The sequence below is a fragment of the Pagrus major genome, chromosome 7, assembly GCF_040436345.1.
Source record: "Pagrus major chromosome 7, Pma_NU_1.0".
Taxonomy (NCBI): Eukaryota; Metazoa; Chordata; class Actinopteri; order Spariformes; family Sparidae; genus Pagrus; species Pagrus major.
In genome coordinates, this window is record NC_133221.1 from 8495166 (window position 1) to 8774159 (window position 278994).

At 40.6% G+C, this 278994-nt stretch overlaps 9 protein-coding genes across 17 annotated transcripts; 5 read left to right on the plus strand and 4 right to left on the minus strand.

The window, feature by feature from the left end:
* The first annotated feature begins 2048 nt into the window (after nt 1-2048).
* LOC140999127 (rhodopsin) lies at nt 2049-3110 on the plus strand. Its single transcript, XM_073469391.1, has one exon. It carries the CDS (start codon nt 2049-2051, stop codon nt 3108-3110), a length of 1062 nt encoding a protein of 353 aa, XP_073325492.1.
* A 3310-nt stretch (nt 3111-6420) lies between these two features.
* LOC140999944 (membrane-associated guanylate kinase, WW and PDZ domain-containing protein 1-like) lies at nt 6421-113495 on the minus strand. 7 transcript variants are annotated; one of them, XM_073470526.1, is made up of 24 exons: nt 112731-113495; nt 75686-75802; nt 48592-48711; nt 46451-46639; nt 45100-45322; nt 44750-44797; nt 44397-44479; nt 43084-43122; nt 41124-41181; nt 40524-40618; nt 38278-38400; nt 37798-37983; nt 35355-35966; nt 27297-27331; nt 24035-24290; nt 20219-20310; nt 18735-18930; nt 18272-18574; nt 15245-15448; nt 13989-14070; nt 13821-13881; nt 11451-11594; nt 11166-11304; nt 6421-9680 (listed from the first exon to the last, which is right to left on the minus strand). In XM_073470526.1, the coding sequence occupies exons 1-24, from the start codon at nt 113026-113028 to the stop codon at nt 8578-8580; spliced, it is 4806 nt and encodes a 1601-aa protein (XP_073326627.1). In that variant the 5' UTR covers nt 113029-113495; the 3' UTR covers nt 6421-8577. The 7 variants fall into 7 exon arrangements, with proteins under 7 accessions (XP_073326627.1, XP_073326628.1, XP_073326626.1 ...); XM_073470527.1 differs by having other exon boundaries at nt 15245-15412; nt 40506-40618; XM_073470525.1 differs by having other exon boundaries at nt 40506-40618.
* A 25070-nt stretch (nt 113496-138565) lies between these two features.
* Nucleotides 138566-145406, plus strand: ren (renin). Its single transcript, XM_073470607.1, has 9 exons — nt 138566-138642; nt 138971-139118; nt 139496-139619; nt 141008-141126; nt 141216-141412; nt 142675-142797; nt 142899-143040; nt 143146-143244; nt 145245-145406. The coding sequence occupies exons 1-9, from the start codon at nt 138566-138568 to the stop codon at nt 145404-145406; spliced, it is 1191 nt and encodes a 396-aa protein (XP_073326708.1).
* A 7629-nt stretch (nt 145407-153035) lies between these two features.
* csf1b (colony stimulating factor 1b (macrophage)) lies at nt 153036-161331 on the plus strand. Its single transcript, XM_073470871.1, has 8 exons — nt 153036-153146; nt 153244-153306; nt 153417-153587; nt 153763-153964; nt 154056-154192; nt 160725-160768; nt 160864-160901; nt 161056-161331. Exons 1-7 carry the CDS (start codon nt 153054-153056, stop codon nt 160898-160900), a joined length of 747 nt encoding a protein of 248 aa, XP_073326972.1. The 5' UTR covers nt 153036-153053; the 3' UTR covers nt 160901; nt 161056-161331.
* A 1849-nt stretch (nt 161332-163180) lies between these two features.
* Nucleotides 163181-167940, minus strand: LOC141000194 (fibromodulin-like). Its single transcript, XM_073470843.1, has 3 exons — nt 167894-167940; nt 165395-166288; nt 163181-164187 (listed from the first exon to the last, which is right to left on the minus strand). The coding sequence occupies exons 2-3, from the start codon at nt 166281-166283 to the stop codon at nt 164036-164038; spliced, it is 1041 nt and encodes a 346-aa protein (XP_073326944.1). The 5' UTR covers nt 166284-166288; nt 167894-167940; the 3' UTR covers nt 163181-164035.
* Nucleotides 167941-174468: 6528 nt separating this feature from the next.
* Nucleotides 174469-185039, minus strand: LOC140999918 (MAP kinase-activated protein kinase 2-like). 3 transcript variants are annotated; one of them, XM_073470495.1, is made up of 11 exons: nt 185002-185039; nt 184458-184613; nt 180397-180536; nt 179498-179562; nt 178733-178812; nt 177186-177312; nt 176591-176666; nt 176328-176452; nt 175842-175927; nt 175670-175750; nt 174469-175440 (listed from the first exon to the last, which is right to left on the minus strand). In XM_073470495.1, exons 1-11 carry the CDS (start codon nt 185017-185019, stop codon nt 175300-175302), a joined length of 1095 nt encoding a protein of 364 aa, XP_073326596.1. In that variant the 5' UTR covers nt 185020-185039; the 3' UTR covers nt 174469-175299. The 3 variants fall into 3 exon arrangements, with proteins under 3 accessions (XP_073326596.1, XP_073326597.1, XP_073326595.1); XM_073470496.1 differs by having other exon boundaries at nt 184824-185035; XM_073470494.1 differs by having other exon boundaries at nt 184458-185035.
* Nucleotides 185040-187325: 2286 nt separating this feature from the next.
* eif2d (eukaryotic translation initiation factor 2D) lies at nt 187326-197630 on the plus strand. Its single transcript, XM_073471054.1, has 15 exons — nt 187326-187551; nt 188400-188590; nt 188695-188778; nt 188874-188964; nt 189039-189146; nt 190174-190442; nt 190724-190841; nt 190943-190988; nt 191063-191169; nt 191294-191449; nt 193708-193797; nt 194231-194326; nt 195689-195809; nt 197206-197380; nt 197466-197630. The coding sequence occupies exons 1-15, from the start codon at nt 187496-187498 to the stop codon at nt 197534-197536; spliced, it is 1779 nt and encodes a 592-aa protein (XP_073327155.1). The 5' UTR covers nt 187326-187495; the 3' UTR covers nt 197537-197630.
* A 3919-nt stretch (nt 197631-201549) lies between these two features.
* On the minus strand, nt 201550-202476 carry LOC140999347 (probable G-protein coupled receptor 139). Its single transcript, XM_073469700.1, has one exon. The coding sequence runs from the start codon at nt 202474-202476 to the stop codon at nt 201550-201552; it is 927 nt and encodes a 308-aa protein (XP_073325801.1).
* Nucleotides 202477-253896: 51420 nt separating this feature from the next.
* LOC140999348 (solute carrier family 12 member 5-like) lies at nt 253897-276410 on the plus strand. The gene is made up of 25 exons (XM_073469702.1): nt 253897-253901; nt 254633-254774; nt 254894-255034; nt 256426-256572; nt 258615-258669; nt 258761-258891; nt 260628-260875; nt 260959-261170; nt 261254-261421; nt 261580-261678; nt 261799-261856; nt 262670-262844; nt 263071-263189; nt 263340-263438; nt 264643-264762; nt 264930-265034; nt 265128-265296; nt 265410-265605; nt 266119-266288; nt 266431-266562; nt 266761-266868; nt 267290-267406; nt 268526-268701; nt 269060-269177; nt 274873-276410. The coding sequence occupies exons 1-25, from the start codon at nt 253897-253899 to the stop codon at nt 276169-276171; spliced, it is 4509 nt and encodes a 1502-aa protein (XP_073325803.1). The 3' UTR covers nt 276172-276410.
* Nucleotides 276411-278994: the final 2584 nt, after the last annotated feature.

Here is a 278994-nt window from a genome sequence, read left to right on the forward strand (position 1 = left end):
ATTAGGTATCACTTCTGAAGACAACAACATCCTACTGGATGACAATGACCCTCTGTGACATGAAAGCCATTACAGGTCTTTGAGAGTAACACATCCATAAGCCTCAAATCTCTTTAATACAACACCTATTATGAAAGTGCTGAGCTCTTTACCAGCAGCTAAGATTGTCCACCACTCAGCAACACCACTGCCTCTGCTCTACAGTAAATGAAGTACAAGTAGTAGAATCGACCGGTTGTCACACATTATTACAGGAGACCAAGACATTTTTAGGGTTATCTTTTGCTGGTGTCTTGGTAATGAGACTCCTGTGCAGGAGTTTTTTTAATCTCTGTCAAGTATTTTTGTGGTTATAGAAGGCCTCTATTGTTGCACTGGCTAAAATGATTTTAATTCATGGATGTTCTCTCTATTTGCTCTACTACAGATTTCAGCACGTTTTAGAAAAATCCTAGAATATGGTACTATGATTTTACAGTACACTTCTTGTACTAAAGAATGACTCAAACAGCCTCAGGTAAAATAAAGAGTTTTCGAGTAGAGCTGTGATCACTAGTCGATTTATTTGATTTAATTCAGAAAACAGTAGGCAGATAAATTGATAATGAAAATAATCGTAGTTCCAGCTCTACTCAAGAGTAATTTGTCTTTAGGAAGTTTGCTATATTGTTTGGTTGTCAGGAGGCTCAACTAGTCCAGTATAAATAAGTGATTTTTACTTTTAAATTGGTTTTAAAACACAAATTTACCAGATTTCTTTTCACAAAACGTTGTTAGAATTAGACTAAAACCATGTCATATAACTAAGTACACTGAGTCAAGTACTGTACTTAAGTACATATTTGAGGTACTTGTATTGAGTATTTGTTTTTTTTTTCTACTGTTCTACAAAATATTCAAATATTGTACTTTTTACTTACTACACTTGCTTGATAACTCTAGCTACTAGTTACTTTGCAGATCACATGCTGCATCAGAGCCATTTTTTGATTTATTTATTTTATCAGCAGTTGGATAAAAACAATTGATTCTGATAATCAAAAAATTCTGAATATAATACCCAATAATTGGTAGTATAGAATACAATAAATACATATATATATAAATACATGTAAAATGTAAAAACTCTTACTTTTACTTTTGATACTTGAAAGCATTTACTACATTGCATTTACTCAAGTGCAATTCATATGGGTGACCTTCACTTTTGCTAAATACATATTTTAACAATAAATAATAATATTATATATTTAATAATTGTAATAATATCTTTCCTTTTACCAAAGTATGACTTTTGGGTATTTTTACAACACTGACTAAAACTACATGACTTTGGGATGAATATATTTTTAGAGCACAATAAACGCTTGATGTTATTATGTATTATGTATTTATAAATTGTTATTGTATCATATTCATAGATTAAATTATTAAGGTTTTTGGGTTAAAAGTCCTGAAATTAATTTAATTAATTTAATTAAAATAATTAATTACCTTTACCTGCTTAGCCCTTTCGTGCCAAGGGGTCTGGAGCGTCTCAAAGCAGAAGGCAGAGACGCCTTGAACAGGTCACCACTAATGATACTATTTCTTCAATTCACATCTATATGTAAGCAAATCAGCAGCTACAGCTGCCTCCACCTGCATGTCTATGAAGAGACATGCAAACTATGCACAGCAAGGGCCCCTCTCACTAGTGATAATATACTTTTGAATGAACAAGATTTTTTTATATAATTATTTGCACGAGGTACCGTTTTGTAATAATGCTTTAAAATAAGCAGTTATTGTATATCCCCATGAAAGGCATGAGCAGGTGTAACCTTAATATCTTGATGAGTGATCAGTTATGTTTGCAGTGGTGGCTGGATTAGATATTAACTGTGGCCTAAATCACTTTGTGCTGACGGATTTGGAAAGTGATAATCCAAGGTGTGCCTTTAAAAGCCAGACCTGGGTTCATTAGTAGCAAGGTCCCTCTCCATCACTCTCCTCAGCAGCCAGAAGAAACACCACCGAAGGGCTGATCGCAACCGCAAGCTACAACCATGAACGGAACGGAGGGACCATATTTTTATGTCCCTATGCTTAATACCACCGGCATTGTCCGGAGTCCATATGATTACCCTCAGTACTACCTTGTCAACCCAGCAGCTTATGCTGCCCTGGGTGCCTACATGTTCCTGCTCATCCTTCTTGGCTTCCCCATCAACTTCCTCACTCTGTATGTCACCCTTGAACACAAGAAGCTGCGCACCCCTCTAAACTACATCCTGCTGAACCTTGCGGTGGCTAACCTCTTCATGGTGTTTGGAGGATTCACCACAACGATGTACACCTCTATGCACGGCTACTTCGTCCTTGGACGCCTTGGCTGCAATCTGGAAGGATTCTTTGCTACCCTTGGCGGTGAAATTGCCCTCTGGTCACTGGTTGTTCTGGCTATTGAAAGGTGGGTGGTTGTCTGCAAGCCCATCAGCAACTTCCGTTTCGGGGAGAATCATGCCATCATGGGTCTGGCCTTAACCTGGACGATGGCCTTGGCTTGTGCTGCCCCTCCCCTTGTTGGCTGGTCTCGTTACATCCCTGAGGGAATGCAGTGCTCATGTGGAATTGACTACTACACACGTGCTGAAGGTTTCAACAATGAGTCCTTCGTTGTCTACATGTTCACCTGTCACTTCCTGACTCCACTGACCATCGTGTTCTTCTGCTACGGCCGTCTGCTCTGTGCTGTCAAGGAGGCTGCTGCTGCCCAGCAGGAGTCTGAGACCACCCAGAGGGCTGAGAGGGAAGTCACCCGCATGGTCGTACTCATGGTCATCGCCTTCCTGGTATGTTGGATTCCCTATGCCAGTGTAGCCTGGTGGATCTTCACACATCAAGGCTCAGAGTTCGGACCAGTCTTCATGACCATCCCGGCCTTCTTTGCCAAGAGCTCATCCATCTACAATCCAATGATCTACATCTGCATGAACAAGCAGTTCCGCCACTGCATGATCACCACCATGTGCTGCGGGAAGAATCCCTTTGAGGAAGAGGAGGGAGCATCTACTGCCTCCAAGACCGAGGCCTCCTCTGTCTCCTCCAGCTCTGTATCTCCTGCATAAAAAGGGCCGTCAACACAGGCTCCATGATCCATTATCCAAGAAGAAGACTTCTGCTCCCCCCGGGAAACGACTGAAGGCTAATGTCTACAGAAATAACTTCCTTTTTGTATTTTTACAAATGAGTTGGTTCAACCTAAAGACAGTTGCAGGAAAGGTCAGGCCATTACAGAGTGTTTCCTGTATGTACAGAATATCCAACTTAACTATCTATGAGATTTTTTTTTTCCTGAGAGGAAAAGGAAGAAATATTAATCTTTTACAGTTGGATCCTATATGATACTGGCTTATTTTTGAATGTAGAGGCATGTAATCAAGGCAACGTAAAATAAAACGCACTTTGCAAATGAATCATCCTGTTTATGTGTTACTTACAATTTGGTGGCAAAGTTCATATGACTGTAGTATATTTAATCAAATGAATAAATGTGAATGACCTATTCAGAATGCATTTATGTCTTGAGTCAATTTATACTTAGCCATTATTTAAGTGATTACTACTCTTTTGCTTCAGTACTTGATGGTAAAGACACTTAAAACGATACAGAAACTTAGAAGAGTGTTTAAATTTCTTTTGTAGAGGCACCTGCGTTGCCACTTTAATCTCATTTGAATCACAGGTCACCTTGGATTTGGAACTTGGCATACCTAAGGGATTATGACATTATTAATCAGGGATGAATATACACATGACATAACAGTAACTAACTCTATCTGATGACTAATATTAATCACATTAATTAAAGGTTAGCAAAGACAAAGACTTATTGGATAACACAAATTGGTATTACAGAGAGACACCTTGATGCAAAGGTTATGGAATGGAAACAATTACTCCTCACTTGTGTTTCTTACTTCCACCATATCACATACATACACTGTATTCATTGTTTGTATATTACTTATAATTGCTAAGTAGGGGGACTGAAAGCAAAGTATTACCAGTTATCATTGTTAAGAAAGTACTGCACATTAATTATTAGGTAAATAGATACTAAAATGTTCAGCTGTGTAGTACTACACTGCAGTGTGTTGCAAATTATTTCTTAAAAATTCATACAGGCCTACACCTAACAAGTGCTAAGTCTCAACTAGAAGACTTATTGGGAGAGCTTGACAACATTTCTCAATAGATTTTAAATAATATTGCCTTACAGCTGTCAGAATAATAATAAAAACAAGATTTAGAGCAATGGTTTTCTGTTAGATACACTCATTCGGTAATACTCTATAATGACTAATGCAGTCATAACACAATCAAGGATTGATACTTTATTGAGTATAGACCCACTTAAGAGCTATGCAGGTTTACTATAGCTTTATGTTCTTGAAGGCTATGCTTTTTTATGACGACGTGAATTCCTCCTCCTCAGTTCTTGGTTTTGCGGCATGCCACACTAGAAAAAAACAAACACCTCAAGATCTCTCCCATAATGACCTTCATTGGTAGCTATAGCAACCATCATACCGGTAGATCTTTTGTGGAATGCCGATAAACTCAGCAAGCAGTCTGAAGTCAAGCTCAAGGAAAAACAAAATCAATCACTCACTGGTTTAATTAAACACCAAAAAGAAAAGTGTTTCTTGCTTTGGTTACATAATCATGCACTCATAATTATAATAAGGGTATTTGTAGAATATTGGATCAAGTGCAAAGTTATGAATTTTTGTTAACACAGACATGATACCATTTTGTTTTTTGTAAATTAATACCAATTATAATCTTAAGGTTCCCCCAGGGGTACTTCTGCTGTTGCCAGGAGGTACGGGGAGTAATAGTTGAATGGCTCAACTAATTTGAAAATAATTGATATAAAGATTTGGAAAAACAATACAGTCATACATTGAGTTAGCTATAACAAGGTGGTATGTAGTGTAGGCTGTTGTAATTAAGAATGTGTAAAAACAAGTAAGCTATGGAATGCCATTTTCATCAATAATGACTAAATAAATAAATAAATAAATCTGCTTATGAAATAAATAAACATGCCTTTGAAATATATGCTGACATAAATAAATGGGTCATTATAAAATAAATGTCCCCTGAAATTACTAAAATAATTAAAAACATTGACTCATTAATATATTTACATTTAAGTTTATTTATATATTTCTTGCCCAATTTATTTACTTCAGGATTTATTTCATAGGCATAATTCTTTATTTAATATGCATATTTATTTATTGATGTATTCATTAATTAATTGAATATTGACTAAAATTCCAAAGTTGGCAAGCGAGCAGAAGATATTAAATAGTTTGCTAAAGTAATGGATAAATGGTTGGGAGGTCCATCTTTTGCCACACCACGTGGCTGTTGTATGAATGCAGACTTGACCAAACTAAATAAAACATTATCTGTTTCCAATAACTTCGGGTAGAAAACCCCTTCTTCACCCACTAGTTTATATACAATTAGCATTAGTCCGAGATGTCGCTGTTGGGTAGATATCAAGGATGCTAACAAAACAACACGGTACATAAAATAAGCACAGTGGAAACGTTAGATAGGTTGGACCACTGTGTCTTACCAGACATTTCTAAACGTTACAGTTGTGGCTGAAAATGACCACAAGCCAAGTTTGCTGATTTCTCAGATCTCTGAATGCAAATCAACCACCACTTGTCTACTTGGAAGTGAATGCTGTTGTAAGCGTGACACACTTTAATATGTCTCATAATTAAATAACATAGAGTTTGAAATGTATGCAAATGAACACATTTGGAAAATTATTGTTGGTGTTGATGAGGAGGTACTTGAGTTCATCAAGGTTGCGAATCACTGCAGGAGAATATAAATAAACGCCCTTGACAGTTTTCAAGTGTTCATATTCATTAATTTGTTAGTTTTTACTAGAGAATTATATTCTATCATTTTAGACGCATTATATCAGTGGCATGATTACCAAACTGGCTGCAACTTTCAGTAAAAAAAAACAACATTAATTGTTCTTTGTTGTAGTGTATGGGGTGTTATAGTCTTGCTTATACTACCTCATTCCTTCTTTGTACTGCACCATTATGTGCGGTACAAATAGGATGAAATACCAAGAAGAAAAGGAATGTATTATAGTTGACAGCCCATACTATTGACTAACTTTTACAGTGTTTTTTTCATGTTACGATTGTGTATTTGATAATTGTGTAATTATAAGTCTGTTTTCCTCCAGTTACTTTAATAAGCCTCTAAAGCTGCATATGGAAACATGGTCTTACCATGACTGACACACCACAGTGATTTGATCAAAACGAGTGTACAAAAGCCTCTCCAGAGACATTACTGCAAGAACGGCTGTGCAGAAATATGAAATCCTTTTGAATTTGTATGGAAAACTTTATTTGATAATAAAAATAGCATTCACAGACTTCTTTTGATAGCTACATATACATCGTAATCCATCTCAAGGAAAGAAGCTGGATAAGTCCACATCTACTTGTACTTAGACTAATGTTATGTATAGCTTCATGGGTCAAATAAAGCTATGAACAATGTAGTATTTATATATGCATAGTTTTATAAAAAAGATTGGCCCATATACATGTACTGCTTTTATCAACACAGAGACAGCATTATGTCCGGAGCACATTGCAAGAACTAATGCTTGAAGAACACAGACTGCATACAAGTGCTTTATAATACAAAGGCAGGCTAACCATCGAGAGAGATTCAAACCATCAAACAGTTTCTGATTGACCAAATACAGTCTTTCATTTTTAAAATGTCTTTACATACCTGATCCAGAGTAAATCAACATATTTCCCATAAATCATCAGGTCCATTTCAGAGATATAAACACAATATCACATTCCTCACTGCTGAGGTTTTTCATAAATTTCTCTTTTGTACAAGAAAAAGGCAACATTTTATTCCTTGACAGGTTCCTAATAGTTACATTGGAAAAAATCTTTACAGGTGATGGCCAACTGGTTAACTTCTTAAATGTGTTTCTTTTTTTTTTTCTTCTTTTTTGTTAATACAGTACCATGGCGACAACAGTGATCAAACAATGCATTTGTTGTGGTTTATCCAATATACTTTTAGTTCTCTAATGAAACATAAAACAGAGAATACACACAAAAACACATTATAAAGCAGCAGTCAGACTCCAGTGGCGTGACAGCATGGCTCAGCATGGCAGATTGGTCGTCTCCTGTACCGGGACTCTCCATTTATTACCAGCACAACAAACCACATCAGCTCTTAGTGTCAGGACCGAGGAGGTGGTCGGTGCGCAAATGTGGGAATCATCAACATGAGGACAGGGCTGGCAATTACTGTGGGATTACAGTGCATGTTCCTTATCGATTATTTTCGCTCAGACCTATCAGATAAAGTTGTTAAACTACACTTAGATTTACACATGCAGCTTGCACAGGGATAATTTACACATTTGTTTGTTTTAAATTTTTTTTGGCATATTTGATAAATCATATTTTATGGCAGCTTCAAGCTGGTATACTGGCATAAAGCAGACTCTGCTGAATTGAAATTTTAATGAGCAACAAATTTAGATAACTTTTTCCCGCAACAGAGAATCTACCAGAACAGTAGTTCAAAGTGAGTCATGTTCCTTCCCTGCTACATCAGTACACACTGAGGAACAAAGGGCCGGAGTATTCAAGTTATTTTTATAATCCTACTCCAAGAAAGTAGGTAATAACACCGTGGCCAATTTCACATCAGTTGTTATATTTTTTCTCCCATAATAACGGGAGTGTGTGGGTGTATTTAGGCAAATGAGGGTGGACTGCCACACAATTCAAGGATGCAACACAAGTAAGAGTACAGCATGCTTCTCCCAGGTACAGTGTGCACTTTCACCTTGGTCCGTAAAAATTTCATGAAGCTTGCTCAAGATATGTGCCAAATTAAAAATAAATAGTGAGCAAATGCAAAAAAGTCATATATTATTAATATAATTATCACTCTTCTTTTACCATCAGATCATAAATTTAGATATTTGTCTGAAGTCCAACGTGACTTTCACAGAGAGAACCATCAGTGTCTTGTGCTATAGTTTGTTCAGTAAAGCAATTCAGGAATGGAAAAGACATCTAAAAACAAGTTGAAAACAAGCTTAGTAATTAGAAGTTACCACAACTGGAAGAATGTTTCATACCTCTGAGGGAACAAATATTTAGATTCAGCAATGCCTACAAAAAAGCAATATCACTGATTTTATATGCAGGCACATACAATACCTTAACTATAGTACAACAACTTCTGTTATGTTCAAAATAACTATAACAATGACAAAACAACCAGTATGAACTGATAGAAGGATTGTACTCCTGCTGTTTTATGAATCTCTGGATGGGATCAAAAGTAGTTAAGTCAATCAAATCAATCAATAAACCAGTCGACCAAATAAAGCACAAGAGTTAGTATCCTCAGAAGTCCAATTCCAGTGTATGGTACATAGTTTGCACAGATAGAGGAGAGAGTGGCGAGGGGGATCTCTGCTCTGCTCTAGATGCTGAGGTCTTTGGGGCTCTCTTTGTACAGCCGTCTTTTGGGCTCAGGGAGCTGGTTTGGGATGTGGCCTACTGCGTTATTGTTATGGCCTGTGTTGTTGTAGGCAGCATTGTTGTGTGCAGCGTTGTTCTTCATCATGCTGTAGTAGTCCTTCAGTCTGGGTGCTGCTGCATAGTTCAGCTCGTCCCGGCTGTAGGTGCTGTCGGGGGAAGAGTCCCGCTCCATTCGGTATCGTCTCTCCGGTGTCCCGTTCATCTGAAATCTCTCCTCCATCCTCTCTGAGGAAGAGTCTCTCAGGAGGTTGCCGTTCTTTGTGGCTCTATCATATGTACGGCCCCTGGAAAGAGACATGGAATCCCCGTTGTTGTTGGCGCGCTCGGGGGTTGTGGCCTCCCTGACTCGCCCAGGCGTCTGTGAGTCCTTGAGGAGCCTCCGCTCGTAGAGCTTGCGTTCAGGGGTGACTGAGAGGAACCCTCCATCATCATGCTCCCTCTCAGGTGTACGGTCCCGATGCGCTCGCTCTGCCCTGCGGTCCATCGACTTGGCCCGCCGACGATCAGGAGATGAGGCGCGCTTTCGGGTTGGTGAGCGGTCAAGTGAGCCGCGGCGCTGCTGACGAGACCTCCCGTCCAAAGTAGAACTGCTGCTTGAGAGCTCTCGCCCCCTCAGTTTTTCGGCAGCTGCAGCCTTCTTCCCCGAGCTGTCTTTCCTCAGAGTCTTTAGGAGTTTAGAGATGCCGCTCTCCGACTCGGACTTCTTGACTTTGCGGCCTCGGCTCTTCTTGTTGCCATTGCTACTGTTACTGTCGTCTGGAGACTGCTGATTAGGGGTACTTTGACTGTAATTGTTATTCCAGGTGTGATGATGGTGGGGGTTAAATTGCCGGCCTTGGTAGTCCATCTGATCTGACCCAGCCCTGTCCCTGTTCCTGTCCCTGTCTCGGCCACGCGCAGCCTCCTCCTGGCGTGATGGTTTGTGAAGGTCTGGTGGATAACTGGACTCCAATGAAGTGTGATATCTGCTGTTAGGTGGCAGCGTTCTCACTTCCGGAGTGTTTTGTGCCCCGGGTGTGGGAGGGTGCCCGTCACTGCTGCCGTCTGCAGGAGAGGAGAAAGGAGAAGAAGCTTGTTGACTAGAATCTCATTGTAGGATTGAGGTTGAGGAATACTTTTACATCAATAACTTGACATTTACTGTGACTTTCCATGTTGGTTCATGTGAGGTCTTGCATTGACATGACATAAAGTCAATGCAGAGATTTATCATGCATACATGTGCTCTCTCATATGCTATATTTATAGCGATGAATCACTTCAATATGTTTCTTTATAGGGCTGCGGGTTGAGACACAAGGTAATGTCAGCAACAACAGCAGGTGCAAAACATCGGCAAGTGTGGGGCAGGGTTATCAATGACACAGCAGGCACCTAGGAAATCATTCAAAACAAAATGGTGAAGAGGTCAATGTGCATCTTTGGGTAGAACAAACGAAAAACAAGAGTGTGTTTGGCTGCAGGTCTGCCAAATTAGAGACAGGTTGCTATGGCAGCAGCATGTGATGGAGCAGTGGCATTAAATTAGTCCAAGTAAAAATATCTGGTGTGGGGCTAGTGGTGGGGGAGGGTTTGTACATGTACAGATTCACAGAAGTTAATTAAGCAAAGTTTATTTCAGGCAATGACAAGACATAAAGCATGCACACTATGTAAAGACTTCCGCGCGCAAACACACACAAAGTGGGACTCAGGTAGGGATGAGCTGGAAGGAAGGGTGGATAAAACTGAAAGGAAAAATATGACAGGGAGAGTGGATTGGGACAGACTTTTGGCTACAAACCGTGGTCTGATTTTGGCCCATTAGGTAGAAACAGGGCTCTCCCATCTTGTCATTCCTCATTGTACCAACAGCGAGATGAGGAGCCATCATCGCTGGAGAGAGGAGGAAGAGCCCAGCGACAAGAGACAATCAGAGAGAAAGAAGGAGGAATAGAGAGGAAGACAAATAAAACGGACAAGAGGCTGTTTTACAGAGTATCTTAATAGAGAGAAGAAGGGGTGTGTTGCGAGAGACAAGAAAATATTACACTTTATAGAGAATCAAAAATCCATCTGTGAGGGGTAGGAATAAATGTCAGAATTAAACCTTACATAAACCAGAAAATAATGCTGAGAGATACAACAATATGACTCAAAGCGTGATAATCCATCAGCAGAGCATACAGCTCTGGAGAAGGAACATTACATCAGCTGTAAAACAGCTGTACTACAGGTCCTATAGAGTGTAAATCACTGAACAAGCACCATGTGTCAACCATTCCTTCATTAATCAGTAATATCTGACAGCTCTATCTTGGACCAAAACTATGATAGGTTGCTTTAAATTAATGGATCAGAAGTGCCTTTACTGTTAAATGTTTACAGTAATAACATTCATGAAAATATCCCAGAGGAGCACTAAGTAGATAAGAAGCTTTATTCTAGTGTGCAGTGTGTACAGCTGGAACAATAACAAGATTTCAATGCTGGCATTAGAAGTGTTATTTACAGGAAGAGGAGAAAAATCACTGCAACATGTTTACCTACCATATTCAGGTACAGATCCATCTCCCCGTTTGAGGACGAGTCGCGCCCTGCGACCACCGTTCTTGATCAGCTCAATGGCACGTGAATGCTTCATGTTCTTTGTGCTCTCACCGTTAATCTCCAGGATCTCATCTCCCACCTAAAACAGAGAGAGCATGTTATGGTTACCACTCACTAATGATTGTGTGCAAAGAGGAAATATTACCTGCCAAGATGCAAAGGAGAGAGAAACAGGAGAAAAATATCTCTCTGTAGCCACAAATTTGACTTCTGATGGATTCTTACCCTCATCTTGCCATTTCTGACAGCAGCTCCATCCTCCGCTAGTCTCAATACATACAGGTCCATGTTGTACTCCCGTCCTCCTCTCAGGCTGAAGCCAAAACCTTTACTGTCCCGCTCTAGGTCCACAGAGTAGAACTCAGCATCCTATGAGACAGAGAAGGACAGATGAAGAGATTCATCAGAGAGGAGCAGTGACAACCCATGGTGCAAACGGGAGTCAAAGGTGAGTCCTAACTTCAGGACTAATCAAGCCATGTCCCACAAAAAACTCACAAAATGTCAATGGCAGTACAATACCCTGGAATGCATGAATAATTAATGCCACATGAGCCTGTGAGCAGGGTACAGATCACTGAGCAAGGGCACCACAAGGGCTGGACTAAGCCCAAACTTACCACACTAATCAAAAGTTCCCTCCCAATAGAGCTATGGTCTCTCCCCAAATCATTTTCACTGGCACTCACAGGTTCAAAGCCTTATTCATAATCAAACTACTCATTTGAATGCCACAATGTACAGATACCTTTTGAACTGTAACTACAAGCTAAATAAAGGAGGTCAACTCAAGTAGTGCTGTCACGTACTGAAATTTCTGACTTTGATACAATACTTTGGAAAATATCGATATTCAATGCCATGTTCGATACCATAAGAAAAACTGACCCCAAATCGAGGGCATAAAAGTGTGTTTGTCAACTTGCTGTTGGAGAGAAAAGAGCAAAATAAAAAATGCAGCTAGTACTGGTGTATTGATACTGCAAAAAAATGATTATTGAATATGTTTCAAATATACAAAATCGATATGTATCGATATTTTTGACAACATTAAGCTCAAGTGAGGAGTATAGAAACTCTGCTAATGTTATGTATTCAAGTCATCTGAGGCATATGAGGAACAAGACAAAGTAAAAATAGGTGTGAATATGGTCACCTGTGTGTGAGATATCTATATGTAAAAGAGAAAAAGGGATACAATTAAGAATGACATGCCAACATAGAAGTGAATTTAAAAAAGGACTTTATGCCTAAAATTGTGTTTTAAATGTCAATAACAGGCACTGCATATGCAAAGTCAGTCTTGAAATTTAATACCAGTTTGACACACGAACCATTACAGCTTACTACCTCCTCATTATGTTAAAACTGCCATTTAAGAATGCTCTCACACGCCTTGAAATGCTGCAAGGAAAAATTGCCTATTTTTTCAGGATGGCAGGACTAGAATCTATTATAATGCTTTCACAATTAGTGTACAGCTTCCAAAAACTCTTTGTGCCACAGTGTAGCTATCCCCCATATATATTTATGTACGTTTATGTCTTACAACTTCTTTGGGATTGGGGTTTTATGAACCTCACGATGATGTACACTGGACATTTATGGAGCTTTTCCAAGCTGCAACCTGGCAAGCCCCCTTCTCTCCATCAAACAAGCCTGTGTTGCGATACTCAACTAATTTCGGTACAGAAAACCTGAGTGAAAGGCATTTTTAAAAGCCTCTGTGTGTGTAGCTCTCAGTTACTTTGTAGCTTCTAAAATAATCTCTGGGTTTTGAAGTTTAATTTCTCTCCAGTCTTGTACTTTGAGACATCTGCTGTATTTTACTGTTTCATTGTGTTTGCTTTTAGCCATTTCAGGATTTGCGTTAAGTTACTGCTGGTGAAAACCCAACGTTTCCTGATTTTGCAGCTTCATAATAAAAGCATTTAAACATCTAAACAACGGAGGACTTTTATTGTGAAGACTTTTTTGTTTATAACAGAATTAGCAGAGCTTTGTTGGTTGCTATTCTTTGATAGTACTTAGGGGAGGAAGAGTATGTACAGCCGATCCTTTAACGACTACTCAAGATGAGCATGTCATCAGTTACAGACACACCTTCAAGTGGATAGTCCTGATATAAAAATCACTGGGCTGATGTGCCAAGTCAAACCAAGCCAAGCTGGGTCAGCACATGTGTATGGAAAAGCCCCATTAAGCTTTCGTCGAATGGTTGAATTCGCTTCAGAAACCTTCTCCCACACACCTCTCTGATGTTGCAATTTGGGGGATTTGTGTCCAACAATATCTGTAACATTAGGAAACGAACAATCTGACATTTACGCCCACTTCATGTCGTGATTGGCCGAAATTCAGCTTTGCTTTCTATTTCTGTCACTATTCATGTGCAACATTATAAATGCCTTCCAGCAGAGAAAATTAGAAAATGTGTGCCATTTTTTGGCAACCCTGATGAAAACGGCTTTGTATAGACCTATGATCTGTAGCTTTCCTTTGTTTATTGCTATTGTGTGTGTTATGATGTGTGACTAATAGATGATGTAAAACCTAGTGGGTCATCAGCTGTGAAGTAAAAACATCTATTCTTACCTGTGAGGTCTGAGTTTGTGTAGGTGGAGGCGGAGGGGCTCCTTTCGACTTTGAGTTATTCCTTCAAAAACACAGAAATCCATATGAATACACACTGCTGTATTCAAGGCATTCATGAAAGGCAGTTGCATTCATACATATTTATAAAATGGATACATCGTCACCTACCGGGGCTCTGTGTGAGGTGTATGTGTGGTGGTGATGGTAGCTATCTTCTCCGCATTAGTCAGCAGAGAAGCATTGGAAGATTCTGGAAGGAAACACAGGAATCATATATTAGATAAAAGAAACGCTTAAACAAAAATAAAGTGACTACTTTTGTTAAATGCATTGGCCCACAGCCGCGTTTTCAAAAGACTCTCCGGAGAACAAAATGCTACTGTCCAGAAGAATCCACTAAACCGCCCACAGGCTACTCTATTCAACCTGATGCTAACTGCCTGTGATGTTGTCATTTGCCATTTGCTCATGGACAACACTGGCCCCAACTGCACGGAAGAGAAAAAGCAGTAAAGAAAAAACAACAACTCATCTGCTTTTTCAGGAGAAAAAAACAAAACAAAGACAACTGTCTTTTCTTGTCTGTCTTTATTTCCATTTTATCACCAGCAACACTAACACTACTTTACACTGTCACTGGCAGGAGTTCAGCTCTGTCCGTGTTTAGCAATAACATCAGCCTGACTCATTTGTCTCAGGATTCTTTCTCACTCTGCACTCATTACTCGAAGAAATATGACCTCCTCATCAGCAACTTTCTAAACAGTTTTCTGTACCCACACATCTTTCACGGTAATAAATGCCATCATTCCCATATTGTAAGGCCATGTCATGATTTCTACTAGGAAACCTTTCCATTGTGCAAGCACACACACTAGCCGGTGAGTAAAGAGTGTGAGAGTTTGTTCCCAACTTAATTACTGGATAATGGATGGAGGGTAATACAGCAGAGCTCTGCTCAGGGTTTCCATTGGTTGACCAGTGGCTCAGCCAGTAATAAGCACCCTTTACAGCTCTTGACATATTTTAGCCAAAATATGGAGCTTTGGGTCGCAAACTGCTTGTACTGCATTATTATGCAGTTCTATTTCCTTTCCTAAACTAAGCTGAAGAGATTAACACCAGCAGGAAGCACTTGATTAAATGCGAGCAGTGTTTTTAATCCTTTCAAACTGACAAAATTTTGCAAATGGTAAGAGGAAAATAAAAAGAGAAAGAAGACTGTTGTAGTTTCTGGGGGCAACTTCACCTTACTCCTACATAATGACTCAGTCTCTGAGATACCAGGGTTCACACCCTGATGAAAAGTGCTCTTGCCTGTATAGAGAAGCGGTGCCCTTTCCTTCCCACCACATCCATGAATAAGTCACATCATGCTGCATTATGAAACGACCATGTGAGGGGCTGTGAGCCAAAAGCCTTACCATCACCCGGTATGATCCTGAGCGAGACGGTGTTCCCGGCTTCCTTGATCAGGTTGACGATATCCGAATGTGACTTGTTGGTGATGGAGCAGCAGTTAACAGCCAATATTCGGTCCCCTACTTTCAGCTTCCCGCAGCGGTCCGCCGGGCTGCCCTCGATGATGCGTCCTATTTTGTGGGGCATGGCCACACAAGCATTTCCAGCTTTTGTGTTAACATACATGTTTGTTGTATTGTGGGTGTTAGAAATAGTGTGTGGTGATTATTTGATTGTGTTTTATAAAAAGGGAAAGCCAGGAAGGAAAGGGAGAGAAAGAGATGAAAAGAAAGGTTAGTTATCAAAATCACCACATCCCAATCCACCAAAATTGAATGTACACCCCAAGTTAACATGTAGCAATTAGTACATGTGCCAAATATTACAGTAGATAACGTTAAAAACAAAATTCATGGGCTTGGTAGGAGAATACAGAATCCGGCCTCTTCCCCTATTTCATTTTGACCTTCTAATCAATAGGCTGTAAAGCATATGCCACTGGTCAGAGCCTAAAGTGGTTAACGTTTGACAGCCTATCACTACACTGGTCACAGTATCATGACTACACCTCCCTGCCAAGGATCAATGAGCACACAATCGTTGCAGCACTGTAAGACGTTCAGGCAATTGAGCTGTGGGATCTTGACCAGTTCAGAAAATGATAAGGATTCCTACAGAAGAGACGGCCATAGTTGATGTATGACACAAGTCATGTGGTCAATGCACTGCAAGGAATACGAGCTGCACCTGAGTGACAGTGTTCAACATTGCACATCTTGTTTACACAGAATCTTTGAACGGACCCGGGGGATCTCCTCCAGTTCTCCTCACCCTCCCTCCGTCTCACTCCCTTTTTCTCTGCTCCTCCCTTCGCTCCCCCTTCCATCCAGTATTTTTGCATCATCCATATTTATTACATCACCTTCTTTGCAGCTACCCTCCCGCTGTCGTGACTAAAAGATGCACTTGTCACTATCTGAATAATGAGATGTGGGACATGACAGGGTGTGGCAAGTGTGCAGGATTTAAAACCCATTCTACTGAGCACAACACCAACCCCAGGTCACAGTAGAAGGGGATGAGAGGAGGGATGGACGCTGCTGGACTGGAGATAAACATTATTTAAGTATCCATGATGTATTGGAGATTGAATCAGCTGAAACCGCTTTGTTCTTCCCAGGAGTGACAAACATCCGGCACTCCTGGAAGAATGCTCAGGGTATGTTTTTTTTAGTAACAAACATTCCTCTGTCACATTTCACCTCATGTCCCACATGGTTGGAATCCATTAGGAGAGTGAGCACAGGATGCTACAGCATGATCCCAGATCAGCGCATGAAAGCACAAAGTCCATTCATCTCGACGTCCCAAGAGGAATAGTGACGGGATAGAGCAGGCGCGAGCACAGTGTGGCAGCAGCAAAAACAGGAACCTCAAAAGACTAGAAGACGTTTAGACAAGGTTGTTGTCGACTAGCACTGTCACCGGTGTCACTATAAATAACACGTTAATTCTTGCATCGCATTTTGCAGAGCAACACCATTAGCCCCTGGGATCAATGAAATTTTCCCTGGGCAGTCAGTGTGGCTAACGTCTCATCCATTCTTGTGTTTTTCCTGTGACACACCACAGTACATCATCATAATGGCTTGGCATACAAGAGACCTTGGCATGACATTGGTGTTGGAAATTCATCACTCAGAGGTTAATACCAAGTTTGTTCGCGGAGGACATCTACAATTCCTCATCAATGCCTGGGCAACCTTAATAAATGCAATTAGGCTGTTTTGCAGTGATACGTAAATGGTATAGACAGCTTTGGAGTGTGCTGAATGGACTTCAATTACATGCTGAATGAATTGGTGAGGGCAGCTGTGAGGCATGAATCTATGATGATGGTGTTGATGATAAAGTCTCAGCAAGCCTGATCCTGAGGGAGTGCGTGCCACACATGAAGGGATTTCTTTATCGGGAAGCTCATGATAGAAGGTGTGTGACCTCTGTCTGGGACATCAGGAGCACTCCTGTCAAACGCAACACGCCTGCTATTCACAAAGCAAAGGAAACTCCATGAGGAGAAAGTATTGTAATCCTTCCAGGAGATGGCATCAGACATTTCTGACTCCGTGGTTCATTTACAGTACACTCTCTGTGTACTCTCAATTCAGGTATTTGTGGTTTTCAGGTCTTGAAAATGCTTAAAAAGAATGACATTTAGTTTGATCTAAAAAGGCTTAGAAGGTATTAAAAAGTCTTATATTTAATTTATGAACGCAAATGCATAATTGAGTTTTAAAAGTTTTGGTGTCTGATGGCAGAGTGTCAGGAGACACCTATAAACTTAAAGTGGGGTTGTTTCCACAGTAGATTGTGATGCAGGATGCTGTTCAATCTTTTTTTGTGGGGTTTCAGTCAGCACAATCAGACCTACATTAAGTAAAAGAATAATTATTACATCATTAAGAAATATTGTTAGATACTGTTGGGAAGTATTAAAAAAAACTATTATGATAATAATTCCTGGCCATATCATCTGTACTGGTTTTCCACCATATTTTCATACTTTGGACAGTACAGTTGTGAAACAGATATCAAGTTCAATCTGTTTGGCACTTAAAAGGTCTTAAAAGCTCTGCGCACCATACAGAAATGCTATAAAAGTTTAATAGTTTTATCGCATGCCATGTATTAACCTTTTGAAGAATACTGCTTTGAAATCAGAGTATTGCTGTGTTTTGGAAGTTGTTTATGCTGCTGCTCACAGTTGGAGAGTAAATTCATCAGAGAAAAATAATGATCTTCAGAAAAACATTTCTCACTTTAGAAGAAGATTACAATTGCCCAAACGATCCAACTGTTGAGTCCGATTAAAATCTAAATTGACCCAGTTTAAAGTCAAACGGACTGGTAAACAAAGTAAATTCACATGTCAAACTGAGTAGAAGTCTCTGTCAGTCTTAACTAGCTCCGGCTCGGTCAGCCTAACTTACCAAAAGTGGTGCCGGCATCAGGCCTGGAAACAGATGACACAATGACGAAACCAAAGCCCTCGTTTTCTCCACGCTGGATCTCCACATCGTATGGCTGTAGGGAGGCGGGCACCACCGCGCTGCCACTGCCACCTCCGCCACCGCTGCCTATGCCGCTGGTAGATCCGCTGCCAGAGCTGACGGTGTTGAGGGAGTTCTGGCTCCCCTGGGGGGTCCGCTTGCCTTCCGTCAGGCTGGGTGCCTGGGTGCTGCTGTGGTGGGAGGAGGCCGGTGAAGGGGGGACGTCACCTTCCCCTTTTGACACTAGGAATGAGGAGGAAGAGAGCACACTTGTTAGACTATTCATGTCACCAACCTTGGCAAGGTTTTAAATAGTTTGTGCGCAGAACAGCAAGCAGTGTTCATTCTGTTTATATAACATGAATGTGACACATGCACAAGTTTTATGTTAAACTTTCATCACCTCCATATCCGGAGCTCTTGCGTCTGACAGTGAGGTTGACATGGCCCTGTTTGGCGGCTTGCTGCATCAGCTGCACCACCAGCTGGTGGGACTTGCCCACCACCGCCGTGCCATCCACACAGATGAGCTCATCGCCCGACCGCAGGCGCCCGTCCTCATCTGCTGCCCCGTATTTCACTATGTGCCCTATGTAGATCTGGGAAAGGCAAGCACACAAAATGCATGATGTAATGGACGACTGACTTTTGTTAAAATGATGCTGTAATTCATTCAACAGAACACGGTAGCTTTATAATAATGATACAGTACTGAGGCTAATTAAGAGTCATTAAGCTGCAGTAAATTAAACCAGCAGCCAAGAGAAAGTGCAATGAGTCATTGTGACTTAACTCCTTCTTAATTTAAATTAATCTGTTAAACACAAGGCCTCGGGAAGAGCGCCAGGCTTTGCAGACAATTTTACATAGTGGCCAAACTGTGTAATAACAACGACACATGATGCAAAAAGACTTTTTGCCATGAGCTTACATTGTTAAAGGTTTTACCATCAGAATTTGATCTATTAGGCCTGATAAAATTTGGAAAGTCGAGAAGAGCCGCACTATTAAAATATTTTATCACCATTCAGGCTAGCTGAGGGCTAAACTGAGAGTTAGGTGACTCATCTGTCAGAAGTCTGTGGTGCCCATGGTCTATGGGCCGCACAACGAGGAAGCTATGGAGAACATCCTTGTAATTTTACACTTAGATGTCAAACTTTTTTTGGGCTTGATACGCCTCTGAACAGCTCTCATAGGAATGAACAGGGCTCCGCCTCTGATGCTGTATCCAGTTCTCATTATATGTCCATGGTTGAACACAGCAGCATGTCAGAGTCTACTGTTGCATCACTTCAAGGTGTTTGTGGCTGAGCAACCAAGAAGGCCAGTGTAGCCTATCGGGGCCATGGAGAAGCTTGTGTGCTTCAGGCGCTGTGTGGGAGTGTACACAAAGCTCCGACAGAAACAAGCAACAAACTACCACCCAGCATTTTTCTGGCACGAACAACAAGTACCAACTCCTGTGGGGTAGACCTGAAGCCTGCTGCCATTTTATTTCCCTCTATTCCTCAATATCTGCTTTCCACTCTCCCTCTTGCACCCTCCTTTAAAGACAAATATATGGCGCACAACCAGAGGGATTGAGGATAAGGCCTTTGCCTCTCTTAACAAGCTGTCTATATGATCCTCCTGAGACCAACAGCTTCAGATAGAGACAGAGTGATGTGTTACGACTCTCTGCTACTCTGGTTTCAAGGCAGACTAAAACAGAAAAGCAGGAGGAAAAAGAAAGACAGAGAAACCTAACAAAACATTTATAGAACTGGGGCATTCTCAGAAAAAGGACAAAGCATTCTGAGATTTCAAATTATGAGCATTATATGATTGTGTCCCTGTTTTAATTAATTAACTGTTGATGGGATTCAAAGGCAGAGGGATACTTACAGGCTCTCCGGGTTCATTTCCTCCCAAGATACGAAAGCCAAAGCCTGTATCCTTCCGCCACAGGAAAATGTCCTGCTCCTGGCAATCTGGCACTGAAATACACAAGAGAAACAGTAAGAGGACTCCATGAAGACCAATCACCCAATACGACAAAGACCTGCAGGCTCTGCTTAGTGTTGACTGATTAGCATTTATGTAGGCTAATCTCTGAATGCTTGTTGCACTAATCAACAAGTTACGTCTCCTTTTTTTCCAATTACCAAAAATCCACTTCAAGTTGTATACTCGCCGATCAATAACGTGTTTTGTATTAGCGTCAGAATGAGAGCAGGCAGGATCAACAGCTGCTCCTTCCCCAGCCTCCTTGTTCTCATGTGTAGACAACAAACTAGGCTGCCAAGTCTCACGCTGTGACCTTCTCATACTCACAGACCTGCAGTCTGAAAAGGTACTCAATGGCGATCCCTATTATTAGCCCCCATTTATACCTGGACCTCTCTCACACACATGGATGTACATCCTCACTTTCTGGCTTTTTTTCTCCTGCTTTCCGTCACACACACACAGATCCCTGCACATTTGCATCCCGCCATGGACAGAGCAGACTGTGGAGGAGGACACAGGCAATTTGGTGTCAGTCTGTTCAGCCCACAGGGCCAGTCCGCACAGGCGGCACAGGCCATTTCTTCGTGCACTGCCTGCTGTCTACACGGCTGCCGCGTTAGGCCAGTAGTGAACCCATTAGCTTCAGCTCTCCCGTTCCCCCGATAATGTGCTTGGTGTAAGTTAAACTGCTTTGGCTAAACTTGTAATTAACCCTCCGCTGAGTGATCAAAGCTCAGCGTAAACTAACAGAAAGAGGTACGGCTGTGTGAAACAGATAACACAGCCGTAATGTCGAGGGAAGCAAAATTCTCAGAAGCTCCTCTTTCAGTCACACTGTCCTGCCACTGAAATACTCTGCACTCAATTGATACATGTGTTAACTTGTATGTAAGCAGTGTGCACATGAATAACAACAGGTGGGGTGATCTTGCCAAAAAATATCACAATCAATATGAAGGAAATCACAATCCATGATTTAAATTGCGATCTTTTTTCTCAATCTTTAAGTGCCCTCTAGACTATCGCCAGTCTTGAAATAGTTGATGAATTTCTCTTTACACCATTAAAACACAATAATAAGAATTTTTCTTTTGTTGGCCCAAGCTCTACATCTGCCATACCGCTAGCCACAACACATGCTGTCTTGGAAGCTGCCTTTGTCAATTCAAGAGGTATTTCACTGCTGAAAAGAGGACCCTTTCTTAAACTGGTCTGTCTTCGCCAGGGGTTCCCAACCACTAAAAACCCAGTAGGAACTAAGGGGGCTGATGTAATTGCCATTTATGTACTGCACTGTGTTTTGTTATTCATTTTCCTGGAAATGGCAAACTTTTTATTACATATCACAAGCCGAATAATTTTCGCCACGGCAAAAACCGTGGTCAATATTTGGTCAGCAATGCCTTGAGTTTTTTCACCCTCCATTTCTGTTTAAGAAAAAAATCCAGAAGAGGTAACTTGTTCAATCAGCAAACACACCTAGTTTGCTAGATTACTCTATTGGTAAGTTCACGTAGCGCAGTAAGTAAGTGAAAGAACAATAAATCCCTCTACTTTTCACCAAAAAAAGGAGATTGTGGATTCCTTTAAGATCGATCACAATCCAAACTCGTCAGATCACACACTTGTAGACAATGACAAACTGAAGACAGAGAATCTGGGCCTCTTTTTCCTTCTTTGTCTCCTTCTCTCTTTCTTGTTTCATTGTGTCTCCCCTCTCCACCCCCCCGCCGACTCAAAAAGGGGCTGCAGCTCCTTCAGGGGTTATCAAACAGATATACCAATCAGCCGCAGCTTAAAGCAGCCCTCTCCGGGCCCAGTTAATATTTAATCAGCAGCAGTCCTAGATTCTACAGGCAGCCGTGATTATTAACCACTAGCGCTGCAAAACACGGCGTGTCCATGTCTGGCTGGCAACAAACACAACATGCGACAAGCTAACACGTTGGCCCTGCCACCTCTTTACAATCACAAAATAATCTTTTACAACACTGAGATGTATTTGATGACATATACAGTCTATTCTCCCTTTGAATATCACCTATAGTTCAAGTACAGGAGGTCTGACAGATGTAATTCAGCCAGAACAATCGAGTGAACCCGCTATTTTTGAGGATCCTTTCCTATTCTCGCAGGCTCCTCTATTAGAAACAGAAAAGAAGCGGTTTGACACCCTTACAGTGTTTCCCCATGAATAATGTAAGAATAAGCCCTGACTGCAAATGATATTGAGGATTCTCACAGAGAGGCTGCCTACTTTCTTGTGTTCCAGTTTTGGCTTTTTGGATTGTCTGTTTTGCAGTGACTAAACAGGGCGTAAGACAAGCTGTTTGGCTGCTGATGATGTTAATTTGGTCAGTTTTTAAACATGATTTAAAAGGCTAAGGTCGCCCTGGATGATATGCAGGAAACAACACACACACACACACACTCAAACACACTCACACACGCTATCAAACCATTCATCAGCTAGCACTCGTGTGTTTTCAAGGACACTTCCCTCTTGGAGGCACCTTTTGTCACCAGGATCAGTTGTGACTCAGTGAGTGCGCAGTTGTTTAGCAAACACACAAAAAGGCATTAGCAGACACAAACACACATAGACAGAGATGGGCCCTGTGGGGAACACACTGTATCCTCTGCTGTGCAACTTGAAGAAATACAATCGTGAATGCACTCTAAACAAAGCATTCAGAGATATTTCCAGGGTTCAACTGGCACAGTGGACAAGATTAAACACTAACAATCCCCCCATCAGTTACCTGTTGAATCATATTTTTCCTGACCTCCAATCCCAAATTCAAATTCCCAAAACATTTTATATAGCACCCAAAGTTGTTTTTACGTATTTTTGTCATTTTTGCTGCTGAAATTGAGATAATGATATCAGTACTAGGGATGCGCAATATATATTGGTAAATCTGTATTATGGGCTATTTATCGGTATCTGTGAAATTCCAGTCAATAAATGGATTTTTTTTAAAAAGGCAGCTGATATAAAGCCAAATTGCTGTCATTGACTTACAAAGCGCAGCATTTTCAAACTTGCATATAGTTGGTGGCTGTTTGCATCTTGCAAGTTGGTTTGCGATCAGAAGAAGAAGAAGAGCTATGCAATTTTAAATATATCAATATCATTCATCTTTGCCCACTACGTCTTAGCCTTTCTTACCCTCGGGTGTGTCATTTACGGGTTAGGAACTTTTTTTAAAAAAAATATATAAAAAATGTGTGAAATCATTGGTTATCTTTTTGGTATCGGCCATGAGAAGCAGGTTATTATCAGTTGTCCGTATTGGCTGAAAGAAATCCATATTGTGCATCCCTAATCAATACCAATTTCATGTCTGTCTGTGAAAAATGAAGCTAGAGCCCACGACTGGTTAGCTTAGCTCATCCTAAGGACTAGATAAAATAGGAAACGACTCTGTCAGATGATAAAAAAACACATCCACCAACATATCTAAAGAAAGAAATGGCAAAATAAATCATTACATAAATTGACATCCACAAAAATGTAAAGCCCCGGATCTTTAGGTAGGTCATTCGACATTATTTGATTTTTTTTATTCCTGAATTAAGTGTCTCTGGCCAGATGACCTCCTTACAGAAGGTGGTAATATATAGCTTGGGGTTAAATCTTGCTGACTGTTTAAACTGTAAAGTCAGCAAAGCTTTAAAATTCCTAAAATAAGTTAGAGTTGTACTCACGTCGGCTCTCGTACATGCTCCTGGACTGCGCCCAAATCTTAAAGGGGTCTGGCTTCTTCTGCAGGGTGAGGGTGCCATCTGCAGGGTCCTGAGGGGGCAGGCCTGGCAGAGGCTGGGTGGGGGCAGCAGGAGTGGGAGCCACAGCTTCACTGGGCATGACAGAGGGTGGGTGGCTGGGAGAATCGGTGTGGGTGCTGCGATGGCTGCACACACTGTGCTGGGAGCTGCTCTGGCTGTCTTTCCTCTCTAACTGATGCTGGGTGGACAGAAAACAGAGAGAGAGAGAGAGTGAGAGGTGTATGTATGTAAGTGACGGGGGTGGATATAAGCAGGAGACGGAGGTAGAGGGCAGACAAAGGAGAAAAAAGTGAGAGTGATAAGTGAGTCAGTGATGAGAGTGAGATACAGGGGAGAAGAGATGAGGGAGAAAGGTGTTGATGGAGGACAAAGAGGAAGAAAAACGAATCCAAGGTCATCTTTTTTAGACATTGCAGTAGAACATCTCTCAGTAAAAACATCGGCTGGAGTGTGAGGAGAAATGACTTGGTTTCCATGGTTGCGAGACAAAGACAGATCGAAATGTGAGGGAAATTTAATGAACAAAGATATTGCCTTTTATGAATCTTTGTTTATTGCAAAGGGTCCCTTGCATGGAAGCTTATGCATAGAATCAAGGTTGGTCTCAATTAAAACATGAATGTGTAAAATCTCAACAGCAGAGAAGAAGGCTGGTGGATGGGAGAGAAGTATTGTGAGTGCTTTGTTGCTACAGTGAAATAAAATGTTCAGCAATTGAAATATTCAATTACTAAAAATTTAAATGGTCACTCAATGTTTCAGCCTGCCACTTCTGAAATCTATGTAGATTGCTTTAGAATTGTAAACATTGATTCACTGGTACCTGATGGTAGAAATATGGAATATATCACATCGTCATGTAACCTTATTCCCTAAGTAATTTTTTTTTAAGTATAAGCCATGATGGCAGGTGGCCTGATAGTTTTACCTGTGACAGGCAACATTAATGCTGCATTTGGCAGGAGACAATTTCATTCCCTGGCTGCATTAAATGCAACATCATCCGATAAAACTAGTTTGAAATGTGTTGCTGGCATTAAATTCAGAATAAGCTTATATTTACAAAACTTAATGAAGCTTATGTGGTAAAACATTAAATATATTGTCTTTGTGCTGTTTTCAATGGAGTCAAGTCAAAAAGCAATGTACCATGTTTGGCACAGTGTCCCAACTTTTTCAGTGTTGTACGTGCAAGGGCACATTCCTGGTAGATTACTTTGTAATGTGAACAGAGTGTTTCTACTGTTTACCTAACGATTGTCACAACAAATGATGGAATAACTGCTGTTGTGATAACTTTTCTGGTTGTTTTGACACCTGATAAGCCTTCAAATTCCTGAATCTGTCACTAAAACAATATTGAATTTTGTCATCAGTGCTTTTAGCAACACGTCCCCACCAATAAACCTCCTTGCATTGTCTTAGTACAGGGCTGTGTTTGATCTGAACACCTGCTTAGACAATATATAGGACCATGACTTTTTTTTTTATAGCACGTTACTGTGCTGCTCGGCACCTTATGGTTTTCTGCAGTCTTTGTATTCTGATTCTGTAACCAGAGAATGTACATGTCACCATGTTATTATGTGCAGATGCACATTACAACACTTTACAGCTTTATGATGAATGAGCCTTACCGAGAAAATGCAATTACTGACACCGAAAAGGCGCCAAAATGACAACTGAATCATTTTTTATCTGATATGAATAATAAACAAGTGCATTAAATGGTAGAAAAGCCATGGCACAGTGTCTCACTCATCACACTGTACGAGATGAGGGTCAAATTTTCAGTAATGCTTCCTAATGAGGACAACAGCCATGCAAAATTGACTTGGCATTTGATCACTGGAGACTTGCTTAATGTGCTGAGACAGCACAGTCTCTCTCGCATATGTGAGTTTACTGTGAGCATTTATTTAGACTCTGAACTGGAGGCAAAATGGTTGTTCTGGGCTGACACAACGTCGCATGCAGCGTGACATTTCACTGACATAACACAGAGGGGGGAAAAGTGGCTTTTCCTCACTGGAAAACTAATCCAAAGTGACAGTCAGGCAGTGCCACTATTGGTCCCACCCGACCCCCTTACAGCACCCATCCCTACTCCATCCTCTGTGCCATGTGACCTGAATAGGTAACACCCACAGCCCAGACTGAAACCATTTCAAACTAATCCTAATTCTAACATCCAGCCAGCTGAGGGGAGGGTTTTAAATGTCAGTCAAGAATGGCTGGACGAGGTTTTCTTCTACTCAAGTGGTGGGAATTGAACCCATCACTGACCTTGGATGAGCTTGTCCGGAGGAAACGTCGTTCTGCTATAACTCGACGGCTCTCCAGGGGTGAATTAGGGTGACAGTAATTTAAAGCTGCAGGGGCATCTTTTCTGAGGTTGTATTGATTTTTTATCAGGTTGAGATAAGTCGTAAAAATGGGAAGGCATTTGCTTTTTAAACTCCTGAATAACTGCACTGTCCCTTCAGGGACCCTCGTTCACACAGCTGGTCTTTCTGCCTCTTTCTACCCTCTTTCCCCTTCCTCTTTTATCCATCACAACTACGAGTCACATTGCAATCTGTTGCAATCTCTCCTCCAGCTTCCCCAATCCCCCTCTGCTTTGTTTCCGGCTCACTCTCTCGTCATTGCCCCCTTCTCCCTGTCTGTTAGCCTCCGTATCTGTGGGCTATCATAGTGATTCACTGTTGAGGGACAAACCATCTTCTCACTGGTCCTCCCCTCCCATATCCACATCAATTTTTCCTATCTTTTTTCTCATGCATCTCTCCCCTCTTCCCTTGGCTGTGGCTGTCTGCCCTCCCCAACAGCTGGTCACTGTTACACTGTTCTGCCTAGGCTATGCTTAATCAGTCACAGGATGGCAGTGTGGCAGGAGAGGAGGGAGAGAGAAACACAGAGGATAAAACAAAGAGAAATGACAACACTGAGGCAAGAAAAACAAGAGGACAACAATAAAAAAGTCAAAGTGGCAGAGTGAGACAGAAGTGAAGAGAAATAGTGGCAGTGGGATAAAACGTGAAGATGTATGAAGCTCGGGATGCACAACCGTAGAACAGGAGTTAGATATGACATCTCTGTTTCTTTTGGTCTTTAAATAGCGCTCCTTTCACTCAGTAGAGAAAACATGCATACATACAAAAGAGCTGAAGCTCAGAGTACTCACCACCAGCTTTGGACTCCTCTTGGCTGGCACCACTCCTGCAAAACATCGGCAGAGAGACAGAGAGAGCATTAATGACCTGCTGTGCTCTTCCCTTGTCCCCTCTGATCAAAAAAACTCCCCAGGACGAACGAATGGACCCTGGTTCCTGCTGCAGAGCAGAGCGCAACTGGCCCAGCTGTCTCTCTCTCTCTCCCCTCCTCCTCCTCCTCTTCCTCCTCCTCCTCCTCTCTGTTGCTTTCTCTCTCTGAGCAACACACTGCGCTAGGCTGCTCGCTAATCCAAGTGATCTCCTCCCCCCTGTGCTGTATCCCGCTCCACTCGGCGCTCTCACCCGTGCTATTAGAAGAGGAGCAACTGATCTATCTGCATTACACAGGCTGACTTATGCTGCAGCAGCTCCGGACTGCCGGTCCGAGCTACAGGTCCCCACAAGCAGCCACGAACCCCCTCCCTCTAGTCCGCTTGCCAGCTGTCTCAAACCATGAGCTCTCCAGCAGAATCTCAACTATTACCCACTGAGAACGGAGCTCAGCAGCTCAAGCATCATATCAAAGGAAAGCCTGAGCTTCTGCCTTACTATGCACATCTTCTGAGTAACTACAGAGCTGTTTCCTCTCCTCTACACTCCCTCTGCTTTGCTCAAGGCTTACATTGAGGGGCTGATCTTCTCTCTCTGCCTTTTTCTTCCTTTTTTCCCTCCCCCTCCTCATCCTCCATGCAACATGACTTGTACACCCTCTATCTGCCTCTCTCTCTCTCTCTCTCTCTCTCTCTCTCTCTCTCTCTCTCTCTCTCTTTCTCTCACACCAGTTAACATACTGTAGAGAGTCACCAAGAAGATCAATCTCATTTGTGCTAATGAAATATTAATACTAGGAGCCAGTCGTCAGGGGAGTGGATTCACAGCATACCAGTGTAGGGAATAATCTACATTCCCACTTCAACCGCTTTATCTTCACATCCATCACAACCCCAACATTTGATTCATCACGTCGGTTCCTCTACCTCGAGCATATTAACACCGACCTATTCAGACTCCACTTGATTGTTTATCCCACACACTGCTTTCCAAGAAAACTCCTTTCCCTCCCTGATGCTTCTTTTCCTGCGACTTACTATACAGCTCAGTATGTTGAGATAAAAATAGACAAATGAGCGCATAAATGACATGAGGCAGGGTCAGGACAAAGAGTTGCAGTTGCCAAGGCAATCAAGTAGTTCTGTATACAGTCACAGCAGTCTAAGTGAGCAGCAGCACATTTACATTAATGCCAGACTTTTGATCCAATACAGTGTCGTTCACCGTCATTTCTGCTACAGAGGCCGTCAAACATCTGATACCAAGCGTGCACAGAGAGAAAAACACAACTGGAACTATTAATAGAACGACATAAAGACATGCAATAACATGCGAGCATCCATCTTAGCCTCTTTCTGCTGCATTGGCAAAAAAATCATTAAATGTTAAAACTCTCTGTTGCTGCAAAGCCCCTCTCTCTACACGATTCATAATTTATCCTCGCTATTTTCCCCTCCCTCTCTCTCCCTCTCTCGTCTTCCTCAGATTATGGGGTGCCAGTTACTTGAGCAAGTGAAACATCTCCGCTGCTGATGAATGTTTGTGTGTGTGTGTGTGTGTGTGTGTGTGTGTGAGTCTGACCCCGGAATGACACACACACAGGAGAAGGTCAGATGTCAATAATAAGTGTTTCCCATTACAACAGCAGGTTATATGACCCAGGAGCCCTAAATTACACAGTGTGGGAGGTCAATAAAAAGCTTCCACTTTGAAACAACCTCTGAAAATCTTCAAACTGGCAACGAGGTCGACATAATTACCTTCAAGTGTATAGAAATTGGATCTAACTACGGCCATATGGCTAATACATATGGGCCTGGAACTGGAGGAGAATAAAGATTCAAGGAATGGACGTTGTTCGACCCAAACTCTACATTCATCCACAGCGTCTGAATCAAATGCTGCACGGTGTGAACGCGTCTTCATGCATGATGCAGTCGTTAACACTTCCTCTGGCATTGTGATGCTGATGTATACATGCGATTCAGAGTTGATTGAATCTGGCTGAATGTAACATTTATGAGCAGCTGAAGCTCGGCGAAAAGAAATATGGGAATGGCATGTTCCTGCACACACGCAACTGTGTGGAGGCATCCTTGAATTCATGCATGCCATACAGATGTACTACCAACACAGTCAGGTGTGAAAGAAGGTGAGCTTTTATTTATGCACAGCACACAGACATTGAAGAGTATGCAGGCACGCACAGACACACGGAGCATTTACATTATGCCCCTGAGCCATAATCCTGATATTTTTTACTCTGCTGAAGCTGCTGAATGACAGTAAAGCTCTGCTCAATACCCCACAACAGAGCGCCGCTGCATTTTAAAGACTGAGCTGATCACTGAGGATGCAAGATCGGCTTAATGTAAAGGCCTGATTTTATTATATCCGAGGCAACCTTCTTCCGGAATGATTAAGACTGTGTCCATTATCATTCAAATGAGACGGGAAGTAAACAAATCGGAAGTGAAAGCGAGAGCCGTCAGTTGTTCGGTGACCTTAACTGGCTCTAAGCATCAGTGTGGTGGAGGCTCATTTACTTCTTTTACAGCAGACAGTGAAGCACGACTATAATAACTATCAGAATTACACAGAAATGTGCTTATGAGGGAATTACTCAAGACAGGAAGCCTTAAAGACATGTTCATATTATCAATTGGCAATAGGAGCTTTAGTTTTTCTGTTCAGCAGCCTCTAAAATTTGTGTGTGCTGGTGATAAAGAAATGGGTCAGGCATTGCTTTGTCTTGATTAGGTTTCAAAAAATGTCCTTCAAGGCTTTCGAAAGAACTTCTCACACAGAGATTGAATTTTTGAGATTGAATATTTTTCAGTTTCCTGTTCAGTGTAAGAATAAAGAACAATGTGAGTTTGACTTGCTTGCGTGGTTTCAAAAGTGTGTATATGTGTGTGAAGGGGGATTTTTTTTCATCCTGGTGCAACAGCTCTGAAAAAGCTCGAGCTTTTACAAACTGAATGCGCAGCATGATGAGTGGCCCACTGTTTCAATATGCTGCTGAAGCTGTGGCCTTGGTGGGTCTTTGCAGAGCCCACACAGAGCGAGAGAATGGCCCTTCCTCCAGGTTTTCTACATACATTGTTAGAGGGTGTGCAACATGAGTAATGTTCTCTTTTGTTGAGCCGAACCCGTAAACATTTGTCCTTGTTCTACTTATAAGATTGTCCTATTATCCGCAAGTCCTCTCTTCATCTACTCTAAATTATATTGTCCCACTCTTCCTCCTCCTCATCGTCTGCTACCATCATATTTCATTCCTGTACCTTCATTTCCTCTACATTTTATATCCCTTCTCTCTGTCTTTTCATTTTCTCTCTTCTTTCTCTCCGTCTCTCAGGGGACAGGAGCGCTGTGCACGATTGTCATGGCAACAACGATGGGAAGACAAGATGGGGGAGTCATAGCTGGCCTGGCCTCCTTTACAGGGGAAGATCCTGTGTGTCAAAACACCAGATGTTGTCTTTAAAATTTTATTGGTTTAATACAATTTCCAAGACTAGAGCTTTAGGTGATAGTAGGTAGTTTGAACAGGTAGATAATCGCAAGAGCGCTGTAAAATCCCCGAAAGATAAAAATGGATGCTGCGCCTTCACACTTGCATTTCACACATTTGTGAAGTGTTGTTAGATGTAGCCATTGACAATGAATTAAAATAAACATCCAAGTTTGAAAATGTCCATCTGGCTTGTCAAGCTTTTTTTTTTTCTTTTTAACAACTTTCACCACACAGTCCTTTTAGCAGGTACTTCCTTCGTTACCGCACCAACCTGTTCTACCTCTTGTCTTTTTTCAATCGCACAAATTACATGTTGCCTTTCTCCCCTCTTCTCAGGGCTCGACGACCACAGAAACGAAACTAAGAGACCATTTGCTGCGCATCCCAGACACCGAAATGTGGCTCCGTTCGTGTCAGACACACCGCTCTGCCATTGCACTGAGCGTTAAGGTAATATGCACCACAGCGTTCTGCAAATGCTCTGTGACAAAACACATTTGAATTTTTACTTGTGAAGCTGTGAATGTATCTGAGATTAGCCACAAGCAAACTACTCTGACACTGCTCAGTTCAGAGCAATGCTGCCTCCTGGGATAAACTGTTGAGCTGGTGTTGTGTTTCAAAAGATGTTTTTTTTTCCTATCAAAAACAAGAAGACAATACAGGCCCTCCAAGCACAAGAAAATGAAACGGGAAAGGAAATGTTTAAAGCCTTTTTGTATAATGGGTAGCTCATTAAAAGGCAAACCATTAGAAAAGCCAACATGTTCTTAGTCAAGGCTCCAAACTACATGGTGTGGCTACACCTATTCAATGACCCAGTAACATAACAGGTTGAAAAAAATGAAACAGCGAAATCAAAGGTTCAAAATATTTGTTGTTTGTTAACTGATTATTAACCATTTACTAAATTTTGATTAACTGTGAATTTACCATTTATTAATGAGGGTTATTATACAGTGTTACCAAAAGCTTCCCTTTAATTTAGTTTCTGTATTGTGTCCCCTCCCCTGACCAAAGGACTGCCTCCTACAACAGGTATAGCCACACCATGTTGTTTGTTGTTTGGAGCCCTGATAAAGACCTAGTGGTCGAAAGATGTTGACTATTTTAATGATTTGCTTTTTTTCATGAAAGGCTTTTAAATATTTCCGTCCTTGTTGTTTTTGTGCCTGCATTGCCATGGTTTTTTTTTGAGGGACTCTTTCAACTAGTCATTACTTTTCCGAGATGTTTTTCTTTTCTACACAGACAACTCAGTTTGAACCTTTTGAAGTTGAAGCTACTTTATTTTTGTCAGTGCTACAGACCGATTCACCCTGACGTCGTCGCTAACAACAACAGTCACTTCAAAGTAGTAAACTGCTGTAAGTGAAATGCTAAAAGCTTTGCTAGCAGCTTTAATCACTGACTAACTGCTAGTTTGTGGCAAACTCAAGCTGTCATTCTCTTCAGTCTGTGGCCCAACTGGTAAATTAGCTCTCCAAACATTAGTGAAAGTGTTGTTATTAATGAAATATGATAGCATAAAACATGCATTTTAGATGAACGAGATGTATACACTTCATCATTCAAAATCATGAAAAAAGAACATTAAATTGTATGTAAGCAAATGCGTGATCTCCCCAGAAGTCATTGTAAATAAACGGTGTGATTGGGTCCATAAAGACTGATTATAACACTGAATATTTTGCATGATTATAACTTCTGTGACACATCTCAATCTACTGCAAATTAGATACGAAATCAGAAAAATAACAATTACTGTGGGAGACAAAAACCAACTGTCATGTTTGAGAGAAAACAATCCCTGTGGAGAAATCTTGTGTGATGTTCTGTTTGTTTGACCTTGTGCTTTGAGCCCTCCTTTAAAAACTGCCTCTGCTGACTCTGAGTCAGACAGCGGAGATTGATGAGTCACAGATGAGCAGATTAAGGCTTCTTCTCCTCTAGCTGAAGTCCACCTTGTTCCTCCTCCTCCTCCTCCTCTCCTCCTACATCTCTAAAACCAATCCCCTCGTACACGCTCCCCTCGCTGAACTTCTCAGTGCTATTCAGCAAATCTCACACTCTCTCCTCTAATCCTCCACCTCCACTTTCTCAAAACATGATCCCTGGTCCTCCTATTTCTCATCCTCAACTCGCTCTCTTCTTATCTGCTTTACCTTGCTCCTCTTAGCTCCCATAATTGTTGTTTGTGAATGATTATGCGCTAGCTGCAAGCGATCACTTGAAAGGTCACCGCATCATTCTCAGACAGAAAGCAGAGCACGCAAGAACTGTTATTGCCGAGTGCAGCTGCAACTAGCTATTATTTTCAGCGTTGATTAATCTGTGATGTCTAGTATAGGATTGATCAAGTAAATTAAATGGTGTAGTCAAGTCAGTTTCAGTTATATAGCCCAAAATCACAATCATTGAACGACATCCTCCTTCCTTAGACCCTCGATTCGAGTCAGGAAAAACTGAATAGTACAAAAAGTAGAATACGTCCACAAATAATAAAACTGCCCATCACAATTCCCCAGAACGCAAGGTCACGTCTTCATATTGCTTATTTTGTGTGCCTAATGGGCCATTGATATATGATATTGATATTGATATTAAACAAAAAAGAAGCAAATCCTCTTAATTGAGAGGCAGGAATCTTAATATTTGTTCTACATGTCACAATTCAAGGACCAAAAATTTTTTGTCTCTCACCGTTCACTACTGTACATATTTTTTTCTAAAATAAGGTCCCAGATTTTACGAGGTTTTGCTTGCGATTGTCAACTTTCATCTCCAAAACCGTAAAATGTGAACTCAACATTTCAGCAAAGTTATGGAGCATCTTACATCAGACTCCTTTCCCATTTTGCATTTGCATCCTTTATACCAGATCCACATCTAAGGGCTGCATATCAAACCTTAATACAGTGAGTCAGTTGTCTCCTGTTGCTGAAAGCTTGCTTACTCTTCTTTACTTTTTCTTTGATCAGACAATTTTTTCATTTAAACCATAATCCTGTCCATTTAGAATTTTATGTCAGCTAAATAGTTATACAGCCACTGGTGTTTAACCTGACATTTAACATTTTAGAAATGTGGCTTCTTTAGTAAAATGAAAGCCTACTTTTCAAATTCCAGGCGATACTACATCAAACTAGTAGAACTGAACTGAACTGAACTGAACTACATCAAACTATTAAGATAGCAGTGTCGGTAATCTGAATACTGACTCCTGGCAGCCTGTGTGTGTATGTAGTTTCTGTAGTTTTCCTCATCAGTTGGCCATTCACCTGACCTCATAATGATGACAGGCTTGTGTCAAAGCTAAAAGAGATGATCTATGCTGTTGTCAGCCGCCCTGCCTGCCCCAGTGACTTCCTGTAACCTCCATTACACTTATCCTCTCCTTTATTTCCTCTCTGTCTTGCTCTTGCTGTCTTTGTACATCTCCCTCTATGCTCTGGTAGCAGGAATATCGCCCTGTATCCGAATCATTCTCTCTCTCTCTCAAGATACACTGTCACAGGCTCATAATGATGCTGACATTTAACACAATAAGGAGTGTTATTCCAGCAGCAGTGCACAAGGTCAACTCATTAGAGTGCATAATTGATGTTGGGTGCATATTCCAACCTGCCACTAATAGAGATCTGGGTCAGCTGGCATGGACTGCAATTTAACAACAATAAGGACCGGACACAAATGAGGGACCTCGAATGTCATTCAGTGTCAGCGTGGATACTTCACACTCGGGCAAACAATTTGTTTTGTTTTGACATTTCAATGAGACAAACATTTATCTCTGGGTCATTCCAGTGTCATGTGTGGCAACCAGAGAAAGTAGCACTCGCCATTAAAAATCAGCATTAATAATGTCCGATTACATAAGCAAACACAAAAATAACAACGTATAAGACAACAGAATACTCTCACTTGTTCATTCCAGATACAGTATTTTCAAAATAAAGTCACAGCCTTCACAACGCCAATTATCACATAGACAAAATAAGATGATCGCAAACGTGGACACTGACAAAGTCTCTGAGGCCCAATTCAGCAGCATCCGTATTCATAGCAGATACGAGTCCCTGACCTAATGTGCTCCTCCTCCCCTCCCATCTCATTCATCCATCTCGCCTCTTTACCCAGCCTCCCACTCCTTCCCACACTCAGCTGCTCATCGACTGCCATGCTAACTCAGCCCATCGTCTCTGCGCCTCTCCTCGTTTCAGCCCATCCAGCCCGAGCGTTTTCATCCCGTCGCCCACACTCTTCCTCACTTTTCTCTCCTGCTTTCTCATTGTGTCACTCTCTCCATGCCAACTATTCAAGCTGTTGTCTGTTCAGCAGACAACAGTGCATTCTTTTGTGCGCTTAATCACACATCCTGTCATGTCAAAACTTCACTTCCTGCATCTGTTTATCCGCCCCTGCTGACAAATATTTGACATCAAGATGTAATACATACCTCTTTGAACCAGCATGGTGACCTCGCTGCCTCTGGGACATTTGCTCAGCAGGTCCACCACTTGATTGTGGCTCATATTCTGGACGTTTCTCTTGTTGACCTCCATCAGAATATCTCCCTCCTTTAGACCACGGCAGCGTGGATAGTCCACTATCTGCTTTACCCTCTGCCCTCCTCCCGTCAGGCTGTCGGCGATGGTGAAGCCGAATCCCTTGTCGCCCTTCTCCATGTGGATAGTGATCAGCTCGGGTTGGGTAGCTATGGACGAGGCCAGGGTGACCACATCGCTGGAGTAGCCATGCGAGCTGTTAGACGTCACGTCGGCCGAGGGGCTGTGCGGCCGCGGCTCCCTCATGCCGTTAACGGGTCCGGCCTGGTTGGAAGGTGAATCAAACGTCTCCTGTCCGTTAACGATGATAGGCTCCTTGTCTAAAATCGCCACTGAGGTCACCAGGCTGGTGTTAGGGTCATCGGGGTCAAAGGGCAGCGGGTAGCCACGGCATAAGGCCAGGTCCACCATGGAACCGATGGGGATGGATTGGAAGATCTTCACCACCTGAGCGTGGGTGTAGCCCAGCACAATGGTGTCATTCACACTGACTATCACATCACCTGCACGAGGGAAAATGACACATTAGTGATGCCATCGTTTACACAGTTACCAGCTATTTACTGGGGTTTGAAGTGAATAAATCAGGGTTTTTTCACACTGTAGGTGTTATGTATTATTACTCTCTAGATGTGTGAAATGAAGCAGGAACACTACCAAAAGAATGTATGCTGGGATATGATCTAACCCCCTGCAATCTTGACGCATGGCCCAGTTCTAATGCCCCCCTTAAACCCTGATCACTAAGGGTGTCGCAATTCTTCAAAACTATTAATCGTTAAATAAGTTTAGTTTTTCAGACTTGTCCTCAGTAAACACTCTTTCCAACCAAATCAGTAAAGAATCACTGGTAAAGTTATCAGATATGTTCAGTTTAGTTCTTCCCCCATGAGTAAAAAATCTTATATACCATATCCCAAACTAATCAATAAAAGATCTCTGAACGACCTCTGATACCGTCAGGCGTAGTGCCATTCAGTTGATCGTCTTTGTGCATTTGTGTTTTTTTTCTGTCTTCGGACGTGTGCATGTAGGCGGGGGTGGAGAGAAAAAATAAAAAGGTATAAAAGTCATGATTTCTCTGCCTCCGCTGCTGGAGTTTCTATTTAAATGCTAAAAAAACACTTTCACTGTGTGACCTCTGATTGGTTCAGTTCCACTTTTGTAACTCTCCACTCCATACATAGGAGAACATAAGAGAGAATCGCAGATCCTGATTTTAATTTCAGTGATTGAAAATAGAAGCTTATTTTGATTGATTTTCCTTTTAGAATCAAAGTCGTGACACCTTTACTAAACACTGACCCTCACAGACATAAAAACTTCTTCACATATTTAAGATAAAGCCAGTAGCAGAGATATCGCCTTGTTTATTCTATGCATTCTTCTTTCTCGTCAAAACTTGGCACCTGCATTGCTGGTAACCTCACTTCTTTCTAACTCCACACACCCAGATTTTTTTCATTAGTCTTCGGCCCTGCCCTACTCGGCCTGAAATGACATCACTAGAGGCAATTTATCAGACTTCACACAGCCCCCTCTGGAGCCACAAAAGACTTTATATAACTCTTTTCATATTTTCAGAAGTACTTTCTTTGATGTGTAAAATTGGTGGAGTTCCCCCTTTGATGGACATCCCCTGTGATATCACCGTAACTGTGTGAGTGCAGGAGGGTGTGAGGGCTTTGAGTGCCGTAGGAGGAGTTAGGACAGCTCTTTGTAAAATCACATTACCTGGACAGAGACATTTCTATGCACAGTGAAGTGCAGGTGGCTGGTATTTCAGGCTGTATGTAGATCATTAAACGGAAGCTTTGATTGTTTGCTTTCTATTTCCAAGCAAAAACGTATAGTTGGTTCAAATCAACATAAATTGTAGTCAGTTTCAAGACAAACAAGTACACATACAGTATGCAGTGCCGGTTTGCGGCGTGTGTTTATAATGAACAGGAAAATGTCATCCTGCATGTTTGCTGGTGCAGTTCCTGTGTTTCAACATCAGTGCTTTACATAATGGTTTTTTTCCTGAAGCAAGGTCTGCAGAGTTGCAGACTTACAGTATGGTAAATGTGCATGAAGGTCTTAAAAATTAATTCAGAGAGCCCTTATGCATTTCCTAAATTCACGGTGGGAAAGCCCGAGCCCTTATGGACTTTTCTGGAGACTGAGTGCATATGAGGGGACACTGGAACTGGGCCAAGTAGCAGCACAGAAAGTGGATAAATGTAGTGGAGGGACAATACTGTGTGTGTGTGTGTGTGTGTGTGTGTGTGTGTGTGTGTGTGTTGTTATATGAAAACAGTGCCCCCTGTGGATGGTGGTTATGTACTGCACCTGTCTCCATCTTGCCATCCACTGCTGCAGGCCCGTCCAGCACCAGACTTTTGATCTGTAGAAACTCATCCGGCTCGTCACCTCCAACCACAGTGAAGCCGAAGCCACGACGGCTCTTCTTCAGCTTTGTGTTGATGAAGGTTCCTTTGAGCTCTGCTGGGTTTCTCGTGAAGAAAGGCTTTCCTCCTGCAGAGCGTCGGAGAAACAACTCTTAGCCTTGTGCCCAGTCACACATTCTTCATTCAACATTCCTAAATAATGTTTTGTAGATATGGTGGTTATTTTTTCTCTAAGATAAGGATCATACTTCTGCTTTCAAAATGTAAGTATGCTGTCTGTCTGGAAAATGGAGGCCCAGCTGCGAAAGTTAGATGTAGTAAACAAAAACCAAATCAGATCACTTCTGTTGTATCTTATGATATATCTTTGGAGACATGGCAGAAAAAAAAAAATCAAGCTGTAGTAAAGAAGGAGATTTACGTTTGACTCCTGCAGGGCCGGGAGGTAGAGTTGGTGGGACCTGCGGGTCCCTGTAGGTCTCCAGGTGGTTTGGAGCATAATTTGCTAACGGAGCCGCTGCTGAGGAGTGCTCCTCTATCCACTCTGCATGGACACAATCACACACAACACGTTAATGGAAACACACTCAACATAAAAGATGTATTTACATGCCACACACATGCAAACGAATAAACACTTAACAGCAAGACAGATACAGACACAGAGCCAATATTTAAGCAGATATTACACATGTTGCCATTTGTTTCACCTCAATTGTAAAATTGTATAACTTATTTTAGCAGCTTCCACCAGTGTTATATGTTGAAAGTAAGTACTTTTGTCAGTGTTGTAATTTTTTAATCAAAAAATATTGATCATGCATCATGAAAAAAAATCATATTCGTGAATGTAGTCACTCCTATAATCCTTTGTCTTACATGTATAATCAAGCAACTCTGTAAATGTTCAGAGGGCTTTAAAGGTGTAATTTGTAGAGTATGGCCAGAATTTGAAGGTAGCTCCAAAAACATATGGGACTTCATATCCCCAGAGTAATCAACAACTGCTGCTCTTTGCTAGCTATCCTTGGCCTTTGCTAGCTACCGTTAGCTAATTGGCTCATGGCTCAGTTAGCCATGGAGCCAGCGGCCCCCAGAGTTTGTCTGGACCGGGAACTCAAGCTCAACTAGATCTGGCCACCTGATGTGAGAGTGAACACGGCTGGGCACCGAAGTGAGACTGAACACAGCCTCCAAGACCGACTGAGGTCAGTCTGACAACAGGGGAGACAGTACGGAGATGATTTACAGCAGCTCTTCGGGGATGACAAGACACGGCAGGCAGGTACGAGAGAGGCGTACGGCGGGAGAGAAGCGGCAGAGAGTCGGGCATCAGCAGTGGGTGAAAACGGCGTGTAGAACTAGAATACTTTCACATCTTACTCTGTGAATTGAGGATTAATATTGACCAACCCAGAGGTGATTGTGGAAAGACAAACCAAGACTGTTATATTTAGTTTATGTCGAGTTGGAATGAAGTGTGTTTTATGATGAATCAACAAGGAAATGAAGCTCGTCTTAGTTCGGTAAAAGAGAGACATGAATTCAGAATGTTTATGGTTGAATTCTCTGTTTAGTAGGAAAATAGAAGTAAGAGTATTTCATTTCTTGACATTTTGTGAGTTCATTTTGTTCATTTTTTACACAACCAGCTGGCATTTATCTACCAGCTAAAACTACGGAGGCTATCAGACTATCGCTTCTTGCTGGTGCAAAGTAGTATTACTAGATGGGACAGGCCGGGGCTAGCTGGTTAACATATTAACTTCAGTAGACATCTCCACAACACAATACATAGACGTCTTTGACATAACGTCAACTCTCTGTTAATAATTTTAGCTCATTTTTTAAATGTTTTAAACTAGAATTCTGGCCATATATTACAAATCGTGTTACAAATCACAAATTGTGAAGTTGTCATGGATTCAGTTAGTTAGCTGAGGGCTACAACTTGAGCCCTGTTTTTGGTTACTCTTTTGCAAATTGGCTCTATAAAAGGTCTGCTGAATTAGCTATCAGCAGCTCCTGTTTGCTAAGTATCCAGGGGTGCACAGACAACTATCACTGGATTCCTTTAATACTGCAGAAAACTTAAAAACATGATGATCCTCAGGCAAGTTCTGGCCTCATAAGGAGAACATTTTTTTGAGAATTTCAAAGCAGATTAATGGATGTTTATCTGCAATGGACATTGGGTATGATAGCATCCTTTGAGAGTGGAAGTCACACTGAATCTAAAAATATGTTGTTCAGTTTTTGTGTGACGCAAATTGCAGCAATTGGGGCACCGAGGGTTTTAAAGTACTTTAATAGCCCCCATTAGCTGTTCATCTCAGCTGCTGCAGCTTCCTCATCTCTTCCTCGTCTTTTCATTGCAAAGCAAATTAAATGATAAAATACACGATGATGTACAGCATTTATGATTTGAAATTGTATAAATTAAAACCTAAACACCAAAGACGACACCGAGGCTTGGGCCAGCTCTATTTTAGAGAATCAAGATTGTCACATTTTTGTGATGTCAAATCACGGAAGAGAGAATAGCAGTCTGGCCCAAACCCGGTACAGCACTGGACGAACAAGAAGGACATGACGCTCACAGACATGAAGAAAGAAAGAAATGGTGCCGTGCCAGGGCAGGAAACGAACCTCGAATATACCGCTCACCTTCTGGAGGCTGCGGCTGCTGCTGCTGCTCCAGGATTTTCCGACGCCGCGCCTCCAACACTGGGTTCTCATACTGGGTCTTCCTGTTTATATGACTGAGGCAGGCGGACAGATAGGGAGAGGAGAGGAGACAGGTCAAGATTGATTAGAAAATTAGAAGTAATGAGTTATGGTAAGTCAAAGCTCCATCAAATGTGCTCTTATCAACATGAGGTTTCAGCCTCAGATTCACTGAAAGAGAGAACAGATTTGAAAGACGGTCTGTAATTTAGGGTGTCTCATGTTCCTTAAAAGGCCTTTAAAGTCATTGGATAGTGTTAAATTTTAATAACTGCCACAAACTTTTTTAAATTTTTTATCTGGACCCTGAGTTTGTATTGAAGTGAATTGAAAACCTTCTACATGGGATCACATATATACTACATGAACTTACACTTACTGCGATTGCTGAATAAGACAAACAAAACAATTTATCATTTTGGTCAAAAAATGATCTTGAAAAAGCATTAACTTTCAGTGTGATCCCCGTAGACACCCTGTAATATGAAGAAACCCTGTTTTTCTTTGTGAGGTGACGTGTCCATGAGGCGATGAACTTACTCTACATAGTACACCCCATACACTGGGTCTTCTATCCTTTCCCATCCTGGAGGCAGCTCTGAAAAACAGAGCACAACATTAAACACAGAATAACAACCATTTGAACTTGGTCATTAGCAGAGCTGAGTGAGAGTGCGGCCGATTGACTCCCAACGTTTAGTGTTTTATACTGCAGTTACAGTAGATATCTTTCATATGTATTTGCAAAGTTTTAGTTGATTTCATATCTCTCTCTCAAGTAACATTTCTAAATATGGCAACAGAGGGTCAACATAAAATTTGGATGTTTTTCTCCACAGTTTTGAGTAAGATTTTGGATCTGTTGTGTTAACATTCTCTCTCTGGCATGTCATTGTGCTGCTTTTGAATTCTCATAAATTCTCTCCTCTTAAAACTTAACAACTGTGTCCATATATAGTACCTTTGTGGCCTGTAATGCTCCTTTAATAATGTCCGTTAAATTTTAAAAGTAAATGTTTCAAGGCCGAACTGGCTCCATGTCAATAATTACCTATCCACTCAACATGTCAGGCATGCGTGACTATCAGTAGGTGTTCTCATAAACTAATTTATGACCCGAATCGTCTCCTGCTGCCTACAACCACTTTGTTTAGGCCCGTTATGTCTAAAAAAAAATGTAAAAACAAAGAGGCTGCAAACTTCATACAAATCTTCATTGGAATCAGCTTCAGCACACAAGTGGAGTGTAAAAATGTAACAACTCTTCAAACTGTGAACACACTTGTTCACACTAGACACACACCAAACCACTCTGAACAGACGAGGGCTATCAAACTGACACATTCCCATTGAAATGTTGGCCTCCTCCTCACTGCATTTGATATCAGACAAAGGCATTACCTCCTTGTGTTACTGGGGGACCTCTCCAAAGTCCAGTAAACACTTTTTCCAAGAGACTGGATTTCACAGTCAATAATCACAGATCGTCTGCATCAGAGCAGCCAGCAATAATGAAAGCTTACAGCCAGACATGCGAGGCCTTGTTGGGGCTGAACTCTAGGTCCATTACAGGGCGAGAATCAGCAGCTGAGCCATTTGCCATTTGTCTGTGAAGTGACTCAGAGTACATATGTCAAGACACTTCTAATTTCCATGCTATGAACTGTGAGGACGAGGAATATCATTGGTATTTGTTTCGTCAAAGGCAAACTGAATTATCCAAAAAAGGCACCGACTTTAGATGCAGATATCAGAATTAACTATCAACATCATCCAACCAAACCACAGACTAATACATGTGAGGGATCAACACTGTGAGGCTCCATTACAGGCTGAAATTCTAGAGAAGCAGAGCAAGAAATACATAAAACAAACAAACAAATGAACATGTTTACATCAGATGGATTTATTTACCATCTGTAAACATAATTCATCTCTGTTGTGCAGGAATCTGTAGTCGCTCTGTGGAGTTCTCGGTAAACAGACACAGATTTGTATACATTTACAGCTCTCTGTGTGTATCCTTGGGGTCTAAGAAACATATTGAATCCATCGCTGACTTGTTTCTTTAGATTTTATGAAACCTGTACTGTTTACATTAGCTCGCACTCTTCTTCTCCTCCTCTTTTTCAGTCATATTGCTGTTTGAGCAGATTACCGCCAACAACTATCGATATGCGCCACCGCTCTCTGCAGGTGGCACAATCATCTATCATGTCAACCCTCTGCTTGTAGCATGCAGAGCACGAGCTGGTAGAGCAGAAAATACAAACATTATAACACTGCTATACAGCTCCGGCCATGCTCAGAAGCTCATTTAATTCCTTGCAGATATCTTTTATCCTGCGGCCCCCTGACAGAATCCAGAAGCTTGGATTTCAGACAATGTCAACAGAAGAAATCCATTTCAGAGACGGATGGTTCATAACTGTCATATAACCTCATAAAAATCATCAGGCTTCAATTTTGTTTTAATAAACTTAAAATCTAGTAGTCTTACCAAGATCGGCCTCCTGTTCTTCTGTATGTATCCCTTCTTCTCCAAGTTGAAAGCAGGATGAAACAAAGAAAACCAAATGAAGAGCAGAAGAGGGGATGGATAGCAGAGGAGAGGTGGGTTGGGGATGGAGGAATCAAGAGCAAATAAAGAATGAAGTGAAAGTCCAGAGAAAAAAGGCAAATATGGAAACACCTTAGTTTCAAAACTGACAACAACAACATCCAAAACAGACCTGAGCAATGTAGAGAAGTGCAGCATGCCACTCTATATTTCACCACATGATGGTGCAATTTAGCAATCTGTGTTCTGAAGTGTGAACTGGCATGACTTGAACAAACCTTTCACATGTATTTGGGAATTCTTTGTCAACTTCTTCAGTGATAATGGTTGTGCAAGAAAACAAAATCAACTATTTATAGTATGGCAAATGTAGAACACCCGTCACACCAAACCAACAAATCTTCTGATCAAACGCTATCAAAACTCAGCATTGATAGATTTTATAAAAATACTCGCACTCGCTTATAATTATTATTATTATTATTATTGTTGTTAAAAAAAACAACGCAAGTTTGGGCCAGAGTCTACTCCAGGTGTAACATTCTGTCCTCCACGCCTCTCCTCCACGTATGCCTCGGTCGACGGTGAATGGTTTCCGTGTCAGTGCCTGTTTGGTGATATTGTCTTTCGGCTTTCTTAGAGAGTTGCTGATCCATGACCATTTCCTTCTGCTGACAAGCAACTTTAAAGGTTCTTAGCCTGTTGGCCCATCTTGGCCCGGAGAACGGGCGTTTGATGGTTTCCAGACTCAAATTTTTTAGGATTCTTCTGAGAAATTTGTTAAAAAACACTTGGACTTTTTGGAGAATTGGAGGAAAGTACAAATCTATCAATGCAGAGGTGAAAAGTGTGCGGGAATTCACTCTGCGTCACTGGAAGTTGCTCTTTTATGCATGTTGCCTTCGGCTAATCGAAGACCTAGTTGTTGAAACATGTTGGCTCTTTTAATGGTTTAGCCACTATTTTAACATTTCCTTCCTTTTCTTATATGTGGAGTGCCTGGAAGTACAGTTTTCTTCATTTTCCAAGATTACCTGCACATTCTGGATCTACAGTGGATTACATAGAGCTACCAGACCTCTCTACCCTCTAATAAGACATGTTTATAAATATGCTACTGAGAAATGGAAGGAGGAAATACCAGTCAGCACTCAGTACACAAGAGGAGCACTAAACAACCTTCTGATTCCTTAACCACAACCCAGAAGTGTGACTGTACTCTTTTATCATAGTAATGATGTGTAGCATCTTACCATCGTCGTCACACTCTTCCAGAGGCCTGGAGGCTTTGTCTCTACACCGAGGATCCAGCCATGATGTGGTCTTTGTGTTGTGGCTGAGGGGAAACAAACAAGACAACAGAACAATTCAACACAGGCCATCAAACCGACACATAAAAGCACAGCAGGGGTGCATGAATGCATCAACAAGAACGAGAAAGTAAACCGCGTCAGCAAGTTTACAGAGGACAGCAGGCATCTGCTGCGAAGAGAAATGACAATAACAAAGCGACACAGGCGCGAGAACAACAATAAACAGGCAGACTTTTCCCTCTATTGTTAAACAAGAAAATACTGTAATTCAGTGATAGCAGAAATGAACATACAAGCTCTGAAAATGCACAGCCATGTCCTGGTGGTGTGCCTTTGTCGTGCTGCAGAGAGGACAGAGAGGTGGAGGTAGTCAGGTGATCAGGATGTGATCTCCTTTAGAGATCGGGACATGCAGGGATTAACAGGAAAGCAGTGGCACCCAGGGGGCTGGGCAGGTTGGCTGGGGAGAGGCCTAAAAACCAAATCATGGGGGAAGACAAGCCACTGGACGAACAAAAGGGATAATAGTGCAGGTAAAACACCAACTACAGTATGAGCTGCGGTGAGAAATGCTTATACAGGCAGTGCAAAGAGTGTGTGCAGCAGATCGAACTGTAATATGTTGCAGGTTGTTGATACATACTCTATGAAGTAAAGCTCTCCGCTCTCAGTGTAGGCCATCTCCCAGTTCTCAGGCAGCGGTCCCAGCGGGTCTTCTGGAGAGACCTGCGGTTCCGCGAGGGTCTGCTGCCCACTTTCTGAGGTGGAGGTGGCCGCATTGTTCAGACCGCAGGATGGAGCATTGTCACGTGCGGGGTACGGCCGGAGGATGCCGCCGCGGCTCTCGTCCTGCTCGTTAGGGTTACCTGTGCACAACAAAGGAGAGGGGAAGAGACTACGCACTAAGGATCCTGGGTCACACAACGGGCACAACACAGAACGACAAAAACACCAGAAAAGAACAAAAAGTTTATGTCACAGTGCATGCAAGAAAAGAGCAGATGCAATAAGAAGACACGCTCACTCTTTAGCACATATCATGCAGCTTTAACCACACCAAACTACTTCCCCTTCCCCCTATCTGAAGTTTGGCTCCCGCCTATTTCCAGTGTACTGAAAGGGCCCCAATAATATGCTAATTCTCTAACTCTTTTTACCCCCACCCTGTTTTACCTCTCCACCCATAAGCCTCTTTCTCCTCAAGCTAGCCATCCCAACCCCCATTCCCACTGGCTCCCCAGTTCTGGCCCAATGTTCTCCACTACTTCCGTGGGCTTTTCAGGGTTGATCAAATGCTAATTCAACACTCTGGCAGCCTGGCAGGGAGACACAGAGAGGGCATACATTCACAGCATCGAGAAAGAGAGAGAGAGGAAAAAAAACACCGTCTCTAGCACTCAATGGAATGAAGAAAAGGTGGGAAACACTGAAGCTTTGGGTTAAAAAAAAATCTCATACTCTCACCTATTTTCTTTTTAAGTATATACTACACGATTGATTCACATTCAGATGACAACTCTGCAAAGATGTGTTGCCGTGAAAAATACTATTATCACCTGAGGCAGGAATATTAACACCTGATGCTCACAGGCTGGAGGGAATTCAATGAGCAAGAACAAGAAAAAGTGAAAAATTTAGATACAAGTAAGAAATGATGTGAGGCCTGCAGCATGGAGAGAAAAAGATGCATCTCGTGAGTTTGGCCTGTAATCTACTTCCTGCTCCACTGCACCCCTCCTCACAGGCAGATGGCAGTGTTTGGAGGCTCACAGAAAAAGGAATAAGCATCACAAAGACATGATGTAACCGCCAGACACCCAGCACCATACAACAGGCGAGAGGATCCTAAACATACATACTAATCTTGGGCACACACTTCTAAACAAGCATCCACTAGAGAAGAAACAAGATAGAGAATACTAAACATGCACTGACAAAGATCTCCTGAAACTTCTACAAACACAGAGGCTGGAGAGGTGCAGCTACACCCTCACCTGTAAAACTGTTGTTCATTTCCGTGGCCTGGTCGTCATCGTCGTCGTCAGCAGGCACTACTCGGGCGTTTTGCATGTCATTGTAGGACTTGGTGCGCTTTGGGGTGGACTGCTGGGAGCCTGCATCACTGAGAATCACTGTCCCAATGATGGGCTGCCTTGGCGGCTTGGGGGTCCCATAATAGTTACCTAGGCAACAAGAAGGACATTAGCATGCTTGAGAGAGAGACACAGAAGGAGGGAGAAGGAGAGGCCGAGACAGAGAGAGAGGAACCGGGGATAAAAACAGGCAGTGGATCCATGAAACCTCCTAATCTTACGCTGAGAGAGAAGCTGTATCACAATGTGACCACGAATCGTGGAAATAAGCAGCTGGTGGGAAAGCATTCTGGTTTGGGTTTGAGGCTGCAGAGCTGTATTGTCTGGACTCTGAAAGCACACTGAGCAAAAACAAAAGACCAGCTTACATCACTCAGCTTGATTTAACAGCTTGATTTCTGACTGACACTGTTTTGTTGTTTGGTGCAAACAAATAATTTATCGAATTTCCCGGACAACAAATCATGTATCCATATATTCTTCGTAAATGTGAGGAAAAAGAGGCGACTTTGTGATGGCAGTGGCAACATTAAAGAAACGGTTCAGGATATTGGGAAATAGGCTTTTTTGCAGAGAGTTCAATAAGCAGATTGATACCTACATTTACATCTGTGAGTTCAATATGAAGCTAGAACTACAATCAGTTAGCACAGCTGACAAAAGGCTGGAAACAGCGAACCCAGCTCTGTCTAGGGTTAACAAAATGAACCTACCAGTCTCTAAATGTTATGTCTGATTCGTTTATTATAGGGATCGACCAATATTGCTTTTTCAAGCTCGATGCCAACACCGATTTTTAGTAATCAAGCAGACGGATTACTGATATTTGGAACCAATATACATTTGCAGTAAAAACTAATATTTTCGTGTCAACTCTTTCTTACTTTACTTGAATATTAAAATGTTCTGCTACTTTATACTTGCACTCTTCAATCATTTGATAACTTCAATACACGTTATTTTTTAGATTCAACCCTAACCCTCAATATATAGATGTCATAATGGCACAAAATTGTATTTCTTCACATTCTGTTGATCATTTTAGTTTATTTTGTAATGTTTTCAACTAAAATTCTTAGAAAACATATTGCTCCTTTAAGACTGGAAACCGTGGAGAACAGCCTGTATGTCTGTCCAAAACCAAACAAGATATAATATGGGGCACTATGTAGTTTTGGAGAAGAAATTCAAACTTTGAATTTTGGCTTCTGGCCATAGTTTCATATTTACATTACGGACATGAAAGTGGTATTGATCTCCTCGTCTAACCTCCAACAAGAAAGCAAATAACAGTATTTTCCAAAACGCTGAACGCTTTGAATTGAAAGCCATTGGTGTTGTTGTATGTCACCTCCCATCATTTCCTGTCAAATCTCTGCTTTTTACTATTAAATATAAAAGCCAAAGCTTTCTCAAAAATGAAGGAGATGAAGGTATATATGATAAATACGCTTCTATAGTCACGCTGTATATCCATAAAGCTCCAGTGATATTTATGAATCAATAATCCTGTCTTCCTCCGGTTGTCTGGATGGCCACAGACTCCTGTGGACAGGTATTTGACATTGTCTGCGTGAAAGGGAGAAACGTGCCAACACACAGCAGAGCCGGTGCCAAGCAGATTAATGTCGTAACATTCTCTCCCGGCCGCATGCACACAAACACACACACACACACACACACACACACACACACACGAATTAGACTTAGCCCCTGCGTAACACACACACACAAGCTTGCAAACAAACACACAATGCACAAACACACATCCACCCACACGTGTTTACACACACAGGTTTGTGTCAGCATGAGACTTAGCGCTGCACAACACTGTCCTAATCAGAGTGAGAGGGGCAGATGTGGAGTGACCTGCTGTCTCCTGGATGCACAGTCTAATCGGAATCAACTGAGTGCACGGTCTTACAGCATCGTAGCAAAAATAAATGTTGATCGCTGTCACGCTCATTGTATCTGTGCAGAATCGGGACACCTGCGCTGTCATGAGTGTCACTTGTGATCATCTTCATAATCATCACCCTCACCTTCATATGTTCCTATTTCCAGTAGTGTGCCGCTCTCCTCAAGTTCTAGGAAGTCCTCCACAGACAGGAAATTGTAATCCACCCCTGGGACCTCACCGTCTCGAGGGGGGCGGGTTGTACCTAAGGACAGAACAGCAGAGAAAGTTTAGCTGGCAGCCAATAACTTGTTAAAATTCAAGCCACGTGCTTACAGTGTGAAGGTGAAATCATATTTTTCCTCCAGGCGGAACAACATGTTTAATATGCCTCTCTCACACACCGGAAGCCTTTCATTAGTGTTAAAATGCAGTCAACATCCAAACATTGATTCAGCCTTTTTGAGATGATGACCAGCCGTGTCGAAGGGTTTCCAAAGCAGAGAGTTCTGAAAATCAAGAGGGTGTGATTGTAATTCAGCGCAGTGATTGGAGGCGAAGTGTCTGGTGAGTGGCTGTGAATATTATGTCAGGAAATTAAATCTCGAGCTACATCTCTGCCTCATGGGAAACGGCCGCCTGCTAAGTCAGAAGATAAAATAGAGGTCACCTTAAGAAACAGACCTGATACTGTTATCAATCCATCAAATTTCTTCATGGTGACTCTTGAATTGTAAAATGCAAGGACATAATAGTATTATAGTCGTTTCACTTGGAGCTGTTATTGATTGTTAAGGCTGCATTGTGCCTGTTACGACCGCAATGCTGAACAGCTACACTTACTGCATTCTTAGGTGTTGTTAGGTTTAAGAGCAGTACAATAAAAGCCTTTCTTTCTGAGACAATATAAACCAGGACTGATTCTTTTGTGTCACGGCGCCAGAGAAAACATGAGACAGTTGAACTCTCAATTAACTCTTTGGTTTCAAATTCTGTTCAAATGTTAAACAACTTTAAAATATTTCTTTGCTGCCCTGAGCCTGATCTCCTGCTGAAAGTTAATGATTACTAGTCTGATATGTGTCTTCCCTGTGGTGGGAAGACTTTGTAGTAGGAATGTGACACCTAACAATAGACAGGAGCTATTGTGTCTCTGTCTTTAGAAGTAGGAGATGAGATGACAGGCCGGATGGTTAACAGTTGTTCTAAACCATCTGTGATCAGGAGTAGATATATAGATATACATATATGGGTACAATGTCCTCTCATACCAATCTCACTATGACACAATGCCTCTTCTTGGGTCTCAAAGATGGTAAACAGCTAGCTGCTCTGCTAGGCTGTATGAAATAGCAACCCCCACGATGATAAATGAAGCCAACACGGTAGTGCCAAAAACTGCAGTTCCTCCAATGGCCACTTGATTCTGGCTCCAAAAGCAAGTAAATCCCCATTGATCCTCATACTAAAATGCACAACCTTAAGGCAGAAATAAACATGTTTACAGCCTGGTACATAAAACTGTTTTGGTCTCTAATGCTCATTTCCCCGCTCATGACATCTGTATGGGGAGTGAATTTTTATATGACTCACTTGTTTAAGGCTTAAAGTTATGCATAATTCAGGGCATGGGCGCTTTGAGTGACAAATAGCTTTTAGCTGTTTTGCTTGCTGTCGGCTCCTCTCAGCTCCATACACTCCACCTCTTTGACCATTTTTTGGATTAGCCAAGAGTTAACTGGAGGCGCTGCCAAAATGGCAATGGCCGGGAGCCACCACACTGAGCTTCAAAATGGCTTCTCAGAAACCTATGGGTGAGATCGCTGAGACTACGTCCATGTTATATGCAATCTGTGTGCCGAACTTATACACATCCTTATCTTAGGCCTTATTCAGGCAGAATCAGATGTTGCAGCAAATAGCCACAGGGTTGTGCGGCGGTGTGTCCGATGTGAACTTTAACCCCTCCCAGACAGAAGATGGCGGTAATGCACATAAAAGCAGTTTTCCAAGCGCCATTAAACAACAAAGGAGAAGCTGCTATATTGCTCTGCTATTAGCATGCTGGTCCTATGAGTGACTATATGTCCACATTAACAGATTAATGAAAACACATGCAAAAAAAAAAAAACAGGATGCAAATTCGTGAATACAACAACATCACATCACACATTAGTGTAACATCACATGAAAGAAATGTCAGTTGTGTTCCCCCTGGTGCTAACATTTAGCCACGCTACGAGTACGCCGTGAATGACCCGTCGTACTCTGCCTGTGAGCCGTGGGTCACGTGCTCTCCATAGCAGGTTTAGCATTCTGGTCCTACAGTGGTGGTCCGCATCCACCGGTTAAAAACTGGTGCACAAGGCCAAATTGCGTGACAAGTGCAAGTAAACATTACGTTACACTCCATTGTGTTTTTGTTTAGTCATGCTGCTAGCATTTGCTATCCATGATGATTATATTACAGTCTGAATGCCAGCTTATATGCACGGCCACTGCAACGTGACGTTTGGTTCCGATCCTATTCCAACATTTCGCTGCAGCCTGCTGCGTCTTTTTCCGGTCCTCACCGCCGCAACCTAAACACACTACCCTCAGTCAAATGAATGGCAGGACTGGTGTTGTTACTGCAGTGCCTAATTCTGTCTAAATAAGGTGTAGTGCAAATTTAAATTTTGACTTGAAGCCACAAGCTGATCAGTCAAAGTATCATCAAAGTGCTCCTGAAAGGACGTAAACATCTGCAACAGATTTCATTTTTCAGCACAACCTTATGTGCCAGTCCATCAAGAAATTGTGAAAACTTTGACTTTCTGGTGGCACTGCAGGAAAAGTCGGGGGAGCAACAAAGTAGTTATGATTCGGTAAACTGTAATTTATGAATAATTATGTCAACCAAAGTGATGGACCCAGCAATGGCACACACACATTAGGATCCATGCTTTAAAAAAATCATCATTTTTGGAAGCAGATAGCCACTACAACCACTTAAACATCATCACCGTCTTCTGTTCCAAACGAGTGAGAAAGCTCATGTTTGACACAAGACTCCTGGCTTGTTGAAGTGTTTACCCGAGCCTCTCCGAATATGCAAGCTCACACTCCATCCCTCAGGGTACATCCAGCCCACAAACACCTGATAATAAGCACGTCTTCACGGTGCACTGCCGAGTCCAACACCTCCACTGCACCGCAAAGGCAACACTGATTCTCTTTATCGCTTTTTCTTCCTGCCATTTTGGAAATGACCCTCAAGATAAATGGATAAGGAGGAGGCGATTTAATTGACAGGACATGGTGCAACAAAACAAATCCCTCACATGAAGGAAAGAAATGATACATCATCTAACTGAGCGCTTACAGCAGCAGCAGCACACCAGCAAAGTGCTGCTTTGTATTCACCTCAGCGGATCGGGATGAGATGAAAGTGAATTTGTCTGGGAGTTTGAGTCATAGGACTGGGTGGTCCCATGGTGGGAGATGTTTCTGAGGCTCGGTGCGCTCTAATGACGCTGTCTGTTGAGCAGGGAATGGAGCTGTTATTCCAGGCTATTCCCCACAGTGGACGACTCTGATAGGAAGACTAATTCTGGTATGCCTATATTACAGAATATTGAAGGCTGAACCCTGCCTCATTACAACAAAGCTTTCAACTTCTGTTAAGTGTTACGTCATTATCTCTTTGGCATTAAACAAGTTTATTTATCAGAGAGCTACTTTGCAACCGCTTGACAATTAAACTTCCTCCTGAAGCCTGACAGTCTGCGCTTCTGGGTTATGCAACTTGATTTTCTGTTTGTACTCAGTGAAATCCTGCATAATTTAAATGAAATATTTTCAGAACAGTAGGTCACACTGTGACGTACTTCATGACGCCACAGCCGTGGATGTCAAGATGCTGAGTTTTTTCCAGGGTGTCCTGACGGAGGGGGAACCACTAACAGGGTCCCACTTTCTTTTACTGGAGAGTGACTCATTGCAGTGAACTCCAGTCACGATACACCAACATAATGTTTCTCAAATCAAAAAGTGTTATATACTAATGATAAAAAAAACCATTTATTATTGAAGTAAATGATGAATAATTGCTAAGGATCTACACTAATATTGTAACACCACAAGCTGGCAGGCAGAAAAATTCTTCTGTTAACCCCGTAGTGTTTTAAACCTTATCCAGTACAAGAGCAGCATCTCATCCTTCTGAAGATGGAAAAACAAAACAGAACAGGAATTCAACCTTCTAACAGTCAGTGAGTGTCTGTCAGTAGTTTAACGCTGGACAAGTTCAACAAAAGTAAAACTGTTAGCCATGTTGATATCCCAAATTTTATATCACATAATCGGTTATTTTATTTGTATTTTATGTTGATTAGCAGTATGATTTGTATGAATAAATGAAGGAATAAGAGGCTGATATGTTGCTGTGCGTCTTTACTGCTCCCTTTGCAGCAACAAATATGACACTTAAACAAACAAACAACAAATAACATTGAATAGCTAGAACTTTAGTACAAAGAATGGCTTGCAAACATAACAGAATAGCCTAAAATATTGGGCGCAGCAAGTCTGTCACTAGTTCCCTTCCTTATAAACTCAGGAGGCCCGGCCAGGTGAGAAATAACTTAATTTAAAAATTAAAATACAGCAGTTCCTCTCAGGTGAAGAATCACACAGCTGTTCGATATTTGATACTGTGAAAAATATTTCCATATGACAGCAAATATTGCGATGTTCGATAATATCTAATCTCAATCTCAAGCCTAAACAGAAGTAACATAAAGTAAAGTCTATTATTAAACAGCACATATATGCCCTTACATTAAAGAGACGACAACTGTGGGTCCAACAAAATGCCTTGAGAATAAGATCATTACACTGTTAAAAAAAAAAAAAAAAGACCACTTCTGATGGGCATTTTTCACTGTTTTCTGATATCTTATTAATCCAGTGAGAAAAATAAATGGAAGATTAATCAATAATGAAATTCTTGAGAGTTGCAGGCCGAAAAATTTGTGGATAAATTAACTGATAAGGGTAGAACGTGACTGTGAAAAGGCACTTTACTACGCACATGTGAGATACGACACCATGTCGCCGGTGTGACCAAACCTGGACATCATTCTAAATTGACAGTATTTTCTCCTTTCCTCTTTTATCATTGTAAACTTTGGGAGTTATACTATTGGTTGGCCAAAACAAGACTTGTGCTGATGTCACCTCAGTCATTTTATAATAATCATATCATATAATCAGCAAATTACACATAAATTCTTCTATATCAAAGAGATGACAAACACACATCTAATAAAACGTTTTTCAAATTTAACTTGATGATAAAATTGATTTATTTCTTCAGATGTTAAAGAAGTAATGACGTCTTTTGAGAAAAGACTGACTCAATTACTAAACTAGGGACATTATATTATGTTTGGGAGATAATTCCCTTTTGAATACCCGGCAGCTAGTCTTCAGTTGGACTCACAAGAGAGAGAGTCTGAATGCTCTCAGTGTGCGACAGCGAGGTCAGGCTCTTCTCCTTACTATCACTGTGGAGAGTCTCTATTTTCTCTGGCCAGAGAAACAATGACTGGGCCATGTTCAGTCCTGACCCTGGCTCTGATGAACTTCCACTGACTCTCATCAATGGGCTCCATTCTTTCAGTGCCAGTGTGTGCATGTGAGAGGAAAAATGAAACGCAACCACATTTGGAAACATCTTCAGTATTTAAAATACCACCAAAGGCAGCGGAGAGTCATCTTTGTTCTGGGACAAGTCGGGTGCTTATTCATCCAGAGGCAGTATGAAAAATGTATTGCATTCATTTTTATTTTAAACTGTGTTGTACAACCAGTATAAAGCTTTCATAAAGGCTGCAGAAGGTAGGCACAGTAACACCTAAATAAATGCAATTCAATACAGCAACATCACAAACCACCAAAAAATAACAAAAAGCTAAAGCAATATCTCTGTCACTGCTAAAAAAAAACTAAACACAAGTATTTATTTGGCTTCTGCTTCCTATATTTCTTCTTCTGTGGTTTTCCCAGGTGAAAATATTAAATGCTTCATAAAGCTTACATCTTACCCTTTTAAAAACAACCGTAATAATTAATCACAACTGAAAGATCTTTTGACTGACTGAGCATTAGCGGGAAACTAAATGTGATGGTTCTTTGAACTGTGGGCGAAATGAAGATCTCTGTGTTCTGCTGTCGACTTTGTTTTGCTTTTAGAGGATCAAATATGACAGGCCCGGGCCGACTTCTACAGGCATCAAACATGCTCTTGAAAAGCCACTTCTGCACACTGCATTTCAAGTTTAATGGCGTCAGTGTGATTATTCACTAAAGGAGAGGAACCGTATCTCTCTCAACTGATGGCATTATAATTCAGCACCGACACTGGCTTAAATGTACCTCACTGAGAAAAATCCCGCACACTCTTTAAAGCTGATGACTTGAGTGGCTCAGGACTTTAAGACAGAAATTGCACGCTCACCTCGGGTGTTTAGCACCCAGAGCAATTTCAATTTCTTGTAAGAGACAGAAAAGTGGTTCATGTACCAATCTCGCACGTACAATTCATAAATAACACAACAAACAATACACAGAGAGTGGTGTTATATAACTGCGATAGGCTCAGACTGTCTTTATGACAGCTTGTAACAGATAGAGAGGCTTCATGCACATTTAAAAGAAGGGGAGGCTGAAGTCTATACAGGAGCGCCTGCATCAGTAAGACAAACATACCGATCTTACCCAGCCTGGACGCACAGCTGAGAATGTCATGTCATAACCGTGTTTGGTCAGAAATGATGAGGAGTCTTACTGTCAGAATATTTGTTGTATTTAACTCTGTTTAGCAGTCATGTTATTCACTAACAGTAACACTTTTTGACCATGGGTTTACAGGGTTAAAGGTCCAGTGTATAGGCTTTAGGGGGCTCTTTTTGCAGAAATGGAACACAATTTTATATAATTATGAATAATAATTATAACATAATTGTTTTCATTAGTGTATAATCACTTGAAAGAACCTTTTTTTCACCTCAGATTGAGCATTTCATAGCCACATGTTGCACGCCATGTTTCTACAGAAGCCCAGAATGGACACCAAACACCGGCTCTAGAAAGGGCTTTACACATTTTTCATGAGTCGAGGTCGGGGTGTTCAGTTGGTTACAATTTGCATCCAGAAAACTGGATGCCACTAAATCCTGCACACTAGACCGTCAGTAGAACATGCTAATACTCTTATTTATTACATAACAACAATGAATACTGATTTTGTTTTTAGTTTTTTGTAGAGGTTAAAGAAACTTTTGGATGGAGCCAAGCTAACTGTTTACCCCTGTTTCTAGTCTTTGTGCTAAATTTATAATAAATATTATCATATTTAACGCACAGTCATGAGAGAGGTTATGATCTTCTCATCTAACTCTCAACGAGAAAGCAAACATCTCCCAGAATGTCAAACTATTCTTTCATCAGGCCTCTGTTTAGCATCAGTCAGTTCTGTTAATTTCTAATAATCTTACAGTTCTACTAATGATGCCTGTGAATGTTAGCGACACATTTTACATCCTGCTGACCTATTCTTTAAGGATGGGAGCTTGAAACTGTTTGTACCTCAATAACTAATTCATGTGAAATGGTAATTGTGATGCAGAAGCTGCAGTATTTGATAGAGGTAAATTATGTGACAAAACAGCATTATAATGAAGTGCTGCAGAGATCCATGTTTGTTTGGTACAGACCCAAACAAATGTCACATCATCATGTTTTTAATCAGGGAAAAATAAAAATTGTGCAAGAAATTATGCAAGAATGATATTTCCGAGGAATCTTGAATCATATTGCAAATATCAATACCAGCAGTCGGTGTACAGAATTATGCAAGAATGATATTTCCGAGGAATCTTGAATCATATCACAAATATCAATACCAGCAGTCGGTGTACAGATTTATCCTTTCAGTACCACTTAACAAGTGGGGATAATAAACACAACAACAGTGACGGTTGACAGGCAGAACCACACAGGAAATTCAATTTTTCATCAGTTGTATTCTAGCAAATAACATAACACCCGTGCAGCTTTGTCAACTGTGAGAATGTCACATTATCACAATGAATGACTTCTTCAAAAATGTTCTGGCTTTTGGAAATAGTAGAATAGTTTACACACAGTGTGCTGATCCAAAGGTGTGGAGGTTCTGAATTACACACCTCCGGAGTGGCAGCTGTGTGAATTGTGCACGAACAAGAACCTGCAAACACTGAGAGTCTACAGCCATACTTACGGCTCTGTGAGGCTAAATGCTAATATGCTGATTGTTTACCATTTCAGTCATCTTACTTAAGCGTGTTAGCACGCTAACACTTACTAATTCAATTGATCCTGAGGAGAAAAATCAATGTCTGCTACATTTTTCATGGCAATCCATCCAATAGTTGTTGAGACATCTCACTTCAAACCACAAACATCCACCTCACTTTGGTGCTTGAGGTAAAATGAGAGGATCAGTGCCATCATTACGATTATTCCTGTGAAATACAAACAGCTATTTGATGGATAGCCATAATGTTTGGCGCAGACATTCATGGTCCCCAGTCTGTACCCAACACTACAATCCCAAGCACCATAGCAGCCGGATACACTATCACGACTAAAAAATATGAAATACCACATAGAGATAAAAACACTGGGCTACTGCAATTTAATTGGATGATTTTACCCAGAAAGTAGATTTTAGACGCCTTGGAGATCGATCAAGATCTAGAATAATCAGATCATCCATCCCGAATGTAATCTCTGGCTGTGTTAGGTTGTTGCAGGAAATGCTGCAAACCACTCAGCTGGACTGGATCCATAATATGGTTTTGAAAAGAAAAGAATAAATCACCTGTGTTATACCCACAGCTCCTCTTTGTTACCCATCACTTTTTATTGTGTAATGAATAAATATAATTCTCACTGTCCGCTCGGCTTAGCTTAAGAGCATCTTGTGTCCCTCCCACCATTTCTCTTGATGTCTTCTTTGCATCTCCTCCTTTTCCCTGAACACTCTGTGCCTCACCATTACATCCTCCTCCTCTTTCTTCATCTTCATTCTTCACTACACGGAAGTTTAACTTCTCTATTTCTGTCTTTCTGCTTTTGAAAATATTCATAGGCTTTAGTGGGCGGACGCAGCAGTAGTTCTTTGTAAGTGTGATGAAGTGTCCACCACAGCGCGGATGTTATCCTGCTAAACACACAACATCCAATCAGTATCCATCTCTCTCTTAACAACAACGTCAATCAGCAGCTCCAGTCCGTCCCCATGGGGATGAAGAAGGGAGGAACGTACAGGGCTGTTGTGAATGGGAGCATCTGCCAAATGGTGGAACGGCAGAAAGGAGGAAGATGGAGAGAGCGGAGGAGGACGAGGGTGGCGCACACATGACACGCCACGGTAAAAAAAAACAATCACCTAATGGGCGCGTGAGATCCCTCGTACAACAAACACCTCGCCACTTCTCCCTCATTCTCACCTCTCGCTGTCTGACAAACAACCGCCACACTGCCGAGAAGCCAAACACAAACACACACAGCACCTCTGGCTCGTTGTGCGGCACACTCTCCTCACCGGTTCTCCTCACATCTCCACTTTCATCTTGTCTGGGCATCGTGTTATTGAGTGCTCCCTTTCGCACAAGGATGAAGCTGTGTGTGTGTGCGTGTGAGAGAGAAGTATTGATCTAAGCACTGCTAAAAGGATAAAGGAGTCCGAGCAAGCCTGTCCAAGCTTCTGTCACGTCATCAACATTGTCTCCATGTCTCTTTCGCTGCACTGGTCACGCTCTCTCTGTTCAACGCAAAACACATCAGTGCCGTAACCAAAACTCAATTAACTGATTAATTGATTGGCACAAAATTAATTAATAACCAAGCAAAAATGCCAAACATTCACAGGTTTCTGCTTTCTAAAATAAATTGGTTTTTGGTTTTCTGCTTTTATCTGTTTTAAAGCTAGGTAGCAGGTAGTAATTATTCTTATTGTTGCTTAACCTATTAATCATTTTGTCTAGTAATCAATTCATTGAGTCTACAAAGCATCAGAACAATGGCTGTCACAGTTTTTCCACAAGCCTAAGACGACTTTTCAAATTGCTTTGTTGTCTAAAACCCAGAGATATTTTATTTATAATTATATAACAAAGAGAAAAGCAACAAATCATCACATCTGACAAGCTGAAGCCATTGAACTTTTGGCATTTTTTTGCCGATAATGACTTAGATGATCACTCGGTACTCAAAAGTGTCAATCAACTAAACGATTTAATGACTAATTGTTGTAGCTGTTAACTGTTGTGCATCATTAAAGGTGCAACGTGTAAAGGTGTGTGTTTAATTAACAAAAAAAATCAACAGCGTGTGAAGTTACGACATCTGTGTATTGTGTTGCAGAGATAGCTCGAGTTAGAGTTACCATGCTAACCAGCTAGCCCCAGGCCTATCCTAGTCCAAACCTTTCTATGCTAGTGGTGTAAAAACCACCGCCCCCCTGCTCCCCTTGCTCCCAGTCTGGGCCACTAGCTGCACAGATAACAGCAGCAGTTAGCGGTTACTCTGGTGATATGCTGCCCCCTATTTGTTTTGAGTATGAATTCGACAGGTGGCCAATTCTTACATATTGCACCTTTAACTGAATATCCTTGGGCTTTGGACTGTTGGTGAAGCAATTTGAAGACATTAATTTTGTTTCTGATGAATTCCAACATGCACTTTTCAAAGTAGTTGCAATAGTAGCTGCAACACTACAGCATGCAGGACCTAAAAACAAACCATTGCCGTAACCCTACTTTTGTCTACAGTCTGTATGGAATAATGGAATAAAATGTACAGTAAACACACACATGGATGCAGGTGCGAGCATCCATGCTGACAGAACCAGAATCAGAGAGTGAGATCGAGACACAGATAGAGCTGAGCAGCACATGTGTGTAAACACACATATAGTGTATTTAGAGTGTGGACTATAAATAGCTGGTTGTGGAAGCCAGTTTCTGTCCTCACTGGCAGTTCATAAAAAGCTCTGGAGCAGGGGACATGTGTCTCTGAAGTGGCCTGTTTGAGTGCCTGCTATGACCCACATCCCGGCTCCTAATACTGGGCCACTCACTCAACTGCTACCGAACACGCATCATAAACTGCAGGGGCATCCGAGCTGTCCTAAGTCATTAATTACAGACCTAGGAGTTGGAAACCTTGGAGAAATGTTATCAACTTACAGTAGGCACGTATTTGAATCATGATGGACACTGAAATCATATGAACGGGATATCATTTTCAGCTCAGTTTTTATTTTCCAGCTGTCACGGCAAAAGGTGAATATCATTCCACACATAAATGTCTCGGAGGATACAAAGATTGTGTACGAGAAGAAGATTAACCTCACCCGAAGAGACCAGTTGAAGTGAAGTGCCAGAGAAACTACAAAACCTACATATCAGACTGAGATGGCCTTCATCTGTGAGCAACAGTTACGTTAATGGAGGAGCTAGCCTTACTAGCGACTGGCCTGCTTCAGATGTAGCAATCACAGCAACGTCTCATACCAAAAACTGACTGCAAAAAATCATTGAGTTTTAGTTTTCGTCTTGAAATGATTCAGAAAACTGAAAAGAGAAAACTAGATGAGGCTTGATTATGTCACATTGAAGTAAAACTTCACTTCCACCTGCACCCAAACATGTACAGTCAATAGAAATCTACTTAGAGGAGTTTGCAAGTCCTGGTGGAAGAACATTTAAAGGGCATTTTATCTGGCTTCAGAGAAAAGCAGATTCCAAGGCCATCTGGCTACTGAATCTTTTACAATGCACAGGGCTCAACTTTCACTGTTTTGCAGCCAGAGATTTATATTTTCCTTCTTCTGCTGCTCCACATCATTTGGCATTTTATCTTCAAAACTACTGAGTGAAAATAGATTGACTGAAATGCTACTATACTGAGTGTTTGCAGCAAAGTCAAGGAAAAACAGAGAGATTGGGTTTATGTTTATTGAAAATGCCAAGCACTGTTTTTTACTGTACACTGTATAAAACATTTTTTTATTTTATTTTCATTTTCATTTTTGTTGCACTGTAGCCCTTTGTGGTGGGCTGATGCAAGCTGTGTGAGTTTCCACTCAGAGGGAAGCTGTTATCTGTGGAGGCTGACTAAATATTTCATTCATGTAGCTGAGTGAATGTTTGTATCGTCTAAAAGTGGCCCAAGCCCGCCAGGGATGTCCACACGTAACATGTACTGCACGTGCATAGAAGGCTAAAGGATTAAAAATGTGATCTGGTGCTAAATCGTAAATTTTTGAGCTGAAAATGGAAAGATGGGTGTTAAAGGTTTTGAGTGCATCTGAAATTACATTTCATACAGCACGGCTTTAATTGAAAAGACATTTCAAATGTACAGTGTTGTTTTTAGCAATGCTAGCAGTGGGACCAGATTGACAAATATCAGCTGTTGGATGAAATGTTTTGAGCCACAATGAGGTTCACATTTGTGGTTTATAGTGAAAGGTCTTAACTGCTAGTCGACCATGGTAAACATGTCTGCACGGCTGTAAACACCCAATCCTAGTACACCACTTGCCAAAACCACTTAGCCCTAACCCTCCGTTTTGCATGCTCATTCAAATGGAGGTTTTTCAGAGGCACACTTCAAACCGAACATTGTGGGAACTCTCTGTCGTTTCAATGTATTATGGTCCTTTTCTTTATAACAAGCATAAAACAAAAGCTACTAGTTTGCAGATTTCTCGGTAGCTAAGCTAGCTAATGTTACATTGTCATTATTATTGTGCATGACATTCCCACATTTTGATGTATTTTAATGTTGCATCCCCTCCTTTGACGGCATATGACACCCAAAATTTAACTAAAGTCCAGCACCTAAGTTGCTGCATTTGGAACCGCTCTTCTTATATCAGTGTGGACTGGCAGGGTAGGAGTATGGGCTGCTAATGTTAGCCTATAAAGCACCACTAGTGGCCAGGTAATGTAGCAGTGCGATGGCTTGATTGTTGGTGTGAAGCTGTGAGCAAAAAGCGAGCATCCATGCTTTTCTATCTTCATCATTGCCAAAGTCAAGCAAGAGAAATCACCACAACTGAAGACCCCGTGTTGGAAATGTCCCGTTGCATCTTCAACAACAACTGATGACGTATGAGGGTCTTGAAGGGTCTCAAATTCACAGGGGGAGATTTCAACCACTAAGGTTGTAAATCTGGTCTGACAGGCACCGGAAAACGAGGGGTAGGGGTAGAGCCTTAGTTGTATTTACAGTATATATGTTTTTATTACATTAAACACAATTGGTATTGATTATTGGGTTTAAAAAAGCGTCTATTGTTTACTCACTTCATAATTACATTGGGTCTTTTGTCAGATGTGTACCTTGTTGGCTGGTGAAGTAAAAACACACTCCTGCACAGACCTTAACCTGAACTTTATTTCTATCGTTAACACTCACCTGATGTCTGAAGTCTGTGTTTCACACTATTGTTTCACCTGATACATTTTCTTGAGAGAGCTGGATTGCTATTGTGTACAATTTGAAGCATGCTTGAGGTTGCACGAGGTTGAAAATAAAGATTATGTCATGCAGACGCTGCCAAGCGGAAATGAACTGTTGTTTGAAGTGTATGTTTTCTCCTCTGTGTTTTAACTTTTATGAAATTTGCTCTGACTCATTTTTTGTTTTGTTTAAACAAACAAAGTTGTAGGATGTCGGGCTAAGGCTGATATCTATCTCCACATCCTCCGCAGACTCTCTCTTGATGTCCTGTTGTGACCCCTGGTTCATTTTGGTTCACTGCTCACCTGGGGCAAAGAACCTGAATACCTCCCCGTCCACACCCATATGACCTCACGCTTCACTGTTCAGATCTTTACTGCTCCGCCACTCGCCGTCAGAGGCACAAACTGCTCATGATTATGTCCAAAATAAAGACAGCGAAAGAAAAAAACAGAAAACCATCCACCGATACAAACACACCACCATAACCACAACCAGACACACAGATCCAGGTGAAAAAACGTCTCTCTCGTGTATTAACAATAGGCGGTGGGGGCTGACAGCACTCTGGTGACATCTGATAGCCTCAATCGCCTTCCTGCTGTTGATGGTCTGGGGAGCTTCCACTCATTGTCTGACGTACACACACACACTCGTAGACACACACAGGGACACAGCCAAACATCTGCTGTTTTAACCCCTGCTGCTTGTGAGTGTAAGCGTGGCTGGGGGGGGGGGGAGAAGACCAAGCAACTGACCTGAGAGTGAGTTTAGACTGATGGTGGGGCTGAAACTGTGCAGGACAAAAGATGTTTTTTATCTAAATTAATTACAGAGAAATACAGCCTCTCTAACTAATACAAAAAGTGGATGGATTATATCTTAAACTAAGGTGAAAATGTCACATCAAACTTCTCAAAACACAACACAAGAAGCCATAGCGACAGCATAAATTGGAGCGTGTTTCCAGGATAAACACGCGCTCGGTGTTGATGGGAGAGTGTGTGTTATGAAAACAGAGGCTGAGAGGTGACGTGAGAAGAAATTACGAGCATATCTCAGAGCAGACCGAGCAAGGGGAGGGGCAGAGAAAGCCAACAGTCACAAAGGGAGTTAGCAGGGAACTCTCTTGGGCCTGTAAGCCAATTACTGGAGCAGCATTGATTGAGGCAGCACTTTAAGGCCTCATCTACACAAGTAGTCCCTTAATACACTGGTCAGATGATGGGAGCGTCTCACCACAAACTATGGATACATGTCCATTTGCATCCATTATGGTGTCAGCTGGACAAATCTCTTTAGAGATGCTAATAGGACTAAATGCAGAATATTACAAAACATCTGGTCTTGAACTTATTCTAATTAAAAGATGCGTCCCTCCATCGTCATGCTCCTGACGTGGACAGGTACTGGACCTGTTTCCTCAGTCCTGAACAGTTGACCCAGAGACCAAGGTGAGTATTACGTCCTGAGTGCCGTGGCTGTGTTCAATCAGCACTTCCATCCCCCATTAAAGGGATTGCTGGCCCATAATGATTTATGAAGGGGAACGGAGAGAGAATCAATGTAGCGGAGGCCCTCAGATTAATGATTAAGCAAATAGCAGGCCCACTCCAGATCCTATCAGGGGCCGAGGTGCTGCTAAGAGCACGCCATGCTGTAGTAAGTTCAATTAACTACTATGAGGTTGAGGAAGCTTCAGCAAAGAGCTTTAGTGCCTCCTCTTGCCTCCCACAATGAAACACATTCAGACGGCCTTCAAAGCTCAGGACTAAACAGCTCCTGGAATATTTTCTGTCAGGTTTATCTGCTGCGTCACAAAAAAGGGTCACATTTATGTACTTCAAAATGTAGTGAAATGTACTGTAAGATGGTACTCGGTTTTACTTATTCTGTGATCAGACAGGTCCTGATTTAATTCAACATTTTGCGATCTTAACACTAGAGCCTGACCAATACTGGATTTTTGGGGCCGATGCCGATATATCTGCCAATATTCTTATATTTACAGAATATATAGATAAAATCACTTTTTTTTGCAAGAATCCCTCAAATGCGGTTATCAAACACTTGACATGTGACAACAGTATGTTCGTAAGGCACAAGACATTTTACAGTTTAACAATAAACAACACCAGTGCACTGAAACAGTAAACTTCACTGTAAATTAATCAATTAATTAAACTATAAATTACCCCAAGCATCTTTTCCTGCCATTGGGCAACATATGCCGATACCGATATACCTGTGATAGACCAATCAGCCCATAATACGGGCCAGCCAATATATATCAGTCGGGCTCTACTTCACACTATTTTGTTTAAAAAATGTCTTTAAACTGATGGTCTGAACAACAGTTGAGTTTCAGATCACATAAGAATCACATGAAAATCCGCAAATCATCACGCGATAAGAGCTAGAACTGGGTAATGTTTGGGTTTTACACTTGAAAAATGTCAAAGTCAGTTGTTTCAAGTGTTTATTTGTGAAATGCGCTGCACACAGGGTCTTTCTGAGTAACTGAATTCTTGTGACGTAGCAGGCATCAACTAGTAGGCGTAAAATATCAGATGTTAAGATAATGACAAAAGAAAATAAGAACAAAAAAACATAAGGAGAAAGGTAAAACTGGCACGAATAGCAAAAAATATACAACTCTAGCATAACAAATAACATACAGCAGCTATAGCGGACAGTTTGTGTAGCAGTGAACACACTGGCAGCCTTCTCAGAGACTAAAAAAGACGAGAAATACGAACAATGAAAATGAGTATTAAATATTATCAGTGTTTTAAATGTGCCCAGAAGTCATTCCACAGCAAGAGTAAAGATATTGTCTTAAAATGTTACTCTGGTAGTTACTTAAAGTATCTGATATTAAAAGTACCAGAACTACAAGTTAAAGTACATTATGTGTGTAATTTACATAAATATATATACTGTATACTATGGGTCGAACAATTATTGGATCAGAGTTTTTATTATCCAGTTGCAGATAAAACAAATGTGTTTAAAAATGCGCTGATTTTGCTGTGATGCAGCGTACGATCTGTAATTAGTAACTTAAGTTGTCAAAGTGGTGGAGTGGAGCAGAAAAAGGAAATACTCCAATAAAGTGCGAGTACCTCAAAATTGGACTCAAGTACATTACTCGAGTAAATTACATCCCATCAGTGAATATGTGTGGTGTGAGTTGGATGTGCAGGAAGTGACCAGGTCGTACACTGAGGGGATCATCAGGTCAGGGTCGCTGGTTGAGAAGCCTGATGACTGAAGTTAATAACTGATTATCAAAATAGTCGCTGATTGATTTCCCGACCTTAATCGACTAATCGCTTCAGCTCTTTTTTTTTTGTTTAATCTGAAAAGGGTGTTTATATCTTTCAGAGTGAAGCGTCTTAAAAGTGCTGTTTCAGTGTCTAAGGTATTTTATTGGCACGAGTAAGGAAACATTAACCAACTGTAAATATATGGAAAGGGCAGCTGTCTTTATCAAAGAGCCTATTTTTTTTTTAGAAGAGCAGGTTCCTCGCTGTGATTGTTTGAATAAAGGGATGATGCAGTTACCCATTAAAGAGGCGAAGGACAGAGGACAGAGGGAGAGAGAGGCCAGACACACAATACTGCTGCTGCCCAACACAACAGGCCATTCTTTCAGCTCGCGCCACAACACTCCACACAGCTGAGTCCCAGCCGCTATTCTCCTGCTGTTCCCCCTACTCCCACCCCATCTCTCCCCTTTCAATATGGGGGAGAAGAATAGGGAGGGTGTGTGTGTGTGTGAATATGAATAGTGGCCAAGCACATACAATCTAGAGCGTAATTAGATGGGGAATCTTGTAAAATTACACAAAAGATGGCAGCTTCAAGAAAGCACTGTTTATAGGAAAAAAAGGGGGAGTAAGGCTGAGAGGAGAGAGCCAGTGCACAAAAAGGGGTGACTCAAGGAGGTAAAAAAAAAAAAAAAAAAAAATGAAGGGAGGAAGATGTGGCAGGCACACATGCACAAACACACATCCGCCATCATCACAGACACATGGCACAACACATCAAAGCCTGTCAATATCACACCACAAATCTGAAAGGCACTGATTCCCACAGTCCCTCTCAAAAAAAAAAAAAAAAGAAAAGAAAAAAAAAAATGCACCTGCCTCTGTATTTCTGCCTCTGCTCATTCTCTCCACCCACATCCCTTCCAATCTAATCCCGGAAGCCAGGGCATCATTCCCAGGAGAAGAAGTAAATGTCACAGAATTACCTCTACACCGCCACTGCTGCTGCTGCTGCTGCTGCTGCTTTCCTCTCCGCACGTTATTCCACAGACATATTCAAAAAGATAAATCCAAGCAGGCTGAATTCTGTCCTCCTTCTACCGACTGAGCCATCCATGGATCATCCAGCAGTCTGTGAGCGAGTGCTAGCTCCTCAGCTTGCTGGCTCATTCAGGCAGGCAGCTTGCTAGTAGGCAGCTGCCGTTTTTCTTCAAAGCTCCACGAGCAGAGCAAATTAGAGGTCCAGCCCAGCTTAGAGGCTAAGCCATTGTGAGCTATTCACACTCCAGTTCCTGTCTGAGGCCAATGGCTGTAGCCCCCTGCAAACTCCCGCCCACTGCCTTCCTCCCTCCCTCTCCCTCTCCCTCTCTCTCTCTTCCTCTGCTGTCTTTCTCTTTTCTCCTTCTCCTCCTATCTTAGCCATAAATATAGACTCTTGACATTACCTAACACATGGTCGCTCCTGACAAACAGCCAGTCATGCAGGTCTCGTGACTGAGAAAACCTCTCCAGGGGTGAATGCTGAGTAAAGGGAAGGTGTGGAGGGCAGCAGGACAAGGGGGGGGGGGGGTACTGTACAATGTAGTGTAAAAGATGCTCTTGGTAAGATACTGTGCAAACGTTTGAAATAATGACCAAGGGTTTTTGGTTTTACATAAGGGATTGTAAGAGTTTGTTTACTATGCCACAACTGGAGTAAAGCAGAGAGCCTGGAGTTGATTAGGACCGCGGGAGATTAAGAGCCCAGTGGCAGACAGAAGGCTTGTACCTGGCAGTGCAGGTCTGTACCTGCATGGACATGGACTGCTGCCCAGGCAACCTGACCACAAAACCCAGGAGCTTCCCCCGAGGGAAGAGGACTGCAGCTTTCTGTCTGGATTCACATGGTGCTCGTTGTACCACAGCTTAAAGTTAAAAAACCAGTGGTTTCACTGGCTGACCTGAGGTGAATCAACAAAATGTGTTGAATGCTGCACTTGTAACTTGATCGAACTGTTCCATATGTAACCTTAAATACAGCCTGGGATGATTCTCTTTATGTTGACTCTATAAGCAATACGTCTGACATTGTTTAGAGTATTTACAATGACCCTTGTTGCTAAATAGCAGGCTGCTTTGGTTAGCTATAGCAATGTGAAGAATAACAATTGTTGCTGGGGAACATCTGGGTTGGACATGTTTTTGTTGGATTAACATAAAGCTAAGATCAGTTTGTGCATCCTTCTGCACAATTCACAATTCAAACGAAATATAGCGAGGAATCATTTAACTTTCATTCATACAGACTCCACTGGTGCTGCGTTTTATCAGATTTTACAGATATAGGTATGTCTTTAAATGTCAAATTTGTAAGAAAGTTGATTTTTGAGTCTCATTCCCAACTCGTCAAATACAGACGCTGACCCAACCCACAATCCCAAAGTGTGTATTTGACGAGTTGGGAATGAATGAGGCTCAAAAAACATCTTTCTTACCAATTAGACCTTTAAAAATGAATATTGCCTGTTAACTAACTGATAATTGGTGAACCTGTGTAGTACAAGTGCACTGGGAAAGGGGAAAAAACAGTCCAGTCGCCAGGACAAACCACTGATCCGTTCACATTCGTACATGTCACAGTCCACGTACCATAGTGACATCCATACAAAATGTGTCGTATCACAGTAACCTGACGTTCATCCTGGAGGATGGTGATGGAGTAACAGGGGAGAGCGCTGGCAAGCCAAAAACAACATCAACATTTGTAAGTGTGAAACCAGTGGATATTTTTTGACAAGGGACCTCGGAGTTTCAACATTTGTAGGCGTGCCACAACTTGATATTTATCAAGGATATTTTTAAGGTGTTAGTGGCGTCTAACCGGATATTTTTTGACCGGGAAGTTGGGACATCTCAGCTGTATTCGTGAGGACAAATCAGGACATCTCCTGCCTTGGTTGTGGCGACAAAAACAGGTATTTTAAGCCAAAACATGATCTTTTCCTTACCCTAACCGAGTGGTTTTTGTGCCTGAACCTAACCAGAGCGTAAGCACAGCGTGGTCACAACATAAAATTGAAATGTAAACTTTTGACATATCCATGGTTTGTGGTTGGAAAAGCACAAGGGTAGCATTCCCACGTATGCAGTTACAGTAGATTAGCCTAGTTTAACATAATGGCTGGGAAACAGCTAGCATAGCTTTGTCTAAAAAAGTCTGCTCACCAGCACCTTTAAATCTGATGCTGTACTGTCGGTTTCACAGGGAGCAAACAGATGTAACGTGCTAATTACTGACCGTTATCCCCCCTGCTTCCAGTGTTAAAGCTAAGCTAACTTCCTGCAGGCTGTAGCATCATATTTAGTGGACAGCCGTGAGACTCTAACAGCAAGATAGTGACTTGGTGTATTTCCTTTAGGAATGAACTACATTTACATAATGGCAGTTATATGGTAGAGGGATGAATTAAACATTCATGTGATGAAGGTCATTTACAGTTTGCAAACACACTACTTTGAAAACCACACATTCAAACAAAGAGAAAACACATTAAACTGCTTTCACCGACTGCATGCGGTAAACCCTCTAATTCTAAAGTACATTGGCAGCCTTGTTGAACCTCTAAACATGTAAATTACTCGAGTAAACTGCACTGAAGGAGCAATGATTTGTGTTTCCCTCAAAAGCACCAAGTATAAGGCCTTAAGTTAATAACAGAGTGCTAGTCCATGGGAGTAAATATGATCCAAACACAACAGATACTGTACGCACCCACACGAACACAAAGTTCAGTGAAGAAAGTCATCCGATTTTAGATCAATCTGGCGTCATCACATTCACTGCTTGGAGGCATCGAGGCCTCGCAAACACTAAAGAGCTACAGTATGTGGGCTAGCTGGCCGCCACAGCGGATCCACATCCAAACCATCACAAGACACTCGCTCACAGAGGAGTCTCGTAAAAAAGACAACATGATCATAACAGAGAATCTTTGTGCAGGCTGTGAATTAGGACAGTTCCTTTCCCTTGACCTCGAAGGCAGGGTTACATCAGCACTCAAGTGGAAACACTAGCTAACCATCTGAGTTGTAATAGTAATAAGAGAATTCACACCTGGTTTAAGCCACAAGTTTTCGTTCAGTTCCATGTGGACAGGACTCCCAGTTTGACTCGAGTATCACTCTGGTCTGAGCAGGCGAGGACTGCAGGCCCCTCAGCCACACGCTTAGAGAACTACATCAAACATTTCTGCGGTTGTGGGGCAAAGATAGTCGCTCATTAATCAGGGACTGATCACTTTAAAGTGGCCTGAGTGACTCCCGGGTGATCCTGTCAACAATCTTCACATCTTCACTTCACGAGATCAATGGATGACTGTCTTACAGGAGCTTGGCGAGGAAGCATGAGTAAGGATTTTGACTGACAACAATATTACAGAGAGCTACACTTCACCTGGTTTCTCATCAGGATTTGTTTAGTCAAGGTACAGTTTGTTCTTAGGTGCAGAAACGGAGGTTGTTGTAATGGTTTCTTCGGGATCATTTATCAAGAGATGCTTGAAATGGGCCTGGAAGACAACATCAGAGACCACAACCTCCAGTCTCCACCTTCCACCCACTTGCCAATCACACTCAGAGGTAGAAGATGAAGGAAGATCTGCAGTCCTTTTGGCCTGTATGTGATTTATTTTAATGGTGACAAACGATGCCTGTTTGTGACTGTAAAATATGCTAAATGAGGCAATGAATACACCAACACATGCATTAAACATGACCCTAACACACACACACACACACACACACACACACACACACACACACACACACAGTCCATGTAAACACACCCACACACACACAGAGAGAGAGAGAGAGAGAGAGAGTCTGCACCTGTCTTCACATATCATTACTATGCAAAAACACATATTTGCCCAGCTTCCTCAGTGATCTCGGAGGCCATCGTCTCTCCGTCATTCGTCGTCTCCACAGCGAATCGTGTGTTAACGCAGCAGATATCTGGTCACATGAACAAAATATGAACAGTGCGTATGTGAAAAGTAGGCAAACACAAGCTGGGGCCCACTCATCCGTTACAAGAATGAATGGCCATCATTAGCATGAGGCTCCCCGGCAGCACCCTGCAATGCAGCGACACACACAATGGCGAGTGCCACGCTTCCCCCTGCCGTTCCCCCAGAGAAGCTCTTTTGTTTGAGCAGCATCTGGACCTGACCTCCATGCATTTGAGGCTGATGACCCCCCCTCCCCTCCACCCTCCTTCTCTGCTCCTCATCGCTTCTCCTCTCAGAACCTCCTCTTAAAAAACCCTCCTCCACCTCTTCCTCCTTCTCCTCTTCCTCCTCCTCCTCCATCTCCTCTCCTCTCATTTCCTATACCCTGTCCGTTCTTCACACACAGATACCCCCTCTCCCTCCCTCTTCTAGCTAAGGAGAGCAGCCATCTCTTGCTTCGTGAAAAGAAGGTCTGTGTACTAGTGGGCCTTACACAAAGCCTGCAGGGTGAATTAGAAAACCAAAGAGGAAAAAGCACCAGGGCTACTGGCCATCTGTCCCTCTGGGTTGGACGTGCCTGCCTCGAGTGTGCCTGCCCCCCTCTTTCCCCTCACATAATTCCCACCCCTACCCCCACCGTCCCTGCTTCCCTTAGCCTATATACACAGCATCAACCCCACACACACACACACACACACACTCTGCCATGCATACATCACAGGCATCGGATGGTGGATGGCGGTGAGAGTGGTGGAAAAAAAAAAAAAGGAGAAGACGAGGAGAGAATAAGGAGCTGCCACTTGCCTGGATGCAGAGCGAGCCCGGAGCCAGCAAATCAAGCCGTAATCCCTTTCTTTGTGTGAGCGGCAAACAGAGAAATTTGTCTCCAACAATGATTTCCCCGAGATCGGCAGTGGAGTGGAAAACAAGGAAGCGAGGGAGTGAAGGACAGCGAGGAGGGGAGGGAGAAAGAGAGAGAGAGAGAGGAAGAGAGTGAGAGAGAGAGAGAGCGAGGGGAGGTGATGGAGGGTGAGAGCAGCAGAGGCAGGGAGACAGTGGGAGCAGCTAGAGTGTGACAGAGAGAGACAGAGGAAGGCAGCAGCCACCGCTGAGCCACAGGGACGCTGACACTCAGCGGAGGATTTGAAGTGAAGAGAGGAGGACGACAGGGAAGAGAGCAGAGAGAGAGGGGAGAGAGAGAGGGAGGGAGAGATCAGGCGGGGGGGAGGGAGGACTGGTTCGCTCCGTGGTTCAAATGCTGGGATAACGCCGAGATAACCCTCATCCCCAAGCAGCAGCTGTAGACGTGAGAGGGAAAATGAATCCCACGAGAGAGCGACTTCTCTATCAATTGTGACATTTGCTGCACATGATAACAATGGCCATCTGTAGCAGCGGGGCTATGAAGGAGAGGGGAGGAGGATGGGATGACAGAGGGGAGGGGAGGGGGTTGTGTTCTTCAATTTAAACACACATGCCCAAAAGGAAGAAGAAAAAAAAAAAAACCACCTCGGCCAGTGGTGGAGGGGGGAGAGGCACCTGTTCGAGTCAAGCACGGGAGAGAGGGAGCAACACATGTGCTCAGGAGAGGGGGAGGAGACCTGAGAGACACAGGAGACAAAGGAAACAGAGGGCTGAGAAGTGTGGCTTTTATTTGACTGCTTTTGTCATTCTGCCTTGTCATGCCAAGGAAATATTTGCATGTGTGCGTGAGAGAGAGAGAGGCGAGAGACAATAAACAGGAGGTGGAGAGTGATAGTAGGTCACCAAGAAAGGGAGAGAGGGAGGGACAGGAAGGACGGCTAAACACTATAAAACATTTGAGTGTTAGAATCACTGACCAGCGCTGTGTTCTTGTCTTTTTCAGAAAAAAAAGATACACAACATACACAAACTATGCCTTATTGATTAAAGGGTAAATTCACCCAAAAATGACAATTCAGCCATTCATCGCCATGCTGAAGGCCATCGGGTGAAGTTTAGTCAGCAAAACATTTCCGGAGCTTTTCAGCGAAACAGCGTTCCTCTAAACAACTGAAGAAGATGGAGACTTGTTTTAAAATGTCGTGCCAAACGTCTCCATACAGCTCGTCACGCTTAATCCAAGCTTTTAGCTTAGCAGCTACGGTGAAGATTTTGGCTTTAAAAGGGGCATAAACAAACCTTTTCAAATCAATTTGAGATCTTTAGGCTAGGAGACTTTATATATATCTTATTCCTTTGTGCCATGAGCCTACAACACATCAGTGAACCACGCTGTTGTTTCACTGGATGACATGTTCCCTTATCAACATGAATGTGGGCACTGTAGTTTATTTTAAGTCATACCCACACACACAGTGCTTCTGCTGTAAATACTCACTATCGCGCATCAAATTCACGTCTGAAAATAGTCCCAAACAAACACTGTTTACTCCTAAGTTTATAGAGCCATTTTATATTTGTGAGCTGTTTGGATTTATGTCTTAAACATACTACAAGGATCTTTTAACTGGTTAGGAGACAGTCTCAATTTAATTCTGATGTCTCTATATGACCTACCTCTACTTCTGTATGGTTATTCTAGTTATTCTTAAAGGGTAACTCCACCAATTTATACATTAAAGTGTGTTTACAGGTCTTTCGGAGTACTACTGCATACGTGAAAAAAGTAGTGGCTCCAGAGGAAGCTGCGTGTAATCCGATAAATTGCCTCCAGTGATGTCACTCAGTGACAAAGTTGCATTGTGGGTAATGTAGGCGCCAGGTTTTGAAAAGCAGTCCACTTGTCTCGCACTGCAGTCTTATAACACTGTTGGACTCATTATGGACGGTTTATAAACAAATGATCACATCGATACAGCAGAATCAGAGACATCACCTTTTTTATTCCACACATTCTTCTTCCTTGTCAAAACCTGGTGCGTACATTACCTACAATGCAACGTAGCCACTGAGTGACATCACTGGAGGCAATTCATCAGGTTACTTGCAGCTTCTCCGGAGCCACAAAAGGCTTTATGCTACTTTTTTTCCACATAGTAGTATTCCCCAAGACCTGGAAACACACTTTAATGTGTAAAATCGGTGGAATTGCCCTTTAATTAGAAACAAAAGAGCTTATGACTGAGTGTCACAGGGTAGAGAAGCCAGAGAGTACTGAGAAAACGGACTAACACATTGTTGGTTTCTTGTCTTTTCATGGGATTTGTCAACAGCAATGATTAAATGATTTATCACTAGAGTGTGCAGAGTCCATCCTGTGTCCATTCAGTCAGTCAGTCAGTTTATTTTTTATTTATTTTATTATACTATTTTAATCCCACAAGGGGAAATTCTTTACTTAGAGACAATGGAGCCTTTTATTTGGAGATCCAATGCGGAAAAAGTGGAATATTTCTCATAATGAGTAATCAGGGGCACTTCTTCTTCTCTGTAAAGTGACTTGTTCAGCTGGTAAAGTACAGTAGGCACGATCTCAAGTAGTCTACACATTCTTCATGCACCTACGTGAACCACAGGTACTGTGACTCAGGCACTCACCATTAATAAAGAGGACCTTTGTTTGCATTTGTTAGCTAGGGAGCATATTCCCAGCTGGTCCCGAGCAGGTCCATTTACATTATTTACAAAAAAACATCACTCAAAATATTGGACAGAAAGCCTGTGAGGTATCATCACCGTCATATCAAAGTACAACCTGTTAATCTTTGATAACTTTAACTCTCAAACTTGTGATTAATGTACAACTGCAGCCATTATCTTGTTCCTCCCTCACTGTCGGAGTTTTTTTCTCTGTCCTCAAATGACATCGACCAAACAAGAGCGTCCACCAGGGGCAACTGTACAGCACAGGTCCACTGAATTTGGCCCGTCAGCTCCCTTCATTAAAGCTTCAAACGTTTAAAACACAACACCCAGCTGGATACGACAATGTTCCACTCGTACTCATGAAAATCTGCATTCAACGTTTTGCTAAAGTAAGAGCCAGTATTGTTAGCAAGAAAATGTAAAGTATCGAATTTAAAGACACTAGCAAAGCAACACTGTAGATGAAATAAGCACAGCAGAAACGCTGAATAGGTCGCACCATCCTGTTTGACTATATATCTTTAAAGTTAAAATTATGGCTGAAAATGACAACAAACAAATCTCCGCAATGTAAATCCACTGCCAGTTGTCTCCCTGGAACTGACAGCTGTGATGTCACAGTGATTGAGGTGAAAGTAGTCAGTAAGTAGCTTCTAGAAAGTACATTTGAGGGAATTTTAGAGGCATTAGGAGGTTTCCAGTGTTTTCCCAGAAAAAATGCAAAGAACTGTAAACCCCTTGAAGCATCTGGTGACCTCTCAGACTTAAAATATTTAGCATTTTTCATTAGTCTGTGCTTCTTAACGCAGTGTTAATGTTTAATGTCTGTCCTCTGTTCGCCGAGGCCTTTCCATCGTCCCGGGATCTCTGCGAGAGCCCAACATGTTCATCACATAATCAGGCAGGAATCTATTCTCAATATATCAGAACATCATAATCCCAGGCAGGGCACCGGGGGAGGCTCAGAGAGGCGGATTTACCGGTCACATGGCTGAGCCCAAGAGAAGGACGGAGATAGAGAGGCAGCGAGTGAAAAAGCAAAGAACAAGAGAGACAGTGCGAGGAAAAAAAACAACAAAAAAACATTAATCTAGTCTAGAAGCCACATTTTGTTATGGAGCAATGAAACGCAAACACGTGCAAATGAACACACAGCTAAGGCCCAGAAACAGGAGGAGGTGGTGGTTGATGAGAATGACGATCCCTCGCTTAGTTAATTAAATCATGTCAGTGCGATAAAACACGCACAAACACGCTCTCTAATCACTCCCCAAATCTTTTTTTTAAAGCTCTGTTAAACTTTGTGGTCATCACAACACAAATATAAAATGACAGTACAGTAGGAAAATGAACTGATTACAGCTGGACCGTGTCACCCAACCGCACATCCAACTGTTTGTGACGTAACCGAGCCCAGCTGTGGAGTCTGGCACGGCGCTGGGTGTTTGGCTCCAGTCATGCTTTTTGTATATTTCACAGCAATGTGAGACAGCTTCAAAAATGGTGCCCTGGCGCGGTCAAGACTTCGAGTGACTGATACATGACAAAAAACTGGAAAAATGTATATTTTTTTTCATTCTCTTTTCATTTATGAGAAGAAGAGCTGCTGAGAATTTTTAAATGATGAAAGGGAAACAAAGTGCGATCATTTATGGGTGAGTAAGAGGGAAGAATGAGATTAACAGGAGATGAAACAAGTGAGAAAGAAGCCACAAGAAAGTGGGTCATTAGGGTAAAGCTGAAGAAATGATGTTAAAGACTGCTTAAAGACGCCGTTCTTCAGCCAGATGTCCTGGTTTAAGCATCCGCCATGACATTCCTATCGTCGCTAATATTTTTTACTCACAAGGCACAGCATGGCGATACAGATTGGCTCGGATGGTCTTCTGCAGCTCGTGGTCGGGGGAAGACTTCTGAAACCTCAGGCTGAGGTAGTGCTTCAGGTCCTTGTTGAGCCTGTGACCTGGAAATATCAGACGGAGAAAAAAACTCAAGTAAACAAACGGTGACATCACAAAACATGCTCTTCCGTTGGCTGTGTGCTGTCATTTGACCAAAAGTAACGTCGTAAAAGGCCATGACATTTCAACTGTTGTGTTGCTCCTGGACACTAGGACACAAGGCGGACCTTATTTACCCTCCTTATTCGAGAGAAACGGAGGTACTCCAGTAAATAAATACATTTGTTTGTTATTAACACATATGGTAAATATCACATTTGAACAAACCTGTATATTTCTTTCTTTTAAGTACACGTGATGCAACAAGACTAAGTGCCCGACACACCAAACGGCCATCAAAGATCTAGTGCTGACAAAGGCTGACTGTTAAGTCTTGGCTAAAGAAATGCACTTGAACACACCACAAAAAGTGCAGCCGACAGTAGCAGTCTGTATTCGTCATTCAAAAAGAGAAACCATGAGACTCAGGACTGCCGATATAAAAACTGTTGCTATGACAAAGCAGCGTTTTCTGACACCTCTCTTGCTAATATTGCCACTTCTAAACGAGAATATGTCTGATGAAAAGTTGCAAATGGCACCGACGAAGAGGTGGAGGTGAAAAATAAGGAGAAACAACGCTAAATGGGTGAAATCACAGATACTACAGCGACAGGCTCAATCGACTGCTGCCAGCGGTGCGGGTCCCACCGCAACAACTAGGTCCACAGACTCTCACAGACAGCCCTGACACAGACTGACAGCCTCATGTGTCAGGGCCCTGAGCAGTCAGAGTCTGCTAGTATGAGGCTGTACTGTGAACAGTAGGCTAAATGTGAACATTGCAAACTAGGGATAGACTGATAATCGGGTCTGATATTCAGCATTTTTCAAATTATCGATATCTGCAATTTTTCAGTCAGCTTGCCGATAATAGGAATTAATTTAAAAATATGCTACTTTAGCTCTGAGGCAACATCCTCTCACACAATTGCCATATAAACAATACAATAATATGAATCTGCAGGGTAACTAGTCACTAAAATGATCAAATAAATGTAGTGGAGAGGAAGTATTAAGTTGCAGAAAAAGGAAATACTCAAGTTAAGTACCTCAAAAATTGTACTTAAGAACAGTTCTTGAGTAAATTGAACTGTACATGTTAATTGTACTGCAAACAAATATCGGTTCCAAATTTCGGTCATCTGTCTCCTTTAATTCTAATAATTGGTATCGGTCCTGAAAAAGCCATATTGGTAGACCCCTATTGCAAACATGCTGATGTTGATCAGATGCTAACATATGCTTATTAGCCATAAACACAAAATACAGTTGAGGCAGATGATCATTAGTTTTGTGGGTATTTAATAGAGTTAAGAGTTTCACAAAGTTATTAGAATTCATCCTGACAGGGACATGAATGTCTGTACCAAATTTAATGGCAATCAGTCCAATAGTTGTCATGACATTTTAATCAAAACAACAAAGGTCAACCTCTTGGTGACGCTAGAGAATAAAATCAGTGCATCATCCAAGTCATTAGGATACACCATGAAAGCAACATGAATGACTGCTCCCAAATTTCATATTAATCCATCACATTTCGGGTGAAGTTTATTTCACCAAGAGTCATGCAGCTAGTAATGAAAGAAAAGAAGAAGTGATACTTATTCAACTTTGACCTAATTCATTGGATGGTAATGGGGCAAATAAACCATACAGCTTAAGTAGAGCAGAGGAATACACACAGTATGTCAGGGTGGTTAATTCAGAGAAAAACGTAGAGATGGCGGCGGGTTTGGGTAATTGATTAAAAGAGTCTCTGACTGGCTGACGTTCCCAGACTTACTCAGCATCCATCCAATCAGAGGTGCTGATGCTGCTGGCTGAGTTTGAACACGGTCCCGGCACTCACAATGGGGCCAGATGGTCAGAGCTCACTCTCACGCCAGGGTCTCATTTAGGACCATTTAATGATCTCCAAATATATCATCCATGTCTGGGAGAGCTGGCAAACACTTCTTGGGGGAGGTGCCACGGCCTCCTGTCGGCCTCCGATCACAGTGGAAGAGTTTCTCCTGGCTCTTTGCTTTGGGATGGCAGCGGGGTCAGTGTGCTGACTGAGTTTACTTTGGAGCTGAGGGGGATTATAACGTGGTTTAAAGTTGCAGTAAAACAACAGTGAGAGTTGGAGATTTGGCCTCTGTAATTTGACATATTTCAGTGTGGAAAGGAAAATGTGGACAAGGTAAAGTTACACATTTTTCAGGTTTGATTGGATGAATCAAAAGTGGGTGTGTGGCTTTGGAAAAACATAGTGATATGGGGTTATAGAAGAATGTTTAGCCACAACCTACATCTCCATGTAAAGCACCCTTCGATCGGGAGGAGGACGAGGGAGAAATGAATACATACAAGACCTCAAGGTTTTTACTAGCTGATATCCAAAAACAAACCTGCTAATAGTCAAAGAGAATACAGAGGGACCCTAATTAATTTTTTTGACATTTTTAAACCAAAAATTCTAAATTTTTAATATAGCTTTTTCTTGTCGTGTTTTATTTCGTATAATACCTACTAGGGCTGCACAATGAATCGCAAAATAATTGAAATTGCAATATGACTAAGTGCAATATCCAAATCGCAAGAGCTGCAATTATTTTTAATAATTTTTTGTTTTAATGAAATTTCGTAGTGCTGCAGAGATGCTCTGGCCTACAAAGCTTGTTCTCCAGATGTAATAAAACATGTTTGTTTGGCCGAGCCCCGGGATAAATGCAACATCATCATGATTTTACTTGTTTTGCGATGACAATGAAAATTGTGATGTAAAATGTAATCATCCATAACAATCATGAATTACATCGCAATTGCAGTATCGGTCAAAATAATCGCAATATCAAATGGCTTAAATGTGTATGTAATTTCGGCCACTAAGGTTCTCAGTCTGAACAAAACAAAATACGTTTGCCAGGTGTTGTGTGGGGAGGGATGGGTGCACAGCTGGACCTTCTGGAGGAATAAACACCCGGAGTCGAACCAGATTCTGCTCTGATCTGGAGCCGTTTACTGACAGGAGAAGAGCTCAATAAATGGATTTATGTTCACTGCTGTTTATCAGCCTGACTGCAGCAATTACCCGCAGGGGTGACCTCCATTGTCGGGTGTTTATGTACTGCTATGTTGACTGCTAACTGGAGCTGGAGGGGGCATTTACTTGACTACATGAATGTAACACTAGAGAAAAGAGAAAGGAAGAGCAGAGAGAGAACTAGAGTCTCTGGTGAGGGCTGAGTTTTGTGATTGACCTGAATGCAAACATACAGATACATACGGCCTCTGGTGTCATTGCTTGCCAATGTACAGTAAAGTAATCTGGCTTGTGGCAAATAAACACTCCCACGAGTAACACGAAATAAATGCCTTAAACCTGCTTCACAACCACCGTTGGTATTGAAAATCTGACACTCTGACCGTTAGATTGAATAAACTTGTGGATTTCTTTGTTTGAAACATTTGGAATGACGCAAGTAGACAACTCAACAAAATATTTAAATAAGTTTTGTCATTTTTAGACATTTTAATGAAGAATTCTTACATATTATATCTTTAAAGGAATAGTTTGGGCTTTTATTGCCAAGAATTAGATGGGGAGATTGACACCATTCTCATTGTTGTATGTTAAAAAATTAGCTGGAGCTCAAAGGGAGTTAGCTTAGCTTAGCATAAAGTCCGAAAGGTAACAAAATCCACATACAAGCACATTGAAAACTAACTTATAAATACATCATGTCTCATTTCTTACATTCCTACAGTGTACAAATGACAAAATCACCAGGAGACCAGTAGAGCCTCTAGGACGCAATAAGCCAAGTTTAAATCTTTAAGCTTAGCAAAGCTAACTGGCTGCTGGCTTCAGCTTCGTATTCACTGTACAGACATGAAAGTGGTACGTATATGTAGTGTGTATGTCCCCGAAATGTCGAACTATTCCTTTAAGGTTAGAGTTTGGGCTTTGACTGTCAGGAAATTGGCAGGAAGTGTTTGCAGCCTGAGAGGAAGTGCTGCTGAGCGAGTTGGGGACAAGGACAGGCAGATCAAAAGCATCCGTGTGGCAGCTGAGAAAGTGAAAACGGTCTTAAAGCAGCAGAGCATTCGTCATCTGCCCTGAGGTGTGGCCCTGTGGTGACATCATCATCTGTCAGCCCGAGCCTCACATCCACCTCCTCCTCCCCCCTGTTAAATGCTGAAGCATGTAACGCTGATGATGTGAAGCCCGAAAAGGCAGCACACAGCACACACAGGCATCTAATCCTGCAACGGTGATGGACAGATATTACATTTAAACCAAATCAGCCACAGACGAGAACAATAATGTATTTTAAGGTGTAAATCACATTCAGGAACGCAGAAAAGCTAAGACAACCCGAGCCACGGTTCTGACTCTGGTATGGGGCATTTTCTACCCAGAATTGGAGACACTGGTTGGTAGTCTACTTTGCTGTATTTTTCCGTTCCCCTATACACACACACACACACACACACACACACACACACACACACACACACACACACACACACACAGAGCCCACTGTGTAATTCAGTGCAAGCAAAGCACAGTCAGGTAATTGTTACCTAGCAACCAGCCAGTGCTGACGACCATCATTACGGTCCCTGCTAGGCAAGCAGCAGTCAGATTGTAAAAGGAAAAACAGATACAACAGCACACTTGCACACACACACAGACACACATTAAACATATACAGGCATTCGTTCAGTCGGTGCATCCTCATCTGCTCCATTCCCATGTCTATGGCGATTTGATTTATAAAAACAGCACCTCATCAAAAATAAAATATGTAACACATATTTTAGTGTTTGTATTTCGCCGTCGTGTCAGTTTTGCTGGCTCAGATGCTCTCCCTAAGATAAGGGCCGCTGTCAGGAGCACATCCCCCCCCCCGCACACACACACACACACACCTACCCCCTACTGTGGGTACGTACAGCGAGCAGAGGGCGGGCCGCCCAGGTGTCATGCTCCATCAATGAGAAAGTCATCAAATATTCAATATTTATGAGGATTAAAGTCGTGCGGATGAGAGATTACAATCACACCACTGTGGCGTGTGTGTGTGTGTTAGTGTGTGCAGTTCATACGCCATTTACTTCCGTTCTCCCTCGATTTTTAATCACAAATGCTGTTTGGCTAAACAAATAACCAGATGTTATGGTGCTGTAGATGCAGCATTCTGCAGATTGAAAAATAAAACCGCACTGATATCTGCAGCTGCTGAGCGAAGTAAGTTCCTCTCATTTATTATCACATGCAGCTTAACCAAAGTATTAAACAGTATTTGAGACTTTTGAATAAAACAATAGAGTATTTTTTTTTTCTTGACCCATTTAGAGTGGTTTCCCAGCAGCATGTAACACACACACACACACACACACACACACACACACACACACAAGCAACAGAGCTTTAAAATCTAACAAAAACAACCAGATGTGGTGTGAAAACAGGAGATATTATCTAAACTCAACAACCACAGCGCTGCAGTGTTCCACAGATTTCTGAACAATACACACGCTGAATTGTTCAATTCAGCGTGTGTATTGAATGGAGATCCTTGTATTGTGTGCAAGAAGATACAGCGCATTGTTACTGGGAATGTGCCGGACACTCTCACACACTGTGTCTGCTAATCCACAGTAGTCTGTATAGTCTAGGAACTGTGCTGATATTTACAAGCCCAACAAAGTGAGCTTTTGTTGCAGGTACAATGAGTAAAATAGAGACTAGCTGTGTGAGTATGTGTTAATGTTAGAACCAGAGTCAATGCTCATAGAGCACTTTTAGAGCACACATCAATATAATCAATATCACTTTATTAATGCTTATATGTCTTGGTAGAAGCCTGACCTAGATAGCCTACAAGGACATTAAGCCTTTATTAAGACAACACGTAGTCTAACTGCTCCCTATTTTTAGAGTCTTACAGTAGCAATGATGTGTAAAAAAACAAACAAAAAACAAACGTACTGGTGCTCACTTCAGTGGATCTTTGGCTTTAGTGAGTAGCTGTGATGCTAGCTGCTGTTAGCAAGTAGCTCAGTAAGCCACTGAGCTAAGAGGCCCATTGACCCAAGACTGTTTTGGTGAGTTTTATTTCATTTAAGTCAAGTTTGAATTTGCTTGTTTCATAATGAGTTAGCAAGGCAATTAAAGTCATTTTAGTTTGGTAAAAGAAAGACTTGAATTCAGGCGGTGTGTGGTTGCATTTTTTTTTTTCACTGAGGAAAATAGGTGTGAAAATATCTCCTTTCTCCTTTCTTTTTTTGTTTTCTTACCTCTTCACATCTCTCAAAGGCTATCAGACCATCCACTTCAAGGTACAAAATGGTATTACAAGACAGGACAGACCGGGGCTAGCTGGTTAGCACGCTAACTTGAGTTGATATAACTTCAGTTTGACATATCCTAACGTCAACACTGTCGTTTCTTCACAATCTGTTGATAATATTAGTTCATTTTTTAAAGCCAAAATCCTGGCTATATCTTACAAACGGCCCCTTTAAGAAAAAATAATATAGTCACACAAATAAAAAACATCCCTGTATAGGATAGAGAAAAGACGAAGAGCACAGTCACAATGGTAATTTGAGCTAAATGCTAAGCTCAGGACTCTAAAATGCTCACAATGAGAATGCTAACATGCTAATGCTAAGTGTGTGTAATGTTTACTGAGTTAAGCTTCTCAGTATGCTAACTAGATGCCATGAAACACAGAGCATACACCAGTGAGGATTTCCCTTGTTTTGCACCTGTTTGGTCATTAGACAAATTATACATTTGACCTGATAATGGTCTTACGTATATAAAAACTAAGGACTAATCAAAGTCATTAGTCAAGATATTCAGTCTGGACCAAAGTGGTCCAACTGACTGACAACATTGCCATCCACTGAGCCATGAGGGCAATTCATAAATTAGATGATCTACAGAAAATCAGTCAGCAACAATTGTTTCAAGTAATGTTTTAAACAAAAACGCGACAATTTCACTGTTTCCAGCAACTAAAATGTGAATATTTGCTGGTTTCTTAGTGTTTTATTACAGTAAACCGGCGAAAGGAATTTAAATAAGTCATCTTGGGAAAGTGAGGAAACCAAAATGGGTGTTTTCCATTATTTCCTGACACTTTATAGACCGAGGAACGAATCATTGAAGAAAATAAACGTTAGCTACAGTTACAAAAAATGCAATCATTCCGTCTGTCAGCAAAAAATACTGAAAATACCTGACACTCGGTCTGTCTCGAGATGATAAGATGGATTATTTGAGAGCTTGGAGAGGATATTCTTCCTCCTCATAACAATGAAATCACTCAGGGAAAATCGGAGACACTAGAGAAATTAGCGCCGTTGAGAGATGTTTCCTGGGAGCCGAGATATTTGTGAGGCCGGCTGGTAAAAGACTGTGTGTGACAGCAGAGATCGGTGCTTTTCAGCCATGGGTGAGGCCGAGGAGAGAACGTGTGAGGCTGCGAGGCCCCGGTCTGTCCTCCTACAGATAGACAGAGAGTGAGAGAGAGAGATGGGTTTAACCCAAATAAGAGTGGATTATACACATCCTCCATGCCTCCAGTCAGCATTACATAACCTTAAATCTAGTTATGCATCCCTGTCTCATTTTTGGGGGTTGGGGGGAGGTTGGGTGTGTGCGTTGTCAAACATCTGAGGAGATAGTGGTTCACACGTTCGCTCATATAGATACAGATACACACACAACATGAATCTGTGTTTAAAGTGACATTTAGAGAGGATTGAACTCAAACTCTGCATTAAAAACACAACGGCCAGACAGCCAAAGGACACAAACATATGGCAGTGGCTGCTTAAAACATCAGCAGAAGATTGTGAAGCAGCTGCAGCCTATAGCACCACATAACAGCTGCCATCACTACGAGCCACTGCTACTACCTGTCAATCAGGCCAGATGGTTTCCATTTCACAGAGAGCTTGACATTCAAACGGCAGTTGTGGTTCTGATTATTGGTATGAACATGTAGACGCATCAAATCAACAGCTTATAGAGAGTGGACATACATTTAAAGGCGTCAATGTGAGTGTGTTTGTTGTTGTGCGAGGCTCTGTTCAGCTGCTGATTGGGATTCATCTCCCGTCCTCCAGCTCAACACTGCCCTCTGTGTCTCCGAGCCTCGCCGCTGAGAGTCTGCTTCACACAGAGCCGTTACCACAGCAACCCAGAGCCGGCAAGTGAATGAGATGAAGCATGTGTTGTCATTATGGGCTGCTGCCCCCCAGTGGTGGATCTCAGATAACAAAACTGTAAATGACTTCAGAGATGTGATTTTTTTTTTCATCTCTTGTTGTTGCAGTTGGAGTTCATTTAGAGATTCAAAACAGCCTGAAATATACTTCGTATTACACTTGAGTATTTCTATTTTATGAAAAATAAAATAGTTAATTATTATTATTACTTAAAATAATAAAAATGAGCTCCAAATCCCCCAGCTGAATGTGTTAATATTTAAAAAATAAGATATATACAGCACTATATTATTATTTTATTTCTTTATTTTAAATCTCACCTCAAGCCTGTCAAGCACTTTTTAACCATGTTTTGAAAAGTGCTATGCAAATAAAGTTTATTATTATTGGAGTTTATTATATACAGTGTAGTAAAATGTAGCCAAAAGTCATACTTGAGTAAAAGTAAAGATATCATGGTAAAATATTACTTTTGTAAAAAAGGAGGTCACCCATACAAATAGTATCGAATAAAAGACTGATATTAAATGTACTAAAATATAACAAGTAGGGTACAAGTAAAACTAAATCATACATATATTTACATGTATGTATATCCTTTGTATACTAAGACCTGATTGTTGGATCTCATAGATATTATAGAGTATATCCATTTTTCTGATTATAGGACTCAGTACCATTTTTTATGCAGATAAAATAACTTTCTTAAAAAAGTGTCCACTTTGGTTCTGATGCATACTGCAATCTGCACAGTAACTAGTAACTAAAGTTATCAAATAAGTGTAGTGGAGTAAAAGTAGGAAGTCTAAAGTAGTAGGAAGTGAAAATACTGAAGTAAAGTACAAGTACCTCAAAATTCCTCAGTAAAATTGTACATCAAAAAGTATAGTAGTTGAGTTAAATTACTTCCATCACTGATTTTATATTATAAGTCTTTTACAGAGTTTAGCTTTTGCACACCTGAGGATCGACAGATAACCTGATGAAGGTCTGAGTACAAAAACAATGTCATTAAACTTATTTGCAAGTGGAGTGGACAGTGTGCGGGAGTTTTTTTTCCTGATGTTATAAATCTTTGAAAGGGACCAGTAACTTTCACTGATTTCGCTGATTATACTTTTGCACTTTTACTTGAGAGAAATCTCAATAAGAGTTTAATTTATCAATTAATCGATCAGTCCATTAGTTGCCAACTATTTTGATGGCTCATAAATCGGTTCAGTCATTTTGTAAAGCAAAAATGTGAAACGTTTGCTGGTTCTTCTTAAATGTTCAGACTCGCTGCTTTTCTTTGTTATTTATGAGCATGAACGAAGACTCTTTGGATTGTTGCTTGCTGGTTGGACAAAAGAAGCAAATTGAAAACGACACTCTGGGCTCTGGGATATTGCAATGAGCATTTTTCACAATTTTTTGGTGTTTTATAGACTAAACCATTGTTTGCAAAATAATCAGCAGATTAATCGATAATGAAAACATTCATTAGTTGCAGCCAGACCTAAAGAACCACACAGGCTTGCTGGCACTCATTATCAGTTGAATAGCAGACACAAGCAATCTGCAGCTCATCTGTAACCAATACTTCTAATGGGTTTCGTAGAATAGCAACGCACAGATGTTCTCTTTCTAAGAGGCAGACCACACAGGGATGTGCTGGTTTATATGGGCTACAGCAGAAAAAAATCCCTAAATTATAGCTGTTCTCTGGGAGAACGCTGTAACGTTAATACTCTGCAGTTGGCAAGTGGCTAATTACTGTCATCAAAATACATATTACAAGATAAGATGAGCATGGCAACATTGAGAATGGAACAAACAAACTCTTGTTTTACTACTATTTACGCTGAAACAGATTCAAAACAAACACAAACATCACCAAGGAGAAAGGATCTTTGTAACTACACCCAGTTCCTGGAGTAAAGAAAAACCACAAACATGCCTGCCAAGAGTCTGTACACACGTGTCTAGCCAGTGCAAACATGGTCGACATATGTTGAAAAGAGGTCTGTTTTTATGTGTCTGACATTTGTGTTTTCTCTTTCCCCTGGCACAGATTAGGTGTTAAATGACAGGCAGGTTACCCTTACATTGAGTAGAGGAGAAAGACAATTGTGCATTAATTGGAAGAACCACACACACACACACACACACACAAACACACACACACACTGGTCTACCTAATGAAACACCGCCTGTAGTGATGACAGAGAGGATTAAGGTGGAAGACAAGACTCCCTCCCAGGCCTGATCCCCACCAGAGGGTGTTGGACTGAGGTGACACTGTCGAGGTGAACCGCCCCGTCGCTCTTCAGGATTCATGCACCTGGTATGACATGCTAAGTTTAAAGGGAATAATTTGCCATTTTAGGAAATAAGTTTGTTTGCTTTGTCAAGAAGAAGAAGAGATCATTCTCACCTCTAAAACTCACTAATCAATACAAGATATTCAATTATATTCTGTTTCATTTTATAGACCATAAAATTGGGTGTGTATGTGTTTGTTTATTTCATGGCTGGTATGAATTAATAGGCAGTGACTCCAAAAAGTTACTGATCCCTATCCCAGAAACCTCCAGGATCACCACCCCCCAGAACAGCAGTAAGTCGTTTTAAAACACTTCACACATACCAGCTGTTTCATCCTGTTTCAAGTTCTTATGTTGAGAAAAGCTTATTGAATGCTGGCTCCAGCTGTATATTCAGTGCACAAGTATGTGTAAAAAAAAAAAAAAAAGAGCATTTGAGGGTAGCTCCAAAACTGTAGAGGGCAGCATAACTCCTCACTCCTCCTCCTTGTACTCTTTGCTGTAGCTATCTTCGGCTGTACTAGCTGCCGTTAGCAAGTAGCTCAGTTAGCCGCGGAGCTACGTGGCCCTATTAGCTTCACATCTTACTCTCTGAATTGGAGATTTATTTCAAAGAAGAGTGTTTTACATTGAGTCAACAAGGCAGCTGTTCATTCTACATGTATATATATAGAAATCTGACTTCAGACCATGTATGGTTGTATTTTTCTGTATAGTAAGTTTGTGAGCTTATTTTGTTTACTTATTAGACTAAGTGGTGAGCCCATCTTTAACATCCCCCAGCCGAAACTAAGGGGGCCGGGGCTAGCTGTTTAGCATGCTAACATCACTAAACATCTCTGCAACACAGTACATAGACGTCCACACTGTTGTTTCTTCTCACTCTGTTGATGATGTATATTCAGTTCATTTTAAACTCAAAGCTACTTCAGGGAACGTTGATATCTTATTGATTTTCGAGGCCCCCGTGGACAAAAGAGGTAATGTTTCCACCACCAAAACTACAAAATATAATGTCACCAGTTAAAATCTCCTTGTAGTAGCTTCAAATTCTGGCCATATTTTACAAATTGCCCTTAAACACCACGTAGGGCAGCAGACAATACTTGCAGATGTGCTTAATATCACACGGAGCATTGTTGGACAGGAGATGTCAGAAGCAGTGGTCAGTTGGGACTTTCACAACCCCGTCTGTTATCACATTTTGATTAAGAGGGCTCCGCTCTGTCTGCATCCTTCCTTCAACCTCTGTGGTGCGCTACTGTGGCAAACCAAACACAATTACAGCCACAAAATCGCCCAGTGCTCGTCCATTACAGTTTTATTTCTATGGAGACGTCTTCTAAATCTTTAAATTGCCCTTTTTGTCATCGTCTCGTACAGCTCCCAGACCATCTCAGGCTGATAACCCAGAGCTCAAAACTGAGAACAAAGAGATGGCATTTCCTCCAGAGGACAAATAATATTGTATTTCCTCTGGCCGATTCCAAATAATGGCCGCAGAGTAGGAACTGGAAATGCTGGTTCTTAAACAGTAAATTCCATTGTTTCGGCGGCTTCCTGTGGGTCTCAGGACATCCCGTCAGTCAACACTGGACTCTCCAGTTACAGATGAGAGCATTTAACTCTACATTATCCAGCAATATAAGGAGTGGCCGTCTGAGAGAGGTGAACATCAGGAGGTTTGCAACGGACAAAACTAATCAAATATTCCTGCTTTCAGCGATGGGTTTCATTCGCCTGTCTTGGTGTGATAAAGTAGCCGCAATCTCTAGCTATTACACACCCATTATCCTGGCTGAGAGGTCACGGGAGCTGATACAGAAGACAGGGTAATAATATTAGACATGGGACACATTTGGTTACGTTCTCATGTCAATTAAACGCGTGCACACTCTCCCTCGACTTCTCTCGAAGATATAAAAGTAGCGGGTTCAGCTCCTTATTGCTGCCTTCCATGAGCCCTGCAATCAGTGTGGCAGGGGTGGAGAGGAAAAAACAACAATCACAGAGAGGTCCGCCATAAAGCTCTGGACCGGTCCTCTGCCTTCTCCTTCTATAATTACCTCTATAAGCAGCCACACCCAGGGCTGCTCTCATGTTATTCCCAGTCCAAAGATGTGTTCAGTGGGGCTGGGAAACCAAACAGGAGCCCTGAATCACCATCATAATTCAGCTAAAGTCTTTAACTCCTCTGTGTTTCTTTCATGTCAGAGAAATCAAGCAATTTGCAGCCATGTCACATTGCTGCTGACCATATCCCAGAGTGTGTAACAACAAAAACAAAGGGAGTTTGTTTATTTAGTTTGTTTAAAAATCAGTCAATGAAGATCGTTCTCTTCCCTAAAACTACATAGTGCACCTTCAAGTTTGAATATTTCAACTTCTCTGGGAAATTGTTATGCAATTTTCATGATTATCTATTAATAGATTAATCAATCAATCGATAATGAAAACTACAATGACACTCAGTAGAGCACATACCTCAGCTTACATTTTATATTTACTCATAGATAGTGGCCACCTAAATATGGCTGATTTTTTTCATCACGATCAAAGCATAATCCCCTGAGGGTTGAATGAAAATGTGAAATAAATAAATAAATAACATGCTCTATCTCGCAATGTTAAAGAAAATGAGAAAATCTTCTGGATCCATCCCTTTAGCCGGATCCACACCAAATGTTAATGGGGTCTATTGTGGGTCAAGACCCTTCCTCCATCCAAGTTTTATGGAAATATGTTTTGTAGTTTTTTTGCAATCCTGCTCACAAACCAACTAATAAAACAGACAACGATGAAAACGTCACCTACTTAGCGGAGGTAATAATCGTTAGCTGCAGCCTTAGAAATTATAATAAATAGTTTATAAAAGAGTGAACAAGGTTGTTCCCTTCAAACACTAGTTTACAACACACACTCTGCTTCTGACTATTGCACATGCAGAAACATATGGATGCTTTATGTGAGGAGGCAGACGGGCCAGTTCTGACCCAGTTCTCCGGTGCTGTGCTGCTGAGTCAGAGTCAGCGGTGCATGATGGGAGAACTGGTAAGAAGGAAGAGTCACAGACAAAGACGCACACACACACACGCACACACAGGCGCACACACCGAGCAGGCGAGCAGAGGCGGTATGTTCCGCTCCAGTGCGCTGCATCTGTTCATTGCTAAATATAACCAGAGGAACCCAGGCCTACCGCTCCCTCTGCTCTGTGTTAATAGCTGAGTAGGCCAAAGGATGGAGGAAGAAAAAAGGGAGGCAGGGAGGAGAAAGAGCGGTTGGTACGATTGTAAAGACTAAAAGGACGAGTGAAAGCTTGAGGGGGAGCGGTTGAGAGGAGGGTCAATCTTTAATCACATGGGCTGCATCCCAGATAAACAGAGACGCTGCTTATAAATTCTGCGTGCGCCAAAAATATTTCGACACAGACTAAACATGGACGACTATTCCTGTTAAATACTGGAATACCAAACTTGACATACTCCAGATGGCAGGATCTCTATTCTTATCGGGGGAAAACAATTCTTTGTGCCATGTTTGTAAAAAAAAAAAAAAAAAATGCACACAAGGCTGCTATTTTAATGTGTCCATTGTATCTTTTTTCCTCCCCTGGGCAACACGTGTAAAAAACAGTGAATCCTCCCTGTCGCTGATAGAAAGCATCAAGCTTCAGTCGGTATGTGAGCATGCCATCAGTTCTAACTGGCTGCCTCTGTTAAATGTCATTGCCTGCCTGGCCGTCACACACAAAGGGCCCCTCTGTGATTAAAGTCCCCTCTTTCACAGGAGCCGATGACCACGGGCAATGAGACGGGGATGAGATACACATCCCTATCTCGCCTGCCTCCCTCAGCTGCAGCGGCAGACTGGAACACATCACACCACGGGGACGAGTGTGTCATCACCGGCTGGCTCGTGTGATGAAACATCACAATAAAACACAAGACGAGAAAGCTACCACATTACGGTTGAATTATATCTGCGTGTGGATGAAGGAGTGGAAAAGGAAGAGCCTTTCCAGTGTGTGTAATAACCACTAATTTGTACCTTGAGGGCTGTAATTGAAGGGGTCCCTTGTGCTGTTGATGTGGCACACAAACAAACCAGCAGGGTTGGCTCGAAGGGGAGCCTAAGTGGTGGGACATCCAGTGACCTATATATCTGAGTTACACCTAATATTAATTAACATATATGGAACACCCGCTCTTACAAAAATAGCCGTTCTAACCGAGGGGCTATCCGTCAGATAGACAGAGCTGTGTGTGGGGAGATAGCTGACAGACAAGAGGCCCCACAGGGAGATTCATTAAATTAATCTGTCATGTGAATTTCCTCAGTTACCCAATGGATGCCGCTACAAGAATTTTGTGCTGAGAGGAAGCACTTTTTTTTTCAGAAATACCAGCTGGGCATGTTCTGTCAGGAGGATTTAGCTAATATGCTAAAAAAAAGTGTGCTTAACCAGAAAGTAAGGCAACAGTGCTCAGAATTACAGTGGAGTTCAAGAAGACTGCTTCAAAACAGATGGAAAATGCAAGAATGACTCACTTACAGCAAGATGCACGACTCAAGTCTCTATCAAAACTGTCTGAAAGCAGAGATAACACGCGGCGGATTGACAGCAGGGGATCAACAGCTGAGATCAGATTAAAGAGAGGCCTTGGATCTCAGCAGCCGGCCGTGTTGTTATGATGCTGCAAACCTTCGCAGGTGTGTATCAGGCCTGCCTCTTCAAACCTAATCATCCTCAGGAAATTGAAGCAGCACATCACAACTTCTGCTTCCTGTTTTTTGTTGAAGAAAACAGAAAGAGAGAATGAGACAAAGAGAGAGAGAGGGGGCGAAGAGGAATCATAAAAGTGACAGCGGTAATCATTACATTTTGATCAATCAGACACTGTAAAAGTCAACCAAAAAGTCAACCAATCAATCAAACAGTGAATCTAACAGCCTGTAAACAACAAAAACTGATGTTCTGTTGTCAGATACTAGTTCCCAGACACGCACTGCTTCTGGCTTTTTGGTGATGCAACAAGATTGATTCGTCGGGTGAATCTACCAAAGCGTCCCCATGGGTGACGATATAACAGATGGTGCAGAGAACAGAGTCTGTCCATTTTGTGAGCGATGTGTGTGTTTACAGGAACATGCACAAATGGAAGGACTTCAGCCTTAAAAAATGGATCCGTAACTAACCAGAAGCACAATGACAAAGACAAAATGCGAAAAAGATTATGATGTTTCCTCCAAAATGTTCATTGTGCCTTTAAAGACCACCTCAAGACGCTAAACGAGAGCATTCATGAGACCACCAGTGTGTCACTTCTCTGCCTCAAACTGCTTGAGAATAAAGGTGAGCATTTGTGTGATGTTAGACTGCCATCACACACTGTTCAGTGTTCGTGAACCGCTCTCCGTCAAACCATCAAACGTTTGACCTTCAGACTGCAGGAAATTGCAGATTCTCCTTTACAGATGGACAGCTCTGAACACAGAGATGATTGCGAGACATTTGAGAAGGAAGTATGAAAGGAGATAACCAACAGGTGATGCAGGCAGGGTGAGAAAAAAGGGGATGTGAGGCCTTTTAAATAAATGGAGAAATGACACCTGCTGAGCCGAGTGAAATGCGATGTGGAGCAGAGATTCTTAAAGATGGAAAGGCTTTTGAAAAGATGCTACCACAAAAACAAAAAAATGTGTGTCACTGTTTTAAGAATCATTTAAAGTAGAGTTTAATTTTTTTATTTGCTTCTCACGTGTGAATATTTGCTTTCACACCTATACTGCTTGGTTCAGTTTAAACCAACTCTGACATGTTTTAGACCTTAACTGTTTAGCTGCTGATCAGGGCTAGTCAGATCTGGAGTCACAGATCAGATTTCCTGTTTACCGACAGAAGGAGGGCTCAGAGATTACTCATACATTTTAGGGATTAAAAAGTGGATTTTGTCTTCACTCCTGTTTATCAACCTGACAGCAGCAGCGACTTACAGAGTTGACTTCCAGAAGTTAAAGCGACCAGAAACGCATTGTTACCTTGAATAAAATTATGGATTTCTCTGTGTTTGAACATCATTAGCAACATTTTGGGTAACATAAGCGCACAGCTCAACAAAAATACAACAAAGTTCAAGGTTTTTAGACATTTTAATGGAGAATTCTAACATATATATAACATCTATAAGGCCCAAACTATCAATCGATTAAGCTAAAAAACACTTGTAAAATCAGTCAATAATGAAAATAATTGCTATCACCCATAATCAGGTCCTCGTGACACCACAAAACATAAACAAACACACACTGTAAGCTGCAAAAAGTACAGCATGACTTGCCGTCTGTCATCAAACTCATCAGCACAACATGGACCCACGTGGGGAAATCAATTCCTCATGCAAGTCCATGTAGTGCCGGATGATGTAGGATGACATCACCGTAACTGTCCAATCAATACCTGAGTAACCAGTCAATCACTTTTTAAAAATTAAGTGTAAATTCGCAGCAGACCTGAACTATAATATCTAAAATAACTACAGGTGTAACCGTGACCTCAGTCTTCTATGATTATAACTTTAATATATTTTAGGTTGGGAATTTTCGTCAAAGACATCACCCAGTGATGGTATTCACTATTTTCTGACATTTAATAGATGAAACGACTGCGAAAAAAAATCATTAGATGAATAATGAAGACAATCGTTAGTTGCCGCCCTAATTCAAAGTGAAAAGAGAACGGAAGAGTGAGAGAGAAATATCTGGAGTATTGTGATCAAAGCTTTAAGCTCTTCTCTGTTATCTCCCTACCTCCAGCTTTAAACAGTTTCCACTTCTCTGCTCAGACATAATCTTACATAATGAGATCCTGTGGCACAAGCTGTACCTTTGAAACATGAAGAAAATAACTGGGAACCATTGATGGTGACTGAGGGCTGAGGAAAAAAATGGACATGAAATGTTGATGAGAAAAAAATAATAGGATAAAATAAACATTTCTCTGGATCAGGAATCATCACACTTAACATTCATGTGTGGATTCTGCCTCTGCTGTGTTCAACTGTGGCTGCTGTGAGAGCTTTAATGAGGCACTGATTCACTGTGTTTGATGTGACATAATATGTCAAGTCCTGTCCTCTCGAGTTTTCTCCTAATGAGAGCCTGTTTTTTTCACACAAAACTGGCGACCAAATATCACATGAGCACGCAGAACATCACCCCGAATTATAAGGCAGATTTATAAATGGATCTGATGGCGCAACATAAACAGACGGCTGGTCCTACTCAAGCCTTAAAATGGAGCCAGTTTCTCATTTTGTATATGTGTATGTATATATCTACGATTAGTAATTTCTCCTTTTCCACGTCCTTCACCTCTCCACCAGAGACAGACAGGTGATGACAACAGTACTGGACCATTTCCAATGCTCACTCAGTCATATTCAAGGCAGGGATGAGTTGAAGGTCTAAGAGAAGGAAGGATGTATATTAATTGTGGCCAAACATAGTAAAGACCTTGTTCCTTTTTTAAAGCGTTTCCTGCTCGAATCATGCAAGAACATAAACCAGAATCCACATGGCAGATTAAAAGATGGCGGTTTGCTTTATTTTCTCTAAATGTATCGTATTTAAACATTACACGGTCACAGACATGCTCACGTAACTATTTATGAAAGATCGTTATAGTAGAAAAGATATAAAAGACGGAAAGACTGTCACAGACTTTACTGTATAACTGCTGTATAACTATAATGTTCCCGACGCAGCTTCTTCTTCTTCAAGTTTATCCCGACAAATAATTGTTTGTCTTTACTGAGTTCTTAGTATCTATTGGCAAGTTGCAGACTAAATTAATAGTTATTCAATTCCCATTGAAGTCTGGCTTTCAGTGTTCTGAAGACATTTTGGATGTTTGTTGTTTAATTGTAAAATATCCTGCCTTCATTTCGGCTGCATCTTTGCATAAGTGCTTTATAACCACATTTGAGGGATCAATTGCAAAAAATGTGTGTTTATATAAATGGGCTGTCAATCAACTAAAATATTTAATCCTGATTAATTGCACATTTTTTATGTGCCTTAAAGGGATATTTTTCAAGTTTTTAATACTCCTATCAACATGGGAGCGGACAAATATGCTTTCTTTATCCTGTTTATGTTTGTTGCATGTAGAGTTGTTCAGGCATCTCTGTTGCAAACTATCCAGCGTGGTCTGCCTTGGGCGAGGGGGAGGGGCTCTTTGCATCAGCTGTCACATCGACAGTAAATGTAAATAACTTTGTTCTTGTCGAGGGAACCATCTGGCGGGGCTTTGAAGCTGAACTTGCCATTCAAAAAACCCTTTTCTTATCCATTTCTGCTCAAGGAGGTTTGTTTCCGCTTGCCATCCACAACATTACTGCTGCATTGCTCCGGATGGGCGATAGTCTATGTATTAGGGATAGGCCGATTATCGTGCCAATATTCAGCATTTTTCTAATTATCAGTATCAGTGATTTTTTGGTCGGATTGCTGATAAAATAAACTAATATATAAATGTGCCTCTTTGGCTCTGATGCAGCATCCTCTCACACAATGCCCCAACCACAACAATATTTGATTGGTAACACTTCAAATAAATGTAGTGGAGAGGAAGTATAAAGTAGCAGAAAATGGAAACACTCAGGTAAAGTACCTGAAAATTGCACTTAAGAACAGTATTTGAGTAAATTGTACTTTTTTATTTCATCACTGGTTGTTTGGTTTTCAGTCTCCTTGATTTCTCCTTGATCAGTATCTGCCCTTTATCGTACTCCCTAATATTGGTATCGACATCGCCCCCAAAAATCTAGTCACTGTTTGCACTACAAATGAAAAAGCAAGACATCATAGAGCGCAACATCTCCGGACCACAGCGAATGCAAATGATCTGCATGGCTAGATAGAAAGCACAAGGGGTGAGTGAGAAAATATCTCATTAATTTTCAGCTGGGTGAACCAATCTTTCAAAGTTGTGAAATCCACAACTTTGGATATTTCCATCCTGCACTCGCAAACAGCAACAGTTCTTGGAAACTTTCTTTAAAGCCGACAAACTTGTTTGAAGGCTCAAGGATTCTCAGAACCTCTGGCATTAAATATTTGAGAGTTGGCTGCCAAGAGGCATTACACCCATGAGGTATGGCACCACAAATCAAAGACAAACGATTTCCTTGAAGAAACCAATATGGACAGTTTTCCGAGCAGTCCCTGGCTGCAAGTCAGCAGGTGATGAAAACTATGAAAATGTTGCACCTCTGCTGGAAATCGATCTTTCCTAATTGGTTGTTATATAAAGCGTCCAGAATTTGTCATAAATGGACTCAAACATGCCTCACCACGTGTCCACCATCGTAACTTTTAGCTTTTCTCAGCATGTTAGATTGTCTCCCGTCGTCTCGTTCTACACAAACGACTGCTCAAATTATCCCGTCCTGTCCTCCGTCTAACCCCGCCTGACCTGCTCAGCACAAAGTATTTCTCTTCTCAGTGCACCCGACTCCCCCACCACCGCACCTCACCCCTCAGCACAGCCAGATGCTGCCAACTTCTGACAAACAGCTGCAGCCCAAGGTCACTCCCTCCCTCTGACAGACAGAAGCTTGCAAACAGTCCCAGACCGTAACAGAACTAATCTGCACTGTGTTTGATTTAGAGGATACCATGTATGTCTCTCTATTAGCTCTGAGGAGCAGCAGAAACAGATATTTACCTTTTGTCATCTTGCCTGCTGATTGTTTTAAAAATACGCCCGTGTCTCTGCTCTTCATTTTTAAAATTTGCATTTCCAGTGACGGTTTTACTGATTAAACAGCCTCAGCTACCATATATAACCTCACGCCGAGGCTCTATATTGAGAACAGAGACACACATGAAACAATAAGAGACTGTTTTTTCCTTCTGAGAGCTCGATGAGATTTGAGTCGGTTTCAGGTCAAGTTTACAAAGGCAGCATAACACGAGATCAGACAGGGAGCGAGCTACACAAGTTAAGTGTTCAAAGTGAATCGAGCTGACACACACAGCTCAAGAAAAATATTTCCATCATTTCTCCACTTTATCAGTAAAAAGTCTAAATTTACTCTGAAAATACAGTGAATCAGAGCCACACACAGCTGGAAGAAAAACAGCGAGTGATTTGATAGGCGGAGGCATGTGTCAGATTGTGGTAGAGTTATATGTGAAAGTGGGCCAAAGGACTGAAGGAAAATATTGGTTTTTACGAAGGTTCACTTGATATGTTTACCCGGTGGTCATGACCAGAAAGTCAGACGTGACTTTTGTACATCAGGACAGCACAGACAGAAATACAAACAGAAGCTAAAACATTTTAAATGTCTTTACAAGATGAATAATGAGTGGTCAATTAATTTATAAGTCTTTCATGAGCTATTCTGATCATCAGTTCATCTTTTAAGTAAAAAGCCAGAATGCCAAAAATGAATGATTTGCTGCTTTTTTCTCTTTGAATATCTTTGTGGTTTGGAGAGTTGCTTTGACCAGAAAAAGTAGTTTAAAGACGTCATCTTTATGATTAAAGATACGATAAAGACAGAAATCATGATATTATTTCAGTTTTCTGACATTTTAGTGACAGATTTATCAATCCTGGAAACAACTTTTAGTTCCAGCCATTATTCTGACAATCACACTGTCACAGCTCACTTTTTCTTTTTTTTCTTTTTTGGCTCCATGGATGGAAATGTCGGTTGGTTGGTCTGCCACTTTGATCCAGACGGAAATATCTTAACAACTATTTGATGGATTGCCATGAAATTTGGTGCAGACATCTGCGGTCCCCAGAGGGTGCAGCCGAATATGACTAATATGAATAATTTGGTGATGGCTTGACTTTTCCTCTGGCGTGACCATGAGGTTCACATTTGTGGCATTCAGGATTAAAAGAGTTTTTCATAACCACTCGACTTCTCAATTTGTCAAAACACTTCATGGTTTATGACCAAATATTTAAAAACTAAAGACATTCCTATCAACCTCTACCTTACTAACTTTGGTTAGAGCAAATTGGCTAATGTTAAACTTGTTTAAACTTAATACTTTACATAAAAGTTGAACCTACTGTTATTTTCTTATAAAAGATAAAGATGTTTCCAGCTTCTCTGGTGTCTGTCTCACACAGCATGCTTACTGAATTATCTGGTTGACTACTGGATTAAAATCAATAATCAAATCTGGCACATTTACCTTAATAAAAACAGATGTTAGCTTTTTGCTTAATACAGCTAATTCTGTGGGACATTGTACTTAAAAATCTCCCAGACTCCTTTATACAATTGTTCAATTTTGTGAGTTGTGAAGTGAGTTGAAGATTAATAAACTTTGTGAAATGCTGACTATGACAAATTCTTAGTTATTTGGGCCTTCTTGTAAATTCGGCAAATGTTGTACACTGTTATTTCTTTCCTTCTGTCCCAGCGATGTAGCTAACGTGTTTAACTGCATATAGCGGGGACGTGAGATCCGATCACAAGCTCTCGTAATGCACGTCAAGATGCATAATGTCCGGTGTGAACTGACGGACCTAGAGCTGTCCATTTGCGATCGGATCGCCAAAGACGCGTGCCAAAGAGGAGACGAGAATGTATAAGGTGGATCTGCATGTCTGTGACTGTTAACAGAGACTCCAGTCTGCAGTATATTTCAAACACTTGACTGATAAACCACAATATTGTTGAGTAATGTTAGGCTTCATGATCAAAGAAAGTTTAAGTACTATGTGGACACACTTATTCTCACACTCTCTCTCTCTCTCTCTGTTCCCCCCAGTGCCCCTACCTCCCACGTCCATGGGACAAGGCAAGTTATTTCCTTACTGGTACATTTCAACATTGTTTTGGTTTAGCTAGGAATTTGACAGTATCATGATGATTATTATTATTTCTGTGGGGAGTTTGCATGTTCTCCCCATGTCTGCACGGGTTCTGTCCGGGTACTCCAGCTTCCTCCCACAATCCGAAGACATGCAAAAAAGTGAGGTTAATCGGTGACTCTAAATTGTCCGTAGGTGTGAATGTGAGCGTGAATGGTTGTTTTTCCCTATATGTCAGCCCTGTGATGAACTGGCGACTACCCCGCCGTCACCAAATGTCGGTTGGGATCGGCTCCAGCCCCCCATGTGACCCTGAAAAGGATAGGCGGTTTCAGACAATGGATGGATGGATGGATGGATGACTAAAAAAATGTAATGTGTAGCATGTGTAAAGCAGAAAATGCTGCATAGTTTCAGATCAGAAAAAGTAACTTTGGAAAAAACAACAACTAAAACTGTCAGAGTGGCAGGTTGAAGGATTGATCAGCTTGTTGTGCCAGTCAACAGAGAAATGTCTTATGGGTGTTATGCAGATGAGATCCAGCTGCACACACAGCTGTCTACATGCAACACATCAATCCGACTGTGTGAAGCTGCTCAACACATGAAGTCTGAAGCGCTTGTTTTTCCTTATCACATAAAAGCTCTGTCAACAGTAGCTTCAATCTGTGTGTCTATGTGTTTTGCAATTTCAAGAAGCTGCGTGGATATACACACTCAGGCAGATGGGCTTCCCTTACAACGCTAATCGCATGTTGTGGCCTTTCTGCTACTGTGACTAAGTCAAACCACCACAACCGGAGCAGCCTTCAAGCTTCTTGACAATGATGAGAATATCAGATGGAGGAAGCCAGTTCCCGCAAAGCTGCTTTGATTTAGATAAGACGTCCGTCCACCTGCCACCACATGTAGATATATGATTGTGAATGGCAGGGATAAAGTAGACGCTGATACACAGAGCTCATACAGGCGTTTGAACCTGTCTGAAGTTGTCAGTCCTCTGGTGTGATTTAACTTTTTCACCTTCTCTAAGGTAAAAACTCTGGGAACAAGATCACAGGAAAACTGGACGGGTTCCTCTAAACTTCAAACATCAAAGCCGGCTCTGCTTGCCGACTCTGGCTCCTGGGTATGTGGTTGCGTTTATGGGAAACATGGAGAAGTGGCACCTCTCTGTCGAGGTTACATCTCTGTAAACAGCAGCGGAGCTCAGGACAGATATCGATACAGTGATGTGCACACACTAAAACATGAACTAGTTCATCTTCATTTCTTCCGTTTTTATTTTAATGAGCTGCTCCGAGCCATTCTCGCAGAGGCTGTCAGCTACTCCCAAACTATTACAGTACCTTGTTTAAACATTCAGGACTATTTAAAGCCATAGTTTACATACCGTTGATCAATATCAAGTTGCTTCAGGTTAAAAAGAACGGGAAATTATTCATCCTTTCATTACACCCTGATACAGTGAGGAAGTCAGTTACTCCTTCAGACATTTGGTCGCAGCATCTGATGTTCATTAGATGCAAACCAAACAGACACAGCATGTTGGAGGGACACTGCATCCGTATAAATGTGACTAAAACCATGATTAAACACATTTCTTTACTGTGTCAGTTTAAGAAGGCCTTGCAGAAGCTTTTGATTAGGGATAGATCAATTATTGTTTTATGATTACTGGTATTAGTTATATTTGTGTCCAATTGCAGATAAAGATAAAATTATTTAAAAATGTGCTACTTTGGCTTTGACGCAGCATCCTTCCTTTGTCAGTAGTCACCACTCTATGGTCTCACTCAATGTCCTGCTCTCAACACTATATGATTGGTTACAGGGCACAAGTAACAGCCTATCAAAACTGAATAATCTGAATCTGTTAAGTAACTAGGAACTAAATTTATCAAATAAATGTAGTCAAGTGGAAGGATAAAGTAGTGGAAAATGGAAAATACTCAAGTACAGCCCTTGAGTAACTCGTGCTTAGTTCCATCACTGGTTATTCATGTAAAGCCGTGAATAAAAACGTATTTTGGTTCTAAATATCGATTATCAGCCTCCTCGATTACTAATAACTGGTATGTTCAGTTCATCAGTTGATCCCTACTTGAAATAATATCAAATAATATACAATAATTTACCTGCCAATCAGCTCCAGTTTTACAAAGAAGAAAGTAAGCAAACTCCACTGGCTGGGTTACTTCAATGCAACTTCAAAATAAAAGCATCTTTGAAGACCACACAATGCATTTCCCTTTGGCTCTGTCCTTTATAATACTGAATTATAATCATTAGTAGGTTTTTCATCAATTCTTACACAGTGACTGTAAAAAGTATGTTTTAATGTTAACAACACGACTAAACAACATGAATTGCACTATTTCATGACTTTAAACCAAACGACCCTCCTCAGTCTTTTTGATCAGCCATCATCATAATACATGATTCCACCACTAGAAGGCTCTGTGCATGAGATTACATCTTTACTGACAGCAGCTTCACCTGCAGTACAGTAACCATTCCCAGCTGTTTTCTATAAATACATGGTTTTTTTTTCTGTGTTGACAACTGGTGCCGCTGATCTAATATTGCTATTCAGTGAAGGCTTTGACCTTTCCTGCTCTGCACACCTACAGTAACAGGGAGCTCCACTTTGACAGGAAACTTCCTCTGCTGCACAGGAAGTGGTGCATTTAAAAAATGACAGAGGAAACAACTGCTCTTGTTTAACAAGAGTTAGATATACAAAGCTGCAGTCTGCACTGATTGCCTTTAACAAATGTTTTCAACAGTAAAAGTTAACTATCAGATAACACAAAGAAAATGTACCAATACTTACAACTGAGAAGCTGGAACCAGAGAATGTTTGGCATTTTTTAACAGAAAAATTACTTTCATTCATTCATTCAAATCATATTTTTTCTGTTGAATGTTCAGTTTATCATTTAACTGTTTCAGTTCTGCGCTTTAGAAAAGAAAATATGATGTCACTACACTAGAGATGAAACATTTAGTCGTTTGACAGAAGAATAAACTGCAATTCACGTACTCAGTCAGTTATATGTTTCTGTCTTTTTGAAGCAGCGAAACCTTTTCTCTGTGTAAATCATAGTTACCTGAATATATTTGGGTTTCGGACTGTTGGTCAGGTGAAGTAAAAGACATTTGAAGACATCACGTTTAATGCAAAAGTTTTCACTATTGTTTGACATTTCAGACTTAACAATTATGAAATTATTGAACGAAAATAGTCTAAAAGGATAAGCTCAACCCAAAAATAAAATTTCGGTCATTATCTACTCGCCCTCATGCTGATGGAAAGTCAGGTGAAGTTTTGTAGTCCACAAAACATTTCTGGAGCGTTACAGCAAGACAGGGTTGCAGCGTTCTCCTTAAGCAACTAAAGTAGATGGGGACTTGTTTTAAAATGTAAAAAAAACAATGTAAAGAAAAAATAAAATGGCTCCATAGAGCGTAGTCACTGGAGGCCCCGAGATCTCAAAGGGATTTGAGACATACGGTCGAGCTCGTGCACCCACGTCAGACGCTAACGCTTTTAGCTTTGCAGCTACAGTGAAGATTCTGGCTTTAAAAGTGTGAACATAACGTCTTTTCAGATCAGTTTGGGATCTCATGGCTTCTGGAGACATTGGTTACACCAGACGAGCTGTATGGAGCCATGTTTGTTTCTTTTTACCCCATCTACTTCAGTTGATTTAGGAGAATGTTGCAACACTGTTTTGCTGTGACGCTCCAGAAATGTGTTGTGGACTACAAAACTTTGTCTGACATTCCATCGGCATGGGGGTGAACAGACAATGATAATGACCCTAATGAATTTTGGGTGAACTCATCCTTTAAGTTGCAACCCAATACCACAATCTAATAAAACTACATTTCATGTTTTGATTTGCGGATACCGAATGATGGGATAAACGGACCAATTTTAGTCATAACTGCTTCATTGTGTATCTACTTCATCCAGGACTGCAGGCTGCATGCTTCCTTAACCAAACAAATGTCTGCACCGTGTTTACTGAAGTAGATAACTGACTTATTTCAGGATATTTCCAGAAAAAAAGTATTTCACAGGAAACTGTTTCATCATCCTCCTCTTCACTGTTTTGTTTTTTCAATAAAGTGCGCTAGAACTACCACTACCTGTCCTGGGCGAGTTAAACTCTTACAACATTAAATCACCAATGCTGTAACTCATCAAACCATTAGAACACCTCCACAATCTACTGGTGCAGTCATTGCTGTCGTGTAAGTACAACCATGGTGAAGCTAAAGCTGGAGCTACTTCATAAACCAATTTCAGCTTTTCCGTACAGTTTTAAAAAATGATAACTTGCCGTCTGACGTTGAGTTGTTGGAAATCATCTTGACATGTTTTCCTGGTACATACAGTCAGAAGCCTGCTTTCAGATTAAATAGCAGTGTGAACATTAGTGTCAGGATATTAGATGATAGTACATAAAGCGTTTTCCACACTGGTAAACCGAGCAGGGTCAGGTCAGCCTCTCAAGAGCTTATGAGCAACCTGAATCTCTGCAGATTTGACGGACTAGGAGGAGGGGAGGGATAGAGAGATCAGCAGCATGAGAAATCCTCTAAGGATCATCTGCAAACCTTTCACCTCGGCTAAACAACACACCAGGGTTTATATGATGAGAGTAATGTCACAAGTTCACTTTACAAACAATCAAATGTGCACGGCGGGTTCCTTCACAGATATGTTTTCAATTCTTAAGTCCTGCTTGAGTTTTTGAAATCCAGCCTGATGACAGAGGACCTCGGAGAAAATTAGAGCGTTTCACACACTATATGCTATTTGCATCACGAGGAAGCTGTAATTACTGTGCCTACAGACCACAACAAAACCAGAGAAACAGACCAAGAGTAGGACTATGATTCATGTGTATGTAACAGAGCCTGTAATGGTGCGTAATCCCTTCCAGATGTGTGAATCGAGGAGGAGCACAGCTTAAATGTCAATTTATCTCCACTATAGGAGACTATCTTGCAGCGAATGTATGTGTGTGTGCATTTGATTGACTTAGTAGGCGCATGTGTGATCGTGTGAAGGTCACTGCACGTGCATGTAAGTGCAGCAGAGAGAGACTGAGTTAGATCGACTGAGAGAGAGAATCCTATGATGAGCTCTTAAAGCTGTGTCCCAGTTTGTCAAGGCTGTCACTTACATGACAGTTTACATTTCTCTCCGTCTTGGTTTGTTTCCTGCGTACAGGGAGTCATCTTGACGACAAAGATCAGAACATGTTAATTACTTTTGATTCACCCGTTTCATCAAAACAATCAGGGAAACACTGTCTTGCAATGAAGGAAAATAAACTGCCAACTAAAAAGACCAACAACTATGAAAAGCCAATTTATTATCTTTGATTTCATGCTTTTATGGTGGAATTTTTAAATAAATACAAGCAAACTCTTAGATGCAGATGACAGAAGTGTGCCTGTGGAAAAGATACCAGGATTAATAAATGAGCTAAATATAAGTGTGTTAATAAGACGGGCAGAAGGTTTTAGATGCAGTAAGGTGTGTGTTAATTTAAGGACCAAGGTGTGGCCTTTAGGTGACTGACCTGAAGGCACATTCCCCTCAAACCAAACCTCACACAGGACTAAACTGATGGACGGTGCATTCAGGCAGTCCGTGTTAAAGTCGGACATTTCCAGGTTTACAACGAGAATAAACTCCATGGTATTCAAGACACAAGCTATGCATCTACAAAAAACAGCTTAATAATAACTATTTTCATTTATTTTTATAGACATCATGAGGAAATTCAGACATCAACAACCAAGTTATCTGCTCTTTATGCAAATAACATGTAAATCGCTTGGACAAACTGACTGGGTGTTTTTTACACACAGACATGAAGAACTTAACATGTAACATTTGCCGAATTAACAAAAAGGCCCTAAAAGTTAAGAATGTGTTGCAGACAGTGTTTCACATAGTTTATAAAGCTTCTCCTAACACGACAAGTCACAAAATTAAGCATTTTTTAAAGGAAGTCTGGGGACTTTCTCCACGGGCGACAAAGAACTTGCCTATACTGGTTACTGTTTCTATTGTCATCTTTCCTAAGTGTCGTGTAAATGGTGAAATCAGGAGAAACTGTGTGTTTAAACAGCTACTTAATGTTGGCAGGTAAGAGGCACCTTGATGCGTCTTTGGGGCATTCACCTGTATTTACAATTGACCACTTGTGATTGGATCACTCAGGACGCATGTTGCTACGAGGTCTGAACAGGGCCTGTGATATGAATACAGTTGAATTTTACTTACGTTTCAACAACATGCCTTTTTGTTTCAGTCTGGGCTGCAACACAGAAGAAAAAGAGAGGATGTGACTCTACTACGTACATTAACATGCTGCCTATCTGCTGCATTCGCTCAGCTTCTCAGTAAAAGTGTATCTGTTCAAGACTGTTTCGAGGTGAAACACGATGCACGTGAACTCTACAAGAGACAAACGTACTGTACTCCAGAAACCCCGAGGGCTCTCCGTGCTTGTTACCGATAATGTAACTGGCATGCCGCAGAGGAGGACTGCATCTCTTCATGAACTTACTGTACAGACGTGGATTTACTTTCCATTATCAGCCGCAGCATTCCTTTAAAGCTGAGGTCATTACAGAAATGTAAGCGGAAATAATGGCAGCCTACAACAGTTAGCTGTTTTCTTGTGTTGTGATATGAGACTGGATGAAATGAACTGAACTGATCCCATCATGGCTTCATGCAAACATCCTTTGACATTTTCTTTGTCTTGGATGATCCCTCGTTTCTTTCTTTGTTCTTTTTGGCACAGAAAGGTGCCAGGGTGGATCTGGGGCAGGTCAAGACAGCTGTTTTTTTTGTTTTGTTTTTTCTTTCTTTTCTCCACCCCCCTACTTCAGAAACACATAAAATTTCTGTGTTTATAGGCTTCAGCTTTTTACATTTCTGGCCCTTGTTGAGAAACCAATCCAAATCCAGTAAAATGATTAGCGCACACATATAAGACTTTTCCCAGCTGCTGACGGGACATTTCCATCAAAAATAAAGTTAATCCACTGGGTCTTCATTTCCTTCGGATGTGGTAGTAGATGAAGATGTTCGTATTGGTTCTTGCAGACAACAACATGGTTTTTTTGGGGTGCTTTGGTTACCCTCAACATGTTTGTGTTACTGAGGTCAGCGTTGACACCAAAACCAAAGTGATACCTATTTGAGCATGCTTCTTTTCTACAAAAATCCATATAACAAACGAAGTCGACCCTCTCAAATGTCTGAACATGAGCAGCAAGACCGAAAATTGATTTAAAGTTGAGTTTTGATTTAAATCAGGGACTACCTGATCTAAGAGTATTAATTAATTAACAAGATTACAAATCCCAGTTTTTGGTATTTGACTCCCAGCCAAGTAGAGAATATAAAAAAGAGACCAAAATAATCATGTAACACATGGTGAGACACAGCTACACGGCTACAGTTGACCGTATTATAACGACGACTGCTCCTGCTGGAGTGTTGTATCCTCAGTACTGATAATTGTTTCTTGTTTCTTCTCTGCATTTCATTTCAACCTCATTGTTTCAACACCTGAGGCAAAGTCTCTGAATTACACAGCTGTTTATTCAAGCTTAAATGACACAAGCTGCTTGTGTGTGCTGCCACTGCTCGCCTCACTGGTATGCTGCCATTGTTAGCAATGTTTGTGAGTCACTCCATCAAGGCCAGAGTACAATTACAGTGTATAAACCCTGTCGAACAAATGAAACACGTGCAAACACGACTATTTCAACAGTGCTTTTCAAACCTCAGCCACGCCAGAGCATCTCAAACCTACTGTTTATTCTGTGTGACTGAAGTTGAATATACGAAAGATAATAACATTAAAAAAAACATCTGAGATAGCTCACAGCTGCCTAAAACTCGTGAAGGGATAGTGGATGTGGAAGGAAAAGGAAAAAGCAAGGAGGGTACAGAGAGAAGGAGGAGAGATAGCTGCAGGATTCATGTCACAAGCCTTTCAGGGATCTACTTATTCACTCGGTTGCACTTAATCAAGACTGACAAATCTTCGTACTTAAGAAAATGTAAGGGACTCGCGTTCTGGGACAAGCACATCACAGACGAGATCTGTGTCTACAAAGCCCTCACATCCTCTCCATGTGTCTAAGCCTTCTTAACCATGCACAAAGAGCAGAGACACAATTTCAGTGACACAACTGCAATCTTTACGTAACAGAGTCACTTTTAAAGGGACATTTCACCCAACATTTTTTTTTAAAAATACTGATTTTTGATCTGACAACTCACACCAAAACAATCTATCAATCTAATCTCATTCATTTTAGCGTCAACAGTCCCTGTAAGGTACAAAAAAAAAACTAAGAAATCTAATGATGGACTATCCTCTGTGTTTGTTTTAACTTGTGTACTTTTAATTACCAAAAAGAGTAGGGCTCAATCCCATTTCCAATGTTTAGCCCTACCCCTCGTTTTCGAGTGCCCGCTTGCCCCTCAGAACAGAGTTACAGGGGGTAGTGGTTGAAATCTCCTGATATGAAATGGGACAACCCTTCAAGACCCTCCCACATCATCAGTTGTCGTCGATGGTGTTTATTTAAACTGACCGAAAATATGACGTCTTCAGCTGTGGGGATTTCTCTTGCGTTACGGTGGCAATCCCGGTATAATCGCAATGCTGTTCGCCATTTATCTGCTAATTTCCCATCCCCACATCTGGACCCATGAAAGAGAAACAGGTAACACTTGTTAAACCCTCTCCTTTGTATCTACCTGTATTTAAAATATTTTCATAAAAAAAAAAAAAATAATTACTCTCAATGTCAGACATGGTTTGTACTGGTTATGTACTGAAGCATGTGACCCAAACCTCATTCAAACTCCACTGAAGAGACAAAAAACTATAAACATCAGATCTGTGTGGAGCAATGAGGACTGTGATGTTCCTCAGTACATGGCACTACCATGCAGTATATGAGGTATTTTCTACATTGTTTTCAACCATTCATTGTACCCTCTTCCTCTGCAGTGATTCAGTGGCTCCTGACTGGAACTTTACCACCAACAGCTGTTTGTCTCATCAGTGGATGGTTTATATTTTGTTTGACAAATTTCCGTTTGACTGTGAAGAACAGAGTAATGAATGTCTTTAATATCCCTATATTTTTTGCTACTGCACTGAGGCCACAGTGTAGGTTCAGCTATTAGCAACCCTGGAGACGGTACGCACTCTGAGAACATTTCAGCGAGCGAGATGCATACTATCCTGAAGGTTTGAATGATTAAACAGATGGTCTCTCTAACCGATGTACCACCCTGTCACCAAGGAGTGAGCACAGTGACTGGAGAAAGCCAGAGCTGACAGGGTGAAGCAGGAACTAAATGGAGAATTTATGTATAAAAGTCTCAATGTTTCATCGAGGTGTACCAGTGAACTCCTGTCCGTGCTTCTCAGGAATGCCTGGCATCCAGCAGGCTGCCCTCATTCCCCTCTGGCTGGGTTCAAGTGAAGGCGAGATCTGAGGCAACCGAGGGCCATTTGTCCAGGAGATCAGACAGACAGCTGGCCAAACCCACCCATGACCAGAGCACCGTAAAAACCAACAGGCCTCTTGTGTGCTGAGGGGGTTTGTGCTTCACTTGAAAAGGTAAAAACCTTGAACACAAAGAAGAATGTCCAAGTTGTAAAACAGTCATAAAAACTGTGTTTTTAGCTCTATTGTAAACCAACAAGTATCACTGTAATCATGTTACATAACCTGATGCACATTCTATGCACCTTTACAGGTATGTCACTGTTATCAGTCAGGCGACAAGCAGATGATGACAAAACCTTTCACCTGCGAGCTGGATTCAACTGATGATGACATACGAGAGTCACACCAGTGGGTCAAAGTCTTAACATATCTGCAAATACGCCCTTTTTGTACTTTACCCTGAAAATACCATATAAAAAAAATCATTATTCACCAGGGCCTCTGTAAACAAAGTATAATTCTTTTTATTACATTTCGACTGACTACAGCCCATTAGACAGCAGAGAAAGGACTGCGTTGCACAGTCACTGAGTGTATTTGCGTTTAATGTGGACTTTGTGAGTACGCTTTTCAGTGTTGATGAAGCCAAATGGTTTTCAGACTGTGAGAAGAGTTAGAGGCGGGCACAAAGGGTGAGACACGAGGCCAGAATACTTCATGAGGTGGAAGAAACATGGTGCATACTGGTGTTTTAAAAAACAACAGGAGATTAGTTTTACTACTCTGGCTGCTGATTTGGCCGCTAAGAGAGGACATTAAAAACCAGTCGTGCCCCATTGTCACAGTTTGAGTCAAAATGTGTCGGCTACTCCTCCTCTGAGTTATAACTGTCAAATCTGAACACACAGACTAGGAGGATATCATTAACTGCAGTGTCCATTGCAACGTCCTTAAATCTACTTAGGAGTAATAAAAAAAAACATTATGCTCCTTATAGCTCCAGAACTTGCCTAATAATCATCAGGTTTTTACGTTCAGCAGTAAAAGAACCCAAATTGTCTCATTACCTCATCAAGGAGGTTATGTTTTCGCCCGTGTCCTGTTGTTTGATGGTTGGTTGGTTTGTCAGCAGGATTAAACAAAAACTACTTAACAGATTTCCCTGAAACTTGGATGGAGGATGGGATTTTTATGTTTTTATGAAAAAAAGAAATCAGGTGCATTTGGATGGTTGGTATCTGTACAAGTGGGGACTCAGCAACATTATGTCTCTGTCAGTATTGTTTAGGGCTGCAACTAATGATTATTTTCATTATTGATTAATGTGCTTATTATTTCCATGATTAATTGATTAATCATTTAGTCTATAAAGTGACAACAAATGAGAAAAATGCTCATCTTAATTTCACAGATCCCAAAATTGCTTTTTTTGTTTATTTTGTCCGTAATAACATTCAAAACCCCCAAAGATTCTTCATTTACAATCACACATGACAAAGAAAAGCAGCAAATCAATTCTTGCTTGAGAAATGACTGAAACCATTAATCGATTTTCGAAAAGTGAAGCTAATACAACATTATCAAGTAGTCTGGGTGTAATGTTACTCTGAGTTGGCATTTTTTCATGTTGCTCTTGGAAGCAATGTTAAAGCTACAAAATGTAACTTCCTGGAGAAAAATAGTTGATTGTTGAGTCTCACCCCCAGATTGTCAAATACTGCAGCTTTGCGTTGGCAGCTTGTGTCGGACGACTGTAAATTTCAGGCTCACAGCTGAAGATGGCGGCAGCTCTGGCCTGAAAATGCTTAAGACGACAGAAATATGAAAAATGCATGACGAAAATGAGACTGAAAACATTTCTCAAGACTAAAATTCCGACTCAAAATCACGTGCCACGACTGACACCGAATCTAGTGTATGATTATAAGTCGTTGAGTAAACAACAAGCTCTCTCACATCTCTTTCACTCCTTTCCATTTCTAAGTGTTCTTCACAGAGCTTCAAGAAAAAAAAAACCCAGACACAAAACCACTGCGGTGTAATATTCCACCTTCTCCACAGGAATGCGCAGACTTCATTCAGGTGGTTTTCTCTCTGCATTCCTCAGTGGGAGCTACACACCTGTGGGGCTGTAGTATACCACAGCAAAGACCTGCCTACCTGCACACACACCGATAGAGTTTCCACCTTCGCTACTGAGGTGATGTGGCCTCCTGTAATGTGACCCACAGCTCTGTGGAGAGGAAAGCAGAGAGAGATCTGATCCGTCATCTGGTCTGGGACAGCTTGGATCGCCATCCCCGGCCTGTTCTGCATGGGAGCCCGACAGACTGCCAGGCACAAAGGAGGTCTTGTGAGCTACTCAGATAGTCGAAAAATATCCCTCTCCTTTAATTACCGACGTGGAGAATCTGCTGACTTATGCAAGAAACTAATAACAAAAACCACTGAAGTCGACTCAGGATATCCTTCATATATACAGTCAGGGTGCTGTTGCTGTGTTAACGATTATACAGTGTTTTAGAATAATTAGAAAACTGTTTATGGATATTAAAAACCCTCCCATGATGCGAGCCCGGTCCGATCAAATGTCAAACAAACGCCTGTCCTGCAGCGTTAGCGCTGAGCTCTCGTCCCAGGGGGTCGAGACTTCAGCTCCAGAGGTCAAGCGTTCACTGTGCATCCACTAATGGACATACAGCACAATAGAAAGCCAACGATGCTACACTGAAACTAAACCTCTGTTATATAACACAGTTAATGATTTCCCCAGAGAAGAGGCACTGCGAGCTTTGTCAAATATTGTGCGAGTGTGTATGAGCAAGGGAGTGAACGTGAGTGTGTGTGTGTGTGTGTGCCGAAAGAGACATTCAGATGAAACTAAAAAGGTTTCAGTATTCAGGCATCACAGAGCATCCAGATTTGGCCGAGATGAAGAACAACAAAAAGCCAGGCACAATACACTGGAGACAAAGAGGAGAAGAAGAAAAAAAAGCCCAAGTTTGGGTCAGTGTGTGCATCCCTCTCCCTCTCCCTCTGTCTCAGACAGATGCAGATGCAGCAGACCGTAGGCAATGGGTCAACCTCAGCTGACACACAAGGAGCACTTCTAGAAATAACCACAACTGCCCATGAGTGGTGTCACACTCTCACAAACAATGCATCCCTCAGTTTGGACTGAACTTGTACGAGCTGGAATCTGCTGGAACTTTTACAAAATACGTAAAAATAGAGACTTTGATAAACCGTGAAGCTGCTGTTGGCTCCCGTTTTAACTGAACTGTTTTTGTATCTTATATATTACATGAACTGCATTTACAGACTTGTTTGAATTAATGGTTGTATGTTTGTCTATTTTACAATACTTTTTTTTATTTCTTATTTTTGTTGAACTGTTACCAAACTATGGTTGGGCTGGTGGAGGATGCGGTCGTCCATCGCCGATTGCTGACAGTCATCGACAGCTTAGACTTCTACATCACAACGCTGTGAAAGTTCACAGTGTTGGAGGGTCAGTTGCTGTAAGGTCAGAGCTGTGACATGAGAGAGATTATAAAAAGTTCTTGTCTCCAAGTCCTGTTTTTTACTTTATTGGTAAACCTGCTAAGTAAGGCGAACCCAAGACGCTCGGTTACACTGGTGGCGTTGGTGTTTCTTTTCTGCGGGCCCCTGTCCGTGTGTTTACTTCGATTGTGCCATTGTTATTTGCGTTTTGTTTTTTTTTCAGCTTAGCTTACTCAGCAACAACTCCTGCCTTACGACAAGGCGAAGGAGACACAGCACCTCGTATACAGCAACACATAGTAGGTCTTTACTGTTGTGGGAAAAATATTAGGGCCTATAGTCAGCATTTTTCCGGTTATCCTTATCTGTGTTTTTTGTGTCTGATTGCCGATAAAATAAAGGAATTGACAAATGCAATACATTGGCTCAGTGGTCTCAATCAATGTCCCGCCCACAACACTATGTGATTGGTTACGTGTCACGAGTAATAGCCTATCAACACTGAACAATCTCAATCTTCAAAGTAACTAGTAACTAAAGTTATCGAATAAATGTAGTGGAGTGGAAGAAGCACATAAAGTAGTAGAATATGGAAAGAATAAGGACTTTGTGCGCAACGTGACTTTATGCCCGTCCTCTAAGTGCATCTTTCCAGCCCGCTATCGGAGAGCAAAAGCAGCTAACGTTAGTTTAGAAGTCCAAACAGAACACAGAACTTCAACAGAGCCCCTTTAAGTAGAGTACTTGAATACATTTGGGTTAGTTTGTATATCCGTTCCAAATGTCCGTTATCGGCCTCCTTGACCACTGATCATTGGTGTCGGCGCTGAAAAAAACAATAAATTTGAAGGTGTCGCTTCAGGCTCTGCAAAGTTGTTATCAGGGACCAAACTAGTGATTCATAAATTCTCAAAAACATGATTGACAGATTAATCGATAATGAAAATAATCTCTAGAAAGAAGTGAAATGTTTAACTGCAAATGGGATAGCCTATTACTATCAAAAGAGTCGAGCCATACAAGGTGACAGTGGTCTCGGGCATCCAAAGTTTGGAAATTTGCTCCATTCAGTCGTCAAAGAAGTAGACTGACAGCAGACAGTGTGTGCTGTGAAGTGTTGGGAGTGTATCTGAAGCTCTGGAGCTGCTGTCACTGTAAATTGCCTAATCTGTAACCCGGCAGGTCTGACCCACAATGGCTTCAGCAATGTTAGACAAATGAGGGCAGGAGGACTGTCAGGGCAGCTTCATGTCAAAGCCTGTGAAAACTCCAGGCTGCTGTGGAGAGAAGATGAGCAGCAGTAGCAGCAGCAGCAGCAGCAGCAGCAGCACTCATCTGCCCTATTTAACACGCAACACAAATTTGTTATGTGCTTATTATGCCTGGACACATGGCAATTATAAAACAACTTCCCCTGGGAAGGCTCAACTCTTCAGTGCACGCACACACACATGCAGTTCTTCATATTTCTCTTACCTTGACGCACAGTTTTCAACCTGACGGGACCTTTGCAGCACTCAATCACACCTAATATGTCATACAGGGGTAATCCAGACACAGACAGCCCCTCCACATCCAGGAGCAGCTCCCCCTCGCAGAGTTTCCCTTCCTGGTAAAGCACAGCATCCTCCCTAACTTGCCCGATGTATGGGAACTCTCCATTCTCAGCTCCGCCGCGCAGCTCCACGTTCAGCTCCCCGCACGCGTCCCGGAGCACCGCGCACTCATTCACTTTGGTGATCCAGTGGTTCTTCTTCTGAATGACTTTTGACATGGTGACTCAGGTTTAAACCAAAGCCCGTTAGTTCCGAGGAATGGTGTAGAAATCAGCCGATGCATAGCACAGAGGTAGTCCCGACAGGCAGAAAACTTCAGGGTGTTTGGGTGCCACTCCAAGTTGGTACATAATCACCCTCCTCCTGAGCCGAGGCATGCTGCTCCCAGTGTGCGTAAAACACCCCGATGGATCACAACCCGGATTGTTGTTGCTTCTGTTGTTGTTTCCGCATCTTTGGACAACAACACACGCTCTGATTCCTCGCTGTGGGATCTAATCCGCTCTCTTGGTTGTCCGCTTTACATTCAAAAGACTCTCCTCCTCATTAATCTCCTTCCTCTGTCGAGTGTTTTGCAATTTTTTCCTAAACTTTCCAGAAGAAAATAAAAACTGTTTCCTTCACCTATCCCGTCAGCAGGTTGGGCCGTTCACACAACCAGCGGCGCCTTTAAGCAGGTAACACGACAAGCTCATCCTATTTGCTCCTGCACTGTGGATGGAGGAGTAGTGGGAAGGAGGGGCGCATGCGTCCAGCTGCCACTCCACGAGGGAAAATCCGACTCGACCCCACACCTACCGGGTCCTGGAGCTCCACCCAGCCCGCCGGCCCGCACGCGTTGTGACGGGGGATTACAGCGATCTGTGCGTCTAATCCGACCCCAGGAGCTTCAGCCTTCAGTCCCTTATTCATAAATAATGACACCACAGTGACCAGATTCTCCCTTTTAGACATCAGAGCTGCAGGTTTATTGGAGTGGATGGTTCAAACTCCAAACCAGCAGAGCCATAAACTCAGGAGAAACTTTATTTCTCATTTCTTTGCAGATTAGAGCAGAAAATGTGTTTTATTTACACTCATTTCTTCAACAGAACTTTAATATTGCTCACATAAACAGTAAGATTAGTAAAAGTTAAAGGGTTTATAATGTAACTAAGTGGGTTACATTTACACAAGAACTGAATTTGAAGGAGCATTGTGTGGTTTCAGGAAGTCGGCTGATTTTTTTCATGCCTAAACAAACTAAATTAACAAACTGTTTGTTTTGAATAAACCAACTGACGTTAAAGGAAAACACAGCTTCATACTGTTTTACTTTGTTTACATGTGGCGGACCCTGCCACCTTTCCAGCTTCAAACAGTGTTCTGGGACCTTATTATTCTCTGAGAACAGCTTGTTTATTCAGTTGTGGAAAAAATAAATATTTATGAGTTTGTATTATTACCTCATCAATATAATAAATATTAAAGTTCTGAGTTGCCCTTTTTAAGTACAATTTTGAGGTACTTGAGTATTTCCATTTTATGCAGCTTGATCCTTCCACTCTGCTACACTGCGGACAAAAATATTCTTCTTTTTTTACTTCACCACGTTTATTTATTTATTAACTGTAGTTTCCAACTTTGCAGATTGCATGTTGCATCAGAGCCAAAGTGTTGTAATGTTAAATAAGTAAATGTGACAAATGGGAAGAACCCTGGCGTACCTTGTTGCAACATTTGGATTCAGGTCTTTTCTTTCTCTGGTTTGATTTTGTTGAACCCAAATCCTGATTCTCCCATTTAACAACCACGTGTGGATGACATGTACAGTTGTGAGCTTCTGTGTCCTTGACAAGTAGTGAAGATGAACTGCTCTTAGTCACTTGTATCACTCCTCCTAGAGGTGTGTCTGTGTGCATCGGCGAGTGAATGTGAGTATAATGTGTGTTTAATTTGGGGTTTGGGGTATTGAGTATTGATTTATGTGTAGTTTGTATGTTATTTTCAAAATACGTCAATAAAAAAATCTGAAAAGTGCTGAATACTCAGCCAGGCCGATACTCGTTAAACCCTTAGTATGCAGTTTTGTAAAATGTCTGTATATTTACTTTTACTTTACTTTCTACTTGCTTTTGATACTTAAGTACATTTAATATCAGATACTTAAAGCTTTAACTGAAGTACTATTCACTGGAGTTTCACTTTTACCGAAGTGATATTGTAACAAAGAATCTTTATTTTCACTAAAGTATGACTTTTTGGTACTTTTTACAACACTGTTAGTAGTAGTGATACAACAACAAACTCTTTTGTGCATGAACGTTAGACTCACACACATTTTTTTTCTGTCACAAACACACCTAAACACAGTATTTCTCCTCCCTGGTGCACAGTTTTCAACCTGATTTGGACCTTTGCAGCATAATAACACTAATAATAGCCTATAAAATATTGATTATCATTGTTTTTGATAATAGTAGTAGTAGTAGTAGGCAGGAACACTACATTTTGTTTATTATCCTTTCGGAAATCCTTTTTGTGTCTGTGGCAACTGTTAAACAAACACAACCACAACATTACAACAATTACAATCAAAGACAGACATTTAACAACAAAGTGCTTCATAACATCACCAACAATAGATAATATAAATATACCAAAGTGCAGGTGACACACACCTCATATCACAAGGATTTGTTTAACAGAGCTATGCTGGAGGGTATAAAGGATCTCTGGGCACAGGAAGTCCTCAAAGGTGGTATCCTGCGCCTCCGTCGTGATGGCAACAGCTCATGTTCAGCATAGAGGGGGTGCGATACATCACTCAGGGATCCCCTTTAACTCCTTCAGCCTTATTCTCACCCTTCAGTTAATGATAATATCTGTATTAGTCCAAACGTATTGTCAGCATAATGTTCTTAAATTTAGGTATTTAAGGTATTTTTAACTTCTTGATATAGAAATTGACAATTTCAATCTAAAAAAAAACAAATTATAAGATGCAGATAAATGTATAAATACCTCCATATTATACTCTAGTAAAGTATTTGAGTGAATGTACTTAGTTACTATGATGCATTAACAGCCAGTACTTGGAGTTTATTTAATTGGTAGAAGACTGTGTCTAGTCTTTTATGGGTAAATTAAAACATGCATTTTGAAGTACTGTGCATCTGAACTAGTAACTTCAGGAATAACCCTAAATCAATCAACTTCCATCATCTTCCTGTAAGCGTCTTTCTGCTGAGGCAGAGTTCGACTGATCAATGTGAGGAAGTCACCCAAAGTGACTCAGAGACGCAACCCTCTCACAAACTCATTGTCTCCTCTTTTACTCATACAAGCAGGCTGATGTATTTTTTTGGAGAAGCTCAGACATGATTTTTCCCTTAAAAGTTGACATTTTTTAGGTGAAACTGTTTTTCCTCCAACAATCCTTAAAAAAGAAGTCAAACTAATTTGATTTCAGTCAGTGAAAGGACCCTTTGTCGGTGTCTATCAGTAACATTATCTGCAATAATGCAAATATTCCTCTCTCAGGCGTCTGCTGTTTGGAAAGAGCGAGGAGGGATCAGGTGAGAAACACATGCCTCTGCAGGGAAAAGACAGACTCTCTGTGTTTCCTGCCTGCCTAGATAAAGCACACAAACTGGCACTCTACCACGGGCTGCGAGAGCAGTGGCCTGGATAGCAGCGAATGAAAGGCAGCTTTCCATCCCATTTCATCTCAATGTTGAGTGCTGGGAGTGTTCATAGTGATTCAACTGTGTCACTTTTACCTCTGCTGCCTGTCATATAGACGGTATTTGTGTTCAACTGCTAGAATGTGACCGTCATTCTCTATTTTCATTGCATGGTCCAAACTAGCTCGATTCATGTGTGTCTGTGTGTACGGAAAACAGAACATACATGACGCTCAATCTATCATTCATTGGATGTGTTGAAAAGTGGGCTCTGTGCTGCCTGTCACACATCACATGACATTCTCAGGGAAGAACTCAAACAGCTGCAGGCCACCCAACGTGACACACATCTAGGGCGCTGTTGTGAACATACAGACAGTGATGAAACCAATGAAAACCTGATTCCATACATTAAAGCTTTATGTGAGTGAATTAACTCTTAGTCTTCAGGCATTAGAGTCACAACAGCAGTATTGTTGCACAAAAGCCACAGTCTGTAACAATTATTTAAAAAGTGGAGTCAACAGCACATCAATAATTGATAATGATATCCTTTAAAAGAGGCAAATTTACATTTTGTAAAAATGTATAAAAACATGTCAAAAGAAAGAAAAAATGTGTATTTGTTCTATATTCTGTTTCCAGTTACATGTCTTTTATTTCATTAACAAAGAAGCCAAACAAAGTTTAAAAGATAAATCTGAAATCTGAAATCTAACATGCAACGTACTGGCCTGACCATCAACATGTGGACAGGAGAAGCTGGGATCTAAACACTCACCCTCAGATGCTGCGATTAATACGACTCCCATGTCTGAGTAGTAAAATTGAAGCTATAGACAGAAGCACTCAGTCAACATATAGTCTGGTACATAATCTATAAAACTGCAACTTGTCAGCTTTTGTACAGATTAAACAGAAAACATGCAGTGTGTTCATTAGTGACCATTCAAGTTGGTGTTAAAGCCCAAGTTCAGATTATGCTAATTTTCAGGTTTATACTTTTATTTGGGGGTCCTTGTAGAATAGGTTTACATACTTTAATTTTCAAAAAACACATTATTTTTCTCATATGGTGCATTGCTGCAGGACCCCTTTTCACACTGTGTCTTGGACACTCCGTTTCAGCTACGGGGTGCGACATCTCGCCTCTGTTCAATCTTTGATGAGAGTTGCACATTACCCTATATAACCATTTGTATCATATTTATAGTTTTTGTATTGAAACAATGCATAATTACTTAATAATTCATTCTTTATATTACAGTTAAATCGTGTTAAAAATGTGTGTATCAAATTTGATACTGCAGGTATAAGGTGCTTTATCCCTGAACGGTCATGTGACATTTTTATAATGTAATTATACAATCATGCCTACCACAATACAAACACACACTATTTTGATGATTTAATTAATCTAATTAATGACTGAAATGCCATCTTAAAATACATTTTGGGTATTTTCACAATAACAATTCCTCTGAAATCATAATCGCTATGCTATATTGACCAATTTGTTATGTGTGTAATTTTAGATGTCAAAAAGAATAGAGGAAGAAGAGAGGAAAAGAAAGAACATTGAAAATGTCATCAACACGATAGTTGATGGCAGTTCAAGTGACATCGAGCAGTTAGGGGAAGATGATGAGGAGGATGAGGAGGAATGGACTCCTCAGGCCATGCATGATGATGGAAGTTCAGATAGCAGTGATGAGGAAGAGCATCAAGATGAAAGTGTAGCCCAGACAAGCATGGAAGTTGAGGTCCCAACAACAACACAGGACAGAGATGCAAGCACTGCACCGGCAATCACATCTCAGAAGTGTAAGGTGCATCTTTGCCTGAACAAGGACAGAAACTGTTTTTGTGCCTACCACAAAGTGAAATAAAAAGGCTGTGAAAAGTTTTATGTAAAAAACAAAACAAAGAGAAAAACTGTCTGAAATGTTTTATGTTTTCAAAATGTTATGGGCATAATTTGTTTTGTATCTAAAATTAACATTGTTGTGAGCAAAAAGTTGCCAAAAACGCCCAATGTATCAAATGTGATACAAAAAATATATCATAAACAAAATGATATGGCAACATTTTTTGGGATGATTTTGTTAAAAGGTTTAATAAACATCTCAGTTCCAAAAAATTTGAATTTTCTGGCTATTTTTTGATGTGTTTATAGCTTTATAGGGTAGGGTTAGCTTTAGGGTTAGGGTTAGGTTTGGGCAGGATGTAGCTAATCAGAGGCAGAGTAGGGCGGGTCATGCCAAGCAAGGTAGTGTGATCCAAAATAATGCCGCTACAGCTGGTAACCATGGCTGCAGTACAGCATATATATTCCATAATACATATACATATATATATATATGTATGTAAACCAGGCGTTTCAGGCAGTGCAGGAGCAGTGTTTTCTGTGGGAGAGAGTAACTCACTTTGGCGTGAACTTTGGGCTTTTTCACTTTACAGACCTTTTACATGCACAAAAATGCTACATAACACAATAAAGTAAAGGCAAAACCCCAAAGAGCATAATATGACCTTTTCAAACTATTCCTTTAAGAGTTACCCAACAGGAGAATGAGGGACATGTCTGTCAACAGATGACATAATGAAGGCCTTTATCCTCCAGTGTTCAACAGAAACTTCAGACTCCGCTCCCTGTTCATTTTGGTGCCTTTAAACAAGATTTAGCAATGTGAACAAACTGTTCCTTTCACAAGAAAAGAAAGTAAATAGTAACACGTACCCATTTACTCTGTTAAGACAAATGAGAAAAGCCTGACTATGAGTTGTACATAAAGGCGAGGCCCACAGCAACAACTGGTGAAATAATGAATGCAATTCCTCAGGAATTGTGTAACAGAGACCGTTTAGTTTTATGAGTGACAGTAATTGGCCGTCCAAAGCTCGGGAATGCCACAGTCCACAATCAATGCACATTAATTAAATATTAACCAGCAAGTCAAACATTGTATTGATCTGTAGTGGCGGTCAGAAACACTGGTGACAACAAAGAGACCATGCTGGGCTAGATCAATGTGTTTCACTGAATCACAGCACCCAAAATATTCTCTTACCTATGGTGATTTATTTAAGGTCCAGTATAACGCTGTTACACTGATACATCAACCTATGAATGTGAGAATGTGCTGGTTTTGGAAGGGGATGAGCAAGGGGCACATAATGATATATTATATAGAACCATAATATAATCTTATAGGCAAAAATGTTTCCTTTTTTATTTTGTGATTATTGTAAATGATGATTCTTAACTAGATTTATGCTAAAATTAGTGGCTGAAAAAATGAAAGGTTTTTTGTTAAACCTGCAATAATAACTTTTTTTGACCTCCTTGGAGCGGCGAGACAAGCTGTGAACACAAACATATCGCAAACAGTTGATTATTTACACATCGAGCAGTTACGAAGCAACGAATCTTTCTTTTAGCTCTGTTTTTGGTCTCCACCAACTCCAGAGGGACATATCTGACTCTTTAGCTGCTAAATACTCCACTATGTTATGCTTGTCACAAACTGTATCTGACTACTGTTTGGTGCTGAGCAGGTAGTGTTCAGGGCTTTTTATTTTTAATTTTTTTGCTGAAGAACATCTGCCTGCTGTGGCAGAAAGAGAGAAGTGAGAGTGAACCACATCATTAAAGTTGCAGCCAGACAACGAAACAATAAACTGAAAACTTGTTGTAAAGCTTTGTAAAGCTGAGGGGAGAAGGAGATAGCAGTGATAATTATCTTTGACATTGTTTTCATTGTTTTCACATTTCACATTGTTTTTATAACAATATTTGTTTCAAGTAAATGTTTTTGTGAAGTCCAGTCAGCCAGCAGCATGTGTACTGGGCAGGCTGATGCCTTCAGTTACCTTCTTATGCATGTGAGAGGGATTAGTGCAACACAGTTGAACAGCTGGTCAGTGGAGTTTAGAAAGATTTATTTTGTTCCACATGAAAAAAAAAAAAAAGAATAACCACCCGGCCTCACTGTGTTTTTTTCTTTTCTTTTGTGTTCGGCCATATTGCTGAACATTTGATCAGTGTATCAGGTCATGCGTAATGAAAAGCTGTGTTTCAGTCTCATGAAAAGGATTTATTCATTACCGGACAACCTGAAAAGGCTGAGAAACATCTCGACGTTGTGGAATACAAAGACCTATCGGCAAAACGATGAATTCAATGGCTGTTTGTAATTCTGAGACACACCGGAGGGGCACAGTGTTTGTCTCTGTAAAATCATGAGAAACAGACTCATGTACACGTGTGAACGATCAGATGGCTGCAGGCTTTGTTAAATAATGCAGGAGTTACCAGCTGAATCCTCATATTCCAGATGTCTCGCAGGACGCCAGCTTCAAATCTTGTCTTTTTAGAGAAACCTGTAATGGATGTAGTGAGCTGCATCTACATATTAATGAGTACAATCTGTGTTGTGTATATTGTGCATTCACAAACAACATTTGCTCATGTAAAATAATCATGTAAAATCGCATAATAGTAAGGTGCTAGTTAAAGGAACAGTTCACCCAAAAATGAAAATTCAATCATTAACTTCTCAACCCAATGCTGATGGAAAGTCGGCTGAAGTTTCATAGTCCACTGGAGCTTCACAGCAAAACAGTGTTGTCATTCTCCTAAATAACTGAAGTAGATGGGGACTTGTTTTATAACGTAAAAAAAAAAACAACAGAAAAACACATAAAATGGCTCCATACAGCTCGCTCGTCGCAATCAAAGTCTATGTTAGTCCAGAGATCCCAAACTGATTTGAAAAGATGTTATTTAAACCCTTTTTTTAAGCCTAAATCTTCACTGCAGCTGCTAAGCTAAAGTGTTAATGCACCTGGTCTGAAGTGGGTTCAGCAGCTCGACGGCACGTTGAGGGTGTAAATCACATCTTTTCAAATCAGTTTGGGATCTTGGAGATTCTGGAGACTTGGATTAAGCCCGATGAGCTGTACGGAGCCGTTTTTATGTTTTGATTTTTTGTTTTTTTGTGTTCACCTGTGTCTGTCTGTTCGCTGGTTGGTTGGTTTGTCAGCAGGATTACACAAAAGCTACTGAAAGGATTTCCACGAAACTTGGATGGAAGATGAGTCACGGCCCTATTAAACTTTGGTGTGGATCAGAATAAAGGGACGGATCCATTCTTTAGTATTGATCTTTAACATTGCATTTTTCAACATTTTCATTGATTTCTCAGAATAATGCATGGGTCTTGATGAAACAATCAGGTGTACTGTATTTACAGTAGGTGGCTGGTGTGAGTACCAAAGGGGACTGTTGGGCCTTGGCAGTAGTATGCGGTCTACTGAGTGCCATTCCAGTTATATTTTAAACAAAGCCAGCTGCTGGTTAACTTAGATTAGCACCAAGTCTGCAAGCTCTGCCCAAAGGTCAAAGGTAGGAGAATGCTGCAACGCTGTTTTGCTGTGAAGCTCCAGAAATTAAAACTTCACCCGACTTCCGATTGTCATGAGGGCGAGCAGATAATGAGCTTTTTACTTTTGGGTGAACTGTTCCTTTAAGAAGTCTAAAATGTAAATCATGATTGTCCCATCAAAATGTCTGCCTGTTAAAAGAAGACCAAGGAGTGTGTGGGGGTGGGGACGAGAGAGATAAAGATAATGAGCTGATATGGAAACACAGACTGACTCTGAAATATCAAAATGGAGTTTGTGATGATGATTTTAACCTAAATGAGGGTGTCAGTGAGGTCATAACACACAGAACTCAGAGGGTAGGCCTGAAGAAGACACATGATGACAAAGCGACAGGAGTTGTCATGCACTGGATGTTAACCCCAACCCCCCACCCCCACCCTTACATAAGACGCACGCCTGGCTGCGGGCATAGAAAACAAGGCCTGTCCCCATGCATTGAGCCTTCCCCTTCACTGGTTCTTAACCATGCAGTACACAACAGGAGCAGACAGTGAGCAATATTGAATTATTCAGGCACAGAGAACATTGCAGAAACGGGGCTGTGTGTTGACTTTAGACTGGAAACCAAAGCATGAGACTTCAAAAAGGCAAAGCTGGTTATTCATGCAAATTCCCACAGTGCTTCTCTGTGTGCTGTTTGTTGTGAAAAATGTTCATTATGCACGTCTGCACACCAGTAGGTAACTGTGTTCACTGAAGTGCTACAGAAATGTCAGTTGTGCTTTACATAAACTTAAATTCATATTTGATGTTAGCAATGGATCAGATGATCACATGTGTTTTAAAGGTGATACTCTTATTGACCAACCAAACACAGTCTTTCCTCCTGTAAAACCAATAAATCTTTTATGGAAACACTTAAAATAACACAAAGTACATTTTCTAGTGCAATGTAGTCTTAGCCTCATTGTGGTGCAGCATACTGTAATTCACTTTTTTACCGCCTCTTGTGGTCAAAGGATAAAAAACACCCAAATGGTGCTTGACAGCTGGTGACAACTGTAGTTGGAGCGGCTCATTGTTATAGATCACCGTCCATAAATAACATTTTCATGTTGCATTGAAATGCATATTACAATTTTTGTATTTCAGACTGAAAAGAAAAAAAAGTTATTGGCTCCTTTCAGGTTCTGAGTAATGTGTCCACCACTGGCGCACACAAACACATTCACTGCTAACACGCCAACACTCCAAAACAGATGATGTGTTTTATTAGCAGCCACGAGATTCACATCATCCAAAGACCTCATGCTCAGTTCAAAAATATTTCACCAAATGAGATAACACGTCTTTCTTCCACCTCTGCTTGACATTAGCTCACAGTTACAAACAGGATATCTGAGCCTGGAGGCTCGGTGGACAAGTTCATTTAAAAAATCATCTGTGTTTTTCTCAAGTAGGAGCGGCTGTGCGGCGTTTGTTGTGAATTTCCTCACACATCACATGTTTGAGTTCAACATTTTACAAGGTGACAACTGAGATGAGTTCTCAGCACCTTTGCTGACGTCCAAATAGAATCATGATGTCCGTGTGTGTGTTTTGGCTGTCTGCGTTCTGATGAGCACAATTTAAACGGAAACTTAAGCTACTGTGCAGTAAAATAAAACCATGCTCCAACGCTTCCTATTTTAATCTCTTCTATGAAATCTCATGAGGTGCAAATGACAAATAAGGGACATTTCTGCCTTTGAGGCATCCTCAATCCACCTGATGAGGACTGACAGTTTAATAGCTGAAGGTAGAACCATAATGTATCTGGGACAGGGATGTGAGTTTATATTTAGAAAACTCAGAATGAAAAGAATTTAATTAACTGGAATAGTTGTAACACAAAGGTAATACTGACTTTTTCTTTCACCAAGACAAGGCTGCGGCTGCATCTGGGATCGATAGCTGAGATCTTTCACATCAAAAAGGTGTTTCATTAGCTCTGAGATGCGATCACAACTCTCTCATATCATCACAACATCTTTTTTTTGGCTTTATTTAGCTTTAATTTGCTGCCAGTGAGAGCATCTATCTGTTTTAGGTTTACACGAATGCTTTTCATCATCTCTTATGTCTATTATATGTGCTCATTGTCAAATGTGGTTTTGTGGCGTGATTTCTTTGGTTTCTGTTTAAGAAACTATTTTCACATACTGATTTAAACCTTGCAGCTTATTGTCTGGGAGTGATACTGTGGCTGACCAGGCGAAGAGAAATATCAAAAAACACCCACTTAAGTCAAACTATAAACGGGAGAGCAAGGCGCGAGAAACAAATTATAGTGCTCAGCCAAACTGCTTGAACAAAAAGTCATCATCTTTGAGCCAAAAATAGGCCGAGCATCAGTGTGTCTTTTATAAGATGAAGAGTGCTCAAAGATGTGAGGATCAGACTGACATGAATAATGTGCTGTCAGCCGAAGTGAGTGTAACAATTTAGTTGGCTTTACTAACTGAGTGTCAGGTAATAAAATCTTTTATGAGAGCTTATACAACCCAGATATAGAGACATATCCTTCCTCGTTGTCACTGATAAAAATACTTGTATTTCACTAACAACCTTTAAAAGATAAATTCACCCAAAAATGAAAAGTCAGTCATATTGTTATCTACTCACCCCAGTGCAGAAATAAAGTCTGGTGAAGTTTTGATGTCTGGAGCTTCACAGCAAACCAGTGTTGCAGCAGTCTGCTAAACAACTGAAGCAAACGGGGCCTTTTGTTGAAAATAGCTGTTAAAAAACATAAAATGGCTCCATACAGCTCATCCGGAGTAGTCCAAGTCTCCAGAAGCCCTGAGACTCTAAAGTGATTTGAAAAGAAGTTATTTAAATGCTGTTTAAAGCTGAAATCTTCCCTATAGCTGCAAAGCTTATAGCGTTAACTATTGTGGATTACAGAACCTCACCTGACTTTCCCATAGCATGAGCCGAACAGGCTGGAAACACTTGCTGCATGTGTCAAGTGTTGCTGCAGTGCCGTCTCATCTAGAGATTTGGAGTCTCGCCTATTATTACCACGGCATAAGCAAAAAATAAAACGACCTGTAGACAGTCAAATCGACATCATGCCAATGTTTCACTACAGTTTTGATGTCTGTGTCTATAGGATATGTCACAGACATGAACACTGAAGGGCAGAACTTTTCCTTTGCACTCTCCCTTTCTTTCCCCCTCCCTCTTTCTCTCTCTTTCAATGGGGTTAAAGGAAAATCACGTCATCAAATTTATTGATAATTATCAAAGGCAAACTCCATGTAGACAGATAGGGCAGGCCGGAGCCACACTGCAGCAGCAACACTGCCTGTGTGCACACATACACAGCCGCCACGCTTTACATAAGCGTCCAGTGTGGACAAAGCATAAGTAGATACCGACCAAATTTCCATTTTTGGCTGAACTATTCCTTAAAAGGCCTAGTCATATTTTGGAAATATGTGTATTTGTTTCCTTGTCAAGAGTTAGATGAGATTGATCACACTGTTGTGTCTGTTGTGTCTCTCTGGAGACTCTGACTGTAGCTCAGTTTAGCATAAAGAAAACTACCAGATTCAGGTTAGGAAAACATCATGTTTTGGCTACAAGTGCCTGTTTTTTGAACCACAAACAAAGCTGGAAATGGTTCACAGGTGTTCTCAAAGATATCCAGTGGTTTCACACTTGCAAATGTTGAAACACAGTCTCGAACTGCAGTCACTGGCTTGGTGGCCTTCTGGCCTGAAACTCCCAATGTAAAAGTCAGGTAATAAACATGTAATGTGAACGTGAGCTGACACATTTTTTGTTAAAAAGTCAGTATGGTAGTAACCTATACAAATTTGAATGTATCAGTGGTCAGCAGAAGCTTTGGGAACTTCTGGGAAAATAGTTCAAGATATATTTCCGGGAAACGCAAAGCGACGAAGTGCCTCTTAGCAAAATGAAGAAAAGTAAGGTCATAGAGACAACAGAGATGACAACAATAGAACTGATACAATGAGACATTCCCATGATCTGTGTTCAGCGATGAGTCATGCCATTATTGGGAACACTGTAGAGAGGATGTTTGGTGAGTGTGAGGATATGGTTGCTTGTTGTCCAGGAAGTCACAAAGCTGAGCAATTAGAAGAGGATGCCTTTTCTTTTTTTTTTTTTAATGAGGATATCCTGTGCTCACAATCCGGTCATGCGATCGAGGTAACCACAAAAACCCCGAGAGAGCTGACTCTGTCATGGAGTTGACAGGTTTTACCTTTGTTCAGTGCCACACATATGGACACTGTTGGATCAATGATGAGTGCATGGAGAAGAATTTCCGTCAACAGAGGAAGAACAACACAACCATGCATGCTATTGATCACTTCGTTATTAATTCTTCATTAGAAAATCATCTGGGATTTTTTAAGTTCACAGTCAATAATTTTTTTAATTTTACTTTAAGGCTGGAACTTGTTTTGACTTGAATTTTTTCCCAACTGGGCAGAAGATGTATTATGTTGTCATATTGTATTAAGTCCTCATAAAACCGTATGTATTGTCTTTTGTTTGTTTCCTCTGAGGTAAAGCAGAACAAGCATAAAGTATTCAGATTTTATGCTTATGTAAAATTTGCAATACAACGATGTTAAAGTAATCAAGTAAAAGTCCTGCATTCAAAACTCCATTTGAAAAGTACAAAACTATGATCATTATTATTACTGATGGATAAACACGTAAAAAGCATTTTTTTATCGTGACACTTTCCATAATGTTGGGTCGTATTCTGTAACATCAAGATCAGTGTTAAAGTATTTTTATTTCATCTGTCTCGCCCCTTATCTCACATTTACACCAGTGTCAGGCCCAAAATGGACGATAACAAAAAGTAGTTTTCTAATCTAATGGTATTTTAGAGTTTGTTGTTTCCTGGAAAACATTAATAATAAAACTGTTGATGACTCATCCTCCACCTGGGAGCATGTACTCGTTTTTTTGTCCAATTAGCGCTCTCTTAATTTATGTGATACTGCCATGGATGTATATAATGAAGGATGCTCCAGGGTGGTGTGTTTTCTGGGGGCTGGTTCTCATTATTTCTGTACTGTAACAAAACATATTTAGTGAACAACACATTTATAGTGTTATTCACTGATTTGGGTGAACTGTATCTTATTTAGAAAATATCCTCCGGTTTTTCCCTCTGCTGTCCTTCAACTGCTCTGTCTCCACTCTGGACAATACATCTTTTATTGTCGCTGCTAACTACTGTTGACCGGGTACGAGAACAACAGAGAGGAGTTACAGTTTCCTGATGGACAGATACTGGTAGCTTTGTTGCTCAAGTAACAGCTAACCAACTGCTGCTGAATGTAGCTGCCACTACAGTGGGTATTTAGCTCGGTCAGCTGTGCAGCTAAGGTAGCAGCCCTCTTTGCTGACTCAGCCCTGGAGTGCCAGGAGCTAAACCTGGAAAGAAAATGATGTATTCCTACTCGTCAAACTGGCATCCGTCTTCTCTGAAGCTTCAATGAGTAAATTGACAAAAAAAACCTAAAAAACAGCTAAAAGTCAAGTTACCATAATACATAAAAGTACATAAAATAAGTAACAATAAAGATAATTAAGATAAGATGTAGTAAATGTGAGTCTTTAGAGATAGCAGTGAATTTTACGGCCTAAGTTCCTCAGGTAAGCTATTACAGAGGGCCCTAAAAGTTTGTAAAGGAGGAAGCAGAGAAAAGTAGTTGCATCTTCTTCTTCTTTCTTTTTTTTTTAACTGTCCATATGTTGCATGTCTGTGGACCAATATCCAAAATTGGCTAAGGTCACTCAACATTCATTTCAAATTTACACCATAAAATTTTATGTTGGGGATGATGGATGAAAACTGTCTTCAGATATTAAATAGAATTATTCTGTGAGTAAAACTGGCATATTTAAAGCTCAATCAAGACAATAAAAGAATATATATTGCAAAGCCAATTCCTTTTGGAAAGATAAAACTAAGCTATAAACTTTTACAAATCAGCACAACATAATATAAAATGGGAGAAAATAAGGGACTTAGAAGAAGAAGAATTGAAATATGCGTGTTATGGTTTTTTCAGTTTTTTATTTTTATGATAAACTGGGATTGTCAATTTAATTATAAAAAACTACTGAAGGAACCAGACTAAACCTTTATTTTATTTCATTTTATTTTATTCTTTACTTTTCTTTGTGTCCATCTGGATATATTGTTATCACATAATCATGTGTTTATTTGCATTTGCCTGTATTACATTACATTAAAAAAAGAAAAGGAGAGGGCATCTATAGCTGAACATAATTTAATTGTGGTCCTTGCGCATTTGTTATTATTCATTTTTTTATTATTATAGTTAAGCCATTCATAACATGATTACACCAGCCCACAGATGGTTCTCACAAAACAAAATGTCATAATATAACACAGAAGTGTATGAGGTCAGATGTAAGAGGCCACATCAGGACGACAGACTTTCTAATAGCCCATATTTTGAAAATTAAGTGCTTATTTAAGCCCACCGGTGAAGTGTTCCCGTTGGCAGCAAACATTGCACGTATTTGACAGGAAGCCTCCATTTAGACAACGCAACAAGCCTTTAATTGCCAAATTTTGTCTGAAATATATCCTTACTGCCAGCAGCTCGAGCGGCCTTGTTTTTGATATTAGCCAGACTTTGAAGTACAAAACAGTCGGCTTCACAGAGCTTTGTGCCGTGGCTTTCCTCTCTCATTTATTGAATCATTTTGGCTTCACTGCTGCCACTGCTGGGTGTCGTTTTATATCAGCTGGCTGCAGTTTGTGTCTTTATCCTGTGATGCTGTGCACAGAGCCATAAAGACACACACATGCTCACACACTGGCCATAAACAACACACAAAAATGAGGAAAAAATTATGAAACCCGCATTTATCATCTGCTTGCGATGATGTATCACTGCTGTAGTACGTTATATTACATTCTCACATGTTAACATATGTCTGTGTTGAATTTTTATCCTTATTTAATGCGTATCTTTCACACAAGTCACGCAGCGCAGCCTGTGAACATGCCAAACAGCACACACTGTTTTCTGTGCACGACAAAAAAACCTCTAAATCCTTGAATCCTGGTAGTAGTAACTGTAGCTACAAATGTAAGTGTTGCACTCGCAGACTGTATAAATGAATAGGAAATGATGTAGCTTGTCAACAAGATGTATGAGACAAACAAGCACCAATCAGAGCTACTAAAAAGTCACAAGGTGATCCACGCATACATTACTGTGTGACTGCGGCCCTACTGATATTAAAAATACATGGGTCCAGGTGATGGATTGGCACACTTTGTTGTGCCTCAAACACCAAGCAGCAAAACAAGCACCGTTGCCATGGTTTCTCCTGTGTTCACCAGATGTTTTCTGTCTTCAATGAGCACCTGTCTCCTAATAGAGCTCCCTGGGAATTGAAGTGTATTTTCACAGATACTATCCAGATATATTTCCACACGTTATCTATCCAAGATAAGCCAGCGATTACACACAATGTCACACACAAGACAAGAGGCCGAATGTGGTTGATTTGCTGCAGGTCATGATGATGTAAAATAAATGGATGCATACGGGATGTGCGGTATACTACTCATACGTATGACACATAAATGAATTATCATACATCTTTATGATAAATGTTGACATGAACTTTGACTTTGACTACTTTGTTTGACTGTGACGCACTTTGTGACTGGTGTTTTGCTTACTTGGTTGCTACACTATGGGTCGATCAGTTATTAGCCAATTGTCTGATCTGATATTCAGCATTCTTCCAAATATCGGAATCAGTGTTTTATCCAATTGCAGATCAAATAAATTAATTTCAGAACATGTTACTCCGGCAGGAGAGTAACTAATTATTGACCTTATCAAATAAATGTAGTGGAATAAAAATAACAATATGTGTCTTCAAATTGTAGTGAAGTGGGAGTAAAACGAAGCAGAACATTTAAATACTCAAGTAAGGTACAAGTACCTTAAGATTGTATTGTTTTGTGAAGCAGAGTACTTGAGTAAATGTACTTTATTACATTCCATAACTGCTGAATTCCATTCAGAAGTAACTAATTGCAACTACTCAAATTACTGTAATGAAGTTATGAAGGAGTATTTTTTCCAGTCTGTAATTTTACTCATAATCAGTGCATTACACAATGTAATGTACTTAGTTACTTTTCACATCATAATTGATGACTGAGCACAATTTGAATTAATATCTAAACCTTTCATCTGCATTTTTGTAGCAAGTATAGCTATTCGATCACAAACAGGCCAATGGAAACCCTGTGTATGGACAAACAAAACAAAACTGTGCAGCAGGCTCAGGTTTGGAGAAGTGATCATGATCACTGAGCAGAACAGCAGGAGTTTGGAGTAAGTAAACAGGAAGCCCTTTGATTGAATGCCTGATATTGATGCATGAATTAAACATCCACGGTTAAAAAGTAACTAATACTTTGAGTAGCGTTTGCATTTTTACTGTAGTATACTTTGAACACCAGTAGTTTTACTTGTTTGAGTAATATTTCAGTAATGTAACTGTACTCGTACTTCACTACAGATTTTCAGTCCTCTTTCCACCACTGGCAGTTTCAGGGTCAGGGTTCTAGTACAACAAAGCCATTGTTAATGTTATTATTAACTCCTGTGGCTAAACTATTGTAATGGTGAGTTCACAGGTCTAAAATCAATCAGACAGCTGCAGCTCGTCCAGAATGCTGCTGCCAGAGTCCAAGAAGGTGAATGCATTACACCATGTCTTGAATCACTGCGCTGGCTTCCTGTGTGTAAAAGGATGGATTTCAAATCTTACTCTGATTTACTTGTTAAAAAGCATCCAGACCCCTCAGGTCATCTGGGACGGCTTTACTCAGTGTTTCCAAAACCAAGCGAGGTGATGCATCTTTTAGTTTTTATGAACCCCAACTGTGGAACAAGCTTTATGACTACCTGAGGTCCATTAAAACTGTCGGCTCATTTAAACCAGGGCTTGTTTACTGTGGCTTTCCAAAATACATAACTTCTTTTAACATGTAACTTTTTATTTGTTTTTACTGTCTTTTAAATGTATTTTTTTTTTATCTGTAACTATTAATTTTTGCTTTTTTTCTGATCATTTAAATGCAATTCAAAACATTTCCAACGTCTTAATGTTTTGGTTTTAATGCATGTTTAAGTCTCTGTAAAGCATTTTGAATGTTTGAATGGCCTAAATATGAATTTCTTAGATTTTTGCTTGATTTTAATTTTTTATTTTATGACTTTTCTTTTGACGTGTGATTGTACATTTTTGTGTGTACCAAACTGTGAATGAAGTGAATAATATGGACACACTCACTCACACACACAGTCATGTTTTCCTTCAGGGCATCACGTGATTGGGACACAGACTGACTCCCTCAGGTGAAATCTCTCACTTCTGTCCAATGCTGCCCTCTGCTGGCCAGGACCGATACAGCATGTTTACGCTCGAAGCCCTCCAAAGAGACACAAACATATTAAAAACACTGATTTATTATGATAAGCTGGCAAACACAAAAATATAAAAATCATGCTCTTGGGAAGAATATCATAGTATGCACATAAAATATGTTTTGACTGCATCTTTTGGTCCTCATTTCTACATTTTCCACCTCCTGTTGTGAGGACAGTCCCACATATTTTCATACATATTGTCTCCAGATGGAATCGCAGCCTCATCATCTCTAATTTGGAGTTCATTGGCTTCAAATTCAAAAACATAACTTAGCATAAAATCCATCAGAAAACATTATCGTTCTCCATTCATGGTGTATGAAGCAACTTCTCACAGTTAAGCCAAAAACATGCAAACATGAAGTGTTTTGTGGCTCATACCAGCTGGTCAGGATTTTAGGTTGAGCTTTTGAGGCTTTGGCAGTCACTCTTGAGTGATAACTTCCCTCAAGTCTCATGTCCTGTAAACAAACACTGCTCTGCTTCATATCTCTCTCAACGTGTTGCTTTCTTATCATGATAGATAGCTCACTACCCTACGAGATCCTCTTACATGAGCTGTGTCTCCGATGTGCGTCTGTCAGCAGAAACTCCCTTGAGGTTTAACCTGCCGCACCTTTTTTTTTCTCCTCTTTTATAAACACACATGCGTTGCTTTTGACCAGAAAGTTAATTCTCTTGCTGGAGACTTCTTTGCCGCTTTTCGACCTGGTATGCAGGCCCCCGAGGGGATGTGACTGACACTAAAAAACATATGAAGCTCAAATAAATCATCTTCCAGGAGGTGGTTTTACATTTCCCATGCCCAACAGTGGAGGAGACCCACTGAGGACGTGGGAGGCCAGGCAGAAGTGACGCATGGGTCCATTCAGGCGGTATGGGAAAGAGACCCGTGGTTATCCATTTAGCCAAGTAGGTCAAGAGTCAGATGTCTGTGAGATTGCCGCCAAAATGTTCTGTCAATACAAACCTGTAAGGCCTAATTGAATGATAGACAAGGCAGGTATACAGGCCTCTTGAGTAAAATGTGTTTATATTAACAAAGGGTCAAATGACCATGAGTTACGTGAAAGGGATCACTCATAAAAAGTCTCACACAACATCAAAACAGTCATGACTGAAAACGAACACATAACTCACAGAATACACAATCGTAATTAAGATTAGATAAAAATCATGCCATTGATATTTCTTTCCACTTGTCTTTATTTGCATATGTTTTGTACTGATATAATTCAAAAGTAACATAAAAGTAATCAAGTTACATGTTGATGAAGGTTCTCAGTCATCCAGGTCATGGTAAAGTGCTGTATCGTAGACAACTGGACGTGTTTCAGTTCCTTGAAGATGTTTCACCTCTCATCCAAGAGGCTTCTTCAGTTCTAACTAACTGGAGGGGAGTTGGCTGGCTTATAAACTCTGTGTGGGTGTGTCCTTACAGAGTCATTAAGGACACGTGTGAGTTCTGAGTTTCAGAGTCGTTTTGGGCCCCTTGTGGGTCGTTGGTCAAACGGGCCTTCATGTGGGTTGCTGTTGTTAAGTGAGCCCAGGTGTGGATGGTTGTTGAGCTGTCTGGGGAGAGAACTCAGCACAGCATTGTAGGTGGGTGATTAGTAATGTCTTAGGCCACCTCCTCTGTTCAAAGACGATCGTTCCAGTTTGACATAGATGGATTCTTTCACTCCTCTTTCAAACCAGCTGTTTTCTCTGGCCGAGATGTTTGCATTGTTTCTCCTTTAGATGTAAGTGGAAAGCAGTGTAGGAGATACTATCTCAAAAGCACAATCTTGTTTTGTTTTTAGCCTGGAGCGAGGATCACATAACAAATCCTAATCAGAGCACCCCATTATCTGATTTTTGTAATGTGGCAGCAGAAGCTCTTTAAGCAGGTGCCTGACCATGCAAGACTCTAAGCGTGATATCAACAATCATGAATTGGACTCTCTTGGTGGGCAGCAGTGTATAGTGATGAAGTTTGTTAAAAACATGAGATCTTTTGTTATCAAATAAATAAAAGCATGAATAATTAGTCTCCAGCTGAGGTCTTGGCACGATGGGCCTGAGTTTAGCAATATTTCTCAGCTGCTAAAAGCAGGAAAAACAACAACAATTTAGCTACATGCTGAGGAGTACAAAGCGCCGGGAAAATTCATCAACTACAGGAGATTTCATTGACGCCATTCGGGGCAGAAAAACAAATTGTTTGGTCAGTGTTAAGCTGTAGACAACTATTAACAATGTAATCTTTTATAAAGCTGAGGAAAGATTTTTGAAAGATTATGAGGCTTGAAAGAAATGTTCATCAAATAAATTGTAAATGGTATAAATGGAAATTGTTGTTGTTTTTACTTGCGTGAGAGGAAGTTAATACAAAGCAAACAGCAGTGGTCCCAGGAAAGAACCATGGGGAACCCCACAGAACAAAGACTCAGTTGATGAGACGTAAATGTCAACTGTAACTGAAACCAATCCAAAACAATGACAACCCACTGCCTAAGACTCTCAATCAATATACAGTATCAAACGCAGCACTTAGATCTTGTAAAACCAGAATGTTAAAAACGAAGGTCAGATTACTGCACAAAGGAAGCACATCCCTTATTGCGCACCCAAAACAGAAAGAACAGGAAGTTTTCCTCAGTTACTTTGGTACGGGGAAAAACATCAAGATCATAAGAAATATGAGTTGACGGCAAATATAAAAAAGGATCTTCATATTGTTTCTCAGTTCTTACACTATTGAAATTAATTGAAACAAATTGAACTCTCTCCCCTTGGGCTTCCGTGGTCACGGCTGACATTTAAGAATCAGCTTGGGACACATTTGTTAGACTTGCTTTTGGTTTTTGTTTTCGTTTCCGTTCTTTTGCTCTGCTTCTTGTTATTAGAGGGTTGTGTTTAATGTCCGCTGCTCTGTCTCTCTTTGCTTCCTGTTTCTCTGCTCTCCTTTTGTGAAGTGCTTTGTGATATTCTGTTCTTGAAAGGTCCTATATAAATATGCATATATTAACATAACTATGTTTGCAGGGGGAAAAAATCCATCCATATAGGGAACCAATCTATATGCAGATGGTATTTCTCTACAGCCATTACACTGTGCAATCAGTATTTAATTAGAATAATAAGGTAAAGCAAAAAAAGTTGTCTATTGCTAATTTGAAAATTGCTCATCCTCAGGCTGATTCCTTAATGTGGTAACTGGGTCCAGCTGTTTGTTGTTGTACAAAAGGCAAAAAAAAATCACAAAAAAACAACCTGTAATGAGTGCTAAATAAAGAACTTGTTGACCTTAATAATTATTAGTTCCAGATTTAGATATGGTCAGGGTTTGGAGGGTACCTTTAAAAATACATTCCAAAAAACCCCCCCAAAAAAACGCAGTCAGTAACGTAATCCAAGCATCACAAATAATGTAACTTGATTACTTTCTGTGATTTCTGGATTACCTCAATACCAAACATATGCAAATAATGACAAGAGAAAAGAAAAATCAGTAAGATTACGTTTTTCTAATCGTGTATTATTTAAGTGTGTATTCGTCTATTTGGTTTCACTTAAGGCCAGAGTGGGACTCATCAAGTGTTGCCATTTGTGCACATGTGCATAGTTACACACTAGTATAATCATTCTTATCCAATTAGTTGTGCTATTTATACTGAATGTATCTAATCTAATTGCTTTTTTCCCTGTAACTCTACCAGAATACAGTTTTATTTGTAACCTGATTACTCCCCAAGCCTGGATATGTTAGCTGCGAAAAACATAGTTAAGAGTTTAAGTGCACAGGTAACTGCCAACAAATGCAAAATGAGTATGAAGTAATCTTAATTAAGCAACAGTAAAAGCTTTGTAAAGGCTGAACAATGACATCATAGGTAAGTAAGTGAAAGGTGCACTATGTAGTTTTGAGGAAGACAATTTAAAAGAAGAGAAAAGGCTTCACTAATTGATTTTCCTGACTGAATTCATTGAATAAACAAACTGACCTTAAAAGGTTTGAGAGAAATTCTCAAATGTCCCTTCTTATTTTGATATATTGTTCTTACATATGAAACTTATTCATATAGATGCAATATTATTATTTATGTAAAGTGAAATCTTATTGTGTGCTTCCAACATGAGTTCTGTCTTGTGATAGTTATGTGGTATGTATTGTATATGGTATAATGTGTCGTGAAAACTAATATAAAGGAACTTAGGTAAGGAGTTCATCCTGAAGGGGGTTGGTGAAGCGTCTTCTGTGTATAAGTGTTTTCAACTTAGTTTAAAGTAAGACGCACAACAATGGTTGAAGTATATAAGAAGTTAATGTGTATCATGAGATGGAGGTGGAGATGATTGGAATAGTGTTTTGAGAAAGATCATATGTAATCATGTGACTGTTACAATTGAATGTATGGTTTCTGATTATTACAAAAGCTGAGGAAAGACTGCCTTTCCTGAGTCAACACCCATGTGCTTCTGGTGTGTGGCTCTTGCTTGCAAGCAATAAAGAACTTCTAGAAAAGAAATATTGTGTCGGACTTGGTGTTTGACCAACTCTCATCTGCACTAGATAAGCGACTGATTTTCAGTTGCCACGACAAAGAACAACACAGTTATGTTGGGGTTGCTGGCAGACCCAGAAGCAGAGACACGGAGATAAGTGTTGTGTTAAAAGGTCCATTTTCACAAAAGCAAAGTTGGCGAGGACGATGGCAGGCCGACAAACAGGCTGAGCCAGAGTGGAGTGATCTCACTTGGTTTCCTGGAGAGAAGCTAGAATCACAGGTGAAAGCAGTTGAGCTGATTGCTGAGCAGAGACATTGCTGAGGTATCTGCACGTGAGCCAAGCAAAAACACTGTGTTACAAAAAACATGGAACAATCCACAAGAGTTTAAAAGGCACGTGATACTATGCTGGAATAACGGCGGCGAGTCACCGGATGAGACGGACCAGTCTGGCACCGAAGACAGGTGAAGATCAGGGTTATGTGGAGGCAGTTGATGAGTTGATGATAGACAGGTGCGTCTCTCTGCTGCAGCAATGACACCACGCCCATAAGCAAACAAACACTGGGAATGATCAGGTGAGGGGAAAAGGAGGGGGGGGAACACAACAGGGAAAGAAAACGGGAAAAACAAACCCTTTTCATACTGTTTTAATTTGTTTGTATTTGGCGGACCCTGCCAACTTTCTAGCTTTAAACAGCGTTCTGGGGACCTTATTTTCCTCTGAGAACAGCTTGTTTATTGAGTTATGGAGAAAAAAAAACATTTCTGACTTTGTTTTCTTACCTCATTCATATTGCAACTATAAAAATGTGTTTGAATTTGTCCTCTACAACTACATACTGCCCCTTTAAGGCCAGATTTTTCATCATATGATTTGCATATACACCTTGAGGACCACTGTTTATGTTAGCTGGACCCTTCTGACGAGCCACCTTTCCAGCTTCAAACAATGTGCTGGGGACCTTGTTCCTCCCAAGGACGGCATTTTCTTTATTATGAAAATGTATCAAGTTACTAGTTTTGAATACTTTTTAATATTGTAAATTTGAACCTTCTGAGTTTGATTCCCCCCACCCCCCCAAAAAAACTACACGGTGCACCTTTAAACTGAAAAATAATACAAAACAGTCGAGAAGTGCTTGTAAATGTCTTGTACTCCAACATAAAACATGTTTATTTTGCTAAAAATACCACTTACCTATTCTCAGTAATGTTAATAAGCATCTCTTCTAAGGACTTATAAAAGCCTTATTCCCTTTTAACTTTTTTACACATATTTATATTTTATATGTTTATTACCTATGCCAAGTTGATTATGTTTTTGCCCATTTGTTTGTTTGTCGGTTAGTTTGTTTTTCAATAAAACTTCACCAAAAGTACTGAATGGATTTCCACAAAACTTGGATGGTGGACGGGTCTCAGCCCAGAATAGACGCCATTAAGTTTTTTTCATTTTAGTATTTCAGTATTAAAAAGGGGGGAAGAAAGACGCAGACGACAAATAATCAATCTTCTTGTGCTACAGGGTTGTTTTTGTTGTTGTAACTCATCACTGCCTCTATAAGCAGGCTATCATTTTCTGGAAGCTCTGCCCACAGGGAGTATCTGAGCGGCTGACCTCTGACCTCCACTTTGGCTTTCTGAGCTCGCGCCTGACGTAGACCCCCTCATATCTCCTGGCTCCACTGGGTGGTCGGTACAGCACCAACACACGACCCTGTCCTGACAGGACAGATACTGTGGGAATCCTCCCTGTGGTAAAAACCCAGTGAGAACTGAAATGATGAGGTGCTAAGCCTTGTCAAGTGTGAGCATTGCCGCAAGTGGTACAGTCTGAAAACACAGCGCACTGCCAAAATCTTTATAACATAAAACTCTCAACATGGGCTCTGTGTCCTGCCAGAGATTCATATCTAAAAATCTGAACTGAATTTCCACATGTGTATTGTCCCTCCTGCTCAGCTCGCACATGTGAAAATCAATACTTAAGTGGGGCACAGGCTGCATTGAACTTTGCATGAGCAGAGATATCACAAAGATTAAAAGAGCAGCGTTAAACCTGTCTGCTTTATGGATAAGAGATTGCTGGCTGTGGGAAAAAGACATTTTAACTTTAAATGAGCCATTTTATAAAATCTGATCACCCTCATTAACAGATGACGCAGAAGGGAAAAATGATGTCTTCAAGTTTGTAGAGCGCAGTCTGCAGCAGCTGAGGTTCAAAGTGACTTGCAATTGAGTTTAGTAAGCAACATCCAACTAATCTGCCATGACAGCTCTGAGCATCTTTCAATCCCACTAAAGCTTCTCACAGCCCGGCAGACTGAGTCTCCGTCCAACCAACGTCAGCAATCTCAGGAGCTCTGCACCCCTGCTTTCTGTCTTCAGTGTTTTTGAAGAGGTCAGAGTTCAGACCTCTCACTGGGACCCGTTAATCACAGGAGAGGTTGTGTGACCGAGGCAGAAGGGTAGAGAGGTTGGGTGGGGGGAGGGTAGCGGAGCTTGTTCTCAAGTGGTCACCTCAAGGAATGCCTCCAGCTCAGAGTGAGTGGCCCACGGGTGAGAGGACATGATATAAAGAAGAGTGGAGGGACCAGGCAGCTTTCATAAGCTCAGATTTGATAAACCTGGGATTTATTCACAAAACCAGAGAATCACTGCTCAGAGAAATCACCATGGCACTACTGACAAATTGTTGGATGTGTTTCCTCGCTCTGTCATTGACAGCGACCTCGAGCCATGCCTTGAGAAGGTAAGAAATGTATGCCTTTATATACATGCCTGCTTTGCTTGAGAAAATCCAGTACAGCAGTAAGGGTCACAGCAGAAAACATGCTAAAGCAGAGTAGTGACAGAAAACAGCAAAACAAACAAGTACAGGGAAACAAATGTGTTTTATTGGCCCATTACAAAAGCTAATGTTTTCAGGGTTGGATTTAACATGTGTTTTTGTTCCTCTTTCTGGCTAAGCACTGAGAGTCTGTGCTCCATTAAAGGGTTTTTGTTACACTGGGATGATGACCAGGCATATGTATTGCATATATAATTATTTTTTTCCCGCTCTTCTGTTTTGCCTCCAGAATCGGCCTAAAGAAGATGCCATCTATCAGGGAGACACTGAGGGAGATGGGTGTTTCTGCAGAGCAGGTGTTGACAGAGCTGGCCCAGAGGAGCACCGATGACACAAACAACGGGACCGTTCCCACACCTCTGACCAACTACTTGGATGTGAGACGCACATTTGTGCATTTACATGCAAAACAAAACAACGATTTTTGAAGGTTATGACTCAAACAGGTGCTTTAGCCTTGAAGAAAAAAAACAGGAGTTTGGTCAGTCATCCAAGAGGCTTCATCAATATTCATGGACGCGTGTCAAAATGTCTTCAACAGATCCAGTTGTCTTTGACTTAGTACTTTAATATATCGTTTGTGTATGAGTCATATTCTCAATGTCATATTTCTTCTGTCAAATTGTATTTGTGGCTTGCTGCACTAGTAAAAAGAAGTTTTCAAAGACATATTTTAACAGCATCAAAACAGTCAGCTTTAGCTGCTTTTGGAAAGTCAGAAACTGTCATAAATTTTTGCTTTTGCTCCCAACAGACTCAGTACTATGGGGAGATTAGCATCGGCTCTCCAGCCCAGATGTTCAACGTGGTGTTCGACACAGGCTCAGCAAACCTGTGGGTGCCCTCACAGAGCTGCTCACCTTTCTCCACCGCCTGCTGTAAGTGGATAATTACATTTAACTTCAGTGGCAATAAACTGTATTTTTATCTCACAAAAAAAACAAATCATCAATGTGACCCTGACAAATGGGAAGTCGTGAAAGACGAACTCGGAACTTTTACTTCAGTAAAAGTATTAATACCATACTGTGAAAATTAGAGCCCGACCGACATATTGGATGGACGGTATTATCGGACAATATCGAAAATTGGCCAATATGAAAACGATTTGGTTTTTAAGAACATAGTGAAAAGATGCTTGAGGTGATTTATGATTAATAACTGCCTGGTGAAGTTTACGGTTTCAGTGCACTGATGTTATTTTAGACGATAAAGTTCATCGTTAAACTGTAAAACCATCCTCCTTCCAATACATTTTTGGTGTGTTTGATTTGGTTAAAAGATCATGAATAATACTGCTGCAACAATGTGTATGTTGCATGTTACTGCTGCAGATGTTTATAGTTGAGCTCATTTAACTACTTTACATACTGTTGGCTACTTTGATCTACAGCAATGCATAACAATGTATAAGATAATAGTATGTTTGTAGCATCACTGTCCTGTGAGAACCACAGATCTCTATTCATGTGTTTTCCGCTCTATGACGAGGCATTTTCCAGCTAATCCAAGAGTGTTTTTAAATCCTTTATTTGATTTAAGAAGTCAGAGAACATCATTTTACAGGACACAGGAAGGTAATAAAAAAAAGGAATCTGAAAAGTAACTAGCAACTAAAGCTGTCAGAGTAGAAATATAAAATCACGAAAAGTACAACTACCTCTAATTTCTTGTTAAAAGGTAACTTCAACAATTTTACACATTAATGTGTGTTAACAGGGCTTGGTGAGTACTACTGCACATGCAACAAAATTGGAATAAAGTCTTTTGTGACTCCAGAGGAAGCTGCATGTAATCTAATAAGCTTAAGCTCTAATAAGTTTTAAAAGGAAGAAGAATGTGTGGAATAAAAAGGTGATATCTCTGGTTCTGCTGTATCGATTTGCATCATTTGTTTTTAAACTGTTCAATGAGTCCAACAGTGTTACAGGAGTGTAATTCTAGACCAGTGGACTGCTTTTCAAAACTTGGTGCCTACATTACCCACAATGCAGTTCAGCCCTTGGGTGACATCACTGGAGAAAATGTATCAGATTACATGCAGCTTCCTCTGGAGTCACAGAAGGCTTTAAAGTACTTTCTTCTCATATGCAGTAGTACTCATCAAGGCCTGTAATGTGTAAAATTGGTAGAGTAACCCTTTAAGTACAGTACTTGAGTACTTAGTTACATTCGACCTCTGGAAAGCTGTCACTGTCAGTGATGAACCTACAGAGAATTACCACCCAAGTCAATTTTACGACTCAAAAGAATTTTGAAATTTTAGTTACTCACAACAGGTACGATGCCTCCAAATCCCGGACTCACATTGAGAACGGGACCGGATTTTCTATCCAGTATGCCGCTGGGAACGTCAGGGGATTTCTGAGCGAGGATGTGGTTGTGGTGAGTCCTAAATCAACGCCTTGCGCAAAGACAATAAGCACTGTCTTCTGACACTTCAGACCTTTGACCTTTAGCTTGTTTCCCTGCAGGTTGGCGGTATTCCTGTGGTGCAGGTGTTTGCTGAGGCCACCGCTCTGTCTGCCATGCCCTTCATCTTCGCCAAGTTTGACGGAGTCCTGGGGATGGGTTACCCAAACGTGGCCATCGATGGCATCACTCCAGTGTTTGACCGCATCATGTCTCAGCATGTCCTCAAGGAAGAGGTGTTCTCTGTCTACTACAGCAGGTGGGTTGAACTGAGGCGACTGACCTCCTTCTGGTTCCACGTTATGATCGATGAAACCACCCATACCGAGGAGTAATTAGAAACAAATGTGGCCACTGTCAAGATTTTAATTTAATAAATGATATGTAATTATCTAAACTGAACACCTGAGGTGGAAAAACAAAATGAATTTAGATCTGGCTGAGACATGAGAAAAATATGTGTGTATTAAGTTTCATTTTTTTATGATCACTTACACATGTCCAGAAAAAAGTAGTTGAAGAAACAGGATAATGTTTTTCTTTCCTCTGGAAAGCATCATGAGAATGAGAGGTGATAAGATTAAATCAGCAGGAGCATGCAACCGCTCATGAAGAATCAACAAAATCACATCTTGAGGAATGACCTTAAGGCACCCAAGTTCACCCAAGAATGAAAATTCAGTCCTACTGGTTGAAAATCTCTTCTCGTCTGCAACTCTTTAGCCTTTTTTCTTTTCTTTTTTTCTCCTTTTCTTTTAACTTTGCGGGTTTATCGGCTATTTATTTACTTGTTTAATTTTTTTTTTTTAATTTTGACTGAAGACTCTCTTGGTTATGAATAGTGGACTAGAAAGGAGCTCAATTGTATATATGAAAACGGCATGGGAAAAAAAACAAAGTACAAATAAAGAGAAAGAGAATTCAGTCATTATCTACTCATGCCGTTTGAAAGTCAAATTAAATTGTGTAATTCACGAGATATTTCTGGTACACCACAACAGAACAGCATTGCAGCATTCTCCTAAACAATTGAAGAAGACGGGGGACTTGTTGTTAAAAATGCAAGAAAACAATTAAAAAGCTCATGGAAGTTCATTTATGGTGGCTGTGTACTCGCTGCTGTGGCCCAGGGTTCGAATCTGACCTCTGACCCCTTCCTGCATGTCCTGGGTAATAAAAAAAACCAAAAACATGAAAAAGCCGTTTTATTTAAGTTGTTTATAAGACAAGTCCCCATCTACAAATCAGTAGAATACTAAGTGTTTTGTGGACTACAAAACTTCCCCCGCCTTTCCATCTGCATGTGAGTGAGTACATAATGACTGAATTTTCATATTTTGGTAAACTTATCCTTTACGAATATATATTGTTGTAAATAGTGCCAATTTACACTTGACATTTATATCTGGGCTTTAATTCACAAAGACCCAACATTCCCTCATTAGGTTGCGTTTGGGGACACGGCACAGATAAACATAAAATGTGGATTTAATGTCAGATATTTTTATTGTTGTTTTTTAGGGATCCCAAACACTCCCCAGGTGGAGAGCTGGTCCTCGGGGGCACAGACCCAAACTACTACACAGGAAACTTTAATTACATGGGCACCAGAGAGACAGGCAAATGGGAAGTAACCATGAAAGGGTAAGCTTCGTCATAACTTACAAAACGCATGTTTGTGTGTGCACTCATTCAGACACCAAAGGATGGTTCATTTCCCACCGCCTCTCCTTTCATCCCTCTAGTGTTTCTGTTGGGATGGACATGATGTTTTGTGCAGAGGGCTGCACAGCTGTGATCGACACAGGCTCCTCCTACATCACAGGCCCGGCCTCTTCTGTGTCCGTGCTGATGAAAACCATCGGAGCACAGCTGGATGAAAGTGGAGTAAGTTTTTACACACGCAACATGGCTCCCCACGATAAACATTTGTCTGGGAAAAATCATGATAGTCATCACCCATTCTCCCTCTGTGTTTCTGTGATTCACCAGTACAAAGTCAATTGTGACACTGTCAAGACGCTGCCCAGCGTTACCTTCCATCTGGGTGGTCAGGAGTACTCACTCTCTCAGGAGGATTATATTTTGTGGGTAAGCCAGATGATGAATGCTGAATCATTTTATTATAAATACGCAGTCGTCTAGACAAGTACGTTTACTTTTCTAAAATACTGCACTGAAGTACAATTTAGGAGTGATTGTGCTTTCCTTGAACAACTCATTTGTTGTTACTTTATGCCTGTGCTCCACTATCTTTCAGTAATATTATCCCACATGCATCTTACAGCTGCGGTTACTAGTTCGTTTGATTTACAAGCAACCACATGATACGCTTATGAAATATGATGCGCTATATTGAGGACCCTGCACAACCACACAGGTGTTTTCAGTTATGTATCTGGTTACACCTGCTAAGGTTGGAGCAAAGCTACATATGCTGGGATTTGCATGGATTGACAGTGTAGTATTAACAAAGATTATGTTGTAACTTGTCCTGCAAAAACAATAGAAATCTGGTAAAAAAAAAAAATGTTTTGGGTTTTGCCGAGCACAAAATATTATCTCCTGCCTGTAAGATTTTAAAAAAAATATATATATTATATAAAATATATCTTAATTCAACAGTCTGAAACAGGACATTACGCATTACCAATTATTTCACTTCTGATTCTTTTGTTATGCCTAAACAAACTCAATAAACAAACTCTCTTTGTATTTGTGACTGAATGAACAAACTGTACTCAAAGGACAACACAATGTCATACTGTTTACTTTTATATTTGGCGGACCCTGCTACCTTCCTAGCTTCAAACAGTGTTCTGGGGACCATATTTTCTTCTGAGAGCAGCTTGTTTATTCATTTGTGGAAAATTTTAAAAAATCTGATTCTCATTAATATTCTTTCCCAGAACTACATAGGGCCCCTTTTAAAGGGACAGTTCACCCAAAAATCAAAAATACATATTTTTACCTCTTACCTATAGAGCTATTTATCCATCTAGATCAGGGCAGCCCAAAGTGGGGCCACTATAAGGTTTGATCTGGCCCACCAGATTTTTCAAGTTTAAAAAGTTACTATTGATTTATTTTGTATTTTTTAAAATTAGAATATGAATCGCTGTTTTTTAATAAAATGTTAAAATGTTCTTTAAGGATTCCTGAATTTTATTAGCAGTCACACTTTGTGCAGAAGTCAGCCAATTAAGGGAATTGGCTGACTTCTGAGTAATACGGAAGCCCTGAAAAGCAAGTGGAAAAAAAGGACTTATAAAATAAAAATAAATAAATATCTGTTCAGTCATAAACACTGATGAGAAAACAAGTAAGGTCAGACTTCGATCGCCAGAATTTCTTTTGCCTCTCAGGGCTTCCATACAGTACCGTTTTGTATATTAACAAAACAATACAATAAAATACAATATGTGCTTGCTCTTGGTCCATCAAGGTTCAGTTTTGGCCCTCCGGGGGAGAATTGTTTTGTATGAGTTGCCAAGTTTTGGAGATAACAGCCATGAGATGTCTGTCTTTTCTCAAATATAATGCAACTAGATGGCACTCAGCTTGTGGTGAGCCAAGAAATACTTTTAAAAACTCAGCAATCTCTTTACAGAAATCATGAGTCACTTATTCAAGATAATCCACAGACCATGTTGTGAGTTCCTGGAGGAACTATTTTCTTTATAACAAACTACACCCGCGTGTATCTTCCTTCAGCACAGTGATACAGACAGAAAATAGTTCCTCCATGAAACTGCTCATAACAAGGTCTGTGGATGAACTTGAGTAACCGGGTCATGATTTCTGGGAAGAGACATTGCTGTTGAGTTTTCTATTGTATTTTCTGGTGCTCTGAGTGTCATTTAGTTCCATTATATCTGACAGAAGGCAGACGTCTCTGTGGCCTTCTCCAAACCTCTATAACTCACACCAAAAACTGCCACGATAGATGAATATAAGTACAAGTAAGAGAAAAAACATGTTCTTTTGATTGGTGGGTAAACTGTACTTATGCTCAAGTGGAATTTTGAATGAAGGATTGTTGTTTAAAAACAGATCTGCTTGATAAAACATACTTTTCTTTGTGGCTCCAGCAATCACAGATCGAGGGGGATGTCTGCACCGTCACCTTCAGGGGCTTGGATGTGCCGCCACCTACAGGACCAATCTGGATCTTGGGTGCCAACTTCATTGCCCGCTACTACACAGAGTTTGACCGTCGCAATAATCGGATAGGGTTTGCTACAGCAGTTTGACAGGAAATTAAACGATTGCCATGTTGCTCTATTTTCTTTCTCTCTATCCTTGCTGCTATCTCCTCTTTGGCGTCCTCCCTTCAGCTGCTTTTTATGATATGATAACTCATGATCACATCAGTTTCATTAATTGGTAGAGAAGAGAGCACATTAAGGAATATCATTCTCTGATGTCTTGATCATCCTGCTTTCCTGATATGATATCTTGTACCAGTTGCACTGATTGCCTTCTAACTTTTTTTTTTATTTATAAGCATTTACCAGCAAATGCAAAGTTTCTGTGTACGTGTGTCTCTGCTGATTATTATCGTACAGCACCAGCGGAAAGGCATAACTGTATTGTACTGACATAACAAGAATAAACTTGTTTTCTGGAATTTGATTTCATTATGGACCACATTGTTTCCCATCAAGTCTGTCGAATGCGTTTTGTAACCAGTGCGAAAGTTGAAAACAGACTGCTGATGCAGATACAATCAGCCACACTAGAGCAGTCACAGAAATATTTGTCATTGTTTGCTAAGAACTGTGTCTAAGTATCTGTATTTTTGGGTAGAAAGGTCAAACAATCAGACACACATTTTTCTCACTTGCGGCAGCCATGCATGAAGCTCTTACTGCCGTTGCCCTTGTACAGTCGTACACTATCTTTAGTAACAGTTACAGTAGGAGATCATAGATTATAGATAGATTATATTTTCTAAATCAAATCATCTTTTTACACAACTCTGTTGCTTGTGATCCCTGACAGTGAAGAAATTGTCTTTCTTCTTTTGCCAAAAAGTGTTTTTCTGGTGCAAAAAAATACCATAATCTTTGATTTTATCACCTATGGATGATTGAATTAAAAAACACTTTTTAGTAAGAGCAAAGATGACACTAAAAACGAAACTCTTCAGGAGTAAACATTCCTCTTCAGTTATTTTAAGACCCACTGTACAACATTGTTTCTGCTTAACTAGCAGGTAGAAGAGACACGGAGATAACAAAACAATAAAAGAAGACATTTATCAGAAGCTGTTGTCAGATCTTTTTGTCTCATTTTCTCTGAACTGGTGGGGAAAGTCCCGTCATGCGACAGAGATGTGACAGTGAGGGTGCCAACTTCCTCACCCAAACATCCATGAATTGTCTGGTTTGGATTTTATCTCTTGACAACAGGCTTTAAGGTGACAGTGGATATCTCCGTGCTGGAATTTAATCAAACCATTGCAAAAATTTTCTTTCAGTATGAGTCAACACAACTGCTCAGACTGGACACCGGCCCAAGCAGCCACTCAGAAAAAAACAGATGGAAACGTTTTATAACCAGGAAATATTGGCTAATCTGTCTTTCATTATAAATTTTACAATCAATGAAAGACAAAGTGGTGCCTGCCTTTCCTCTCATTTGTTGTCATAAAAGACTAAAGACTCAAGAAAAACCTGTTATTATTTATTTCATTTGATCGCTTCGTTGCCAATAAGAGTAAGAAGAGAAGATTTATACATGTGCAGCTGCAGCTAGCAGATGTTAAGGTAGCCTGTCTCTGTCTAAAGCAAACAAAACAATTACTAATAAAGCTCACTGATTAACATGTTACTTCTTGTTTGTTTAATATGTACAGTGTTGTGCACTCACACTTAACAAGAACTAGTTCCAAGTTCAGCACACACAGATTAAAACTAACAAGTTCATGTTTACTGACGGGAGGAGAGCTCAGACATAATTTTTTTAACTTTTTGGATTAAAAAGTGGATTTATCTTCACTCCTGTTAAGCAGCCTGACTGCAGCAGCGATCTGCTGAGGAGACTGGAGCTAGATGGAAATTGTACTTAACTTCATGAGCGCAAGGTTACAGAGAGGAGAGTGGAAAAGAAGAGAGATCGCAGTCTCTGGTGAGTGCCAAATAGTGAGAGTTTACCTGATTTTAAACACAGAAACATACACTTTCCTTGTGTGCCGTTGCTGGCTAACGTTAGCTCACGGCTAATGTAGTAAAGTAATCTAAAACATTCAAAACATTAGAGGTACTTTTCCTTTAAATACATTACTTACCAATTGACAGAAATATACAGTAAATAGATAAGCTAAAATATATACCTAACTAAATTGAAGAGCTTAACAATAACTCATGTGGTACTTAAGTCAATTTGTGTGTTGTATTGTTTTACCAAATATCAAAATGTGTTTCAGTCGTCGACGATGTCATACTAAATATCTCTGTACAGCTGCACGGTACAGATTTAGCTACATCTTTTGCCCACACAGTGCAATCGTATCCTTCTCAGCAGCTTTGTAATCCAGCCTTGAATGGCAGGGTCTCTCTGGAGGCTTTGTAAAAGAAATCCATAATGATAAATCCAACGCTGAATGTCTGCTGTAAACATTAATCCATTGTCAGTGTTGAAAACAGTTATTTAACAGTTCTTAGCATGATTGCTAGCCATCTGCTGGCAGTCCCATGCCTTGGACTGCATCTGTCGACCAATTCATTAGGCTGTACAATATCGCCCACCCCTGGATTTGTAATGAATTGCAATCAAATTCAGCTTTGGTGTTCTGATTGCGAGGTTTAAAACATTGTCTAAAACATTACCCTTATCCATTTCATAATGTCTAGTCATACATACAAGTGTTTGTAACTTCCAGCTAGCATTCATGTTTGTTAGTTGCAAACGATTATGCTCAGTTCGGCGAGCGCACTCATGCACAACTCTGCTTACAAAAACCAAAGTAAAAATAGAATGGCACTCAGTAGAGCGCATACCTCTACCAAGGCCTAACAGTCCCCTTTAATTCGATCAAGCCTAATCCAATATCATCTCTATCACTCTAAATTTTAAGCCACCCATAACTGCTTAAGACATAATTTAGGGTCACCAGATCTAGGATCTGCATCAAATTGTCCTCACTCATAGACCCCAGCCACCTGAACATGCCTCATTTTATTAGCCCTCATAAACCAGGCTGTCAGGAGGCTGAACTCTCTGAACCTTGTGCCCCAAAAAAGACTGGACTGTAATCTGGACTGAAATCGGCAAACACACACACACACACACACACACACACGAACACACACGCACCAACACTTTACTTTATAAAAAAGGACCCACCTACTGCTGTTTAGTACATCTTTTCTACACTGTGAACCCCCCATACTTGGGATTGTATATATAATTATTATTTGATGTATATATATTTAAGTGTTTGCTTGTACCTTGTTTTCTTTACACTTTGTTTTTTTTATATATATGTTTTATCTTTTATCTTTTCTTTGCACACCGTGGGTCTGAGGGACCCACATTTTGATCCTCTGTATGTCCTGTACATATGGCAGAATTGACAAATAAATCTTTGAATCTTGAATCTTTGAATCTTAATCAACATCCATGCTTTGTTCCCTGAGAAATTAACTAAAATGCAGTAAAATATTTTATTTCACGATGCTAAAGACAGAGAGAAACCCTGTCTGCTGTCCAAGTTTCGAAGAAATCTTTTCAGTAGTTTTTGTGCAAATCAACAAAGCCAGCAAACAACCAAATGTGTAAAAACAAAGCCTCCTTGGCGGAGGTAAAAATGACACATTGTTACCTTCTGACAGAGCCAGGCTAGCTGTTTCATTGTCTAACATCAATACGGGTGGTTTGTGAACTGTGGAGACTTATTAATAATTCAAACCCCTGCTGTTTTATTCTGGATATTAGCTTTTTTTTAATGCTGGGGAACAAAGATCATTACTGTTAAAAACACATCAAAGCAAAATGCACAAAATAGAATAGTAGACATACAAAACCAGTTCATGTGAAACAGATGGACGCTGACTGGGTAAATAAAAATGTTGCTTTAACCATGAGCTGTAATACTCTGCTCCCATGATTTGATCTGATTGTCATGTGTGGGTGGTGCATGGAGTCAAACAGAGATTTGACAAACGTTGTGGATTTTTTACATGCCGTAGAAATGAGGCACAAATTCTGGACTGAAGACACCTATTTTCCTCTTGATGTCTCGATCATGACCTGATTTCCAAATGTGATCACACATGGTCCCAGAACACTCCAGAGAGCAGATGTCCTCTGATGTTTTTCTATACTTTTCTAACTGGCAGTGAATCCTACGAGCGAGCAGTGTTTTATTCTTTTTTTTTTTTTTTTTCCTTCGTTCTTTTTTTGTCTTCTTTTTCTCTCCATGTTTAAAAATGTTGTGCATATAGAAGTAATTACTAACTTCAGTACGCACCACACTCCAAGCTTGACCAAAACAGGTGACCCACAGCCACAGGGCATGTATCCAGACCACCAGACCATCAGGACAACACGTGTCTCACGGTACTGTCTGACTTCGCTCGGTTACTACAGAAGATGTAAAATCTTCAAATGGCTCGCACATGGATAGTTTCATTTTGGAATGTGATTGAATAATTTCCTTAACTATTTCTCACTGGCAGATTGATCAGCACTTGGTGCTCTAATGTTTATTTACAGCAGCGGGACATGTGGTGAACGGATGAGTTGATAATAGAGGTCACAGGGGAGATAGATGAAGAAAAATCAGACACTACTCGGTAGCAGGATCAAATTTGTTGTTTTGATCTACAAGAGGGAAAAAAATATATAATAACATAATGATATCACCGGGCTTATTACTGAAAACAAGGCTTTGTAAGTCTGGAGTAAAGAAACAAAACACATATTTCTCCTGCAAACGAGATGCTGAATACATAAGAAATCAAACACACCCTTAATTCAATGCACTCAGTGGTTTGGCAGCCGCAGCAGGCTCATGTTATAAAACCGAAGCTCGATGTTGATGTTGTCTAACCGAGTCGGTTCACTGCGTCACACTGTTCTTCACTACATGGTTCACTGGTGTTTTAGCATTTGGAGACAAAAGTAATGATACCACAGTTTCAAGTAAATGTCCTGCACTGACATTTTTAGTTCTAATCACAGTATTCAATCTTCACTCAGAACATCAAAAGACACTCATTACACAGATGACGCAGATGTCCCCTTCCAGACTGTTAGTTTATTAGATAATGTTGTTGTCGTTGGAGAAAGAGCTAATTAACATTCACGCTGGGTGTTAACAACGCCTTTTACTCTATTTGTACGTAAAAGGTTAATTTACAAAGTAATGAGTAAGAAAAGAAGAACAAAATGAAAAACACTCAAGCACAAAGACCTCAAGAATGTACCAACTGTGGTAGTTAAAAATGTACTTAGTCACTTCCTACCACTGATTCAATTCTTAACAATGAAAATAGTAAATTTCACAGTACGACAGCGGTAAATGACTCAGATACATGAGTTTACAACGTTAGGTTTACGATTGCAGGAATGTGTTCTCAATGCTAAGTGAAGGAATCCGCCTCCTGCGTTAATAGATCCCAGGCCAAATTTATTTTATTCCCCACCCCACTCCTGGAGTCCATTGATCTGTTCTTGGAAGAATTCCCCATCAAAAGTAGTTCATTATGGGTGCGCATCTCTTACTACAGGGTCAAGCCAGGTCTTACAAATGGTAGTTCACACCCAATTTCCCAATAACTGTAGCTTCTATAGTGCAACGTGATGTTGACAAAAAACCCCTAAAGATATCAGGATACTTCGAGCAGCATGGAGCATCTGCCGCCTGCAGATCTTCTCAGTGAGCATCTTATTTTTCTTCCTCCACTCACTCAAGGTCACTTAGCTGAAAATAATGTTATTCTGGGAATTCTCATGTGGACCAGCATTTTAAAACAAGCTGCTTTCAAGGGATAGAGTTTCAAGAACAGGAACAGATGTGATCAGCACCAACTTCAGGCTCCCAAAAGTTTTTACTGCCCGTTTCTTTTTTCTTTTCTTTTTTTAATACTTCCTTTGCCAGGAGTGTTGAAAAAAAAACTATCAAATCCAGTCAATCAACCCCCCCCAAAACACAATTTGTCAGAACACATCTGCAGAGACACAGGATCCTGTGTCCTGTGAGACGAAGGAGAGGTGGGAGGTCTTTAAAAAGGACTGTCTGTCAGCTGAAACAGTTAGTCTCCGTTTGAATTCACTCTGTGCAGGAGGAGCACATCAGGCAATGCACTGAGGAACAGCTCCACAGGACGAAGTGTCAAGTTTACTTAACAGCAAATTCTTGTCTGTGGAGTGGAACTGAATATATGAAAAGGATCTCTTTGCTTCAATGTGTGTGACAGAGGAGTCTGGTGTTTTCCATTGTCAAACACGTACCAGATGACCATCCTTGTGTCAACCCTGATTCAGAGCAAAGCTAAGGTAGGTGAGAACTTCTCTTTAATCACTGCATGACTAACCCCCCAAAAAACCTCACCAATGATACAGTGAGTTGACAGCAGGAGAGGAACAGAGCATGCTTGTGTCTGTTTGAGGCTTGTTGCGTGATTGTAGATTCTGCTGACCTAAATACAGATATCATAGAGAGCATGGAGAAAACAAATCATGTGACAGCTGACATTTGCATCATGTGCTCCTGCATTTGCCACATACCTCTGACATTAATCGTTTTATTAGATTACATTAATACGATTATGTTTCATCATCATTCATCAAGTGGGTTCCCAATAACAGTCAAAGGCTTGCATGATAGTCTGTCAGCTCACACGTAGCATCTTGTTTTACTTTGAGAATCACTTTTTTTGTCTGTTCCAAATGCAATGCGTTATATGAGGAACAGACAGCAAAATATGAAAGGATACTTTCATCCCAGATGGATTTTTTAAAAGAATTGTCTTTTGTGTCCTAATACATCTCAGAAGACAACTGTGAAAAGAATAAATCCTGTTCTATTGTTCCAGCTCTGTTGTTGGCATCTTTCTTGACTGATTGTTGCACAAGCTGCATCGCAGTAACAGGTCAAACGGGTCAAGGGGATTATTGTTAAGGAAAAGCTTCCAGATCAGACATTTTGTTTGCACTGTGAGTGTGAGCAACATATGCTTGTCACCATCTTTTAATCCTCAGTAGAAAGGATTAAATCCATCTGGAGCCCATTTTACTGTTACAGCTGCCAAAAGGTGCTTGGTAGCAGGCATCATCAGCTACAGGAGGAGTCTGTGCACACCGCTTTCCCAAGCCAAGCTTCCATGGTAGAGGGCACTATTTGACCATAACCGGAGCTAATCTAACACCCGTCTAGGTTCCTCTGAGGTCACACACAGTTAAACATCAGTCACTGGTTATGTTTCAGCAAAGAGGCGCCGTGCATACATCAGGAAAAAAACTTGACTCGAAAGCTGTTATGTTTTCGGGACCCATGCTGGAAAACTGTATGTGCATGAGTGGAAAGAAAGAGTATTTGTACTTTATTCAGCAGATATAGAGACCATTTTGGATGGTTTTCTATTTAAGTTTGCTTTGAACTTGGTTTTTCCTTGTAAAATACTTTACTGTGACAATTTGGGAGGGAATCAGAGAGAGAGACTGCTATGTGGACGGCATCCATATTGAAATAGTTAAGGTCAGGGTGACACATTTGCTGTGAACATTCCCATGGTGGTGAGTTAGTGGTTGAGAGTATTCTTCATTTTTCCTGTCTAGCTTGCTTAATCCTCTTGAGCTTCAGCCCCCTTTCCCAAGATAATCTATTGTGGACATAACAATAAGATGATGTATGGTTGTGTCAGTTGCAGGTAAAGTGTCTGTGTGTGCTTATGTTCCTGAGCTTCCCTCTGACTATGGCTGAGGTGCCTGGTCCATGCAGACACTCCATAACCAGGGAGCACCTGCTGACAGTCAGGCATCTGGTAAAGTGTTGAAACGACATTAAAAACAATGTGTTGATGTATGTACGCTATCTGTACATTGGCCCAGGCTGAAAACTTCCTGCTGTTGTATCTGCAGATGGATAACCAGTTGAGAAATGGGTGCTCGATAACCTACACATTCATCGAACGGAGAAGTTTGGTAAGGTAGCCTTCATTTTATGAGACTGTTTACAATGAAGCCTTTGAATCAAAGTTTCTATTGACTGTACCGTTTTCATGTTTATGACCTCGCAATTTGATTCTCTGCAGAGCAATTGTTGCTTTGTAAAAGCTGCTTTACCCTGGATCCTGGAACTCCTCACCACCCACTTCAAATATAGTCGGGGTTCAGTCAATGATGGCTACGTCCAGTCCCTGAGAGCGCTCATCCTCAACATCTACTCTCAGAAATGTGTGCCTCAGATCAATGAAGAGGTTGAGGTGAGTGCACGAGAGCTGAACTTGCAGCCTCTTTCTCAGGGCTGGCAGGGCTGCATTTTCTATAATTTAAAACATGAAAAAGAAACTCACGAAGTGAGAAACTGCCCAACACGAGGAGATAAATCTATAATCCTTGTGAAAATATTTAAGATATTTTTCTTGGAATGTGCCGCAGGATAAGCCAGAGAGTTTTGAGATGCTCTACAGAGGATCTCCGTCAGAGGCACTGCAGAAGGCGTCAGAGGTACTGTCTGTTTACTGGGAACTGGTGACGAGGAGCGACGCGCCAGTTGACTGGAGGTGCCAGAACGAATACACAGAAGTCTTTAGCTCGACCACAGAGCTACCCACAGAGTCACCGGCATACCATTTCACAGGTGGGAGTCTCTATCCTTTGGAAAGCTCTGCGATGAATTATGCAGCTGTGGGGAGCCACTTGGATCACAGATATCTTGTCTTTCTCTGCAGACAGTTATGGTCGGAACTCAGTGAGGGCCTCGCACAGAAAACCAGTCAAAGACCTGTACAAGCTCGGCTTTATCATCACCTCTGTCTGCGGAGGACTGCTGTTCATACTCACTCTCTACTGTCTCATTACACAAAAGGTAGCAGTGCTTCTGTTTTGTTAATCCCAAACACTCATGTGCTCTAATAAAGTTCTGCCAAACATTCCAGTCATATTGCAATAAAGCAGGGCCTTGGCAGCTTTGGTCAGTGCACTCTGAGGCACTCCCTCTTGCAGAAGTACCAACCCCTCCCACGCTGGTAAACACTGAGCATAACAAAACAAGGTGGAGGCTGGACCTACTGCGGAGAGCAGAAGAGTTATTTTGAAGCAGCACATGAACAAAAGTGCGTAAGAATGCATTTATACTCTTTCTGCTATTGAAGGCCATTTAGCTATTGTTTCAGATCATGTATTTATAGCCAGAGTGGTGGTTTTCAGCTGGCTGAGGCTGATAGACCACAATCGTCATTATTCATTTTGTCAATATCTGCTCGAAACAGGGGCCTTAAAATAGTAATAATTGTAAAATAGAATGCAGATTTCCCCCCACATAAAAAAACAAAGTATAGACTCAAAAACAATCCATCTCAATCATCACTTGTGTCCCTCATAAAGTGTGTGTCAGTGTCTGTATCTGCAGAAACCCTTCCTTCTGCCTGTATTTTCCTATTTTCTTAGTTTCTTGGCATCAGCAATTGTGGAGAAAGATAGTTGATTGATGACTCTCATTCCCTGGACAGTATGGTTTGGTGGCCGGCCAACCATCAAATGTATAAAAAATATTGATGGGTCTGAAAAGTGAGGCCAGTGGAAGGAGGAGGAAATGCCTTAAAAATTCTTTCTAATAGCCAGCAGGGGGTGACTCTACGGTTTCAAAAAGAAGTCTGATTGTGTGTAAGCTTATGAGAAAGAGACCCTACTTCTTCCTTGATTTATTACCTCAGTAAATAATCCGTCCGATAAGGAAATTATGTTTATGTTTGTTGGTTGGTTGGTTTGTTACCAGGATTGCACAAAAGCTACTGAGCAGATTTCCACGAAATTTGGATGGGATTTGGGACTTTTGGTGCAGTTCCAGATAAAGGGACGGATCCAGGAATTTGTTTCTCACTATCTTTAGCATTGCGATATAGGTTCTTTTTAGACATTTTCGTTAGTTTCTCAGAGAATAATGCATGGATCTTGATGAAAAAAAATCAGGTGTATTTAGGTGGTTGGTATCTATGAGTGAGTGCAATTTGATGTGGATCTTAGTGATAGTTTTCAACTGCTAAATGGTAAAAAAAAAAAAAAATAGGTATAGAAACCTGCAACTGCCACCAATGTGCAGCTGAGTTAATGAGGATTCATAGCAGTATCAACGGTTTTAAGTAATCTTCCATAGTTTTAGAAGTATATCCATAAAATATGCAATTTTTGTGTGGATCCAGATCTGTGAGGGGTGGAAAGATGACTACGCTCAGCTGCTGAATGTTTTGCAAACATTTTAAATCTTATACACAATGCGATCTGCTTGAAATAAGGTTAAGCAGTCATGGCTGGTTTATTTAGAGAGATATCAAGTCTGATATTGGATTACGGGCTTGATTGAATAAAAAAGAACATTCTAGTTCCCTAATGAATTTATGGTCTCAATCGATTGTTTCAAGTCTCCTTCAATACAGCATGATGTTTATTTTGAAAATAACGCTTCCAATTAAGAGTAAGATAGACATCAAAGCAGGGTTTGCTCTATGGCATGACTACCTTGTGATTGACAAGCCGCTACCATCGTGTGGCCTTGGGTTCTCAGTCAGATCCAGACTGATCCAGATTGGCTGTAATGCCAAACTTGAATCTTCAAAAACGTAGTCCACAAACAGATGGGTGACATCATGGTCATCAGTGTTTGACAATCTGGGAAGGAGTCTCAACAACTAACTATCTCTCTCCAAAATCACTTACTACACTGGTGTGTTTAGAATCAGCCACCAACAGAATTATTGCATAAATTGAATCATGTAGTATCTGTAATGCTTGAGTGACAAAATGTTAATTAAGAGCTTAAGAGGGCAATAAAGTGAAGGCTCTGAAACGGCACCAGCTGCAGTTTATTCTTGTTAAAAAAAACACCAGTTTTCTAGTTAGAAGTAATGTGCTAATAGGCCTGTAAATAGGTACAACACTTAAAAGCTGAAACATAACCCTCTTGAATTACACCCTGGCCTTGCCCTATTAGGTGCATGAATTATGTGGATTACATACTTAACATTTAGGCTGTGAAATCCAACAACCTTTCAGGCTAATGAGCTGGAAGTGAAAGCTGGGAATGGTTTTTGCATGCGAGAATAAAAGTCTGGAGTAATGGAGCTCCATGTTTCTGATTAGTGTTTACTTTGTGCATTGTAGATAAGCCATATTTTTATTAATCGCTCTGGGGAAAAAATTGTTTTTCTGACATCTGATCCAAACATGTTTATGTAGGAGCGATGGCAAGCCAAAGCACACCAGTGCCTGGGGACTTGGTTAAAGTCCGAAGCCAGATCTTTGGTTGATCGATTACAGGAGTGTAGATGTACACTGAGAGGCATGAGTGTGCAGGTGACTATGCTAAATCACTGGGTCACAGTGCCACATTGTGTTGAGTCTTCTCGATGTCAAACAGCAGGCTGATTTTGATCACAAGGGAGGTCGGGGGTTTATTTTAGTTCGCATACCACACCAGAACTGAAGGATTACGTCAGTGAATTTCAGCATTCAATCACATTAGAGCTCCTCACAAGTGGTGACTTAGTGGTAAACAAATGGTTCTTCTTGAGTGGCTCTTTCTTCTCAGTACAATGCTTATTCTGGGTGCTCTTCCTTTCTTCTAATTACATCGGCCGACCACACAGGCAGCAAGCTAAATTTATATGCATGCTAATAGGTTTTTGTTGTCCGAAGCTGGTTTCTCAAACAAAGGGCATCATTATTGCTTGAATCAGAGTTGAGATTGACCTTTAAAGTGGCAAAAAAAACAGCTTTTCCGCCCTTGCGTTTCCAAGTGGTATTATTGTTGGCACTGCTGTTGCAAATGTAGCGCCTCTCTAGCGTGTTTGGCTATAGTGAGAGGTGGCTAACCTGTGTTCTTTAAAACATCAAAAATAGCTTGGGGTTTCCTAATAAACCTAACAATATTACTTTAATGTGTGTATAATCATTTACTTTTAAATGCAATACTTTTTTACCTTTTAAATCACTATTTAAGCATGAATTCTTACTGTACCATGAACTGAAATGTCTTTGGGATTACTTTTGCTCTTTTTAAACACTTTGACCCTTTAAACACTCTTACTCTCTCAAACAGAAATTACTCTTTATCTTAGCTTAAAGTATCAGAAGTAGTCAATAACCACACCTGTTTTATAAAAAAAATATGAGCTATTTACTTAGAAAATTTGAATTCACTGGTTAAATGTTTCATTCAATGGTCTTCAAATCAAATGCTTTACAACTCACAATGTCAAATGCATTCACAGACACATGGGCCCAAATAAAATAAAATAGCCGGCAATAAAATAGCCTAAATGAAAATACCCAGTTCAGAGATGCAGGCCTGACTGTAGCTCCTGTACGTTGTAGCCTGAAACAAAATGGCTGCTTCACCACGAAGGCAAAAAACAAAACGCTGGTACCGTCACTCAATGGATGTAGCCTCCCGCGCTCAGGATCCAAGGCGGGTCGCTAGCTTGTTAGCAAAGTCCATGCAAAAGCACTGCTAGCCGCTAGGTCAGAAGCTAACTTAAACTCCTCTCTGTCTTCTTGTGCTGAGTAGTCCACTCAAACGGACCTGGTCGAACACTTTCACTCAAACTGGCGTAGATATTAACTAAAAAGTTCGTGGTTTTACTTTACAGCAGACAACCCGCATCTCTCGTCTTCCTCCGCTCGTCACTCTCTCGCATCCCCACACGCTTCCCCTTCACCTCAGTACATCCACCCGCTCGTCCTTTGACCTCGAAGGTGATTGGTCCAGGAATAAGAAAGGTCTCGAAAAAACATAAAGTCACAAAAGGTCCAAGGATAACAAATTCACAAAACATTTGTGCAACTCTTTCTTTCCTATTCTTACAGGCATACTCCAAGCATGTTAACATACATTATTACACAACCAATAATTAACACTTTAAATGCTGCATTCAGTAAACCTTGAACATTGCTCACTATTCATTGTTCTCATTGAGCAATATTATAACATTTTAACCTTAAATGCTATTTATTAACCTATGAACTTATTTATCCAATTATATTCTTATTATCTTGAATAAATTTCAACAGGGTTACACAAAGATAACTGGATTGTTTTTTTCCCCTCAGAGTTGCAAATAACAACAACACGGGACAAAACACGAGTGTATTCAATCATTTAGTCTATAATAGAAATGGATCAGCAGTTAAACTTCCTTTTCCCGGTCGACAGACAAAATTGTAAATGTAAATGCAGTTGGTTTCATTATTCCATATCCATTACACCGTGCAAACAAGATTTACTTCATAATGATGCGCCAAAGTAGAAAATTACAGAATCAGCAAAACACCAACCAGCAATCAGTAGAAAAGCAAGGAATATGCAGACGTCAGTGAGTGTCAGCGTGTAACAACAAGACTAGACAGCTAGACAGGAAATTGATTATTTATATCCTTGAATGCAACACAATACATGCAGCAAAGTAGGATTTTGCTAGATAGAGGCTAATCTCCATGTTGGTGCTGTTGCTAGAATGCGATTATTAATGTTGCTGCCGGACCATCGTTTAAACTGACCAGTCATGTGTTTGTAATGTCATAGCTTGGGGAAAATGACTGGAAAAATATGCACTTTTCACTAATACTAAGTGAATAGTATGATAACATTTTGCAAAAGGGCGAAAAAAACTCTTGTCTCTTGTGTGCGAGTTCTATATTTACTCCAGTCAGCCACAGTGTCTTGCTCAAGCTGAAGTTTTTGTTGGTGTTTGGTAAATTGAAATCACTGCCCTGGAGCAAACATGATTTTCCGGGAACAACGCCAGCAAAATTCGGAAATGACATAACGACAGTGTGAATGGGCAGTTGCATTGAAGGTCCTAGAATAGCATAAATTAAAATATTCCAGGAGTATTACCAACACGGCCTTATCATATACACTCGCGAGAGAACTTAGGCATTAAGTTAAGTTGGCATTAGGTGCATAATCTTCCACACATGTAATGCTATTCTTAGTCCACTTACTATTGTTGCTCCTATAGCTTGCGTTTACGACCCCACTCTGTTTCCTGCTTTTTGCCAAGGTGTGTGGATTTATGTTGCCATGTCAGCTGCCTCTTAAGACCCAAGCCCTAAGCAGTGAGCTCTCATTGACTCTAATTAACATCATCTATGTGCTTGGTGAGAATGTTTGCCTAAAGGAGGATGCAAGGTCCTAATATGCTGTGAATGAGAAATGCAGCTGTTTTTATAATGTCACCATCAAGCCTGGATTAGAAAACATATTTAATAGCCATGGCACATAAAAAATTAGCTGTTTAATGTTGTTCTTACATGCAATTATTTTTTAATCACTGTCAGCGGAGAGAGCTATGTAATTACAGTGTGCAGCTGCAGATATTATTTTCTCAGTATATGTCCAAAAATAAATTCTGTAAAGCCCAACAAAGCAATATTTATTTGGACATGGTTTAGATGCAATAATAGATGATCAAAAGTTACCTGGTATAAGCCTAACTTTTAACAAAAAGTTTCCTCTGAGAGCTTACAGCTATAACTTGGATTTAAAGTGTTAACTGTCGTTGATACGCACAAACTCTGTTTACTTCCAATATGAGCAATATGGCAGCTGATTTAACATTACTGGAGGCAAGCCTATAACTGTGTCAAGGTCCAAACACAGGCCAAAGACACGGCTCCTTTTAATACCCCGAGCAAAACAAACCATCTCTTTCAAAAGACCTGGAATTCCCATCACTGCTGTGCAGTCCTGCGGTGGGAGGCAGCTACACTCTTCAAAATCATGAGTGGAACTGATAGGACTTCAAAAGATTGAGACATTTTGGCTGAGATCCTCTTGGAACTGACCTGTAACCCACGTAGGGTCACCACCCACCAGTTGCTTTGTCTACAGCAGAAAGATGAAATAATGTAAACATCTCATTGGCAAAGACTTTAAAGTGAAACTCGGAACAAAAACATTCATCTTCACCTGCTGTACATGTGAAAGTGGCAGTAAAATTTTAAGTTTACTCAGTGAAGGAGAATTGGAGGCCTTGGTGCAGCTGCGAAACACAGCAGTTAAAATGGATTCCAAAAAAGACATCTTATTCATGGTGGGAAATATATGAATCACCCATAAAAAAAACATTCTGCTCCTTTATGCTTTATTACTTTCTACTGCCTCGTCACGGTCTCTGCTCAGTATGTTTGTACTCTGACACAAATTTTTGCCAAAATAAACCCTGTCAATCCTTCCTTCCTCCTACTGTTTCATGAGCCAAAACCACGTTACTGTTTGATGCAATTTAAGCCACTTCAAAATGTAAGAAAATGAGGTGTGTGTGTTTATGTACATATATAGACATCTAAATCACCCTGAAGTTTCCTGGCTTTTGTTCATGAATTCTTTTCTTTCTAAACAGAAAACTCACAACAGTCACAGATCAAGATCATACACAAACTCAAGGTAAGAACATGATGTGCTAAAAGAAAAAAGAAAAAAATCATGATGTTCTCCATGTTCATTGATTCTAATGCATATTTCTGACATCTGGATTAAAGCAGAGAACTGCAGGACATAGAGATGGAGCCACAATAGTGTGAGTATCCTTTTGACCTCTTTATTTTTATGCACTGCTGAAGCTGTAACAGATTAAATGTCTGAAACAAACACCTGTCAGTCTCAATGTAAAGCATGCCTGAACATCTTTCTTCTCTTTATAACTTCAGTGTTTCTCTTCTCCCTCTCCGCAGGCAGTAAAGAACACCTCGCTGTGGCAGCAGATGGAGCACTTGTGAAGCTGTACATTTTATCCATCATGAACATGTTTTCGTAACAGTATCGTGTGTGTAATGTATCGGCATCTATTTAATCGGAAGCTTCGCTTTGACTGAGAGCAAAGATGGACCTTACATGGAATAATATGCTGTGTATATTATGTTTATGCATTATCTATTGCAGATACCTTTTCAAGTTCACTAAAAAAAAGTTTTATTTTTACACTAGTTATGTATGTTGAATAATTTTGCATTTGCTACCACTTAACCATCTGTTAGTAATATTGTTTGCCAAACACAAGTTATTTATTAGTTTGACTCTATTCAATCTCTGTATTGATAATAAAAGTTCCATCAATACCAAATCCAAATGTTAATGCTCTCCAGCTGTCCAGCTACCACTGCATTTATATGTTAGCCTAGTAATAGAACCATGCCTAAATAACAGGTAATCACCACATTAAACAATATAGGCAACTTTATAGCCTTCATTCTGTTTGACTAAACACTTTATGGGGAGACAGAAAACCTTTTCTCCTTGCCAAACAGTCTTTCCCACTGCTTTGGAAAGCAGTTAAGTTCCCTTCGTTATCAGCTTACAAGGCTGATCAATACCCTGCTTTCAAGCTGCGAAAGTCTAAAGGTTATCACCAAAGATCTGTGTATTCAGTGTTATTGCAAAATTGCATAAATACTTTCTACTCCTGAGAATATTCTGTTATTGGTCACACACACTGAGCTGTTGTTGCTGGCAGACGGCGCAACGATCCAGACATAGATATGCACCAGTCGCTGCAGTAGCCTCTCAAGAGACGTCTTCACTGCGCAGGGTGTGACAGAAATTGGTGGGAATAACATGCTACTGCTGTTTACTCATATGCATGCATGACATTAGTTATTACTGTGCGGTTAGAGGCAATATCTGCAGACTACTGAAAGAGTGGGAGAAGACAGGGCAGTGTGTTCAGTAATTTTGAGATGACTTTCACCCATGTTTACTCAGTGATCGTCCAGCCTTTTGTTTTATAATAAAAGGTTGCATAATGTCTGACTTTGAGAAAAACTCGCAGCAAAGTGAAACATTTGTGTGTGTGTGTGTGTGTCTCGGAATGGACCGCATCCGCAAATCGTGTCAAAAGATTGCCACATGTGTTCTCTAGCATGTGTGCTGGCCTCTATTTTGTTTTTGAAGAGTCTCTATATGAAGCGGAGGAGGAAGAGAAGAAAAAACGCAGCCCTACCCCAAAGCCCCTGCAGGAACACTTGCTGCTTGCAATATAACATGATCTATAACACACTTAATTTAGCAGGCTACTGCTTATCAGTGCGCAAACCACTGTTGCGGCTGCAGTAATCCATTCTTTATCCCAAGACATTGCTCCATTACAAAACAAGGAAAGTATTCCTATAATTCAATTTAGTGCCTTTCTGCAGAGGATTAAAGGCAGCTGTGGAAGATGAAAAGGCGAGTTGTCTTCAACAATAAATATGTGGGAACTGCCTTAGACCAGTCCGAATTGTCAAGAGAGCAGCCGCCCTTTTTCTTTTCTCCCAACCTCTATGCCATTTTACAACTTCAAATTAAGGGTGAAAGAACATGTTGTTGCTGAAATAAATATTTGTGTCAACCTTTTGCTAACAAATAACTCTGGAAACATTTTTTCTTCACAGATGTAATTATAGGTACAACGTGCATTTACTTGCCGTGACAATGAATAATTCATCCGCTAAATTGAGAGAAACCATTAGAAATCAGCTTAGCGTGAGTACACATTCATCTATGATATACAGTAAAATACAAATTGGCTCAGAAATGATGCCCCAAAAAGTGTGTGCAGAAATACAGTTACAGTTAACAAAACAAAGGTAACAGTTATAAGATGCAGTTATATTGGTCTAGAAATCCAATATAGGATTATCATTGCATAATTCTAATAGGAATACATGTTTTTCACCCACACAAACACAACACTTGATCACACAACTTTAAATGTTAAAATGTTGATGGAAAACTTCTGAACTCTTTAAACAAAAGCATTTTATAGATATAGATGATGCACAATTAAGGATAAATGTATTATTGAATGTAAATCACCGATGTTAATGTTGGCACTTAAATAATGACAGTTATTTATTGCTGCTCTGCTTGCTGTTTTATCACCGGGTGCCACATGGTGGAGGCAAAGATCCAAACCGAGTCCCTCGTTGATGATTAGCAGCTGTATACAGGTTATACTTCAGACGTGGCACAAGAAGGATTTGCTGTCATCACCTAAAACTATTTTTCTTAAGGGAAGGGGAGCCCAAACCTTTTCCCCCTGCAGGGCCAAAACCAAAACTTGATGGTGGGGGACAGGCCAAAAGCAAGCACCTGTTGTATAATAATGATGCAATAATGGTGCAAAGATCGCACGTTAACTTCCTGCCCAAGGTCTCACTCTGCCTGCTATGCTGCTATTATGAAAAGTAATTAGTAATTAGCAGTCCTACATATTTAAAGAGCATTTTACCTATTCCTTACCTATAATTCTTTTAAAGTCACTAGAAACATCTGGAGGTCCAAATCGAATCTTACGGCAGACTGAATCTGGCCCATTTTGTTTTATTTTTGCCAGAATACTGGAGCTGATAATCTAATTAGTTTGTTGAAGGGATGTCAGTCATCTGGTCTTTTTCTCACCGCTCTCTGTGATCCACATGCTTGTCATCTGGCTAAATGATTATACAACCCGTGGAAAGTCCGGTTGACTAATACTGGAACTGTTCAATCATTTGGAATATTACTAATAACAGCTTTCATAACAGTGTCACAATATATATCATCTCAAAAAATGTTTTGGTCGCGTCTGCTGTGAACAATACATGGTAAATCAATTGACAACAAGATTGGAGATGGAGCAGTAAAAAAAAAACCCTGGATGACTTCAGGCATATCAGTTACGAAGATCAGGAAGCGCTACACATCAATAAAGGCAACGTGCCGCAAACAGTAGGCCGCCTCAGCAGGAATGTCTTTGGCACTGATCTCATTGGCATCCAAACGCAGCATTCTCAGCTTGGAGAAGTTTGTCATGTCGACTGAGCTGCAGAAACTGCTCAGGGAGAACTCTGAAAGAAACAAAAGGAAAAGAAATATGAACGGACGACAGAACTGCTGTGTATTCCTTCACCTGGGAACTTAAGTAAGAAGGCGCTGGTTCTTAGCTCCTCCAGAAGTCAGTGGGTAACTAATAATTAACGAATGGTCTCCCTTTTTGTTTGATACACACAGCTTTTTTCAGTTTTCATTTTTTTTAACTCTAAACTTTGTTTTTATTAGGGTTTATATTGTTTGTATAAAGAACATATTAGGCATGAATTCCCACAGAAGAAAGTGTTTACGGAAAACCCCTACTTTAGGGAAGGGCATCATTTCAAGTATTGATGCGCACAGCTTGACAATCCTGCATTTGAGGACATCTAGTGGTTCAAAAATGATGCTGCATGCTCAGACCCTGCCCCAAAAGTTAGTGTGGTGTCACGTCACTGTTGGGTGTGGCCAAAAGTGCAGCAACTCCAACTCTTGGAGATGGTGACGACAGCAAAAGTATGAGGAAGCCAAATGTGGTTAGAAGCTGGGCATTGTTGCACTTCCACACACAGTTAAATGGTACTAGAAACAACATGGGTGAACTTCAATGTAATTTAAAATCACACATGCAAATTAAGTGCATTACATTGCTGGGAGGAGCGCATGTGTAGCCCACTAAAGGCTGACCGTCTGAAAAGGATAATTAGATCAGCTCTTCCAAATCAAACACAAGTCTTCTAACTAGCAAACTTTATTCAACATTATTCCTGTAATCTGATTTACAGAGTCCATTAGGTTGCCTTGGGTTGGTCAAAATGTTCCAGCTACATTTGTGCCATTCAGGTTTTGTTGGATTTGGGTGCTGTTAACGTGCCGTTAATAACTAGCTGAGCGGCACAGACTGTCCTGCTGAGTAATGTAGCCTCACAAATGATTTGAAATGGAAGGAAATACTGCAGTAAATCATGGTCCATGTACAGAACTGGATTCAGAGTACATAACTGCAGCCATTAACCGCAATCACAATATTGAAATCACTTTTATGACTGTTTGCACTATAAAAAATAATCAGTTAAAAGATTTAATGTCATATTTGATTGTTAAAAATAATAGTTTATTATCACATTACAGTTCTTAGTAGTCTGTATACATCATTATTATATTTTCAATGGGACTTTAAAACCACTCATTTAATTTTGCATTACATGTCACCAAAAATATTAAGTAACAGAGAAGTGTCCATACCTTTGATCTTATTGGCTTGTAAATAAAGGTTCTCCAGGTTCCCACTGACAACAGGGATTTTCTCCAGTTTATTGAAAGAAAGGTCGAGCTCGACCAGCGTGCTGATATTGAAGACATTGGAGGGAAGTCCTTTATCAGTCAGCTTGTTATGAGCCAACCGGACAAACTGCAGTTTGGGATACATGGTGAGAAAGCCCGTCGGCACGCTCTCTATGTTATTAAACTCCAAGTAGAGCTGCTGGAGTCTCTCAGGGAGGCTGTCAGGGATTTTCCTCAGCCTGTTTTTCCTCATATCCAGCATGTGGAGAGATTTCAGTCCCTTGAATACACCTCCAACATCCTCGATGGCATTTGTGTGGAGCTGAAGGGTGCTCAGGTCGGCCATCCCCTCGAATGAGTTGGACAGGATTTTTGAGATCTTATTGTGACCAAGTCGCAGGTCTGTGATAGACTTCGGCAAGTTAGCAGGCACACGTGTGAGCTCGTTGTGCTCCAGGAAGAGCCGGTCCAGGTTCTTGAGCTTGCTGAACACGTTCTTGCCAATCTTGTCTGAGTTGAGCTGGTTGTGAAACAGCACGACCCAGACTAAGCTTGTAGCGTTGTCGAACACCCCATCCTGAATAGCTGTGATTTGGTTACGCTGCAGGTAGACGTACTTGATATGTGAGGGGACATATGGAACGTGCTGAAGATTACGGCTGTGACAGAACATAGCCGTGGGGTAGGCTGAAGGGCAGTCGCACTCCAGGGGGCAGTCCACTTCATCAGACTGCCAGCTGGCATGCCGTCGCCGCCCTCGCAGATGGGACAGCCACTGGAACTGACTATAATGCTGGCCAGTGCTCAAATCCATTAGTCCCATTATGAGGAGGAATGCCACTGTCTGCATGATCACTGATGGAAAAGACAGGAAGAAAGACACGTCATTAAAATTGATGAGATGTAGGAGAGTGCGTAATAACCCAAATACAAATCTGCAATAATGAAATACACTTAATTACATTAAATCAGTAATTCAAAACAGACATTATTTTTTTCTGCCCCACTTATTGAATATACAGTACCACCTACCAGGAGGTTGATAAGAGATGATGCTCACGCTGCCTGTGTATTTCTCAGACTGAATGAGACATGTTGTTGGTATTGAGTAAATACCCCCCCTCTCTACGCACCACCCAGTCTCATTAGGAACACATACATACATTCTTCCACTTGCCTGTAGAAACTGTACGGTAATATATCACCTCCAGCCATGTCAATATCAATCCCATCTGGTTGCTGGTACAAACATCTGCTTTTTAACAACCTTGTTTTTCTTTACTGTGTCATGGCTTATCATTAGCACACCCCCTGAAAGGCTGGCTTGCAATTTATTACCTTGGAGTTGAGGTTATGAGTTGAGGAGAACATGGAGGGGTTATGATATAGAGACAAGTCAGACTAGACGCTGTAATTGCAGACATGTTTCTTCTCAGATGAAACAATGCAGCTTTGTTACAGTTTAGAATGTAAACCGTGACGTTGCTGCATTCTTTCGTCCTTTACACACTGCTTCAACAAGTACAAAGTATTACAAACCCTGTTATTTGCCCACACTCATCTCATCCTCCTTACACATTTTTTTCTTTCTCTGTTCCTGACTGCCTGCCTGCCTGCCTCGCTACGTTTGCCAATTACAGTGTTCAAAGTGTGGAGAAAGTCAACACGTTTCTGAGCTGGCGCCTGCAGACAGAAGACCACCCTAATCATCCTGTAGATTGTCTTCAGAATGGGCCTAACAGTCCGATGTAGCCTCACCATCAGGCAAAGGTCGTCACCTTCGGCCACGAGCTTCCAAAGGCCCCATAAAATGTGATATGTCATAAGTAGTAAAAGTAAAGATATCGTGTTAAAATATTATTTTGGTAAAAGTGAAAGTAGTACTTGAGAATTTTAATATTTACAATATTAATGAGGTGAATACAAACTCAAAAGTATTTTTCTTTTCCATAACTGAATGAACAAGCTGTTCTCAAGAGGAAAATAAGGTCCCCAGAACACTGCTTGAAGCTATTTGGGTCTGCCAAATATAAACAAAGTTAAACAGTATGAAATTGTGTTTTCCTTTGAGGACATTTTGTTTATTGAGTTTGTTCAGTCATGACAAAGAGTCTGGTTGTTTAGTTTTTTTAGGTATAAAAAAAAATGTCAAGACACCACTTATGCATGCTGGTATGGCAATTCTGATCTGATAAACATGAGGCTACAAGTAATGGGAGTAAACAACCTTTTGTTTTCTTGTGATAACGGGTTCATTTATCACATTATCTCAAGATAATGTGATAATTAGCTTGTGATCTCAAGATAACGGCACTTATGAAATAAAGAAAGTGTCTCTTTTGCAATTATCCTTATGGCAATAAATTACTTTATAGATTATAACCAATATTTACTCGATTAAATATCTTTAAGTTGGTAAGCGATCAGCTTTTGGCTAACTATCGCTTTATGGCACAACACCTGCGAGGTCGCTCAAGTGATGCTCCTGCTGTTGCCCAGGATTCGCTTCATATGTTCCCCATGCGCTAAAGATGAGCTGATTAGGGAGAGAAAGCAAAACACACTGAACCAATTCAATCAAAGAGGAAGAGCAAGTGTCATGTGTATTATCTCACATTAGCAACATGAGATAGAAGAGGGCAGACCATAAAAAAATTCTCCAATTTGGGCAGCAGCCAGCAGGTCCAATAAGAAGAACCTGCTGAAAAACCAAGGTAAATGATGACAAACAATATTCCATTTGGACAGCACAGTACAGTCCTATACAGAAATCATATTGTTTATGAGCACCAAGTTTGACAGTGGCTGTGAACTCCAGATGTCTGGATATCATTACTGTCTGAGGCTGGTGAAGAGATGAAGTCACAGGTTAATCTGTGTTAGCCTTACACCCCAAAATTATGAAATCCGGCCCTGCCTGACATTCCTGGCCCGCTTTGGAGCGGGGAAATTGAAGGCTGAGCTTCAGGGATTATGTTTTTCCCCCCGGTCTATTCCCCCAACCCCTTTGAGAAAGTACGTGCTGATTTGAAAATGGAGGTTTTTCAGTAACTGATAGATCTTAATCACCATGCAATCACATTGCAGAGGAGAGGGAACCTGAGGATACACAGATGGGACTCCTCAGCATACAGGACTTGGCCGAATGTCAGTCATAACACAACATTCCTTGGTGAAAAAACACTCGTCTGACACTGAAACCAAATATTTGATAGTAAATAGCCATTTTTTCCCAAGGTACTTTATCTTGTGTTTAAGAAGCAATGCCTTTAATTCTGTTACAAATCTGCTGTCAACATTAATTACAACTGACACTCCTTCCTCACAAATCTACCCAAAGCAGCAATAAGTCTGTGTGGGAAATCAAATGTTGGTGGGAGATCACTGGTTATAATGTTCACTGTGAACCAGCAATGTTTCCTTTTGACATGCTCTGTTGATTGAACCTGATTCAAACATAACACATTTTAACATCCAGATAAATGACAGTTGGAATGGACAATTGGAAGGATGCCGATCAGCTGAAAGAAAGAAAGACTTCCTAGTGGGAGCTCCAAGGAAGGAGCAACAGCAAATCTTCCTGAATTTTATGACGAGGGACTGTGGAAGGTTATAAATTGTTCGTAAAAAACCTACCTCCCTCAGAATCTTGAGGCATACTCCTGTAGCAACATATAGAGTTGTTTATTTATTGAACTACATTTTCTTGAGTTTATCCTCTGGACCCTCATCTCACTAAATTACACATAATCCCTCCATTTTCTTATTTATTTGTACCTCGGCCAAGGACGTTATGTTTCCCCTGTGTCCGTTTGTTGGTTTGTTTGTTGGTTTGTCAGCAGGATTACACAAATCCTACTGAACTGATTTCCACAAAACTTGGATGGAGGATGGGTCTCAGCCCAGAATAGACCCCAGTGACTCTTGGTGAGGATCCAAATAAAGGGAATGATTCAGGAATTTTTTCTCTCTTCTTTAACATTGTGAGTTAGCCTGTTCTTTTTCACATTTGAGTTAATATCTCAGGGAATATTGCTTGGCTCTTGATGAAAAAATGCAGGTGTATTAAGCTGGCTGGTATCTATGAATATGTACAAAAGGGGTCAGTTGAGGCCTTGGCGGAGGTATGCTCTCTACCAAGTGCTATTCTAGTTCTGTAATGTTATTTCTCTTATCTTTATATTACTCTGATCCACTCTTTCTTTTATATGGTCTTTTGTTTCACCTTTTATGGCAACATGATATCATAGGATGACATATAAATAGCACGCCACTTTTCAGGACATTGCGTGACCAAACCGTGTAATTACGATGTCACATAATGCATAATGGCCAAAAAACACGTTGTCCCGTAAGATTACATTGTGAAAGAAACATTTGGAACGTCCAGAAGAGCTGCAACTATATCATTATATAGTTTTATTCCCATTTAAGTTAGCGGGCGGCTATACTGGAAGTTAGCGGCTCAGTCGGCAAAAGTCTTTAGTCTTGGAGTCTTTTATGCTCTATAGGCTGACAGTGCAGAAGCTATGCAGATGATCCCACAGATCTGACATTTAAAATCTGGATGCACCTTCAGAGGCGGAGCCCGTTCATTCCTGTGAAAGCTGCTCAGTGGCGTCTGAAGCCCAAAAAACATATACAAATTGTATAAATTGCCTGGATCTTCCGCATTGTGGGGCCCATAGAGCGTGCAAACTAAAGCCTTCCACCAACTGAGCTGGTTAACTCCCGGGTTAGTGCCTGGCTAACTTGAGTGAGAATTAAATGATTTAATCATGCAGCTCTTCTACACTTTCCAAATGTTATATGACTGAAAGGATCAGATTATGATAGTGAATCGAGTTATTTTGCTCAGTTTTTTACTGTTAAAAAAGTGTTTTCCACCGTTTTATAGCTGCTTGTTTCACAAAGTGAGTTTATGGGGAAAAGTTTTTTGGGGCCCCAGTACATCGTGTGACTTTGTAATTATACGACTTGGCCACTATGAAAATTAGCTTCAAAGCCTGCCGCTCTTCCTGGGGACTTGGAAGAGCCACGTTATTTTATACCCAGGAAGTCAAACTTTCACGCGCCACTGTGCAGCTTTCGTAGGAATGAAAGATACGACGCTGTATACAGGTTCCCCTTAGATCCATGACAGGAATGGACAACGTCAAGTGACTTTCATCAGACGACAGGCCGTCAGTGTACAATAGTCATGGGACCTTTGTCGTCATAGTCAGGTGACCTTCTGATCAAACTTGTGGTCAACGTCACATTTTGGTTAGGTTTAGCAGCGTTTCCCAAAGGTTGAGAATTTACTTGCGGTGTTCATGGCATATAGCGCAGCGAGTGATGGCGTGTTGTGCGACGATGCAGTGTGTGACAATGTGGCGTGTGATGGTACGGTGTCTGACGGACAAGTTGAATAATAAATTAGTCAAACAAAGGTTTATGAATAAGTCTTTTTGGCCCATAAGGTGCTGGCCTTGTCAAGTTCATGATGTTTATCCTACCGCTGTAGGGTACGGGGCTAAGGTAAGTAGTCCTTGGCTCTGCAATCTTTAATCCAGGGATCTGGAGGTCTCGTCTGGGTTGGATCGCCAAAAGACTCCATTCAACTAAAAAATCTGACCTGCAGTCATTGACATGGTCAGAATTGATCATTAACCACTTGCCTTTCTAATTTGCCAGGAATTGTTCATTCCTTTAACTGCGACAAAATAAATGCATATAATATATTATTATCATATTTAATAACCTATTAAGTAAAGTCTATGTATGGGAAACATTGGGTTCAGGCAACAAAACTACTTGATTAGGTTTATGAAAAGATCATGGCATAGGTTAAAATAAGTGCCTGATGTGAGTTGAATACATTAAGTAAGTTAACCTATGAATGAAAATTAAAACTCAGCAGAGCGCATACCTCCACCAACATCATTTCTCTATTACATTTGTACAAAAAAAATGACATGCGCAACGCTCAATGCAGAGTGTGCTAAATGACCTAAAATGAGAAAAACAAAAAATGCTTTGATAACTCAAAACTAAATGTGTTATCCATGTGTTATTCATATGCCATTTGGTAATACCAGGCTGTGTACAGCTATCTATGTTGACATGTTTTTCTTGTTTCTTGGAAAAACCAATTAACCTCAAGTAAAAAAAAATGTCCCTTGAAAACTTTGATGTTGGATTTATCATTCAGTTATGATCAAATCTCCCTAAAATCCACAATAAGAAATGGATATCTCTCACAAGACAGCATTGTTTTATGTGTGTGTGTCTCTGAATGTGTCACAAAGAAAGGCTGAATTAAAGCAGGATGCGAATACTGAAAATATCATCATGTAATTAGAACCTCATGTTTTATTCAAAACATACGGTGTGGGCGTCATTTATTCTAGGATGCAACAGCCCGAATGCCTAAAAGGCTAAATAGTCCAATTAAATGACAGCAAACAAAAATTCAGTCTGGAGACATTTCATTTCACTACAACTACAGATGGGGATGACTAGTAATAAAAAATTCACGTTGATTTAAAACACATTAGTATATTTCCTCCTTAGGAATTCTTTGAAGTGGTGATTTTTTTATGTATGTGCATGTATCCTATCTAGAAGTCCTATTGTTAACCCTTGAGTTTAAGACGTGAATACATTTTCTGTTGTTAACATTTGAAATTTTTTTTAGATACATGTTGTTTAGCCTCTAGCTAACATTTCCTGCAGGTTGCACCTGATTCTCAGTTCTCACTTTGAGGAATGCGTGGAGGAATTTGAGTGTCCCCCTTACTTTGCAAGGCATCATGTCATCTCGCAAATCCACCTTGCCAGGCTTCAAGCTATGCGTTTGTGGTCGAACACACAGTGAGTCAACCAGCAACTATTGGCAGCGGACTGTTCTTTTAAAAACAACATTGAAGGTTAGAGGTTAGAATAGCTGCTAAAGATGGAGTTTCACCAGGCCACCAGGACGAGCACCAGGCTCTGAAGCCATTTTCGTAGTGGCCAAACTGTGTAATTACATCGTCACGTGTGGCCCAAAAAGACTTTTTCCCATAAGCTAACATTGTGAAAGAAGCATCTGTGAAACAGTGGATGCATTTTTTGAGCATCACAACCATGAGCCATTAGGTCCAATAAAATTTGGAAAGTCTAGGAGAGCCGCAGAATTAAATTATCTTATCCCAATTCAAGTTAGCCCGGCGCTAAACCGGAAGTTAGCCAGCTCGGTTGGTGGAAGTCTCTAGTCCGCACACTCTATGGGCCCCACAACACGGAAGATCCTGGTGTTTTTATCGAGCCATTTTAGCTTCATGCGCCACTGAGCAGTTTTCATAGGAATGCACGGGACTCCATCTCCACGGCTGTGTCCAGATATAATTAAACAACCTTGATTTTCACTAGTAGATCAGAGAATAACAGCACTGTAAGCTTTTCTCGATTGCCCTCTTGCAAACTGCTTCTACCATGCAGCACCTTTCCAGATGGTTATGTCTAACAAATCATCTGCCACATCATTTTTATTAAATTTAGCAACTTCGTAAAATTTAGCTACCTGTCCATCAACATGACACATTTCTGATCTCGAATTTCCTCTTCTGCGACTGTTTGGAGCCATGTGTAACATAACTTCGTTTTTATGGCTGCACTACCAAGACACCTCAAAAGGATGGCACTGCGACATGACAACAACATGTTGACCCAACGTTACCAATGATGCTGCCGCATTGTTTTAATTTACTGCTAATGCAAACCGAACATTTCCCCCAATTGCAGCTTCACATGTGAAGCATTTAACTGTGTAACATGAGTTGACTTGACACAGTGAATGCAATGTGTTCCCTGAGTTAGCACTGCTGTCATTCATCAAAAATGCTTCTACACAGCAGAAAATTCATCATTTTCATCATTTTTTGACAGTGAATAAATCTGTTATATGTCAGGGAGTAGTTTTATTCAGCCTGTGAGAGTAATGAAACAAGAAGGAGCTGTTAGATGAAGAGCTGCAGGCAACAGGCTGCACACCTCCAAGATAACAAACTCCTTTTCCCTTATTAACATTACCAGATTACCTATTAGCGTCTGGTTTTCTATCTGAAACACTGCCAGATAGGAGCTTTTGTTTTCTGCTCCTCACCATCGTCTTGTCAGCCAAGTGTCGTTACATTCTTCATGTGATAAGATAGTTAAATGTGACTCTTGTTTCCTGTGCTGCAACTCTGCTGCTGGCCCCGCTGCTGCACAGAGCACACAATTGCTGCTGCGAGTGTAATTGTAATTGTAGCATCCGTCATCTGACTAAGTATTGACTTTTTAAAAACGACAGTGGGCAAGTAATGTAATTGGTATATGCTCGACCACCGTGTAACGCTGGGAACACCGGCACTGTGGCAAGCCTAACAGGGAGTCACACATTACAAAAACTTTCACCAGGAGGAATCTTGGTCTCCCAACGATGTTTTTTCTTAAAAACACGTGCAAGAAGCAAAACAGGAAATTAAGCAATACAATGTGTGGAACAGGATGTTTTTCTTCCAAAATGGATGTCCACAAGAAACGATCAGTCAACATTAAGAAAAGAAAATCGGCTCCTCCCCTCTCCAAGCCAATATCTGCTCTCACTGGCTGTAGCTTCTTGCATGACCCCCCTGACAAGTCCAAACCGGATATTTGGCCTGCTTGTTATCTTCCATTTGTCTGCAAGTCATCAGCAAGTTCTGGATTGCATCTTTGAACAGTTCATGCATACCGGTCAAGCAATGTTTTCAGAGCGCTGATTGAATGCAGATTTGCCTCTGATCTGTGTGTTTTTGGTGGTGATCTCCAAAACCTGTCAGTCAGTAGAAAATCATGCTATATTATTAACTCAGCATTAGCTCTTTTAATCTTGAGACATTTTGTAAACAGCTGTCTCTATTAAACCACACTAAATTGCCACCAAAATAGTCCTTTATTTGTAAGAAACAACTGAGTAGCTGGAAATTGATTTGACTTTAAGCCATCAGTGAACAGCTAACTGATCAAACAACACGCAAAACCACAAAGAATATCAGGAAATTTAATCCAGAGTAAAAGACAGACATAATGTGCAACATTCCTCCTCACTACTGATCAAAAAGTTTACTGCTGTCCTCCTTTCTTTCCATGCCTTTGACACACCAGACCTCATGCACACACTTTCATATCACTGGAGAAATTTCTCTGGAGAAAATAAATGCTACAGAAGCATGAATAGCCCAGTTAGCAGCACTTTAAGCAAATGCAATTATCACCCTTCTCAGGCACAGCAAGTATGATTATTGCTACAGTTGATTTGTAAGTTTACACAATGTGGCTAGAAAACTTCTATTGCGCGGTAAGGAAAACATACTTCTGACATCACATCATACAAAACAAAAGTTGAGTCAATAGAAAACCATGGACGAAGCTGGCAAACATTCTCAACATCTTCAGAAAAACTTGAGACAGAAAACAACACAAAAACTCTGTAAGTTGAGGCCAACAAAGTTCACTCAAATGACATACTGAGTATGTACATCAGAATATACCGCTCTATTATGCAACACATGCAGTACATTAGTGAATAATCTTAGTGTACATACAGAGTTCTTTTCAATGCATAAAACAATTTAAAAAGCCCTAAAAGGCACAATTACAAAAATGCCTAGCTGGCTGCATTTCATTGTTTAAAATAAAAACATCTGAGGTTAAGAAAAAGAAATACAAACTGATAAAAACACACTTTAAAAGTCTTGTTTTAGAGTCACTTATGGTACAATTTACTTATTAAAGCTCTTCTTGAAAGCTATTTTCTACTTTATGCGTGTGCATGTGTTTGTGTGAAACTGAATACCTCTGAAAAAGTCTTCATTTCACTAGCCTGGAGGTTGTGTGGTTGCGTTTTTAGTCTTCTTTCTTCTCTTCAAGAGGAGAGGATTTGTCGAGTCTTCGATAGTTTTGATTTTAATCTGATCATAGTCCACTCTCATTGTTTGCAGGGCGTTTGTCATTTCCTCCTAATAACACAATCAAGATGAAAATAATATGAATAGGCACATCCAGTTTTGAGCTAATGTTTAATTGTTCAGTGACAGTCAAGAATGCACAATATATGAGCATAAAACATTAAAATAACTACGACTTTGTCAAAAACAAACCTATGCTCAACCCACTCCTGATTTCTCTATGGCTCAAAACAAATTAAGCAGCTACAAAGTAACACAAACGAACAGCTCAGACACTTACTTTAACCTTCTCCCAGACGTCTTGTTCCTCATGCAGCACCCGGCTGGTATGAAGAGGTGTTTGTGGCACTTCGACTGACTGCTGCAGTGGTGAGAGAATATTCATATGTGAAAGTGTTCACCAAATTTCAAAGGACATCTTTCAAACAGATTCAAGCCTACAGGGTGCTTACATTAATCCAGGGATGGTTTATAAACTCATTGATGCTCATTCTTTGGGTGGGCTCAGTTTTCAGTAAGTCGCAGATCAGCCGTTTCGCTGAAATGGAAAATCACCAAATCATCATCTTCATGGTTGTGTGTGCCCCCAGCTAACGTGAGACATGTCTTTGTAAGTCATTACAGTTGGCGCAATCATGTGGAGCGGTTCACTGCTCAAAGTCAGTGTCAATTGAATATCATAAACTTGTGTTAGCCACAGCAACAATCCAAAATCCAACTGAAAACTCCCACAGACTTTTTGTCCACGGAACCAGTGCGATGCTAACATGCAGTAGTTAACAAAGAAAATTTGTTGTGTCTTCCCAGGAGAAACAGAAATATTATTAGACGTACTTCAAGTGGAAGAGCATGCATGGAAAGTAAAACAAATTAAAAGGCAAGCATTTACAAATTTGCAATCTGATAATACACTCATTTCAATTTCCAACACATCTCACCTTCCTCAGACACATCCGACCACTCTGGGTTAGGGAACTCATATTGTCCATTAAGGATCCTTCTTTTCATTCCTGGGGATATTGCCAGGCCATGATGCGAGAAAAAGGGAGGATAGCCACAAAGTCTGTGCGTAAGACAGAAGAAAAAGCTTGATGACAAGATGATATAATTAGAGTCATTTGGAAAGGGCAACCATGTGTCATTGCAAGATGAAAAATAGAAAAATTCATAAGACTACAGCACATCATGCTGGGTGACTTACAGGATATACATGATGACACCCAGAGACCACATGTCGCAGGATCTGTCATACTTCTCTGGACCAAGAACCTCTGGAGCTGCCGCAGTGTCAAGAGAAATTGTTATTGGACTGGAAAAATCACTTCTGTTTCACATTTAATGCCTTTGATAATTCTACATAAAACACAGATGACTGAAAAAAGAAATAAATCAGGTCATTTAATCAGGGAATGCAGTATTTTCCAACCAATTCACAAAATTTACAGTAACCTTATAGTCCACATCAATACAGCCACTATACATATGAGGTAGACCGCCTGCAGATTTATGTTAAATGCCCTCAGTAAATGCCCTCAACAAAAAGACTAAGTGAGGTGAAGTTTTAAGGAACACATGGCAAAAATCTGATGATTTAAACTCTGGTAATTACCACACAATGAATTGAGAGTCCACAAATATATTTGTCTTGCAGACACAAAAATACTACTGGGAACACTCTGCTCATATATAGCAATATTACATCCGTCTACAATAATACATAAGTTTTGTCTGCATGGACAAATCCTCAAGTGTCTTTTTTAACCTGATAATTACTTTCAGGATCAAATGATTCTTACCAACATAGTAAGGGGTAAAACAGGGTGTTGCTAAAGAGTTTAATGTGGTGATTTCTTTGGCAAACCCAAAATCCGTCAGCTTGAGGAGGGCATCTGGCCTTTTGGAGGTGTACAGTAGATTCTCTGGCTGGAAGAGACAGAAACAGTGATGAAGCATCTGGAGAACCTTTGATTTACAATATGATTCACAAATTGAGTTGGAAATAAAACATGTGAGAACACGTCAGTAGGTACAGAAGCATGCTCATGAAGCCGAGGAGGTGGGATAACTTTCAGTTATTCCAACAATAACTGATTTTATACTCGTTTCTTGTAGGTGGCATGCAACTATTATATCCCTAGTTTAGTCAATTAAAGGACTTCTGTCACATGTTATTCCCTTATATGTCTCTTCATGGTTCCTGTCTCACTTAAAGGAGTTTTTTTGGTTTTTTTCCCTTTCCTTCAGTGTTTTATATATGTTCTTGTGCATGTCAAGTCTTAGTCTTGAAAGTTAAAAAGGCCAATATCTACACCAACAGAAGCTCCTCTCTCTCACAGAAAACACTGCTCCTGAAACGCCTCGTCAGTGGTCTCGTCTTTAATACTGTGACTTTGTGACATCACACAACATCACAGAGTCACACATTTGCATCATTTTTGGCTTGTTTGGCACGTAAAAACTGATCTAGCGCAGCTGCTGTGTTGTTGTTTGTGGTGCTGTGTCAGGCGTGTGTGAGCGGACCAATCAGAGGAGACTGGGTATTCAGGAGGAGGCGCCTTAAAGAGACAGGAGCTAAAACAGAGCATTTCAGACAGAGGGGGAATACAGTGTTGCAGCACTGGACGGCATAGGAAGACTGATGTATGTAAACCTATTCTAATAGTAACCAGAAACAAAATGATGAGCGTGAAAATGAGCATAATATGTCTCCTTTAACTATCAGTTAAAGGAATGTACGCCATTTAAATAATCTTTAATATCTCATTTGGTGACTCCACTCAACTGATATTATGCATGTTGGACCGTCAATGTAATTAATCTACACTACAATAATTCTACCAAGTATCGTACGATAATTTATGATAAAGTGTGTGTTAATTTATTTAGTCTCAGCATGTGAATTAAATACATTTTCCAATTTTGTAAAAATATACATTTGTCCCTTCTAATACAACACTTTTTTTTTGTGAAACCCCAGCAAATAAGGTAAAAAGTGGTGCTCAGTGACCTAATCAAACTTAAACTTTTACAAACTGTGTTGCCATTAGAAGCTGTCCAATATGCAGTTTCAAGCAGCCATTCACTATGTGCTCACTCTACATATGTAAACAATTTATCTTTCATATGTACAAAGGTCTGGAAGACATTTATACATTTTATATCTCTTGTTTTCTCATGACTGTGCTACTTGGCATTAAATATGGGCTCTTTAACAACCACAGGACATTAAATTGCACAACAGCACTGCTTTTTGTAAAGAATGCACACATGTTAATTTCCATTAAAGCAGTCCACTGTTGCAGCTTTTGTTTTTCCATTACACATATATAAAGTGAGGTATTACCTTAATGTCTCTGTGAGCAATGTTGATGGTATGCAAGAAATGTATGGCTTCTCCTATACTTCTCATAATGTCAGAGGCCTCTGGGTAAAAAGGAAGGGAAATGAAATGAAATGCACAACATGTAGATAAACAGAAAAATGCAGATGAAACTATACATTCAGCAGCACATCATTATAAAATCCACCATTATTGTGCAAGATTCAAATTGCTTTCATATGCATAAAGAATTCACAGTAGACAAGGCATCCATATAATCTATGCGACTACAAGTTTCTCCAACCCTGATTCCAAAAAGTGCTGGCAATCCTGTTGACCTATATTCAGTTGAACACAGTACAGGGACAAGACATTTAATGTTCAAACTGATGTCTCTACCTTGGTTTGCTGGATGGGGGTTGCACAGTGAGCCCCTCCATGGTGACATAGCAATAGTTGCAATGTAAGTGTCTGTGTGTGGCGGGGAGGGATCTGTCTTGACTGGCTCTGTCTTTTCACTGCTACTCTCAATTGAGATTTAGGGAATAATCACTGACCATGATCATTCAAAACCATGGTCATTTGGGCATTTTTTGTCAGCAGATCAGTTTTAAATAATGCAGACAACAGGTTTGTTTGGCTGACTGTAAACAATGTTTTGTTTACTGGGACTTAAACCACTGAATATTTAACCATACTCACTATTACCACCAGTGAGCAAAAGTGAGCCTGAAATGAAATCTTAAGGACTGTAACTTTAACTTGCTTGAGAAATTGTAACCTCTTTACCTGTTTCTGTAAATGCATGATTCCCTCTGTCTTGGATATGACTGAATAATTCACCTCCATCCATGCTGCAAACAAAAACAGTACAACAGACAGGAGCACCGTATAATTAATGTGTAATTTACAGTAGGGCATGTTGATTCATTTACTCTTCAATAAAGACCAATTTATAGTTTCTCCTGGTACTAATTTTCATTCATTTCTTATTAATTGTAAGAGTTGTACTGCAATTGTAACATTTTCTTCACTTGCTATGACAAAAAGTAAAACAAAAACTTGTCCTTAATACAATAAAATTCGAAACAGTTGTTTATATGTGGTAAAAAGCTCTTAATGAAAATCTAGTACTGCTGGAAACACTCCACATACACAGCAACACAATATTAATTACCATTATTAGTCACATCTTTGGTTCAGTCACAGGATTATTCAATTAGGACATTAGATTTATAATGTCATTATCAAGTGTTAAGAACATTTTTTTATTCTTTTGCAATGTTTGAAGTGGCTGTAGCTCAGATAGGCGCCTTGCTTATTATATTCTAGACAAAGCAGCCTTTGCCTGCTTTTCATTGCTTTTGCCTTGAGGTGTTCTGGAAACTACTCACCTCAGTTGGTGTGCATTAACAAAAGGCTGGCTCTACCAGAATGCAGAGCTAATACAACTAATATAAGCCACAATTCCCAAGACCCATTTAGAGATGAACAAATTCAAGGCCAGGAAGTATACTTTTGTCAACACATGCTATCACTTTTACAGACCACACATACACCATTAGCTTTAATTTACATGTGTGTGTGTGTGTATGTGTATGTGTGTGTGTGTGTATGTGTATGTGTATGTGTATGTGTGTGTTTGTGTGTGTGTGTGTGTGTATCTGGGTGCCTGCAGAAGAACACACCACTCCATTACAACGAGGAGACACTTCCTGCCCTGGTAGAGATTCTCATAAACATCTATAATGGGAACAATGTGGGAGCAAGATGACACCCTCCAATGGAGCTCTACCTCCCGTCTAGCTTCCGGGCAATCCTGCAGCATCTGACACAAAAACAGCAGAGGAATACACAAGTCAGAAAGCAGGATGATATTTTATTTTCAAATGCAGTCGTGTTAGTTTTAAGAGATTCAGTGTAAAGATTTATTTGAGACGTGATATGACGGTGAATGGAGGAAGATGATGGCTGACTTTTGCTGATAGAATCAGACAGGAAAGATTCAAGATTAATCTGTCATTATGCAACACAAGACTGCATTATGACATTTCTGTTGTAATCCCTAAAACACACACACACACACACACACACACACACACACACACACACACACACACAAAAACAAAACAAAATCTGTAAAGATTAATTAATAAATAACACTCGAGTCAAATAGATAAACTATTCATGGTTGGGTGAGTTTAGGAGCCTCACAGCCTAAAGAAAGAAGCTATTCCGTAGTTTGGTGGTACAGCACAGGATACTCCGACGGCAGGAGGGTGAACAAATGGATGTTGTACTATCACAACACAGAAGGAAACATGCATCTAATCATGGACGAGAGGTTAGCTAACTAGGCTGGTAACGTTAAAGCTCAGCCGAGTGGACAACATTAATAGGGTTGGCCGATGTCTACCAAATCGGCATATAACGATATCCACAGTGAAACATTGCGATAGATGAACCAGTTTTTTGGGGGTGGGGTTGGGTTTACAATTTGCTTCTGTATATGAGGTAGTGTGTCCTCTCAGGAGTTGCTTACCAGCTCAGTGACCACCACTGTAGTCTGTAATCACCAAGTGTCTCAACTAGTCGAGAAAACTGCCTCCCATCTCTAGCGAAAGGAGTAGGCGGATCAACTCTCACATCCCAAGAGTCAAATATACCTCACCGTGGTGAGTTTAAAAGTCTTTGTCTACGCACCAAATGTCCATTAATTAGTTGTGTTCATCAATCGTGAATCAAAGTTTCCTGGCTAGCTATACTGAGAAAGCTATATATATATATATATATATATATATATATATATATATATATATATATATATATATATATGTATATATATATATATATGTATATATATATATATATGTATATATATATATATATATATATATATATATATATATATATATATATATATATATATATATATATAGATATATATACATATATATATATACCATTTTGATGATGGCATCGTTCATCCCACACAACCCTCTCATCCGTAAGAAGATGCATGTCTACTTCTGCCGTAGTAGAAAGGAAATAGTTCCGACAGGAATGTGATCACAAAAAGGTGTGTTGATTATCTTGAGTCATGATTTCTGGGAAGAGACTTTGTTGTTGCATTTTTCAATTTTTTCCTTGTCTTTTTGGCTCTTCGGTTTTTGGTGCAGTCTAGTTCCATTATATTGAAGAAAAGGCAGAAATGTCTATGGATAATATCCGCAAAACTCTGCAACTCACACCAAAACAATCTAGATGGATAAATAGCACGACAGATAAGAGGAAAAAAATGTATTTTTTATTTTCAGGTGAGCTGCCCCTTTAAATATCAAAAATATGTTTTGGAAACTGGTTCTGGCTTTTTGTCTCTTCATTTTAAGTCAAACTTAGTCTGTAAATTTGGGAAATCTTAAAAAAAAATAAAATAAAAAAAAATGTACTGAACCTATCTAACACACTAGTTATGTTTTTTTTCTTTTGGATAGAAAGACCATACACCTTTATACCGCTGCTACAGCGAGACAGCAGTGTCACATACTTGTATTAAACAAAGTTTGTGAAAAAGATTGGTAGTTTGCTAGTTGGTCCACTCTGTTTACCCATATCAAAACACCTTCACTGTCTAATAAAAGCTGAGAGTGTCCTATGTGCATGACACCTTGTCCTGCTGTACCAAAGCAGACGTCATAATCTCTCAGTCATCTGAGGCCTCCAGCATGAGGCTACTTTTAGACACAGGCATGTTCCCCTCTCTCTTTCTGGCTGGCAGCATTTGGATTGTAAAAGTCAATACTCTTTCAAAACACACTCTTCAACATGACAGGCCAGAAGCCAGAGCCACTGGACAAAACATAATTTACCAACTCTTGAACAGAAAATTAGACCCTGACGAAGTGGCCTTTCATGTATGATCACCTAAATGCCAGAAAATTACATGTTTCCATGAAAAAAACATCTACAACTCTCATCTGATGCCAACAGTGACCCCAGCTTTTGAACTCTCAGCTCTAACTCTAAATACTGGCTGTCAGTCCACATGCACAAATCAGAGCAGGTACTCACAGTTTAATATGCATCACACACGCCTTAGGAGTGACCAATCAATCCCTGAGGAATGTTGTGAAGCAATGTTATCATTTATCCCCATACCAACTGAAACTAAAAAGGAGGACACATGGTGTCCCGAGGAGAGGAACTAGTAAAAAGTGTATGAAAAGCAGATTTTCTGATATCAAAGATAATAGAGGAGCATCTGTTACCTTTCATCTCAGAGCTCAGCTTGATAGTTTATGTCTTCAGATCTGACTACATTTCTTCTGAGTAATTCTCGGAGTATGACAATACGGCACGAAGGTTGTTAGCAGCCAGGCTTTGATCCTGTTTACTTCACACAAACCATGAATAATATTTCTTTTATTCGGGTTATACAGATAACAAGTAACTGGAGCAACAGAGAGACAGAGAGTTGGGTTTGTGTGTATAAATTGATACATTTAGAACCTTATTTTGTTAATCCAAACAATTTAAATCTAGGTTATATTCAGGTTTAAATCTTTGTAATCTATGACAAACTGCAGACTCTTGGGTGTCCCAACCCCCAAACTGAGAACCAGTGATTTTATACACCAGTGTAAGGTGCTACTTATAAGTTATGTTTATGCTCAGTCAAGGAGCCTAAAAAAGACAGAAGGATCATTACGTCAGCTAATCTTGATCTGGTGCCAGACTGTATGGGAGTCTGTGGGAGATACTTGGAGAAACGCACTAAAACCCAACATATCTACATCGTAGGACTTCTGATGAAGTAATGCCTCCAGAAAGTGAAAGAACACACTTCAGAGAGTAGGTTAACGACTTTTTTTTTTAAATCGACATCCCTCAATTTTGCTTGTGAAAACTGTTCAGTTAAATTGCATACTCATTTGTGATGTTTAACCTGACCTGAAGGGGGAAAAAAAACAGTCCTTAACTTACTCTCTGGAGTGTGGTCTTACATTTTGTTGAGGCATTTCTTCATCAGAAGAAGTAGTACAGTAATACAGCTGACACCACGGTCTGGAGCCAAAGTAAGATTAGGTGATGTAATGACCCTTCCTTCTTTTTGGGGCTCCTTGTACTCGGGAAGGAGGAAACCAAAGCAGACAACAGAAACCTTTCAAACCATATTCCACAGACCAGTAATAATTTGTGGTCATAATGGTTTCCTGCAAAGTCAGACCACATTACGTCACACAGACTGACGGTTTGTGTTACGTACATGCATGAGTATTTCTAGTGTTGTTGTCTGCATACGGAGACTGACTTCAAGTGTCTGACTCATCCTGAGAGTACATACGAAAACATCCATCTGAATCCACTCAAACACATCATGTCCCGCAATCACAATCAATCAAATATCCATCACTGTCTATAATAGTAAGGCGAACCCACCATTCTACAGTTAATCCAGTAAATACTAGGCTACAGACAACATGTTTTGTTGTGTATACTCACAAATATGAAATTATAGCCTGGTGGTGTAGGTTTCTACAAGTAGCCCATGCACTTTGGCATTTAATGACCAGAATAAAAGCCAAATAACGGGAAATCTGCTTATTTCTGGTTGTTAACAGCAAAGACAGCATCATTTATCTCAACACAGTTATTAATATGACCTGCTTGGAAGTGATTTATCTGGAATCTATTTCATTATACAACAGTGACAAGAGAATCAGTGAGATCAAGATGACAATGTGTTTACCTTTAGTGCAAACTTTTCTCCATTGTCTTTGTGGAAACACTCCAACACTCTGCCATTTATCCCCATCCCGAGCACCTGACTTGTGACACTGTACACGTCTGTAATGACATTCCTTTTGATTTGTAGAGGTTTGTTGTTGAGCGCTTTCAGAAAACACTGAGGGAAAGGAGCAGAGTTCAGATTAGGCTGCTGTTGGATCGGGACAGCCGGCTGGTGCTGATTCGACATGTTAACTATCGGCAACACATGAGGAGTGATAACAGTCCCAACAGGTGCGTCTCTCGTCCTCTCAATTGCCAGTGGGTAGCTAGTTAACTGTCTTAGCTAACACCTAGCTCATTTTGTCCTTGTGTGATATTAGCCCACCGCTAGCCAAGATAGCGAGACAGGTCTCACTCAAGTCCTCCACAAGCAGCTGTACCGGCCGGGTGACTGTCCAGGGAAGTCCACTTTCAACCTGTCACACTGCCAGACAGTTTAATAACTCGGCCCGGAGCTCACACCGTGTGATATCAGTTAATGTCACATAAAAAATGACACACACATTAAACAGATGACACATGACCAAACTTCCGGACTGAAATGACGACGTTAAAAGCAGCATCCAACAGGGGCGTGTCTGGGTGGGAGAGGAGCGCTCGAGGGCACCACCAACCACCCGCCACCCAAATCCCAACTCGTGATTGGCTGACGGCCATGGAGGAGGCGGGGCCATCAGCCAGAAAGTTATTTTGAAAAATAAACATTATTTGATGCGACAAACAAGAATACGACCAAACTGACTGGCTGAACATCAATAAGATTTAGCATGTCCTATATATTTTATATATACATAAACTCTGTGTGGGTGTGTCCTTACAGAGTCGTTAAAGACAGGTGCTTTGAGTTTCAAAGTCGTTAGGGCTTGTGGGTCGATGACTTGTGAGTCAAGTCCAGTTGCCTACGAGCAAGCCCTTATAATTACCATGACCTGGATGACTGAGAACCTTCATCAACATAAAAATATAATCAAATATAAATCTAAGTAACAAATCTAAAATCGAATCAAGAAATGTCATGTGCAACACAAACGTACAGGCAGGCTCGAGGAGTAATGGAACAGAGAGACGAAGTCACGCCCAATGGGACCTTATTTCGGAAAACTTTGTATGGTAGTGAATGGAGAACGGCAAATAATTTTTCAATCCTGTTTGAATTGTGTCATGTATTACACATATTATGTTTGTCAATTTAAAGCTGAATTTTCTATGTCGCAGTTTGTCATAATACTAATGAAATATAAGACTGTGAAAATACATAATTAGTGATTAGTGATGTTGTCTCGTTGAACGCTCACCAAAACCCGTAACTGAAACATTGCAGAGGTGGTCCTGAATATAAGCTTGCCCCAACTACCCTTTCAAATAACTGCAGTTGTCGATATGACCACATTTATTGTGATTTTCATCTTTTTTAGTATCTTTTCTGTGCCAAGTTGGCAGCCATGTTGGTGTTGGTGACGTGTGTTGAGCGAGACGATGTAGTTCAGTGAGCGGTTGAACACAAAACTAGATGGTATTTTACTTTAATTACAACAAACTGCGACTTTCTTGACTTTTAAGAAAAGTTCTCTTTTAAATCGACAATCGTTGTATGTGTGACTCATGACACAATTCAAGCAGGATCGAAAAATTATTTGTCTCTCTCCATTTGCTTCCATACAAAGTTTTTCTGAAATAAGGTCCCATGGGGTGTGACTTCGGCTCTCGATAACATGCCCCAGTCAAGAGGAAAGACCAAAACAAAGATTATTTGATTTGACAAACAAGAACTGCTATCTGACCAAACTGACTGGCTGAATATCAACAGGATTTAGCATGTCCTGTGAAAATATAATCAAGAAATGTCATGTGCAACACAAACGTAAGGGAATACATGTAACGGGATTACGTAATGAGGATACAAAAAATGTAACTGATGTTGTATTTAGATTACAGATACATTTAGTAAAAGTGGAATTACCAACAAGATAACAATTATAAAATAAAGAATGACATGCTAGTCTATAACCATGTAAATGTGCACATATGACAACATGAGTCTCTACAGAGGGTGAAGCACATATGAATATATAGGTGTTTACCAAGTTACACCCGGTAGAATGAGTTGAGACTATCCAGATGGGTGGTGGTATAGTGTAGGATTTACAGTTTGCATTGTTCAAAAATGTCTGATTTGCTCCTGGATTTGCAGTTCATGACCTCACATTCCTTATAAGCTGAAGTAACATTTACTCAATCAATCAATCAAAATTTATTCATTCCAGTGCTCACCCTATGGTGGTTCTGGGCAGGTTTCATGACAGAGATACTTCATCTGGAAAAAATAAAATTAGACACTTTGATGTAAAGTACATAAATTAAATAGACATCTTTTCTCTGTTAGCCGGTTTGATCCCTGGTGTTTGAATGTCTTTGTGACTCCATTAGCAAAAACGCAGCAGGAGAAAGGACATTTTTACTGCCACTATGGCATTAATTAGAATTGTAGACTGGTAAATGGGAACATCATGTTACCATTGTGGGTTACCAGAAAATAAAAGATAATAGGGTTGTGATAATAAATCGGATAATGAAAGGTAACAGTGCAATAAAGCGAAGATAATAAAGTACCCAACTTAGTTCTGATGGCCATTTCGGGAATGTTCTTATCTAGTTTGCCCAGTAAAGCCACCTTGCCCTGAAATGGCGATATAACGTTATTACTAACAAGTAAAATCTACATTTCTCTCATCATGCATCCTGTGCCTCCTCCTGCGGAACTATCAATCGCGTTGCCGCGGTAGAGTTTCACGTCGGAAATAAATACATGTCGGACCATCATACCCAACGAGGAAGAACAGCTGATTATTCTGAAGCCAATACAAGAAAAACACTAAGCTATCTCGCCAGTGTAGTGGCGATTTAGAGTTTGTGTGGCTGCTATTATGACAACAGTGACATTATCTCAGAGGCAGACATGTTGAATTCGTCGCAGTAGTTGTTTTATTTTCTGAGAAGATGTTTGCCAGACCGTTCCGTGTCAAATCCAATACCGCAATCAAAGGATCAGACAGGTGAGTCAGAGATGCTGCTGCCAGCACTACGTAGACTTTTGCTGGTCGCCATTTATTCCTAGCCACAGATAATGTAATTTTATTTATACAGTGGTTTAATGAAAACTACTCAAAAAAACCCAACTTCAAACAAGTCAGAGGGCTGTCTAAATATAAACATTACAGCTGACATGGCTCGAGCAAGGCAAAACTAGAGTAATTCTTATGTTAAGTTCAATATTTGGTCTTGAAACCAGTGGATTCAGACCCCCAGTAGAAGTGTTTTAGTTGTAGTAAGCTGTACTGCAATTCTATCAAGTCCTTGTCCTGAACTGAGCAGATAAAATCAGCTTTTTAGCTGGCAACATATCAATATTTAGCCAGAAGATGTTGTTCATGCACTTAATTTAATATGTTATCTGTATGAATTAACTCTGCAAAGCTGGATTTCTGATATCTGAAATGTTTAACAGTGTAGTTACAGTTGAACATGTCAGTCTGACTTCGTATACCATCCAGTGTTATAAAGAGTAACTTCTGGTTATTATACATAAATTGCTCAGCCATGTTGATTATGATCACACTTACTGGGGTAAATGCCTGCAAATTTTAATTCTCTGAGACGGAAGAATAAGTATAGACAAAATGCACAAACAACGCTGAAATTTCAGAGGACAATTTATTATACGGAAAGTATGGGTTATGGCGTCATTAGGATCTTTGAAAATAGCATAAGGCTGTGTAAACGTGCAAGTACAATAGTTTTAAATGATAAGCATTCAAAATAATGCATGTGCAAAATATTAATCTATAACAGTAGTTATTACGAACACAATGACTGAGACTCTTGTTTTTGTTCTTGCCTTTAGGAGAAAACTCAAAGCCGACATATCTGCAGCTTTTCCGTCACTGTCTGCTGATGAGCTGTCTGAGCTGATCCCTAACAAAGAGGAATTAAATGTAGTGAAGATTTATGCACATAAAGGAGATGCTGTGACACTTTATGTTCTTCACAAAAATCCACTGTTCTTTGAACTGGAGAAACGACTTTATCCTACAGGTGAAAAGCTGGCTATTAAATTATAGTCACATGATTTAGTGGATAAAATATTATCAGCGCCTTTAAGTCAATTATTGTAGCTGTGCATTGTTAATTTTTTTCAGTGTATGTGCTTTGGCGTTACCCTAATCTCCTGCCAACATTCAGGACATGGACACCTGTGCTTCAGAAGTTAATCGGAGGGGCAGGTAAGCTTCTCTTTTAAAGGTCAAAACCTGGACTGATGTTTCACAGTGTACACTTAAAATTTATATTAAGTAACAAATGCTTTGTTCCCCGAAAGATCTCATGCTGCCAGGTGTGGTGGTGCCTTCAAGTGGTCTCCCAGATGTGAAACAGGGCAACTGCTGTGGTGTCACAGTGGTGAACAATAGGTAAATTAATTTAGATTGGACTGACATGTTCCCCACAGATTAAAGTGTGACACTGTTCCTCATGTCGATTGCAGAGCTCCTGTTGCAGTTGGCACTGCTGCAGTGTCCACTGCAGAGATGCACAGTTTGGGTATGAAAGGGAGAGGAGTGTGTGTTGTCCACACGTACATGGATAACCTCTGGTGAGCAGCTGCCATCTTTCTGCATTTTTATAAATTAATGTTTTTGTTTAAAGTGACAGTCTGACGTTTTCTTGCACAGAGTTAGATGAAAAGATCGATACCACTATCTACTACTTACTTACTACTTATGTCTGTCCTTTCATTATAAAGCCACAGACAGGAGATGGAAACAGTTAGAAATGTTGTGGCTGGTTCTGTCTGAAGGTAAAACAAATCAGTCTATATCACATCTAAAGCTCACTACTTAACACTTTCTGTTAGGGCTGCACAATTAATCAAAGTGTACTGAAATTGCAGTTTGGCCAAGAAGCTAAGATTTTCATATAAAGGTAAAATGTGTGACAAAACAGCATTATAACCAAGCACTGTAGAGCTGCAGAGATGTCTTGGCAGGCACATTTTGTTCTCCACATGTGAGAAAACTTGGTTGTTTAGCACAGACCCCAACAAAAGTCACGTACAAAAACCAACAATTTAAAACAGCATGTTGTTTTACAGGAGTTATGTGCAAGGCAATTTTTTTGACGGGATTTAGACTTAGAACTTAGACTTTAGAAAACTTTAATGGCTATTTGTGGTACAAAATGGTCAGACAGACATAAACAACAGTATCCAAAGATAATCAGTAGCAGCCATCATCAATGTTGTCAATGTCATTAAGTGTAATTTTTTCACTTCCCACTGGTTCATGTGATGAATGAGTTTCTTGATTGGTTGGGCTGATCTTAGGGTATCTGTTCCTCCGACCAGAAGGGAGTGGCTGGAACGGGCTGTAGCCATTTATGTTTTGAACAGACAACAGAGTAGTATCAGTCTTTTCATCTAACTCTCAGCAAAAAAAGTGAATATGCATGTTTCCCAAATCGTCAAACTGTTCACAGCATTGCCCCCTTTCAACAAATTGTCTTAATGCAGAGCTGGGACCTCTGAAATTGTAGACAAAAAATATAATTACATTTCCAGGATTCACTCTGCAGCCCTACAATTGAGAAAGCATTGCACGTGTGTTTTTATACACTTCTTTTAGGGCGTTTGGAGACAAGTCAGGTCCTCCATCTTTACCAGATGCAGAGAGTGCGGAGCAAGGGATGAATGGAGAGGAATGTAATTTTGATGAGGAAGAGGTGGAGGAGGTCGAGAAGTGTGTGGAGGAGGAGCAGACTTCCGGTGACACAGTGACAAATCAAGCCTGTTCTGGTATTGAGGAGCTGAGTTTGGCAGAGCAAGAGGAGGAGAAGGGTGAAAAGAGCAATGAGGAAGATGAGGAGAATCAGGAGAATCAGAAGCATCCACAAGGTATCAGATCAGTCACCCTTACAGTTATATTATTGAAGTGTAATTTAAAAAGTCGGTAAAGTTGCATTAAGTATTTACCACCACAGTTGCACTGAATTAGCTTTGAACAAGACTCGCCCTCATAAGAACTTTTATCCCAGATGATTGCTGTTTTTATTTTTCTGACCATATGGTCGTGGTTTGTTGACACAACTGGAGAATATGATTTGCTGACGTGGTAAAATGGGAGCATGTTCAGAGAGACAAAAGGATGTGACCCAGGTCATACCCTGATTTCACAGAGATAATGGACGCCCTGCTGTTTCAGTGTTTCCTCCATGCTCTCAAGAGCAAGGTGAAGAAGTCAGAGCTCCCTCTGCTGACCAGTACTTTTCTCCGCAACCACATGTTTTCCTGCTGGTAAAGTACAGTTCATCTATTGAGAATTGCCGATCAGTAATTTAATTAAGTACTCTAAATATCTTATTTTACTGTATTTTATTTCTACGTATCTTCTCTAGCCCAAGTGGAAAGCAACTCGATATCAAGAAATCCAGCTACAAAAAGGTATTTTAGATGTCAGGGATAAACAAATAAATAGACTTTGTAAGTAAATACTCATTACATGTTTTATCCAACAGCTGTCAAAGTTTCTACAGGCCATGCAGCAGCAGCATAACCTTGTGCGTGTAAAAGAACTGACCAAGGGTGTGGAGAGCATTGTGGAGGTGGACTGGAAAAATCGAGAGTGAGTGAGCCAAGCCTTGTCTCAACTTAAAGAAATTTTTGGTTGAGTTTCAAATGTACAGTTTGCCAACATTCAGCTTGACTTGCCCTTTACTTTTCTTCTTTATCACATAAACACGTCATAGACTGCGTTCCTTCAGCGTTCCTGAGGAGATAGATGATGAAGTGGTTCTGATGCAGGATGGAGGGGAAGGAGAAGCTCCATACTATCCACCTGAGATAACAACTCTGTACTCTGTGTCAGCTCGCCTGGGGCCCCTCTTTCTTGAGGCAAACATGAGGTGTGTGTGTGTGTGTGTGTCTTTGTATGTTATCCTAACCTTGAATCTTGATACATGGTTCAGACATAGCAGGGAGAGTTGAAGCTTGTGTTTCAGCCAACTCCAATAAGTTTCCTATAGAGATGAATGTGGCACTGAGTCCCTTCCTGTTCTGTAGTTGACCTCGACCTCTAAGCCCCCAGTGAGGGGATAATATTCCCATACCAATGAATCATAAGGCCGTTCCTAAATTGCTCCCTTTTTTACTCATGCTTATACAATAGACACATTTTTTCATTGACACTCCTTTATGGTTCTATCCAGGACTTTTTCACTGCAGCCATTTTAACTTGTCATAGTAGGAAAAGCACAAGTGTCACTAATATCATTCACAATGACTCCCATCTGTATAAGTGTCTTTGTAAACTGTGAAAGCACAATACCAAGACCATGAACCAGAATTTATTAATCCTGGTGCTTTTCCTTCTATGAGAAGCCAAAATGTCTTCAATAAAGAGAAACGCCTGTTGTGCAATTTTTCCAGGCCACAATATAGTGCATAAATTTCCCATTCAGACAACACGATGAGGTCGTTTTCCATCCGTATGGTTCATATTTCCGCAAAAACTCACAATCTCGAAGCACCCTCTTTTGCCTCCCACCTTCTGTTACTGCTTTACAAAAGCTTTTTTCAATCTATAATTCTCTACTGCTCCCCCTGTTTTCTCACCATGCCGCCTGTCTCCAAAAAGAACAAGCTTGTCCTGACACACTTCGCATGCTTCCAGGCCATTAGTTTCTAAACCCCTAACCTCAGTACCACATGACCCCTCAATTCATTTTTTACTCCCATCTGGTCACAGATAAAGAACACTTGCCTGGGGAAAAAAAGCATGTTTGGAGGTTTTTTTCCCCCTGCGGTGCTTATGTCAATTGCTTGCTAATGATAATAACACACTATATGTCCATGGTCTGAAGGCACGCACACAAGTACAAACACACAAACCTGTTATTACATGCTGATTATAGCTTTTGTCCCCACCTTTTAATTTTCAGAACTTTTAAAAGTCCTGTGTCACTCAAATATGGCCCAGTAGGAGACACCTTTTGGGCAGTTGTTAAACTTTTAGAATGAAACCTATTTTCTTATTCATGGATTTTTGATTTTCCAGTAAGGGAAAAGAAGTACATATCATTTTTAACTTAATATTTTAATTTTATTAAATTGGTGACCAATTATTATTTCTTTTTTTCTAGTTTTGTGTTTGTCAAATCATTGACACAGCAGTATACATGCAGGTGCTCCTCACACATTCCCCTGCTAAATTAACTTGCCTTATGACTCCTTGTAGTGTCGAGAGAATGAATTTATACAGATTTTAGTGAGGTATAGCTGTATCCTTCCTTTAAACAATTTAACTCCAGAACTGTTCTGCTTTCTGGCAGTTTGCCCTTTTTCCATTTTATGGCTATTTTACATTAACATGATGGTTCATGTGGACATGGACAAGTTGCAGTCTTGCTTTTCAACTTTTTAGGAGTATTTTATTTTCTTCAGTTACATAGACCTCCTGATGTATCGTAGATGATTGTCTTTCAATGAATCAAGTATTGTAGAATTGCTTTACTGGGATAGCAGGGGTGGAAGTAACTAATTGCATCCACTCAAATTACTGTAATTAAGTTATTTTTTGGGTACTTGCACTGCGTACAATTTGAATGAATATCTAAACCTTTCATCTGCAATTTTGTAGTCAAACAGGCCAGTTAAAACCCTGACATACGGACAAAAAAAACCCAAACTCTGCAGCAGGCCCAGGTTTAGAGAAGAGAAACCCCTTTGATTGAATGCCGTTTCTTGATAATGCATTAAGCACCAATGGTTAAAAAGTAAGTAATACTCTGAGTAATGTTTGAGAAGACTACTTTGTACTTTTATTGTCTTATTTTAATACCAGTAGTTTTACTTGTAATTGAGTAATTTTTCAGTAATGTAACTGTACTCGTACTTAAGGACCGATCTTCAGTACCCTCTCCACCGCTGCTTGATCGTATCGTATTATGAGCTACTTTATGATTCCCACCCCAAATAAAGAACATTAAATACACAAATTAATTCATACCAATAGTCTGTTTTTATTTTCAAATTAGTGTCGAATTCAGTACATTACAGAAGTCTTTAGTAACTCCCTAAGCTGAAGACACCTTAATGCATTTCTCTCATTTGCACATTTATTCTTGTCTACTTTGGTTTCATTTGTACTTTGATGCCCCTACAGGAAAGGAGCTGTACTGCAACCTGCTGAGGTGAGAAATATTGTCACAGAATATGTGAAGAAGAATGAACTGGTGGACGAAAATAATAAGAAGTAAGTAGATTCTTAAGATTCAGTCGAGTGCACCGTTTACTGTTACAATCAAACTATGTGCTTGTCAGCTGACACAGAGCTCAGTTTGGGTTTAAATAGCTTAGTAGTTTGGGTTTTTCATAATTGGCGGCAGCTGTAAAAGGGAACAAATACAGAGCTGACGGCAGGCCATGTGATGTTATAACTGGCCAAAATGCTTAAATGTAATCCTGAAATTGAAAGAGACATCACGCGTTTATTTTTAGGTTGTGAAAATTGTGCGTCTTCTGATGTGAAACAAGTTGTCAATGATGGGAGAAATCAAATAAAATCTGTTGTGGAACTGGCATAGCTTAACACGGCGGCAAGTTCACTGCTGAGCGCCGTCCATCCACTGTCTGAGGAGCTTTTTTCCAGAACAAGTAGCTCCAATGCTTTTCACCCCTCTTAACAGTTACGTGACCATAAACCCGACTCTGTGTGACTGCTTGCTGGAGAAATCAGAATACCAGGAAGTACAGTCTCTCAAGTGGGATGACCTCTTTAGCAGGTAAAGACTTGTTTTGTTTTTCTTATTTTGTTTTTTATGGGACGTTTATGTGGACAACATAAAAAATAAATGTTGAGTACTTCACTCAAAGCTTTGGCAAATTCTTATCTGCACTTCTGCACTTCCTACCCAGGTAAAAGTGGGACCACATACAGTGTGTGTTACATACTATAGAATTCTTTGAAGACAAATTTTAATAAATAGAAAATAAAAATTAGTTGCAACATCCTTTTCGCCAATATGAGGCCACATTTGAATCCCTTGCTAATGTGGGCAGTTGGAGGCTGTCAGCATCTTAATTGCAGGATAAACACAGGATAGAATAATCATCCTAATGGAAACCCGTCAATCCACATCCAATCTGTAAACAACAATAATGCCTCTGCTCTCAAGTCCGATACTCACATCTGGTTTGTAACTGCTGCTATAAAAACAAGATACATTATTAGAGAGACAAAGTCCTTAATGTTTTTAGTTACCTTTGCCTTAAGCAAAGTCCATTTTGCTCATTTTTGAGGCCCTAATGAATGACGAATGGAAAACATTGTTCATTGAGAAATTAAAGCGGGCTTTGGAGATACTAAGGCAGATAAAAGCAAAGACCTCCTTGCGTTGCGTTTTCCTCCCCTGGGACTTATTAAGAATTAGACATCATCGTCTATTTGAATTATTTTGTGGTGCATTCATCATTCAAAATAAGCACTGACACCTGTTTATTTTTAAGGGTAATTTGATTGACCGTTCAAGTGTTGCCATTAGGACATTTGTTAATCTCTAACAGGGATGGATGGACTCCCTCGGGAATATTTAAGATGCAAGGCACTTTCAGATCAGCAGGATTCAAAGAGAATTCATATTTAAAGAGGACCAGTAATACAAAATTTCCTCAAGCTAAAGTCTGGAACAACTTGCCTTATGATTGTTATGATAATATTTTATTTTCTCTGCCCTGAGTTCAGATTTTAGTGGGTTTGTTTGTTCAACAGATGCTCTTTGCTCCGTATAGTGGTGGCGCCTCAACAATACAATGGCAGTTTTACAAGGGGAGATCCTAACAGGGGGCACGGGATCCCCGTGTAAAAAAAGTGTAAATACACCTTTATATATTATCTATAGAGATACCACATTGAGACGACAAGTACTGTGATTGGTCAGCTTGGCCAGTAGAGACTGTTGATAGTGAAGACAACATGGAGCCAGTTGAAGAAAGGCTCAGTGATCTTTCTCTTTTCATAAATGTCGTGATCTCATTTTGCTCTCTATGAGAAAGTGAATAATGTAAGTATAAATATAATTCAAGGCTCTTATCTCATTGTAACAAAGTTATGGTGTAGATTAAACAACACCATCATATTTTCACAGGACACTGGGACGAATGCAGGAGTGTTATCAAGTTGTATTCCCCGGACTGGCACCTGTAACAAGGAAGGGCCACATTGAGCCCATAGACATCGCTGTGGCTTCTCGTGGCTCCAATAAGAAGGTGACAACTTTAGTTACAATCCCTTAAATTGCCAGCTGTAGATAAGCAGGAATTTCTTAAAATTTCTTTTTACTGTTAGTCATATGTGAGAGTGTATGACTAAAGCCCAGTCCACTCCCACACGGGCAAGCTTTTTCTGTGCGTTCTGGCCTTTTGTACACAAGTAAACAGCATTTCAGGTCACTGAAAACTGAGCTTTTGGAAAACTTCAGAAACGCCATTTTCAGTGTTTATGTCTGGACGGGCATAACCAAAGACTTTTGGAACAGATGATGCAGACACACGTTTATCAGTGTTCGTAGAATAATTGGCAAATGTGAACTCGTATGTGTTATGATATTGAAGTATTTGAGTTTGCACGTTGACGGAATGGATGTTATATTGTTTCACGTTTTACATTTCGAAAGACACAAACGGAAGTTATCCAAGACGATTCTTTTGAAGCGCAGTCATGTTTTCCTGCCTCGCTCATTGTATTTTCTGTAACCAAGCAACCGAGTATACAACCCGCTTCCTGTTTACAACGGCATGCTCATGCCCGGTGTATGTAAATGGTCAGATGATATGCGTTTTCGGATGTGTTGGTATGGAGGGAGATTATTTCTTGAGTGCTTAAACACTCGTCTGGACAGAACGTTTGCTAATTAGTAGGGATGCACAATTAATCAAAATATTATTGAAATCTCAATATGGCTGAAGCTGCAATTTGTTGATGAAGGTAAAATATCTGACGAAACGGCATTATAATGAAGTACTGCAGTGCCCTACTACAAAACTAAAAAATAGATGTAAGAAAGCATGTTTGTTTCGTACAGACCATAACAAATGTCACATCATTGATGTGATTTAATCATACCGCAATCACAGTATGATTATTACCGTGTCATGCAGCCAAACTAAATACTACTAAAGACAAAGGACAGCTGAGACTGATTGGGATGGTAGTTTTACAGATGTTTGTTTTGAATCCTCAAAGTTATTAAAAGTCAAGTCAATTTAATGATGGCACTAGATGAAATATTGCCTGAAGACTTTAATTATCAGGGTTCATTCTGTGCAGAACAGGATTATCTGTCCAATTTCAAAGCGATCCATTCACAGTTTTTGCAGACATTTCAGTGGTGGACCATCCAACCCAAATTATTGTCCAAATCTGGTTATGAAAAATTGGCTGATATATGTACTGGGATCTTACATTTGAGGATTAAACTTGTCAGTTCTTTGCTTTTCATCTGTAAAACCTATCTTATGGTAACAATTGTGTTTCTGTTTTGCAGTATGTACTTGGCAATCATAAAATACAGATGTGTTATTGGGAAAATATTATCGTGTCATCTTTCTGCCTGGTTGATTCAATTTTTTTCTAGCTGTAATTGTTTCCATACACTCCCTTTAGGTCACGCTTATAAAGAACCTTGAGGTGTACGGTTTGGATCCTGCAGTAGTTGCCACTGCTTTGCAGCGCAGAGTCCAGGCCAGCTCCGTCTTACAGCCCATCCCAGGGTCCAAGGACAAAGTCCTGGTCCAGATCCAAGGCAACCAGATTCATCAAGTCGGCAATTTGATGCTAGGTTTGGATCTTAATCATACTTGATTTATCTTACAATTTCTCAAACAAATAAATTCCATTTGTCTAAGCTTTTATTTCAATTTCAGATCATTATCGAATTCCTCGCAAGTACATTCAAGGACTAGACAAAGCTCCCAAGGGTGGCAAGAAGAAGTAGCATATTAACAAACTGTTTACTGTCTGATGATTTACTCTATGTAAACAAAACAGCAATGGGTGTAATAAAGTTGATTCACTGTCATCATTTCAAAGTTGAGTAGTGAATTTGTTCTGATTTGTCTGTTCTGAGAAAATTTGAGTAAACTGACTGATGGGATCATTTAAACCAGACCAGAATTGTTTGACCACAAAGTAATTCATTTCTGATGCTGAAGAGAAAGAGGAATTTAGTAGAAAAACTCATCAGTCAAGCATTCATTGAAGCTGATCAAACCTTTAATGTTGTGTCCAAAAAAGATCAGTCATTTGGGAAGATTTTTTTATTATAATCCAAGCAAGTTTCATTAAGTCGTTCAATTCTCAAATGATCGAGCCAATTTTTCCAATGTTAGGCGGATGTTTTCACATTATTTTGTAAAAGACAATCATTTTTTTAACCAAAATTTATTTTCACAATCACGCTGCACTTTCTTCTCTCATCTTCGTATAAGCTGGTGATGCAGTACGGTATTCAGTGTTCAGTTTTTACCACTTTATTTTATAGTTTGACAATGAAATGGTTTCTACATCCACAAGTTTGTATTGATTATCTTTTTTAAAGTTTTTGGGGGGACATTTCATACCATTTTTAGACTGCCAACAGTACCATCTGCCAAACCTCCCCAGCTGGAGACAAAACAGGGACGTTGCTGTTTATGGTTCTGTGCCTTAACTCCTTAACCTGTATTTCCATATTCTTACCTGGAAGCTCTGCTGAAACCATTTAGGATCAGGGGCCTTGTTTTGGTAGTGCTGGAGTAAACACAAAGAAACATGGACACAATAAAAAGTAACAGAAACCTGTTTCAAGCAAGCCAGTATGTTGTGCCGTGTTTCATACAATTCAAAACGGCATTATTTCACGAGGGTAAGTAACCACACCAAAGGAAATTGTTATATTTCTCCTGTGGTAAAATTTTTTTTCATGTTCCTCACAGAAATTTGCCATAATTCTTCATTTGATTTTGGTTGTTTTTGTAAGGGTCTTCTTTTTTTAGCAACATACAAACTTTAACTTTTCAACTGAGGCTGTGTGCAATTAGACAGCCTCAGTTATGTTGAGGTCAGCTGTTTGTGGTAGCCAACCTAGTGTTCCATGTGCTAAATGTGCCTTCTGAGCCTTCATCATATTTGTCATTTATTTGTTGTAGTGGTAAAAGATGGAATTTGTGCCTCTGTTGTTTAAGGTAATAAAGTTTGGGGTTTTTTTCCTAGTTTTTTTCCATGTCCTACACACCCATATTTTTGTCCTCCTCTCCTCCTCCCTTTGTGGACACACTCATCTGAGTTTTGTTCAGGTATCGGCATGTGTTCAAAGCAATGAGTTTAATGAGAAGAATGTGTTGTGCCGTCAGTGTGCAGAATGTTCTTCCCTGGTTTTGGCTCCCGGGCAACTTGCACAATGGTGGTATCTGGCACCAAGATGTTAACAGCAAGTCGTATTAGTTGGAAGGTGGGCCTCCATCCATCAGTATTGTTGTTTCAGCTCATCCCACAGCTGTTCGAGCACATTTACACCTTGGACTGTTTTGACATATTCCTCAAACCATCCCTGAACCATTTTTTTTTCAGTGTGGCAGAACGCTTTATCATGCTGAAAGAGGCCACTGCCATCAGGGAATACTGTAGCCGTGAAGGGTTCTAGTTGATCTGCAACAATATTTAGGCAGGCATGACAAAATGATGAATGACGGGACCCTAGGTTACCCAGCAGAACATTGCCCGGACGTCCTCCGCGTCCGCCGGCCTGCCTTCTTCCCCAGATTAATGGTATAAATACAAATGTGAATCATCAGACCGGGCCGCCTGCTTCCACTGCTCCACGGTCCAGGTCTAATGCTCACATGCAGGCACTTTTGGAGGTGGGCAGGGGTATGCACAGACATATTATACTAATTTTCAGATTAATACTTAGGTGTTTACAAGGAAATGTTTAGATGCTATTTTTTCATTCCTCTATTCACTCTCTACCCAAAATACTCTGTTTTAGTTCCTATCTCTTTAAGCCCAGTCAGCACTGATTGATCAGCTCTAACAGGCCTGATTAGGCACCTTCTGCCACCGTTTTGACAATCGCGGCTGCACTGGGGGCAGAAAATATCACTTTTCAGGAGTTTGTGCCACAGTAGCTCATCTGTGGGATCCAACAAGTCGGGCTAACCTTTGCTCCCCCTGTGCATTAGTGAGTCTTGGGTGCCCATGACTCTGTCACTGTTTCAACTGTTCTCCTTCATTCGACCACTTTTAGTCGGTACTAACCACTGTATACTGACCTGTCATCTGGAGGTGCTCTGACCCAGTCGCCCAACAATTACATTTGGCCCTCATGAGAACCTTACACTTGCCCATATTTCGTGGTTCAAAAACATCAACTTCAAGAAGTGACCTGTCAGGGCATTAAATGTATTGGTAGGGCTCAGTATGAGAATCCATCATAGGCTCTTCTTACATGTAAACCAGCCGTCCTATGATGTTGACATCAGAAGAGATATCAGATGTCTTTGTCTGATGTCTGTGGTGGAATGAAAAACGTTTGTTCACGTCTCTACAGAACTGTCCCTTTTAAGTACGATGTCTGTCTGACCTGTCTGTCTGGGCCAACATCTGGCAAGTAGGTGCAGCTATGGTCATACAGTCGGCTGAGATATGGCCTTGTTAGCCTGTGTTCTGGCTACAACATCAGGACCACCTGTGGACCGTAATTCATTGCTGAACTTGGGCCGAATGTTGGTAGGCTGTATGGACCATCACTGGGCCAGACCAGTTTTGCTACAAGGGATTTGTTTAAGCCAAACAAACACTAACTTAGTGAGTGAGAGTGTTAGTTTTGTATTTTAAGACCATGGGCCATCGTTGGTCAGTGCTTTCTTTGGAAAAAATGGCAAGCCTTTTTTTCATTTTGAGGGGAAAAACATAAAATTATGAACTGAGAATATAGTTTTATAAAATTGCATTTCAATGACGGATTTTGACTTTGGAGCAGCGTTGTGGTCAAGACCACCTCATCCAAGACCAAGTCACTACCACGAACAGAGTGTATAGAGACTGAGACAAAACCAAGCCTTTGAGGGGTTGAGACCCAGTCAAGACTCAAGACCAAGGCATGCCCTGTGTTTAATGACACACTAACACCAAAATGTGGAACATGCAAACCATATGCAGTCCTCAAATTGATCTGAAAAAAATAAATTAAGAAAACACCCACAGAAGAAAAGAAAACTCTTCATTCACCTCTTTTATTGCCTCTGGTTTTGGCTGGTCTTGACATAAAATCCAGAGTGCTCTTTGTCTGAGACCAAGACGAGACCGAGTAAAAATGCAACCGAGTCCAAGATGAGACCGAGATTAAAAAAATTGTCTTGATACCAATCTCAAGACTGATCTTGAGTACCACAACACTACTTTGGAGACTACTGGTTTTAGTTTAGGAAACCAAACAAAAATTGAAAACAATTCAATAACAACTTTATTTCAGACCTTCAGGAAATCATCAAAATAGGATGAAGAAAATTATATGTGGTATATCAATCATGCTACACATTTGTCATGTCTCTGATTTAGCCAACGTTGTACATTTGTACTAGAATGTTACAAACTGCCTTGCCAAGAGTGACAATGGCCGTAGAGTCAGATCTTGTTTCTTGTTTGTTCTGGATCTGGAAACCAGTTGCAGGAAATTAAATCTGAAATTGGCTTTGCCATGTCAAACAGTGGGATGTGTGTCATGATTGTTAACAAGGAGGTTAAGCCAACCCACTTCTTTAATAGTAGGTCATAGTGAGTAAAACACAGTAATAAAGAAAATTAGATTGTATTTTATGGAGCAGTACTTCAATGAAAGACGTTAAGCGGTTATGGTCGGAATTAGGTAATTTCCTCTGTTTCCAGACACCAGGAGAGTACACATGTACAAGCCACCTTCAAAGTGTCAGTAATTGTGTTTATTAAAGGCACAGAAGGGGTTTTATCTGTCTACAGTTTTGTTTTGCAGCAGAAGGACACCTGTCTTGCGCAAGCAGAGAACTCTTGGCGAAACTTGGACTGGGTGCATACATATAAGTACATGTTGGCAGCCGCGTTGCTCAGGCTGAGCATGGTGCCAGCGTCAGCTGCTATATTTATCTTGATGTTATAATCATTACGATCCAAAGTGTACATGTGAGTGGTGCGGAGGATGATCTGCGTTATAGCACGGGTGACAGACAGCAGCACAAAACTCATAGACACAGTTACTAGAAGCACCACAGATTTTCTCTTCCTGGAGCGCAGCAGGGGCATGACTTTGTTGACCCTTGAAGTCAAATCAGCAGTGATGTGAACACGGTTGCTGAGGGAGATCAGGCGCAGAGTCAGCCAGTTAACTGTGAGTATGATGAGGAAGGGGAATATGTAGGCTTGCAGTGTTTGAAACCAAACCAGGGTGTGAATGAAGCGAGATGGGGCCTCTGGTCTGTAGATACATCTAGTCTGGTTGTTCGTGTAGACTGACGCGTTAGACCAGAAGTAAGGAATGGCACAAAGATGACTGAGGAGAAAAACTGCTGTTATAGTCCATGCTGCACATCTTTGAGTGCAGATTTTGGTTTTCACTTTCCATGTGTGGATGGAAATAAAACGTTCCACTGTAAAGACAACCACCAGCCACGTTGAGGCGTTGTATGCTCCGTAGTTAAAAATGTCCCTCAGGCTGCACCATGGCTCGTAACTCCAAAAAGGCTCCTGCTGGTGGTACTTAACAGAGAGTTCAAGAACCACGATGAAGAGCAGAACAAGGTTGTCGGCCACAGACATGGCCATCAGGTAAAAAGTGCTGGATTTGGAGAGCATGCAGTTCCTCCTCAAGATGATCAGAAAGGTGATGGTGTTGGCTGAGGAATAGATTTGTGTCAATAAAGGCATCTCCGTCAGAGCTATCACCACTACCCTTCTAAATGAACAGCATCATTTATAAGCCAAAAAACAGGAAAGTGTTTTGGTATGAGATGAGCCAAAAGCTCTAACTCTTGATATGAAGTTTTGATGTACTTACAGGGAATACCAACAGCTGCTAAAGCAGGGTAGAAAACTTCTTGTAGCGTCACCATCCAGTGTTTCTTTTGAAGGCTCATATTCTCTCACACCGCAGGCAGTACCATGATAGAAGCAACATCATTGCCGCATCTTAGCTCAATATGCACATATGGCTTATACACAAGGTGGTCACTCCCACCTCATCTCACATGCAAACCATGTGTGTCAACAGCCTGGTTTGATCATTAAAGGGGATTTATGACACTGTGATTGCAGGGAAGGTGGGAAAAGGGAAAAAAGAAAAAGGGTAAAGATTTGTTTTTTTATCCATGTCTGTCTGTAGAATAATATTGATCAATAGCAGGAAACTTAAAACCTGCAATAACATGTTTTTGGCCCCTTGGGGACAGCGGAAACACTATCTTTAAAGAGGTTGTATTATGTTTTTTGGGTTTTTGCCTGTCCTTTATTGTGTTATGTAGCATTTTTGTGCACGTAAAAGGTCTGCAATGTGAAAAGGCCCAAAGTTCACGCCAAAGGGAGTTACTCTCTCCCACAGAAAACACTGCTCCTGCACTGCCTGAAATGCCTGGTTTGGAGTCAGTCTTAAGTACTGTAACTTTGTAACAGGCACTATATAAATATATATTTTTATATATTTAGTATAAAATAAATACACTTTAGTCGGTCAGCAGACATACAGTTGTTACTGCTGTAGTGGCGTTATTTTAGATCACACTACCTTGCTCGGCATGACCCGCCCAACTCTGCCTCTGATTGGTTACATCCTGCCCGTTAAGTAATGCACATGTGCAACTCTCACCAAAGATTGAACAGAGGCAGATGTCTTACTCTGTGTGTAAAGGGGTGCTGCAGCAATGCACCATATGAACAATGAAAAATAAAAATGTGTTTTTTGAAAATTAAAGTATGTAAACCTGTTCAACTAGGACCCCTAAATAAAAGTATGTACCTGAAAAACTTAATCTTAATTGATAACATAAAATAACCTTTTAGCCATGATAGCAGCTAGCTCTATGGATGGCAATGTTGGTCCACAACTTTGGTCCGGATAAACTATTTCAACAAATATTTGATTGATTGCCTTGAAATTTTGCACAGATTTTAATGAGTCATGATGAGTGGGTGGGGGGACATCGTCAACGCAGGTTTTGTATTCTTCAATGAGAACTGGAGGCGAGTTTTTAAGTTTCTATCAACAGTCGCATGCTAGCTAACGTTAGCCTCAAGGGCTACAATGTTTACCTTAGCTTGGCTGCCCCACCAGCTGCTTCGGGATGCCTTTTTCATTGGTTGTTGTGGTCAGGCTTAGAGTGTACCGACGTTAAAACCCTGAAACATGTTTGATATTAACAGGGCAAGCCCAATGAGTCTGCAGTTCAGGATGAAGGAGGATACATAATCTAGTCTGATTATCTGGTGAATAAGCCTCAAAATCTGATCATTTTTTGTTTTTGTCTCAACAACTATTGAATGGAGGGTCATGGAAATTACAATTAAAGTTGCCTGCAGGAGGAACTGTTGAGATTTCAGTCAGCAGTTTTTTATACTGCCAATGTGTGAATACTTTGGTTTATGACCAAACACCTGCAAAACTGATGTCATTACAACCATTTTTACCACTAAAGTGCATTGTGCGATTATTGCTATTTGGCAAATGCTAGCATACTCACATGCTAAACTAAGATGGTGAACATGGTTAACATTATTCCTGCAAAACATCTGTGTTGTTAACGTTCATTGTTGTGTTGATGTTAGCATTTAGCTCAAAGCACTGCTGCTTAGTATAGCCTCACAAAGCTGTTAGCTGGCTGTAGACTGTAAATTAAGGTTGATTAACCTTCTATACTTCCACTTATATCATGGAACAAAATTTGTCAAGAACATTATTTTAGTCTTGTGATTCAACCTGCATATATTTGATTTGTTGCCCATGATGCATTCTTGTGACTCCAAAATATGAAATGAAAAATGAAAGAAACACTAAACTTGTTTCCTGCACATCTGCACACATTGATGTCTGGATATCAGGTTGCATTTTCATCGGTTAGTTTATTCCATAATGTTATTGATGAAAACAATGTGGTGGCGAGGAAGAACACCCCCCCTCCCGGCAAACAAGTGCTACGTCTGACCACCGCTGAGGTGAGACAGACTCTGCACACCCTGCACACTCTGAGTCACCCCACGTAAGGCTGCTGGCCCAGACAACATTCCCGGGAGTGTGCTCAAAGGATGTGCAGACCAACTGGCAGATGTTCTCACGGACATCTTCAACATCTCCCTGAGCAGTGCCACCGTCCCATCGTGCTTTAAAACCACCGGCATTGTCCCTGTGCCCAAAAAGTCACCTGTGTCCTGCCTCAACGACCACCGCCCCATCGCACTCACCCCTACCATCATGAAGTGCTTTGAGAGGCTGATCCTGAGGCACATAAAGAACCTTCTGCCCCCCACCCTAGACCCCTTCCATCTGGCAGAAGGTACCGTAGCATACGGTCTGTCACTACCAGACTACAAAACAGCTTCTTCTCCCAGGCCATACGACTCCTCAACGCTCAGGGACCAATCTGATCACCTCTGTTACCCTGTTGTATGCTGTCCTGCATCGCTGTTTTTGTATTTGTCTGATGCACTATTGCACCTCATGTAAATAATAATAATAATCATACAGTCACTTTACAAGTGTTTTTGCACTACAGTTCAGTTATTTGCACTACTATCCTGCTACATGTAGCATGTGGTATTGTTGTTGTTGTTGTTGTTCTATGTTGTTGTTGTTGGTTTGCACTGAAGCTTCTTGGGAAACGTTATTTCATTGCACTGTGTACTGTGTATATGGCTGGAATGACAATAAACCCTTTTGAATCTTGAATTGAATCTTGAACTATTGGCAGGACAGAGTAAGACATTGACCATTCTTACTTAATCTAGGATGACCTAGTTAAGAAGAGGCACTCAAATTAGAAAAGCCAATTGCTTTAACCTGTCTGGAGCTCACAAAGGAGAACACATAATGAGGTTGGCAGTCATCACATTCTGGAGCGCAATCACTCCAGTGCTTGAGTTTCGTAATAGGAGTGCATTAATTTGACAAAGCCCCCAAAACATGATTTCTATCTCTGAGCCAGGACAAAAGAAAGGGCTCAGTCCAAGAATGGTGCATTAATATTAATAAGGGCAGATGTGAGGCTTTGTTGGCTTGTCTTTTGATTTACATGCCAGATGAGTCTACTCTGCTTCAAGTCCTCTGTGAGATGTTTCGCTTTAATGCCTTTTAGCTTTCCAGGGTTTGACATTTTTAACATCTTCTCACGTGACACTTCTAGGGTCTAGGCTGTTGACCAGGTCATGGACGTTATGTTCTCCAGAAAGGAAAATTTTGGATGATTTGGGCCAATCAATTGGTCCAAATGAGTGATTTGATACAATCTGGACAAGCGACACGTTGAATATTAATGCATTTTTAATAGTAAACGCTCTGTGCAGCAGCGAGGGCGTTGCTGTAGCACTTCATGGTTCTGCAGACTGACGCTGGGCTCACACGTTATCCCTCTCATGTAATCTCATGGGGAAGCAGACGTAAACAAAATGGAGATTAGCATGGTGCAACAACTTGCTGTTGTAAGGCGTTGCAGTGAGAAAAAAATAAGTTTAAATGAGTCCGGATGACTAGGGAGATGTGGTCAACATGTTTTTTTAAATTTGTTTATTCTTTAGTGAAAGCTGGAGATGAGATTTTCAGTTTCATTCATCGTCATCATTTCAAAGTATTATGCTCGCCAACGTTAGCCTCAAGGCCACAATACAAAATGGAAATTAGTGTGGTTGCTGTTGTAATGCTTTGCAGTGAGAAAATAACAAAAGCAGAAGGTCAAATGAGTCAGGGTGAGTGGGGAGATGCAGTCAACACCGTTTTTAAATTCTTTAGAAAAACTGGAGGTAATTTTAAGTTTCTGTTAACAGAAGCATGCTAGCTAACGTTAGCCTCAAGGGGCTAGAATGTTTACTTTTCCATGGCAGCACCATCTGCTGCTCTACGATGCCTCTCATTGGTTGTTGTAGTTCGGCTTGGAAAGTACCGATGTAATCATCTAGTTTTTAAATTGTAAACATCAGACATGTTTGATATTATCTAGGCGGCCCTAGTGAGTCTGCGAGCAGTCTAGGATCTATAAACCCCTCACATTACCAGATAATCTGTGTCAAACGGTACTTTGAATGGGTAGAAATTTTCACAAGTTATTTGCGCTTTTTCAAATACGAATGGAAACTTACACATTAGAATTTTCACATATGATTCACATATGTGATTGTCTTTTTTCCACATGTGGCAACATTCTCGCATTGTCTTTTTTTCATTAGAGCAGTCGCTATCATTATTTGAAAATGTGTATGGCATGCAACAAAGAGCCCTGACTGACAGGAAAATTGGGACATTGTGGTTATATTGTCAGCCTTTTTTTTGGCCACATGGATGTCCACTTAAAAAAATTTGATTTTCGCTTGCTTCTGTGTGAGCTTGCAAACAGGAGTATTTTTTGTGGTCTGTGTGACTCTGCCATGTCTAATCTAATTTGGCTTAAACTCTGGGAAACAGAGGGGGAAAAAAACATTGTTCTGGCCAACAGTTAGCCAAGCCACTGCACATTTGAATATTATTCACATTATCAAAACTGACAGTAATGTCTTGGCCAATTGATGTTGCCTAATTACAAGACTGACACTGATTTAGTCAGATGTCCCATTATAAAAATTATTAATGTTTGAGATCTGACTTGGATCTGCTCTGCAATAACACTAAATACTTCTGAAATTGCCAGAATATTGCCAGAAAACACTACTCAGTTGGGTAGTGTTTTCTTTTCTTCTCTTTTTTCTTTATGTGCAAGTCATGTTAACTGAAGCCATTGCCTGTTTGTCTGCTGCTGGGACTCCTTTCCAAAACTTTTGCTCAGTTGATTTTGGAAGCTGCACTGCACTGTGCACTTAAATACAAGCACTCAATTGAGGAATGGAAATTCTGTCTTCGGGCTCATAATCAATTGCTCTCCCTCCAGATGCCCCATCTGCTGTGATGCTGAAGACACTCTCCTTCTCACAAGCATAATTTAGCTGAAACATACAACATATGCACCGTATTAATTTGTTTTTCAGCAAGTCCAATCATGATGATGAGTAATGTTTCACAAAATAACAAAGCAACTTGAAATGTCTGAACTCTCATAGATCTTGCATAGTTGCATGATCCAATGATCAAGCAAGCATGCTTTATCCTGATTGGATGACTGACACGCCTAACGTCAGTGTAGTCAGTTACAAGGTAGCAATGTCCTAAAGCATACCATGCCTTAATGTCTGTTTTTCACTGAAACCACAATTTACAAAACAAACATGCTGTATCGAGGAACACTGGAAACATAGCGACTGAGATCATAAACTTGCCAAGAAACTGTGAGAGTAGTGTCATTTTCTTATAAGCTTACATACAGTTGGACTTCTTTCTGCAACCAGTGGCTATGCCCCCTGCTGGGCATTAGAAAGACTGCAGGTCTGAGGCAATCCTGCTTTCCTTGGTTTGGCCAATACCATAAAAATCAGGAAATTCTGGGCTGCCCCAACCCAAACATTAGTCTTGCATGGGGGATTCTGAACAAAGGAACAAACTAAAATGGCACTCAGTAGAGCACATACCTCTGCAAAGGCCCAACTGTCCCCTTTTATTCAATCAAGCTTCATCCAATATGGAAATAAACATATTAAAATCTGTGAGAACTGGATTTTTATTTGGATCTGCATCAAATTGTACTCACTCACAGATACCAGCCACCTAAATACATCTGATATTTGTTTTTGGGGTTGTCCGTCTGTCCGTCCATCCATACGTACATCCCACTCTTGTGAACATGATATCTCAAGAACGCCTCGCAGGAATTTCTTCAAATTTGGTCTAAATCTCCACATTAACTCAAGGATGAACTAATTCAATTTTGGTGGACAATGGTCAGTGTTCAAGGTCACTGTGACCTCGTGAAACACATTTTTGGCCATAACTAAACAATTCATACGATATTTAAGGTAAAATTTTACACAAATGTCTAATATTCTAATATACTATTATGCAACGCCATAGCTCAGGAACAACAATTTTAGTTTTCATCAAGATCCATGCATTATTCCCTGAGAATGAACAAAAATGTTGAAAAGCGCCCTATCTTGAAATGTTAAGTGAAAGTGAAGAAAAATTCCTGGACCTGTGCCTTTGGATATGCATCAGAAGTTAATGGGGTCAATTCTGGGCCGAGACCCATCCACAGACAAAAACATAACCTCTTTGGCGGAGGTAATAATGGTTAGTATGAGCAAAGAAATAAACAAACACAGTTGCAAAACAGTAAAGGTTACTTAAGGCTGTGTGTTTGCTTTAACCCATGTGAAGTGTAATGAATTAAACATAATGCTAATATAAGCTTAATGCTTACACAAACAAACTTGGCACTGTAAGTGAGGCAATGTTACAATAACAACGGTAAATAAAGGCAAAACAAACACTTGTGGAAAATATCAAACTGCACCACAAACTGACTGGTCACAATTAGATTGAATCTTTCCGCTTTTTTGTAAGACGTCCAGGTCTTCACAGTGCAGGTATGTCTCTGACTGAGAGCCAAAAAAGGGGCTGAAGGAACAGAGAAAGAAAGAAAGAAAAACACCTTCAAATGTGTGCTGGATAATATAATAGATATCCCTGTTGCCATGGAAACCAGGGTTCAATGCTCTGTACTGTACAGGAAGAGGACTCATCTGGAGAGAATTTCATGTCTCTGGTTGCACGGAGGGTCATCTAATAATTCACACGTACTGGTTTTTTCCCATGCTGCCCACAGTGATCTGGCTCTACATAGCTCAGCGAGCAGCAGGGGTCCCTGCTCCTCCCTGCAGCCACCCACAGAGGAGGAGATAGGAGTTTACTGATGTCGTGCCAACAACACTGCACAAAAATATGACTGTGATTACTGTGTGGTGACGAGGTTGCGTAAGGCTGTAAGCCAGTCATTAGGAAAGATGTTTTTAAACGATTCTGAAATCTGTATTTGGCGCCCGCTGGCCTGTTGGTTGGTGGCTCTGGTGTAATTTTGTTGTGGCAGATTATCTCTGCTTCACCTTTCCTGTTAGGGGAAAGCCTGCAGTCCATTTCCAGTTAATGTTGGTTTGTAGATGTCAATAAATATTAAAGTGATTACAAAATGTGATGGGAAAAAATGGCTTGTTGTGTTTTTGTTTCATTGTTTCATTTCATTTCCCCCCAATTAATTGAATGTGATGCACGACTGCTATTTATTAAAAAGTATAAAGAGGACTAATTATTTTAAGTAAACAGTCATATTTCAAGTTGTCAGTTGTTGGTTGCTTTGACTTCACTTGCATCAGTTTCCGTTCGGATAACAGACTTGCTGATTGCGTAACCTGTATGCTGATGCTTCCTTTGTGCTTACGTCAGGATCAGAGGTCGTCATGCATCACTACCGCCCCAGTTTACAGCTGAGAGGATGAGAAGACCGACATGATTTTTGATGTAGTTGTAGGAAGTATTCATCTGATTCATCCCTTTTTGCTTGTCATCGCCAGCAACACGTTTTTTAATAGCATCTGATAAACCACCAAGCACAATTTGAGCTGATCTGATATGGGTTATGAAAATAAAAAATAGGCATATAAAGACTAAACAAGTGTTCTCAATATAATAGCTGTCTTTATTATTCTCCTTTGAAGAAGGATCTAAGCATCATTGCCAGGATTCTTCCACCAATGAGACAAATCAGAGATAAAACAATTTCTCAGGAGTTTTTCCTCACATTAAATTAGTGTTAACTGGGGTATGAATCCTTAATCCTCCCAGATGAGTGTCCAAACTTAAATTCCAGTGTGCTGATGGTATTTATTACCAGGTGATTGAGGGCAGAACAGTAAAAACCTCTGGCAGAAGCTCACAGGAGGCAAATGTCAAGAAAAAAAATGTGCCTAAATCCATGAAAATAGTCTGACAAGAACACAAGGAGACAAGGAACTGACATAATATAATCCTGCATGCTTACACTAGGGCCAAGAATAGTACTGACTTAATGGTAAGTCACACTAACGGAAAAGGTGCAAATAATCAGCAGTGATTAGCCAGGACACACTGGCAGACACACAGTCTGTGTCGCCATCTGTTGGTCGCCATCCAGCACAGCAGCAACACTTTACAGTCGAACATGTCAGAAACAGCAGGCCATATATACATGCTGAGTTTTTACAAGACCTGCGCAGCAAAGAAACCATAATGTGTCGGGTCTGCGTCGTAAACTGTGGGAACATGTGGGCTGTAGTATATGAGGAGTCTCGCATGAACACTGTGTGCCTTGCAGTGCAGTGAAAGTACTTACTGCTGTTTTACAGAACAGTTTGATTCACTTTATTGTGCTTAGGCGTCAGTTACAGACGGAAAAAAGAAAAACAGATATATAAATAAATCAACATATTTTATTATTAAATTGTATGTATTATGCAAATAGCTTGCTTAAAGGAAGAGATACACATTTTTGGAAAGTACACTTATTTGCTTTCTTGCTAAGAGTTACATCAGAAGATTACCGCCATCATGTCTGTATCTTAAGATACAGCCAGCAGCTATTTTGCTTAGCTTAGCATTAAACCGTAGCAATCTACACGTATTAATCACTTTTTTATTGGCCATATGTGACGTAACGTGAAAAGTGAGACCTTCCTCGTCTCTCTTGGCGGCCCATACAAGCCTGTGGACGATTTGTTGAAGTTGTTTAATGTTTCTGGATTTCTTTGTGAAGGACTCGGGTCTGATTTTCTGAGACAGTCCAAATTGAGGTGACATTATGCCCGTTCTCTGCTTACAGTAACTAACATTAGTCCGCAGAACTCCTTTAAGACTGGAAACGGGGTAAGTAAGTAACAAAAACCATGTTTCCAGGCAGATTCTGGTCCCTTTTGAGAGCCAGGCTAGCTGTCATCCCCAATTTCTAGTCCATTCGCAAAGCTAACCAGCTGCCGATTGTAGTTTTATCGATCTTTTCATCTAACTCTCAGCGAGAAAGCAATAAGCAAACTATTCTTTTAAATAAAACGCTAGCTGAACATATTATTTGTTCAACACAGTGATGATCCGTCCCGTGATTTTGCCTTAAATGTTTCTGTGCTTTAGTTCGTGAGATTAAAGGGTTTAACTGTACCTTGTCTTCCAACAACTACCCAGTATGGTCTGATAACATTTTGTGGGTTTTTTTTCACTCAATAAAATACCATAGACCTATACATTTTCCATACTTTTCCGGACAGCTGTGATGAATCATTGTGTACTTTGTGTCGTCTTTGAAATATAAACCAGCTGTGAACTTCCCAAGGTCGGTAGAGTTCATACATCGAAATAGAAGCAAGAAACGTGCTGAAGCATTTATGCCTCAGGGTCACGAGTGGACATATCACCAAGCTGTGTCCGGATAACATTTTGCAAGAGACCCTCTCTCACTGTATTGCTTTATTATTTATTATTAGTCATGCCCTCAATTACAACGTGACAATCAAAGCGCCAGACTTCCACCAGTCAACTCATTGAAGTATTTCTCTATTAAACGCCTGCAGGAAGAGTTAGCAGGGCTAGCCATCACCTCAGGTTGAACTAATAATACCTCCTTGTTATTCAACTAACCTACAATACAGGCAGTGCCCCCTCAGTTTTAGGATACATAGGGTGAACTCAGGAGATGCTGCTGCCTGACACTGATCCATCAGACAGGCTACAGTACGTCATCATGCTGAGAGGATTGCACTGCTAAAAAAGGATTACACCATTTGACATTTTTCCTGACCAAAACTGCTTAACCAGTTTGATTAGAGACCCAAAAAAACATTCATGACGACGCAGATCAATTCAGAATATTTTCAGGGGCCTGATTACGTTGTGGTGATGTGGCTGGCAGGCCCACTGTGGAGACAGATATTGAGCGCTAATCTCAATGTCTTTATGGAAGATTTAAAATGGCTGAATTATAACACATCAAACAAACAAATAAAGAAAAATACAATCCACAGTGTTATATGGTATTCCTTTTTATGAGTGCATTACCGTGTCATTATTAAATGAAATGATAATAATACAATAAATAACAAAATAATTATTAGCAGCTCCATGCTAATGGCAACACTGATGCTTTACACTTTCTTTTCTGTGTTGTGACAAATATTTTCTTTTAATCTTTACCCAGTAAATGCATTCATGCGAACATATAACTGTAATTTCAGTTTCATTTTATTTGTTATATGTGTTTTCTAGGTTTTTGTGGTGTCTTTAGCCTTCTTCCCAGTGTTCTGTTTCCCTATTGTTTCCTTGTGCTCCTCACCAGCCTGATTTTTCCTCCGCACCTACACTGTGCACTGCCCAATTCTGTTCCTAGTGTTTTTCCACCTCACTCCACCTGCGCTTCATCCCCTCGTTAGTTGAGTTTGTATGTACGTCCAGTCTTTAGTTCATCTTTTGTGTTTCCCTGATGTTCTGCTGTGTTTGCCTATTCCTTGTGTGCTGTGATCCTGAATAAAACTGCATCCATGGCACTTCCTGCCTGCCATCTCCTGCATTTGGGTCCACCTTCTCTGCTCCAGCGTCACAATAACAGTGTGTATTGTTTTTATTTCTTTGTTATGCATTTTATTCAAAATTTTCCATGGCCTATATCTTGCACAGTGTTTACTCTGTGGGATTCAATATAAATTAATTAAAGGCTTCCTTGCTTTGTTAGTTTCTATTTAATCGCTGCACTGTAAAACATTTTTTTTAAAATTTGACTGAGGGGGAATAGACAAAATAAACATAAAACCAAAAAATGTACCTGCCATTAAAGGTCTAGTGTGTAGGATTTAGGGTGATCTATCGGCAGAAATGGAATATAATATTCATAGTTAGGTTTTTATTAGTGTTTAATCACCTATTACGATGTTGTTACCTCAATGAGCCTTTTATATCTGCAGTGGGAGCAGGTCCTCTTTTCACAGAGTTGCCCATGTTGCACCGCCATGTTTCTACAGTAGTCTCTATAGAGCGCCTTTCCTGTTTTTAATGGACACCGTACGGCAGGCTGAGGGGCACGCGATTGGTTGCAATCGACAAACTCACCAGATGCCACTAAATACTACACAATGGAACTTTAAATCATAGAGAAGTAACACTAAACATGTTTTCTATTTCACACACAATTAAGCATCAATGTTATAATGAAGAATCCAGTTTAGTTTCTTTACTGTCTTTAGATTTCTGCTCCACAACTTTGTAATGAAAATATTATGTGATGAGAGCAAGAACTTCAACAGCAGATTAATCTTAATATATTACCCACCAACTGAAGCATATAACTCTACCCATCTGTGGCATGACAACGTGCAACTGGATGTGTTGACTTGTTCCAGATGTTGCCTGCTTCCTGTTTTCTATCAGTGGTTCTTTGCCAGTCGGCTTCTACTCAGCTTAGTTTATGATTTGATAAATCTCTACTGGATTTTCTCATCATTCACAGTATTAATCATATGGTCTGTGTAATACCTATTACTGTTCTATTTTCAAAGATTAGCAATGAATATATCATACCTCTATAAAATGTCTTCTCATACTTCATCCAGAGAGCTGAGATGAAACACTGCATACTAAAACGGTGGTCTGAGTAAATCATAGTTTTTCAAAGTGCAGCCCGCGGGACAGTAGCGGAAACATTATGTGCAGCCCTGGAACATGATATAAAATGCATGCATGCAGTACCGGTTCACCCAATACGCACACTACGCACGTTGCGTAGGGCCCCGCAAACTAATAGAGGCCCCGCGGGAAGAGGAAAAAAAAAAAAAAGCCCCGCGGGAAGAGGAAAAAACAAAACAAAAAAAAACGTGACGACGTGACCGTCCGTCGTGCACGTCAGATTCCCAGTGCATGTGCATCTAGCAAGATGAAGTGGAGTTATCCCTCAGGGAATGAAAAGAGGAAGAAAAAACAACATGAAAATGAACTGCGGGAACAGCAGTCAGGTAACTCTCCTCTCCGGGTGGGAGAGTGGGAGGGACGGGACTAGTCCGTGTTTGACCTACATTCACAGGGCCGGTGAGCCCTGGGTGAACCCCGGTCTCTGTGTGCTTCTTGCTGGCTTCTATAATTTTAGTTGTAGGCTAGTGTAGAAGAGTTCATTTGCAAAAACAGATAAATGCCATTTTGAACAAGATGAGCTGATGCTTTTGAATTATTCTTTGTAGTGTTGTTTTCAATAAAGCTTTTATTTTTATTTTTTATTTTTTTTAGCTACGTCTGTTTTATGTCTCATCTCCTTTGTCAAAGCCACTCAGCTGATTTGACTGATATCATCTGGTGTAAACAATAATTAAAAATTGTTTCGAAAAATTTTAAAAACGGAATTATCTGCTTTTGCAAATGAACTCTTCTGCACTTATACAAAACGGAAAGTAATGGATAAATATTGATATAATTTTGTTTGCTTGGATAGCCCACAGGCAAATATAGATGCAGATATCTTAGTGAATAAATACAACCTGTGAAATATTATGACAATGATGCTAAATAAATAATAATATAAACAATCACCTACATAGAAGTATATTAAAGTAAAACAAGTGCAGCCGATTTGATGGAGCTGAATTAATAGTAGCCTATCTATATTTTACAGGTGCTATGCTTAAATTTCTCACAAGCAGCACAGACTCCAGCCAGTCAGCCAGTGGAGGGACAGAGCCAGCTTCAAGTAGGACAGGCACAGATGAGCCAGCTTCATCCTCCAGTGCAGCCGCCTCATGCAGTACAAGCAGCACAGGGGAAGAACAGGCAGCCTCAGCCACTCACACAACTACTTTGGGGTTCAGTTAGGAGGGCCCCTTAGCAGAATTTTGCCTAGGGCCCCATGAAGGTCTGAACCGGCTCTGCATGCATGACTTGTAGGAAGGTACTGGTTGGCCCGTGGGGCCAAATGTGGCCTTTTAACAACCTCATTCTGGCCATTTGATTAATTAAAAGGAAAGGATTATTGGTCCATTCATTAATTACGTCCGTTGCATAGCACATAAACACTTTTATTACATTAAGTTTTACTCCAGGCTGGTTAAGCAGTGGGAATTTAGGAGAGTCAAACCTACTTCCAAGATGTAAAAGGTGCATTGTTTTTTCCCCCTTTTTTTATACATAATGGTTTGTTTGTTTTTACAATTGTGTAAACTAATAAACAACAACAAAGAAAAAATTTTAAATTCAACTCCTAGCTTTCCAGGTCGGAGATAGGAAATGTAAATATCCGGCCCCTTTGCACTTTACTTTTTCTTAAATCTGGCACTCTGAGAAAGTAGAAGAATAATACGCCTGGTATAGACGATAACCAGCCTGGGCTGGAAGATCAAGACAGTTGAGTTGAGTCTGTTGAGTCGCACTGGAGCACTACTGCAGACTGCTGATAAAGGTTACACCACTAATAAGATGTATTAGACACACAGCCTTGGTCTACAAAACAAGCATCTGTGTTTGTCTGTGTTCATTGGAGAATGTTTGATTAGTGTGCCATAAATGCAATTATGAGACCAATCACAAATCCTATAACAAGTTCATGGATTTTCTCGTGCGGGCTTCAATCATACACTGGCTCCCTAAATTGGCACTACACGCTGTATTTGCTGAAATATCAGCTTTGCTCTTTTTGAAGACCACGGTGCAAGGAGACGGGCTGTCTCCTCCTCAGACCACTGCTGCTTCGATTTGGCATCCACGCTGAAAATATTTTGTCCATTCTGCCTTGGATAAAACAGATTACACACTACAATAGCTTTGGTTTTAAAAAAAAAAAGGAGGTCATAGAGTTTTAGTTGGTCCTTGGTGACAATAATCCCACCCCAGCCCCTAAGCAGTTCTTTGTTCTAGACGGGCAAAGTGTTGGTGCCACTCTTGACCCAGTTTTGAACTGGTTCGAGAATAGGCACTAGAACTGCCTCGGTTGAAAAGGGGAATCTGTCATCAAAACGTTCAGAACCATGAATCAAATCTAAATTAAAGCAAGAATCATCTCTGCCTCAGTGTCACAAGTCAATGATAACATATTGCAAGAAAACACATCACACTGTATTGCTTCATTAATTGTCATGTCCCTTTATAACAGACAAATAGGACACATAGCGCTCGACTCATGTATATAACTTAAATACGGGGTGCTGAATGAGCAAAAAGAAAAACCAAGGCCAGCGCTCCCATTAAACTGTTTCTTCTATGACTCTTGCCACATGGATGTTTTCTTGCAAGACTCCCTTCCTCAGCGTGTGCTTCTGGCCAATTCCTTTATAACATAATAATATTGTGATATTCATACTTTCAGTACAATAAACTGGAAGCTACAAAATCCATTTCTCTTTCCTTTTAAGGGGATCTGCATCACCTCTTTTACAGCCTACAGCCTACTTTATAACCCCCTCGGGGGAAATCTTGTCAAGAGATCAAAGTGAGGTCATTCAGGGGACAAAACCATTAAACCACAAAGGCTAAAGACGAAGTACATACACAACATTACAGAAATCAGCCCACATGATGCTGCGTCTGTTCAGAATATATGCTCATTTTACTGCAGGTGGAAAGACAGAAGGTGTCACTGTGTTCAGTCAGATACAGTTTTGTACCACTTGAAGAAATTTGTAAGTTTGTCTTCCTCACATGCAAACGCACTGACGTCGTAAGTGAGATGGGGACACAAATTGTCAGTACAATTATCTCTCCATCTTTTGTGTGATTCATCAGATGGAACTCCTCCTCTCTTATCCACCCGTCTGTCAACTATTTTTACTTCATAGCCCTGTCATTCTTAATTAATTTACAGCCGTTTTGCTCGGACACATTTTTACAAAGCTGTCTTCATTTATTATTAACATCTAAAGAGGACTCTCAAGGACAGGGGACATGTGATGAGTGGCATTTCCAGAGAGAAGAAGCATGTTCATTGTGCTCAATTTGAGTAGATGAGCAATTATGACAGTGTCAACATGCAATTCTGGTGATTTGTCTTTCTGGTATCTTTAATATTAATGTGATGATATAAACATGGATAACGGGCCCTTCAGTGAGAGGCAATGCAATTCTTTGAGTGTACTGAATTTGAATTTCGTTGAGGGTCTTCATCTAATGAGCAGTCATTATCCGTCCTCCATTATTTGTAAACACTCATCCTGGGGAGGGTTGCAAGAGGCTGAACTGGATCTCAGCTGATACTGGGCGCGCGGTGGGGTAGACCCTGGATAGATCCATGTCTAATTACTGTAGTAGTGATATGGATATACAAAAATAACTTTGCATCGTCTTCATTCAATAACATGAGATATGATTATGTTGGGAAGAAGTGAAAATCTTTGCAGTATTGGTCACTTCTAATTGGAAATCTAAACTGGAAATCTGATGATGCGCTACGAAAAAATTTATTTGTTTTCTTCCGTCTGATAAAAATAAAAGAGTTGACATTTAGGAGGACACACATTGAGAGTTTTTATCACCCTCTAAACTGCATTTTAACAAAGCTGTGCTCCATAAATGAAACTAAGCAGCTATTTTGTTTTTTAATTATTGCGTTAAAGTCTGTTTCCTTCTCATTAAACAGCAAGAAAACTTCTTCAGTCTGATAATGACCCATTCATTTGAATCAGGTGTGTTGTAGGCAGGGAAACATCTAAAACATGTCGAGCACAACACTGCATCGCATTCGTTTATGACCCGTAGTTAGTGGCTCCTATAATCATAACCCTCTATTACTAAGGGTAAAGTTGGGATCTGGGATACATTTGGGCTCTGAAAAAGGTCATGGAAAACTTCCATGGAAACGATGGAGCACCTGAACACAACACTGGCGCATGACTTTGGCTCACGCTCGTTTTCACCAACACTCCCTGCTCTGCACCAAACGGCAGGTAGCTACACACAGTTTGCATCTTCCTGGTGAGCACATTGGAGCATGTAGCTGCAAAATAACCACTGGAGACCAAAAAACAGAACGCCAAATCAATGCTTATGTTGCTACATGTGTACTGAATGTGTAAAAAAAGGAAAAAGGCAACTGTTCACTAACAAGTGTGTCAGTTTTGTTTTCATAGCTTGTTCCGGCTGGCCCCAAGTGGCCAAAATCACTCAGATATTGCCGGTTAAAAGTTGGAGGATATGGCAGCTCTCTCAGGATAATGTGGAAGTCTCAGATCAAATCCGCCATACCAGGGGATGAGTATGAATATAGATGTGGTGTGTGTGAGTAGGGAATCTGAGCCTTTATTCCTTTGCGATTTATTCCTGCTTTGTTTTATTTTCACTGTTCTAGCTTCTTTGATCCAGATGACTTGTCTCTGTCTCTGAGATCCCTGCTGCCAAACCTCAGACTCTCATTTATCTCTGTGATGCTTTCTTTGTGTCAAGCTAAGCTCATTACAACTTTACAAAATCAGTCAGTTCAACCATTCACAGAACAAATGTATGCCTTTTTATGTAGCTCATCATCTGATTTTACATTTAATCACAGCACCTTACGTACATTAACCTCTTCAATCATCCCTCATCATTATCTATGATGACAACAGTGACAGGGTATTGACTCCCCAAAGTTAAATATGAAAATAATTTAGGATAGAAGGTGAATCACTTTACATAAATGAGAGAAATTAAGCTCAGGGGAGCTAATGAGCTCTTTAACTCTCCTGAAGATTAAGCATCCTACGTTCATCTAGACACCTTTAAATAGAAACAACACATTTTTCCAACATCACTTTGGTGATATGTACACTTTAATATAGTAGATGCTCCAGGGGTATACAGTATATTATTTCCCCTGAGGTTAAGGGTTACAACAGCCACAGTATACTTTTATATCATTGTCTTTGGTCCAACACAAAAGGGATGGTTTGTTCATTGTAAGAACACAAGCCTTTGTTATATTTATCTTTTTATAAAAAATCTACATTTTTCAGATCAGCTGCAGATCTTTATTCCAAAATTATAACCATGGGAACATTTTAACTGAACAGCGGGACCTGGCAAACACAACGGACAACTTGACAAACACTGAACTAATGACTGGACTTATAAAATAAACTAACGAGGGAATGAGCTGCAGGTGGAGAGAGGCAGAGTAACCCAGGTGAGGGGAATGAGTAGAGGAAACAAGAGAGCAGGGAAGGGGCTGATATGCTGGGAAGAGCACTGAGAACAAGGCAGGTATAACGAGGCTCGTGTGCAGGGGAAATCAGGCTGGGGAGGACCACAGGAACACCGGTAAGCAGTAAAAAGAACAGAAGAGTGGTAGCAATTTTCTCATCCAACTAAATAAGCATATATCCTAAGATATTCGATTAAATCCTTTGAAGAGTCAAACCACTTTTCATTGTCATCCCATGTCTCACAGAAATGCAATTAGGCTGCAGGGGGAAACAGGTGGTGTCAATCTCTCTCTCTGTTGTCCATGTAAATAGTATTGTTGACAGAGTAATTTGGAAGGCAGGAACAGAGATCATTTATGTCTTGGGATGTCCTCGCAGAGTCTAGCTTTGGGACAAATTCAGAACAGCTCAATCTCTCTACCTTCCTCTCGTTTGCTACCAGAGCCCCATATCAGTCGTAAATCTTAAACCTCCCGGGACAGCACTGTCAATGATGATGATGCTGCGCCTGTAGCTATTAAGTACTTTTGCATGTTGCACTCTATCAATTTATGGATCTGCAGGTCTGTGTGAGCTGCATCAAGGCCACTGATAACCCTCCAAAAACAAAAAAATGTAAGATTATAAAGTGAAACAGGTTTAGAGGATAAATAAGTAGCAGCACAAGAGTAAGTCTCAAAAAATAGAGACAATAATGTATGTATATATATACACAGTATATATGTATATATTTCAGTATATATGTATATATTTCTTTTTTTTCTTCTGTTTTTATTACGTTTTAAAACAAGTCCCCTACTTCAGCTGAGAATGCTGCAACACAGTTTTGCGTTGAAGCTCCAGATGTGTTTTGTGAACCGCAAAACTTCACCCGACTTTTCATCGACCTCCATTCCCACGGGGGCGAGTAGATAATGACTTGAATTTTCATTCTTAGGAGAACTTATTAGGAGTACTTATTAAGTTTTTTTTTATTGTCAATTTCTCCACATGTACCAGACATACAGAGGAATTGAAAAGACGTTTCTCACTATCCCACGGTGAGGGAAATAAAGAGAGGGGGCAGAGAGGGGGGAGTGGGAGAGAGGGGAGAGAGTTCAGCTTCCTGACAGGACTGGTGGATGAAGCTGTTTGTGAGTCTGGTGGAGCGGGCACGGAGGCTCCGATATCTTCTCCCAGAGGGCAGGAGGCTGAACAGACTGTGTGCGGGGTGGCTGGCGTCACTCACAATCGTGGTCGCTTAGCGGGTGAGGCGGGTGGTGTATGTGTCTTGCAGGGAGGGGAGTGGGGCACCAATGATCTTTCCAGCTGTGTTCACTATGCGCTGCAGGGCTTTCCTGTTGTAGTCAGTGCAGCTCCCGCAACACACAGTGATACAGCTTGACAGGATGCTCTCAATGGTGCCCCGGTAGAATGTGCACATGGTGGGTGGAGGAGGATTTGGTGCTGCTCACTCTCTCCACAGCAGCACCGTTGATGGTCAGTGGTGGGTGTGGCCTCTCCGGTAGTCAACAACAATCTCCTTGGTCTTGAGGACATTCAGCAGGAGGTTGTTGTCTCTGCACCACGTGGTCAGAAGGTTGACCTCCTTCCTGTAGTGGGACTCATCGTCCTTGGTGATGAGACCCACCAGAGTTGTGTTGTCCGCAAACTTCACCATGTGATTTGTGCTGTAGGTTGGTGTGCAGTCGTGAGTCAGCAGGGTGAAGAGCAGAGGATTGAGCACACAGCCTTGGGGGGGACCCTGTGCTGAGTGCTGCTCGAGGTGTTGCTGCCGACTCGTACTGCTTGTGGCCTCTCTGAGGAAGTCCAGCAGCCAGTTGCAGAGGGAGGTGTTGAGCCCCAGCTGGTTAAGTTTGCAGATGAGTTGTTGTGGGATTATGGTGTTGAATGCTGAACTGAAGTCTATGAACAGCATTCTCACATGAGTCTTTTGTGTCCAGGTGGGTGAGGGCTGGGTGGAGAGCAGAGCAGATTGCATCCTCTGTGGACCGTTTGGCTCGGTATGCGAACTGGAAGGGGTCCAGGGTGGGGGGGAGGATGGATTTGATGTGTGACATGACTAGCCGTTCAAAGCACTTAATAATGATGGGGGTCAGTGCCACAGGGCGATAGTCATTGAAGCAGGATGGAGCAGGTTTCTTTGGCACAGGTATGATGATGGTGGCCTTGAAGCATGATGGAACAACAGCCTGTCTCAGAGAAGTGTTAAAGACATCCGTGAAGACATCCTTAAGCTCCTCTGCGCAGTCCTTCCGCACACGACCAGGCATGTTGTCTGGACCTGTTGCCTTGCGGGTGTTGATGGTGGAGAGTGTCCTCTTCACGCTGGTTTGTCACTAATGATGATGATCATGATGGAGATGAAGAAATGGTGGAAGTGTAAAATAAGAACTGAAAGCAAAAAGCACCTTGCACAAACCTCCTATGTTTTTCATTTGATTTCATTCATTTCAAGTTTTTAAGCATCGACAAACGTGGTTTTTCAGCTCTCTTTGTTTGTTTAAGAGGAAATAAACTCCATTTGTATTACCAAATCACTTGGCTCTGGTCACAGACAAAACTCTTTTTTCTTATTTGAGCCGACTGCCCTGATACATTTTTTTGACCTGCTTTTTATTCCTTCCTCTGAATATAACAGTTTTTTAGGCTTAACAGGTGGGACACAGGTTAGGTTATGTCATCTCAGTGCTCAGCTGCCAGAGGAGCTGAGTAAAGAACTGCGAGCCGCAGAACAGGCCCTGTGATGATCAGGAAAAAGAAAAAGTGGATTTCAATCCAGCGCTCATGGCCTTAATCTGCAGGATTAGGGCATCGGAAAGTTCTCTCCAGTGTGTTTTGCGTGCGTGTGTGTGTGTGTTTACACAGATTTCTTTGTAGGTAACTTGCTTGTGTGTGGTGTGTGCTTGCATGCTTTTGATACAAACATAGGTGTGAATGAGAGTGTGAAGAGTAGTATCCAGAGCCACACGTGCAGCAGCAAGCAGGCAGGCAGGCAGGGATGGAGGGAGGGAGGGAGGGGAGGAGGGGAGGAGGGAGGGAGGGAGGTTGGTGCCCATGGGTTAAGAGCTAAAGCCGCTTGGCCCAGATGAAGATGGCTCTCAGGCTCTCTGCCAATCACAACCCAGCCAACATCCTACTCTCACTGACAGGGCAGGGAAACGGTGAGTTAGGCCACACGCAAATATATTACACAGATATAAGGTGCATAAAATCACAGAGCATTACAGGGATAGGGACAGTGAGGGCTGCATTCTGAATTGCATTTACTCAAAGCTGCTGTAATCAGTGTTTTTATACGAACAGTAGATGAAATCACTAAGTGTATGAGAAAGGGTACTTGAAAAACCACACACAAATCCATGCGACTCTGGAGTTCCCCTCAGCTCTATTTATATTATAGTGTATTTTAGCACAACAGAAGGTGAATCAATTCAAAGTAATGAGAGAAATAAAGCTCAGGGAAGCTGATGAACTCTGACCTCGCATGAAGATAAAGCATCCGTCTTATATCGAGACACCTTCAAATAGGAGCAACACAATTTTCATATGTAAAGATGCCCCAACGGTGCATGATCTATTATAATTTACCCTGAAGCAGCGATTTAGGTATGTAGGAGAATTGTCAGAGGTGGGAAGTAATGAAGAATGTGGAGAAAATACATGCAGTGAAAAAGACCGCGACATGGATGAAAGGCAACATTATCAACGACCAGATTCTGAGAAGCAAGACATTCCCTACAAATTACCTTATTTAAGTGAACTGTTTGAAGTTGTTGGCTCCAAGTAATAAGACTTTCTTACTTTTACTTGAGTGAAGAAGTTGAATCAGTACTTTTACCAGAGTCTTAATTTTAACTGTCTGTACTTCCATTCGAGTGAAGAATGTGTGGACTTTTGCCACCTCCGAGTATTGTGGCATATTTTTGCTCACTGTTTTGGTTTTACAGCTCCCAAATTATTGTCTTGGTTCACTCTCATCAGTCTCATACTCCATCAGCTGGTCAAAAACATGAAACATAATGTCTCTCAGATGCGTAAATAAGCTAACACGTCTACAGCGAAAAAACAATATTTGAAAAAAATCATTTTTAGTCTTAAAAGTTTGAACACTTTCCTGAGGTGGAACAGTTGGTGTATGGATAAAAGCAAAATATGGCAGTGGAAACAGACGTAGCATATAAAGCTTGACATACATGAACCATGTGACTTAAACAAGGTGTAATTGATGGAAGCCAACCACTGTTTGGTTTTATTGGCAGCCTGGATGTGTGCTTCATCACGGGGCATTAAAGACATTTTAATATTTTTGGGACACATTGACAACTTCACCCTCGCCATGTCTATCACCTTTATTTTCTACAGAATAGTTTGCATGCTCTTTTTCAGCAACACCCTGTTAACACTGAGAAATGAATGTTACAGCTCAATTAAAGCGGTTGCAGGCAGATTGTGGTTTTAGGCGGATAAAAGTAAGTAGGGGCCCGAGTAAAAAAAAAAAAATGTAATTAATTATAGTTCTGTAATTAATTATCTTTCCAAGAAGACTTCTAAACAAGTAGCAGTGAAATGTGGTGAAGTGGTATTTAGACTTTGGTCCTCATCTTATTCCCCCTCATGCAAATCCTCTATTTTTGCCTGACAAGCTGACAATCTTCTTTGTGTTTCTTCTGTTAAATGTCCTCTCGGTCGGGTAACATGCTTGATTATTGTCTAAAATGCCCCATTATCACACTAAATTGCCCCTTTGTGACCCACTCTGTAACCCTTCTCAAGCTTCCATCGACCGACCAGTTTCAGGCCAGATACCTTAGTGTTCCTTTATCCTCCTTCATCTCACTTGATTATTAATATCATGGCTTTCCCATGTGTCTTGTAGTAATTACAGTAAGGCTAGAAGAATGTGTGATGTTTTAAATATCAGCTCTGCAGCGGGACATGAGTGAACATGATGCAGTCTATAGCTGGCGCCAGCCAGTGAGGATAAAGTCCCTCTGAACATCTGCCAAAACTCAGAGATCATCTAACCAGAGATGGGTACACAGTTCACTGTGACATAATGTCAAGCATACAAATACTAATGGTTTGAAAGAGCTTTTCTTTCAGCCCCCCCCCACCCCCCCCCACCCCCCCCCCCCACCCCTGCCTGTCATCCGTTGTGCCAGTTGTGTTTTTGGCCAGGCTATCTTTAGGCTATCACTAGGCAGGTGGTGTGGATTAGAGAAGCTCTCTAAACTTCAGTATGGGATGATACACACATCATAAAAGAACGTGTAATCCACAATCCTGACGTTTTTTATTCATTAACAGCCACCTGTACGTGGCTCGCTCTTATCTATCATCTTCTAGCCTCTCCTCACTTTACTCTAAACTTCTCCCTATTGTGTATCTTTGTCTCTTTTACAGCTCATCAACCTGCTGTTCCACACCCATTTTTTCTCTCATTCATCGTTCATCACAACCTGTGATTTCTATTCATCAAGCCACCTCTCCACACCTTTTCTACAACTTGAGCTCAGGGTCTTTCAGGTGAACCCCAGTGCACTAATTGCAATTTATTGATAGAAATCCATCTTTTACATTTTTACACATGGGCAGATGTAAAAGAATGAAAGAAACCGGATTAACGGACCTGTCAAATGATTTATACTATTGACATCATCAGTCGTTAATGATATGTAGAGTCGTGTGTTGTCTGCATAGCTGTAAATAAAATTACATTGTGCTGTTGTACAATTTGGCTTTCTGGAAGTATGTATAATGAAAAAATTAGTTGTACGAGTATTAAACCCTGTGGAACACCATATGGAATATGATGGGATTTGATATTTGTCCACCAATACTTACTTATAATAAAAACTGGTTCCCTGTTAAATAGGAATGGAAGGATTCCAGGGCCTTTCAATCAGCATGATGTGATCAATTGTATCAAATCCTCAAATCAAGGAGGTCAAAAACGATGAAATAATAAAATGGTTCCCCATCACTGCCTATGAATCCAATCAGAGTGGCTAAGGGCTTGACCTTCCCTTTCAGTTTTGTCTTATAGATAAAGATTAAGAATAAAAAGCAAACAAAAAAACTAAAATTCAGAAAACAGTCACCACCACACTTTTATCCAGGACACCGAAATAATGCTAACACTAGGGCAGTTCAACCAGTGTGTGTGTGTGTGTGTGTGTGTGTGTGTGTGTGTGTGTGTGTGTGTGTGTGTGTGTGTGTGTGTGACAGTTAGAGGCTTGTATTTTAAGTTCAGAGTTATACAAGTGTAGCCTGCAGCCCATCTTCATATAATGGGCCATGGCCACGCAGGAAATATAAAAGAGAGAATCACAAGCCTGACGTTTGACGGGGGAAAAAATAACAAAAGAGGGATGAATACACAGAAATGAAATGGAACCTTGTCTTGCATTTGAAAAGAACATCAAAGGAGATGCTTAATCTCAGGAGGCAGTACTTTGTCATCTGACGTGCATCCCCTCTGTCTCTCAATCCCTCTCCATCCATCCCTCTCTCATGATGAGATGGATGATGATGAACGTGCGTGAGGGACAGAGAGAGGGAGGGAGGGAGGGATAATACCTTCTGAATACATGATGAATGTAGTCATCGGGCTTAAATTGTCCGGGGGGGCGAGTGGCACACGGGGACCGAGAGCGTGCATGTGAGTGACACCGAGCACCATCATCAACTCTCCCCTGCAGCCGCTCTCAGTCTCTCCATCCTCCTCCTGTAGAGAGACACAGGGAATCAGGCAACAGACAAGACAAGTAAAAAAAAAAGGAGGATAAAAAAATTGCTTTCCTATCTCTACTGATTTTTTTTTTTTAAACTGAGTTACCGGAGGCAAGAGGAAAAGAGGTAGCAAAAGTGAAGTGCATCTTGTCCTAGGTTGCCTTTTTCCTAAGCAACAGCATCAAGAGCCGTGCTCAGTGCGCAAAGCCTGAGGAAGAGAGAGGACGCTGAGCAACATGACGGACTGCGAGGAGGGAGAGGGGGGACCCAACAGCCAGGGTGAGTGACGAAACCTGCCACAGACCGATGAGAGGGGAGCGTGTGTGGGAGTGTGCGGACGCGGGTGCGTGAATTAGTGTATGTGTGTGAGCGAGGGTGCCGAATGTGTGAGTGCACACGTGTGAGTTAGGGGAAAGTTAGGGCAAGGAGATTATGTCACTCCAGGGATACGGAGATAAGTGTTAGTCCTTGCATCTGCCTTTTTTGTGAGCAGAGTAAGATAAGGATGGACGGAGGGAACATGCACATTCTTTTGGTTGTATGTCTGAGTGGTACCAACAGATTTATTATACACAGTTTTTAATATTCCAAATGATTAGTGAATGGAAACAACATATGCTCCATAGCATCCCTCAGGTTTCATACACCACACTCCATCTGCTCGACCAGGTTCAGACTTCTTCCTCCTGTCATGCTGGTTTACCACTGTTTTATTGTTCTAGTTGGTGGATAAATGAATTTGACATCAGTAGATTTTTTTCAGATGTGGTCCACCAGGGGTTCATCCTGTGCCTGCGGATTGTTTAACAGTTCAAGCACTCTACAACAAGGTTTTAGTGGAATGAGTGCAGCCCCTGCAGAGCATCTAGGGAAACCAACAACTCATTCATGTCTCTCCCCATCAAGAACATCTCGCCAGGGGCAATATCTGCCTTTCATAAGGGTGCATGTGTGCAGCTCTGAGTGTGGCTTAACTTGTCTTGGACGACACCTTTTCATATATTTTGTAATATTCTTATTCATCTTTTCAGCAATTTTCAGCAAAAAAAAGTATTTCTTTGTTTCAGCTGCTAAAATGTGAGGATTTGCTGTTTTTCTTTTAAAAATCTTTATGTTTTTGAATGTTGCTCACACAAAACGAGCTAATTGGATACATCAGAGTGGGCTCTTTTTTTCTTAAACTGTAAGTCCTCTAGAAATGCGAAATGTGCTCTTAATCAAAATTCCAGCCTGTTTTGTGCTAATTTTAATCATCTCAAACGAAGCATTAAAGCACATTTAAAACTCATGTAAGTCCTTGCAAACTGCTTTTCCTTGCATCAAGACCTCTGTCTCTGTTTTATAAAGAGAAAGTTGCATGTTGCATTGTTAAACCTCTCATTTTCCTTAAATACAATAAGTTACTGAGCTTGTGTCAGCATCACATCTTTGTGATAATTTGAACATAAGTTATGTTAGCATTTTTTGATGATTTCACCTTCCTTGTGTATTTCTTGATTTCTAAATTAGTTAAGCTGCTGTAGCTCAGGAGGTAGAGCAGGTCATCCAGTAATCTGAGGGTCACTGGTTCAATTCCCTGGCTGCATGTTGACATGTCCTTGAGCAAGATATTGAATCCTCAAATTGCTCCTGATGAGCAAGTCTGCACCTCGTTGTTATAGCATATGGGTGAATGTGACAAGTGTCGCTTTGAGCAGTCAATAGACTGGAGAAATGCAAGTCCATTGAATATCATTGGAATCTTGCTTCTTTGCCTGTTGTTTTATGTGTGTGCAGCTGTAAGAGAGAGAGAGAGAGGTCTTTTAAACCTGACATAGCATGCTCACCTGCAGCCTTAAAGAGATCTCTAGTTGTTTTCTCTTGCTGTGGGTCTTTGTCTTGTGTAGATTTTTCCCTCGCACGACACAGAATGGGATCTGTTTGGGAATCCACACATGTGAAGCAAATGTGTATTAGCAACTTATCATTCTTCTCAAAGCCTGTTGTTTACAAGTATTAAGGCAGAAAATTGGATCACTGGAACATTTTCATGAAACTGGGTGGAGAGTTTTCCGTGGCTCTCCTCTTTTTAGAGTTCAGTAACATTTCTGCAAACCCCAGTTATGTTGAAACATTTCTTTATGTTGCACCTTTACATTTAGGTTAAAAAAAATTATTTTGTCTTGTGACAACGTTGTGCTTATGCTCTGGTTAGGTTGAGGCACAAAAACTACTTGGTTCGGGTTAGGAAAACATCATGTTTTGGCTAACAATACCTGTATTGGTCACCACAAACACAGCTGGAAACGTCCGGAAACCCATATCTGGTTTTGTTGCCACAAACCAGGTTAGTGTCTCCTTAAACTACCCAGTGGTGTGACACTTACAAATGTTGAAACACAGTCTCAAACTGCAGTCACCCGCTTGGCAGCCTTCTCACCCATAACTTCACCACTGTCTCCTCCTCTTCCTGATATGAATTAGGTCATAAACATGTAATGTGTTTGTGACCACGTTTCACAAAATTGCACTCAGTATGACTGTATGCAACAGATTAAGATTGTTCTTCTTAAGACAGCCACACAGATGGCGCTATGAGGTTGTCAGGCGCTAAATGCTAACATCAGCTGCTTGTAATGTCATGTAATTTTTGCAGGTATTGGTCATAAACCAAAACCAACTGATATTTTCTTCTAATGGTGGTGCGAGAGCAAAATTAATGTATCAGAAAATGTCATTATTATACATCATAATAGAACCATGAATGTCTGTTCAAAGTTCGCCAATTTATCTTTGAGGTGTTGAGATATTTTACAGGATAAGTCAAAAACTTTGACCTGATGGTGACAGGAGAGGCCATTAATGTCTATACAAAATTTCTTGGCAATCAATCCAATAGCTGTTGAATTATTTTAGTTTTAACCAAAGTGGTGGACTGACCAACTGCACTGACCATGCTGCTAGCACAGCCGAGAGCCAAATAAACCTGAAAGTAAAAGAGAAATTTAGCTTCACTTTTAGACATAAGTCACATGTAAATTTTCATGAGGCAGAAACTGTAGTTATACACCAGGAATTTCAACTCCTTGTGTGTATTAGACTGCACAGCAGAGGGACAATGACCTTTCACTTTTTAAAGGTCACAATTTGAGCTACACCACAGGAGTGAAAATGAGGTGGCATTTGCGTTGCAAGTGGAATTTGACCATGATAAGAACAGATCATACAGAACAAGAGCATATTAAAGCTGGGATAGCTTTGACACTATCTCACCATCTTATTATATTCCTGCCTGTTCTAACAGAGAGGCTAAGGTAAGGATTTATGAGTTCCCTGGAGGATGCTGGACGCTGACCCCTGGCTATAAAAATTGATGAGCTGTGATCAATACCCTCAATAGGAGTGATTGTGAGGTGAACAGAGGAATTTATCATGGATGGCTCAATCCTGATGCAGGTTTGTGCCTAAAACATTTAAGTTCATTTAGTTTTCTATTAAAAAATATTGATTTTTTTCCTCTAAATGACTTTCCTAATCAGTTCCATATATCCTACACCCCCTTAAGCTCTGTCTAGTGATTCATAAATTACTTTAAAATGTTGTTCTACACATCGTGGAGTACTCATTAAGGACTCATTATTATTTTTGCATTTTGTACAACGTACAGTGAAGCCTTTAAGAACTGATGAGTAACCTGCAGTACGATCTGCTTCATGGGAGGATTTAAGTCTATTTCCTTTTCTAAATATAGCAGTCAACTTTTTAGTTTTTAAGTATCCTGCGCGTTTATTTGGTACAAACAGAGACAGAAACTGTCTGTCGAAGTGTCCTTGTGCAAGGCATCCAATTAAGATAGAGTGATACGTCCTGATTGAATCACTGATCTGTCAAACCAAGCAAGCATACTGTATGGTAAAGTCCTAATCAAGGGTAAAGCTGTTTCCTTTCACTCCATGTTGTTCACAGTGCTGTAGAGTCACAGGGGTTACGACGGAGCTGTAACCAACAAAATACAGCTTGTTTTATCTGGAGCAGCTGGTGCAGGAGATAAACAAAGGTTATGTCAATGTCGAATTTTTGGCGGCGTTTGTATGACGGCATGAAATGACACCATATGTTAGTAATGCTACGTCAGAAGTGAGGGTTTACTGTATTGCAATACTGGAGTTGAAAGACGAAAAACAAATCTACGTGCAGAAAATGGATGCAAACAGGAACAGATGACATGTATTATTAGGGTGAACTATTATGCTTTTTCCTTTTTTCAAATTTTTATATCAGTTCTTGTGCATTTAAAACATCTTGAAAGTTAAAAAGCTCAAAGTCCGCGCCAAGACAGAGGAAACTGATGCCCCTTTTTGAGCACTGAAGCATGTAAACCTATTCTAGTAGTAACCCCAAAAATATTCTGAAACTGATAATAAGCATTTTATGTCTCCTTTTAAAATCATTTTTAAAAGAAAGCTAAAACAGCCAAATAAACTCAATTTATTGTGGCTTTGGACATGCAGACTGCGGACTGATGTATTAAAAGCATCATCTATAAATGATAAATTAATGATTTAAACATAGAAAATGCAATCCTACCTGTCAAATTGTTTGTTTGTTTTTCTTTATGTCAAATGTGTATTTTAGATGTTTTTAAGGACTCATGTTTGTTTTAATGGTCTGTTGACACATTATTGACAGATGGTGCAGATGTTGCTATCCGTCTCAATGTCCTTGTCGTTTTGTCGGTCAACATGAGCTCTGGGGGCAGATGGTCTGGAATTGTCCTCTTAGGGCTGTTTAGACTGGGAGAGATTAAACCTCGGTTGGAGGTGTGTGCACACACAAACACACACACATACACAGTATATAGTATAACTGCGCTCACAACACTCTACATGAATGGAACATGCTTTTGGCTGTGATACAGAAAACGCCTTCAAACATCCGGGAGCAGAAATGTGCCAGTTGTTTCAGTAAGTGTTAAGCAGTGATGGTACAAACACGGTCCACACGAGTAACGTGGAGGCTCCGACCTAAGTAAGATCAATTTCACACATTGTTCAGTTCTAGCTGAACATGTGTTTGTTCCGCAAATGGGCCCAGGGGGCTGCAACTGCACTGGTTGCCATAAAAAGTCTGATTTCATTTAAGCTTATTAGAAAATTACTCTACTTCTCGCTTGAATTAATACCTCCGTAAACACTTTCCTGATCAATTTGTGGTCTCAATCGCTAGTTTCAAGTCACCTTCAGTACAGTATGATGTTCATTTTGTAAATTATGGCTCATTTAGAGTAAAATAGACGACAAGCAGGGTATTATATAGGCGTTGCTACTTTGATTGACAAGTCGTTACTGCAGCGTGTCTGTGGGTTCTCACTCAGAACCAAATAGGATATCCGCCAAGCTCCGCCCTCCCATCCAGATATGGTCCAGAAAAGCCAAGATAGTGACGGCCATAGTGCTAAACTCATGGTTTCAAAATAGTCGTCCACAAACCAATGCGTGACATCATGGTGGGAATGTCTATCGCTATGTTTTCACTACAGACAAAGGATGCAGTGACCCGTTATCATCTTGAGTTACATGACGCTGTAGTCATGGTTGAGGAAGCATGCTAAATGTGGATGGGACAGTACTGTAAGTTAAACAAACAGCAAGCAAACTGTCAGTCATTTGTAACAAGAACATGAAGACAGACAAAATACAAACATTTAGTTAAATGCCAAGCTTTGATTTTTGGTAAGTCAATTTCCTGAGCATTTTGTTATGACAGTGTGTCACATTATGTGCACGTAGTGTGGTGTGTGACTGACTAATAGGTAGAGACAGTTTTGGATTTGGTCCAGTGGATCGCCTCAGCCAGCAGCCACAACACAGGCTGCAATGTTATCCTTCTAGGCAACTTTGATCGTTAAAGTACATCCACTGCTTGTTTTTGCCACTGACAGGCTTGAAATACAGCCTCCCAGTTTTGGTTCATCTTGTCACTGTCTCAGCTATCACCAACTCTGGTTTTGTCGAAATAAACCTTGAACTCTCCGTGTTAGCTGTGAAAATATTGTGGCTTTGCCTCTCGCTCCTCTTCCGGGATTTTCACGTCTAACCAGCCATAACTAATGTCCCTTACACACTGGACAAAAAACTAACATCTGGCATTTGTCTTTAATGTGAGTGCGTACAATCTGCATTCATGTGGTGGTGCTGGAAAAATGAATTTTTTTTTGAATGATTAACGGCTGACAGAACAAAGCACACCCAGATCAAATCAATTTATTCTACTTAGTAGAATATTTCAACATTTGGGAAAAGATGATGTCTGCTGTTTCTAATCTTTGCTAAATGGGAAGTATGATAATATTTTTTTAAATTTCTGACAGAGGGTAACTACTTCCAGTCTTAGTGTTGAGTAACAATGAGCAGAACAAATGCAGAACTTGCAGTTAAGGAAGCATAAAACAACATTAGTTTAGTGTTTCTTTAAAATAGGATTCTTTCAACATTTCGGAATGAGAATCAGATTTACTGGCCCTGTGTGTATAAGAAATGTGACTGTTTGTTTTTATTGTCCTTCGCTATAACCATACATTTCTCCTGTCTGAATGGTATATATTATGCTACTGTATTTTCAGCAGCCGATTAGCTGTAGAAAGACAGAAAATAGGCTAAAAATATTTCTATCAGAACCTCCAAAGCTCACAAATTGTCACACATATCGTTTTGTTTAGTGTGTAGAAACTTCATGTTGTGTTTTTTACGTGAGGTCGTGTGCAGGAGTCCTTTCTGGCTGTGCACATACTTCATATTTAGCATGAGAGTGGTATCGATCTTCTCATCTAAATATCTTTATACATCACCGACGTGACAAACAAAAACCATAAAAAATGTGAAATACTCGCCTGGAAATATTTTTGCATCGAAACTATTCACACTGGCAGCACAGCAAATTTGCAACAGTATGTTTCACTATGCAAATTTGCAACATAGGTATATTATTACTTTTAAATGATAATTACTGCAGGAAAACGGCACCAGCTTGCAGAGCTCCAAGAGGACCCCAGGGGTCTCTCGGGTCACCTTGCAGCGCTGACCGGCTGGCTTGCTGACAGGTCACATTCAGCCTGGTCATTTCAGCTGATTGTCTCAGGGCTCGAGTGCAGTCCGGTCCATTTAGATTTGTCAATAAGTTAAAACACCAAAATTACAAACAAACTTACCGATCGAGGCAGTGATAGACCCATGTTCTGAGCGCTAAAATGACTGTTTTATTCAAAGTAGTGTGGTGGATTTGAAGAGAGTCCAGATGGACATAACAGCTTCAGTTCCCTGTCGGTAAAATCCCACATTTATAGCAGTCTGTCTGTGCAGAGAGCAATCCAGGTTACTCATCCCAAGACACCTTTGTCACATTGTCTTTATTTATGTCTTTATGTCATATAAAAGTGAGTGATGACTAACATAAACACTCAACAGGTCTGTCATTGCATTTTGCACAGTGCGATAGCTCACAAAAATTGAAATGTGGTCTCTGTGAAAAGCACCCGTGACACAAAAACAGTTGAGGTATCTGTGCAACAACACATTCTGAGCGATGATTTAACGGTGACATGTTGCTCCTGTTTGTGGGGGCTTAAGGAAGGCGGCTGATGTTGAGAAGATCTGTGAGAAGACGCAGAGTCGTTAATAAGCTCTTTTTGTGCGCAAAAGGTTAGCTGAAGGGTAAGGTACGGAACCAGAGTTCATTCTTAGGCCAGATGTGTGGAGCTGGTTCAACGTAAACATGTCCATAGGGACAGAGAGATACAGTCAGGTCAGCTTTAGGTTGTAAGTCTAAGAAGTGACATCAGCAGAGTTAGGTAACGTATAGAAGATGAGACAGTCCAAAGGGGCCAGAGGCAGATCAACTCCTCTTTCGCCTATTGGATAGATGGACCTTCAATCCATCAAATTGACCAATTAGAAGAAGTAGGTAGGTGCAGGCGAAAGGGATCTAAAAAGGCCCGCGCGTACAGAGAAAGATAGGTGGGTACTTGTAGATTTCCTAGATTGGAGAGGATTTCTGGTAGAGCAGAGGGCAAAGCTTTAGGCAGAACTTTGTCAGATATTGGGAACACCGGATGTGGACATACTGTTAAATCATCGCTCAGAATGTGTTGTTGCAGAGATACCTCATAATTTCCCCCTTCGATGCCCGCTAGGTCTCGAAAGAAAGGCACACAAACACATTCACAATGATTTACCATCGTCCAACTTAGTCGCAGTGCTTATCTGTTTTCAACAAAGTCCTCCTCATCCAATCCTATTACTAATTTCCTCTTTTGAATTGCAATTTGGGGTCAGCTAATTAACTAGTTTCCTATTAAGGTCCTATCACACCTTATTTTAGACTGTTTTAAGACTAGGTAAGCTGATCACTTATCCTAATCAGGTCGAATTCAGCTAACCTTAGCCTCACCTGCAGAACTCCCTCCAGGTACACTCCTTTTCAGCAAACTCTGAAAAGTACCACTTACACTAGAAAAGGTGTAGCTGTAAGGGAATCCCACAAGTCAGCTGTTGCTTCCTATTCCAAAAACCACCCCTCCTAAGGAAGGGAAATAGGAAACCTTGCTAATCAACTTTGAAGAATCCACACCTTCAAGCCAATCCAGGTGGGGAAACTCCTTTAGAATTTACGATTACCAATTACCACTTATCCTCTAATTGAATGACCATATGTCAATCGGCCATTGAACTCCAAAACCTTCACAGGTCCTATTTTCAAATATTATCAAATTGTATATATCACTGTGCGGTGGTATAAAGAATAAAACCTAATTAAAGTATTATATCATTATCAGGCATTAACAGTCATTATCGACTCACCCTCATGCTGATGACAAGTCCGGTGTAGTTACTTATTCCTCAAAGTGCAGCTGGAGACCCGCGGGGGTACCCTCCTGCAGCAATAATCCATATAACGGCGTAAATGGCGTCCGAGACGAAAGGCACGCAAACGGGTGCGAGGGAGACTTGCATGCACGCGGGAGCGTGCCTCCAGGCAAATATAGTATAGTGACTGTTTAGGCTAGAAAAGTTTACTAAAGGACGTTGTTTCGAGTAAATCTGGATGTCGCCACTTCAGGACACTTGGATTGCAGCGGACGAGCAGTATGGAGGAATATTACAGTTTTTAAGTTTTTGTGTAGTTTTATGGACCTTTTTGTCTCGGGCACATTGACGCCCATTATATGGATTTTTGCTGCAGGAGGGTACCCCCTCGGGTCTCCAGCTGCACTTTGAGGAATAAGAAACTACACCGGACTTCTCATCAGCATGAGGGTGAGTCGATAATGACTGAATTTCATTCTAGAGTGAACTATTCCTTTAACCCTTTTCAAAAATGAGGTAAATACTTCCCCAAAAAATTCAAACTAAGTTCCTCTGTTAGTCTGATATGTCTGCACCTCCTGCACAACCACAGCCCGCCGATATGGACTTAATCTACTTGCCAGATGTCGTAAGCTCATCCACTGGTGTGTGTGAATCTGAATCAATTTGCCTGATTGCCCATACGTTAATGCAGAGCGTCGACCATTGCAATTTCACTGAGAGAGAGGGGTCACAGACACATTAGCATAGGTGACTGACAAAACCTCCTCCTCCTCCTCCTCATGCAGATATGATTCATTGTCTTTGCCAGGGTCGTAGCTAAAGGCTGAATTAGGACACAACAACACCCAGTACTAAATCATCTTAATAGTCGTTTTAATCAAAATGGCCAAAGCAGTAACATTGTTGTTATGATTGTACTGTAATAAACATGACTTTAAGCAGGGACAAAAAGCAGTTTTAAAAGCTTAAACATATTTGTGTTCCACTGATGTTTCCTTCCTCCGTGGCTGAGTTATAGTAAACAAGAGCTATTGTGCATCAGGTATTATTTCAATGCTGCATTATGTAAAGCTGCTCTCTTAATGCCACATATCGGATTTTAATGTTGCAGCTTCCTTGTAATTTCACTGATGTATCCTCAGCTTAAACAAACCGGCTCAGAACAGGAAACGCACTGGCTATTTGTCTACAGTATCCAACAATACTGATACAGGTTTGACATGTCCGACTCACCTTTTATCTCCCGACTGTGATGGAAGTGTATTACCGGGGAAGTCAGGGGTTTTTGAACGGTGTAAACAGGAAGATAAGTCATGTCAGTGATTGTCAGTAATCCTCTGACTTATTGTCCTCTCTCTTCAATTACTGAGCCGGAATGAAGAGTGACAGAAACTGACTTTAATCCATAAAGAGTCAGAAGGTCAGAATGCCGAGGTTAGATTAGGAAGGTCTTGACATCTTGTACACATTTATATGAATTGATCCAATCCAATGTGCCTTATGTACGTATCGTGCGTGTGGTCCATTTTATTTGAAAATCAACCCGCGTGCACCCCATGAAACTCTGTGCGTCATATGAACACATGCGTCATACGTCACCTACTTAATACTTAATAACCTATAGTAGATGATGTAACACAGCTGCACTGTTGACATTGCATGCTGTAACCTTAATGTATGTCATCATGCTGAAATGAGATGGGTTGAAAGTAGATTAATCATGTCAGTTTGTGTGACGTCAGTATACGTGACTGATGAAATTAGTTGTTTTTTCAGCGTCTTCCAAAATGAGTGTGTCGTGTGTAGGGAGACTGAAAGGGGTCGATTTTTAAGTGTGAAACAATTCCCAAGGAATAGTCAAATTGTGGCCCTAAAACCAAGATTAATTACACAAACAGTGGTTCTCTTGGTTTTCATGGTTTACTTTTCCAAAAAGCTGGCAAGTGAACAAAGAACAAAGGTAACCTGCGTGCCTCTCCTGTTCTGGTAAAAAACCACATAGGCCTGCCCAGGTGCATCATGGTCCTACACCTGTCCTTCTACCTATACAACCTAGGGTGTCCACAGTGTTACACAAATTCTCGAACAAAACAAAACAACATATTAGATTAGATTATACTAGACAAAACTAAACATGCTAAACAATAAACAAATAAACTAAATATCAAACTCAAATCTTAATAAAGCAAACATCCAGAATAATCAAACAAAAAATAATACTTGTTATTAGCAAAAATATATATTGTATAGTATATAAAAATATTGATAACAGCAGCTTTGAGATTATAGAAACAGCCCCTACAGGTAAAGAAACCAGCATCTCCAGTGTTGAAGTCACAAAAATGGTGGAAGAAGTACTCAGTTCTTCCAAAAGGGTTCTGTGTGAAGGGCTGAGGTCTACCAGGAACCATTTTCTTCTGAGGAACCCCTCTCTGGCCTCAGTATATAAAAGTGATTGAAAGTGAATTAAAGATCCACGTGGTTGAGTTCTTGTAAGCACCCTTAGAAGGTGGACAGGTTATGGGTGTACCCTCTGAAGAGGGTTCTGTTGGACCCATTACACTGTAGAATCGCTTGTGGGTGGTTCTGGGCAGATCATTCTAGGTATAATCTTTTATCTTGGGGTCTACGTAGAACTCTCTAAAACGGTTCTTCTGTGGGGACAAGCTGAAGAACCCTTTATGGTTCTAGTTAGAATCTTGTGTTTTAAGATTGTAGAAAAAACACAATATAGAAACACTCCTGCACTCAAAATGTTACACAGGAGATATTCACATTAAAATATACTTATAGTTCCAAAAGTAAAAAAATATATATATATAATATCATTGGATTATAATTACTGATGCATTAATGTGTTCATCATGTTGCAGCTAGTAAAGGTGGACCCCATATTCATTATTTTACATACATACATACATACATACATATCAATAAAATCTGATCTCAACCTATAATAATACATCACAACTAATGTGTCTGAAGGTAAAAAGTTTCATATTGGCCTCTGAACTGTAGTAGAGCAGAAGTAAAAGTAGCATAAAATTGACTCCACTCGAGTATTGTACACTTTGATGTACTTATTCTTCAGTAAAGTGGAGTTTCCACCACTGAAGACTGTCATCCACCTCTGCCTTCACTGCTGCAGCGCGAACACCCAGCTCTAATTAAGATACAGAGTCAGAACGTCTCTCTTGTGCTCCCATGTGACACCTACTTTCTCAGGCACTTCACAGTGACATGACTCACCGAGGCTCTGATGACTTCACTAAGACCATGATCACACGACAGAGGCCGACACTTTGAGCTCTGGGAGCGGAGCGATTGAACTGGAGAAAGAGAAGTGGGTATAGCGATGGAGCTTTCCTCTAATCCTCCTACTGAGCTACAACATCTCTCTTCCACCCAGTCGTCTTAGATCAGAGATGAATAAATACAATATGTCTAATCCTTCCTTCCTCACCACTTTTCCTCTCATGGCTTGCTCACATCAGTCCAATCACATCACCAAGTTTATGGAGGACACTTAGACTAGACTGATTGTCAACTGGAGGTTTATTTGAGTAAGTATTTAAAGGTGCAGTCTGAAAAAAGCAGTTAAAAATACATCAGTGAGCGGGTGATGTGTGATGTAATCACAGGCAGTTTCCACAACCTCACACACACCATTCAAAACATTCCCCCACAAAGAAACCAATTACTCTTGTTTGAGAAACATTTGCTAAAAACTACAGTGCACAGCTGGATTTGGAAATGATATATCCTTTTTTTTTTTTTTAATAAACTAAAAAATCTATTCGTGATCAGAATTTGCAGCACTAGGAGTCAGATGGCTCGAGGCTGAGAGCCGCAGACAGGGTCTGGAGTTCGGAAAGTTTTGAGAGACAAACTGATGTTTTGTTAAATTTGATCTTTTTTTTATGAGATTCGTTGACAGATCGTCTAATGTTGTTAAACCCACAACATGGTTCACTGTTCGATGTTTTGTTTTTTTGTTTTTTCTGTCCACTTACTTCTCAGGGCTTCGGTACTACTAGGAAGTTCCCTTAATGGAATGACATCCTGCACAAAGAGTCACTCTGCCTGTCGTGCTCAAATAATAATAATAATTTGGGATTCACCTTTTACCTCACAAAAATCTCTTTTTATTCATTCAAATTTTTTTCTTTTCAAGAGAAACAACTGATGGGCCAAATCTAACCTTATGGCAGGCCAACTTTGCCCCCCATGTCCCACTGGGGCAGCTCTGACCCAGATATAATATGATAAAGTGTCCTGTAGAGTGCCCTTTTAGTAGACAAAATGTGATCAAATGTATCACAACTTTCAGCGCGCTGTTGCCCCATCGGATACAGCTGGTACCCTTTTTATGTTTATGAGCTGGGCGTCAAAGCTGCCAAGGGAGTGACTGCGTGCGTGTGTTTCAACATTTGTACACATGAAAACTCTGGATAGATTTAAGGAAACCTCAGAACAAGCCGGTGACAAAAAAAAGGATATGTTTTACAAGAAGTCGGAACATGTAAGCAGGTATAATCAGCCAAAACATGATATTTTCCTAACCACAACCAAGTTTCTTTTCGTGCCTAAACCTAACCACACCATTGGCACAGTGTCATAAAGAAATGTAAAGTTTCAATATATTCGTGGTTTGCAGAAAAAGTGCAGTGTGAACATTTAACCTGACTGTTGGGTCAGATAAACGTAAGAATGTCCAAACTTTTAGCTGCTTTCTCTTCTCTCATCCTTCATGTGACTCGTCTTTATCCCCACACTGTCTTTTTCTTTGCTTTTTCAACTCTGTCACAGTCAAGGTAAGGGAAATTAAAACCATTTTGGTGAAGATCACTTTCGTAGATGTCATATGATAAAATCATCCTTATTGACCTTTACATACCCTGGATTGCTGCTGTAGGGGCAAGCATGGAGAGTAAATTATATTCTCCATCCTCTCCAATGTTCTGCTGGTTCGAACCTTGTTTTTTGTCCACATTTATAAAATGACTGCATGCACGACTGGAAAAAATGCCGAGGGCTGAAAAGCACTTCGTGTTGGATTGCTGTTTTTTTTCCCCAGAAGACATCAGTCCTGGAATTGTAATTGAAGCCCAGAAAAACACTTTCCCTTTTAACTGGTGTGTTTTCTTTTAAAAACTGTCCTCACCAGAAAATCAGCTTTGGTTGTTTGTTCCAATGGACCAAACCAACAATGTTTTTATTCAGCTGCCTTTGGCATGACATTATACCACCATGAAAAGTGGGTGGTGGATGGGCATGCAAACAGCCTGACTCCAAAATCAAAGAATTGGAAAAGGAAGTTGCCCTTCTTCAATAAGATTCCCAGTGGCATGCATGACCCTAAAAAACATGAGCATATTCCAAAAAACATGAAAGGGTAACGCATCTCAAATTAACAAGTCAAGTGGGGAAAAAACATTTCTTCACCATATATAAATTCTTACATAAGTTTTTACCTATTACTGTCCTCCTTGACTTGAAAATGTTCAGAATCAAAGACGACTGATTTCTTTTTACCTTGATTACAACCCTACTGAAGTGTTTCCACTCATAAGGGTCCACTGTGTAGGATTTAGGGAGATTAGCATCAGAAATTAAATATAATATTCATCATTTTTTATTTCATTAGTGTATAATCACCCGAAAAGTCAGAATCATGGTGTTTTCTTTACTACTGGGGGGGGGGGGGGGGGGGGCAGGTCCTCTTTCATAGAGACCACCATGTTGCACCAAAGGGAAGGGGGAGGAGAGGAGTGTTCAGTTGGTTTTCTGCAATCTCACCGCCAGATGCCATTAAATCCTACACACTGGACTTTTAAATTGGGAAACACATTAGACACTTTCTAACCAAGCATTAGAATACAAGACCAGTCTCATATCTGAGCTCTAAATATGAGGCCACCAGCAGCAGCAGCAGGTAAACATAGCTTAGTTTAAAGACTGGAAGCAGAAGGAAACAGTTAGGCTGCCTCTTTCTGAAGGAAGCAAAATCTGCCTACAAGCTTTTCTAAGCTCAATAACTAACATGTTTTATTTATTAGTTTTTCAAAAAAGCTCTTGTTCTGGACCCATTGCCTGGGAACTAGCTGAGACTCCAGGAAGTTAATGGTCCCACCCAAAAAAAAACAACAAAAAAAAACATCTAGCTCGCACATAACCACAAATGAAAATGTGATTTGGAAAGAGCTAAACTGGGTTAGTCAACTACTGGCAGATCTTCTCCAACTCACTGCAATTTATTGATTTATTTTCACAAATGTCAACTTTTCCTTTAACATTCATAAAAATTATCACCCAAAAGCAGCTATGTGTTACATATCAGGTTCATACTCCCAATTATTTGTCACCATGTCATTAAAGGCTTATTAGATATTTTATTCAGTTGTGTACTTACATTGTTCCAAATGTTTCCCACAATGTTCAAACCCAGAGAAATCCAAGGGTTTACCCAAGTTAACGGTGCATGTCATTTGATAGCCTGTCGCTGTAACTTCGCGGGATAGAATGAGGAGGAAAGTCGGCAAATGAGACTAAACGTAAAGTGAATAAAACTAAAACATTACCTTGTCCATGAAGATTTGTTCCTAAGTCACGTTCACCACCAGCCAGTTAGACCGTGGGATCATTTGTATTCATTCACAGAGTCAGATTACTTTACCGTACATTAGCCATAAGCTCGCAAACAAGGACACGCGGACATGTGTGTTTGCATTCAGGTCAATCACTAAACTCAGCACTCACCAGAGACTCCGGTTCTCTCTCTTCACTGTCCCCTCTCCTCTCTGTAACGTCATGTTCATGAAGTATATTTGCCATCCAGCTTCAGTCGGCAGTCAACATTACGGTACAGTATGTCAACACCCGACAATGGAGGTCACCTCCGCGGATCGCTGCTGCAGTCAGGTTGATAAACTGGAGTGAAGATGGATCCCAAAAGTTTAAACAAAATCTCTGAGCTCTCCTCTTGTTGATAAATGGCTCAAAATCAGAGCAGAACCAATGTGACTCCAGGTGCCAGAAGGTCTGGCTTTAAACATCACTCTCTCCTCCACTCTAAACAGCAGAGCAGTGGCCTCCAACTGCCCTGCCCTCACAACACTCATTTTGTTGCTTTCGGATTTTTCTGTTTAAAGAGAGCCCCCTGGTGGCAGAAATCAATACTGCACTTTTAAAGGCTATGGTACATTACATACAGGCAGAAAACTGTTATCTATACTTCAGTGTGTGTGGTCTTCTGCAGCTAGAGCTCTTTGTATTATGAGGACGTATTGCTCCATTATGTGGATGAAGCAGCAGTGTATTGAGCATATGGAGCAATCCGATTATACAAGCGTGAACATGTGTTATCATAAGTTAGATATATCATGTTGCTTTCATTTAGTCGAGCCAAATGCAAATCGCTGGCTCGACCTCCTGCATATACAGTATATGCCTGTACAAACTGTGAACGTTCATACGTCTGTCACTTTGCATCCTCTCAGCACACCCGAGCCTCTCCTGGCCACCGAGCATGTGAACGAACAGGGTGACTGGGTGGTCTCATTAGCTGCTGAGTTAATGATTGAGTGCGATTCTCTTTGGCAAACATATTCATATTTGTTGGAGAGGCAGAAGTGTAAACTGATTTCAGAGGCAGCAACACAACACGCAGAAAAAGATTCACATCTGGAGATGTCTGCTTCTAATTATCACAGTTTTTCGCCTCCTTTGGTTTCCCTTTTCGAAGCACCATGTCAAGAGCTGTTGACAAGCTGATGGAGACGCTTTATGTGCATATGCCTTGGCACTTGTGTTGAAGTTTTCTAGAGCCATCATTTAAGCATCAGGACTTAATACATATGTAACATCAAGGCAGCTTAACAAACAGCTGAGAGTTAATAATGTATGGCAAGTTACAGTCCATTGATTTAACTTGTCTTTACTAACAAAACAAAACCTGTTAGAAATTATTTTTTAGGCCTGCAAAAGTTTGTAACACAACCATTTTTTGCAATAGCGGAACATTTACTATGACAGCAAATATAAATCAGTCGCAATTCAACTGCTTTGCATAAAGTGCAGCTTAGTAAGATTTTATGCTGACATGTGTTGTGAGTGTCTGGAAATCAGGGTGAATGCGTGCAAAAGAAAGTTGTCCTCTGCTGAGCATTAAATGTTGGATGAAGAAAGATCATGTCTGGAACTGCAAGCATCCATTCATCCCTCAAGAGGAGAGCCGTACGTGATGATATATTAGTCAATATGCCTGTTGTCTGCTTCACAAGAAACCATCAGAGATCCAATGAGTCATAAATTATTCAGTGTGGGAGAAATTTGAATTTAATGTGACATTGAATGTGTCACGCACAAATAATGTGGAAGAAAACAGGCTTACAAGAAACCATCATTAGGAAAACAAACAGACCAGAAACAAAAACATTTTAACTACAAATATTATTAATAACTAAACCATCATGATGTTTTTTTCCAAGCTTTAAAAACAATCAGTAAAATGAAATAACCATTCCATTGTATCATCGACCATGCACCAAAATGAACAATGTTAACCTGCTGATGCTAACCAGTTATTATGTTGACCGTGTTCACCATCTTACCCCTTGATTCCTTTGTTACCTGGCGTGTGCGACGCTGTTTTGTGTCGACCCCCACGTGGCTTCATTGTGTTTATTTTTTCATTTTTCCCCTGATTTTTGTGCTGCTGTGGTTGAGCCAGCTTTGTAGTTAAATTGTTTCCTTCTTTGCCTGTTTTAAGTGTGTTTATTGTTAATACTATAGACTTTGTTGTGGTGAGTCCAAACAGGGTGTTTTATTTTAGAAAATTGACCCGATGCACGATGCTGTTCCGCTCTCTGACTCCCTGTCTGGCTCGATCTGCTCTGCGCAGCTTGACGTCGCTGTGATCCGTCTCTGTCAAAAAATAGACTCGGTGCATATTCTCCATGGAGCAGAGGGTACAGCCGCTACCGGGACGCTGCTAAAAACTTGCCATGGCACATCTGCTGGAAACACCAGCATTGTCTAAAACAGCTGCGATAAGCTCTGGCAACTGTGAGCATATGAAAGGGTGACGCAGAGACAGGCCTGGTGGAGACAGGCCTAGTGGAGACAGGCGTTATTTTGGCATATTGGCACGCTTAAATTTGCTAATCAGTATTAAACACACGTTTTATTCAAATGTCGTGCTCCAATCACATATTGAAGAACCTCCAGATTCTGATGTAGCAGTGTTTAATAATCTTCTGCTTTTAGAGCAAGCCAAGATAAGAAGTGAAGGAGAAGGTTAGTTGTACATCTGTGCAGCAGGCAGAACATTACTCCAAATTAAAAGCAGCAGGTCGGGACTCTGGATCACCCTGACACATTTTACAGAGTACGTGTCGGCTCAGCCGGCAGACGTTTATACCTGTAAGTCTGTTTATAGCTGTCATCAATCTTTCAGAAGTATCTTGTCAGATGAAAGAGGCATGGAGGACAGTTTTCGTACTGTCCCTCTGCCTGATATGTTTCCCTGAAGGCTCTGCAGGCAGCATTCAAGTTGTCTTACCTTTACCTGGCCGTTGCCTCACTTTGATCTCCTAAGAAAGGGAATGGTTCTTTATATGTCATTATAAAGTTTGAGTTGATGAGCAGGGCAATAGCTACCATTTTGAAAACTGAGGTTATAGGGTGTTTTTATGAAGAAATTGCGGGGGGTTACATTTTCCAATAAAAAAAAAACTACATGCAGACTACACAATATTTAGCCATGTTAGCAGTGTGGCAGGTGGCATGTCGGTCAGCTGGTCCACAACTTTAGACCCAACTTAAACGTCTCAACAACTTTTGGATGGATTTGTGCAGATGTTCATGTGGTTTAGGGGTCAGTGTACTGTACATTCACTGCACCAGATGTAGCACAATGCTGATTTACATCTGTTGTCTCTGGGCATGTAACAATTTTACTGCACTCAACTTTTCATCTGGGAGCCATCATCAGATTATTATTTTACAACTACTGTACCACCAGCCTCACCTGCAGTTTGTTTTTAGTGCTAATTAGCTAACATTAGCATGCTAAAAAGTGAAACTAAAATAGCAAACATAGCAAAAATTGTATCTGGCCAAACATCAGCATGAAAGCATTGCCATTGTGACCATTATAGCGTGCTCATGTTAGCATTCAGCTCAAATGACAACTATGCCAAACATTTAATTTTCTTTAAAAAAATGTAAAAACTAGGCTCATAAAATTCAGCAGATGGAATTGCTCAGCAGAATTTCATTCAGAGAAGATGTTGAAACAGCAGTTAATAAAACAAGAGATGGCAGCTAACAAAATACCTGAGTTTGCACATTTGCTTTATAAAACTCTATCTGCTGAAGAAGATTGTGTGATACAGTTGAAGGTAATGTTAAGCTGAGATTGATTTTCCAACTACAGAAAATATAACCTACTGTACATGATCCAAAAATCAAGGTTACATTGGGGGATCGTAAAGTCTTGACTTCATGGCTGTGTCGCATTGCATCTTGCGGATGCATCGTGTTAATTTCTGAGGACGTGCACAACCGATGCTTCAAGCGGACGCAGGATACACGAGGCAGCCATCATGCGAACGCGTTATTAAAAGCAAATATACCTTCTGCCTATGATCGAAGTGAAATGGTAGCATGGTCATGTTTACATCCTACAATGTTTAAACTATTGACTGTATTGTGTTAGCGTGTTAGCACATTAAGAGTCACTTAATAGCAGTAAATGCAAGAAACAGTTATGGTTGATGGGACATAGTTTGCTCATTAGTTTGCAGGTATTCCATCATAAACCAAATGACCTGACCTGGCCTGATGGTGGCACTGGAAGAAAAGTCAGGGGATCACCAAAGTCAGTAGGATTCATCCTCTGGTAAAGATGTCACAGCAACACATCCAACAATAGTTCTTAAGATATTTCAAGTACCAAAGTTTTGGAAACACCAACTGGTAAAGATGTCACAGCAACACATCCAACAATAGTTCTTAAGATATTTCAAGTACCAAAGTTTTGGACACACCAACTGACCGTCAGACCCTCGAATCACACCGCTAGTAAAACTTAAAGCACTTTGAAAAGAGAATCCAGTAGATGCAACTGCTCTCTAACAAAATCTAATATGTACCGTACAAACAGCAGCTATATCTCACTATACAAAGATACAAAGTGACTACATAATTGCACAAATGCAACATCTTTACTCAACTCAATATTCTGCCCTCATTCCTGTTTAAATGGCAACTTTTACATCATAATTCAACCCATTTTTTGCAGAAAACATCGGCAACAGACAGTCAAAGAGTGCATCAGTGAGGAGTTAGATTTAAATTAAACAAATGACTCCATGGAATTAGCTTTAATTCCTCCGCTGCAGCAGGCGAGGTGAAAATGAATGAGGTGTGTGTGGTTGATGTAATTGGGAGGTTGCTGCGCAGCTGATTGGTGCAGTTCTCTCACATGCAGAAGTTAATTTCTGCCTTCCTCTGTGGCCTCCAGCAGCTGCTAGATAATCCCCTTGAGCCTGCGTCCTATTAAGCTTTTAAAAGCCGGTATAAACTGTCCATTTTGTAATAGCCATGTCACATCAAGGGGACAAATCTACACTGCCCGCTGCCTCTCATCTGCATGCTGCGGTCAGAGTCAAATAATTTAAAGCCGCTGAACACTTGAGTACATCACAAACTTTCCGGCAAATGTTTGTTTTCAGGGTGAATTATATAGTGCTTTTCTTTCTTTTTTTAGCTATTGGCTTGTGTGTGTTTTTGTGTGTGTTTTGGACCCGACACAAAGATTCCTCACCCGAAAAAAAACACTAATTTCACTGTCCACGACAGGGTTCACATCATAAAATGTAAAAGTCTGCCATCACCTTTTTAATGGCTTGACATCTTGGAATGAACATCTGAGACTTCGGGATGCATTGCCATTGTTGTTTTTTGTTTTTGCTTAAATCTGCACTGAATTTAGCCAGAACCCGAACTATTACGACTAACATGGTCTGGCAAACAAGGCGCAAACAATGATCTCACCATGGTCCCACTCACTAAACCACACGACCGAATTCTGTTCTCAATATCAGATTTAAAGGTGCCACATTATCTTTCTCAGACTGTCCAATGCTGCAGCACCTCTATTCACCCTCACCCCTTACAGGCCTGAGCAGGCACCATCCACCATGTTTCTGCATCAGCTCTGCAGGTGTTTTGCTACCATGGCCGTGCTGGCGGCGTGGATGAGGTCGGTGACTGTGTAGTTGTGACATCACAACCTCACAGAAGTCCTGATGGCTCGTTTGGAGGCACAGTTTCTGCATACGGGCTGTGTGTTTTCATACTTTCATACTTTTATTCTGTGACAGTCCAAAGAATGTAAATTTATGCACGTTCTCGAGTGCCTCGTCTCAGTGCCTCTCTGCTCCTCTAACAGAGAGCAACAGTAGCTAACATTTGCTTAGAAATTGAGTCTTCCAACATAAACTAACGACTGGCTTCCAACGAAAATCAGTTCCAGAGAGCCCCTTTAAAGGCTGAACGTATCCACTGACAGTCTAAAATCTGTCACCTCAAACCCAACCATCATTGCATACACAAGATATGGGCCGAAAATTAATGCAATTTTATGTGTTTGAGGTGCTTTTAGAAATCTTTCTCAGTGCATGCACACAAACAAAGGCGTATCAAAGAGCTCATCCTGGGGCAGTAATTTGCTTTGGACACGATGAATACGGGTCAGGTGGGGCGGCTCGTCCTGATCTGACCTGCACATTAAAGGCAAAGTCTGCACAGTTCTGTGTGTTATTTGTTCACATTGAGCCCCACAGTAACCTCAAACACACTCACTGTTTGTTTCATGTTGCTTTAATAAGCTGCTTCAACTTCTGCGCTTTAGTCTTTTTTCTAGAATATATTTTCTTATATTCATATTACTTATCTTATTTTAATATTTTACATTTAACTCAAGTTTTTGATTGCTGTTTTGGGGTTGTAGTTCTATGCGATCACTTTAGTATTTAAGTTTAATGAATAGGGTATCACAAACTTTTACAGCTTAATACAGTTAAAACTTTACTGCTGCTAACAGCTGTATAAACCTCTTAGTTCTCTTCACTCGCAGGAATTTATCTGTGCAGGTTTCTCTTTAAACCCCAGGTCAATGATTCTTCTGCGATATGTAGCCAGAGGGAAACTGAATGCCCTGTAATCTAGGTAAGCCCTGTGATGTCCGATGAAATCAAATCACAGACAACAAAGTGCCACAGACAGACACACAGACAGAAACACTTTTACTTTGTCTTTCACCTTTGAGACATTCAGATTAGTGCCAAGACACATCTTTTAGCCACTTATGAGCTCAAACAGAGCATAAAATCTTTTGGCAGAGCGCTTGTGGTTGCATCACTGTCATGGATGGAGACGAAAAAAACGTTTTTTTCATTTTCAAACATTATCAGATCACCTCTACATGAACAGTGGTCTGAATTCTTATCCTGTGTAGCATCCCTGTTGTGTTGCATTAAAGTGCTATGGAGGATAATAAAACCATAAAGAAATAAGATAAAACAGTTATTTGGATAAAATAGAATTATTTTATTAGTTTGCACTGACAGAAGAGATCAGCTAGGCTCAGAGTATAAAGAGTAGGTATGTTCGATGCATACCACAGTGCAATGAAGAGCTTCTTAAACCAGAAGTAAAACCTTAAAATTGATGATAGCTGATATATCTGACCCTAGTATCAATACTATTAGGAACAACAGCTGTGTCTCGAATGAAATACAGACAACTGTACTTCAGAAATCAGCAGTCCAATTAATGCTGAATAGGGCTCATACTCTGAGGAATAAAAAGAGAGATGGAGTGAGTCATATTTCCCATAATTCACATCAGAAGTCGTCTTTGTTCTCATTATAGGCATTATATGTTGAAGTATTAACCAGCTTTATGTTGTTCATTTTTACAGATAAACAAGATTGAACTACTCTTTTTTTTTGGTAACAGGTTTGTAATGAAATAATCAAGTTGTTAAAGGGCAACATGCGGCCTAAGGGCCAACATCTGAATAGGTCTGGTCTACAGCCATGCACGTGGCTCTATGAGGCAGCCAGCACAGGTGTCCGTGGAGGTAAAGGCAGCACAAATTACATGACGTGTGCAGCAATTAAGAAAACTGCACTGATGGGTAAACGCAAACTTCATCTCATCTGTCACAGTAATTGATCAGCAGATCAATTGGAACAAGGCCTCTGGTTGGTTGTTTGATTACACTCCAAGGTCACTCACCGAGTGAAGGATGAGGAGGGGGTTTGTTTTTGTACAGCTTGTTAACAGATGATTATTGATGATAATGAGGAGGTAAAAAACAAATGTTCTGTAAAGTAATGAAGGATGTTTATTACACAACACTCCTGTCCCACAGGGAATATTGCAAGGCCGCCAGCAAGAATTCATCCCTACTGATTTGCTGACTTTGACACACAGTTTCATTGCGTGATAAACATGAAGATGTTTGAGCAGCTCTGTGAGGGTCGGGGGCAGATTCAGACTGTGAGGATGTTTGGTTTGATGCTTCAGCCGATCTGGAGCCTTAAAATGGGCAATATTCACTGAATAAAAAAGAAATAGATAATGGTATGAATATATTGTGTAAAATATATAAAGGAAGCAATACATTTAAGAAATCATTATCTAACCTCATGATTTTAATGGGTTATTTTATCATTTGTATTTTCTCACATGCCCCCTTTAACAGCACGACAGCAGGAACTTATGAAACAAAATGTGTCACCAACACAATACTCCTACATGCACAGAGAGAGGTCACACACATGCATAAGCACACACACAAAGGCATTTGGTAAAACATGGTCAAATCGCAATTTTTTAAAAGCTGATTTCACTTTAAGCCAAGAGCTGAAATGAGCTTTGAATGCAGATTTATAAATCATGTGGATTACAGAATACTCAGGTGGTTGGCTTCAATATAATCTAAACTACAGAGTCTAAATTAAAACCTGCTGTGATGTCACAAAGTTGTACCTCATAGGCCTCATCGCAGCAGGTAACGGACATGTCGTCATTATTATGTGCTGCACAGTCTGAGATTATTACATCAACATATTTGACATCATTTGAATCTACAATAAAAAAAAAAACAGACACTGAAAAAAATAACAATGATCATTTCAAAGGTCAAGATGAAAGTGGCATTCCGTGATCAGGTGTTTTGGATGTGTTGTGTTCAGGTATTTAGAGAAAGCTGATAAAAGCTCTAATCCTTCATGCAAACTCAAAAACAACATAAAATTGAAATGCTTTCTAATCCAATTTTTACGGGCAATGCGTCTTTAGGAGAGCAGTCCATCGTTCAAAGGATTATTTGCTGCGTGAGAGCAGTTTGGCTGGCATTTTTACTCTCCTCTTTGCTTGAAAGATTAGTGTATAATACTGCCGCAGCTTGGGGAATTGAAAGAGATGACTTGATTGTGGTGCTTTCACCGACCGGCAGCTGCTGGATGTCCCCACGTGCGGCCCTTTAACAACTTGCACAAGCTTTTAAAATACCCTTGTGCCCCTAGATGATCTAAGCAAACCTTTGCTGGGGTAAAACTTTGATCTGTTAATTGCTGTAATGAAGATAAAGGATGATGCTCGTGTTCAGTTTGTGCACTCACTGTTTGAGAGGAAAGTAAAGAGGCAAAGAGATGTCACATAATGAGAAGTCATAGGTGTGAGAAAAGAGTGTCTGAAAGTGTGGACATAAATTCAAGACTGTCAGATTTGGATTAGAGAGGCAGTGTAGACTTAATCCCATAAAAGGAGGGTTGCATTAAACTGATACGCGTTTAAATGTCTTACAGTTAGAAACTATTTAGACATTGGATGCCATGATTGGTTACAATCCTGTTAAAGCCGCTTTAATCAATATTTGTACAAGCCTGACCCAAACTTGATAGCCATTCTGTCTTTTACATCCGAACCAGACTCGACTCGAATCGACTCGACTCGACTCGATCATATTTATGGAGAAATATTTTTTGTTGTCCTCTGGCTGCTCTGCCTCAACTCTGCACAGATATATTTGTTGCTCAAGGAACTGCTAACTACTGCTAACCAGCAGCTTTCCAATGAACACAACGTACTGGGACAGTATGAAGCTTCTGAAAACAATGGAGAGGTGATTTATGGGGTTTTCTGATGGACTTAAACTGCTAGTTTTATTGCGAAAGTGACTGCCAATTAATAAATCTTTATCAATCAATCTTTATATGAATAGCGCCAATTCACAACAAAAGTAATCTCATGACGCTTTCCAAATTGAGCAGGTCTAGACTATAATCCCTGATTCATAGAGACCCAACATTTCCCCCATGAGCAAGCACACGAAAACGTTAAAAGCCTTTTAACAGGCAGAAACCTTGGAGCAGAACCAGACTCAAAGGTGGCCAGCCATCTACCTCGACCGGTTGGATTGAGAGTAGAGCTAACTGCTGCTAAATGTAGCTGTTGTTAGCTCATTTGTCTGGCCTTGTTCACTGGGAGTTGCCAGTCTGGGCAGAATCGCCAGGCAGCTCACTCCATGGCGGGAGGTGTAACACATTTAGCGGTATTGACTACTGTAAATGCCAGTTTTTACAGGAAACATGTACTGTAACTATGGCTATGCTGAAGCAAGTAACACTCCACTAGCTGTTTCATGGGAACTTTAACCCCATAATTGGCAGTTCCCTGCAGCGTTTTGGTTTTTTAACCCACAGATTCACTGTTTTTATTTAGTGTCATCAGGCTCATTTCGAGACACAAGCAGCTATTTTCTGTGAAAAAGCTCCAACACTGTACGCTTGCTGCGTAGAGCCACATATTTGGGTGGATACAAGGCTTGCATGTATCAGATTTAGTGGACCTCGACTCCAAATGAATGGTGATTTTGCTATCTGCTGGATGTGTCTGCAAATGTACTGTTATGCTGCCCCCAAGTGGTGAAAAAATTGATGAATACAGATTCAAATAAAGTTTTATCCTTTTTTAAATGGAAAAGCAGCAAGATGCCCTTTTTCTGTTTGAAATGTTGTGAGCGGCACTCTATTGATATCATAATAATGGGAAATAACAATGAGTAAAATTCAAGAGGTGCTACCTGATACTGATACATGTGGTGGATTTAGCTTCGGTAACAGCGCACCCTGCTGCATTATGTAAGCTGTATATTTACTTAAAACAGTGTTGTGGGAATGTTAACCTTTTTTGGCCTTGTCCATCTGTGGAGAGGTTTCCCAGCAGGATTAACGTTCACCCTGCGAGCAGCTGGGTGGATGTGTTGCTTGATTCTTCTGTGTGGATGATGCATCTGTGTTCATACTGTGCAGGATTTAAATGAGGTGTTGTACGCAGTCTTCATTCATCTTCAGTAGCCTGAGTAAAGACTTTCCTGTGACTCGTGTGGGAAAAAAAAAAGGCAGGTTGACCTCATGTCTGCTGTTTGTAAAGTGACACATGACAGATCAACAGTGAATGCGTCTGGCAGACAGCACGGCCAATGCCAGGTGCCAGATCAAAGACGGTCAGACCTGTCGTGAGACTGAATAAAATGCAGGTTGAGCACTCAGACAAAGAGCTGACTTGACGAAAGATGTGTGTCTGTGTTTGTACCTGTACTTGCTACATAGTGAGGACCATGACAAGGTTCTAACCAACAGAGTGAGGACATCTTTGCAAAGTGAGGACATTTTGGCCGGTCCTTCAAAAGGCAAAGGTTATGACTTGGTTTCAAGAATAAGGTTTAGGTAAAGGTTAGGCATTTAGCTGTGATGGTTAAAGATGGTTACTATTTTTTACAGTACTTTATGGGGCATGTACTGTCTTCTCTGTCTCTTCAAGCTTTTCTCACAACCCTGTATATTACATTTAAACTACATTACATTTATCCTTTATGTTGAGGTGTCTGCTGTTAGATGCAACATATTTATATAGATGGTTTGTATTAGGAGTATATTGGAATGTTAGTTGTTGTTTGGGCCTTCCTGATTTAGAGCTGGTCAAGGTAAACATATACCAAATGGTAGGTCAGCAAGGTCCTGGAAGTCCTGGGTCAGAGTTGGAGAGACATATGGTGGCTTCGTAAAAGAGGTGTTTCTATTCTTATTTGTCCCTCTCCTAAACCATATGTGGTAACTAAGTGATTGACCAGAACAAGCTCGGTATTTAAGGAGCTGTCTGTATACGTTCGGGAGAGTCTCATTATTCGGCTGGAGGCTCTCCAAGTAACGTGTTACTTGTATACGATACTGAACTTATTGTAATAAATTTGTTATACAACTAAGACAGTGTCGGCGGAGTTTCTCTTCAAACATCTTCAACTGCATCACCACAGAAGATACGACAATGTGACCTGAAAATAGGTACATTAAAAACATGTAGGGAAGCGTATAGTGCAGTGGTTCCCACACCGGTGTGCCGAGGGGCCATGAGGTAAGTCCAGCTGTGCCATAGGATTTTGTTACAACCATACATTGTTATTGCAATATGCAAGAAATTATGAACACGTTTTTTTTAGTTTATTATATCGATACTTGGTACACATTCATTTCCCAATACAGAGACAAGTTCTACCCCATAGAAAAAACTGTTCACACACGTGGGAAGTATTAGAGCGTGACACATCAAAGGCCCAGATTAACAGCTTTTGTAAAGGAGATAAAGGGAAATGGATCGCTTTTTTTTTAAAGCAGTAACCTCATTTTAAATTCTGTGAGCTTTGGGGGTTTTAAAGCATGTGTTTCTGTTTTGTTTTGTTGTTGCTGTTGTTAATAAACGTTGCCAGAATAATATAGTTTTTGCCAAATTCTTTTGGCATTAGATAAAAATCAATGTACAGAGTGATTAGATAGCACTTGTTATAGAGGCTGTTTTGCACAGATATGAATACAGGTGTGTGAGTGATAAGATCTTTGCTTGCTTTCTGGTGGGCCTTAGGCACAAAAGGATTGAAAACCACTGTTATTATGTACAGTACAAGTGCTCATAGAGATGGATTTTTTTTTTTTTTTTTGCCTCACAGCGAGAAAGTCCCTGATTAGATTTTCTCTGTGGCGTTTGCTTGTTCTCCCTGTACTTTTGTGGTTTTTCAGCAGATGCTCCAATATGCCCCAACACCAAGAATGTTTATCACGTTAATTCTCAGGTCAGTGTCCTTGACCAAGGCACTGGCTAAGATCCAGAACTTGTTTCTGTGTTTCAGGCGATGGGCACCCCAAAGAGAGCAGTCCTTTCATCAACAGCAGTGCAGCCACAGATGCCGAGAAGAGCCAGCAGTATGACGGCAAGAATATGGCTCTGTTTGAGGTGAGGACAATTAAGTAAGAACCTCTAAGATGATGCAGATAGTTTAGATCTCCACGTCTAATATGTGTGTGTGTGTGTGTGTGTGTGTGTGTGTGTGTGTGTGTGTGTGTGTGTTACAGGAAGAGATGGATACCAGTCCAATGGTCTCCTCTCTGCTCAGCAGTCTGGCCAACTACTCCAACCTCCCAACGGGCAGCAAAGAGCACGAAGAGGCTGAGAATAACGAGGAGGGGGCACGTCCGTCTAAAAAACCTGTAAAGGTAGATTACCACATGTGATCCGTTCATCCACATCCTGCAGCAGTTTGAACAGGAGAGCAGCTTCATCTAAAAGTTATTACTTTGTGATTTATCAACTCATGCATGAAAGGGTTACATTTACTTAAAGTTTTTATCAGATCGTGATTCTGACACCTGCCTGTACTTCTCTTTTGTTTCCTCTGGACTGCTTATCATTTATTGGCCCTCACCAAGGTTTATATCAGCTCGGTTATCCTGCATTTAACCGAGCATTTAACAGAGTTGTGCAGTTTTTGTGTAATGCTGCTGACAAACCAACCAACAAACAAACAAACGGACACTTGGTGGAGGAAATACTATAGAGTATGTTTTCAAGGGATAGGTTATAATTGCTGACAAATACTGTAAGTCATAGTGTCTTATGCATTATAGAGTGTTAATACCATGTATTAAATGATTATAGGCTGCTTATCAAAGCAAAACAGGGAGACTTCGAGTAAAGCGTCACCCATGCAAAGCAGCAACATATCTGCACACAGAGAGGAGCTGGTCACTGGATGCTGACTAAGGGTTTGCCATATGAACACAGTCCTCAGGCTGAGTCAGCTGAGGATCCTGAAGTGCCTGCGGTCACAAACGTCACTCGCTCACTCTCACTGTCTTTCCCCTTCAGACAAAACACAAGCAGTGACTTTGATCTGTCCGTTCCTCTTTCACTCCCTTCTCATCACACGTCTCCTCATAGAAAGCTCTGCAGGGTGCAAATGAGGACTTCAGAAGGACAAGCAAAGGCTTAATCTGATCAATTCTTTTGTTTCCTGTTCTTTATACTGCCGCTTTTGGATAGCGGTGGAAATGTATTATTAAATAAAATTCAGACAGAGATTAAACATTGTTGTTGAGAGCTGTTACTCCCAGCAAAAAATAATATAACAGAGTTTTAGCTTTTACAGTCTACAGTGTTGTAACACAGCATTTCTGGATAGATGTGTGTATATTTATATTATGCACATTGAAATTTTGTGAATTAAATTTTCTGTTTAAATTTTCCAATTTAAAAGTCATATAAGATATATAGATTTGCTGACTGAAAATAAATGAAGAAAAAGAAGATTAAGCATTTATCTTCCCACTTCTCTTCAGAGACGTTACTTAGAGGACCCATTTCAAAACAAAGAGCTTCTCTTCCTCTTCCCTGAAGGATTACCATCTCTTTGTGTTTGAAAAGAATAAAACCCCTTTCATGTCTAATGAAAGAGTTGGACATCATTTCATGAATTCAAAAGGCAGAATAGATTTAAGGAGACTGATCAACAAAGTGCACTTTTGACAGACTATAACCTCAAATCAGTTCACATGGAAAGTGAGATGAGTTGGATTAAAAAATAAGTTTCCATGATCGTGTTTTTCAGGCTCCACAGTTGGGCACGCTCATGGGAGTGTATTTGCCATGTATCCAGAACATTTTTGGGGTGATCCTCTTCCTGCGGATGACATGGATGGTTGGGATCGGAGGCGTCTTTGGCTCCTTCATAATCGTCTTCATGTGTTGCTCCACAGTGAGTACAACTGCAGACGTCCCTGCTGTCGAATATGTGTTGTGAAACAGATTGTTCTCTGTGACTAACGGCTGCAGTCCGCTCAGAAAACAGATGCCTGTTTAATTTAATACATATCACAGTAGAGCTGTAAACATCCAACCACAAGATTATAGCAATCTAAAGTGGTTCCTCAGCACACACACACCCAGTGATTAAACTACAGGCTGTTATAATATATAAAATGCTGTTTAATGATGATTTGCATTGCACAGATGCTGAATCCTGGCAGAAGGCAATCTGCCAGTGAACCTACTAACACACCACCAGCACCGCCTTTACCCTGTTGAAATCTGTCAGCTTGCTGCTCTGTTAAAAATCAGTTTTGAGAAAAATTGATTCATAATACACAGAAAGTTTACCAGAATAGAAAAAAAAATCCATCCTGCATTAAGAGGACTCAATATAATCAGCACCAACTATGATGAATGAGAAAATTCTCTACTTTTCATTAAAAAGTTACAGGTTTCTTTGTTTGTGTATTTATTTCGTTGAAAGAGGGAAAATAAATCTACAGAGCTCCTTGAACATCATGGTATATTCTCAGCATGTAGGAAGGGATTAAAGCTTGGGTTGGTAAGATTGAAGAAACCAGCAAAAGCGAGCTAAATATTGAAAGTAACGAACCGAAAAAATCCCACCTCCCTTCAGAGCCACTTCTCCAACACAGTCTGCCTTGTAGCTCTCAATGGCCAGCAGCTAGATTTATTAGCGGCTAGTTCGCTACGTTTAAAACGCTTTCTTAGTTTTTTAGACCAATTAAATGTGCAATAAGAATTTTAGTTTAAAACATTCAAAAATATACTAACATTATCAAAAGTTTTGAGGTTACGTCAAAGGCGTCTAGCCTATGAGTTGTGTTCCAAAGATGTCTGCTGAAGTTAGCATGCTAACCAGCTAGTCCTGAGCTTGAAAAGCTCTTTCCCTGGGCGGTCCAAAGCCCCTGTGTAAGCAGTGTAACACAAAGCTGCACAGCTAACTGAGCTAACAAGCTAACAGCAGCTACAGTCACGGATGTATAAACAGAATACAATTAGCAGCATTTTGCAGTTACTCTGGCAATATGCTACAGGTGGCCAAAGATTATTGATTGCACCTTTAATACATAAACAACTCTGTTAAATGCCAAAATGCCAGAATCATGTAGTCAGAAAAGGCTAGCACCGTCTTCAATTCACCCTGAAAAGACTTTAAACTCACTGTCACTATATCAAGTTAAGGCAGTTCCTGTTAGGTAGGGATAATCTGCAGAGTGTCTGATTGTTCTGTGTCCTGGTAAAAGTGTCTTGCATCCATTTTGAATTCATTCTAAGGCATTGAAAGCCCTCAGTTTTAACAAAATCCTGCTGAAATCCTGTTTTGACCAGATGTAGTGGAATCAAGTTTCGCTGAGTGAAAAGTTTTATTTTATTTTCATGTTTTTGTTTTTTTTTTCTTTTTACCGCAGTGGTCTCCTGAGGTCAAAATGTTGTTTTTGTTTTTCAAGATCATATTGGTCATTGGTCATCAGAATTGGTTGCAGATGTAAAGGAATGAAAGAACTGCAGAAAGAAGAAAAGAAGAAAGGAAAATCATTAGTAGTGTTTCCTTCATGTTCATTGTAAAAAACTGCAAGGTAACTTATCAGATAGATAAAAAATAAATATTTTAATTATATAGCACGTCCCAAAAGGCAACTAACCGTCCTTCAGTCGACACACATGGCCGACTCAACCTACTGTATAATCCAAAAGCGTCAGTATTTGACGAGTTGGGAATGAGACTCAAAAATAGTATTAACTGGAGAACTTGTAATCAGTTCCTTTCTCACTCTGGCTGCAGCTGAGAGTATCTCTAAAGTGACAGTGTGTGCCTAACCAGCCATGTAGTCATCCCAACGATGAATATGAGTCAGAGTCTTGTGCTGCTGGATGTTTCTCTCCGCTCGCTCCCTCAGTTCATCAAGGCCACCTGTTGCCTCTCAGACTCCACTAACCTCCTCTGTTGTGCGCTGCTTTTTACAGACGATGCTTACAGCCATCTCCATGAGTGCCATTGCAACAAATGGAGTCGTACCAGGTGAGTGTGTACCTGGGGGGGCGGGGTGTTAAAGTGTGTTTGTGTGTGACGGAGCAGTGCACTGACTCTTCTGTGTGTTTGTGACTCACAGCCGGAGGTTCATATTATATGATCTCTCGCTCCCTCGGGCCTGAGTTTGGTGGAGCTGTTGGGATCTGCTTCTACTTAGGCACCACTTTTGCAGGTGCCATGTACATTCTTGGCTGTATTGAAATTCTGCTGGTAAGTAGCCCTAAAGGTCCAGTGTGTAGGATTTAGTAGCATCTAACGGTGAGGTAGTCTGACTTACTGGATGAATAGAAGTATGAAAAGTATGTCACCGGGCGCCCATTTCCCCCTTCCTTCCAATATTTGTGTGTACTATTTTCAAAATCCCTATCGCTGCTTGGAACAACAACAACCTCCAAGCTAGCAACCTACATGCTAAAACCAAGCCTCCAGGAAGAGCACCAGGCTTGGAAGGCAACTTTTGTAGTGGCTAAACTGTAACTGCAAAGTCACGTGATGCGCTGGGGCCAAAAGAGACTTTTTCCTATAAGCTTGCATTGTGAAAGAAGCAGCTGTAAAACTGAGGATACATTTTTTAGAGTATCACAACCCCCCAAAATGACTTGTTTATTCCCATTCAAGTTAAAGGGACTTGGGGCAGCATCAAGAAATAAGACTCAATAGTGACACGACGGCCGTTGCGGCCGTTAGGGTAACTGCAGCCATCAGACAAGCCGGTGTGGGAGCACGCATGAACTCTTCACAGCAGTGCAGCTGATGTCTTATCCCCTACACACACGAAGCAGCCGGGAAGCCGGCTCGCTGTGTGTAGCGTCACACAAGCGCGGCGATTTACCGTTACGGTTGATGCAGTCTGACAGACACAGGCGAAAGCAAAGACGGCATATTGGGGGACAGAAATATCGTCTCTGATACGGGATTGCTGTGTGTTAGCGGCTAATGTTACTACACAGACACAAACAAACCGTTAGCCTGTGGCTACAGCCAGCTGCTAACGTCACCTCCCGGATAACAGGTTGGGCTTTCGGTCCCATATATAAAGGGACATATTTCTAACTGTTCGGTTTCAGACTAAAGGACCGTGGAAAATGCGCAGTCTGTAACTATTCAGTGTTACACAGCGGTGGACTAAGTTACATGTTTGCAGCTAACGCTACTTTGCACGTTATGTGACTCCGAGTCCTCGGTGATCTCATATTATTTTCAAATCAAGCTCTAAACATGACCTGTAATGTTTTCTTACCTGGTTACTAGGAAATGAGCCATGTCAGCATCTGTTTTCAGTCCCAATTCAAGTTGAAGCTGCCTCCATGAGCTGAACGCATATCCGATGTGTATTCGGGTGCCAGCCCGGCTTTGGTCGTAATGTCGTTTCGACTCACAACATGCCGCTGATAAAACTTTCGTTTTCTTCTTAGTATGACTTTTTAGTGAACTTTGTGTGGTGGTGGGTCGTTTGCTGGCCGTAGCAGAATCCATTAATCCACCGCGCTTGTCTTCTTTGCGTATCCAAGTCGAAAGCCGTCGGGGATACGCATTCAGCGTCGTCTTACGTCACGTCCGCAGGACTGCGCGGGAAATTCGGACACCGAATTGCAGTACATTATTCAGCACACAGCCTGTTCAAGGCAATAGATACGTGGGTGGGCTCATTCTTTTTGGTTTTGAACGCTTCATCACACATTAGCATTAAAAAACTTAAAATGCATGTTTATTTTTTCACAAATCCTGCCCCAAGTTCCTTTAAGTTCAACTCTCTGAAATGTCACAAAATCAAAGAGTATATGACAGTATAATAATTACATATTATAACTACATTTTTGAGTAGCGTGTACATTTCTAATTGTTTTTTTGTTTCGTCTAAGTATTTCCTTGTGCCTCCACTCTTACTTCCCCACACCTCGCCCTATTCTCATTTCTCTACTTCCTTCATCCCTCCATCCCCTCAGATTTACATCATTCCTCAGGCGGCCATCTTCAAGATCGAGGGTCTCGAAGGGCCGGAGGCAGAGGCGGCTCTCCTCAACAACATGCGGGTGTACGGCACCCTGGTGCTGAGCTTGATGGCACTGGTGGTGTTTGTGGGGGTCAAATATGTGAACAAACTGGCGCTGGTCTTCCTGGCCTGTGTCATCCTCTCCATACTGGCTGTATATGCTGGAGTCATCAAGACTGCGCTCGACCCCCCAGTTTTCCCGTAAGTGACTTGTTATTGGCTTTTCAAAGTCTACAGCGGCGATCCAAGTTTGTAACTGATGCCTTTGTTTACTTCCTTTCCAGCGTCTGCCTCCTGGGTAATCGAACTCTTCTCTCAAAAGCCTACGACGTCTGTGCAAAGGTCATTGAAATAGATAATGAGACTGTCACCACCAAACTGTGGAGTTCCTTCTGTGATTCTGATTCCCTCAACGCCACTTGTGATGACTACTTTGCCAATAACAACGTCTCGGAGATACAGGGCATCCCCGGGGTCACGAGTGGCATCCTGGCAAGTAAGAGAAGCTTTATCAATGTAAAATGACAACACCTCTCTGAAGACCGATCTTCAGTGCTTCAATGCTCCTCTGTCTTTTAGAGAACCTGTTTGGTAACTACTTGGAGAAAGGGGTGATCGTGGAGAAGCGTGGGCTCCCGTCAGACGCAGATCCAGACAGTCCCACAACAAGCTCCAACCGCTACGTCCTGGCAGATATTACCAGCTTCTTCACGCTGCTGGTTGGGATATACTTTCCATCTGTCACAGGTTAGCTCCAGACAGGTCTGATCAAAACATAAAATAAATCAAATATCCTGCGAAGATGTTGGGCCTCGTGCATCTTTTGTTAATGAGTTCATCTGGTTGCCTTTTCAAAAGTACTTCACTCATAAATTCCTGATTATTTCACCTCTGTCCACTCACAGGTATCATGGCGGGCTCCAACCGCTCTGGAGACCTGCGTGACGCTCAGAAGTCGATCCCCATTGGCACGATCGCAGCCATCACCACCACATCTACTGTGTGTATCCTTCACTAGGCCGAGGGCGATCAAACAGAGACCATGTGGATCTGAAACTGCTGATTGATTGTTGTTGTCCATTTGAACATTTCCATCTGTATATTTCTTAACAGCTTTTCCACAGACATGTCTTGTGTGGTGCTGTTCGGGGCCTGTATTGAAGGAGTAGTCCTAAGAGACAAGTACGTCTAATTATCTAGATTAGTAAATAACATTAAGGCTGTGTTGATTGCCTGAGATGAACCCTCTCTCCACCAGAAATGTGAACAATGAAATATAACCTGTTGTTTCTTGGTTGTCCTTTTTCCTTGTAATCCTTATAATACTGAGGCTAACCAGCTCTACCTCAGAATACAAGAACAATGCTCTTTCTATATTTCTATGTCCTCCACAAGGGTCATGAGGTCTCAGTCTTCATATATGTAGCCAAATTGTGCTCCTCATCTGGAAATGAGAAGTCTGATTTTGTGTACCTTTTGTCTGAAATCAAGGAACCATTGTTCTAGAAATGTCTAAATATTTCCACTACTAAATCCACTGTAGGGGCTGGGCTTCGGAAACGTACCTGCTCGTGTAAACATTTATCAGATGTTATTATTAGATTATTAGATCCAGATTATCTGATGCAATGCGGGCTTGTTGCCTGGGACATGTATGTTGCCAAATTGTGCTCTTGAGAGGGTTCTTCTTTTAAAACTAGCCAGTTGAAAACCTTACAAGGTCAGCCAGTTTTAATCCATCTCATGGAGGTTTGTTGACTTACCTAACATTTGGCTTAATCACTTGCAATCAACCAAAGAAAAAGATCAAATCAAAGCTCCTCATCTGGAAATGAGAAGCTTGTTTTTTGTCTGAAGCCAAGGACTCATTGTTCATCAAATAAACATTAATGAGATGTTATTATTACAATATTAGATTCAGATTACCTGATGGAAAGATGAGTGAATAAATCAGTGGGTGTTTTAGGAGTGTTTTGTTTTCGCCTCTCTCCACAGGTTTGGTGAAGGGGTTAACGGTAACCTGGTGATTGGGACTCTGGCGTGGCCTTCTCCGTGGGTCATTGTGATTGGCTCCTTCTTTTCCACATGTGGAGCCGGGCTCCAGAGTCTGACTGGAGCGCCACGTCTCCTGCAGGCCATCTCTCGGGACGGCATCATCCCATTTCTAAGAGTGAGTAAACATGTAGCACTAAAATGCAAATGAAAAGAAAAAACTTAAAACTTCTCAGAAACAGACTTCACACATATTAACAGGACCAGAACCTTTGCGAAAAAATGTGTATTTTCTGCTTTAGGCTACACAGAAACAGACGTGATTAATACATCATTTTATTTGTATTCTGTCCAAGAAAGTGCTATAAAATGTGATTTCATTGAATCATTTCATGTTGCTGCAGGTGTTTGGGCACGGCAAAGCCAACGGGGAGCCCACCTGGGCCCTTCTGCTCACAGCTAGCATTTGTGAGATTGGCATCATCATCGCCTCCCTGGATGCAGTCGCCCCCATCCTCTCCATGTAAGTCCGCTGTGACTTCACACACGCTGTATGTTAATTGCTGTGCATGCCTGCTATGGTTGGAGTCCTTCTTTATGTCTTTCTTTTTTCGTTTCTGCGTGTTTCTCTCACTCTCTTCCTTCCTCCGTTATTCTGTTCTTCCATCGTTAGGTTCTTCTTGATGTGCTACATGTTTGTCAATCTTGCCTGTGCGCTGCAAACTTTGCTGAGGACGCCAAACTGGAGGCCGCGCTTTAAGTTCTACCACTGGTGAGTGTGTTAAGAAATACATGTATACATATTGGTACCATTTATTGTGTGAAACAGCAGTAAATGGTAGCAAAAGCTACAAGGAGATTCAAACTCAGAGCATCAACCTCAGCAGCCTGCATGAGGAGTGCACTTTACCTGGTGAGCTATTCATCAGCTTTATTAAATACCATGTTTCGGTCATCCAACCTTCATCAAGTAGGCTAATGTTCCGAGGTCGGATGACATCTGTGACTGAGGTTGAAAATATATCTAAAATTACATGGTAAAAAACTTTTGTACACTGTAAGGATGTCAATTGGACATCAATAAACGTAGCGCAGACATCTAAAAAAATACTTACTCCACTTACACAGCGGTCAATTTCCAAAGAAAAAAAAGGTAAATAAGACCATTCATTTATATTTTCATGCGTTTTGCAATCAAAATCTGAAGTTTTTCACAAGCAATAACTGGATTTCCCAGGCAACACCTGAGGGTTTGACTAACAGCTGGAACAATCATTACAGTCCCATAAGGTTCTTATGCAATGGTGACGTTGGTCACAACTCCAGTAAATAGGACGAGTCTCGATAAACTAGTCCACTCAGCTGATAGAACCCCTCGGTTCAACGAGCTATCGTTATGCTGACAAGATTCAATATCAATAACATTACGTATGTTTAACAACAAGACTAGTTGGCCAGCCGTGTCATTATCCCCAAATCAATATCAGGATGTCCATGTGTATGAAGTAGCGAGCTGAAGAGCAGATGGGATGTGAGGTGATCGCTTTTGTCCAGAGGGACTGTGTAGGCTTTTGCTCTCAGCTTGTGTGTTGCAGGCGCCATCCTGTGGTGTTCAGAGGATGATGCACTGAATGACGACACTAAGTGTTGTAAATGAAAAATAACGATGAACAGACAACTTCATTGGAACTACTTATGTAGTTGCTCCAGGGGTGTCCATGTATCAGGAGTTAATTGAGAGCCTATAGCCAATCAGAATCGAATATTCACCAAGACCATCGTATAAAAAGTTATTGTTTTCATGACATAGGCACCATTATATTTGTAAAATTAGCATTTGTCACACATTCTATTAAATCCATATCCATATTCTGTGTATTCCAGCATCCTTTCTATCTACAAGCTGTCGTCATTGTTATGTGAAGCTGGCAGAAATTCCCAGTTAAACCAAACATGTGACTTCCTGTTTCCTGCAGGGCTTTGTCTTTCTTGGGTATGAGCCTGTGCCTGTCGCTCATGTTCATCTGCTCCTGGTACTACGCCATAGTCGCCATGGGCATCGCCACCTGCATCTACAAATACATTGAGTTCTGTGGGTACGTAAAACATGAACATGATATTGTATTGTTGCAGTAATATCCAGTTATTCCTCCAGTGGTTTTTGCTTTAGCTGAATGATAGTGATGGATTGAGCTCACTGGACTTACACTGTACATCAATGTGCCTGCACCATGTACCAACCCAACTATGTGTCATGTAACAGAGCTGAGAAGGAGTGGGGTGATGGGATACGTGGCATCTCTCTCAGCGCTGCACGCTTCGCTCTCATGAGGCTGGAGGAGGGACCACCACACACAAAGAACTGGAGGTCAGTTTTCAGCTTTGAAACTCTTAACAGTTATGCTTATATCACATGTTGAATCTCAAACACAATTTTTTGGTGCTATATATTTTTTGTCAGGCCTCAGATCCTGGTTCTGGTGAGTGTGGACGCCGAGCAGAACGTAGAACAGCCTCGTCTGATCTCTCTGACCAATCAGCTGAAAGCAGGGAAGGGTCTGACCATCGTTGGCACCTCAGTCCAAGGAACATTCCTCGACAACTACACTGAGGCCCAGAGGGCGGATCAGGTCCGTCCTCTCATCTCTAGCATACAAACTTCTGTTTTTCCGCTGTGATACAAACACAGGGGATTCATATCACACAACTCTAACAGCCGTCTTCTCTCTCTGTTTATTTGTAGTCTTTGCGGAAATTGATGGAGACAGAGAAGGTGAAGGGCTTCTCTCAGGTGGTCATCTCCTCCAATCTGAGAGACGGGACGTCCCACCTGATCCAGGTTGGAGGACTGGGAGGTCTGAAGCACAACACCGTGATGGTCAGCTGGCCCCGAAACTGGAAACAGCCTGAGTACCACCAGCAGTTCAGAAACTTTATTGGTAACTCTCTAGTAACTGGTGAAATAATAGAAGTTAGGTAACCCTTCAATGCAAGGTGTTCACTACAGTTGAAAGATATTTGGAAGACATTTTCAAGCACTTGTCCCATATTTCTTTCATCTTTTTGAAAAATATTGGTTTTATTTTAAAATATCTTTTTAAAGTTTACTTTTTTAAGAGTTAAAAACAATTTATTTTGAGTTTTAATATTCCATGCATGAAAGGCTTAATGCATGTTAATTTTATGTAATTTTTCTGCTCATCCATTCAACATTTCATTATCCTGGTTCTGATTATGGAGTGAAATAGTGATTATTGAGCTTACATGGCTACTAGAGCCATATTACCCTTTAAGTTTAATCCTTAAATATTTACAACTCTCTTCAAAGTCCATTGATTTTCTTTGAATCTTCAGTTGTAATTCTCTTGAAAAAATCTGTGACCACATAGGAATAGATCATAAGTTTATTTTATTTTTTTTAATATGCATTTTCTTCTGTCTGCTCTCAACAGAGACGGTTCGAGAGACAACTGTTGCCAGTCTGGCTTTGTTGGTTCCTAAGAATATCGCCGCCTACCCGTCAAATGGGGAGCGCTTCACCGAAGGTCACATAGATGTGTGGTGGATCGTCCATGATGGAGGCATGTTGATGCTTCTGCCCTTCCTGCTGCGACAGCATAAGGTGGGAAACAAGATAGATTAAAATCTTTACATTTGTGAAGGTTGAACATGATTTTGTCTGAGTGAAACTTGCATTGACAAAGAGAGATAACACTGAGAACATTTTGCTGATTATCTGTGAATGTTCCTGTTTCGCCCTGCAGGTGTGGAGGAAGTGCAAGATGCGCATTTTCACTGTCGCTCAAATGGATGACAACAGTATCCAGATGAAGAAAGACCTCATCATCTTCCTCTATCACCTGCGTATCGATGCTGAGGTGGAGGTGGTGGAGATGGTGAGAGACTTGTCTGACACTTTTGTCACAAACAAATCCTGCAAATATAGACAGAAGGTTTATTTTTGGGAAACTGTTATAAAAAGTTTTGTACTCTGAGATAATGCCAGAGAACAAAACTTTCCTCCAGAATATGGCTCCTATGTCGGTACTTGACAACTGTATGATGAATGAAAAATGTTTTCACTTACTTTATAGCATGACGGTGACATCTCAGCCTACACCTATGAGAAGACACTAGTGATGGAGCAACGATCTCAGATCCTCAAACAGATGCACCTGACCAAGAATGAGATGGAGAGAGAGGTAATGCAAAAACGTTTGTGCTGTACATAGCTAACTACTCACTCACTACTTTTTGAAATGTGTAAATGGGACTGAATAATGACTTCATACTACTGGTTAATGAGCAAAAACAGCAACAAATATTTACTATATATTTAAAAAACTGCATGTTTGAGGTTGATCTGTTTGACGCTGCTGGAGAGATGCCACATGTGGAGCAACCTGAAATTCAGCTAAGGCCCCTGAGGAACATGACATAATTTTGGTGTTTTCATTATCACTCTTTGTGCTTCACATATCAGCTCTGGAGCAGGGAATTGGTTTATAACAAGGTGTTGGTGCCTGGACTTGTTTTTTGCTGATCTGAGGGAAGAAAAAATGAATTAGAGTGGGAATTTTTAAAACGAACCATAATCTCACAATTTATTTTTTTTAACTATAGATCCAAAGCATTACGGATTCATCCCGTGGGTCCATTCGGCGTAAAAACCCGCCTGGCATGCGCTCACAGCACAGCGCTGAGGAGGGAGCCAGCCTGGCAGAAAAACCAGAAGACGAGGTAATGCCACCACAGCCCTTTTTTAGGAGAAATAACATGATCTCCAGCACCTCTGAGCCCTTTTACACCTGGTATTAAAATGCAATCTGTATCCAAACATGTTATCCAGATAAGGTAAAACGCATTTTGATGCAAGGACATCTTGTCGTGGTCATCTTAGGTAGGTGTAAACGCAACCTGCACACACGCTGGCATCAGTACACAATATAATACTGATACAGATATCTGTTTGTAACTAACATATGGGGGTTATTAAAGATGCTTTTATTAGACAGAACTGTGTGAAAACTGAAAGCAATATAGATGGGAAATGAACGCTATCAGGAATAAACTACAGTGGCACTCAGTAGAGGGCATACCTCCGCCAAGGCCCAACAATCCCCTTTAAGTTGTTCAAGTCTAATCCAATAAGAATAAAACATTAAAATCTGCCAGATCCAGATCTGAAATTGGACTCACTCATAGATACCAGCCACCTAAATATGCCTGATTTTTATATAAAAAAAAATGTCAAAAAATGTTAAATGCAATGTTAAAGAAAGTGAGAAACAAAAATCCTGGATTTATCCAGCTGTGCACCAAAAGTTAATGTCTATTCTGGGCTGAGGCCCGTCCTTTATCCAAGTTTAGTGGAGTAGTAGTAGAGTTAGTGAGTAGCCTTCACGCCAGTACTGCAACACCAAGACAAATTTACCAGAAGGGACAGACCATTAATAATTTGTCATAGCAGTGTTTTATGAAGTTTTTAATGTTCCCCGACCTCAACAACTCACAAAATTCTGTGATTTTTGAAGGCAGTCTGGTGCTGATCTCAATTGAGGAGGATAACGAGAATACCTAAAAATCTTTTATAATCTGAATAACATTGACAACAGATTGAGATCCCATTTTAATACCAGGTGTAAACGGGCTGCTCGTTCTCACAACACCTCTTTGTCTTTGTGCTCCGGCTTGAGCAGAATTTGTCTTTCCTCTCGCAGCTCTGTGTTTCTCCCACTGGCCACTCTGGCTTCCAGAGTTTTACTTATACTGACGGGTGTCTCTTTTCTCTCTTTCACCCTGTCGCGTCACGTCACGGTGTCCCTGTCTCAGTCTGTGGCTGTCTCCAACCCAAAACAGGTTCAACTGATCCACAACAAGAACGCTTCCACACCCACCAGCCCAACCAGCCCCACGTCTCCAGCTGGGCCTGCAGGGGCGGCCGCCACTTGGACGGACAACAAGGGTGCAGACAAGGGGCCGGCCCTTCTATCGCCGGGCCCAGAGGCAGGCAAAGACTTCTTCAACATGAAACCGTGAGTGACCTGTCAGTTTCACTCAGCTCACAGGAAGCAGACGTAACATGACATGCACAAGTAACGTGGCACAGTGGTAAATATTTGTGTATATTGATCCACGTTCAAGGAATCAAAGTGAAACAATCTGTTCCTGTGCATGTGACAAACAAAACTTTGAACTTAAACAAGTGCAGATTTGTCTGTAAGCACATGTATGTATTTCACAACAACTATTTCCCTCCTGACACGCTGCTGCAGGGAATGGGAGAACTTGTAAGTATTAACATTTTGTAGCCAGACATACCGTGTGAGCTGAGCAGCTATATGCCTTATTCATAAACCAAACCCAATGTGACCCTAACGTTTCTCACATTAGGAACCAGACGGATGTGAGGCGCATGCACACAGCGATGCGGCTCAATGAGGTCATCACAAAGAAGTCCAAGGAGGCAAAACTTGTCCTGCTCAACATGCCCGGACCACCCAAGAATCGCGTGGGCAATGAAAACTGTATCCTACAACATACCATGTGCCATCTTTGTGTACTCAGCTCAGTTCAGATCAGGTCCTTGTTCCACAACAGGAACATATTTTTGCAGCAAGGCAGCATGGGAACATAAACACACGGAAAACACAAGACAGCTGAGGACTGCTGCAATACAGAATACAATCAAGAGTTCAGTTGATAAAAACAAAGACTGCAACAACAAGAATGGGATTTTAGCAGTTTATTGTATATTCGAATTAAGAGCTAACTGCATCTGGGATAAATGAAAACTTGAACCTCTGCACCTAATTTGCAGAAACCTGTATTTTTGACCAGAAGACAGAATTCCTTTAAAGGAGGATTTGCTAAAAATGGATTTAGCTTCCTGTAAAATTTCCCAGCTTAAGATTTCAAAGACAAAGAAGGTCACTGATCACTACTCACTGTCTCGACAATGTTGCCCGTGTTGATTCTCAAAACACTGAAAAAAGTTAGCCAAAAAGTAATGGATAAATGGTTTCAATTGTTGGCTAAACAGAATGGATACATATTAAAATATGTTAGCTAAAGATAATTGAGAAATTGTCAAATGATTTAAAGTATTGTGGGCCTATAAATGGTTTAAAAGTATCGGATAAATGCTCAGAATTGCTTAAAGTATTAATGAATAGTAAGCTAAAATAATGGATGAATGGTTGAAGTTGTTGGCTAAAACAACATAATTAAAATATAATTTGGATAGATGATCAAAATAGGTAAAAGAATGTGATAAACTTTCATAAAATTTATAGTGTTTTTATCACATCAAGCTTAAAATCATCTCCACCACACGGGATGGGATGGGATCACACCAGTCGCAACAACTGTCGACATATTGCCGTTCAACCTAATTGCCAGAATAAATGTTGGCACTGTATGTTTCTGTAAACTATGAATGTGTTGCAGCTTTACATTTCTTTAAATGTTCAATATCGTGTTTTGTTAGGATAAGGAAATGATCCGGTTTTAGATTAAAATACATGTACAGTTGCCACAAACACGGCTGGAGATGTCATCAAAAATATCTGTTTCCTTGTCGTCACGAACAAAAAAAAATGTCAATATGGTAAATGTTTTAACGGTTCAGTGGTTTTCAGAAACGTTAACTGCAAACTTTTTTTCTTTCTTGGCTGTAACGTGTTGTCCCAAGAGTACTTGGCAGTCTTTACTACATTGTGACATGAGCACTCAGTTCTAACCTCCCCTGTAACATTTTGTGGCTGTCTCTTGTGAGGTTGTGATGATATCACATTGACAAAAATCTTTTCCACAGATGGACACCTGGCAAAGTACTCAAAAACCAATTCTGTGGAAAAAAAACAACTCCTCTGCAGGACTTTTTTTAACATATTGCCTGGTTTTAAACTTTAATGTCATGTTTGAAAAATTGCATTCCTTCACTGCGACTGTTTCTCAGACATGGAGTTCCTTGAGGTTCTCACTGAAGGTCTCAATCGGGTCCTTCTAGTGCGCGGAGGTGGACGTGAGGTCATCACCATCTACTCCTGAAGGGCTTTTAATGGCACCTACATGGACTGTGCCCTCTCCTCCTCCCTCTGTATCGTTCCAGGAAAAACTCCCCATAGCCTCATATCATATCCTGATTTCACCTCTTACCTGAGTACACAAAGAGTTATGCAACTGTCAACTTTTTGTTCTGGACTCATCAGCTGATAACAGCAGATTAGTTTATGGTTACTTTTAAAACTTCACTTATTCTCAAGGAAGGTTTTCAAACATTTTCAAACATTTCTTTCCCTTTTCTGATGTTAAATCAACTTTCTGTCCTTTTGCTTTTTTCCCCTGGTCAATTGTGAAAGAGGAATGATTTTTCTTTTATCAGTTTTTATTTATAATTTATGTTATTTATGTATTTATTCATCTAATCATGTCTGTTTTTGTCTGGTTGGAAGCACACAAGTAATAAATTAGAGTACTGTAATGATATTAATTTATAGTGGAAATGTCAATATGTACATACAAAACGAAGAGAAGGGAAAGACAAGTCGGAAAATAGATTTAATATTAGTTTGCACTCATTTTAGTACCCTCAGTCGAACATTACACCTTCTGTGTAAATGCAGGGCAGTATGTGTGATTGTGTGTTGATGCCCTGGTCGCGAACAACCTGAGAACTACAGTATCATCACTGGATTGTCCTTGTTGTGGCCGGGATTTATGTGTTTAATTCATTTATCAGCATCGCTCTCTCATTGCAGAGAGCCTGGCAGAAATTAGAATCAAAATAAAACGATTTGATGCAGATTATCCCAATCTCAAACCTGCTTGTTTGACCTCATTAACCCCACAGTTGGACAGGGATCGTAAAGACTGAATAGACTCAGTGACATGGTGCAATACAAAGCCTTTGAACTCAACAACCTTCGATCTAAAGACTGGGATCTTTATCGCTCTGTATTTTTAATTTAAAAATATTTTGAGTAAATACCTCTGAATTTAAAATATAAAGTATTTTTTACATGATTTCGAGTGCAATATAAAAATCTGCATTTCATCTCCATACAAAAAAGTTTTTCTCTGTCACGTGAAGTAATCCTCTTCACAACTAAACCCAACCCCTTTCTAATTATTTAAAACAAAATGTGCCAATATATTTACAAAAAAAAGCAAATGTAAAATCTTAAGTGGAACATAGATGTAAAATGTCGACAGTTTTCAGACCAGACATCCATACAAACATAGAAGTATAAAGTGTTAAGGAGAAAGTTATTGAATCTCGGATTTTATTTAAAATTTTGACAGTGCTGTAAAAATGTATGATCATATTTATTATTTATTATGATTGTAAACAGATATTTTACAAGTTAATAGAAAAATATAAATGATATGTCATGTCACGTTTAATCTTAGAGAATTTATTTTTGTAATCTTGTAATTGAGAAAAAAAAGGTAAGCATAATTTTATAATGGAAATATTTCAATAATTAAAATATAATATAGGCTATTTTATGCATGGTGATTGCACAATATTAAAGGAGTAGCTTTGCATTTTGGGACATACGCTTGTTTTGATTTCTTGCAGAATATTAGATGAGAAGATCGATACTACACCACCAGCTGGAGCCACGAGTCAGTTAGCTTGAAACAGCTAGCATGGTTCAGTTCAAAGGTAACAAAACCTGCCTACCAGTACCTCTAACTCATTAATTAACATGTAAGCTTCATGTACTTTAACAAAAGACACACATGTTCATTTGTGAGCTTTAGAGGCAACTTGCGTTATCTTCTCATAGAGCTAGGCTAGCTAGTTTTGGTCGCTACAAACTGACACTGTCCTGAGATCTCCTTTAAAGTATCCAGTGATGTCATGCTTTCACATGTTTACCAGCCGTGGTCCCTCATCAAAAGTTTCCAGTGGTTTCGCACTTACAAATGTTGAAACGCAGAGCCGACCGGCTGTTTCTCAGTTTACGACTTTATGCTAAGCTAAGTTGCTGCTAGCCGTAGCCTCGTATTTACCACACAGACAGGACAGTGGTATCAATCTTCTCACCTGACTCTCGGCAAGAAAGCAAATAAGTGTATTCCTTTAAACGTCGGACTACTTAAAATATTAATATGCTGCTAGACTAACTGCACGCCATTTGAAAATGTAAAAGAATCAGTTGTGATATTTACAAGGCAGAATAATACAGACAATAGAGACTGTTAGAGGGATCTTCGAAGGTGTGTATTTAACAGCTTTAGCGTGATTTATGCATTAAGTTTCCCTGCAGTACTTCTCAGACATCTTTAGTGTGTGTGTGTGAGTGAGAGTGTGTGTATACAATGGATGTTTAGTTTCTATCTGTGTGGTTCAGTCATTCTTGAACATACACATGTTCATACAACATGGACGTGTGCCGTTTCATCACAGACATTCACACTTGTCAGCTGATTCAGTAAACATTTACTAGGATATGACCAATAAGAGTCTGGGCAGTGTACATTATCTTGCCCCATGTACGTATGTATACAGTAGTTTACTTTATCACCCTCTTCCCGTCAGACCTATTGGTGCCATGAAGTACTTTACATCAATTTCTATCAAACAGAGAGTAATTAGCATTCAGTATCTTTTCCAGGAAATCATGAGACGTGTAAAGATCCTTTAGATTTGCTGTATGTATTGTTTTCAACAATGTAGCATAAACAAAGTCTTTTTTTTTTTTTTGGTAAATATCTGTGCAGCCATCAGTGTTTCCCTTATAGCTCTAAAAAGTGTGAGTGCAGAACATTAGCAACAACAAAAACTGTAGTTACCTTTGATTTGAAAGAAGATTTTACGGGTTGATATATCGGTCATACGCTCTTCTGCAGACCTCACCCACAAAGAGAGAGAGAGAGAGAGAGTGTGTGTGTGTGTGTGTGTGTGTGTGTGTGTGTGTGTGTGTGTGTGTGTGTGTGTGTTGTGACTACATGCCTGTATGCTGTACGTTCATGTGTGGACCTGATACTTGTTTGAGCACGGGCAGCGTATGTACTTGAACAGCGAGATGGAGTGAAGATGGGACATTTGTAAATAGATGTGTGATTGTAGGCTTAGAGAAACACGTGTAATGTGTGTGAACACAGGTTTTATAGATATAAAATAGGCCGTTTGTATTGTCTTTTAAAACGATAAGCAAACTTTGTTTCATGTTCTACCGTGTGTTATGCAATTATGTACGAGTAATGGTTTCAAGAAACCATTTTACATGTCGGCACTAAATGCAATAAATTAAAATCATTTTATTACAACAGTAACCGTTCCAGTGTCTGTCATTTTTTTATGACAGGGTCTGCTTAGATAGATACAGATTAACTGTTAGGACTGGATTTATGGTTTGTGATTTTGCAGATGTCCACTGAACATGCATCCTCTCTCGTGTACTGTTTCTGGGATAGGACCACAGAAGCTGCCACAGCCACTTACCACTATGTGAAACTAAACGGTTCATGTTGTTCTGCAGGGAAAGTAAATGAGACGCAGCGGCCGATCACGCCAAGACGTATCACTAGAAACCTTTGACCAGCAAAACCACTGTTTTGCGATCGATCTGGACAGAACATGCTGAAATGCACGGACTGTGATGTGTCAGCTGAAGCATACATGTACCTCTGACTCCATAATTCAACAGACATCATGTCACAACTGATTTACTCAGGGGCCTGTTTGAAGGTCATCCGTGTTTATAATGCCTTTTTTTTTTCTTTTTTTGCGAGACATTAAACCTTCAAAGAGGTTGTGGTTAATGCATTATCTGATCAATTTGATTCTAATGTCAGGTGCATATACAAAAACAAGCTATTTTGAATTTACAGATGCACATTAACGCTGTATTGTTCCTCTATAACCACAAAAAATGCTGATACATGAAACAGTTACATGTAAAATGGCCAAAGTCCACACTGTAATGTTTCTGCTTGTGTTGGAGAGAGAGAGAGAGAGAGAGAGAGAGATAAGGATGACCTGTCTTGACTTCTTTTATTGACTCTGACTTAACACAGGCTGCAAAAAAAAAAATGACTGTCATTTGCTCCAACAAGCTGTCAGGATGAAGACGCAGCCGACCAACCTGCGAGTGAGGCTACCTGTGTTTCTGTTTGTCACGGAGGTGATCATTGTTGTTTTGTATGCTGCCTTTGTCACCTACGATGAGCATGCGGATGCCAGATTTCAGAACAACAAGACGAACCCCATGGACAACGCTGTGTACAGGGACTACCCTATTTTTGCTGACATACAGGTCATGATTTTCCTGGGCTTTGGGTGCCTGCTGGCGTTTTTTCGACTCTATGGCTTTGGAGGAATGGTTTTTAACTTCCTCACGGCTACTTTTGCCATCCAGTGGGCCATTTTGGTGCAGGGGTACTTCCAGTTCAGCCATGAAGGTAAAATCCACCTGGGAGTGATCAACCTCATAAATGCAGAGTTTGCCTGTGCGGTGGTGCTGATATCTTTCGGGGCAGTGCTGGGGAAGACGAGTCCGTTGCAGCTGCTGGTCATGGCTCTGCTAGAAGTGCCAGTGTTTGCAGTCACAGAGTGGGTCGTGCTCAAGTATCTGAAGATCAACGATGCAGGAGGCTCTATTCTCATTCACCTCTTCGCTTGTTATTTTGGCTTGGGCGTCACTTTCGTGCTGTACAGGCCACGCCTAAATGAAGGCCATGCGAAGGAGAGCACCAGCTACCAGTCGGACATTCTGGCTGTGATGGGGACCTTGTTCCTCTGGGTCTTTTGGCCCTCCTTTAACTCAGCGTTGACCCTGAAGGGAGACGACCAGCATAGAGCCATCCTCCACACCTTCATCGGCCTCAGTGCCTCCACGCTCACAGCCTTCGCTCTTTCCGCCATGCTGAACAAAAACGGTAAGCTCACCATGGCCGATGTTCAGAATGTGACCCTGGCTGGAGGTGTGACAGTCGGGGCTTCTGTGGATATGATGATATCGCCTGCGGTTTCGTACGCTTTAGGTATGATGGGCTGCACTGCATGCATGCTGGGATACAAGTACTTGAGTCCCTTCCTGGCTCGCCGCTTCAGGATCCAGGATCAGTGTGGTATACACAATTTGCACGGACTTACAGGATTGATATCCTGCGCTGCGGGGATATGTGCAATACTGCTAGCTAGTGAAGAGGTTTATGGCCCCAGTTTGTATGAGATCTTTACCCATAGAGCACCAGTGGAAGGAGACCCTAAGCTGCAGCAGCTCCAGATGTTGATCCCTGGCTTACAACCAGGGTTGGGGAGATCTGCCAAGGAACAGGCTCTCTTCCAGGTAGCAGCTGTGTTCTCCACTATAGGAGCATCAGCACTGGGAGGCGTCCTTACTGGCTTCGTCTTGAAGCTGCCGTGCTTCGCATCCCCGTCGGATGATCTCTGTTTTGATGATCAGCTGTTTTTTGATGTTCCTCCAGACTATGATTCACCACTTAAACTCAATGACACAAGTACAACAGAGGACTCTGCTGCCTGACATGCAATGGCCACATGTGGTCAATGCAAGATGAAGATGAAAGTGTAAATAAATGTTTCTTTCCATAACATTGTAAATAAGTTGAATAAGTGATCATAATAATGAAAAGTCCAACACTAATACAACTAGTAGTTGTGTCATGTATTGTCCTACATGGAAACATAAAAGGAAGTTAGGTATTATAGTTCTGTTGGCCAATTATTCACAACTTGATGGTGGGAAATAAACTGTTTTTAAGATGTGTGCATTTTTTTTCTAATAACTATCTTAATAACTTGAGCCTTTACGAGGGTGTACAGTCGAGTAAAGCCTCAAAATATCAACATTATATTTGATGACAATCTCCTTCAGATGCAAGAAATTGTTTTTAATTGTTTAATTGCTCCTCAGACACAAAAACATTGGCATCAACAAACAATTTATAAGAATATAATAAAATAAATAAAAAAACAACAAAAGATTTCATTCAAGAATGTAAAACATAAGCAAACAGGGCTCAAACCTCTATTACAAGCATCAGATACACAAAACTAACAAGGAATAAAAATAACTTAACAACTTTCAGACCAAATAAAATTAGACGTTAATTCTGTATGCTACAAAAGGTACAGTGAAGAATTCAATTCAGGTAAGAACAAAAGGAGAAAAGATGGATGAAGGTAGAGATTAATGGCTCAGAAAAGTAAGTATGGAGACCCAAAAGTGCAAACAATCATCCTGGCAAACAGTAAAGAGCACATAGAGTACATCATACACAGGCTTGGGGAGTAATGGGATACATGTAATGGGATTACATAATCAGGATTCAAAAAAGTTCACTGTATTCCCTAAAGTTACAGGAAGAAAAGATGTAATTAGATTACAGATGCATTCAGGAAAAAGGGATTTACTAACAGGATTAGATAAGACTAAGATAAGTAAAGACTGATATACTGGTTTGTAACCATGACACCAACACTTCACGAGTCTCACACAACATCACTCTGGTGTCGAGTGAAACCAACACAGAACACACACGAGAGTTAATAAAGAGTGTGTTTTCTTAGTGCACACTTGTTACTAAGATTCCAAAAGTAATGAGAAGTAATCAAGTTACTTTACTTTCATATTGTGATACTTGGATTACGTTACTGAATACATGTTTTTAACAGGTAAGTAGTTCTTTGCTTTGTGCAAATGGCTTTCAGCAGTATAGTGAACAGCCCGGCAGAGGGTGCTAAAGCAAAAGCTTACATGCGATGGGTCTGAAATCCTAGAGACTGGAGATATTCATCAGTAATCAGTAACTTCTTTTAAATCACGTCTTAATACCTACTTTTATAGGATTGCTTTTATGTGAAGGGGCTTTTTTTAACTGAATTTCCATCTTTCATTCCCTTAACTGCTTCCTCTGTGATGTCTTTAATCTTACCGTCCTTTACTGCTTTATTTGTTATCTTTAATCCATTTATTGTCTTTTTCTACCCATAATCTTCTTATCTGCTCTTAATTACTTAGATGTGATGACATCTTCATATCCTACAACATCCGATTCTATTCTTTTATCTATTTTTCATTACTTTTTTCTTTGTTCTCTCTTTCTTTTTCTGTGATTTTGCCTGTTTTTTTTTCCTTTTACTTGTAATGACTCATATTGACTTTTGTGTTTTTACATTTTCTGTTCTGCCTTCTTGCTTTAACTCACCTTAGACTAGGTTTCCTTGTGTTTGGCTTGACTGTTGAGTGTTTATTCTGTAATATTGTCTGCCTGAGTTTCCTGCTTTTGCTTGATTGTCAAAGCACTTTGTAAACTCTGTTTTTAAAGGTGCTATATAAATAAAGTTTATTATTATTATAAGTATAGATATATTAAGTAGGCCTACAGTACTTGATTAAATGTAATTAGTTAAATTCAGTGTTGGGGTAATGCACTACAAAAGCAACGCATTACAGTAATATATTACTTTTAGCAGTAACAGAGAAATGAGTCTAATGATGAAGCCTAATCCTCCAAGTGCACTTTAATTTAAAGTCTTGAATCACATATGCCCGTGCATTCCTCGAACAAACTGGAGGGGAGTTTACAGGCTTTTAAGCTCTGTGTGGGAGTGTTCTGAGTCTTTAAGGACACATGTGAGCTCTGAGTTTCAGAGTAGTTAGGGCCACTTGTGGGTCGTTGGTCAAACTGGCCTTCATGGGGGTTTCTAGGGCTAGGTGAGCCCAGGTGTGAATGGTTGTTAAGCTGTCTGGGGAGGGAACTCATTACTGCATTGTAGGTGGGTGATTAGTAATGTCGTAGGCCACCTCCTCTGTTCAAAGAGGGTCATTCCAGTTTGACATAGATGGATTCTTTTACTCCTCTTTCAAACCAGCTGTCTTCTCTGGCAGAGATGTTTACATTGTTGTCCTCAAAGGAATGACTTTCCTCCTTCAGATGTAAGTGGACAGCAGAGTCTTGACGTGAGGAGTTGGCCCTCCTGTGTTGTGCCATTTGTTTATGAAGAGGTTGTTTTGTCTCTCCAATGTACAGATCTGTGCAGTCCTGGCTGGATTGAACAGCATAAACTACATTACTCTGTTTATGCCTGGGTGTTTTGTCCTTATTAAAGATCCTCCTGAGTTTCTCAGATGTTCCTGCGACACAGGGAACGATCTTTTAGCGGTCATAGGTCTATTGTGTTTCACATGACTGAGCCTACAATTAAAAATATTTATTCCTATCTCATAATATATCAGACTTTGATTCTTTGTCTCCCAGCCCATCCCTGTTGTCAAAGGCCATTCATTTATTTAAAAAAAAATATCTAGGCTAGTTAATTGTTCTATAGAGGTTATTTGGGCATT

What these genes read in the sequence shown, in the direction of transcription:
- eif2d (XM_073471054.1), top strand. Translation starts at nt 187,496, where the DNA reads ATGTTTGCCAGACCGTTCCGTGTCAAATCCAATACCGCAATCAAAGGA. An exon ending in AGAAATCCAGCTACAAAAAG is followed by an intron (nt 190,989 to 191,062) that starts GTATTTTAGATG and finishes TTTATCCAACAG; the next exon opens with CTGTCAAAGTTTCTACAGGC. An exon ending in TTTCTTGAGGCAAACATGAG is followed by an intron (nt 191,450 to 193,707) that starts GTGTGTGTGTGT and finishes ATGCCCCTACAG; the next exon opens with GAAAGGAGCTGTACTGCAAC.
- LOC140999918 (XM_073470494.1), bottom strand. Translation starts at nt 184,685, where the DNA reads ATGTCGAATCAGCACCAGCCGGCTGTCCCGATCCAACAGCAGCCTAAT. An exon ending in GAGAAAAGTTTGCACTAAAG is followed by an intron (nt 180,537 to 184,457) that starts GTAAACACATTG and finishes TTTTTGTGTCAG; the next exon opens with ATGCTGCAGGATTGCCCGGA. An exon ending in GTCGGATGTGTCTGAGGAAG is followed by an intron (nt 175,928 to 176,327) that starts GTGAGATGTGTT and finishes TTTCCATTTCAG; the next exon opens with CGAAACGGCTGATCTGCGAC.
- LOC140999944 (XM_073470525.1), bottom strand. Translation starts at nt 113,028, where the DNA reads ATGTCAAAAGTCATTCAGAAGAAGAACCACTGGATCACCAAAGTGAAT. An exon ending in GCTGTGCATTTTCAGAGCTT is followed by an intron (nt 44,480 to 44,749) that starts GTATGTTCATTT and finishes GTTTCCCCTCAG; the next exon opens with CCACAACACAAAGACCACAT. An exon ending in GGATGGCAAGATGGAGACAG is followed by an intron (nt 35,967 to 37,797) that starts GTGCAGTACATA and finishes TCCCTCGTGCAG; the next exon opens with GTGATGTGATAGTCAGTGTG.
- LOC140999348 (XM_073469702.1), top strand. An exon ending in CCACACACAAAGAACTGGAG is followed by an intron (nt 265,035 to 265,127) that starts GTCAGTTTTCAG and finishes ATTTTTTGTCAG; the next exon opens with GCCTCAGATCCTGGTTCTGG. An exon ending in GACTTCTTCAACATGAAACC is followed by an intron (nt 268,702 to 269,059) that starts GTGAGTGACCTG and finishes TTCTCACATTAG; the next exon opens with GAACCAGACGGATGTGAGGC.
- LOC140999347 (XM_073469700.1), bottom strand. Translation starts at nt 202,476, where the DNA reads ATGCCTTTATTGACACAAATCTATTCCTCAGCCAACACCATCACCTTT.
- ren (XM_073470607.1), top strand. Translation starts at nt 138,566, where the DNA reads ATGGCACTACTGACAAATTGTTGGATGTGTTTCCTCGCTCTGTCATTG. An exon ending in TTCTCTGTCTACTACAGCAG is followed by an intron (nt 141,413 to 142,674) that starts GTGGGTTGAACT and finishes GTTGTTTTTTAG; the next exon opens with GGATCCCAAACACTCCCCAG. An exon ending in TGGGAAGTAACCATGAAAGG is followed by an intron (nt 142,798 to 142,898) that starts GTAAGCTTCGTC and finishes TCATCCCTCTAG; the next exon opens with TGTTTCTGTTGGGATGGACA.
- LOC141000194 (XM_073470843.1), bottom strand. Translation starts at nt 166,283, where the DNA reads ATGCAGACAGTGGCATTCCTCCTCATAATGGGACTAATGGATTTGAGC. An exon ending in ACAAGCCAATAAGATCAAAG is followed by an intron (nt 164,188 to 165,394) that starts GTATGGACACTT and finishes TGTTTCTTTCAG; the next exon opens with AGTTCTCCCTGAGCAGTTTC.
- LOC140999127 (XM_073469391.1), top strand. Translation starts at nt 2,049, where the DNA reads ATGAACGGAACGGAGGGACCATATTTTTATGTCCCTATGCTTAATACC.
- csf1b (XM_073470871.1), top strand. Translation starts at nt 153,054, where the DNA reads ATGTTCCTGAGCTTCCCTCTGACTATGGCTGAGGTGCCTGGTCCATGC. An exon ending in TCATCGAACGGAGAAGTTTG is followed by an intron (nt 153,307 to 153,416) that starts GTAAGGTAGCCT and finishes GATTCTCTGCAG; the next exon opens with AGCAATTGTTGCTTTGTAAA. An exon ending in AGATCATACACAAACTCAAG is followed by an intron (nt 160,769 to 160,863) that starts GTAAGAACATGA and finishes TCTGGATTAAAG; the next exon opens with CAGAGAACTGCAGGACATAG.